The sequence below is a fragment of the Primulina eburnea genome, chromosome 3 (assembly GCF_022965805.1).
Source record: "Primulina eburnea isolate SZY01 chromosome 3, ASM2296580v1, whole genome shotgun sequence".
In the NCBI taxonomy this organism is placed as follows: domain Eukaryota; kingdom Viridiplantae; phylum Streptophyta; class Magnoliopsida; order Lamiales; family Gesneriaceae; genus Primulina; species Primulina eburnea.
Window position 1 is genome coordinate 2,098,969 of NC_133103.1, and position 240,828 is coordinate 2,339,796.

General features: G+C 35.0%; 33 protein-coding genes, 5 long non-coding RNA genes and 3 other non-coding genes across 78 annotated transcripts; 19 read left to right on the forward strand and 22 right to left on the reverse strand.

Annotated features, from left to right (window-relative positions):
* Window positions 1–4,993: 4,993 nt before the first annotated feature.
* Window positions 4,994–10,315, reverse strand: LOC140825233 (B3 domain-containing protein Os03g0120900-like). 2 transcript variants are annotated; one of them, XR_012116597.1, is made up of 3 exons: window positions 8,328–10,315; window positions 7,776–7,857; window positions 4,994–5,369 (listed from the first exon to the last, which is right to left on the reverse strand). XR_012116597.1 is itself a non-coding variant. In XM_073186888.1 (2 exons), the coding sequence occupies exon 1, from the start codon at window positions 9,614–9,616 to the stop codon at window positions 8,366–8,368; it is 1,251 nt and encodes a 416-aa protein (XP_073042989.1). In that variant the 5' UTR covers window positions 9,617–10,315; the 3' UTR covers window positions 7,564–7,857; window positions 8,328–8,365. The 2 variants fall into 2 exon arrangements, 1 of the variants encoding a protein (XP_073042989.1); XM_073186888.1 differs by lacking the exon at window positions 4,994–5,369 and having other exon boundaries at window positions 7,564–7,857.
* A 7,889-nt stretch (window positions 10,316–18,204) lies between these two features.
* On the forward strand, window positions 18,205–19,719 carry LOC140825235 (mitochondrial import inner membrane translocase subunit TIM13-like). The gene is made up of 2 exons (XM_073186889.1): window positions 18,205–18,443; window positions 19,365–19,719. Exons 1-2 carry the CDS (start codon window positions 18,327–18,329, stop codon window positions 19,512–19,514), a joined length of 267 nt encoding a protein of 88 aa, XP_073042990.1. The 5' UTR covers window positions 18,205–18,326; the 3' UTR covers window positions 19,515–19,719.
* Window positions 19,720–21,186: 1,467 nt separating this feature from the next.
* LOC140825236 (soluble inorganic pyrophosphatase PPA1) lies at window positions 21,187–24,037 on the reverse strand. Of its 3 annotated transcripts, none has more exons than XM_073186890.1 (9): window positions 23,793–24,037; window positions 23,136–23,262; window positions 23,016–23,044; window positions 22,626–22,691; window positions 22,416–22,523; window positions 22,202–22,267; window positions 22,010–22,130; window positions 21,562–21,643; window positions 21,187–21,478 (listed from the first exon to the last, which is right to left on the reverse strand). In XM_073186890.1, the coding sequence occupies exons 2-9, from the start codon at window positions 23,257–23,259 to the stop codon at window positions 21,436–21,438; spliced, it is 639 nt and encodes a 212-aa protein (XP_073042991.1). In that variant the 5' UTR covers window positions 23,260–23,262; window positions 23,793–24,037; the 3' UTR covers window positions 21,187–21,435. The 3 variants fall into 3 exon arrangements, with proteins under 3 accessions (XP_073042991.1, XP_073042992.1, XP_073042993.1); XM_073186891.1 differs by having other exon boundaries at window positions 23,136–23,267; window positions 23,793–24,019; XM_073186892.1 differs by lacking the exon at window positions 23,793–24,037 and adding an exon at window positions 23,597–23,773 and having other exon boundaries at window positions 23,136–23,267.
* A 3,905-nt stretch (window positions 24,038–27,942) lies between these two features.
* On the forward strand, window positions 27,943–32,117 carry LOC140825237 (uncharacterized). The gene is made up of 6 exons (XM_073186893.1): window positions 27,943–28,904; window positions 29,061–29,223; window positions 29,552–29,728; window positions 29,822–29,905; window positions 30,834–30,915; window positions 31,265–32,117. Exons 1-6 carry the CDS (start codon window positions 28,531–28,533, stop codon window positions 31,705–31,707), a joined length of 1,323 nt encoding a protein of 440 aa, XP_073042994.1. The 5' UTR covers window positions 27,943–28,530; the 3' UTR covers window positions 31,708–32,117.
* A 2,031-nt stretch (window positions 32,118–34,148) lies between these two features.
* On the forward strand, window positions 34,149–38,259 carry LOC140825238 (granule-bound starch synthase 1, chloroplastic/amyloplastic-like). The gene is made up of 14 exons (XM_073186894.1): window positions 34,149–34,304; window positions 34,624–34,968; window positions 35,051–35,131; window positions 35,211–35,309; window positions 35,413–35,502; window positions 35,594–35,657; window positions 35,738–35,838; window positions 35,925–36,034; window positions 36,447–36,690; window positions 36,853–37,029; window positions 37,114–37,305; window positions 37,401–37,487; window positions 37,614–37,742; window positions 37,875–38,259. The coding sequence occupies exons 2-14, from the start codon at window positions 34,639–34,641 to the stop codon at window positions 37,989–37,991; spliced, it is 1,821 nt and encodes a 606-aa protein (XP_073042995.1). The 5' UTR covers window positions 34,149–34,304; window positions 34,624–34,638; the 3' UTR covers window positions 37,992–38,259.
* A 2,313-nt stretch (window positions 38,260–40,572) lies between these two features.
* Window positions 40,573–43,380, forward strand: LOC140825241 (glucan endo-1,3-beta-glucosidase 11-like). Its single transcript, XM_073186897.1, has 3 exons — window positions 40,573–40,729; window positions 40,872–41,989; window positions 42,789–43,380. Exons 1-3 carry the CDS (start codon window positions 40,678–40,680, stop codon window positions 42,861–42,863), a joined length of 1,245 nt encoding a protein of 414 aa, XP_073042998.1. The 5' UTR covers window positions 40,573–40,677; the 3' UTR covers window positions 42,864–43,380.
* Window positions 43,381–43,515: 135 nt separating this feature from the next.
* On the reverse strand, window positions 43,516–51,013 carry LOC140825239 (ubiquitin carboxyl-terminal hydrolase 9-like). 2 transcript variants are annotated; one of them, XM_073186896.1, is made up of 14 exons: window positions 50,768–51,013; window positions 50,496–50,659; window positions 50,051–50,299; window positions 49,515–49,659; window positions 48,936–48,995; window positions 48,743–48,838; window positions 47,424–47,807; window positions 47,200–47,340; window positions 46,578–46,748; window positions 45,836–46,093; window positions 45,579–45,727; window positions 44,548–45,072; window positions 44,169–44,445; window positions 43,516–43,987 (listed from the first exon to the last, which is right to left on the reverse strand). In XM_073186896.1, exons 2-14 carry the CDS (start codon window positions 50,654–50,656, stop codon window positions 43,823–43,825), a joined length of 2,781 nt encoding a protein of 926 aa, XP_073042997.1. In that variant the 5' UTR covers window positions 50,657–50,659; window positions 50,768–51,013; the 3' UTR covers window positions 43,516–43,822. The 2 variants fall into 2 exon arrangements, with proteins under 2 accessions (XP_073042997.1, XP_073042996.1); XM_073186895.1 differs by having other exon boundaries at window positions 50,496–51,013.
* Window positions 51,014–51,863: 850 nt separating this feature from the next.
* LOC140825242 (uncharacterized) lies at window positions 51,864–58,787 on the reverse strand. 2 transcript variants are annotated; one of them, XM_073186899.1, is made up of 9 exons: window positions 58,596–58,787; window positions 57,499–58,453; window positions 57,022–57,287; window positions 54,616–55,731; window positions 54,364–54,522; window positions 53,936–54,269; window positions 53,763–53,833; window positions 53,541–53,663; window positions 51,864–52,499 (listed from the first exon to the last, which is right to left on the reverse strand). In XM_073186899.1, exons 2-9 carry the CDS (start codon window positions 58,430–58,432, stop codon window positions 52,155–52,157), a joined length of 3,348 nt encoding a protein of 1,115 aa, XP_073043000.1. In that variant the 5' UTR covers window positions 58,433–58,453; window positions 58,596–58,787; the 3' UTR covers window positions 51,864–52,154. The 2 variants fall into 2 exon arrangements, with proteins under 2 accessions (XP_073043000.1, XP_073042999.1); XM_073186898.1 differs by having other exon boundaries at window positions 57,499–58,787.
* A 705-nt stretch (window positions 58,788–59,492) lies between these two features.
* Window positions 59,493–64,232, forward strand: LOC140825243 (uncharacterized). Of its 19 annotated transcripts, XR_012116607.1 has the most exons (8): window positions 59,497–59,954; window positions 60,103–60,419; window positions 61,078–61,158; window positions 61,244–61,270; window positions 62,684–62,774; window positions 62,882–62,940; window positions 63,191–63,246; window positions 63,319–64,232. It is a non-coding gene; the product is annotated as an uncharacterized lncRNA (long non-coding RNA). The 19 variants fall into 19 exon arrangements; XR_012116605.1 differs by having other exon boundaries at window positions 59,493–59,954; window positions 62,684–63,246; window positions 63,327–63,403; window positions 64,069–64,232; XR_012116612.1 differs by having other exon boundaries at window positions 59,493–59,954; window positions 62,684–63,246; window positions 63,327–63,403; window positions 64,127–64,232.
* LOC140825244 (uncharacterized) lies at window positions 60,503–62,104 on the reverse strand. The gene is made up of 2 exons (XR_012116618.1): window positions 61,303–62,104; window positions 60,503–60,701 (listed from the first exon to the last, which is right to left on the reverse strand). It is a non-coding gene; the product is annotated as an uncharacterized lncRNA (long non-coding RNA).
* An 8,170-nt stretch (window positions 64,233–72,402) lies between the features above and the next one.
* On the forward strand, window positions 72,403–74,490 carry LOC140827984 (NAC domain-containing protein 12-like). Its single transcript, XM_073190951.1, has 3 exons — window positions 72,403–72,760; window positions 72,838–73,118; window positions 73,633–74,490. Exons 1-3 carry the CDS (start codon window positions 72,574–72,576, stop codon window positions 74,260–74,262), a joined length of 1,098 nt encoding a protein of 365 aa, XP_073047052.1. The 5' UTR covers window positions 72,403–72,573; the 3' UTR covers window positions 74,263–74,490.
* A 1,919-nt stretch (window positions 74,491–76,409) lies between these two features.
* LOC140827985 (uncharacterized protein At5g39865-like) lies at window positions 76,410–79,036 on the reverse strand. 2 transcript variants are annotated; one of them, XM_073190953.1, is made up of 2 exons: window positions 77,906–79,036; window positions 76,410–76,738 (listed from the first exon to the last, which is right to left on the reverse strand). In XM_073190953.1, exon 1 carries the CDS (start codon window positions 78,970–78,972, stop codon window positions 77,953–77,955), a length of 1,020 nt encoding a protein of 339 aa, XP_073047054.1. In that variant the 5' UTR covers window positions 78,973–79,036; the 3' UTR covers window positions 76,410–76,738; window positions 77,906–77,952. The 2 variants fall into 2 exon arrangements, with proteins under 2 accessions (XP_073047054.1, XP_073047053.1); XM_073190952.1 differs by having other exon boundaries at window positions 76,410–76,745.
* A 2,459-nt stretch (window positions 79,037–81,495) lies between these two features.
* LOC140825245 (protein IQ-DOMAIN 17-like) lies at window positions 81,496–84,770 on the forward strand. Of its 2 annotated transcripts, none has more exons than XM_073186902.1 (5): window positions 81,496–81,724; window positions 81,831–82,097; window positions 82,656–82,892; window positions 82,977–83,114; window positions 83,869–84,770. In XM_073186902.1, exons 1-5 carry the CDS (start codon window positions 81,590–81,592, stop codon window positions 84,625–84,627), a joined length of 1,536 nt encoding a protein of 511 aa, XP_073043003.1. In that variant the 5' UTR covers window positions 81,496–81,589; the 3' UTR covers window positions 84,628–84,770. The 2 variants fall into 2 exon arrangements, with proteins under 2 accessions (XP_073043003.1, XP_073043004.1); XM_073186903.1 differs by having other exon boundaries at window positions 83,875–84,770.
* Window positions 84,771–84,896: 126 nt separating this feature from the next.
* On the reverse strand, window positions 84,897–86,366 carry LOC140827986 (protein BRANCHLESS TRICHOME-like). The gene has a single exon (XM_073190954.1). It carries the CDS (start codon window positions 86,015–86,017, stop codon window positions 85,076–85,078), a length of 942 nt encoding a protein of 313 aa, XP_073047055.1. The 5' UTR covers window positions 86,018–86,366; the 3' UTR covers window positions 84,897–85,075.
* A 2,313-nt stretch (window positions 86,367–88,679) lies between these two features.
* Window positions 88,680–90,794, reverse strand: LOC140828624 (GDSL esterase/lipase At5g41890). The gene is made up of 5 exons (XM_073191561.1): window positions 90,545–90,794; window positions 89,964–90,094; window positions 89,611–89,856; window positions 89,080–89,338; window positions 88,680–88,924 (listed from the first exon to the last, which is right to left on the reverse strand). The coding sequence occupies exons 1-5, from the start codon at window positions 90,792–90,794 to the stop codon at window positions 88,680–88,682; spliced, it is 1,131 nt and encodes a 376-aa protein (XP_073047662.1).
* Window positions 90,795–96,699: 5,905 nt separating this feature from the next.
* LOC140827987 (probable lysophospholipase BODYGUARD 1) lies at window positions 96,700–100,281 on the forward strand. The gene is made up of 4 exons (XM_073190956.1): window positions 96,700–97,641; window positions 97,999–98,327; window positions 98,625–98,824; window positions 99,774–100,281. The coding sequence occupies exons 1-4, from the start codon at window positions 97,101–97,103 to the stop codon at window positions 100,096–100,098; spliced, it is 1,395 nt and encodes a 464-aa protein (XP_073047057.1). The 5' UTR covers window positions 96,700–97,100; the 3' UTR covers window positions 100,099–100,281.
* A 4,268-nt stretch (window positions 100,282–104,549) lies between these two features.
* Window positions 104,550–107,076, reverse strand: LOC140825246 (mediator of RNA polymerase II transcription subunit 10b-like). Of its 2 annotated transcripts, none has more exons than XM_073186904.1 (5): window positions 106,753–107,076; window positions 106,447–106,527; window positions 106,266–106,383; window positions 105,827–105,916; window positions 104,550–104,888 (listed from the first exon to the last, which is right to left on the reverse strand). In XM_073186904.1, the coding sequence occupies exons 1-5, from the start codon at window positions 107,022–107,024 to the stop codon at window positions 104,817–104,819; spliced, it is 633 nt and encodes a 210-aa protein (XP_073043005.1). In that variant the 5' UTR covers window positions 107,025–107,076; the 3' UTR covers window positions 104,550–104,816. The 2 variants fall into 2 exon arrangements, with proteins under 2 accessions (XP_073043005.1, XP_073043006.1); XM_073186905.1 differs by having other exon boundaries at window positions 106,266–106,368; window positions 106,753–107,075.
* A 910-nt stretch (window positions 107,077–107,986) lies between these two features.
* On the reverse strand, window positions 107,987–110,974 carry LOC140825247 (methionine gamma-lyase-like). Its single transcript, XM_073186906.1, is given in 3 exon segments — window positions 107,987–108,721; window positions 110,090–110,180; window positions 110,182–110,974. Coding segments are annotated over 3 exon segments (1,368 nt in total). The 5' UTR covers window positions 110,881–110,974; the 3' UTR covers window positions 107,987–108,143.
* A 5,794-nt stretch (window positions 110,975–116,768) lies between these two features.
* On the forward strand, window positions 116,769–123,416 carry LOC140825248 (protein HLB1). Of its 2 annotated transcripts, none has more exons than XM_073186907.1 (14): window positions 116,769–117,334; window positions 118,684–118,806; window positions 119,328–119,397; window positions 119,696–119,809; window positions 120,225–120,308; window positions 120,543–120,593; window positions 120,805–120,834; window positions 120,994–121,056; window positions 121,168–121,233; window positions 121,372–121,500; window positions 122,097–122,132; window positions 122,238–122,357; window positions 122,820–123,005; window positions 123,112–123,416. In XM_073186907.1, the coding sequence occupies exons 1-14, from the start codon at window positions 116,880–116,882 to the stop codon at window positions 123,220–123,222; spliced, it is 1,638 nt and encodes a 545-aa protein (XP_073043008.1). In that variant the 5' UTR covers window positions 116,769–116,879; the 3' UTR covers window positions 123,223–123,416. The 2 variants fall into 2 exon arrangements, with proteins under 2 accessions (XP_073043008.1, XP_073043009.1); XM_073186908.1 differs by having other exon boundaries at window positions 117,177–117,317.
* A 364-nt stretch (window positions 123,417–123,780) lies between these two features.
* On the forward strand, window positions 123,781–126,205 carry LOC140825249 (uncharacterized). Its single transcript, XM_073186910.1, has 3 exons — window positions 123,781–124,233; window positions 124,969–125,302; window positions 125,764–126,205. The coding sequence occupies exons 1-3, from the start codon at window positions 123,805–123,807 to the stop codon at window positions 125,955–125,957; spliced, it is 957 nt and encodes a 318-aa protein (XP_073043011.1). The 5' UTR covers window positions 123,781–123,804; the 3' UTR covers window positions 125,958–126,205.
* A 659-nt stretch (window positions 126,206–126,864) lies between these two features.
* Window positions 126,865–129,169, forward strand: LOC140825250 (uncharacterized). Of its 2 annotated transcripts, none has more exons than XM_073186912.1 (6): window positions 126,865–127,164; window positions 127,361–127,567; window positions 127,664–127,743; window positions 128,449–128,524; window positions 128,595–128,705; window positions 128,791–129,169. In XM_073186912.1, exons 1-6 carry the CDS (start codon window positions 127,048–127,050, stop codon window positions 128,809–128,811), a joined length of 612 nt encoding a protein of 203 aa, XP_073043013.1. In that variant the 5' UTR covers window positions 126,865–127,047; the 3' UTR covers window positions 128,812–129,169. The 2 variants fall into 2 exon arrangements, with proteins under 2 accessions (XP_073043013.1, XP_073043012.1); XM_073186911.1 differs by having other exon boundaries at window positions 126,867–127,164; window positions 128,786–129,162.
* Window positions 128,007–128,486, reverse strand: LOC140825251 (uncharacterized). Its single transcript, XR_012116619.1, has 2 exons — window positions 128,348–128,486; window positions 128,007–128,268 (listed from the first exon to the last, which is right to left on the reverse strand). It is a non-coding gene; the product is annotated as an uncharacterized lncRNA (long non-coding RNA).
* Window positions 129,170–130,395: 1,226 nt separating the features above from the next.
* On the reverse strand, window positions 130,396–134,599 carry LOC140825252 (N(6)-adenosine-methyltransferase MT-A70-like). The gene is given in 8 exon segments (XM_073186913.1): window positions 130,396–130,809; window positions 131,642–131,721; window positions 131,918–132,134; window positions 132,371–132,726; window positions 132,810–132,893; window positions 133,006–133,104; window positions 133,444–133,884; window positions 133,886–134,599. Coding segments are annotated over 8 exon segments (2,127 nt in total). The 5' UTR covers window positions 134,531–134,599; the 3' UTR covers window positions 130,396–130,604.
* A 256-nt stretch (window positions 134,600–134,855) lies between these two features.
* On the forward strand, window positions 134,856–137,081 carry LOC140828625 (probable methyltransferase At1g29790). Its single transcript, XM_073191562.1, has 3 exons — window positions 134,856–134,955; window positions 136,072–136,836; window positions 137,020–137,081. The coding sequence occupies exons 1-3, from the start codon at window positions 134,856–134,858 to the stop codon at window positions 137,079–137,081; spliced, it is 927 nt and encodes a 308-aa protein (XP_073047663.1).
* Window positions 137,082–137,500: 419 nt separating this feature from the next.
* On the reverse strand, window positions 137,501–141,850 carry LOC140825253 (plant UBX domain-containing protein 10). The gene is given in 5 exon segments (XM_073186914.1): window positions 137,501–137,968; window positions 137,970–138,026; window positions 138,816–139,019; window positions 139,158–139,328; window positions 140,874–141,850. Coding segments are annotated over 5 exon segments (1,398 nt in total). The 5' UTR covers window positions 141,669–141,850; the 3' UTR covers window positions 137,501–137,797.
* A 524-nt stretch (window positions 141,851–142,374) lies between these two features.
* On the reverse strand, window positions 142,375–145,158 carry LOC140825254 (uncharacterized). 3 transcript variants are annotated; one of them, XM_073186915.1, is made up of 5 exons: window positions 144,930–145,158; window positions 144,071–144,143; window positions 143,680–143,833; window positions 143,462–143,509; window positions 142,375–143,361 (listed from the first exon to the last, which is right to left on the reverse strand). In XM_073186915.1, the coding sequence occupies exons 1-5, from the start codon at window positions 144,995–144,997 to the stop codon at window positions 142,466–142,468; spliced, it is 1,239 nt and encodes a 412-aa protein (XP_073043016.1). In that variant the 5' UTR covers window positions 144,998–145,158; the 3' UTR covers window positions 142,375–142,465. The 3 variants fall into 3 exon arrangements, with proteins under 3 accessions (XP_073043016.1, XP_073043019.1, XP_073043017.1); XM_073186918.1 differs by having other exon boundaries at window positions 144,071–144,156; window positions 144,930–145,157; XM_073186916.1 differs by having other exon boundaries at window positions 144,955–145,156.
* Window positions 145,159–145,832: 674 nt separating this feature from the next.
* On the reverse strand, window positions 145,833–151,073 carry LOC140825255 (transcription factor bHLH157-like). The gene is made up of 10 exons (XM_073186919.1): window positions 150,502–151,073; window positions 149,815–149,904; window positions 149,571–149,679; window positions 149,433–149,474; window positions 149,274–149,333; window positions 147,195–148,481; window positions 147,008–147,109; window positions 146,764–146,901; window positions 146,411–146,542; window positions 145,833–146,308 (listed from the first exon to the last, which is right to left on the reverse strand). The coding sequence occupies exons 1-10, from the start codon at window positions 150,609–150,611 to the stop codon at window positions 146,132–146,134; spliced, it is 2,247 nt and encodes a 748-aa protein (XP_073043020.1). The 5' UTR covers window positions 150,612–151,073; the 3' UTR covers window positions 145,833–146,131.
* Window positions 151,074–158,053: 6,980 nt separating this feature from the next.
* On the reverse strand, window positions 158,054–160,390 carry LOC140825256 (BTB/POZ domain-containing protein At3g05675-like). Of its 4 annotated transcripts, none has more exons than XM_073186923.1 (2): window positions 160,083–160,390; window positions 158,054–159,609 (listed from the first exon to the last, which is right to left on the reverse strand). In XM_073186923.1, the coding sequence occupies exon 2, from the start codon at window positions 159,567–159,569 to the stop codon at window positions 158,214–158,216; it is 1,356 nt and encodes a 451-aa protein (XP_073043024.1). In that variant the 5' UTR covers window positions 159,570–159,609; window positions 160,083–160,390; the 3' UTR covers window positions 158,054–158,213. The 4 variants fall into 4 exon arrangements, with proteins under 4 accessions (XP_073043024.1, XP_073043023.1, XP_073043021.1 ...); XM_073186922.1 differs by having other exon boundaries at window positions 160,024–160,390; XM_073186920.1 differs by having other exon boundaries at window positions 159,998–160,390.
* A 746-nt stretch (window positions 160,391–161,136) lies between these two features.
* On the reverse strand, window positions 161,137–167,611 carry LOC140825258 (rsm22-cox11 tandem protein 2, mitochondrial-like). The gene is made up of 12 exons (XM_073186925.1): window positions 167,349–167,611; window positions 166,910–167,175; window positions 166,315–166,388; window positions 166,141–166,235; window positions 165,199–165,296; window positions 164,913–164,996; window positions 163,605–163,685; window positions 163,415–163,498; window positions 163,181–163,276; window positions 162,764–162,840; window positions 161,739–161,827; window positions 161,137–161,623 (listed from the first exon to the last, which is right to left on the reverse strand). The coding sequence occupies exons 1-12, from the start codon at window positions 167,476–167,478 to the stop codon at window positions 161,235–161,237; spliced, it is 1,563 nt and encodes a 520-aa protein (XP_073043026.1). The 5' UTR covers window positions 167,479–167,611; the 3' UTR covers window positions 161,137–161,234.
* Window positions 167,612–168,093: 482 nt separating this feature from the next.
* Window positions 168,094–171,666, reverse strand: LOC140825257 (trehalase-like). Its single transcript, XM_073186924.1, has 11 exons — window positions 171,001–171,666; window positions 170,713–170,832; window positions 170,515–170,630; window positions 170,295–170,395; window positions 170,111–170,220; window positions 169,890–169,962; window positions 169,621–169,794; window positions 169,341–169,428; window positions 168,862–168,961; window positions 168,448–168,661; window positions 168,094–168,376 (listed from the first exon to the last, which is right to left on the reverse strand). Exons 1-11 carry the CDS (start codon window positions 171,540–171,542, stop codon window positions 168,290–168,292), a joined length of 1,725 nt encoding a protein of 574 aa, XP_073043025.1. The 5' UTR covers window positions 171,543–171,666; the 3' UTR covers window positions 168,094–168,289.
* A 1,918-nt stretch (window positions 171,667–173,584) lies between these two features.
* On the reverse strand, window positions 173,585–175,451 carry LOC140827988 (uncharacterized). 3 transcript variants are annotated; one of them, XR_012117090.1, is made up of 3 exons: window positions 174,855–175,451; window positions 173,972–174,537; window positions 173,585–173,828 (listed from the first exon to the last, which is right to left on the reverse strand). It is a non-coding gene; the product is annotated as an uncharacterized lncRNA (long non-coding RNA). The 3 variants fall into 3 exon arrangements; XR_012117092.1 differs by having other exon boundaries at window positions 173,972–174,095; window positions 174,167–175,451; XR_012117091.1 differs by having other exon boundaries at window positions 173,972–175,451.
* Window positions 175,452–176,277: 826 nt separating this feature from the next.
* Window positions 176,278–192,051, reverse strand: LOC140825260 (ABC transporter F family member 3). The gene is made up of 18 exons (XM_073186926.1): window positions 191,709–192,051; window positions 188,749–188,967; window positions 187,869–188,058; window positions 187,150–187,358; window positions 186,868–187,026; window positions 186,166–186,294; window positions 185,986–186,087; window positions 185,719–185,865; window positions 185,541–185,603; window positions 183,577–183,623; window positions 183,374–183,433; window positions 183,097–183,179; window positions 182,717–182,811; window positions 177,803–177,889; window positions 177,321–177,408; window positions 177,144–177,229; window positions 176,666–176,728; window positions 176,278–176,571 (listed from the first exon to the last, which is right to left on the reverse strand). The coding sequence occupies exons 1-18, from the start codon at window positions 191,910–191,912 to the stop codon at window positions 176,449–176,451; spliced, it is 2,154 nt and encodes a 717-aa protein (XP_073043027.1). The 5' UTR covers window positions 191,913–192,051; the 3' UTR covers window positions 176,278–176,448.
* Window positions 192,052–193,173: 1,122 nt separating this feature from the next.
* LOC140825262 (uncharacterized) lies at window positions 193,174–194,990 on the forward strand. 2 transcript variants are annotated; one of them, XR_012116621.1, is made up of 3 exons: window positions 193,174–193,392; window positions 193,499–193,554; window positions 194,069–194,990. It is a non-coding gene; the product is annotated as an uncharacterized lncRNA (long non-coding RNA). The 2 variants fall into 2 exon arrangements; XR_012116620.1 differs by having other exon boundaries at window positions 193,183–193,392; window positions 194,072–194,990.
* On the reverse strand, window positions 194,801–199,270 carry LOC140825261 (plastid lipid-associated protein 3, chloroplastic-like). Its single transcript, XM_073186927.1, has 3 exons — window positions 198,620–199,270; window positions 195,708–195,903; window positions 194,801–195,343 (listed from the first exon to the last, which is right to left on the reverse strand). The coding sequence occupies exons 1-3, from the start codon at window positions 199,180–199,182 to the stop codon at window positions 195,032–195,034; spliced, it is 1,071 nt and encodes a 356-aa protein (XP_073043028.1). The 5' UTR covers window positions 199,183–199,270; the 3' UTR covers window positions 194,801–195,031.
* A 1,433-nt stretch (window positions 199,271–200,703) lies between these two features.
* On the reverse strand, window positions 200,704–210,952 carry LOC140828626 (ethylene-responsive transcription factor WRI1-like). Its single transcript, XM_073191563.1, has 8 exons — window positions 210,732–210,952; window positions 210,453–210,535; window positions 210,310–210,318; window positions 210,137–210,225; window positions 210,004–210,040; window positions 201,622–201,661; window positions 201,383–201,510; window positions 200,704–201,261 (listed from the first exon to the last, which is right to left on the reverse strand). The coding sequence occupies exons 1-8, from the start codon at window positions 210,950–210,952 to the stop codon at window positions 200,780–200,782; spliced, it is 1,089 nt and encodes a 362-aa protein (XP_073047664.1). The 3' UTR covers window positions 200,704–200,779.
* A 3,005-nt stretch (window positions 210,953–213,957) lies between these two features.
* On the forward strand, window positions 213,958–215,953 carry LOC140825263 (protein HAIKU1-like). Its single transcript, XM_073186929.1, has 2 exons — window positions 213,958–214,093; window positions 214,209–215,953. The coding sequence occupies exon 2, from the start codon at window positions 214,452–214,454 to the stop codon at window positions 215,448–215,450; it is 999 nt and encodes a 332-aa protein (XP_073043030.1). The 5' UTR covers window positions 213,958–214,093; window positions 214,209–214,451; the 3' UTR covers window positions 215,451–215,953.
* Window positions 215,954–221,079: 5,126 nt separating this feature from the next.
* On the forward strand, window positions 221,080–224,625 carry LOC140825264 (acetylornithine deacetylase-like). 2 transcript variants are annotated; one of them, XR_012116622.1, is made up of 6 exons: window positions 221,080–221,177; window positions 221,249–221,308; window positions 221,385–221,927; window positions 222,014–222,047; window positions 222,419–222,538; window positions 224,296–224,625. XR_012116622.1 is itself a non-coding variant. In XM_073186930.1 (6 exons), the coding sequence occupies exons 3-5, from the start codon at window positions 221,799–221,801 to the stop codon at window positions 222,454–222,456; spliced, it is 225 nt and encodes a 74-aa protein (XP_073043031.1). In that variant the 5' UTR covers window positions 221,080–221,177; window positions 221,249–221,308; window positions 221,385–221,798; the 3' UTR covers window positions 222,457–222,538; window positions 224,296–224,625. The 2 variants fall into 2 exon arrangements, 1 of the variants encoding a protein (XP_073043031.1); XM_073186930.1 differs by having other exon boundaries at window positions 222,014–222,071.
* Window positions 223,869–223,954, forward strand: LOC140828776 (small nucleolar RNA snoR14). Its single transcript, XR_012117341.1, has one exon. It is a non-coding gene; the product is annotated as a small nucleolar RNA snoR14 (small nucleolar RNA).
* LOC140828772 (small nucleolar RNA Z101) lies at window positions 224,040–224,134 on the forward strand. The gene has a single exon (XR_012117337.1). It is a non-coding gene; the product is annotated as a small nucleolar RNA Z101 (small nucleolar RNA).
* LOC140828780 (small nucleolar RNA snoR2/U65) lies at window positions 224,203–224,353 on the forward strand. Its single transcript, XR_012117345.1, has one exon. It is a non-coding gene; the product is annotated as a small nucleolar RNA snoR2/U65 (small nucleolar RNA).
* A 4,871-nt stretch (window positions 224,626–229,496) lies between the features above and the next one.
* On the forward strand, window positions 229,497–233,721 carry LOC140825265 (uncharacterized). The gene is made up of 7 exons (XM_073186931.1): window positions 229,497–229,728; window positions 230,597–230,729; window positions 231,686–231,768; window positions 231,849–231,927; window positions 232,004–232,113; window positions 232,806–232,870; window positions 233,275–233,721. Exons 1-7 carry the CDS (start codon window positions 229,612–229,614, stop codon window positions 233,366–233,368), a joined length of 681 nt encoding a protein of 226 aa, XP_073043032.1. The 5' UTR covers window positions 229,497–229,611; the 3' UTR covers window positions 233,369–233,721.
* Window positions 233,722–240,828: the final 7,107 nt, after the last annotated feature.

Sequence of the window (240,828 nt, forward strand, 5' to 3'; positions counted from 1 at the left end):
GCAAGGAAAAGGGATGGGCGAGGAGGAGAACTTGTGTGTGTAAGGTTGATTTAATCTTTGGCTCTACCGGCATTAGCTGTGTATCACAAAGCTGCTCTCTCTGCATGCCATCGAACGGTATGTGTCGATCTATTTTTCTCCCTAAAAAGACAACGTCCCAATTTGACTGTATGTTTGTTTATATTTTCAAAAACTATGAAAATGTAATAATTTGATGGAAATTTAAATTGTTTTACGGCTGTTATGGAAGGATGTGCAAATCCCTTCAGTGACTTGTAGCTTTCACACCCCCCCCCCCCCCCCCCACCTACAGTTGCGTATTTTTGGACTGAGTATTATTGCCACCTTAATGCTTTTTCTTCTGGGATCTGATGCCATCATTGTTAAATGCAATGCGCGCACACAAATCACAAATCCTATACTTACACCCTAAATAAATATATATAATTATTATGTAGAGTAGTGACCGGCCAGCTGTCACGTACAAATAACGTAACAATACATCATTATCTTCATAATTTAGAATATAATTTCCTACAATTTAAAGTTCTTTTTTGTAATAAAAATCTCCCACGTGAATAAGCATGCATTTTGTGTGCAACAAATATCTAAGAGAGAACTGATGAATGTTCATCTTTGGAAGGCAGCCCAAAATAAAGTGGAGTTTGCTTAAACAAGGGAACGGTCAGTGTTGGATATAGTACAGTTTAGGAAATTTTCGAAAATTACACAAAAACTCCAATATTTTCGAGATGTTTAACATTCATCGTGTCCATCTGCGAAGTGAAACTCACATGTTAGATGTATTATTTAGATATGTTTCGTCACATTCAATAGATGAATGTCAGTGAAAACTGTATATATATTTGATAGCAAGACGAAGAAATGCTGGGTTAAAATGGGGGCTAACAGATGCCTAGGCCATCATCTATTACAATAATAATGAAAAGAAAAAGAAAAAAAGTGCTTCAGTTATTGTAAGGCTTAGGGGGAGTTATTATTTTTCTATGTTAATTTGAATATTCTATCCTCAACTTTTTTCCAACCCATGATCGCATGCAATAACTATACTAATTATAACACAATATAGGGAATCCCATTCGCATGGACCACACGACTTATTTTTTCCCCAATGCACCTTGAATCACCCATCCTTTAACTCACCTTTAATTTTTGCCACAACTTTTTGAATTTAAATTGTGCTTAAATATATTATCTTATCGAGCAATGGATAGATCCCATAAGGTACAAATGCAATTTTGAACCACAAAATTAATTACCATCTTATAATTTTCTGGCTTAACTCTAGGAAACAAATCAACCAAGTGATATTCTCTCTTGCTAAATATTCATCGACTGAGAACAAATTTAGAGACGACGCAGTGCTTTGCACGGTTACGACCATTATATGCTGGATCATATTCACTGATGCGTGGAGTAGGGTAGCTGTTTTAGATTTGTGGTGACTGTCTTGTGATATATATTTGCATTTTCAATACATGGAGAAGTACTCTGGCAAGTAAATGTATCTAAATTCAGAGCCATTGCACATTTAATTTCTTAAAACGCGTATTGTTTTGAAATAAAACTTAACTTTAAAGTATAAAATTGTACATATATAATTCTTACAAGAATATTCGTGTCATCAGTCAAAATATATAAAATCCATCTCGGCCTAATTATCGTTCCGCTTTGTAACGTGTTCCTAAACTAATATGACATTTTTATGGACTATAATTTTTTATGACCTAATTCAACGTATGGTTTTTTTGCAGGTACAAGGGAAAAATTACATTTTTATCATGTAAATTGCATGTTTTTCATTTTTTGTCGTCGATTTATGGTCTAGTTATAATACTGATTTGCACTTTTTTCGATTTTAGTCTTTTCCATCGGATTCTTGATGTGATACCAAAAAATAACAATATAACACCAGAAAATGATGATGTCGCATATAAATATGCTGATGCGACGACGTTAACACTCTAGATAAAATATAATCAAAATAAAAAAACATATAAGTTACGTAACCAAAATATAATTCGCCAAGGGTAACATAAAAATGATACAGATCATATTATCATATACATTTATTGGAAGTGAAACACGGACATTTAATAAATTAATTTTCACTGATAATTTTGTCCCCTAATTTTAGTAGTAACAAACATGGGCATAGTGTGTATATATATCCCAGATGGGACCAAGTTCAAATAAAGCACACAACTGCCAAGTGTGAAGTGGAATTAATGGAACCATATCTATAAAGTGGGCTAGGGATAGCTAGGCATGATCTAAAGTGGTAGTAGCTTTATAATGAACAATGTGGCTGGATTAAATAGTTTTCATAGGCTAATATAAATATATAAATACGTGCAATTATTATATATGTACTGTTATTATTTAATATATATCATGAATGCTTCGGTATTTTTCAGTCCATAGTATATATAGTTTGATATATATCTACAATTATTATTTATTATTTATTATCAAAAAAAAAATATTTTTTCTGATGTGGAGCTCACGTATATTATCACATCAGCGCATTTAATGAAAATTAATTATAACTGCAAAAATTGAAAATATGTTACATGAATAATTTTATGTTGATCAAAATAGCAAAACAACATATATAAATGTCACGAAAATTTAAACATCAAAAGTCATATATATGAGATCATTTCACAGATGAATTTTGTGATATATGTCTTTAACTTTATCCGAATCATTAAAATATATTATTTTTATGTCAAATTTATTACTTTTTCATTGTACAAATAAATTGAGTTAACTTTTATCACGGATAAAAATACATTGTAAAAATTGAAAGGTTATACAATGAGCTGGCGGTAAAGCTAAGGTATTGAAAGCTTGGGGATTGGTGAATGGTTTCCGTTAGGTTTGTCTGCTCAAAACCGAACTGTAATTTACAGCAGATTTCAACGCTTCCATTCACTTTAGGCACCTCTCTCTGTCGATCGATCGATCCTAATCTATAGATTATTTTACACTGAATTTGTGCAGACTTTTAGCTGGCTTCATCCCTAACTATTAAGTCACCAAAATAAAGAAACCTACACACTCTACATCCTAGATAGATCATGCTATTATTATTACACTCCTTAAAAGGATTTTATCAATGACATATAAAGCTACTGGGTTTATTCGAATCCTTGCTTCTTTCTTTATTTTAGCCTTTTTTATATATATGTATATATATATATAAATTATTTATTGCTTTTGAATTTTTATAATATTTAAGTTTCATATCCTAAGTACTGATATTTACAGCTGAGATACTGATATTTTACAATTATTACGTGCATGGACCTCCACCAATCTTTTTCCAGCACAATCCAAACTCTAATAGCATGTGCTGAATCACACATTCCTGTCATATTTGGAAGAAAAACGAGCAACTTGTAGTAAGGAACCTGAATGGATGATTTAATATTTAGATTATAATTAATGAAAGTTAAAGTCATTACTAATTTTTTTTACTTTACTTACTTTGTTTCAAGAGAAACTTGGAATTTGTGAGTCTGGACCAGTGAAGATCATTAAATCTAAGCAGCAAAGACTGACTCTGCTATTTTTTTTTTTTTTGTTCTATTATTTCAAATACGGCGACAATTATGTGATTTATGAACGGTTAAATAATTCATTTTTTAATTTATTTACGATTCTATACTGTATCTATATATGTATGTATGCATGTAATAGGAATGTTTTGGCTACAAGTCTATATGATATTATTTAGACTTTTCCTTTGTAAATATGGATAGATGTTCGTAAAAAGTATATATCGTATCGGATATCTTGAATTTACAAAGAGTATAGATATGATACCGTATTCATTTGATTTTAAATATGCAAATCAACCATACAAATTCCCACAAGAATAGTAATTGTAATGATATTTTCTACAATATATTTTAATCTAACAGTATGCCGCAGGAAACAAAAACTCAAACAAAACCATGCAGAAAATAACTTAATTATCCAATATAAATAAATTCTATAATGAAAATTTATATATGAAAATATTTATCACGCGACATTCTTTCTGCAACACCTTGTGCCAGAACATAGAAAAAGAAACACAAAGATTTGCGTCAAAAGTTCATTGTTATGTTGTTTCTTCTAAATATTTTCTTCAAATATTAGAGAACATACGCCAACAACAAACACAAGACTAAATCCCAGTGACATGCATGCCTTAATCTTGTTCCAATCAACTAATTAAGAAGGTCGTTCAAACCGGCCATTAATTAGATAGCGAAATTTGAAGCTTCCGAATGTAGTAATACTAACTTTAGCAGGGCTACATAATAAATGGTAGCTCTTCACGATTTTTTTTTTCGGATTTTCGTATTTTGAACATATATTGCTCAACATCATCAAACCAAAAAAGTTTTTTTCCCTCTAAGATTATTGGTTCTCACAAACGCATGCACACGAATATTGTTAAGACCAATTGCCAATCTTCCAATGAACAAAAGAACACAAAAGTTGTAAATTATACCATAATTAAGCATATCATAATGTTTATTATAACACAAACTTTTGTGAAACGGTCTCACAAGTCAATTTTATGAGATATATCTCTTACTTGAGTCATTCAATAAAAATAATTTTTTTTATGCCAAAAACATTACTTATATTATTTTAATTATGAGTATTATTAACACGTCTCACAACAAATATTCATAAGACTTTCTCACACATATTATTATTATAATTAAATGCCATGCATGTATTATATATGTATATATAAATTATCTACACGCAACTTGGATGCATTAATGGCAAGTTCGGAAGAAGAGAGGCCGCTATTGATCACTAAATCAAATGCTGAAGTTAATGGTCTAATTGAATATAATATTTTGATATTAAAAAGATACGATCATTAATGTATAATTGAATATGTCAATTATATTGGCTTAATTTTCAAATTTATAAATATTTAACAAAAGAACATCCCAGAAAATGGACCACAAACGGCATGAAAGCATAGATATGGATAGAGTTAAAGTCAAGAAGGCAATTACAAGCTATAATATTTAATCCATACTTTCTACATATATACTTGACCATTTAACATTGTGTAGAGATAATAACCATTCCACTGTATAGAGACCAAACTCATCCAAGTTCAACAATATTAATACTTCTAACTTGTGAGTACGGTTAAATTAATATTGTTCCCACCCCGTTGAATTTAAATATAAACATATAACCGAAACCGTCATACCTTGATCTTTTCTTTGTTAATCAATTTGTCTTTGACTGATCCGTCGAAGGAATCGACGTCGAAAAGAGTTCACTAGAGTCTTGTATAGAAAGATTTTAATGCCATAATTAAGCTGAAAATGACAATTCAAATTTATTGGATCAATTAACTTCTTTAATACATACATGAAGTGAATCATGATTATAACAAAGATATTGCAACTAATTATAATCAATCCAGGAATAGGGCCAAAGAGGGCTAACATGCATGTAGGGGCTGTCGCTTCTCATAAATTTTGTATATTTTAGTGGGAAAATAGTTTTTATTATCAACTAACTCGTTCATTTTTAGGTTTTAGTCCACCGAGTTTTCAAAATTTTGTTTCGATACCTTAACTTTTAATTTTCAATTATTTTGACCTAATTGTTAATGTGACATTGAAAATGCTGACGTGACATCGAAATTCATTGATTTCTTAGATGAGAAATCGGTGATTAGACCAAATAGTCAAAAATTAAAAGTTATTGTATCAAAACTAAAATTTGACAAGTTAATGGACCAAAACCAAAAATTGAACAAGTTGATAAACCAAAATCATTTTCTTTATTTAATTGTATTGAATATGCCTAAAAATATGATTTCGTGTACCTAGCTAGCTCTAATACTTTCAAACTTTAGTCTTGCCTCGCCTCACCCACCTAAAATTCTTGAGTTTGCTACTGATTCTATGAACTTATAAACACTAATTTCTAATGTGGAGTACATGCAAGCAGGAATTTGGATTGTGTTATGTGAGTAGATAAGCATTCACAGTAAAGGAATGCATCATTCATCAACTCATGCCTAAAACTAGGGCATTTCGGCTTAGTGTACACATGCATGCTTCCATGTCCTCGTGATCACAATGAACAACGATCACATATTTCAGAATTTCATTGCTCATTGCTGATCGTTGAACTGATGTACGAAGGTCCAAAACATGCGTCTTGATGGTACGAAACATGTGAGAGATGGGAAATACAAGACTCGCGAGGAGAAATCATATAAAATGAACTCCACTAGCAATTATTCTTATTCGGAGTTTCAAAATCATCGACTACTCAATCCATATAAAAATTTCAAAGTTTTCTCACAAACTAGTTTGAAGTTTTACGGTCACTCACCATTATATTCATGATGTTTTCCTACTCATATTTACTTCTAAACCTAGGGCAACAGGATGAAAATTCAGAAGCTAGACTTAAAAAGATTCTAATCTACAAATAATTATTTTTGCATTACACGGTCTTACATTAAAACCTCTCAATCCTCATATAAGCCAATGCGTATTACTACAATTTAAGCATGTAAAATCGAATCCATGTCTTATAAAGCTTCTCTAGGATTCATATACAGCTGATCAACTTACTGAAACAAACTGAATACCTCAAATAAATTATGCATATCAACGAGGAGATTTTATTACAACCATTTGATGATGCTAATCTATGGAACTATAAGGTTTCTACTACATTTTGTTAATAATAATTAACATATGCATGTTATGGGGCGAAGACCGACATCGATGATTAGTGTAAAGTTCGAAATGACATATCAACCAAAATTATGAAAAGTTGCATTTGGATTGAGAAATTTACTTGGGGAAGAGGAACTTGATTTGAAGAAATGCTTTGAAATTTAAATTTCAAATGACAACATTGTTTGGTACGTGCATTTAAAAGTTAAATTAATTTTATTAATGGAAAAGCTTCAGATGAGGATGGATAAATTCAAAATATCCCTATATAAAAATATCTAAGTAAATAAAATATATATTTGAAATCTTTGATCAAAATACACATTAAGTTCGTTTCTGGTGCCACCAGAAAATATATCATCCATATTCCACATTTTTGGATGATCCATATATTTAATTAAGGTCAGTTAGCTGTGTATATTTCAAAGATATGAAATCACTATTCCCATGGAAGCCACATTACCTTAGGTCGCATTTCATGATAGTGATTTTTATGGATTTTAAATCAAAGCATTCGAAGAACCGTATTTCAAACGTCTCCAAAGGCCAACAAAGAAAATACTGCGATAGAAGTATGGATTACATCTTAATTAATCTTAATTTTGTCCTTGCTATCAAACAAACAAGATGGATTTCAACTTATAATTTTGCACTGTTGCGACTCAAATATATCAATCCAGACACAATCTAAAATAATATATATAGAAAGCTGAATGATCTAATCATCTTTCTAGCTAAATCAATCATACACAATCTTGCGATGCAATCATCCGATTTCCCCCAAAAAAATTGCATATATATATATTTACTCATCTGTACACTTAACTATAAAAGAAAGGAATTTTTTTTTTCAAACCAGCTGTTTAAAACAGAAGCAAGATAGATTTGGTGAAAGGGAGAGTATTTTATAAATGGACCCATACTAATTTGTTAAAAAAAGGAAGAGAAAGTAAAGTGAACAGAAGAAAAGAAGCTTACAAGAATGAATGATAAATGCAAAGTAAATAAAGATGGAAGTAATACCTTTTAAAGCTCTGCCGCATCGCTGGTGCTGTACCTTCAGACGGCCTGCTGTGCCCATCAAAGCAGCGACAAGAACAACCACCTATGCCAAAGGTAATAACAACAAAAATGATAAAAAAAAATATGTGTATTTATGACTAAAGGATTATTTTCAATTCTGGCTTCTGATCATGAAGTTCAGCTCAAGAAAAAAACAAGTCAAACAAAGTCAGTTCCGAATTAGATTGCTCGCAACCTGAAGAAAGAGCAGTCATCGTTGAGTGTGAAAGGCCAATTAAAGAAGCGGAATATGCTATATATGTTTATATATTATATATAGATAAAAGCTTCTAGCACAAGGGAAATCGTCTATGGAGCGGATGAAAGTGAGGGAGTATTATTCAGGCTCGCGGTTCATAACATGAAATAATGGGAATGAATCTGTCTGACATATATCTATATACCATTCTCCCGCTGATTATACACATTGTACTCAAAAGTCAATGCTATATATATATTTATATATGAATCACAAAGTTGCCTGATACAAGTCGTGTTTGATACATGAATTACCTCAACTTTTAAATGAATATCGTGTCTTGAAATTCAAGTTAGATGTCCAAGTCCAGAGACATTGAACCCTTGCCCTTGTCTTCGTTCTGATTGTAAGGCCTTAACTGGAGGAGAGAAGGGATTGGTGGAGATGATGATGAAGAAGAATCGAAGGGGGGATGAGTGAACTGCTCGACTGGCACTGTTGAATGGGACAACATATCACATTCATCTGAATCTGGAACGAGACAATCCATGTTCACGCCGAAAAGCCTCAGTCTCTTTGCTGCAGCCTTGCCTTGGACCACCGGAACCGAATCAAATACCATCTGCTCAACCCCACTTCTCCTTTGGGTTTGCGTCATTCCCACCTGTTGTGGGGTGAAAAGGCCAACTCCAGCTGCTGCTGCTCCTCCTCCTCCTCCTCCTCCTCCTCCTCCAACAGCCCCTGGAGCTGATCTCAGATACAGTATTGACCCAGGCGGACAAGGGTTTCCATTCACGACTGTGGTATTGTACGAATAAGGGCTTTGTCCAGATTGGTAGTGATGCTGATACTGATTATGAGGCTGATTGTGTGCTGCCATGGAGGCGCTTGCTTGTAGAAAGTGTGAATATTCTCTAGACGGTGGCGGCTGCATAAAGAGGGGATTCCATTGATGAATAGACCTGTGGAAAGAGAATTGGTGGGCGATTGGGAGTGCGGGAATTGGGCTGGGAAACTCCGGTGCATCTGGGCGACGCCTCCAATCGATGAATAGCCGATCTTTTCCCAATTCGCCCATTCCTCTCTGGAAGGAGACAATATCCCCGGCGTCTAGCTTCTTCTCTTTCACAAAACGGCTCCACCCTTTGGTCATGACGTAACTCTGGCTGCTGTTCCAGTAGGAGTACCTGAATCGCCACTGCTTACCGTTCCTGTCCTCGAAATTCAACAGAAGCCCCTTCTCGTTTGTAGAAGAATCCAGAGGGAAGTACTTCTCCGCGTGCTGCTTGGGGATGACCAATCGATTTAGCTTGCCGACATCGCTAGGTGTGACAACTTTGTCGAACATGTGCTCTCTCTCGATCAGCACATGAGATGCAGTACTGCTCATACCTTCTACTCCTCGCATCTGATGATCCTCTTGTGCATCATCCTCGCCATTGGTGCTGGGCAAGTGTTGGGCCGCTCCCGCTCCTGCTCCGCCGTCTTCGTGTTCGTGGTGGTAGGTGAAATGGTGGAGAGTTGAGGACGAAGAAGGCATACCTCTAGACCCAGTTATTTGATGCTCTTCAGAAAACCCTGGCCTACCTGACATGAAATTCATGATGTTTTCCCGGATTAAACTTGTCAACTCTACTGAAACTCTGACAGATCTGCTCGGGAGTTAGAAAGAGAGAGAGAGAGAGAGGGAATAATGGAAAATGGGAGATGGAAACTGGATTAACCCCAACCAACAAAGTACTCAGCACAACCGAAATCCACGTATATTTATAAGCTTATATAAGTATTCTGCTACTTGATTCAGTATCAGTGGAACACGAACAAGAAGCTCCTGCAAAATCCAAAATCTGAATACAAAAACGTGGGCAATATTCAACAAGTTTGCTAGGGCTGAAAGCCTGAAAAAGGTTTTTTCTCTCGGAAAAAAATAGAATTCAGTAAATGATTAACAGAATAAAGGGTCGGTGGCTCCTTCTTTGACCTCCCGAAAACTCATATTATCCCCATGGAAGACGGCCAAAAAGTAAGATTTGAAAGCAAGATACGATGCCTAGCTAATCATCTCAAAATTTTCTTCTCTAGTTGTTGACCTCCGATCCATTTTCAGAAACGGGAATAAAAATCAGGAAAAAGAAAATCAGGGGAGAGAAATCATGTAAGGTTCTAGCTAGATATTAATAAGCATAAAATATAATATAATATATATGTGGGCTTCAATTTTTCAAAGTGTGAGGAAGTTTCGCAAGTTAGGCCATTTTCCTTGAATTTATTCCACCAAGCTCCGATTCTCCTCCTTCGCTATCAATGTGTGTGTGTGAGAGAGAGAAGGAAAGACTTTATACGTAGAGAAAGGAAGGCTTGGTGAATGGAAATGGGTGGTGGCATGGGGGGCCATTAATTATCTGGTTGGGTTCATGTGAGCTCGTCCTTGTCAATTAGCCTGGGTGGCTCCTTGTATTACTACTGTTCAAATATATACACACACACACATCGCTAATAAGAATCCGAAATTGAGGGGGATATTTAAAACTAACAGATTTAGAGACACAAATTAACCTAGAATATCAATTGTTAGAATTATAAGATTCTCGTAAAACAACTGGAAAATTGCGATGTTTAACTTATACTGACTTATACTGACGTTTGTCTTTTTTTAGTTTTGATCATCCATGTCATCAAATTTCAGTCGTAGACAATTATCTTTGATTTCTTTTTTCAAGTTTAGTCATTTTTTTTATGCACCTTGTGTTGATGCAACGTTGACATAACAATGAATATGATACTGATGACTATGAAATGTTGCATCAGAGGTCTTGCAAAAAAAAAAGGACTAACACTACCCAAAAAAATTAAAACATACAGAACTAATTAAAATTTTATTGTGTTAATATACATTATCAAAAGTGCAATATACACTATGAAAATCACAGTTTTTCCTTGAGTTTTGAATGATTTTTTTTTATCTTTTTGTTTATTAGAAAGTACGATTCCTGGAATTAAGGGGAATTTTAAATTGTATTTAAACCCACAACTAATATTCATGATTGGATGCAGGGTGAGAAAAAATACCGGACATTACGGTATATCATACTGCAAAATACAGCACATACCGAATTTAATAGTATACCGTAAATTTCTGTACGATATGATACCATACCAAACTTTTCTGTATTGATATCGATATAACATTCAAAAAAGATATCGGTATAGACGGTATCGGCATTCATTTTTCGACACAATACACAATATTTTTTGGAAAACCCGATATACTGTACCGAACCAGGCATAATTAAATGATAGTAACTAGATATGATGTTGGTAGTTTTACAGATGCAGGTATATGTTCCTCGATCGACTAGTTAATTTCTTATCCTTCATAAAAGCAAAGTAAAATATTAAAAATTGTGAAGTAAAATCAAACAAATTCCGAAATTATTTCAAAAAACAATCTTATCGAACGTTTTATCGCGTACTACACTGCATATCCATTCGTATTTTTTTCCGAGTAAATTGATTTGGAAAAGGCTGTAATTTCATATAAATGCAGTTAAATGATTACAAAGATTATAATAATTGTGATTGAATATGAGGTTGGTTAATCATTACAAAAAAAAAGAAAAAAGAGTACATATTTAGAGTTGTCATGAGTTCAAATGTTCCTTACAAGATGGCAGTTAGCCATCTGTTTTGTATAGTAAGAAGTAATTGTTATTAGTGCAACTTGGAATTAGGACTACGATACTCTATTATTATCCTATAATATTAATTACTTAATACTATAATTACTTGTTCGCATTCATCAGCTTCTTATTCTTCAACCAGCAGAGGCTTTGTCTCTACGTACCGAAATTCCGAAACGAAAAAATCATTTTAATTGCGAACTAGATCGATATATGTCGGATATAAAATGTAAACCATCGTGTTTAATAATAATAATAAATAAATAAAAAAGAAGAAGAAGAAATTAATTAATAAATAAATGAAAAGAGAGGAATATGCAGGAGGCTAGGAAGGAGGGAAGAGATATATATTATCAGTACGTGCAATAAAAGTAGATCATTCGAATTGTTATTTTCTTTTGTTTCGTCCCGATGAATAGCTGATATATGCTTAAGAGGGGCGGACAGTCTACGTAGCACAGTGTTCCTGGACCACCTATGTATGTACATATGCATACATTATAGAAAATACAAATATTTATATATTCTGTATTTTTTTCTTTTTCCATTAATTCGATCCATCGGTGTGTGTAGTAGCGTAGCTAGTGTGTTATATGGACCATTTTCAGCATTATTATTTAGAGGTGGCCAATTCTCCACACTACCATCTCTCCATTCATAATTAATTCTGTCATTTTTCACTATAAAAATAATAATAATTTATTTCTCCTTCCAATTTAATTTAAAATATAATATATAGTCGTTCTCAAATACATATACGTGCCTTTAGCTTTTAAACACTTTGCAGTCGTTGTGTGTGACATGCATCGACATGTTTCTTTTCTTATCTCTTTACCCGATTTCTTCTTTAAAATTAATTGACAAAAACTTGTGTGAGACGGTTTCACGGATCGTATTTTGTGAGACAGATCTCTTATTTGATTCATCTATGAAAATGTATTACTTTTTATGCTAAGAGTATTGCTTTTTATTGTGAATATCAATAGGGTTGACCCGTCTCACAGATAAAGATTCGTGAAACCATCTCACAAGAGACCTTCTCCAATCAATTTAAACGCTTACTCGACATATTTTATTCTTTTTATTAAAATAAAATTATGTATAAAAGTTTAATTCGACATTCCCAAAGGATGGTCAGAATCCCTAATTTGAAGATCGATTAATAATATAAAAGTTAGATCGATGAACTGTAACTCACTCATCTGACATCAAAGTCTCAAGAGATTGAGACGTAATTGAACATTAAAAAAAAAAAAGTTGGGACAAATTTTGTCTCATACCTTCTTCAATATCTTCGGTCATTACCAAGTATTTATTACCTATCGTATATTTTTTTACTTGTTATAAAATAAATCAATAATATTCATCCATTAAAGGATACATATAAATATCATTAAATTTAATACATATATATTGTTAATAATAATAATTCAAATGAATATTAGCTGCAACAGCTAACTGTACGCTTTAGTTTCCCCCAGCCTTAGGAAAAAGATATTCACCAAGTTTCATCTAATGATAGATTAGGTTCCGTTATTCAATCATTATGTCCCTCTAATTGTTTTTTATTAAAAAAATTATTAATATTAAATTAAATTAAAATATATATATTTAATGGCCAAATATTTGAAACACCTCCAGATTCAGCACAATCGTCCAACCACGTACGTACCCTGCCTGCATGTTGCTCTATTGTGGTCCAAAATATTTGTTTACAGGAATAATAATATTCATCAATTATTAATATTTAATTGGAATTTATTTCTATTAAGTTTAACTACCTAGCATTGAGCTCTATAGCTGTACTTTCATTACTTTGTATTTTTTAAAGTTTCCAAGCAACTAATTTCTGGTCCGTACTCTACAGTGTTCCCTGTGAATTATTTAATTTTACGACACAATTATATAATATATATATATATATATATATATATATATATATATACATACACACACAGACACACACACACACACACCGCTGGAATAGAATTAGCTTTCAATATTATTTATGACACATATATTTGCATAATTTCCAAATGAAATGTGATAAATGAAACACGACGTACGACTGTATGATTAAATTTTGATAATATATTTTACCACACGAGTAGTTTCTGAATATTATGTTATAATTAATTGTAGTACTTTAATTATAGTTTTGAATAAGGGTACTTTTTATATCCCTTTGTGTATCATATATATTTATATTATATTTTTATATTATTAAATCTCATTTTTTGTTTATGTACGTATGTATTTTTCAAATTTTTTAAAAATAAAATCAGTCATTTTTCCATTAGAGTTTTGATGTAACATTACATATGCATGTCAGCGTCAAATCGGAATCATGTAAACACTCCACGAGCACCATATTAGGAAAATTGCAAAAAAGACGAATAACAAGATTATCAAGATCACAAACAAGCAAATATTTAGTATCAAAATTGTAGTTTTTCCTCCACAGTGTGACTATATTTAATATAATTATTATTTTTACAAAATAAAGATTCAAATTTGTGATCATAACATAAATTAATTTGAGTTGCCAGTAATAATTAAAGATTTATGTTATAATATGGTTGGATGAATCTGACAAAGTGGATGCGACGAGAATAATAATAATACTTGTAATTGTAGGGTAGTGGGATGTGAAACGTCGTAATGAGACACAACTCAATCCAAATTCCCAATTGATGGTGGATACCTACCCAGGTTGCACAGATAGGGATACCTTCTTCTACATGAAATCATCATCCACACGTGGAAATATCCAATACCACTTTAATTAATTCAAATTAATAATAATAATATATATAATAATATATATATATATATATATATATATATATATATATATATATATTATAGTATCTACCTCCATCAATTATATCTAATATAATAGCAATTCATTTTAAGATTATATATAATATTCGCCTGTCAGACAGAACCTGTGATAAAATTTTGGTATCATCAGATTTTATGATACTTGAGTTTGAGACTAATTAATTAAATCGTATATTATATATCTGACTTAGCATCAATTTATCAAAACGTTAATTCACTGTAATTGTAATTATGCCTGGTCATGGATTAATATTCAGAGGATTTATTATCTGTTATTTAATACAAGTTGAATTTAGTTAGTTTCCCTGGGTAGGCGGGCAATAGCCGTTCGTCATACACTGTAACATGCACAGTCATACAAAACCTGCTCCAGTACCAGATCACATGTTACTATATTTAAAAAGCCTGCTAATTCTAAATAAATAAATACATTCAGTGTTAGATCAATTTATTATATTAGATGACAACACTCAGAATTTAATTTTAAAATTCGAATTTAAGCACATAACTTAGAAAATTCAAATTCGAGATTTTATATTTTGAAAATTTGAACTTTAAGCGCTGATCGTTAAAAATTCGCATGTAGAACTAAATTAGAAAGATAGGAGAAGAAGAGAATTTGGTGAGATCTTCGTGAATTGAATCACATTTAACTTAGTCATTCGGCCAAGTCCAAAGAGGCGCCTCTTCACATTGACATGAAATCAAACGGCCATTTGGCCGTATGATTAATTAATTAATTTTAATATATATAATTCTTTCGATTCAATTTTTTCATTCAATAAAATTCGAACTCAATTAATTTATCATTCATTCTAATTGATAATCGAGAAATAATTATATTCGTCATGCAGCTTGTTCGAATTATTTTATAGATTTTAAATGAGTTCAAAACTCATTTTTCTAACATGTGTGTGTGGAAAGTATATTATATATGAAAAGTATTGTGTGGCATGCTAATGGGAAATGAATTATATTATTCGACGAAATAACTTTGATGGGTTTTGTACTACAGTCTACAAATTCAACCCACGCAGACCCGCAACACTCCAATTTGGTCCCCCGAAGAATTGCCAAACTCGAAGGAGCAAGTGTTTATAGATTGATTCCTCTTTGTTTTCCTCTTCCCGGCTGCACAACAGCTACTGTTTCCGGCGAGTGAACTGGCCAAACACGAGTGGAGGAAGGCGGTCCAAAGAAGATTAATCGAACACGCAAGGTTTTTGACTGAATGGATTTTTAAATTTAATTTTTTTTCCTCCTGTTATTATTTAGTATTCTGAATTCAAAGGAAGAAAAAAGGTCCATTTTTTGGTCCACACATCTGTAGATAAAGCCTCAAGAAATCGGCCAATTTTTTTTCTCTATTTCCTAATTCCTCGGTAAACTCACATATATATATAAGATCCCAATTAAATTGGCAAGTAAATTTCTATTATAGCCTCTTGTACAAGGATATACGTGCATCATGCAGTGGCCAATTTCATATTCTCGTCTGGCATCATTTACACAAATAAGCAGTACTTTATATTTCCAGGCATCTTATATTTTCGTGCCCATTTACTTGTATCGAGCATCAATCGTTCCCTTTTTTTTCATGTTTTATGGATAGATCAGTATCAGATTTTATTTTGGGATCAAAGAGTCCTTGCTAGCTAGTAGACCTGAAGAACTAGTGGACTCATAATTTACGTGTACGTGCTGTGCTATATATTATACTTGATTAATGTTCAAGTATGCAGTTAGGGTAGAAAAAAAAGTGATTATGAATTTTCCAATTGGCGTTGCATTTAACGACTCACTATCGATAAATACTATGACAGAAGAGAATTCATATTGATTTGGGTTCTCACGAATATCAATTTTTTTTTAATTTTCTATAATAAATCTTGCATGACACAATTTAAGGTTGGCTGCTATTTATAGTTTCAGTCAAGAATTCAGCCTGGGTGATTTGCTTAATCTCAAAGACATAGGTTTTAAGGATTGTCTAGCCTATAAATATGGTAAGAGCTACTCTAAAGTATTATTGTTTAATACATATCCAGTCAGATTTTATCAAATATCTCTTCGGGTGAGATTTTGATCGATATATTTGAAATTTTTGGTAATTATTAAATGCAATTAGAAACCGTTCACGTGTCATTATCTTAAGGCATTTGCAATATTAGCTGTTATAATTTTATGGGAAGGATGAGTATCAATAATTTAATTAATAATTAAAAGTTAATTAAGCACCTGCAGATTGTAGTTCAACTGTAGGGAAACGTGCAATGTTTTGTAATAATTAATTAATTAAGTGTGACACATCTGTCCAAATTAGGACTCCTCGATATATAATCTAATATTATAAATACCAAATACAGCTATATTTTTTTGAGTTATTATTTTAAATATATAATCCATGTTCAGGAATTCGTATACATCAGCATAGATGAGCTCAGATATGACGTCTGTAATTTTTATTACAAAGATTAGCATATAATCAAAAAAAAAAATACCACTTTCTTGATCATCAATCAGATAGTTCTGTAAACATCAACACTAATTTATTATTGTTTCAAAAAATAACAATTTACTATTGTTTAAACAATTTGAAGGTATGAGATTCCAAAAACCAAGGACAGAGACAACTTTCCTTGAGCCACCACGCTCTTTTGTCGTACTTAACAGTACAATTAATTATATATAACCACGTTGTTTAATTTATTTGACTGATTAAAATAATAATCAATACCTTAACATAAAGTACGACATTTCATCCAAGTGATAATATCGAATTCGAACACAAAATATATATATTAAAAACGAGAAAATATATATAGGGGCACATATGATATTTAAAAGTGGTGTAAAGTGAAAATGCTTTAATAAATTGGAGTTCAATTATTATGTCGTGGCTAAAATTATATATAATTTAGGAGGAAATAGAGTGAAAAGGGAAGAGAGAACACAAGGATCATGCAATGAGTAAAGTTGGGCTGGCATTTGGTGCAAATTGGGGGCTAGCCCAGCTTTGTAGGCGCAGGACCACGCTTGCACATTCACGTTGGGGCTGCCTACAAAATATCTTGTTTTTATAATTTATATCTTATATCTACGACGCGTTTGCTTAGTTTTAATATATATATATATATATATATATATATATATATATATATATATATATATATATATATATATATATATATAATTGATGGGTACCAACCAACCAACCAGGTCCAGGCACACATGTGTACGAGCATTATAAAACTTGTCACTTGAGATTAACATAAACGAGGATAACATTAAAAGCGCTTTGCGTGGGCATATGTGTGCCCACCAAATATAATTTTTTTAGTTGACATTGTTAGTTTAACGAAGGGTTGTGATTGATCCTTTCGATCGATCATTAAAATATACATTTTATGATAATTCTATATAACTCGATTTTTTTATTAAAGAATATAATTAATGATAACAGTGTAACTAGAACAACGTATAAAATAATTTAATTTTTACGTTTAGATTGTTATATCTGGAAAATATGATTATTAAGCCAAAACGATTAGAAAATATGATAATTTAGTTCCCGAACCAAAAAAAATTTAAGCTGTGGGCTAAGTTCCAGTACACATACAAACTGTGGTAGAGGATTTGGGCTGTAATTTGAAATCTAACCGGCCCAAATCGATGACCCAAATGTAAACAGAAATAGAAAGCTTGCCGAAGGGCGGTGGTGAGTTTTACATACCAAAACCCTATTAATCGAGGTGCAGTGCACGGTGGGAAGATAATCGGGCGCGCAAGATGGACTCGTTCTCTTCTCCACCATCAACTGGATCATCTTCCAAATTCTCGCCGGAGGATTTGATGGATCAGCTTAAAACTCAGCTCGCCCAGGCTTACGCCGAAGAATTTCTCGAGGTACCCACCACTATCTTGCCCTAAAACTTCAATTATTTAACGATTGTTACTTGGAAATTGAACCTACTTCTGTATTGCCCTGAAAATTCGAATTAAATACAAATTATCGATTCGTATGCGTCTGATGATGTTGATGCAGTTATCGTTTTTGGACATTACTTTCCCATGGACTTTGTGTCAGCGGTTTGAACGACTATGGTCGAGTATATGTGGTTGCTATTTCTCTTCATACCTCGGAGTTTCGAGAAAAAACTAGGGTCGAGTATCTATGGTAGCTATTTCATTTCGACCTGTTTTTGCTCTTACTCCTGCATTGAGTATTCTGTGCAGTTAATGAAGGAATTAAGAAGTTATAGATCCTTGTATCCAAGACTTGTATATCATTGTAATCACATCCGTCTAAAAATCAGATTTTTAGTATAGAATCTTATGAGCATAGCAAACAACAAAGACCAAAGCAAAGCAGTGCTCCCTGATTTCTGTATTTTAGAGTTTACGGCTAGTATCTGTAAAATCGGCAAAATTGAATTATGAATCTAATCATATTAGATGGCTCCACAAAATACTTGGTAATGTGATCGTCCCAGATATAGAACTTTTTGGCTTGCTAATTCTTTCACCTTTAGGAAGCATTAATTGGTTCCTGTTGGCATTCGTGGGCTGCTAGCTTGAATTAAAGGTGTGTGATATGTTGCGATATTGGATTCTCGGCTTACTTTTACTATCCTGTATGCCTTTCCTGTAATTCTAAGACATGTAAGTGTGTTGTGCATCACTTCATCAATTGATTATTTTAGTATCAAACACTTAGAACGGACTGATTTCTTAATTAGTTTTTATGGGGTATTTATGTGTGTCTGTCGCGAGATGAATTATTTACTTAGAACACAAATTAATAAAATTTTCTTGATGGTCATACAGACTGTGCGAGGAAAGTGCTTTGATAAGTGCATCACTAAGCCCGGCAGTAGCCTCAGTGGTAGTGAAGACAGTTGCATCTCCAGGTGTGTGGAACGTTATATCGAGGCCACTGGTATTGTGGGCAGAGCCCTCTTTAACCAGTCTCGCTGATAATACCTGGAGAAATAAGAAACAGATACTCTACGGAACTTCACAGAAGTTAACGCACATGATGTTCAGCAGATCTCCAGATGATATTGAATTTCTCCTTTGATGAATTTTTCTGTACGTTTTGCATTGTGTTCCTGGGGAATTTCGGAACCGAGTAACTTAGTAAACATTGACATTGGCCTCATGAACGTCATGCTGCCCCATATGACCTGTTGCTGTTCTTATCTATGGTTCACGGGGGAGTCTATGCTCCTCCTGGAGCTCTACTCCAGATTAACTAAGTAAAGATTGGAATTGGCTCAGGAACGACGTGCAGCCCTATAGAATTTCTTATCTATGGTTTACGGGAGAGTCTATACTGGTCCTGGAGAGTCTATTTACCCCTTATAACTTATGTTAAACTTTACATTATGTTTAAATTTACATAATAAGTCGTTTGGTATATTGGTTAAATTTCATAAAAAAAAGTTAATTCTAATCTGACGTATATAAATAATTGAATCATTCATAAAATTTTACTTTCTAAAATATGTTTCACTCAATGATAGAACTTAAAACTTGCAAGGAATTCAATCGTTATGTTATATGAATAGTGAAATATAAGCACAAAAATTAATAAATTTGAAATTAACAATATTTCTATTGTACCATATAATACATTTATTTATTTTTAATAACGAATATAAAGCTATTATCATTTTTAATTTTAAAATTCTCAGATTTATCCAAAAATATTACGAAATTTCAAAAAATAATAATGTTGTGGATGCTTATATCATTCTTGAGAAGTTTTTTTGTAAGAAACTTTAAATTTCTTGCCATTTTAAAATTTATAGTTTTTTTAATAAAAAAAATTACCATCTAAGATTTATTCATGCACTAAATATTAGTGATTAATCAAAAAAATACAAAGAGAGAAGAAGAAATAGAAAAGATGGGACAATTAGCTGTGATCATAACTAGGATACAAATAAACCAAATCGAACGGAATAATGATTATTTCATAGTAAACTCAAGTTCAAAATTTTAAAAGCCGGCTCAAATCTTGAAAACAACTAATATTGGCTCGGTTTGGGTCTGAGTGTTAGATTTCGAATTCACTTTTTACCCACCCGTTTGGTTAAAATTTAATCACCGAATTATAGGTAGATACTTGAACTTCAGCTTGAGTTTGATTTTGAATATATTTATAAAGTTTAATAGATATGTAATTCTCACAAGCAAGTAGCCAACCATTGAACCTAGTAATTAGAGCTTGGATTCTATCTCGAAATTTATTTGAATATTCCCCAAAAGAGAGAAAAAAAAAATAACGAAAGAGAAGAATTCAAACATGCTCTTCATAGAGGTCAAAGGAATGTGTTGCATTGGTGTTTTCATGCGGACAACCAAGGGTAAGAATGAGCAAGCTATTCTTAGTGTCATCTTTTTTATTCATTCATTGTTTTATGGACCCGTCAAACTCTCCTACGGACACACCCCACACCGAATTTGACAAAATAATTAACGGGTCAGCCAGCATTTGCATAACAGGGTTAAAAGATACCAGATTACCTGGAGCAACCTAAAGTATACTGAATTGCTTGCTAACCTCACGTTGTATGTCTCGATTCTAGACGATCTACTAGAAACAATGCTATGTTTTCATGGTAGATAGAAAATCAGTAAGAAGTTCAAATCAACATTAGTATGTATCCATGTCGCAGTTTCAAATTCGAACCTAGTCCATACAAGCTATAACATTGTGACCATAATCAACCTGCTGGTTTTAGAATATCCATTGACGTCAGTTTATAAGTTTCCTACAAATTTAAAAGAAAAATATAACAGTAAAAAAATGAATGTATTTGGGATTTTGTGGAAACAAACATGTTGGTCCTTCGGTAAAATTTTCTGCAAATAAAATAATTCGCCAGTCCACTTATTTCCTCAAGGTCTGCAAGATGTACTCAGCATACAGGTCCCTGCATATAGCAAGAATAAGGATATTAGCTGAAAAAAGTCCCTGACCAAGTAACATCTAGCAAAACTCAAACGAGAAACATACATGGAGTGTTGAATGGCCTCCTTGGCAGTATCTGAAGGCAAAAACTCGTTCACTGCTACCTCTTTGTGTTCATTCTTCTTGTCTAAGTACTTGTTAAGGAAAAATCTTCGTCCTCCATTTGCACGTAGACGTAAATAACTAAAGAACCGTGCACTCGTCAATATACATGAAAAGTTATTTCAAATCTTTTAAATCCTACAGCGGAAAGGATATTTTGACAATTGTACCAACAAAAACAACTATTGCTCCTACAAACACCATCTTAATGATTGCAAGTATCTCGGCTGTGATATCAAACCGAAAACTCGTCGTTGCCCAAAAAATAATTAGTGGTCATCGTGCAAATTGAATTGTTTTAACTGTAAAACAGTGTTTCTATACTATACCAGTAAAGGTACTCCCCAAGAGTGACCTCCCACAAAACTTAAAATTTAGTGATAAAGGATACAGTCTTCAAAGAAGCGACGGATTTCAGTTAACCTATGAGGTGCCAGTTGACTGATATCTGTGTAGTGGCGATACTCTGGATCATCAGCACATACCGCGATTATCTTATCATCCTTCTCTCCCTATTTTGGAAAAAAATCAAAGCCCTCCTTTTCTAATTAAGTAATTTTGTAATCTTTAAATGGATCAGTACCTGGTCAATCATAGGCATCAGGCCAATAGCTCTGGCCCGAAGAAAACAGCCTGGGACGACAGGCTCCTGTGTGAAATCCAGTATGTTATGGATACTCAAAACATTGACAAACAAAATAGGAGGAAGATCTTGAAACTAGACATTCTCTCATAATTTATTGCACAGTGTCAGAATCAGCTAAGTTATTTACAAAGTAATAGGCAAATATAACAACCTGCATTAGGACTAGAACGTCCATAGGGTCGTTATCTTCACATAGTGTTCGTGGAATGAAACCGTAGTTGTGAGGATAGACCACTGAGGAGTACAAAATGCGATCAACCTGCACATCCATTGAAATAGGAAATAAATTTTCTGCTGGCTCATATTTCCACTCATGTAGATTGGTAGCTCTTAACTATAAGGTGAGTTAGTTTAAAAATACCTTTATCAGACCAGTTTTTTTGTCAAGTTCGTATTTCACTTTACTTCCTTTGGGTATCTCGATCACCTGAAAGAAACGAAACCTGATTAGAACACTAAAATTCTAAGGCCAAAAACAAGAAAATTGATGCAAAGAATCCGAAGAATGTCAGTTTAGAAATCAATTGGCATTTTTAAGTTTAAGTCATGGACACTTCTATTGTTAAGATGGAATATATATTATTTATCGAATCATGAAGTCCAGGAAAAAAAGTCTCATGGGATGAAATGGGTAACAGAAAACTTCAAAAATATTGTCATGAGGTAGATGCAAATAACAGTATCCTGAACAGACATCAAATGCATTGTCAAATGTCATAAAATTGGTTGGAAAAAAGGTAATGGTACATACAACATTGATAATTTCAGGTGCTCCCCGGCCTGCAAAAATAAAAATAAAAACGAGCTATCAATTTATCACCAATGGATAGAACTCTGTACAACAAAATACAACTTCGCCTCAAATACAGACCGATCTCAAGGTCATGCCAAGGATGAGCTGCAACTGATCTCCTTGACAAAGATGAAAGAATTCTCTCATTCAAACGAGGAGCACGCCTTTGAGGTGCTACCTGAGATCCATCATTGTCTGCCATTTTCTGCACTAAAACGTAGAAGCAATCGGATATCGGTTAATTCATCAAAACAAACATTTGCGTTTATATGACCTGCACTTTGTACATATGCAGGAATAACATCCCAAGATGACAGACAGTTCTATAAACTTTGAAAGTTAATACTATAAATCATCGATTGCAAAACTTGTCCAATGCACCAATGTGATTTATATAATATTCAATGCGCCTGCCAAATAAATTTTTCAAGATCAAAACTTTCATTCGATGCTATTGATCTGGAAAAAAAGAAAAGGTGATCGAGATAATTCTCAAAACCGATGATTCTTGGAACCGAAAAATAAAAAAAAAAAACTACCGCGTGACGACCAAAATTGATTTATTCTTTTAATCAAGAAATACGCAGGTCGCTAATAAAACCAATTGTGTGCCCCAGAAGTCCATGGTATAACAGGGCCGTGACATCCATTTTTAAGACCAATCTACGATTAATCAGACAAGATAAAGAAAATAAACAATAATCGAAAGAAGAAGAGGACAAAAACAAAAGGCACCTGGACAAAGACAAGAACCCAGATGAAGATGATGGGGAAATTCACGCACGGATGCTCAACGTGTGCCAATCAAATTGGCCGTTTCCGGGCGTTTTATATACAAATTTGGCCACGGAAGCAAGTCAACGACACGTGGAAACACGAGGGCACGAATCGCCAGATGTCCAAATTGTTCACATAAAATTGTAATATTACGAAAATCTTCGTTCAGATTACATCATTTAATGATTATATAATATAATGTTGTACTAAAAAATAAAGGGAGAGATTCGGACTTGGTGAACGTGGAAACATGTAGCGATTTGGCGCATTTTGTGGCTGATTTGAAGGTGATGACCCACTCCCCACCAACCATTTTAAAATTATAAAAATTTTAGGGTTTGTATACACGACCTATTACGTGTATAATATTTATGGTTAAACATGAAAAATATATTTTCCATTAGCTGGGTATGGTCGGAGATTCGTCTAATAAAATTAATAAATAAAAAAGTCTCATAAGAGTTTTTTTTGTTGAATATTTATTATCGTAAACATCATTTTGTATTGATGAATATAAGTTGACTTAAATAAAATTATTTGGGCTTGGGCAAAGTAGGAATAATGAAATAACAAAAAATGATAACTCATTTTTATTAGATAAACTACACACAGATAAATCACACGCATTTTTATGGCACTGATACTCGATTTGTTAATTCCAGATATTATTTAAATAGATTTTTATTTTGGATATAAATTTTTAATCATCGCAAATTCAGAGTTCTAATAAAATCGAATAAAAATTTGAAAAGCTCCCATATTTGGAAGAGCCAATAACGTTGAGCGAATTAGATAATTGGGCCCATATTATACGTAGTACTTTCCAATGGGCCAACCCGTGATGGTTAGCCGGCCCGTCCTCGAGATCTCTCAATCTAAATAGGGTTCTGGTGAGCCAATCCTCAGGGCAACTCATCCAAAAAATAAATAAATAATTAATAAATTTCACTGCAAAAATACATATATATCTATTTTTTACTCAACCTGCGGACCAATCGAGCCCATCGTGGTCCAACCAGCCTAGCCCCAAGACCCGACCAGACTGGCCCGTTTAGACCTATCTTTAAATGAGTCGAGAAAATTTCAACTCAACCAACTTAAATTTTTTACGGATTAGATCAACCTAACGTACTTAACTCATATTTACGACTCTAATTATACCATTTATTGTCTTCAGATATGGTCTTCCGATGTTGGAAGAATTTCATCGGGTGGAAGCTGCTGAAGTGCATACGAAACTGTTTTATTTAGGATAGAGTTCTCGCAAATACTCCCTGAGATTTTTTTTAAAAAAAATAACATCTTTTAAAAATGTAATTGTGTTACACATTAAATTGTATTTATATATGCAAATATTAAAATTATAATCACCTTGTAACCAACAAAAAATTAAAAGGAACAAACCATTAATATATCACACTTTAGGCAAAAATTTGTGTGAGACGGTCTCACGGATCATATTTATGAGATGGATTTCTTATTTAGGTCATCCATGAAAAAATATTATTTTTTATACTAAGAGTATTACTTTTTATTGTGAATATGGGTAGGGTTGACCCGTCTCACAGATTAAGATCTGTGAGACGGTCTCATATGAGACCCACTCCACACTTTATATTATATTGTTGTAACAATGTCTTGATTTGTTCAATTTTCACCCCTTCTAAGCATAATATGTGAAACCTTAAATATATGTTTTTAATTCCTCATAAACTGCTAAATCAAAAAAAGATTTAACAGATCCATTAAATTATAATATTTTTAAAAACGTGATGCCCATTCAGCCGAGGAAAAAGAGCTCTCGAACTAATGTAGCGATTATATGAAAACGAGAAAAAACAACTTTTCATTTTCGGGGAAAAAAAAAACAAAAAAAACAGAGAGAGATATAAATAAGATTGTTAAATATTTAGTCCAAACACAAAAAATAAGAAGTGATTTTGGATTACGAAACCAAACATAAACCTAATCTTTTGGTAATTTCCCAATCGATTTAAGCTTCACCATTGAAATTTAATTCTCTGTTTTATTTTGTATATGTGAAATTCATGTGTCTGCGTAACGAAATAACTAAAAATGGTTATGAATACCAACTTTATCACCTAACATTAGGTTCTCCATTGAACTGAGAAGATGTCACTACAGCTTGACAAGTATGGTACTTGACATTATCAAATAAACAACGATATCGTTGGACTCGTGATATTAGACGATGAATCATGTATGTATGACACGTGAATAATAAATCAATATATATAGATAATATAAGTATCTATAATTCTAATAATTTGTCGAACTCGAGTCTATCGGATGAAACAACATTGTGTAATAATCAACTAATAACACACACCAAACGGGTATACAGTGACGCACGATATAGACGGTGGATATTTAATTAACTAGGTCTGCGAGTGTGAATTTGAAAATGTATTGCATTTATTATTTTTAGTTTGAACTTTTTGATAAAGTTGGGCACTGACTTTACGACTTCCCTGTGAATGATTGGGAGAGTCAATTTTTGCATAAATATGCCGACCAAATCTATGATTAATTATATTATTTTCTTTTACGGATTCATGTAAATAAAATATACATTCATAGACAAATGTTAAAAAGTACTCTCTTGTCACTTATATTTACGTACGCATCATATATATTTATATTATTTTCTAAAAATAGATTTTAACCCCCAAGTTTTATATCTCATATTTAACTTTTTAATTTTTTATTTCAATTTAAAAAATCAATTTAAAATATAAAAATAATTCATTTTCATCTTTTTTAAAGCATGTACTACGAGCCACTGGACGGAGACTGACAAATTTGGGAATCATATGGAAGCTGCCACGTGCGCTAGCTCCTACGATTTTCTCAAATTTTTAATTTTGCTCTGCCACCGCCCACCGCCAATAAAATGAAAAAGAGAATTAGCTCTACTATCAATAAATAAATCTAATAAATTTTAAAATCATAAACATAATTTGTATTTATCTTATATTTTAATATGTTGAATATACACAGAAATACAGACTTGAGACTTGAGAGGTTGTGTAACACGATCCCTTTAACTTACGTTTGAATCGAGAAAATTCATCGTTAATTTGTCAAACTTTTTACTTTTAAAATTTTGGAAGGTCAAAATTTCTAATTTGTTTTAATTGTGGTCGTTTTATTTGTATAAAATCAAATATGCTTTGAAGTTTAAAGCAAAGGGTTAAAACATTTATTTCATTCAACCGTCGAACAATAATGTTAGTTGACAAAAAATAAATAAGGAAAATATTGGTAAATAATTAATGAAACAAATACATGAATGAAGGATAATAATAAGCAATAAATACAATCAATATGGGGAAATTTTGAAATCTACTTTTGCGACTTCAACACGATTATTATTATTTTTATGGTATAACCTTGAAAGAAATAATAGAACATAAGAAGTCGTGAAGTAAGGCGAATGACCTATGACGGTAGAGAACAACGAAAATTAAGATGATTGAAGTTCCAGATTTATGATGATAATACCATACTTTATTACTCTTAATTGTTGTATTTGATTAATTGAAGATTTTTGTAGATATATATTTCTTATTGAAAGAATGAACTATTTGATAGAGTTTTTATAAGCAAAATATGTTTAATTTATATTTTTCATTATTTGAATGTTTATTAACAAATAAGATTTTTTTAAAAAAAAAAACACGGGCTTAATCGGACCGGACCCGACCATAATCGTCCTAACTTGGATCCTAACCCGGCGGAATTGGACCTGGATCGGCTCGTGGCCTGGTGGCCTAAATAGTTTAAAAGTCATTCGTGAGCGAATTTTTTAAACCCATGTTGCTACAAATTATTACATTTTGTAGGAAAAGAATTTGGTCCGAATAAAACTAGTTACACTAGTTATTATATTTTAAGATTTGAAACTAGTTTATTGGTTAAAAAATAATGGTCGGAACCTCGGAACTGTTGGCACTAACATACGTTTGGTCAAAAATGTTTTAGGTCATGCATCAAACGTGTAATGTGGGAACGCGGCGCATATCACTGACCAAATCACGTCAATCTATATATATATATATATAGACACACACACATGTATTATATCATATCGAGGAAGCTGGCAAGAAATCACACTCCGCATCCCTCTCTTAGATTCTCCAAATTTCCATTAATCAATCACAACAATCGAACCACCATTTTTTTTAATTCCGTCTTCTGTGTTTCCGCACGAATTCTTGACATCAATAATCTATTCGAGGTCGCAGAAGGACATTCTAGGACGGAGAGGCTGCCAAAGTTTGTCTTGTGAAGTGAATGACAACTGGGCCCACAGTAATCCGAGCGGACCGTTCATCTTCCGCCTCTCGCAAATCCTTATCTTCTCTTCGCCTCTCTCTGTGTTTAGATTTTCTTGGCGCGCGAATTTACGCACAAAGCTTTGTTTGTTTCTGTCTTGCGGCAGAAATCCACCAATTGTAGTTGAGCATAACTTGGCTTAATCTTTTCTTAGACATATTTTTATTTCTGCCTTTCTTATCCACTTTTCTTTCTCCTTCCGGTTTTTTTCATTCATCCTGGGACTGTCGAGGGTTTATCCCGTCTTCTCTCTCAGAGCCCTCGTTGTGCTTAGCACGCTTAATCTGCGTCTGACTGGTTCGAGGGGGCCTGATATTGGTTTCTTGTCTGTAAAAACATGGCGTGGGTTTATTCTTTTCTTGAGATTTTTCAGAGGCCCACTATTGTGAATGTGTTCTTTGATCTGATGGAGTTCATGTCCCCCATCTGGATAGCTCTGGTCGTTGGAGTTTTTGTGGGTTGGGCATGGAAGCCTAAATGGGCTAATCTTAATATCGAAATTGTTGATTCTATTTCAAATAAAGGAGAGCCAAAGCCAGATGATTCATTATCTCCGTCAAGGTCAGAAACGGCGTTTCCACAATTCTATTCTTCGATACCAATCTTGAGCTCGATGAAACTGCAATTACCCAGTTGCGGTTCTTGGTTACCTGATTCTGGTCTTGAGAAGGAGAACTCTTCATTACCTTCAGTTTCAAGTCCTAATTTCAGGTTGGCTCCGAAGCTTTTTGATTTCATAACACTTAATAAGCTTGTTCAGTTGTTGGCTTGCTCTGTGAAGCTATTGATCGTTTTTATAACCAGCGAGTCCTATTCAATTATGGGTAAAATTCTTAATTGTTGACAAGTTGAAATGTGTGTAACCAGTTCGTCGAAGTTGGAGAATGAGGAATCAAGCATTTTGAATTGGGATGATTTTAAACATTTTCATAATTTGGTTGAGGAGAAAGATGGTGGTCCTGCTTGGATCCAGATGATGGATAGATCAACGCCCAGTATGAGCTACCAAGCTTGGAGAAGAGATCCCGAGGTATATCCCATACGGATTGCGTATCTGTATTCTAGTCATTGTAGTTTTGCTAAATTTGGACGTATAATTGAGTTATCTCTGTTTTCTTGTGGTTGTAATGATGATATATGCTATTGTGTGAGATTGCGACTACTTTCTTGTGATTATATTGATGATTTTCTGCGTTATGCGAGTTTACACTCTTCTCGTGATTTTATCTATGCTTTGCACAATTTTGTTAACTCTCTCAATATCTTATCGCTGATTTGTGCAGTCATTTGACTTTGCACTACTTCCTTCTGATTATATTGATGATTATGTGATGGCACGATCTTTGCCTTTTGTATAGACTGGACCTCCACAATATCGTAGCAGAACTGTTTATGAAGATGCCACACCTGAGATACTGAGGGATTTCTTCGGGGATGACGAGTTTAGGTCGAAATGGGATGATATGCTAATATACTCCGAGACTTTGAATGAATGCCCCAGTACAGGGACGATGCATGTTCAATGGGTGCGCAAGGTAGGAAGAACTCTTGGTTTTTATGTTACTCGATTCTTTCGGTTGCACCATGCCGCATGGGATATTGACCAAATTCTTTATGGTTTGGTGCAGTTTCCCTTCTTTTGTAGTGACAGAGAATACATCATAGGTCGTCGAATATGGCAATCTGGAAGTGCTTATTATTGTGTAACAAAGGTAAGAGAAAAGATATTATTCTTGGATAGCTAATGTTTGTTCTTCCTATCTAAGATCGACATGCCGATAAATAGTCACATGGTCACACCTCGAATTGAGATTGTAGTTGTTTAAATTCTTAGTGTTATAGCTTGCTGTTTTTTGATAAGTTAAAATCTTTTTTATTCTCAGCTTTAGGCTTAAAACTCGCTATTCTTGGATGTTTTAATTGTTTGCATCTCTCGGCACTTGGCTAAATTGGCATATATGATATATGCTGTTTGCAGATGAAAAATTGTTCTTCAACTTTATTGTCGGGCTCTACGACAATTTTTTGGGATTCTTTATGTGGTCTTTATGATGCTCCATGTTAGCTGCGATTTTTTGCTTTTGTGCTTCTTGCTCGAGACAACCGTGTCCTGGAATGATAAATCTGTCACAGTCAGAGACTTGGTGCAACCAACTTGAAAGTGAATTTTGTTGTGGAGTCATTAACTACTTGTGTTTATATGTAACCAACGTGCCAGGGCGTTCTCTATTCTTTTGTATTTTCAAGATAAGACTATCATAAAGCAAATAATAATTGTCTGAAGGCTGAGCATTGCGAGTTCACTTTTTTATTGTGCTTTTGGTTTTGCTAATTAGTCAGAGGAAAGTGGATGGAAGAATGCAGATGCACATATTTATACTTGCCCTTCCTTTAAGTTGGAATCATATTAATATATTCTAATATTTGAAATGATTTCCCGATGTGCTATCTAGAGGAATTGATGCCCGATGTTATGTCATATTAAAGTCATTTCTAAATAGAAATGGGATTCACGCAGCTTTGAAATGATGATATGCGATCTATATTTATCAGCTGTTACATTATTGTTTTTGAAATTCATTTAGCAACTTCTGTGAGTCTTTCAGAGGATATTCATGTCATTTGATTTTGTGTTAACAGGGAGTGCCATCTTCCTCTGTTCCCCGTCGCAGTAAACCAAGGCGTGTAGATCTGTATTATTCTAGCTGGTGCATCCGTGCAGGTACTGATTTCTTTGGCATAACTCCGATAGATTTCATGCACATTCTAAATTAACTAAAACTCCAGCCTAAACCAACACTTACTAGGCTGAGTGGTAAGAGTTCAGTTTCCCTTAAGTTAGGTCTCCAATTCGAGTCTACTTTCCTGTAATGTGGTCAGACTCAGCTTGACTTTGGATTACTTTAGCCTCAATGAGACTCCAGGAACCTGTTTATTTTGTTTTGGGGGTGCACAAAAAATAAAGCAGAAAACACAATTTTTTTGGACTGCTTCCGCGATGTCGAAATTTCTGAAATAAGAAGTAATTGAACTTGCTGAACAGATTTTTCTTCTTGAATTTTGTGATTTAGCTGAATCAAAGAGAGATGGTCGTACAACTGCTTGTGAGGTTCTCCTCTTCCATCACGAAGACATGGGTATTCCTTGGGAGATTGCAAAACTAGGTGTGCGTCAAGGCATGTGGGGTGCAGTCAAGAAAATCGAGCCTGGGTTGCGTGCGTACCAGAAGCACCGGGAGTCTGGAGCACCACTCTCTCGCAGCGCATTAATGGCTCAAGTGAACACTAAAGTTTGTGTCGACTCGTTAGAATCCCTGGATAATGGCTCCAACAGTTCATCAGTTGTCGAGCCTCATTGTTCGAAGGAGGATAAGCATTCGAGAGGTGGGATACCAAAGATGTTAGTTATCGGAGGGGTCATCGCCCTAGCTTGTTCTTTTGATCGAGGGCTCTTGACAAAGGCTGTTCTATTTGGAGTTGCAAGAAGATTTGCCAACATCGGTAGGAGGTTGTAACCGAACGGCTCCTGATGCCGTTACATGGACTTGTTTTTGAAAGGCTCGACGTCTACTCGGTGCAAAAGTCCGATGCTACTACCGCCTCTTCTTCGCCGAGATTCTTACAACTGATTTTGTGTACAAGCAAGAAAAAGGTTCAATATATAGCTTCTTGACGCTGATTTTACCAAGTCTTGTTTTGAAATAACTTCGACTTGGAGAAATTTAATAAAGAAATGGTGCTGGTGGTAGTAGTTGGATATTCAATAATTTTCTTTTGTTAGGTATAACAAATGTGGGCAGCTCTGGTTGGAAGCATGAGTTACTCGTGGTTCCATATTAGAATGGCAAACACGACGTTTGGTGGTTTGTTTCTACAATAGAACATGTGTTCGAGTAAATATACTATAAAAATATAATTTAGTATATTACGATAGTATTTGTCAGAGTTCTAAAAATTCACTTAAGCGCGGTTAAGCTTGAAGTCGGATAAAAACGTTCAGCTTCTGGAAAAAATGATTAAAAACTGTATTTTGATCGAATTAAGTATAATTAAAACTTGATTAAGTGTACTTAAGCACAATTAATCACATATATTTATTTTTAAATTTTTTTTTATTTTGAAAGTATGTTTTTTTATTTTAAAATAATAAATTAGGTTTATAATTTAGATGTTTATTTTTTAATTTTAATTATGATTAAGAATATTTAATAATAATTTGACAAATATTTAGTATTTTTTAATTGGCAAAAACTTGTGTGAGATGGTCTCACGGGTCATATTTTGTGAGACAGATCTTTATTTGGGTCATCAATGAAAAAATATTGCTTTTTATGCTAAGAATATTACTTTTTATTGTGAATATTGGTAGGGTTGACCCGTCTCACAGATTGAGATCCGTGAGACGGTCTCACATGAGACTCACTCTTTTTAATTTTATCTAGTTGCAAAAAACAAATAAAGATTGCAATTTTTAGATTTTTATGTTTTTACCAATATGATAATTAATGGATCGAACTTAAATTTATCATATTTATGTAGTATTTATCTATTTATTAGTTTGAGATAATTACATTTACACTAAAAATAAAAAAAATGTTTTTTCACGTTTAAGCATGTGCTAGTCTCGCTTAAGCTTGAAAAGCTTGAAACTCAACATCCGCGTTTCGGAACGCTTTACTCTTTTTAAAACCTTGATTTTTGTTTTAGAGTTCTCTTAGCTAATAATAATTGAAAGAGTATGTCTCATGTGAGACCGTCTCACGGATTTCAATCTGTGAGACGGGTCAACCCTACCCATATTCACAATAAAAAAGTAATACTCTTGGCATAAAAAGTAATACTTTTTAATGGATTATCCAAATAAATATCCGTCTTACAAAATACGACCCGTGAGACCGTCTCACACAAGTTTTTGCCTAATTGAAAATATACATGCAACTCATTTCCATGTGTTGTAACTTGAAATTTATTTTTTCAACAAGTTAAAAAGAAATCAGAACTCAGTTGTAGGTATTTAATTTGTATCTGAAAAATTACATAAAAATTAAATATAATTTTGGAGAAATGCATTAACAAATTGGAATATACGAAAATACGTATGACTGGCAATGTAGGATGTGTTCCGTCTCTGGTTGATTGATTTTTTTTTTTATCAGTCTCTTATTTACATGAAAAGACATTTATGCACTCATTGAGCCCGAGTTGTTTTTATAGTAAGAAATTCGGTATAAAAACATTGAAAATAGGATACAAATATTTCAAAGATATGAAATTAATATATTACTTTTGAGTACCATAACATATATACAAGTATTGATATTAATTACTCATATTTTTCGGATGAAATTCAATATAGCATTAAAAATATGATATTGATGTATGATATTAATTTCCATCTTGTTTTAATATATGATATTTGAACAGACAAACAATTATATCAAGTGTTGATATTAATATATTTGTTCCAACTACACTCAAAATTTTTATCTTTTGTACCAGATATAAAATAGTTAGTACTCAAATATTATATTAATTACAGATTTTCAATCTTTTGTACCGAATTTTATCCGAAAAAACACATATAGGTCATGGAATGCTGAAATATTTTTTGATGACTATATAATATTTTTTGGTATGACATAAATGGAACACAAATACAATTTATAATGATGAGATTTTAAAACAAGTTTGTTAGAAAGAATAGGGCATTGCCATTATAAATTTTTTTATTTGGATTAAAAATAAATCGATCCAACTTGACTAAAAACTACAAAAATTTGTGTGAGGGGTGGGTCTACTTTGAATCCCGCTGCTTTCCACCCATTGGCATTTTGTGTTAAAAATAATAGCCGTGAATTAAATGTAAAAAATAAAATAATAATAATAATAATAATAGCCTACGACGTCGTTTAGCGTCGGAGGAAGATAATATCTCCAACCTCATGAAATCAAGGCCTCTAATTTTTTATTCGCATATACCCCCGGCCACTGCTACCTTAACACGTGTCAGAGAGGCAGTACTACAAATGGGGAGGCTCCTGCCCGTTCCTCAATCATTCATCAGTAGCACAATCACGGGCTAGCCTCCTCACCTCTCTTCGCTGTTTCTCAGGTAGATTGTTACGATTTTCCTTCTGTTTTTTCGGATTTTATGTTTGTTTCCGATGATTCGGTTCCTAATTTTATGCTTCACATGATCTTCACTGTTTATTTCAACGGAGGTTACTTACTTATAAGGTGATTGTAACGATGTGTTTGCATGTTTTGTTTTACGTTTGTAGTTGGTTGAGTCTAATTCTCTGAAGTTGAGTGTAGTCCGTTAAGTTTGAGAACCTGACGTTTTAGCTTACTTTGAGAAGTATGGTTTGAATTTTTAACTTTTTTGAGGTATTTGCAATTATAATTATCCTTATATGTGTTTTGTTGTTCAGAGTGAGGTGTTAGAGATGGCAGCTGTGACGGCTTCGCAGTTTGTGTCACATATAAATGGCGGAGCAACTTCTGTTGATACCAAGACAAACTTGGCCCAGATAGGCCTGAGGAACCAAACTGTGACTCACAATGGGTTGAGATCAGTAAACAAAATTGATATCAGTGGCAAAGTCATTTCGAAACCGTCCAGATGCGCTGTAAACAAAACCGAGAAGGACAAGACATCGGGAACAATTATCTGTGGAGTGGGTATGTCTGTGGCTTTGGTGTCGACTGAGGTTGCTCCATGGTGTAAAACTGGCGGGCTTGGTGATGTTTTGGGAGGGTTGCCTCCAGCTTTGGCTGTACGCATCCTTTTTTCATCATCATTTTGATCACTATTTGTACTATCCCCTAATAATCTTATGAATTTGATTTATCATCCAGGCACTTGGGCATAGAGTGATGACAATTTGTCCACGTTATGATCAGTATAAAGACGCTTGGGACACTAATGTGCTTGTTGAGGTTAATTCTTTTGCTGGGTTGCATGTTTTTACATTTTCTTTTTGAAGGGTCATTGTGCATAATCATGAACTAATTGCAGATTAAAGTTGGAGACAGAGTTGAGACTGTCAGATTTTTCCACTGCTACAAACGTGGAGTTGATCGTGTTTTTGTCGATCATCCTTGGTTCTTGGAGAAGGTGAGTAAATTATGCAATTTGAATCCGTGGCTTGTTAGCTGAACTGTATAGCTTGATCATTATTTGACTGGATTGTTATGTTTGTGATTTTGTACTTCCGAAGGTTTGGGGGAAAACAAAGTCAAAGCTTTATGGCCCAAATGCTGGAACAGATTACGAAGACAATCAACTTCGGTTCAGCTTATTATGCCAAGTGAGTCTATATTCTGTCAATTTTCTACACTTCTTTCACTCTATTCAGATGAATTCACAAGTTTGACATGCTCCCCGTGTGACATTTTTAGGCTGCTGTAGAGGCTACTAGAGTCTTGAGTCTGAATTGCAGCAAATATTTCTCAGGACCATATGGTATCTTCTGAAATTTGATCTAGATAAAGCACTACAGCATAAAAATAAGGTAATTAAATTTGTGTGATTTTTTTTAATAGGAGAGGATGTTGTTTTCATTGCCAATGACTGGCACACTGCGTTGCTTCCATGCTACCTAAAGAGTATGTATCAATCCAGAGGACTATACTTGAACGCCAAGGTGAAAACATTACATTTTCTTCGTGTGGATTGAAGCTAACAATATGGCAGCATTTAAGTTCTGACGCATGTCTAAAATGGTTCCAGGTTGTTTACTGCATCCACAACATGGCGTATCAAGGAAGATTTAAATTCTCAGATTTCTCGCTTCTCAATCTTCCCGATCAATTCAAGAGTTCTTTCGATTTCATGGATGGGTACATACAAAACTTTTTTCCATTGTTCATTGATTCAGACTTTTGGATTAGTGGTATTCTATCTAGTTATCATAGTATGATGTCTTGAACTCTCTGCAGAAGTATTTCTCTTTATAGTTTAGTTTGTTGGCCTTCAGTACTTATCATGTGGGCCTTCATGACCAATCTCCTCCTGTCAACACCTGTAGGGTTTGGATATTTGATTCAGGCCTCCGTTTTTCAGACTTTTGAACTAATGTAATGGGCTATGTCGAAAATCTAAAACTGTTCCGATCCCTAGTCCATTTGCTCGACTGTTTGGATTAAGGGCATTACAAGATTGTGGACAAATTAGTCCTTGGCTTAAAAATTGAAGGTAATTTTATCTGGTGATCGAATTTCTCAGTTCGATGATTGTCCATAACTGTTGCAGGTATGATAAACCTGTGAAGGGAAGGAAAATAAACTGGATGAAGGCTGGGATTTTAGAATCAGACAGACTTGTGACTGTCAGTCCGTACTATGCTCAAGAACTTATTTCTGGGCCTGCAAAAGGTGTAGAATGTGATACTTATACTCGTGCTGTTGGCTTATGTGGCATCACAAATGGCATGGATATTCAAGAGTGGAATCCCGCCACTGATAAATACCTTAGTTATCACTATGATATCACTACTGTAAGATTCTATACATTTTTTTTGTCCTTGTTCTGACAATTATTACACCACAGCAAGGTTACTATAGATTAGATAGATCTTTTAAATCTCGTTTTCTATGTATTCATTTGCTTATCATTTGTGTTCCTAGATATTGATTTCTTGTTGCCATCTTACTTTCAGGTTATGGATGCCAAGCCATTGCTGAAGGAATCTCTTCAAGCTGAAGTTGGGTTGCCTGTAAACAGGAATATCCCTGTAATTGGATTTATTGGCAGACTCGAGGAGCAAAAAGGCTCAGATATTCTCGTTGCTGCCATTTCTAGGTTCATAGGGATGGATGTTCAAATAATAATCCTAGTGAGTAATAAATTAATCTGCATTCTTGCATTGACGAAGCATGAGATTATGTTTAATGATTTCATCCATCCTTTGTTTCTTAAGGGAACTGGCAAAAAGAAGTTTGAGCAGCAGATTCAACAACTTGAAGAGTTGTACCCTGAAAAAGCTAGGGGAGTGGCCAAGTTCAATGTCCCCTTGGCTCACATGATAACTGCTGGTGCAGATTTTATGTTGATTCCAAGTAGATTTGAGCCTTGTGGTCTCATTCAGTTACATGCCATGCGATATGGAACTGTAAGACTCTAAAATCAAGAAACTGTTTTTTTTTAAAAAAATTCGGTTTGCTTGACTTTCATAACATGATCTCACGATTTAACTGCTTTTATCAGATACCAATCTGTTCATCGACTGGTGGTCTCGTTGACACCGTGAAAGAAGGATATACAGGTTTCCAAATGGGAGATTTCAACATTGAGGTATACAATTATCTCAATTATCCTAGACTCTCTGTCTACTACTATTGGCTGAATTTAGCGCTTCATTTAGCCACTCTCTCTTTCAAGTTCTAAACGATCACTTTTTGTGTGTGTCTGCATGAGCAGTGTGAAACTGTTGACCCAGCCGATGTGCTGAAGATAGCAACAGCTGTTGGAAGAGCTCTCATGGTCTACGGAACCCTAGCATTTACGGAAATGATAAAAAACTGCATGGCACAAGATTTCTCCTGGAAGGTACCCGCATGAAATCCCTAAAATTGTGTTTTATTTATTGCTTTAGTTTCAATTCGATCTGTCAGCAAAGAATCAGAATATGTTAAAAGATTTGTGTTTGTGCAACTCATGGCATGTAATAACTCATTATAGGGACCTGCTAAGAAGTGGGAGTCGTTGCTACTAAGTTTGGGTGCTTCTGGTGCTGTGTCCGATGTTGACGGGGAGGAAATTGCTCCCCTCGCCAAGGAAAATGTTCCGGCACCTTGAAAGCTCTAGATTTATTTGTTATCCTCAGCAAATAAATTCAACAGACTTGTGAAGACTGAGTACTCTGAATCTTCAGCGGAAAAACTGTGTAACAACCGGTTGTTTTCTGATAGGGTTTTGTGGTCCTATAGTAGAGATGCATATAAATAATAGTGAAGCAGTAATAAGTAACAAACTTGAAGAAGCTATGTTCTCTTTTGTGTTAAAGTTCTATGTACAGTAGTCAATTATTAGTTAAAAGTTATGATAACATATGTTTATGATTGGATCGATGTTTGTTGAGGTTTGGAGCTAAGCTTTTTGCAGACTTACATGGGATGAGAAAATGGGATAATATATGAAATAGAAAGGAAATTGAAGCAACTCTTCATTCTTTCCCGGCACCAAAATATTCGAAGGATATTTACCTCCATCATACATCAAGAAAATGGTTTCACTTGCTTTTTGGCATTCATTTATGATGATTTAAAAAACAGTTGATATAATACAAGAATTCCAGCCACTGTTTCACAGTTAGCTAATCGTCAACGGAGATGAAAAGGTAAATGGTAAGTTAAATGACATAAAGCCTAAACATTAATCACATGGGCTATTGCTGGGTTGAGATTGAATCATATTTTTGTGTAAAAGTCAATAATCTTGCGTTGCAAGAAGAAAAGAAACGCAGCCTTAAAATCGAACAAGCCAAAAGAATTAAACGCCATAAATGATATGAATACCCTAATATTTATTTATTTAAAATATTTGTATAACGACGGCCACCACCAAGTAGAAAGTAGCCGTTGGGAGAGGAATATTTCATATTTGAATGTCAACTGCACAAAACTTAAAAGTTCAAAAGAATTCGGGAAAAAAAAAATCCCAAGGACCACTTAGTTACCTTTTGTTATAAAATAATGTAGTCCTTTTAATTTTGTGGAACTTTTACAATACTTAATTCATGATATAATAACTATATCTAGAAAAGCTTATATTCACATTTTAAAACTCTAATAATGATTAAGAATTTAAAAAAGTTCTATTTCATTAGGCAAATGTTTTCGTATTATTATAATAATCTGACATGAGGACTACGCTGAGTAAAACCTTATATTTTTTTTTAAAAAAAAAATAAGGTTGACTTTTAAGTTTTTCAAAATTAAAGTAAAACTTCACCATCAATGACGGACGCTGTAAATCAATATATTTTGCAGAATCTACCACTAATAATAATGGACATTGCAAAAAATGTAGCATCCAAGCTGCTTTTATTTTATTCATTTTTTTTATTTTATAAATTAAGGATTAAGCTTTGCAAAACTGCACCATCTATTTTATTTTTTAATTTTTTTAAAAAAATTAATTTTAAAAAAACCACGAGGATTTGAGGGTTTTACAATATCTTATGTCGACTGTGTTCAAATTCAGAAATTTTATTGGTCTGAGAGGCTTTCAAACCATAAACTTTTCTGAAAAAAATTAAAATTTTACTCAATTAGATGGCCCTTTAATCTGCAACATTTTGCAGATTCCCACTACATTTTATTTTGGCGGATATATCACCTCTACTTTTTACCTTTCAGCACTTACCCTTTTTCGTATTAAATCAATTTACTTTTTCATCAAAAAAGTAAAAAAAAATTAAGAAGCCAAACTTTTAAGCAAAATAGGTTTAAATATATTCAAGTAATGAGACTACATAAATGACAAGTTATTCAATTCAAGACTAAAATTTTTTCGTTTCAGAATATATTTTTTTTATAGCAAAATTAGCAAATCCACACAATTTTATCATTTAAAAAACATTTAGAAAGTAAATTACAAAAAGCAACCGGAGAAAAAAAAACATATAAAAAATATACAGCAAAATATTTTATATTCCAAAATTTTAAATTCTTAACAACGACTTATATAAAGCACGGGATCCTGTTTTGGAAAAGACAAAAATTTGTGTGAGACGGTCTCACGAGTCGTATTTTTGTGAGACAGAAATCTTATTTAGATCATCCATAAAAAATATTATTTTTTTTTTATGCTAAGAGTATTACTTTTATTGTGAATATCGGTAGAGTTGACCCATATCACAGGATTCATGAGATCGTCTCATAAAAAACCTACTATTTGGAAAAACCCCACCGTGTTAACCACGTACATGGAGCATAGTCCATAGACATAAAATCAACCGTATTCAGGTTAAATTACATCAATTAAAGTTTCTTGCAAATAAATTCTTGTTCTTACTTTTACAAAGAAGATTATGTATATTTGGGAAAACGGTTTTCCTATACTTAATATCGATTATAAAATTCAGGTTTTGTATTAATATCGCTTAGATACTTATGTCCAACAAAAAGTAAACACCCCCCCCACCCCCCCCTTATTTTGACATTTTGAGTATATTCTCAACCTTTTGGCACTCAAAAATACTTTAAAAATGTGTATCTTTTCTTAAAGGGAGTATGTAACTTGCCTACAATGATATGTAACTTCGATCCTATCATTTGTATTAAGTTTTTGAATAGGCTTATTATTTGTAGGTTATTTTTTAATTTAAAAAAAGAAGGAAAAGACAAGGGGATATTTTTAACTAATGGTAGCCTCACAAAATACAAAGAAGAAAGAAAGATTTGTAATAAATGTATCTTCCCCAAATACCAACCATTCAGTCCTTGCTTGAATCCCCCTCTCCATTCTATTGTCACTCACCATGGACTTCCGATACTCTTCCTCTCTATTTACATTAATGCTTCTCATTTCAGGTACTCTTGCTGTTATTCTCTAATATGCAAAGCATTCTTTCTTTAAATCTAGTATTTTTCTTGGAGAAAGAATGAATTTTGAGCTGTGGATGTATATTTATTTTCATCATCTTCATTCTAATCAGTAAGTGGCTGTTTGCAGTGTCATTGTTCTTCACGGCGGCGTGGTCTCTGGGGATCAACTACGGCCAGATAGCCAACAATCTCCCCAACCCGAAATCGGTGGTCCCACTCCTCAAATCCATCGGCGTCACCAGGCTCAAGCTCTACGACGCCGACCCACACGTACTCAAGGCCTTCGCCAACACCGGAGTTGAGTTCATCGTTGGTCTGGGTAATGAGTACTTGGTGCAAATGAAGGACCCGAAGCAAGCCCAAGCTTGGGTCAACAACAACGTTAAATGTTACTTACCGGCCACCAAAATCACCTGCATTGCCGTCGGGAACGAAGTTCTCACAGCCAATGACACTACTCTCTCGGCCAACCTTTTCCCCGCCATGGAAAACATTCACAATGCCCTTGTTTCCGTCAACCTCGACAAGCAAGTCATGGTGACCACCGCCCACAATTTGGGTATTTTGGAAGTTTCGTATCCTCCCTCGTCCGGCGTGTTTCGCCGAGATCTGATTCAGAAATTGTCCTGCATTCTCGACTTTAACTGCAAATTGGGCTCCCCGTTTCTAATTAACGCGTATCCATATTTCGCGTACAAGGCCGACTCCAAGCAAGTGCCGTTGGACTTCGTGCTGTTCGAATCGGGCTCCGGAATTGTGGATCCTGTTTCGGGACTACATTACGAAAACATGTTGTATGCTCAGATTGACGCTGTCCATTCGGCATTGCAGAAGATTGGGTACAAAAACGTTTGCTTGCAGATCTCGGAAACTGGGTGGCCTTCGAAAGGAGACGCTGATGAGCCCGGAGCATCACCGGAGAATGCCAGAAAGTATAACGGGAACTTGCTGAAGCTGATGTCGGAGAAGAAAGGTACGCCATTGAATCCAAATTCGGACCTGAACATCTATGTGTTTGCTTTGTTCAACGAGAACATGAAGCCCGGCCCGACCTCGGAGAGAAACTTTGGGCTATTCAAGCCAGATGGGACACCAGTGTATGACCTGGGTTTTAATGTGACGGGGTTGTTGAGCAGTAATTCGACGGGCTCGAGTGGCGGAAGCTCCGGCGGTACCACGTCGCCTGGTTATTTACCGGCGGGAAACCCTCCCAACGGCTACCTCTCAATCACCGCAGATGACGCGGTGAGTTTTTTTTTTCCCCAAAGAAATAAATAAAAATTGGTGTTAAATTTCCACCTGCCTCACTTTCTACCTCGCTTGCGACTAATGTGCGCCGATATTGTTACTTTCAGCAAATACCGTCCCCAACTAATAAAAACAGTGTATAATACATTTTTAAAAGAGGTAATGAAAAATGGGTGTTTAAAAAAAATATTTTAAATAAAAGAAGATATTGTTGTTGTTGTTTTTTTTTTTAATAAATAAAAGAAGATTTGTTGGTGGCAACAAGTGGGAAATGGGTGTCAGTCCTATCAACATGTAAATGATAATACTACAGTATGTAAAAGAGAGTGTCTTATTATGTTGTGGGCAAACTGCCCCATGTGAGTCTAGTTTCAGTGTCCCCATATAGATTTTCTCGCCCTCTCTGTTCCATTAAAATCCCTGTCTACCTTTCCAGCCTGTAAACGTTAGGCATACTACTCTGTTCTTCCCTTGTATTCTTGATTTCACGTCAAAACCTATCACCAGCCGTGCTTTACCTTCGAAACCCAATCCACCTATCAATCGAACTAGCTATTTAGGTTCCATCAAACGTGGATACGCAGGGTATTCTTGTAGGACAATTTTCCAGTAACATTATGGTAAAAAGGGAAATTTCGCCCTTTGATCACTGTCATGATGGTGCTTTTAGGTTTGCTGATTTTTCAATGTTTAATCTTATTACAAATCCGCCCTACGAATATCTAATCACCGACAAGAAGTTGTTTGATTAGGTGGCATACACGTGTACTGATTAATTGTACTGTGTGAGTTGTAGGAGAGGCCACCATTTCATGGCGCTTTATCTATCTTGTGCCTCATGGTCTTGACCATGCTGCAATATCAACTCTGATTCTTTTTCGAGGAGAAAGAGCTCAAAAGGGGTTTCACCCTTCATAGAGAAAATAACATAAAAGTCTTTGAATTTGGAGACACCTAAAAAGCAAGAGAGAAAATGTGACCGTGGGCCCAACCATGGCCAAACTAGCTGCCTTGAAGTTTCAATTGAATGCTGTGCACTGCTGATGATAAAGATGGCGTCTGCTCTTTTGGGCTGGCAACCATACTCCATTTTATTTTTTTGTTATTATTATTTTGTTGTGATTTTGGTGGAGTTTTGAGTTACAGAGAAAGCATCTTGTTCACTCAAGCTAGGGACACAAGCTGTTCTATTCTACTAGGAAAGTTGGCTATGCTTTTATGTACTTTTGTTCGTTTTAAGGAATTTATGCAGGGTTTTTTTAGAAAAAATAAAAAAAGCTACCAAAATCATAATGACGATGCTCTTAGATCAACTACGATGATGTGGGAATATCTCCTTTCTGTACAGTTATTTCAAATTAAATAAATAGTATAATATACATTTGTTTTGTGCGCCTGTAATTCAACAAAATCATCATTTTTAACCAATTTTTTAATTTTAAAAAATAAAAATAATATCCAACCCAAAAACTACTTACAAAATTATTTTTTCGGTACCCTCATCCCCAAAAGACCCAAACTCAGAAGGTTAAGAGTTCCGATTTCAGAATGGAAATGCCAGTAGGTTCCAATTAAATTGCCAAAAGAAATGAATGCCTCTGGTCATCCAATTATAGACTTTATATTATCAATAATATAACATGATCTCTTTCCTAGCTTACATGACATTTACCCGAGCTGCTCCTATGCTATGGTACCGCTCTTCAGGAAAGTTTTCATGCCCCTTGCTTCAACAGTTCCGGCCCTCACCAACAAAACCGCCATGCTTCATTGTCAAAACTCCCAATGCGCACAGCTTTAACCACGACACCAAACTAATTCAGGCAAAATTTAAAATGCCCTTCGACCTGATGATGGCTCTCCCACTGCACCATTTGATTTAGGTTTAACTCTTTGGTAGAACAACACATAAGCTGCAGATGTCTTGATCTCAGACTCTCTCACAGCCGAAACATGAGCATCATCAAAATTATACCAACTTTTGTCGTCAATCAACTGCAAGAACATAACAAATATGTGATACGTTACAAAAACAAGAAGCCTAAAACTGGAATAAAACAAGGCTGGCAACTTAGAGACTCAAGTTATACTTGCTCTCAAGCAAAGTGTCCTATAAAAAATAATCATACAAGGGCATTGAATAAGGATTTAGGGGTATTCCAGCTCCCGCGATTACCTTGCAATAAGCAGAGTAGTGTCCACCACCAAGACCCCCATAGTGGTTGCTGATAGCATACAGCTCATAAACATGTGAACCTTCAGACACATCATTACTCTTAACGTATCTGCTCAAATCAAGATTTTGAATGGGAAAATCGACAAATGTGTCGAGTTTATTTTTCTGCCATCGGCTGTACGAGAACCGTTTCAAGTGAAAAACAAGCACGTCAGGCAACCTCCACAAATCCAACTTTTTACTTGCTTGTCTATGTTCCTTGCATCGAGGACAGTACCTGCACATCACATCATTTAATAAATCATACAAGGTAAGAAGATCAATAGTTCAGACAGTGCAGTCAAGGTCACGGTAACCATATAATTACAGTCTACCATACCACATATCATCGGGGCCTAGAGGTTCCTCTTTCAAAAATGCATCCAAGCACGAAAAGAGAGAGATGGCTTCTTGCTTGGTTTTCTTTGCAAGAACTCCCGACTTGTGAACCACAGGAAGATCCTTCAGATAGATAGCATCATACAAGTCGTGCTCTTTTTCGGTCCAGTCCAACATAACTTTTATCAAACGAGCAGGTCTTAGGGGTGAATCCTTCATTATTGGTCTGCACCCATAACCCTTATCATCTGTGATGCAAAGACGGAATGACAGCTCCCTGCTGGACATACCCCCCGGCTCTTTGCCATCTGTTGATTTGATCGTGTGTTCCAATTCGTCACAACTTTTCATTTGCTCTTCCATTGACATCAAAGCAGAACCATTTTCTTTGCCACTCTGAGTTGCTGAAGTGAAAAATGCTGTCCTTAGAGGGCAAAGCAGTTTCTCAACAGCAAGATCAATATCAGACCCATACTGTGGGGATTCCAAGACAGTAACTAATGGAGTAAGGAACAGCTTCCTCTCACTGAAGAGAAAAGTGTGTCAAAGTTAGCAAGCAAGAGATGGTGAAAGTTAAATCAACAAATGCGGAATATAGAAAAATCATTTGACAACTTATGCATACAAGACTATCCATATTGTGACAGTAGTCGCTTATGACCAAATAACTATGAATATATTGAACTTCTTTCCATGTTAAAAGAATTTGAGTGTAACCATCACATAATGCCACGAAATTTAAAACTAAAAACATGGCATCTTTCATTAGAAATTATCTAAAATCATGACTACGTGGCAATAATCCATCATCTTTTCAAATTTAGTGTTAATTCAAATGTAAATTCAATAATGCCTACAGCAAGACAAACCACAAAAAATCAATCAATTTGCATATAAGACATCCAGATGCTGGTAAAACGTTTAAAGACTTATGAAGCACCTTTTATTTTTTATTTTTTAAAATTCACTTAATGACAATATGATCAATCATACAAAATAACAACAGCTCCACAACCAAGATGAGTAACTTACAATTCCTGGTATCGATGGCATATCTCAAGTCTGGTTAAATCTGCCTCTGTCTTGGAGAGCCTGTAGGCAACTATATGCTCTTCGTCTTTTATATCAGCCAAAGGTTCAGATGGATTTTCCAAGTACCGATAAATCCGATGTTCATAGACCTATATATCAAAAGTTGGTTTCAAATAAACAGGGCGAGTGAAAGATCTGTGCTCATTTCCCGCTCACCGTCAGCTCATCAACAGGAAAGGAATTCAGATAAAACCTACCTCGGCAAGGAGCAAGTATTCATCACTGCGTAGGCAGCATGTCACAGCCAAAGCCTGGATAAGATCTTTGCAGCATCCTTGCTTTAAAACAGTAACTGTGAATGGCATAGGAATACCACTTCCATCACCGTAAAATACTGTTATTGTCATTGACCTAGTAGCTGTTGAAGGAAGAGGCAGGGACAAGTACATGAAGGGATCAAATGTTATTGATATCTTGTCACATACTGGGCAAACCAATGTTGATTTGTATTGACCCTGAAAATTTCCCACACCAGATGTTATAGAAGAAAATACTCCGTGAATATAAAATTCTAAAGAAAATTTCTTTTAGAAAACAAAACAAAAACATAATTATCATAAGACAGAATTTAAAATTCGCACGCTTAGTTGACTTTGGTTTGAGTTTTAGGTAACCTAAAAAAATGTAAAAAATTATTTATTAGTAGTTCCTTAGCAATTAGCATAGTCAGTTTTCTTTACGAGAAATCTTCCAAAAATAGTTAGAAACACCCTGAAGTCAGTTCTATCAAGGTCAACCAGCATCTTTTGGTCACAAGAATGATAACATGTGCTAGAAAAACAAGCAATACAGACAGCTGCACGAAAGAGAAAAATTTCTGATAGAGATACACAAATGGACGCTGATATCACCATCCAATTTCTTTGGCTTTAAAAATCTAGACAAGTGAATCTAATAGTTAATAATGCATAGCTGCAGCTATGGGACAAGATTATTCACCTGGCAAATATCTACAATCACTGAATCATTTCTGGCCTTGTGATACCTCCAAAACTCATCAGCAACTTCCTTATCTGGCCGACCATCAAAATCTTTTGTTTCAATATATGGTTTTTGTTTAACACGATTCAAATCTTCATGCAGCCCATCAAGCAAAAACGCAAGTAGTTCCTGAGAAAAAATTAAATTGTCAACAGATAGTAAATTATCACACTGAAGAGAAAATTCTTGTAAATTTCCAAAAACAAATTTTTATGTGACAACTCCACCTTACCTGTGCTAAAAGTCATTTAATTAAAACTAAAACAATGGTAAAAAGGATATAAATCCTATTATTTCCAATAGCCTAAAGTATGATATAAATTAATGATTTAAAAAACACTAAGAATCACAACTATGACACAAAACAGTATATCAAGAACCAATTAAATAAGCGAATCTATCAAAAAATAGATATGATCGTAATCAAGTAACATGCAAGAAAATTCTGTAAACATAAAAAAGTGCAACATACTAACATCCATAATCCTCTGAAGTATAACGAGCAGGAAAAAAAATGTGAATACAAATGCAAACATCACTATAATTCTTGCCCAAAACTCCACAAAGTTGCAGTCCTTGCCTGTGAATCATGCTGGTTATACCCACTAAACTGAGGAGCAAAACGAGCAAGCTTCCCCTTGAATGCACGAGGTGCAACAGGGGTTCGCCCAGAGGACCAGAGTTTCCTTAATAACTCACCAAATGAAAGTGCAAGCTCTCCCTGCAGACAAAAAACAATGGGTTAGGACAGCTACAAAAAATATACAGCAAATAAAACCTTGCACTTCAGGGGACAACAATTACATGCATCCCTAAAGGGTTTTGCCTGTTGATTTCATCACTGTAATCTTGCAAGAAGTACTCAACGAGGTGCTGTGTATGAGCTAAACACTGAATGGAACTGTTCATGAAGCAAGTGTTCCCCAAATTTTGCAATCCTGCCAAACCTCCCCTATCTCCTCTCTGTACTGGCTTCAAATTTTCATGTCCATCCTCCATATCTCCATATGAGGACGTAAAAGTACTTCTCTGGTATATGTTGGAGCTATAACTAGTTGAATACCCATTGGTCATAGTCGGGCCACCGGCAATTGAAATAGGCGATCTTCTAGGTTCAACGGGAACCAGTGGCAAGCCATTCCCAGTAGAATCCATGCCAAATTCATCAATTGGCACCTCAAGAAGAATCTACAAGAGGTCAAAGATTGCATCAGAGACCAGCAGGAAAGACTTATATTTTAACATAGTTGATGCCACACATAGTTACCATAAAAAACAAATTGTATGCATATAACTGATACCATGAACACTGTTGGATTGGAAGAATTTATAAAACTGATATTACCAACTTTTCAAAACATGTGGGTTGTAGGCTTGTATCTTTACTACTTCACAACTACAGCTTCAAAGAAAATCATGCATAAAGAGGTATTTTGGGACAATAAAACTGGTATCACATCTACTCAAGTTATAGTTTCCTTTACCATAAAATAGATACATAAGACAACCAAGAAAAAACAAAATTAAGATAGAAGAAATCAATATACAAAAAATTTCACTAGTTTTTTCAATAGAAATAAACAAATCAAGAGTCAAGACCATTTTGAATCCATACTTCCAAGCCTGACATTTGCATTATTTCTTGGAGTACTTTATTCTTGGTTGTTTCATCCCATGATAGACGAATTGACGGAACATATAAAGCATATAAGTCGACTCCAATGAAATTTACTAGCAATACAAAAGCATTTTTTCCCTACAAAACCAAACCTTCACTGCATTCTGTACATCCAAGTATTCCTTAAGAAACAAATTATTTCAGGAGAAAGTTTAAAGGGGAAAACTTGGTCTTAGATAGGTTTGTTTTCTGAATTAGACCAATAAGATTGATGCCAGTATTTATTGAAAAAGGCCAAGAAAAACTCTTCAGCTCACCATAATTGAACCCCATCAGCTATCAGAAAATAAAATAAAAGTCTAATAACATTTTGAAGACCATATGTTAAAACGATGGTATAGTCCACACACGGAGAGTTACATGCATTATATAACCCAACAAACTGACAGTATGGATCAGGAAATAAAATCATTTCTCCAATATTAACAATGTATCATGGGCTTACGTCTTGATCCATCTGCAAATTAGACTCCTCCAGGGTTTGATTTGAGGAAATTAATATGGTTTGCTTCTGCTTACTGAAGCAGTCCCAGATGTGCACCTGCATATGACTTTTAAGATAAAATAAGAAGAAAGCTTTGATCTTTATACTATCACAACCACATAGGTACCAGACTTCTGTTACTGCTTCAACAAACCTTTTCTGTGTCTAAACCTTTAAGTCGACAAACTTTCTCGTACAGTTCACGTACAGAATCCTGACATACAAAATATGTAAGATGTAGCTCAGATATCATGACAAAAGGATTTATTCTGATACACAAAAATATGAGACCTAACGTCTAAGATACATTGGCAACGATTAAAACGCGCAAGGGTTTCTTCGTGAGACAATATTGATGATAACTCTCATCCAAATTATCAGGCCCACAAACACAGATTGTCAAGAAACAAGAAAAGAATCCCATCAAGTTCGTGGCTATCCACATAGGAAAGAAGGCCTACTTGCATAAATATAATAGGCTATACACAACAATAAGTCAATAACAAATTCTAGAACAAAAACTTGCATAAATAAATTGGAAGCCCCATCATGGGCCAAGGTTCGAGAAATTGGAACAACAATAACATGTTTTTATAAAGTTAATGAAGAAAAGCATTCGCATATTTGTTCAATCTATAGTGCTAAGATATATCTAATGAAACATTATTTCTTTGTTTGGATCAACCACAAACATGTAACTATGAAGAAAGCCATAAAGTACACTTCGGAGTACCTTTTTACTTAACTTTACAACTACTTCACTCTGATCTCTGGAGTCAGTTAACTTGAGGCACAGCGGGAATACCTCCACACTGAAGTGCTTCTGCTGATCCCCAACAGAAATCATCTTTCGCGGCAATGATGGTCCTCCTTTGTACCTAAGAATGCAAGAAATAACAGATTAATCAGACACAACAAGTGGAGATCAGCAAAGAAGCAAACAGCCCTCTCCCACACAAAGGATGAGCTTTTACCAAAGTACCACCAATATACAAAAGTTGAAACACTAAATAATATGAAAATAGAGTCAGCAAAATCAAGTTACTAAAATCCTTCAAACGGCCGCATCCAGTAGGTTACCATCTGCAAGTGCTTCTTCAGGTTCTTTTTATTTTTCTTGATGAGGATGACGAAATACAATCAGCTTCAAAATTACTGTGTTTTAAAATGGTTTCTTAATAATTGAACCTTTCTCGTGAATGTAGCCGGGAATTATGTTTGATATATGCGAAATATAAAGGAATTCGTATTTAAAGTCCACATGATTACCACTTCAGAAGCTTATCCCAGACTTCTTGAGGAACTAAGACATAATCACGCCCTTCTTCAAGGCATCTGAGAAGCTCTGGATCATCATCTTTAGCGTCAGTTCCATTTACAACAATGTCACTGTTATCAATTGGCCCAGGTCTATTTTCTGTATTTGATGATGTTATATAGACAGATTGGATAGCACGCTGGTCAAATGGATAAGTGTCGACCATGAGCCCGGTGTAATTCTGCCAGGCCATGAACCACCTGTAAAAATAGGCGTCGTAACATACACAATGCAACACAAGCACAGAAATAAAAGGTCTACCTCTTTCTTTTACCCAATGGCAATGAAACAGGAAAAGAGAAAAAAAAAATAACTATACATTACGAATAAGTCAAAGCAAACTATAACGACTTAGTTGCCCATGGTAAGTACCAAGTAACAAGCAAACGAATTTACCGGCTCGATATGACATAATACAAATTTCCCTCGCACAAATTAGCCTCGGCTTTGGCTGTCAATTCCTGCACAATCCTCCTCTCTTCCTCGGGCTTGCATGGCAACTCTATAGATCCATTCTCCATCATGTAATGACACCCCGATGAGTCTGGAATCGTCATGATCTAAACCGCAAACAAGAAAACCACAAATCTCAGGACCCCAATCACGTCATTTGTACGAAAACAAAATCTCCGCGTCAAAATTCTGAAGAATGGAGTAATCGAACTTAACTCGGATCAGCCGGAGATGGGGGGAGGACCAGTAGAAACGACAAGAAAATAAAAATTCAATTCAATACAAATTCGTATATACGCATCTGCGACGAGCTAATTGAGGAACCCTAGATTACAGGCAACATAAAAAATTCGGATTGGATCGCGAAGGGGAAGAAAAGGGAATCTAGAGAGTTCTTCGTGTACGTAATTCTAGACTTTTCCCCCGATGGACCAGCTTTCCTGTTTGTCGCAGTCGGCTTTTTAAAGGCCTCAAACCCACCTACCGATGTTTTATGTGTCTGCGGCCCACTAAAATTCATTACACAAATATGAATATTAAATTCAATATAAATATTTATATATATATATATATATATATATATATATATATATAATATAGATATAATATAGTTAACCATCAAATGTCATCAACATTTTAATTTTAGAAAAAAATTGTTGAATTTATTTTGAATGTTTCTAATTCTATAAATTATTTTTAGATTCCAATAAACATGCTCGGCATAACTAAAAAATATATATGTATTAGACATCACATCCACAACCGTACCACGAAAAGTCTACTGAAGGTGAACTGAAAATCAGTCCCATAGAGTAAATGCAGATAAAACTTAGACCCTCCTAATCGGCATTTTAGCTTATTGATTATCATTTAAAATCCAAAATTTCCCAGTTATTAAAACTAAAACCAATATAAACGTAATTCCACATAGATGAAAGTTTCGTCAGTATTTTCAGAACTTTGATATAATTTATTCCGAGAAAAAATTAATTGATTTACTTCAACCATTTTGAAGGCATTAATTATTCTTATTTAAAAACAAAAATTTATGAAACATATTTTAATTAATGATGATTATTGAATTTGCATTCAGAGAAATACATTCTCTGCAGCATCTCATTAACCCACAACAATCATATATAGATAGATAGATACCTTTCATATCTGCATGTAGATAATATCAACCCTTGTCGTGTCACACATGGGGGCACATCGGGGTTGAACGACCCACAAGAGATTTGTGATCCTTGTTTCATGAGAGCTTATAAGGAAACAAAAGTTCCGATTTCGAAAATAACTGATACAATTAACTCAACTTCAAACAGGACAAGATCTTTCATATCGAACATTTGAAATCTGACGAGTGTTCAAAACAATGAATAGCAACCTATATGTACAACAATCTTACGTTGCATCATACACGTTCAAAATATCTTTCCTATCCTAATGGCGTAAATGAATGAAACATTGAGATTACACGTTAGATGGATCGCATAGAAGTACCTCGAGACATTTCAACAAACCAAGTCAAAAGCGGCTCTTAACTAAAGCTAAAACACTAACCTCAGCTGTACAACATGTTATCTAGTAATCATCAGGGATCTATTGGCCCTCCTCTGAGCTAGCAGAGGCCTCGTTCCCAACAATGGATGTCCCACCGCCCTGTATCTCTTCTTCGCTGGACATACTATCTTCACTAGAACTTGAGAACGATTCACTTTCATCATCACTGACAACATCAGCCCTCCGTCTTCTTCTAACAATACCTCTTCCAGCTAAAGCCAGTCGTCCACGTGTTCTGGCTTTTCGCTTACCCTTAGGAAAGTCTTCTTGTTGAGAATCAAAACTCTTGCTCCCTGCATCCTTGCCTCTGCTTTCTTCATTATCCTCTGAATCGATGCTCACTGAATCGGTGTCAAGCTTGCGTCGCTTTCTACTCCCACTGGTCTGGAACAGATAACTTCAAGCTCAGTTGATGTGATTCATATGCAAACATAGAGGCAACAAACAATATTGATTTCAAATCCAACAGACAAGAATGGGAAATAACAACAAAAAATTTTCCCGCTTTAGAGAGAAATGATACAAGGAAAATAGATGGGAAACACAACATCCACAGGTGACCATTCTGAAAAAAGTTAGCAAGCTTTTTGGTTGCAAATCAACAACCAAAAGGCTATTGCGAAAATACCCTAAAGTTCTAAAATAAAACCACAAGCAAAAAGATACAGAGGAAGCTCAAACGAGTTTTCACAAATAAACGAGAAAAGGCACAAATAAGAAAAAAATTATAATGCTGTTGCTTCAATATGGAATTTGTTAGTGATAAAACAAGGGCATTTCATTTAGTTTCAACAACAGACTAAAGTAAAATACTGGATCCCTAGACAAGCCTATACCTATAAAAGGACGCATGAATATACACTGACTTGATCCATCTCAAAATTATTATACAACAATGATTTGACCATCCTTTTTAAGTCCATAGATAGGGTACAGCCAATGCATACAACTTCCTAATGAACATGGGATACCAAAAAAAGATCAAATATGATTGCACTGACATGTTTAAAACGCTATCTATGATAATTGATACACACTATCACAATTACATGATTATATTTGAAGCTCATATTTTCAAACAACATTGAATCACAAGAGGATGCCAAGATTATCTAATTGAGTATCATCTTCAAATGATGTGGGCTTTAACTCTTCATTTTTTATCATTCTATTTGCTCTCTATGTGATCATAAACATGACTCGAGATGAAGGTATGTACGTAGAAATGCACACAATAGCGACAATGTTTCAAACGTTGTGCGCACATAATTTTAGCACGATCATCGGTCATTAAAGTAAGAAAGGAAGGATCGAAGAAGTAAATGGACGGATACTTTTATATATAATAACCAAAATCAGTATTTATAGGGGTTTCACAGTTAGACGGTGTAGAGCTGCGGAGGTAAATAAGTTGAATAGACTTACTTTGGGACCACGATCAACCAAACGAGCCCATTCGCTTCTGTTCCTCAAGCAATCAAGTACAGCCTGCGAGTGACTAGAATATGCATAACGCTCTCCATTGTGCTTCCTCAAGTGTGGCCAATGCTGAGTATGAGCAAACAAAAAATTTTAAGCAGCTTAATCACGAGATAAAGAATTGGGGCAAGAAAAGAAAGTGAATTATCAAATCAAATTTATCAATACCGGAAGAACAGCATTGCAGAGTTCTTCGTAAGTCATGCGCTTTCCTTCACTCATAATCTCAGCAATCAAACCTACAAGTTACAGTGTTGTCAAAGTGAGGGGAAAATATCTCCAAGTATTCTAAACTAGAAAAGTGTCTGATAAGAGGACTTAATTTTTAAAGATAAAAAAACCTGGTAAAGTACGACTGGTTGGATGCCCAAGTATCCGTGGATCATCATCAGAGGAATTCCTAGATGAGGGGTGACTGGTTGATACATTGCGTCCATTGGCATCACTGGAAGATGATAAAGAGCTGCTCACTTTTCTCATCTTCATAGAGTGCACTGCCTTATCTGAACCACCATTTATTTCTCTTCTAGAAAGCCGATCAAGGCTGCATCCAGTATCTCGCCTCCTGCTTTCAGGTGAAGAAGGCTTTCGGTCCATCTTCTTAGCCTCATTGTCTCTCTCTTGACTATGATGTGAACCATCCCTAGAAAAATCCTTGACTTTTCTCCTAGAAGACTAATCACCAGAAAGATTAGACTCACCACTTAACTCAAACAATAACACAAAAATTACCAAGAAGCTAACGAATCGAAAATCTAAGCTTGCTTACCATGCCGTGATCTTTTCCACCACTGCTAGATGTTCGCTTCATCAGCATGCTTGTTGCAGTTGGCGATGCTAGCTGAGGTAAACTGCCAGCATGACGAATGCGTGGGACTCTAGGAACTCGAGGGGAGCTATTTAGTTCTTGATGCAACAGAAAAGCAAGCTGCCGAGATATAGAACATAAGGGTTATCGGTGATAAAAACTTCTCGAAAATAAGACAACGGAAGAGAAAATTAATTTTGCTTTGGCTTGTACCTCTTCATCACTCAAGGCAGCAGGAACATTTGATGGAGATGGCGCAGCCACTGAAGCCAAATTTCCTCTAGAAGATGGATGACTACCAGAATGATATAACTTGTCAGCTTTGCTAGGTACAAATGAAGCAGCAGCTTTACTCTGCAGGTTTGTGGAACCATCAGCCTGTGCTGGATGAGCACATTCCGCAGAACCTGGGATAGTTTTTACCTTAGATATCATTGGTACTTTAGAAGAAGAATGAAGGGTGAATTCCTTAGAATCAGAATATATTTTCTTGGAATCTGAAGTCTGTGACAACTTAGTTGACTGTGACATTTCTGATGGAGAGTTCAACCTTGAAGATTCTTTCACAAACTTCCTCGGCCTGCCACATTTTCCGGCATCCCTTACCAAACCATTAGCTGAATTGTCTTTAGTAGTTTCAGCAGTGCTTTCAGATATATCCTTCTTTTTAGGGTTTTGAGCAGTTGGTTTCAAATGATTGTCAGAGAATTTGGACAAGGTACTGGCTGAAGTTGTGGACTTCCCCACTGAAACCACCACTTTACGTTGGTAAGATGTTGAATTGGTTGTGACTGCATTACTCGATTTAAGCATTTCCTTAGACACTTCTGAAGTGTGTGCAAGTTCAGAAGACCTTTTTCTTGCTCCCATGGAACCCTCTGAACCTGTTGGTTCTTGCTTAGAATGATAGGGATTACAAAGTGAATCATCAGATTGATCTGCTTTAGTAATAATAGCAACATTTGGATTCTTATTATCAGCATCCGCCCTGTGGTCAGCTGCTTCAGAACCTGATGAAATAATCACTTTACAATTTTCAGAGAAAATAAAATCAGAGGATTCTGGACGATGACTATCAGGCTTTGCAGTGTTCAACTTCACACGATCCAAAGGTAAAGACCCAAAATCATCAACATCTACCTCTGCTTTCAATTTCTTATTAGGGCATGAGCTGGCCTCCTCAATGTTCGAATCTTGGCCATTTTTAGTCTCTTTAGCATTTGGACCAGCAATTGTCACATTTCCAACCAATGAATCCTTGTTATGTGTGCTAATTCCTACTCCAGATCCTCCTCCAATATCCTTACAACTCTGAATGATATCTTGACCCTAATAATATATAATATAAACAAAAAAGTGGCAGTTCAGAACATACAAGAAAATTATGCAAATAAACATAACCAACACAATTCTATAGTTGATTGACGTGTTTTAAATTATAACTGTAATTCTCAACATTCTAGACTGTTGTCTTCTTTTACTAGGTTATAGAGATTCTATAACATATCTAAAGTAGTTTTATTAAGGCAGATAAGTTAGAAATATTTTTGAAGGCACTAAAGATTATTATGATTGTAACATGCTGTGAATATCCAACCACTAAGCAATAAATTCGGGTCAAGTACTTGAGCCTTGATGAGTGCCGAGGTTAACCAAATGAGGAGGAAGAATTTGCAAGAAGGCAGAGAAGTGTTTGGTGTTGGCCAAAGAAAAATGTTATTTGCAAGAAAAAAGATGGCTCTTTTTTGGCTGAATTGATTTTATATAGAAGAATGGAATCTATAAAATTTGGTGAGTACACGCGAGAACGATGCTAGGTATGACATAGTGTTAGGTGGTCAGGTGCATTAAATCCTAAAATATAACATTCAGCGTAGATTTTAGGCATGCTTTGAGAGCATAATAAGTTAAAATGGTTTCTAGGAAAGGCAATATCAATTATGGATATCAGTTTCCATGGTAAAAGGAAACAGTAAGCTAGATTTGCAAATTTGAGATTTCAACTTTTCTTTTCCATGTTTAAAACATAAATGATCACCAACCAACAAGAATTTAGGGTCCGACTGGAACTAATGTTCACTTTTACTTTTCCCCGTTGTTTTGATAGCGATTTCATGAAACATGAAACTTTCAGAATCTATGCCCCTTTCTACTCCCCTTCAGAGTTAAAATTCTTTTTATTAGGAGGTACATAGGCAGTGATTCCCAAATTCTAAACATAATAGACCAGGCTAAGAGATCAAGCTACAAAATAGCCATCCGTGGAAAATTCACAGATTGGTAACCAGTTCACACAATATAGTATACATAGTTTTGCATTCCACTAACTAAATATGGCATGTAATCAACAGAAATGTCCAAATAAATTCAAAGTCAGAGGCGGTTTGGTATTCCATAAGTTAAACATGAGATCCTTAACAATTAACAGACAAGGTATTAACTGAAAGATTCTTTTTTTTTTTCATTCTCTTTAAAAAATAAAATAAAATTCGGTCTTCTACTCCCGTCAAGTGTCTCAAACTCCGACATTTGAACTCATAGATAAATATACTTTCTATATGCCATGTTGTCTCGTCTTAATTTAAGAAATTACAAGAAGTGAGATGCAGACACACATACCTCCTCTTTCACAGATAGGCTCCCAGAATTGAGGTCTGAATCTTTATTACTAGAGTCAGATAAACTCACTGACCTCACGGGAACTTGAAACTCTTTGTTCCCTTTCTTTGATATCCCATCGCTTGAAACTTCATTCCCGAGGAAAGAATCTAGAACACGCCCATTAGATGCTAAATTTGTAGCACATTCACCAAGACCATAAGATTGTTGATCACCAAGAACACCTCTGCCACACTGAGCGCCATTGTTGACCTTAAGCCCTTCATCTTGAAAAATTCCAATCGTTTCTCAGTACTTGATAATGTGAAACGTGATATTAAAAAACACTATGGTCATAACATAGTTCATGCAAGAAAATGCAGGAAGCCAGTCACAACTAGTTTTCTGTAACACGTTTATTCACAATAAACATCACAATATAATGTCAATAGCAACGAAAACTTCAAAATAGAGAAAGCAAAATGAAAATTAACTCACCTTCTTTAGAAGCACGGACAACTCGCTTTTTAACATCTCCCCCTTTCTCATTGCTCCTTGCCTTTTTCTTCTCACTCTGATCCTTGGAAGCACCGGATTTCTCTTTTTTGCGCTTGCCACAGTGTAATAAAATAGGCTGCACTGATCTTCTATGATTTAAATTATCCTCAGAGCAAATAAAATCAGTATTTTCACCATCAGATTTATTCCTCTGTCTTGGAGCCACTTTCTCAAAACAGACACCTCTTTCGGGACTTTTTATACCAACAGTATCCACTATTGGAGTAGGCAAGGTATTTTCCCCCTCCTTTGACAAAGAGAGTAAAATCCCAGCATTATTATCACACTGATTAGCATCTTCTTCACTTCTCTTTGTGACAAAATCTTCTTTCTTTTCCTCTACCTCACCATCACTAGAGGAAGGAAATTCGGAATACTGAAAATTAAACTTTTTAGGCACGTATCCAGTAGCCTTCCACAGCTCAGGGCCAAAAATAGACAACGTTTTAATCCCAGAAAACAATCCAGGATCTCCACCGGGGACCCCTTGCACGTGAACCCTCTCCTCCATAGGTATATCAGTCAAAAGCCTAGCTGGCTTACGTGAGGAGGCACTTGCTGGGTTTGGATTGCTCATCCTCAACGTTTTGGTAGGCAACTCGACCAGAAACTCGGCAACTTCAGTCTCCTCGCTATCATCTCCAACGCCACTAGTGCCATTTTTCCTGCTCTTACACTTATCACAAGCAAAAGATTTTTCACTTTTGACATAGCGTGAGCATCGTGTGTGAACCCACACCCCGCACTCATCGCAATTCACCATCTCCTCACCATCATCGAAATTTACACCGCATACGCAGTCAACTGTCCATGATCCGTCAACCCAGTCCTCATTTGCTTCCGATGTGGAAAGCCTATGCGAACGATTTTTCATCTCGACCGAAGGCCTCAAAACCTAGAAATAATTTCAATCAATGAAACCCAAAATCTCCACAAACTACTACAGCAAACGATTGTAAACTCAAAATCCAGGTTAATTTAACCATATGTTTTAACCGAAACACAAATTCGGGAATGACTAATAAGAAAAAAGGTACCTTTTTACGAACAATTACCGATGGAAAAGGTCATCGGATTTAAAGAATTATCGTTCCGTTTGTGAGCATAGCGCGGAATTGAAGGGACAGTGTAATTTGGGTTGGTGAATGAAGTGGCGTCCGTGAGAGCTCCAAAATATCGCGACCCGGTTTTATAATTGGAGCATCCGATTGTCCCGCCCCGATTTAATTAAACTCAGGCGAGTGAAGATCTTGGGAAGGCGTTCGGAATATGGGTCAACCAAATAAAGTCGGTTCACATAACTAGCCGCCACGTGTACATATTACATAACATAACTAATTAGTTATATATACTTTTGTGTTTTGACTTTTGAAGAAGTTGATATTGTGTTATTTATCAAAGAAAAACATCGATTTGGTTAAATTCAGTAATATTTTTTTTTAAATTGAAATTTGAAAGTATTTTAGTTGAATCAAAAATTATATCATGACGGTGTTCAAATATTATATATTGTATGGTTTAATATTTGTCAATTCGATAAACTTCAGAGCTTTAGTCTGGTTCAGATTAATTCAAACTGGGTTATATCCGGTCTCGTTGTCAATAGAATTTTTCAAAAATTTTATTTATAGATTGTGTCAAAACTGATGGAGATTGACCAACTTACATGTTATTGGATGCTTTTTTCACACATCTTTTGGCCAATATGATTTATTAACGTAATTTACAAATTGTTGTATTAGTCCGAAATTTTATTCAATACATATCAAAAAATAACAACGATTACTCACATTGTTAATAAAAACTCAAGTTTGTAAAACGAGTTCAAACCTATCGTAAAAACTTTTTTAATATAGTATTTTAAAACTAAATTTTATCACTGTTGTATTAGAAACGATTGGACTATTCTCCCAAAAAGTTGTTTAATTTGGATACGATTCTGTTCGGTATGTTTAATGTTAATTTAATGTTAATATTTGAACTAAATCGATTTTGTCGTCATTTTCTCCCACCGCTATTGTCGGCTGCAGCAAAGAGATTGGAGTGAATGGATGGACTATTTTGTTGGCCGCCGTTGCCACTCAACTACTCCATTTCCTCCGCCACTGCACGTTTCTTGCCCAAGTAAACTTTATCTTGCTTTTCATCTTCCGCGTTAAACTCGATTACAATCTTTACCGTGCCTCGCCTTGGGTATCTAGGTAATCTTATGTTTGCCCGGCTTCGTTATCCCGTTCCCACTTTTTTTTTTTTGCTGTGATGATGGCTGGCTCTTCATTCTGAAGTCGGCGATTCGATTGGAAGATAGAAAATTTGAGCTGCTCAGAGCTGTCACCGACACCAAACGCGGCCTAATCGCTACGACCAATCAACGCTCTTCCATCGAAGAAACTCTGGTTTGTTTCCACCCCCCCCCCCCCCCCCCGGGGTTGTATTAGCATGTTTTGTTCCCTCCACACTAAGTTAAAACTCCAGTTTACTTATTTTATTGATTGGTACTGAAATTTGTGTAAAAAATGGATGTATTGTGTTGTGTTTGGCCAGATAGATAATAGATGTTGAAAGTTTGGATGCTAGGAAACCAATTGACCTCCGCATTTTGGATGGAACGTGGCGCTTGCAGTATACATCGGCCCCCGATGTCCTCATTCTCCTACAGTCTGCTGCAACTCTTCCTTTCTTTGAGGCAGAAGGGATTTGTATAAATTTTTCCTGTCGACAGTACTTCGGTTCCACTCAGTTACAGTTGTTGCAATGTGAATATCTGTTATCTTGAGCACATGTTGACCAAATTTTCAAAAGTTTGAATGCGGTGATGAATCCGCAATGTTGTCAAGTGGAGCATCCCCAGATCGCTGGAGGTACTTGGTTCCATATTTCTTCTTGGATTGCAAGGAAGTGTAAAATGTGGATAACGAAGTTGTATTAAATTGTTCGGAACTAACTGCTTCTATGAACATTTTATGCAAGCATAACAAGTCGATTTCTCCAAAAATTTTGTTATTCTTGTACATGTGATGTTTGATGAGAATCCGTGGGACGATGAAGCTACAATATTTTTGATCATTTTCTGCACATAGAAGGATAATGGGGAGTTTCTTGCTTCACTTTTTCTGGGTGTTCAAGTCAGAAAGTCTATTAAACTCTACTACCACCTCTTTACCACATTTCAAATACCTAAAGAAAAATTTTATAACTAATTTTGATTTTCAACTAGATGTTAATTACCAAGAAGTTTGCTTTACCTTGTGCGTTCTTAGTTACTGGAATAACTAGCTATGAGTAGTATAGCGGTATTTGCTTCAGTTTTCAACACAAAGTCTAGTGAGTGCAAAAAGTTTTCTGGTTGGGGATCCAAATTCCATATCGGAACGCAATATATTTTGTTTATTATTAGTAGAATGAAATTATTTTCTCCTCTTATTCAAAAAAAAAACATTTTTTCTCATAGTATTTTCTGTAAAACCCACATTTATAAAACTCTGTACTTAGGAAAATGCAATTTTCTTGCTGTTGCAGGAACAAGAAGGTGCAACCTTGGTTGTGTCTGCAAAATTTTCAGTTATTTCTTCACGTAACATCTACCTCGACTTTGAAGAGGTTGGTCTCTGAAACATGAAGTATAAGTACTTTGCGTTTGATTCAACCTTGCTCGTGCCTGTAAATTTTTCAGTTATTTCTGCAGGTAACAACTACCTCAGAGTCTGAAGAGGTATGCCTCTGAAAAACTTGAAATCTCATTACTTGTCATTTTGTTATACCTTTCTCGTGTTCTGTTAAATATTTATTGTAACATCTATATCTAAGTTCATATAGCTATGCTCCAAAAGCATGAAAAATAATTGTTCTTCTTGTTTTAGTGCTAAGATAAGGTAAATTTCTTTAGGAGTTCATATTGCTGCCCAGATCGTGCATTGGCTAAGATAGAATTCTTTAGTGTGTGGAAATGAATCCTGCAAATAAGAAGAGCTTTAATTAAGGTTAAAGTAGCTTTTGGGTGAGCACTGAGCAGTGAGGAATGTGATCCAAAGAGCTGGACATCTGAACTTGGTTGTTCCCTTCTCTTCATTGTCTTTGGTACATCATTTCGAACAGTTCAGATGGTTTCCTTCCCTCTTTGTTTTCCTTGTAGTAAATCTTTTTTGAGAACTAATTGTTTGCCGTCTTCCTCAATATTCATGGCCTAGCGATTGGGTAAGGACATTGTTCTAAATGGAAGTCGAAGCGGCCGTCTAGGTGGTAGGCAACCCTCTACCGCCCCCACCTCTGTCTAAGGCAATCTCTATAAACTGTCCGAGGCTATCCGACGGGTGAGGCGGCTAAGCACGCGGCGAAGGTGGCCGAGGTGGTCAATGATTTTAAAATCCTAGTTATATGTCAAAGTCTAATAAGTTTAAAAATCAGTCAAAGTCAATCAATTTAAAAAACTCTAGATATAATAAAAACATCTCACTTTCTTTTGTATTCTTTTTTATTTACTTTTGGTTTCAAGTGTTCTCCACCATCAGCCTCAAACCGCCGCCGTTAGCCTCCACCTAAGTTATCTTGTTAGTTTGAATTTACATATTTATTTGCATTTTGTCTAGATTGTATTATATTGTATGAAGCCTTTTTTTTGCATAAACATTATTTAATTATATATGTTACATTAAAAATTATGATTATTTGTAATTACATTGCATGATTATATATAATACCTATAAAAAGTTGCTAAAAATAATTCAACCGCCTAGCCGGTGGCGGGCAGTCGCTGGCCAGCTCACCACCGCCTCCCGTCATTTACAACATTGGTGAAGGATTTAGGAGCCAACTTTGAGTAACATCTAGTGCATGCGTGGGTAAAGTTATACTAGAAAATAAAATAAAATATCTTGAAATTTGACTTCAATATCAAATCACCTTTTCTTTCATCAGGCCAATTGGACTGGGGACTGGGGTGGTGTACAAGATGATCACAGCAAAATTTATTTTATCAAACAGGCTTACTTCATGTGTTTTGCAGAATTGGAAACTAGTTTACATTCATTTCCTTGTTTTTCTATCTCATAAACAGTCTAACTTTATATTATTTTTCACATATAAAAACACAGATACACTTTATGACCTTGGTTATAGTTTTGGACAGATACCAATTCAGAATGTAAATATCAGTGAAGAGTTGCAAGCTTTAAATGCTCCATAAATTCTCCCACGGTTTTTTAATTTACAGGTAAATGGTGATCTTTACAGTTTATATCTGTCGTTTCGTACATGTATTTCTATATCAATTGTCTGACACTTGCTTCCTCCTACTGAACAAATGCATTGTAACAAGTAAAGAAAGGAAGGTAGAATTCTTGATCCAGTGGAAACTTGGTGCCTCATCCTCCTAAATAATGCAATGTATGAAGTTGAAATTTGAACACTTACTCAATTCTTCAGAAGCAGTACTTGTATCTTGTCAATCACTTTTGGTGTTAAGATCACTGAATACATACACGTTAGCTTTGATACTGCATGCTGTATTACTGTCTTGACGTTATCATTGTGAGGAAACAAGTTTTTAAGATTCAAGTTGATGAACATGGACAACTTCCAACTTGATTTTTGAAGCTTATCATGTACTCTAAAAGAAATGTAACTGCTTTTGCAGATCTTGTGGTTCATTAGATCAATCAAAGCTCAATTTCCTGTGAGAAATTCACAGAGGTAGACATTTCTTGAAAACAATGATCATAATTAAGTTGGAGTGTTGTTTAATACGGATGTATATTTATGAAGGCGATCAGTTAGCGGGCTTTGCTACCTTTGGTGGAGTTTTTATTTTCACGAGGGCAAAATCCTTGATCGATCTGTTATAAAAATTGTAAGCAATTTACTTCATATATCATCACCCAATAAAATGAATTTTTCTTAATTTATTGTAATAACATTGCTATAAAATAATAACCTTTTAATTCATTCTAATTTTTTTATCAAATAATTCATAAAACAAATAATAATGAAAGCATTGTATAAGTTTTAAAATTTAATGAATTACTTGATTTCTTACTCCCCTGTTAATGATTCCAAATCTGTATAATAACATAAATTCTTTACTTTGATACATCCCTATATCTTATGATAATAATTTATAGAAAACTTTATTAGGGCAACAATGGTTATTTGTTAAATTTTTGAATTTGATTATTACTCATTCGACATTGCTCAAGCGAAGAAACTCATGTGTAATCATTGATCCAAACACACAATTGAGAGCATACCACTTGATTTATACTATATATAGTCGGTAAAGGTGTGATCTAATGTCAGAAGGTTTGATACCTTATTTGATCTATTCCTTGAAATGTGCGACTGATCTTGCGACTCATGCACGTAGTTTTCATTTCAATTGTCGCACCATGTTTCAATCCCGAACATACTACATACTTTATCTCGTTCATTGAGCTTGTGCATCAACTAAAATCATGGTTATATTCTTACCCATACCTGTTGTAACCGAAACATATGTTTTTGGTTTTTCACCCGCAGCTAAGAACGTCTACCACAAACTTGTTTCGTTGTGTTATAATGTATAGACTAATTGCAGTGCTTGTGGAACGTATCCCTTTATAATTGCGTCACAAAGAGTGACTTTTAACACACCAATGGTAGAGGTGCAATGGCTACGAGAAGGTGCCATGGGACCTACCTGGCTGGAACACAGCCATGGGATGTGAGGGAAGGTTTCTGAAATTTTTGTTCTAGCATCTTGTATACTGGTAAGCTTGTGGGCTGTGGTGACATGCAGGTATTCAAACGACTACATTGTTATATCATTTATTCATATTCCGGGCATTTTACATTTATATGTTTTTTGTTGTCATTGTTACATGATGATTACAGGCGAATAATTACCTCCATGTGAGGCTATTTGTATGTGAAATGCGCGATATCCGGGTCTTGAACCTTTCCATAATTAAACTAAAAAAACACACACACACTTTCGTCTTTTTCCAACAGATAAATGTCAAAAAAAATCTGTTTGACATTTCAATAATTGAGAGACAAGATCCATCCTCAAGGCATCTTTCCTCATATATTCGGCGACATAAAGATCAACATAGTTGGGTTAAATCACTTCTACTAATGAAGATATCAATATCTTATTCTCGTTTGTCAAAAAGTTTAAAGCTCGCTAAAACATTACGTACTACTTTGATAATAGCGGAGTCAGAAATATGGTTTTGCCCGAGTTAGAATTTTAAACTCTAGAATATTTTAAATTGATATACTCGGGATAATATCATATTATTCTAAAATTATACAAAATTTACATATATTTTTTTAAAAAAAATAATCGGGCCACCTGGGTACATGAGCATGTAGCTCCGCCCCTACTTGTGATTATAAATTTTACATCACGTGTTATTCTCTATTTTCTTAACACCTTTTTTTTTTCAAATTGAGGAAATTAAATTAGATGATATAATTAAAAAGCTAAAAACTCGATATAATTATAAAAATATAAGGTAAAAAGACATTGATATTTCATAACTAAATATTCTTGAAACCAGTATGATTAACTCTCCTCATGATGTGTAAAACAGATGCAAGATTTGAGAAGAAGCTCGGTCGGGGACTTGAAAATCAGTGAACATACTGTTAAATTTAGCGCTTAATTCTCGAGTTCAATCAAAGGTTTGATTGAATTTAATGAACAGTGACAGCAATACTGAGATTGCTTTTCATGCAAACTACAACATCACAACAAATTATTTTTCCGATCCATAATAATAATAATAATAATAATAATAAATATAATATATGCACTTGCCTCTTCAAGAATATTGAATGACAAATTCTGCCGTCATCCCACGTCAGCTTTTCTGCCATATTTCCTAATGGAGTAATTTTTTTTTACACGTCACGAGTAGATTTACAGATCATTAATCCAGATATAATTATTAAGTGCAACGAATTAATAGTCTGGTATTATTATGAACACAGTAGATCACGAAACATGATTAACTGAGTAATCATATATATTTATCCCAATATTAATATTGTTAGATAATTTATAAACTAAATATCATGTTTAATTCACGTCTGCATATAAAGATAGAACACATATATAATACACATTGATATGTACGTAAAATATGTGTGTATGCTCGTGTGTGTGTATACAAATTCAACTACGGCCGACAGGAAATAATTGAGGGAGGAGGAGGGGGAGGGAGGGGAGTGCTGGTAAGTAAAAGTGAAGTGGTTGCTTGGTCAATTGTTGGCTAAAATCATGATTAGGGTTAGAAATCAAGAGAGAAAGATAAAATGGTGATTATGATGATGATAAGACGATCGAGGGAGATGGTAATCATGTAATAACGGTATCTGTATATTTATTTTTTGTGTTAGTGATAAAAGGGAGCACTCATGGATAATAATTGTTCTTGCATTCATTCATGATCAGTTCTCTTGACTTGCTTGCTCCTAATAGTAACTTGCACATTTTTTTTTTTTGATAATATATATTATCAGTCAATAATATAATGTAGTTTTTTTTTTTCAATTTCGGTCTTTTTCACCATAGTGCTTATATGGAATCTGACATGTCATCAATGTCTGGTGACACGCAAATATTCTCCGAAGTCATATGAGCATTTTGTTGGAAAATATTAATTTTTTTTAGAAAAAATCAGGTTAATTTATTGAGAATTGACTAATAACATGATCGAAAATAGAAAATTTGCAAGTTATGAGGTCGAAAATTAAATTTTCTTAGCTCTGATGTATAATGCATGAACTACTTCCGTTTAATTAGCACAATTGTTTGCTGTATGTTTTAACATATATGTTAGTTAGTAGTGCTGTGAGTGACTTGGGATTTGATAGGAACGAGAATATATGTTGCTAATTCATTATATATTAATAAGACTTTTGTGAAGACGGCTATTGATTAATTAATTAGTTCATTGGCGGCCTTAGAGAAATTGAATCTTGTCAATCAAATCTAATTATGGTTTAGGGGAGAGTCATTCTGAAAATGAATATTGTCAGAATTATTTTATTAATATTTAAAAAAAACAAAACGATAATATCACATTATCTCAAATTTAATCAAATTAATCAATCAAATCAAACAATGTATTAATTATGATTTTTATATATTTTATTATTAAAAAATAGAGTGAGTCTCATGTGAGACCGTCTCACGGATTATAATCTGTGAGACGGGTCAACCCTACCCATATTCACAATAAAAAGTAATACTCTCAGCATAAAAAGTAATATTTTTTCATGGGTGACCCAAATAAGATATCCGTCTCACAATTACGACCCGTGAGACCGTCTCACACAAGTTTTTACCTAAAAGATATTAGTTATCTCCATTTTATTTGTCTCATACCACGAAACAAACGATATCTTTATCAACTTCAAAAAGCAATACTTTTCTCATATAATTTAATAAAAATATATCATAAAATTCTATCTTTGCAAATTCGTCATTTATCCATAACTATCGTACCTCATTAATGTTTTAAAATTTAAAAAATGCAAACATTATCCGAACAATAATCACTAACCGTAACAAAATAATCACATGATTTTATTTTTCATAAAAATTAACTAAATGTCCAAAATTAATTACCCACAAAAAGTCACTTGAGTAGGTCTCATGTGAGACGTCTCACAGATTATAATCTGTGAGACGGGTCAACCCTACCCTATATTCACAATAAAAAGTAATACTCTTAGCATAAAAAAATAATACTTTTTAATGGATGACCCAAATAAGAGATCTGTCTCACGAATATGACCCGTGAGACCGTCTCACACAAGTTTTTGCCAAGTCAATTATGCTACGCCAGTAGGATATGCTACAATGCATAAAGATGATGAAAACCGAATCTATATATCAATCGATTGGTACCGTCTTTCCCACATACGTTAACTACCAAACGAGACTCGGAATTTTCGTATAAAACGTGCATTTTAATCCCCATAGGTGATTTTTTTTAAAAAAAAAAGAGTTAAGAGTGTTGTAAAAACAATATATTATCTTTGTTTAATAAGTAAAAACTTGTGTGAGACGGTCTCACAGATTGTATTTTGTGAGACAGATCTCTTATTTGGGTCATTCATTAAAAATAATATTTTTTATGCTAAGAATATTACTTTTTATTATGAATATCGGTATAGTTAACCCATCTCACAGATAAAAATTCATGAGGCTGTTTCACAAAAGACCCAAATAATGAATTTACACGTACAACGTATCGTTAATGGTGGGAATTGGTATAATTTGCAAGCTAAACATAAAGTCAAAAGGAAAACGACACAACGGTAACTATGATAAAACATTTTTGTCAAGTTGATTGATAAGTCAGACTTGTTTGCGAAAATGACCGCAATATATACGATAAACAGCCTCATTCATGTATTTGGTAAAATTGTAATTTTTGATCTCTTGTATTTGACATTTTACGATTTTAATTTTCTATTTTATCACGATATAATTTATTTTTTATCGATGTGATGCTTATTTGATTTTATGTGTACATTGTCACATCATATCTGAATGAAAAAAAAACTAAAATCGCCAATAATTAAAGAAATTATTATTTGCAATCAAAACATAGTCACAAGAAATCTCTTACCATATTCAACTCGATATATTTACCTCGAATCCAGTTCCAGTATATTCAATCTAAAATTTTCAAGCATCATCTAGGCTATAAAATTTCACACCAATCTTAGTTACAAAGTCAATATTTGAACTATAATCCATCAAAATATAGGGTCATCAATAAGATTTTTGGCTTGTTTCAATCTCGATTTCAAAGTTATTGACAAAAAATACAACAAAGTAATTTTTATCTTTTCCCTATCATAATAAAACGGTACCGTTTTAATCCACAGCACCCTCACAGCAAGGGATCCGTTCCCCAAAGGTTGTGGCCAAATTAAGATATTTTTAATACAAAGAAAAGTATTTTAAATCCTATAATCATAAAAAAAACACATGCATAATAATCAGAATTCAGATATATTTAAAATACACATGTAATTTATATTGTTGCAAATTATTTACTTTTAAAATATTTATATATCTTTGCATAATACTTGAAAAAACATCTTAATAAAGGCATGCATTAAATGCTCTCGTATTTTAAAAATCAAATGAAAAATACTGATTATAAATTTATAGTTTCTGTAGGTTTTACAGTCCATCATTGTACCCAAATTATTAAGTTTTGCAATTGTATCTTATTTTGTTCAATCTTCCAATCAAATTTTAATCCACATATGCATATGAAAATTTTAATTCCGTATTAATTATTAACAAAAAATCTATAGATGAAACACGAAGATCAAACTTTTGAATGAAAAAAACACGAATATTTTAAGTAAGTGAGGTTATTCTAAAAAATCTATATTTGGTGTCCCAATAAACATGTAATAATTCCATTTCACCTATATATACAGCATTTATAATTATTTTTTTTCCTAAAAAATGCCAATTTTTGACCTTTTTTTTTTTTTGCCATAACAACTGATACTATCGATAATACAATTGTTGTCAATATGCCATAATGTCGTCCCATGATATTAGAATATGCAATGATCTTGTCGTACAAGTGGGTCTGGTGAATTAAGGGTGTTTTGAATAATAATAATAATAATAATAATAATAATAATAATAAGAAGCTATATCTCATAGTACAAGTATGCATGCAAAACATGCGCAAAACCAAATATTAGCAATATAAAGCCATTTATTATTGATACGTAGGATCAAACTAGAGCACAAACATTTATATGTATTTTTACCATTCGTAAAATAGATACCGTACAAATAACGTACGTATATATATATATATATATATATATATATATATATATATATATATATATATATATATATATATGTATATACACATATTATGGATTTGAACGCATTATATATATATGTAAACACACTAATTAACCTTACACGAAGTGCTAGTTGCGAGGAAGAGAATATCTTTAATAATTTGAACGTTATTTGTATCATATTAGACTGTTAACTACTGAAATTTTCGATATTCTACTTAATTTTAACTAATTTGAATAAAAGAAATTAAATTAAATGAATTCGAGAAATTTTAGAATCATTGACACAATAAATCTTTTTTTTTAAAAAAAAAATAATAAAAGCTTCATTACCAAGATTTTATTCTCTTATGGTAAGTAGGGGTGTTCAAACTTCGGATAAAACCGAAAAAACCAAAAATCTAAACCAAAAAAACCGAATTTGAATAAAAGAAATTAAATTAAATGAATTCGAGAAATTTTAGAATCATTGACACAATAAATCTTTTTTTTTAAAAAAAAATAATAAAAGCTTCATTACCAAGATTTTATTCTCTTATGGTAAGTAGGGGTGTTCAAACTTCGGATAAAACCGAAAAAACCAAAAATCTAAACCAAAAAAACCGAATACCGAACCGAATACCGAATTTTGTAATTCGGATATAAATATTAAAACCGAAGTTTATTTGGTTTGGTTTCGGCTTATATATGTCAAAACCGAAAAAACCGAAATTTAATTAAATTAGTAAATTTTTTATATTTTTATTTATATTATATGTAGGACCGAGGGCTTGCCGCTTTACCAAAAGCTATAGCTAGTAGTAATAGTGCAACTTAAATATTTTAAACCGCACAACAGCTCAAGCACCACGGTTCGATCGCTCTACCAAGCAGGTACAATTATTGCACCCAACTATATATTTTGATATGATATTTAGTGAATGAAAAACCATTTTGAATAATTTTTAGTTGATTGTTATTTTTTAAATGAATTTAGACTTTATATTTAAATATTTTACTAAGAAAATATGGAAAAAGTTAACATATTATATTTTACAATATATTTATATTATTAATTTAAATAATTATACCAAAACCGAATTAACCGACCGAAATAACCGAACCGTTTTGGTAGAAAACCGAACCAAACCGGAGAAAAATAGTTCAGATATCGGATTATATATTTATAAAACCGAAAACCGAAAAAACCGAAATAAAAAACCGAAAATAAAACCGAACCGACCGATAAACACTTCTAATGGTAAGTACGTACGTGCAAGGTTGGTACTAATACTTTCCTTAGTGAAAGAAATCAGTTCATAACAATGAGAATTTTTTGAGAAAGAAATGTATAAAACAAAGGGAAAAATATATCCGTCCTTCCTTTCACCATATTTCTCGACATATATCTATCTTTTCGAAAAAATAAGGAAAGTTTTGTTCAGGTAGATTTTCACCTCACATTGCTGAAATGTTGGCAGTGAAGGAAGGACTCTTGCAGGCTATCAAACTCGGATGGAGGAAAGTGGTCCTTGAAGCTGACGTTCTTACTGCAATTCAAGCTATTCTCCAGCCTTCATTTTTTCCTTGGTTTTCTTGCTAGCTAGTAGAAGACATCACTCGTCTCTTTTCAACATTGTCGTCTGGATGCTAATCGGGTAGCTAGCTGGCATCCATACATTAATTTAGAAATGCAAACGCTAGAGAACCCATATTGTAGTTAGTTATAAATAATACATAGTTTTCATGATTCAATTATTTGTCCACATGACGTCACCACGACTCTATTCACACATGCATACACAATGATCAGCTGCATTATATATAATAATATAATGGTATTACTGTAAGAAGAAGCTATATGTGAGAAACTAGGGACTCGTTCAATCTCGGAAAATAGTCAAATTCGTCATTTAAGCTGACATGTCTTCTAATTTGTCAGAGGTTTTAGTCACCAAACATTTTTCTTAATGATAAATGCTAATGTGACATTACAAAATTTCTATCATATAAATACATATATATAGTTTTGATATATTGTCTACTTACAGTGTTGACTAATGAACTAATCTATCTATTGAACTTGATGAAGAACACAAAAATAGACACGATAGATTGACATCGTATCATTCGGTCGGCCATGTGAGAGAGAGAGAAAAGAATATGATTTACGTGATGGGCGTGAAAATAATGGTTGTTTGGAGGGAGCTTTTCTTTGAGATTTTAAGGTCGAATGTCACGGTTTGGGATGGACTTAGTTTAGACAATTGAGACCTCTAACGCCCAACGTAGGTCCCGTTCCCCACTTTATGCTACCTATCGTGGGCCCTTCTTCCACTCTTTAGTCGGATCCATCATTATGTTATATATATATATATATATATATATATATATATATATATATATATATATATATATAAAATATTTTAAAATTATTACTTTTTATTATGAATATCAATAGAGTTGACTCGTCTCACAGATAAAGATTCGTAAGACCGTCTCATAAGATACCTACTCAAAATTAATAATATAAATTCTTTTAATTTAGAGATGCATTACATTAACAAAATAGAAATAAATATCTTAGCATGTTTTCTTCTTCGTCGCCGATGATCCAAAGTGGCTTACACTCATTCCCCATTTGAGTTCGGAAATATCCATTCGTTATAGCACAAGATACAAACAATTAAGGACATTATCCTATTTAATGATTCATATTTATCCTGCATATAAAACAAATCTAATAATGGAACGTACATTAAAAATATATATTCCCATGATTTAGAACGAGGGCTTCTTTTATAAAAAATAAATAAATTATTTTGAAGAGATTTCCTTCTTGCTAGTTCGATCTCCCTATATGGTATATCCTTTGGATTTATGTGGTTGGTATTGTTGAAGAAGCTAAGGCCCCACTCTAACTCCATCATACCAAAAACCTAAATTCCCATGCAAATAACTTAGCCCTACTACTTTATATAAATCATCATCTCCTCCAAACCCTTTCCCCACAGCAACTCTTTCTTTTATCTTCCCCTAATTCCACACACTACTTACACGCAAATAAAGGAGCCCTCATCTTTTCTATCTTCTTGCCTTGATTTAGAATGTACACTCCTGCATATTTAAGCTGATCTGCAGGAGCTAGTTAAAGAGCGAGTATATACTTTGAAAAACATATAAAAATAGAATACTATTACAATGTCGGATCAGGACATGAGTTTATCCGTAAATGACCAGTCCCGGGTGCCTCCTGGATTCCGTTTTCATCCGACCGAGGAAGAACTTCTGCACTATTACCTCAGAAAGAAAGTGGCCTACGAGAAAATCGATCTTGATGTCATTCGGGATGTCGACCTTAACAAACTTGAGCCCTGGGATATTCAAGGTATATCGAATTTAAAAACTATGATTAGTTTTATATTTTCCCATAAATTTATGTCGATGTTTATTTATTTATTGCAGAGAAATGCAGAATAGGATCAACCCCTCAAAATGACTGGTATTTCTTTAGTCACAAAGACAAGAAATATCCTACCGGGACTCGAACTAATCGGGCCACTGCTGCGGGTTTTTGGAAGGCTACTGGGCGTGACAAGGTGATACACAGCAATTTCCGGAGGATTGGGATGCGAAAGACTTTGGTTTTCTACAGAGGAAGGGCTCCGCATGGCCAGAAATCGGACTGGATCATGCATGAATACAGGTTGGATGATCATGTCAACACTCATGACTCCATTGCTAATGTAAGCTACAAGATTTTTTTTCACCCATTTTTTTTTGGTAATTAAATATTACTCGACATGTTTTTACATCTTATGGATCCCCTCAAGTTTGTTTTACCTTTAATTGCACATATCTCTGAGTGTCTCTCTTGTCTAAAAATATTTGAACTTTATCAGAATTAAGAATACACATAATACTTTACAACGTAAATCTATAGCTATGTACTTAAATTTATTTGAGGGTATGCTTGTATCGAAAAGTTGATGCCAAAAATTTACTAATTAACAAATCATTTGAAATATACTTTAATCGGGACTAAGTGCGACTTTCATATTTTTCTCCTATCATTTCCAGCTTTTGTGTCAATGATTCCAATGGGTTCAAAGTAAATACCCAAAATTGAACCCATTGGAATCTCACTCAGTTTCAACAGAAATTTACGGTACTTCAATACCTTATTACATAATAATTAACATTATATATATGTATGTGCACAATTGATTATATTATATTCTTAAATTAAACAAATGGCAGGCTTCAAATAACTTAACCGGAGATGCGGGGCCAGAAGAAGGCTGGGTGGTCTGTCGGGTTTTCAAGAAGAAAAACTACCACAAGGCACTGGAAAGCCCTGCGCCGCACATGATGGCGTCTTCGACCTCGGTCTTAACCCGAAACCACCCCCAAAACGACGTAGTTCTGGACCACCTGCTCATGTACATGGGAAGATCATCTTCTTCCTGCAAGCAAGAGAACGAAACAAACAGCGGCGCACTCTACTTACAAAATCACGATCCTTCTGGTTTCGTGCACCTGCCGGGATTGGAAAATACAACCGAAATGGAGTCATCTTTGTCAATCAAACCCGACAACGAACCAAGTAATTGGGTGGCGTTGGACCGCCTCGTGGCGTCTCAGCTAGATGGCCACGGCTCCAAGCAGTACTTTCCATCATACGACGACCCGAGTATCGATGAAGATTTCTCATTTTCATTCGGAAGTAATATTAACACTGGTGAAATACAATTTCCAAACATGCATAATCATTCGGATCATATCATACCAGAAAATCTCTCCGGCTCCGACGCAGATTTCTGGAGCTTCGCTCGATCTTCGTCCTTGTCTTCATCGTCTACAGACCCACTTTGCCATTTATCTGTATAATTACAAAATATATTGTAGTGGTTTTTCGTTTTGAATTTTGGGGTCGTAAACTGTTATAATGATGACATTAATAATTCGTTAATACATACGTAAGTACGTGAGATTACTGTATTATTAAATTAAGGTTGATTCGGAATATCTATATTATGCATGGGTCCATAGTATCTTTATTGTACCTAATAAAACATGCCCTTCTGTTGCCGCATCATTGTCAACCAAACAAAAAAATGCATGCTACGAATTTATTATGTACCTTTTAATTTGTAAAGAATAAGATTAACTTGTTTGCATTATATTTTCTATAATGTATCTCCATATATATATATATATATATTTAAGAAAAGAAATGTTTACTCGTTGAAATTCATGGATAAAATAACGTTGATGATTGTTTTTTAATTTTTTATTTTTTATTTTTTCGAATACAATATAATGTGATGCCAGAAGCAATATGGATGTAATAGTGATTGATGTTTCTGTGGGTTCTAGTTGTTAGATCCATCTGTCCCAAATATCCTAAAAGGTTCCATTTGACAATGTTTTTTTTTTTAAAACCGATGCACCATAATTTAATACAAAAATATTTATATTTATCAGTTACATAAAAAACACATTAATTTAACGTGGGCATGCAGAACATATATGTGTCTCTCATATATATTGTAAATTTTTTGTGTAAATAAATGTCTCGTCAAATTTGGTATAATTAATTCATATTGATGCACTAAAATGGATTCTTATTGAATTCTGAAGAAAAGTATTTAGCCTATCCTTTCGTTGATTTTTCAAGTGATTTGATGAAATGATCGATGCATGATTCTTGTGTTTTTGTTTCAAGCCTTCGTACGTACGTCTTTAATATTTGTATAAACAATATTTATTATCCACTGATAATTTTCAAATCTGGAATCATTAATTAAACTTTTTAATGTTGATTCGGTTCGGTTCGACCAAAACCCTCCACCGTTCTGGTAGAGATTAAGCACATATATTTAATTAATAATCCTAGACTATCAATATATATATTGCTAAGAGTGGCAAGAAGTTGGATTTTATCCAAACCCAATTCTTGTAAGAAAATAGAATTAAGACAAATAATAAATGGATCGGACTTTATCTGACTGTATAATAATACTTCCAAATTAATATACGACTAAATCAAAAAATAATGAAAATATCACATGATGTTTGGATGCCCACCACCAATTTTTTTTTTTTTTTTATATATATATAAAAGTGGGGTTTACCGACAAAGGCGTATATAGTGGGAGATTAAAGAGTCAAAATGCTATTCATTAAGGAAAAAAGGAAAATATTTGTTAATCATTTGACAAGAAAGGGCAGGGTCTGAGGGCAATTAGTGTCCACAAATTGTAGAGGACGATACATAATATCACACTGATTTCCCATGTTTCTTCGAAAACTGTGACGTTTCACTATCTTTCACCCATCGATGCCTACATTTTAGCGCAAACCTTTACAAATAACAAACCCACCATTCTTCACTTTCGTAACCACAATTTCATCAAGTCAAGTATTCAAAACTTTAACCGATGACTTGTCATCACTTGAATTGATATCAACACCGTCGAAACCGACGCATAAATATCAACTTAATACATCTATTTTATATAGTTTAACAAGTCAATCAGATAAATTGAACAAATTTTGTATTGAATTTGCTGGACGGGATCATAAGTAACTCGCAACTCACTGCAATCTACTATTATCTGAAGGAAGCCAAATTTTGACTGGTCAAAAAATTGCTAACTTATTCCACCTTAATACGTTTCAATCCGACAAACTTGATCTGTTTTGACAGTTCTAATTAATAATGCAAGATATAGAATATATACACTTATCGTGAAAATTAACTATTTCACTAATCTTCTTAAAAAAATATTCATATGTTTTATACTAGTCTATTACTATTTTTTGTTTAAACTTAAATGGATTTTTTTTTGGAACGTAAAAATTTGTATATTAGAATTTTATTATTTCTTGTTTTTCCTCCTCCAATTCATGAGTCATGACCCACCCAGATATAGTAATCTCCTGGCGAGCGAAAATGCTAAATGAGCAGCTGGAATCATTTTGCCTGATTTGGACTTCGCAGCAATACGCAAATTATTGCACCTTTCAAATATATAGCTTGTGAGTTGCAACACTAAATCTGAAATATTACAGACCCCTCACCAATTTCTTGAAAACGACGAATTTCAAATTTGCAGACAATTTTATGACTGGTATTCCCCCATCCATTTTGAGTATTAGCTAAATATAGCATAAAATTCGGTTCATAATGAGGGTATCACAAAATACATTGTTCATCCCCTTGGTATTAAAACAAGAAACTCAGTATCAAACTGATTCATGAGTAGCACCAAAATCTAGCTCCGTAATCAGAGAATATAATCAATCATCTACCCAACAATGAAGCTTTCATGCATCAGATGCTTTGAAGTTTCCCTTTATGCTGCATACTACCGTCATTGCGGATATATTAGATATAAACACAACATGCAAGAGAAGAAAATTTGCTCAAGTACAAAGGGCAAAACATGATCACATTACAGAAAATGCATTAGCTGACGTAGATAACAAAAACATGATCACTCAGATGAGTATTCTGTGCATTCGTAGTGAGCCTGTACCTATTTTTTTAATTTTTTTGATACATTGGAGGTATGGGGACTTGATCTTGGTACCCTTTTTTAGGATTTGAGGATATATTCACGTGTGCAGCTTGATACAACAAACATCCGTTGATAACCTCACAAATTCCCCAAGATCTGGAAGTTGGACTAACACCGAAGAATTTGCCCGTTCTCTCATGAGCATCTCATATTCTACTAGGAGAGTTAAGCCGTTAACAAATCTACATTGAAGAAAATCAGCATGACATCCTTATTTTCAACAACAATTTCTGCAACTTGCAGGGAAGGGATATATATGCAGCGAGTGAATTTACAACCAAAGGCATACAGGTTGGAATTCAATCATGAACTGGCTTAATTGAGATGCGTGCAGTCTTTCCTGTCCTTAAGATTCAAAGTAACTATTGCAATTCCAACATGAATGATTCTTGATCCTTATGTGAACAAATATCTTTCCCCACATGTAGATTGAACCATCGTGCAGATGGGAATTCCTTACAACATTATACAAGTGTTTCATCAAGTCAAATCTCAAATTTGAAAACGGTTGTACTGCCAAAGTAGACTTGTCTTTCCAGGACGCAGGAACTAAGCTGGACCAAGAGATCATTATACTGCCTAATGAAGTTATTTAAATCATAAATTTGAAAATTCTACAGCCCTAAAGCCAGGGTTGCTGCTGATAAAATCTTACACCATGTCATCTGCAAAGACCATAGGATAACATTGCAGAAAATAAAGAACAACGTTTAATATGTCAGATTTCCAAGTAAAAGCTTCATAAGTGATAATGTACTGTGATCAATTAAATCTTTTTGAGTACAGAACACCGAATCCAATTAAACCATAGATGTGAATTCTGTAACAATTCCTAGTTCTGTTATTTATCTTTAAAACTCAATTAAGAAAGTGCATTGAACATGAAACAGAACTCCGTATGCTAAGAAATCAACTGAAATAACATGAAAAGCGAGTAGAAAACAAACCAAACAGAGAGGTCGTGGAAGCAAAGTTATCAACTTTTCATTATAGATCAAGTACAAATGGGGCAAAACACCAATCCATTCTCATTACAATCACTGCATCTCACCACCACAGTCCCCTTCGCTTGATACCCTTCCATCTCCATTCGTTCATTCACCATCGCTACAATTTTACAACTCCCGTTACATGAAAAACAGGGCAAGAACCTCACACCCCCACACCCCTCACACACATGCCCCACTCTCACTTTAGGCAATCCCTTGAGCAATTCCCCTAAAGAGCCCTCCTCGAGCATCTTCACCACCTCCTCAAATCCACCTATATATCTACCTTTCACAAAAATTCGGGGTGGTATCAGTTCGCTGCTTTCTTTCCCCTTCATCAAGTCCCTTAATTCATCCCTAAAACCTCTATCCATGGAAATATCCCTTTCGCAAATCAAAATCCCTAACCCTTCAAACGCTGATCTTACGGCATTGCAATTTTCGAAAGTGGTCCTCACCCCTCTCAATGTTGTGGAATACATAACAGCTTTATCCTCCCCGTTTGGCGGGCAAATAATTTCAAACCGATGAAACAAATCTCCCACGCAATTTGAATCCTTTGAACTAGATGACTCTCGCACGGGATTACCGATATTAGGGTTGATGTTTTCCTCTTTAAGCTTCCAAAAAAGGGATTGCTTAGGGAGAGGAGAATCAGAGATTTTGGAAGGAACAAAGGGTGAAGGGGAGAACCGGAAGCTGGGAATACGGTCTGAGTCCAGGCCCGACATGAGATCCCAAGAGTTAATTGTTTCAAGAGGCTGATATCTAAGTGAACGGGGTTCTGAAAGTGGACTTGGGAAGAGGGAGCCGAGTGTGGTGCGCGGTGGCGGTGGCGGAGGGTTTGGGGTGGGAGGGACTGTGGTGGTGGGAGAATGCCGATGGGCTGGCGGCGGTGGGTCGAGACTTAGCAAACCGTAAGTGGTGGAAGTGAGGGAGACAATGTGGTGGCTAAAAGCGGCTGAGCCGCCGATTTGGGAGAATTCTTCGTCGTGATGGAGCAGTGCGGATGAAACACAACCCATTTTCTTGGATTTTACAAAATACAAAATTTCAGAATGAAGAGAGAGTACTAGGAAGTGAGGAATAATTAGTTAAGGCGAAAGTTCATTCAATTTTCAAACTTTAGCAGGAGAGGTTTTTAGCGCTTAAATTCCAACTTTATTTTTTGAATATAGCGAAAGATACCGCAGAAATTTTATGAAACACAGCGACCCATTTTTTTTAATAAATATTACGGCAATCTGCGTTCACATTCAATTTGAGATCTATTCTAAAATCCATCGTTTACAGTTTTAATGGGAACTGAACTGCTTATATAAACCTAATAGTTTCAGTTATGATTTCGTGAGTGCACCTTTTATGCAACGTATGTGTCCATAATTAGTAATAGGCTCGTTAAACAGGTCAGAATCTCGAGTTAAACGAGTTTTTTTATTGAGTTAAACTTTGAATAACAAGCTAGCGATTTGGTTCGTTCACATTTATGTTTATAGCAACTTCAAAATTAAACTTTGAATAACAAGTGAGGGACTTGGTTCGTTCACATTTCTATCTCTATTTACAGTAATATTAAATTCGTTACGTGGGTAATGATAAAATTTTTGATAAAATAAAAATATATTATAGCAAAAACTTTTGTGAGACGGTCTCACAGGTCGTATTTGTGAGACATATTTTTTATTTGGGTCATCCATGAAAAAGTATTACTTTTTATACTAAGAATATTACTTTTTATTGTGAATATCGATAATGTTGACCCGTCTCATAGATTAGGATTCGTGAGACGGTCTCAAACGAGACTCACTCAAATATTATTAGTCGAAGGATTTTCTTTTTTCAGGAACAAAATCAATTCTCCCTCATTTGAGGTCAGAAAGTTTAACCCGTCATTATTATCTGTTTGAATCGAGATTGTGCACTAATTGCATGCACTATATATATAATCTTACTTTGTTTTTTTTATAGGTTATAATTTTACTTTGTTAATAAAAAGTAGTAAGCATTTTCTTCTTATTATATATAAATTAAATTTTTATTTATTATTTAAAAAGTAACAGTAGTATATCTATTCCCAATAATCATACTTTGTTAATATTATTAATCGTGTTTTAGAAAAAAAAATATGCATACGTATCCTTTGACTTATCTGAATAATCGAAAACCTATCGCTTGTCTCGTTATTACCAGATAATACGACAAAACCTATGTTTAACGAGGCATATTGAGTTTATATCGATTTATGTACGTTGTTTGTACCGTTGAAAATCATTTACTGTATATATATATATATATTTTTATATCGGACAAGTTTTCACTAATTCCATTTATTAATTATATTTTAGATGACCGTACAGTATTATTAGTTGCGCAGCTCTGGGAGTTGGGATTTGGATGCTTGAAAGATTTTAATGGAAGAAAATCATGTGTTATAAATTTAGAGTATAATTAATGTTCTATCAAAATATGGGTGAAGATGTTATTATAATTACAATTTTAGGATCAAAGAAGCAATATGGTTCGACCCCTTGTGATTATGGATTATTATAAAATCAAGAGTAAATCAAGAAATGGAGATTGGGAAACTAAAATTACAGAGATCAAAATTGCTTGACCAGTCCAGAGGTAAATGCGCCACTGTCACTGGTCCCTTTACCCATAAAACCAAAACAAATATAAATAGAATCTGGATTCCCCTGCACATGCACATGTCTTAAAGTTGCCGATATAATTTGGGAATAAAATGTTGTTTGATTACTATTATTATTTCAATTAACGCACACATTATTCCAAGATCCTTGGCTTCCAAAAAATAAAATAAAAATAAAAAAACCCTCTATTTTTTTTTAAATGATTTGTTATTTTCTATACCGATAAAATTATCGAAAGCCTCCTAAAACGAGAGTGAAAAACACCCAACGCATTTGTACCTTTTCTTTTGTGGCTAGTTCACTTGCATTATGACACATAGCACGTGAAAGCATGAGGAGAGTCAGCAATTATTTATGAGAAAAATAATGGCAGCCCACCTATTTTCTTTTGAATTCATTATTTATACCTTAATTGAATTTTTTGTATTTATTATTCATACTAATGTAAGTAGTGGATTCCTATGTGACAGCTTTCTTTCATTTGAAACTCTCTCTCACACACATTTATGTCCTTTAGTTCTGACACCACAACCCCATCAGTTCTTTGTTCATATTTTCCCAATGCCACTACAAAATACCTACGGTTCTCGCATATTTTTAACGACCCATTTACCATTTTAAGTCGAAAATCACTTATTTTTCTACTTTGGAAGTTTTTAGATTAAAAATATTATTCCGCTGCTCTCCAACTTTCTTGCAGGCAAACTCCTTTAGTGAAGGTTTAAACAATAATATGTATAAACCTCGCCTATTCAATGTTTTTCACTAGCTAATTATATATAATTATCCACGACGTTAATTTGTTTTATTAGGGGCGTAATTTCCATTATAAATATGCAAATAAGATCAAGGAATAAACGAATCTCTGTGTGTGTGTGTGTGTGTGTTATATATATTATATAATTTTCTCATTTTCTCTATAAAGCCAGCTGCATCTCCTTCCTCCACTCTGTACGTGGAACATCTCCGCAAACTTTTCACGCCATTTTCGATGGGAAAGACGGGAGGTAATTCATGGTTGACAGCTGTGAAAAGGGCGTTCAGGTCCCCAACGAAAGACACTGAGAAGAAAAGCTGCAGAAGGAAAATGGAGCAACAAAATCACCAAGAACAAGAAGAAGAAAAGGTGATGTTTAATTCTGCAAATTTCCTTTTTTTTTCTCCGGCGTAGTAATTTGTGGGTGTAATGTGTTTCACGAAAATTTTCGTTTGGATTCGTGGGTTTTACGCAGAAGTCGGAGAAGAGGAGGTGGCTGTTTAAGAAGCAATCTAGTAATGTAAATGAAGGAAATGTAGTTACAACTGATGAAACTGTGTTGGCTTCCGAGCATAGACATGCCATAGCCGTGGCGGCGGCCACGGCTGCGGCGGCTGAAGCTGCGGTGGCAACTGCTAGAGCGGCGGTGGAGATAATCAGGTTGACTCAGCCAACTAATTCCCCTTCATTTAAACAGCATTCTTCGGCCAAAGTCATTCAAACCGCATTTAGGGGATACCTAGTAAGTCATTTACAGACTTATTAGATTGCTTACATCAGAGATGGTACCTTTTTGGAACATCTGAATTGAGTTGTTTTTCAATTGATTCATTGTTTGAAATTTCATGGATAAATGAACGTGACTTCAAAAAATTTGTAGGCTTATGTTTCCGGTTCATAAGTTTTTAGAATTCAAATTGGACTTTGCGGCTCCTACGGAGGTTGCTAATAGTTGATGTGACTAAAATTTAGATATTATTCGTTATTGACATTAGTTGATTCGGCTTGTACGAAGTTTGGTTCCATTTTAGAAAAGTTATAAAGACTTTTAATATTTTGACTGAAGAATGTAAGTGTTAGAACAGCGTTCCATGACAATAGACTTCCAACTCGACGTCAAATTAGTCAAAGATCAAATAAGTTCTAGATAGGAGGCTAAAAAAAAAAAAAGAATTCATGGTTTCGAACGATAACAAAAAATCTCAATGTCAATAATCGTGGAGCTCGAGTCAAACAATTTATTAGCCGATTTGACCCATTATAGGCGTCTAGTTCCTTACAAGTGTTTTGATGAATGTAGGCAAGAAGAGCTCTAGCAGCGCTTAAAGGAATAGTGAAACTTCAAGCTCTGATAAGGGGGCAGAATGTAAGAAAACAAGCTAATATGACTATGAAATGCATGCAAGCTCTCCTTCGAGTTCAGGCCCGAGTGCGTGATCAACGTTCCCGGCTTTCACATGATGGCGGAAGAAGATCGATGCCTGGGGAAACAAACCGTTCTATGTACCTTAAAGACATAAGAAACAGGAGGTCCATGGTATGTTCTTCTGAATTTATTTGTCTTAATATTTTTTTTTTTATACAATTGTTTGATTGTAATTTGATGATGCTCACTTTGCAGTCTAGAGATGGAAGCTGGGCCAATGATGAATGGAGAGACTGCCCAAGTACACTTGAGGAGCTCGATGACTTTGTAAAAGCCAGAAATGAAGCTGAATCCACGCGTGAAAATACCCTGGCTTTTGCTTTCTCCAAGCAGGTCTGTCTTTACAATAACTTTTAGTAAAATACTAATACTATTGATACAAAAACTTACGAAGTATGGCTCAACTATAATTTTTATATGTTAACAAGGTGTAATACTGATAGAGTGAGGCTATAAGTGTCAAGTGTCTCATATTGGCTCCACAAAAAAATGTGTTTGGACCATTGTGGGTGTTGGTTTCTCAAAATGTTTGTTACGTTACATGTCTTATATGAGATCTGCAATAAAATGTGGAATAACTAATAAATTGGATGGAGTTTTCACGCTAACTTTTGGGATTGAGCTCTTATGTTTTAAGGCTTATGACATGAGATAAATATAAAAAATGGGCAAACAACAGTTTTCTCACATTTCGAGGTCCCTCACACCTTGGTCAGAATTTGACCAAGATTTGCTTACAAGAAGTATTGGGGTTGGCCGGTGGGTCATCACCAGTTTTGTTTTATTTTTTCGCCTGTAGTTAGTTCTTGGTGTCTGGATATATGCCATGGAGGTGCAGAAAGAAGTATTAAAAGGATATTACTGTAATATCAACAAGAATAGTAGAATACAACGAAAGTTAAAACACCGACCATTAAAAAAGTCAGATTTCATGGAGATGAACTAATTTTAAAATTTTAACATAGTTCTTGAATATGAACTGTTCCGTGATTTTCGAGTGTGATTTGACTTCAGACCACTCTGTTTCACTGCTTACCTTTTCTATCTCTTGATCTGAAAGGTTTTAAAAACCATTTCTTTGTTTCAGAATAAGATGTACAAGGAAGGCGAGAACGAGAACGGGATCGAAAACAGAGCAAGTTACCTTGATAAGTGGACAACAGCAACAAAGCAATGGGAGATCAGCAGCAGGGCGTCAACAGATCATAGAAGAGACTCTTTCAAAACCGTTGAGATTGATTCGCAAAAAACGACGTCCACATATTCGTTGTCAAATGCTCGAAAATCGAACTGCCAAAGCCCACTTCACAGACAATCTATCCCACATGCCGCGGTCTCATCTCACCATAGATCATCATCATTTCACAATATCACTCAATCTCCTATAACCCCATCCATTATATCAAAACCACGACCCCCGCAAGTTCGTTCTTCGAGCTCTAGATGCCTAAAAGATGAAAGTAGCTACTCGACTGCAAATACCCCGAGTCTACGCTCCATGCCATGCTCAAACAACACAATGATGCCTAGTTACATGGCTAGCACCGAGTCGGCTAAAGCCCGGATTAGATCACATAGTGCACCAAGACAAAGGCCTTCCACTCCCGATAGAGATCGTGGTGGAGGGTCGGCTAAAAAACGTCTCACTTACCCTATACCAGAGCCGTATTATGCGAATTTGGGTTTCGGTACCTTGAACCAGAACTTGAGAAGTCCAAGCTTCAAGAGTGTAAAAGCAGGCTATGTAGGGATGGAGCAACAGTCGAACCATTCATGTTACACTGATAGTATTGGTGGAGAGCTTTCGCCATGCTCGACTACGGATCTACGAAGATGGTTAAGATGAGAGAACCATCTGCAGTGAATCGATAGAGGTCTTCTGATATCGCACGAATAGTCTTTTGATATGCTTTCTATGAATTGACTAGTTTGCTAAGTTTGTATAATCAAAACTTTTGATTGGCTCAATATAAGGAGTTATCATTTACTTAATAACTAGTTGTTTATGCACACTTTGTGTTGGCATATATAAATATATATATATATATATATATATATATATATATATATATATATATATATATATATATATATATATATTAAAAAAATATTCCTTTCTTATTAGTTTTGCTTTCTTATCTATTCAAGAGATTTCTTCTCGGTAGTCGGTAGGATGATAAGCCACCATATTCACATACAGCAAGCTTAAGAATCTGCTAGCTACCGATTAAAGAGAGACAAAATTCGATCACAAAAATATAATTAGCACATCAAACTAATCAAAATATGTCATCTTATCTTGAAATCACGCCAGTAAATCTCACCGGCCCCTTCTGTTTAAGCAGAATCTTCAACTGAGCCTTTTGGCACTCCAACTTGTTGCTCAGATGCTTGCTACTTCTGCACCCAATTGCTCGCACCACTTTCGGGAATTCAACGAACCCTTTAATCCCTCTTTTTATGTGAGGATTTTCGGCTTCTGGAGACGATCTTTTCTGAATAAACGCCATTGTATGAACATGGGTTTCTTGATTATGATGAATCCCCGCTTCTTGTTTTGCTTCGGAAGAAGATGATAAAGAAGGTTCAACTCCCATCTTTTTAGCTACTTCCAGCTCAATGAACTTCTCCTCCAACAGGATTTTCGCCTCCTTGAGTTTCATCTGCACTCTCTCTTCTCTGATAACCTCCGCCACACGCAGCATTTTCCTTTCTTCTTCAATGCCTTTCTTCAATCTCGCTCTCTCTCCTTTATCAGATGAAATTTCTTTAGCTAGATCTCCGCATACTCGCTCTAATGCTTCTCTACCCTTCCTCTCTTCCGACAGTTCTTTAGCCAGCCTTTTATTCAAAGACTTCATTTTCTTACGTTCTTTTCGCTCACTCTCTAGCTCAGATTTCAGCTTATCGATCTGCGCCTTAGCCATTTCGAGTTCAGATTCCATGAAAGACTTGATAAACGTCAAATCCCAGAAAGAAGCTGCGATTTTACGGGCGGATATAGGGAGGTGGAGCTTGTGAATTTGCTTTTTATCGGTTGAGCTGTGTTCTTGATGCTGCAGCGTTTGATTTTGTTGAGAGATATAAAAGGGATTTTCATAAAGTTTCCAAGTTGGACAAGAAATTGAAGTTGTGATAGGGAAATTGGTATGGTTATTGTGTTGATGAACAGAGGTAGAGGAAGCTTCTTGTCTTCTTATCTTCATCATCACCACCATCATATCTTCCATTAACATGGGGTGTAAATCTTGCTTTAACTTGATCTTTTTTGGGTAAGATTGGATGCCTTTTCTTTCGTAGAAACTTTGATATTCCTGGCCACCGATAATATATCACTAATTTCTTTTGCTTTTGTGTTTGCTTTTGTGCTCTGTTAAGTGGAGTAGGCCCATAATTTCAAGGCATTTGATCAAAAGGCAGTTTGAAGAGAGGGAGAGGGAAAAGTACGTTAAGTGCATCACATGCTGGTGCACCTCTTTCTGTGTATTTAATGACAGCATATGCACGGTGAATGGTGGGAATGAGGTGGTCTCTTTGAAAGGTAAACACCCTTTCGCTTTCACTAGCTTGTCTCACATTTTATCATGTCTTTCATCATTCATCGTCTCATCTTTCGGACCAAACAATCTCATTTATTCACCTCTCTCATAAAATTCAACAAAAATTTAGTCATCATCTTGTGGTGGAAGTATGGCTTGCTTCACTGTTTTTGGAACCATTTTCTTGTTGAAGTACTAAATAAGCTACAAAAAAATATGCCAAAGTTTCGAGTTGGAGGTTTGCTTTTTGATTTTCCTACTCTTTCGGGTCGAAGTTATTCTAAAACTATCTTCTCTCTTGAACAAGTTCATGGAGATTCTTTGGGTTTGAAATATTATAAAAATTAAGACATCCACTCCGAAGTAGTGTGTCCCATGTAAAAGAAAAGGCGTAAATGGTAACATGGGTGGTCAATCTGTCTAATCATTAATTACATCGAATTTCCACATGGATGGTCTCCTATCATGTCTTCTTTATTAGAAATAATAGTTCCAATATCAACTTTTCGTCAGTGACTCAAATTATTAAGAACAAGTTTTTATTCAGGTTTTCTGTAATTTTCATTAAAAATCATTCAAAAGTAAAATACTACTAACAAGTTGTAAAGCAAGTACAAATTAAGATTAATTTAAGGATGTTGGTGTAATTAAAACAAGAAGATGAAGATGATCCCCCCAGTGTTGCAAGCTAATTTTATTGCCAATTGGACCACTCTGAAGCAACACAGGACTTTTAATATTATTTGGCTAAAATAACGAGTGGATCAACCGAGACTGATATTTATAATTATATAATTTTACTACTCCAAATATTCCACCTTTTGATGGAAAAAGAATCAGACATATTGCATTTCTAGTGTAGATCCCTTCAGGCCCAATATATATATAGGCTTCGACGCTGTATTGTCCAAATAAGGTCCACAACCTTGATCGCGCCTCTGTTAATTAAGTTTTGCTGGAGTACCTCAGGCCCAATATATGTACATATCTACGCTGTATTATTAAGTTTAACATATTTAGAGTAATAAATTTTGGTGAGGTTTTGTTTCAATGATTTTATATATTAATAAATTGTTAAAACTTTAATGTAAGTCATCTGTAGCTTAGCGAATAGAGTATTTGCTCCTCATCAGGTCGTAGATTCAATTCATGTGTCTTTTTTCTTTTTATTTTTTTAATTCATATATCAAAATTGCAGTATACTCTCTCATTATTTATTATAATTATATTTTGATATTTATTTAAATATAAAACAAGTAAATTATAAAAAATATTAAAGAAACACGCAACACATGCATCCATATATTAATATATTATTAAATTTGAGATAGTTTAGAGTAATAAACTTTGGTGTGATGATGAATTTTTTAAAATTCCATTATTACCTTTTTAAAATTATAAAAATACTTTATTTTCATTTTAAAAAATATTATAAAAATATATTTTAGTAAATTTATACATTATCTTATCATTATCATATCAATTTTCCAAAATTTTTAAAATTACTAAAATATGTTATTTGACATGTATCCAAAAAACTTTTGGATTTTTAAATGGAGGGATTCTCATGTGAGACCGTCTCACGGATCTCAATTTGTGAGACGGGTCAACTCTACACATATTCACAATAAGAAGTAATATTCTTAGCATAAAAAATAATATTTTTTCATGGATGACCCAAATAAGAGATCCGTCTCACAAATATGACCCGTGAGACCATCTCATACAAGTTTTTGCCTTTTAAATGATTATATAATTCATAACATAAAAAAATTAAATTAAAAATAAAACAAAAATATCAGATATATGGATGCAACGCTAGCAAAAAGACGGAAAGTTTTTAATAAAACGGCAAAGACTTAATCAAACAATAATAATAAAAATGTAAAAAGAAAGCATTTTACCAAGTCAATATACAGTGTCCAAATAAAATTGTGTCATCCATAATATATATATACCCACCGCCGACTGATTTACGAACGGTAGCATTTATTGTTTTAATGTTACTAATTTCCACATTCTTTAAAGAAAATTGTGTGCTCTATATTTTTTAATCGGTCGTCTCTTCAATTGTTGTCACTTTCAAAATAATTGTTTTGATTTCTACACCTGTATTTAGTGTACCCCACCAAGCATGCCGCCACATTATTAAATTTTTGTTACACGTTCGTCATATTTTATTTTTTTAAAAGAAATCTTATCCATTTAATAATTGTTAAAAAATTAATTTTTTATTACATAAACATGCAAATCTAAGTGGTTATGGAGTTTGAGGCAATTAGTACCAATGACAGCATCACATGTTTCATGAACAGCTTTTTGTTTGTAACATACAAAAGTTACATCATGAAATAATTATTCAATTGAAATCAAAGTTGTAAAGCTCCCAAATATTCATAGGGTAGCTCTTACTTTTATCACCATTCATTAATTGATCAGCTACGACTATATTTGCTGCCTCTGTGGGATGGTATGCATCCCAGAACACGTATTTTTTCCGGTCACTGCACAAATAGGAACTCGAATTCACGTGATCTCTCCCTTTGTAGCACACGAACGGTGGAAAGTATCCTCCGCAACAAGGCCCGTCGTTATCCTCAAAACCTATACATATATATGATGTTTGGTATAGCTAATATCATTGCATGGTCTTATATCTATTAGGATAGACAAAATGTGTCTTAAACTTAGAACATGCATGCATGTAGAACGAAAGAAAAGTTTGAAGAAACGAGAAGTAATCTGGATAACTAGCTTACCATATTTTTGATAATTAAGGATGATATCTCTGAAAATGTCATATGAATTCGCATATACAAAGACGGAGTTAGGCCATAAATCTTTATTCATTTGATCAAGCTTCGCTTGCAGTTTCTGGTTGTAGCCTTGAACCAAAGCATTTACCTCACCTGAGCATTTTCCGGATGGAATAAGATTGATGGCTCGGATAAAGGGTATGCAGCCAAGAGGTCCGATGCCCACAACGACGAATTTTCTTGCTCCTAACACATACAGTTGCTTTACGAAAAATATAACTAATGATCAGAAAATGTGACTCGACCTTTTTATCAGGGCTAGAGATCACATAAAGCATCAAGAAATTATCATTAAAAAAAGAAAATTAAAACTTAACTATGTCATTCAGGATTGGTTTTTCTAACCATTTCACACGTAATTCGAATTTAAAAACTGTTCGTTTAAAGTTTCAACCAGTCCAAATAGCATATCACTTTAGGAGACAACTTCTTATTCTCGAACTTGAAATAAAATTCACACTTCATTTTTGTTACCTCGAGTTGTAGGGTCAAATTGGACACCAAGAAATCTTGAAACTTGGTTGGAGAAACACTATTGCTGCCTATAAATGGAATCATCGGACGTTGGAAATAGTTTATGACATCATTGGATCCAATTGTTATGGAGAATATTGCATTCTTGAGGAGATTGGTTGTGTTTGTTACTCCCATTACACTCACAATGTATTCTCTCGTTTTCTCGAAATTGTTGATTTGCTCCTTTAATGGCAATCTTCCTATCTGTGACAAATTTTCAGAATTAGTTTACCTTAAAAATATTTCTGCATGTATAAATGTATAATTTATATGCTTTAACTGAGGAAAAATTAGTGAAAAAATATACAGACAAATAAAGTTCCAGTCTCATCCAGGATCCCGGAAGCTCCCGAAGCATAATTAATTCCTGTGTGGATGGAATAGGCGGCGGCATTAGGCGCTAGATAAGGAGGAGGATATGATTGAGCTCCTATAGCTTCACCTACATACACCAAGAATTTTTTTACTGGATTTTCACATTTCTAGAATCTTTAAAGTTCATTTTTATGGAATTAATAAGAAAATTGCAAATGAAAAGTTTGTTTATACACACACACGCGCACACACACACACATTATATTTTAAAAAAACTAAATAATTGAATATATTTTCACATTACATGAGATGTAAATTTTACTTGATATATATGAATATCTCAACAGGTGAACTGATAGGTCCCGTAAATCTTTCAATCGCATTAATTCTTCATTTGCATATTATTCCACAAATATTTGCATCGATGAAGCTTTTATTGTTATTATAACGTAATATCGATCGATGTCGTAATACACGTTAAATACAGTGAACAGTGGTAATGAAACACATTCAACAGACGCATTCTAGGGAAGCCATTTAATAATCGTGCAAGCACTTGAAATAAGTAATTAATTACCTACAATATCTGATATGGTACGACCATTAGTGAATCTTCCAGTGGGCTGGCCACCGGAGGGCGTGAAATCGATGCCATAAGGTGGAGCGTCTGCTTTCGATAGCGTAAATAAATAGTTATTATTGCCTCCGTCGACCAAGGAATCACCAAACACAAATGAAGTGTAAGAAAAACCAGGCAGGATTTGTAAACTTAGAGCAAAGAAAAATGTGAAGAGGGAATGCGTCCCAAGGAAAAAAATACTGTCCATTCTTCAACTACCCAAATATGTTGCAAATTGTTGATATATAAACTGCAATTTTCATCCTTACAAAGAAAGTGGGGTTCAGAAATAAGGTACGATTTTGAACAGGTCCGAAGGAATTGGTCCAAGAAAATAATTAGCAGATTCTAGTGTTAAAGTACCAATGAGGTAATCGGTTCGATCGGTGTAGGAAAATTATTATCAAGAAGCCCTTTTTTTCCGCGAAATGTTTTTCGTAATTGAGTCTTGAACTCAAGACTTTATTCCAAATCTAAGACTTTAATGTCATATAAACAACAAGTTATTGGCAATTTTAATTTTTTTATATATTTTAAAAAGGTTCATGAAATATAACTTTTGTTTAAAACTCTAATTTTTAATAATGTTCTCCTTAGTTACTTTTGTATGACATATACTTGAAACAAGTGTTGATTCCATCGATTCATCTAATGTTCATGGTGATTTTATATGAAGAATCTCAACCTCTATAAATTCGAGGTGTTAACAAGAATTAAAATTTTTGAATTGGAAGATAGTATATAATTGTGCATATTAAATTATAATTGGACACTTATATTTATAATTGTAAGAAATGAAAATTACATGTTAATAATTAAATTGTTATAGTTTGACACCTCTACAAGCAAGGGTATATTATTTTTGTTCGGGACCAAGATTGATCCCTCCCCCTCAATTAGCTTTTATTCTATCTATAATCTATAATCTATCTATAATCTATATAAATATACCAATTGAATTGTGAATTTCCTCTATTATCCTCATTAAAATTATAAACTAATGACACTTTATCTTCCTTTTATGTAATTAATTAATTATTATTAATTCATTGACTATATAAATATACCAACTAGAATTATGAATTTCCTCTAATATCCTCATTAAAATTGTAAACTAATGACACTTTATCTTCCTTTTATGTAATTAGTTAATTATTATTAATTCATTGACTATATAAATATACCAATTGAATTGTGAATTTCCTCTATTATCCTCATTAAAATTGTAAACTAATGACACTTTATCTTCCTTTTATGTAATTAGTTAATTATTATTAATTCATTGACTAATTATTATTTATTACTCTTTCACTCATTGATTCGAATCAATATGTAATAATATTATTTATAAAATGAATTGGTTTTGTGAAAATACCTTACAAATAATAGTAATAGTGTTATACATTCTTTTATTAAAATAAATAATACAAAAAATTACGCTAATAGAGGTTTCGAACTTATCTTTACAATTTATGTATTAATTATATTTTTCAAATTGTAATCTAATGACACTTTGTCTTCTTTTTTTGTAATTAGTTAATTATTATTAATTCATTGACTAATTATTATTTATTACTCTTTCACTCACTTTCATGGCATGACTACAAATAATATCAAAGTATTTGTTCAACAACTAATGATTCAAATCAATATGTAATAATATTATTTATAAAATGAATTGGTTTTGTGAAAAAACCTTACAAATAATAGTAATAGTGTTATACATTCTTTTATTAAAATAAATAATACAAAAAATTATGTTAATAGAGGTTTCGAACTTATTTTTACAATTTATGTATTAATTATATTTTTCATAATCTTAGTTTTTTACAAATAATACAAATTTTATTTATAGGTTTATGTATCAGAATATCAAGAGATAATATTTTTTATTTATTGGGGCAAATTTATTTCCAAACTTCTGTCTATAAATCAATATTTATTTTTTTTACGACATTATTATATTCTCTAATCAATTTTTTTTACTTAGATTGATAGAAGACATTTTAATTTGAGTTTTTATGTTCTTGCTTATATTATTTTTGTAATATTATTTATTATGAAAATAATAGGTTAACTACAAAATTTGGTAGGTCTAAGAGTCCTCTGATGAACGACAAATATGGATAAATTATTAAAATATATAATATCCAGTAGATTTTTGGCATGCAATTTTGTTCTAATTCAATAATTATGCATTATTCTAAATTTTAATTATATCACAAGTTAATGCATGTTTTGTTGTTGCTAGATATATTTTGTCAATAGTATAATATTTTTCTATGGTTTAAGAAAAATTGTGTGACTTTGTATTATATTTTTACGGCTGCTTTTCTAAATGGTTTTATTATGATTTCAAGTCACCATTTTTCATTTGTGTTTTTTTTTTAAAGAAGTGGAATGAATATCTATAAAACGATGACATTAATAAGGTGTCTTCTCTTTATTTGAAATTTTTTTTGGAAAATTTATACAAATTGTGAATAATATGAGTTAATATTTAATTGGAGAGTGATTTATGCTTTTTATTGCTCGTTTATACTTCAATTTCTTTGTTATTGTACTAAATAAATTATTTTTAAACTTTGAGTTATCATTTTTTTCTTATCGAGGTTCTTTGCGTTATGATTTTTTTATACGTTTTGGTTAGTATTGTTAGCTGTAATTGATTTTTCTGATATTATATGATGTGCCTTGTTGTTTATATAAAATAAGTATGAGAGTACATCAATCAAAGCCACATATTTTGGGTCTTCTGTTGTACGAATAGAATAATAAATGATTTCTGTGAATTATATAATTTCTTGTTTTTTCATACATATAGTCTACGAAATGCGTCAAATTTCGAACAAAAAAGTTAAGACAAACATAGTGGATGAAAAAAAAGAGACATGTTGCACCATAGCGATCGAACCGTGGTGTTTGAGCTACTGTGCGGTTTAAAAGATTTGAGTTGCACCATTACTACTAGCTATAGTTTTTGGTAAAGCGGCAAGCGCTCGGTCCTACAATTGGTATCAGAGCCAAGGTCATGGGTTCTGTGAGGCCCGGGGCCGAAGAGGGCGGGGGGTGATCGCCGGTGCCATCAGTTGTACGGACAATGAGCGGCTCCTGGCAGGCTTCTAGGTGGAGGGAACATGAATGAACCGACCCACACGGGAATGAGAGGGATTCCGAGACTGGGCAATGTAATGGACTGAACAGTTGAAGAGGGCTTAAAAGATTTGATTGGTACTACTCATATCACGAAGGTGCATCTTCTTTTCGGTAGCACATCACATAAGAACTCCAAAGTTAAGCGTGCTTGACTTGGGGCAATTTTGGGATGGGTGACCTCCTGGGAAGTTTCCCAGGGTGCGTGTGAGTGATGACATAAGCACGCTGGAAAGACCCGTCTTGAAACAGTGAGGACAGTTGTCGAATCTGGGGCGTTACAGGTTCGATTCTCATTGATTGCAAGGAGTTCAATTCTTGGGAGGAAGATTGTTGGGTGCAATAATTGTCTCTGTTTGGTAAAGCGGCCGAACCGTGGTGCTTGAGCAGATGTGCGGTTTAAAAGATTTGATTTGCACCATTACTACTAGCTATAGCTTTTGGTAAAGCAGCAAGCGCTCGGTCCTACATATTATGTCCTAATTTCTGTATGATATAATTCAAGCACATTTTTTTTATAGATATTTGAAATTATGTCCAACTAAGTAAAACATGAAACATATAAATATATATTAAATCATATTTAAAGCAAAATGTTAAGATCAAGAATGATTCAGATTTAAATTTCAACGAAGCACAATGAATAAGAAATTGAAGAATTGTATGTGTATGTAAGTGTTATGTAATGATTATGTTGCTACTTCATGTTTGTGCGACATATGGATGCCATATAAAATGTTAATATTTTTCAATAAAATAGTTTTTCAAAAAGAAAAAATTCTTCATTCAGAAAAAAAAAATACATGAAAAACAAATTGTGCATAATTCTCATTCTATTTATAATGGTATGAGAACAATTCTAAAACTTTGTTGACACAATATAATAGATCAATTCTGTGTATTTTATTGAGACATTAAGCCAGTTTCACTTTATTTCCTCCAATATTATCTCGATATATTTCGAGGTGACTACGAGATTGTTTTTGTCTCTTTTTTAGTCAAACTTTCTAACCAGTTAATTCATAACATATATGATGGTAGCATAGAAAACTCCTCGTCAAATAAATTCACTTAGCCAAATATTGAAATTCAAATAAAATTCTACAATATTTCATCAAATTAATTTTGACTATCATAAAATGCTCATGAAATCTAAATGGTTATATTATTAGATAAGATATTGAATAAGACAAATACTTTGACATATATTTGAATGATATCTCATATGAATATCTTAATTACATTATTCGTATCTCTTCTCAAGATTTTTAAAATACAATAATTAATTTTGTATATCGTTCCACAAGATATAAAATATTATAAAACAAAATATAAACTCGATATAAGAAAATTTGTTTTGTTTCAATGAATAATATAATATTATGTTCTAAGCGCAATAAATAATATTGAAACTATATCATCCTCATGACATGATGCACGCAATCATTATTTCAAAGCTTCCAAAAAATGACGATCAAGATGACTTTCTTGAATTGCGTCAAATTAAATGAGGACACAATTCTAAGATATAGCCATTTGAAGAGATTTCAAGTATTTTTCTCACAGTGATTGAGAAATAGTTGTTAAAAATTTTGTTAACCTTATAGCTATATGTTGATAATATCGATACTAAATATATAAAAATGATATCACAAATATCACAATATTTGAAGAAGGTGCAACACTATTCATTGGTTATGTTGTTGAAGAATATATATTTTATACATACTTTTAGTCACAAGTGAAAACTTATCACGAGTAAAATCATTTTTTCTTAGGAGTTATAGTTGATGATTTTCAAAAACTGAAAAATCATTTAACAACAAAAAAATATTCGGAAAAATAAGATTATCAGATAGAAACAATGTAGAAAACCGAAAAAATATCGTGATAAAGAAGCAAACTATGAGCATGTCAGATCCCGGATAAAGATTGTAAATAACATAAAAGATGTTAAAGACGATCGGATACTTGCTGAGCATACCAAAATAGTTATATGCATATTATAACAAACTACGACAAAGAGTTGTTGAGTTGTCAAAATCAACCAAGAAGCATATTGGAAAGTGTGTCGAGTGGATAAGATAATTTCTCTTATTCATATACCGTCTATGGTCATGATTTTTTTATTTTTTATGGCTTGGTTTGTTTCAGTTGAGAAATATTATTAGCCATGTTTTAATTCAAATAAATATTATCAAAATTTCGTACATATATTTTCAGTAGTTTAGGTTTTTACGTGCAACGCACGTGCATTTTTCTAGTTTTTCAAAATTTATGTATGAAAATTAAACATGGTGTAAGTTGGAGAATTGGTCCCTTCAAATTGCATATGTCACCTTAATTCCATGCATGAAGATGACAACCTTAGCCATCACGAAGCTCGTATACGAGACAACGTAGTTTTTGGATTAGGACAACCTACGAGACAAATAGGTTATTGTTAATTTCTACATCTTGGCAAGGCTGAAATTAGATCACTGGTTTAATTTTACTGGTTATCTAAACTAGACTGAATTCGATCCTGCCATGATAAATTCGAACCCGAACATACGTTATAAATAGTTTGTGAGATTAATCTCCTCATGAGATGAGGGGAGTGATTTCACATGCATTCGCATCTCTAGCTAATAACTCGTAATTGATTAAAGGATTAGAAGATTGTGAGAATTTTGTCCTTGTAATATAGAGGTTGGAGAGATGGGAGTCATGTGGCCTAAACAACTTTCAATTAATGCATCAAGTTTGGGACCTATTCCCTTTGAAAATGGTTGCGTCATTAATTTTGGTTTGTCTATACCATACGTAATATAACGAGGGAAGAAACTTGGAAATTACTTTACGCACGAAAGCCATGCTGCTTTGTCTTGATTTTTTGTGATTTAAAATTTAATGGTTTTATAAAAAGTTCCCCTAGTGTTTATGTAAAATGAAAAGCTACGAACCGATTTTATTTAGCTTGTTAAGTTTGGGTCTAGCTAGTCTAAATTCTTGAGCAAAACTTGTATCTTCTTCTGCTGGAGGTTCAACCACCACCAACCCTATTTCTTTCCCCATGTCTTGCAAAATGATTTCAGTGTTAAAATAAATTCAATCGCTTCTACGTGTCTTTGTTCAAGTATTAAAAAAAAAATCCCATTGCTTCTTCGTCTCTTCTGAATATTTTTTCTTGCATTGTTTCCAATAATTAAGAACACTCTCACATTATGTTTTCTTTCCCTGCGTAGCCTGTGGGAGTGGCCATTTTCTCGAATTAAAGGGAAAAGAAATCTGATGTGATTTAAGGAAAAGAAATTCGTCACTCATTTTTCCTGCCAATTGCTAGCCAGACTAAATAATCTGCTGTCACTTGTGAATAGAAATGGAGACGAAGAATCACATCCAAAAGTTCTCAACAATGACGGGGACATTCCTGAATGAGATCATGAGTTTCATCGTTTTTGCGCTATTGGACGTCCTGGATTTCGTCTTGTGCTACGTGTACAGGGTCGCTGATTTCTTGATCGAGTCAGAATGTAAGCCTTGTTATTGCTCATCTTCAAAAGAAGTGATCACAAGAAGTGGCAAGATCCTAGTTTCGGAGCAAGGCGAATCGAAAATTGTTCGATTAACCTGCAGCAAGCTGCAGCTGGAAGAAATCTCCGACACACTATACACTCGCCCCTCACTTGTGTCCGAAGCCTCGAAATCTACGGTGATTAGAAATCCCTCGAGGAAAACGAGGAGACGAGTTGGGGCGGTGCGACCGACTTACACCGTTAATTCGACTATCATCGAAATAATGCTGCAAGCGCAGCAAACGTTCCCCGTGCCCAGGTGGTCCGATTGCAATTGCGAAACTTGCACCTCGTGGACTTCGTCTAGGGAGGAGACTCTTTTTGTCAAAGCTGATGGAGCGATAGGTAAGAAAAAAACAAATTGAAGCCCCGTCATTTAATTTGCTCAACAAAATTAAGCACGAGGGAGATGAACAACTTGCATATTTAATTTAAGGAAAATTGTTTTTATTATAATCTATGTTGTCAAATTTCATATGTATCTCGTTATTTTTGTATTTTTGATATGTCACGATCCCAACTTTGATATTTGTATTTTTGATGTGTCACAATCCTGACGTTGATATATGTAGTGAAACATCGTACTTCCGATAGAATGAAAAAAAATTGGAAAGATACACCTAAATGGATTTATTTATGTTTATAATTGTGCCCACTGCACATTTCAAATTGGCTATTCAAGAAACTGAAATTTCTGAGCAGATAACGTGCAAGAAGATGTGCTATTCATCCATGGCTTCATATCATCATCTGCTTTCTGGAGTGAGACGCTATATCCAAATTTCTCCAAGACCGCAAAATCCAAGTACAGATTACTTGCAGTGGACTTGCTGGGATTCGGGAGGAGCCCGAAACCCACAGATTCTTTGTACACTCTGAGGGAGCATTTGGACATGATTGAAAGGTCTGTAATGGAGCCATACAAAGTGAAATGCTTCCACATCGTAGCGCATTCACTCGGCTGCATTTTGGCCCTCGCGCTTGCTGTGAACCATCCCAACTCGGTCAAGTCGCTGACTCTACTCGCGCCGGTACGCAATTTCTCGTCGATTTCAATGCAGATGGGGTCCTCCTGACTTAGATTCTCGTTAGATGAAGTAATATATTATTCGTAACGCTCCATATTTGATGCCGCGTGTCTCTTCTATCTCTCTCCGTAGCTCTACAATACATGCATGTCACAAAAAAATTTTTTTTTTTTATGATGATTCCAATAACCCCACGTCCACAAATATTAAATATGTTACCGATCTCTCCCTCTCTCTAATTTAATGGCAATGAATAAATAAAAACATGGATTTGAAAGCAAAAATGGTTATGCATGGCAGCCATATTTTCCGGCACCGAAGGGAGAACAAGCGACACAATACATGATGAGACGGATAGCCCCACGGCGCGTGTGGCCGCTGATTGGATTTGGCGCGTCGATGGCTTGCTGGTACGAGCATATTAGCAGGACCATTTGTCTTCTTATCTGCAAAAATCACCGCTTGTGGGAATTTCTCACCAAACTATTCACAAGAAACAGGTGCGCTTTTTATTTATATATCATTTATTTTAATTAATATACCACAATTTTATGCTATTTTAAATATTTTGTTCCCACTTTTCGTCTTCTTACTTCATTTATCCAAAATTTGTGTGAGACGATCTCACGAGTCATATTTTACGAGACAAATCTCTTATTTGGTTCATCCATGAAAAAATATTAATTTTTATGCTAAAAGTATTACTTCTTATTGTGAATATCAGTATGGTTGACTCGTCTAACAGATAAAGATTCGTGAAACCGTCTCAAAAGAGACCTACTAAAAAATTAATACATTTTACGTGGTACTTTCCATTTAATTATGTTAGTTTGTGTTCTATTACTACATTTATATACAGCAGCGATGCATAAATTTGATTTTTCGAACTAAATCATTAACTTCCCCACAAATTTGACTTGAAATATATTCTCATGCACATTTGCTTGCTTTGTATGAGCCCAATAGCTAGCTGTAAAAATAAGATGAGAATATATATGTTAAATTTTGTAAAAGAAAAAAAAGACTAATTTTTATATGATTTCATTATGTATTTACAGACATGCAATAATGGATATTAATTTCATTGCTATATCTTCGAAATAGATTTATTTTTGTCGTTTCAATGATAATCATGTGGACTAATTCGATCGTCTATATCCTTTTTAATTAGTTAATCCTAGACTTATTCAATTTTCTCCCCTTTTATCAATTTATAGAATTAATTAATAACATGTTTTCGTTATTAATTAATGCTTACTCCCTTAGACGTGGATTTTTGAAAAAAAAAATTAAAAGGATATTGAAGAAATAATTGCAAAACATACCATAAGCCTAAGGTAATATAAATCACATCTGATTATCCCTTAATAATATAATAGTAGAGATAATTATTCCAACACCAATTTTTATTCATTTTATGTGATTGTATTCTTCTTTTTTGTTTTCCAGGATGAGAACATACTTGATGGAGGGGTTCTTCCTTCACACTCACAACGCTGCTTGGCATACATTACACAATATAATTTGCGGGACGGCCGGAAAAATCGAAGGATACATAGACGAGGTTAAGAATCGACTCAAGTGTGATGTGACGATATTTCATGGCCGAGATGATGAACTGATCCCAGTCGAATGCAGCTATAACATGCGAGCAAGAATCCCTAGGGCTAATCTTAAGGTTATTGAGGACAAGGATCACATAACCATTGTTGTCGGAAGGCAAAAGGCTTTTGCTAGAGAGCTTGAGGGAATTTGGAGAAATGCCCGTTGTTGAGGAACGATATGATAATAATTAAGAGAGGGAAAAGTTTTATTTATAAATATATATATTAGGGTATAGGAAAAGATGGGATTTTTCAAGTTTTCTAATCCTTTTTCCTTGTAATTAGGTATATATTTGGAATTTAATTAGTTGAGTGTACGTTGGTGATCAACCCCTTCGATCTACTATCGAAAATGCTTAATTAATTAAACTATATATGTTACATATAAATCGCAACTTATGACATATATTAATCACTCCTATCATCAAATCAACTTGCAACACATAAGATCTGGCAGGCACATATAAAAATAATATTTAATCTGCGCAAAGGAAACTGCCTCTGGACAAATGATCAATTTGAGGAAATCATGGGGGGACCTTCCACAATTGAGATGAAGAATATTAAGTATTCGAAATAAGCAACGTGTACTTGATGGCAAAGGTGAATCGAAAGTTGCGAGGTGGAAAAGCAAGTTTTTCTCAGCAAGAAGTTCTTATTAAGGTGACCTCCATGGATTGATTATAAGATTCTGGTGGGGCAACATGGCAGTTATTATGTCGATCCAAATCAAGAGCTTGCATTTACAAGGCCTGATAATTTCCAGATGATGACTTGTTTGCAGCTACTTTGGGATACGATCCGTCTTATGTGTAGGGGAAAGGAATTACTTGTACAAGGACTTCGTTGGCGTATTGATTATGATTGTATTTCGTGGGTTTATTCTGTTGGGTGGTGGATAGGTGTCAAAATGTTGAACGGATTCAATGACATACTAAAGTGGGAGTCTTGCTTACTGTTGATCAAAATATGTGGGGTTCATACTTGCACTGGTCATATTTTTTTTTTTAAATGCAAAGATCTTCGTTAGATTTATCATGAACTAGCGTAATGCCTTACGGTAGATTGAACTAAATCCTCCAAAGGCATAGTTTTTTGCGAACTTTTTTGTCTTTAGAATTAAAACACATATTCGAATATAACTTTGAGATACATGTTTGGCCTTGAAAGTAAACCATTTCAATCAATAAAAAAGGATCATGGGTTCCATTTCCATCGCTTATTAGCATTGACTATACAGATGAACTAAAAGGTTCACATAGATGGGAAATGTGCACCTTCACGGTATATGAAACTAGCTGCCATTATGAATTACTGGTAGATTTCATAAAAGTCCAATGTAATTTTTTTTGTTTGGCAATAATCATTTAGTCGAATGAATAAACACTATTATTTCTGTAACTGCAACAATATTAACAACACATGTGGGTGCACGCCGTTAAAAGTAATATTCTCATCATGCTTTTAATGCACGCTATTGATGACGTATGTGGAAAATCATTTTTCTTGCTCTGAAATTTTCAGCCTCAATTTTAGTAAACATACATAATACACTTACACATGATACCTTGAGAACCAATCTGGAAACATGATAACCAAAGCAAGACCAGCACATGATATTATTTGATGGGCTAGCTTCTTTCTGGGTGAATCCAAGATCTCGGAGTCTACGCTGAAGTTCTTGAAAGTCAAAATTTTTTGAAAGATGAATCGTATATACAGTTTTGTCAGGTTAATCATAATTATAACATTATAATCATCATTATAAATTTAAAAGAATATGGGACTTTATAGGGAAAAAAATGGAGAAGTCAACCGACAGTAAGCTTCTATCCACCCTGCTTGCTCGCTCCGGCTCCTTCGCCGCCATGATCTCTACAGATCTAGCTTGGTTCAAACTAAAACGAAACTCAGTCCCAGCCCTTCTGTGTCTTTTACCAAAAAAGGGGCAAATTAGTTGGCATGATTTGAATTTAAGCATGAGAAATTACCTTTTCGTGTACACAGGGAAATGTTCTAACGAAGAAGCTGCATTGACGAAAAAGGAAAAAGCTAAAAAAAAAAAAAGGTCAATGTCATGAAAGGGGCTGATAAAAAAGTTTCAGAGCAGATCATGATGTAGAATCATTACAAAAATCATTAAACTGGCAATATATTCAAAAAAATTATCATCTGGCAATGATGGAAAAAAGTTCCGTATAGGTAGTCTATTTTGCAGTGGTGTAAAATCTTTAATCATTACATCAACCTGTTCGTGCATGGATAACAATCATATGTCATAAATCAACTTGAAACCACCAGAAATGATCCGACACTGCGACACGTACAGTATCCAAATTAGCTAAAACAAAGAAGATCTTCATAAATCTAACCAAATTTTACTACCCCCTCAACAAGTGAATTCAGATCAAAAGGGAGCAAGAAATTGAGGGGAATGAAGCCTGGTCCGAGGTCATAAACACTACGTATCAATATATAGTTCAAGAATCAACAACTTCTGAACCTTTGTCTTCTTATTACGTTTAAACATGCTACATCTTGTCGATGGTCTCGAGCCAGACAACATTCCCCTCAAAAAGTAAGCCTCCCATTCCTCCATATACGGCTGAAAATTAGGGTTTTTGGAGGGAGTAAGTCTTGTTGAGAGAAGAAGAAAGGAATGAAAGTGTGTGGAGGAATGTGGGTTCTATGAGAATAACGGGATATAGGTGATAAATAGAGAATTGAGATTGAAGAAGAACGCTGTTCGTGTAAGAGGGATTTTTATTATTTTATTAACAATAAAAAGGGACAAATATATACAGAGTCATAAAAGCAAAGCAATTAACACGAAGACCCTACAATTATATATCTAGATCTGCCGTGTTGTTTTTGCCCGTCTTGTCTATTAGTAATCCAATATTTAATTTAAAATTTAAAAAAAAAACATTTTAACTAGCTTATTTATGAACTATACTTGTACATTTTAGCACAAAAAATAAGCACAATTCTCTATAAATGGGGATTTTTAACAGGACAAAATATAACAAGAAATAATATAGACTCTGAGAAATTAAATTACTCCCAATTGATATTGTTCTGCAGCGTTGGAGAAAGAATCATTGACTGAAAATCGATGAAATTGAGGACAAAGAAGATGCTGGCAGACAAATTTGGTAGGAACTCATTTTCAAATACAGACATTTTATTTTTCATATATCCACCGGGAAAATATTTTCTAAATATATAGAAAATAATTTTTATGGTATTATTTGACTCGTGGATGAGATGAAGTAAGTCCATGGCTCCCGATTAGAAGGTTAATAAAGCTAGCAAATTTTATTCGTATGCACAAAGTTGAGAAGGAATAGTGCTAAAACTTTTCTTGAAAGCTTTGATATACAATACAAAAGGGTCGAGCATGTTTATGGCCCCATCTGTGCTGTGGAAGCAGAGATAGATGAGGAAATTTAAGCAACCACATCAGATAAAACTATTTTATTTTTTTAGTATGTGTTTTTCCAATATCCTGTGATCCACGACAATATATCAATTGTATTCGCCCCCTTTTTTTTTTGGCAAAAAGATGCCGACAAGATTTTCACAAGCAATGCTAGGTCAAGCTTGTTTAATTTTATTTTTCAAAAATGTTTTTCACCTCAAAAAAATAAAGAAAGAAATGCTATTATTTTACCTTTATTGGCTTTTTCTAAAATTTATTTTCCCTACTTTCTGCATTAACTTGACATAATTATTACTTTTAACTAAAATTTCCATCGATTTAAGTACTCTTTTTAAATTTTAAAATAGTTTATCAAAACATAGTTTAACATCTATATTAATTATTTTATCGTTTCAAAATAAAAAAACTCGTAAACAAAACCAACCAAGACCCTTGATACACGAAAATGTGAAAGAGATAGGTTTGACTTCATTGCTGAAATGAAAATGGTTAATAATTGAATGCGTATTTCCAATATCGTTAAAAGACTGCTACAAAAAACCAAAAGTCACATCCTCGAATGGCCAAATTTAGGGTTTGGTACTTTTTGTGCGACCCGGACTTTTCATCAAAGTTACATTTTATTGGGAAAAATTTGTGTTAGACAGTCTCACAGATCGTATTTTGTGAGACATATCTCTTAATTGAGTAATCAATGAAAAAATATTAATTTTTATGTTAAAAATATTACTTTTTATTATAAATATCGGTAGGATTGACCCGTCTCACAGATAAAGATTCATGAAACCGTCTCAAAAAAAACTTACTCCATTTTATAAGAAAGATCAACGTGCAAAATAAATGATTCGCTGATTTTTATGTCTCGACATTTGGTCGCAAGTCCAGGAAAGTTGCACGCTACACGTAGTCGTCGTATGTTATCGACATGCGTGGAGAAGAGGAACTTTTGATACAACTTTTTGACTAAAAATCTACCCAAGAAAACACGAAACTTAATTAACCTTGATCATTGTTTTCAGTTGTCCACTAATTTCAAGCCTACTTTTCTCCAAAGTATATATTTTAAAAGGTTGCAATTATCAACACTACACGAAAATGAAGCAATTACAAATAGTATCAAATATTGTCTATTTAATGTAAAGATACCCAATAAAATATTCACAGGTGATAAATGAATCGTGATACCTTAGAGACAAATATTTTATTTAGAGTGAATATTATATTATGCAAATTGTTCTTATTCTTGTCCCCTCAGATTAAATTATAGATAAGTTTCAACAACTCAATAACAAAGCAGCATCACATTGTAATTACATAATCCTCTATGTACATTATTATAAGCTAACGGGGTAACAATGAACATTACATACACAAGATCCAGAAGAACACACCGTTAATTTAAACCGATGACGGACGCAAATCGTCTGGTTCGTAACCCTGCGCTTCTCAAATCTCAGACTTAACTTTAACATCTCCATTTGGCAGGCTGTTCTGTAATTGCGCTATTCGCTTGGACTCCTGCATAAGTTTCAATGAGTCCAAAACCTATTATTCAAATCCAAATACATGTTTCTTGCTAAATGATCAAAACTGTACTTGCAAAGCTTACCAACCGCCGCAAACATTGAGAAAAAAATATTTAGCATTCGAACTAAAAAAGCAAATCAAAGATCGTTGATCAAGCAACACTCCACCCTAGAACAATGTCATATTTTTAAACTTGCACCATGTCGTGCTCTAGAATTCACTTAAAGTTTTGCAAATTGACACGGAGCAGACATTGGTCAAAACATATTCCAGTTTAAAAATTGTAGAAAACAACACCTATCGGGTAATTTATTTAAAAGGAAAAATATAGCCATTTTGTGAGGTAAAATACACAATGCACCCACGAGCAAGGGAGTTCTAAATCTTTGCACAATCTAGCACACTGGAATTCATGTATGGTGAAGCCTCAAGCAACTGTGGATCAAAATATAGGAATTAACATTGTTGGTGAAATATTTGACTCCTTACAGTTTCCTGGAAACTAACTTGAAAAAAATGCACCCGACCTGAAATTTCACTCCGAGCTCAATTTCCAATACCTTATTCCTGTCTCCGTTTGTCAATTTTTTTTAAAAAAATCAGCTCTACTAATGAACGAACAGCTGTAAACTGGGGGACGGGTAATCTAAAAAAGCAAAGAAAATAAAACAAAACTGACAATTCTGAAATTAACAAGATAACACATCGATTTTCAAAAATTGTCAATGCAATGAAACAAGAAGATAAGATCAAGAGAGTTTCCCTCGAAAAATGCCATATAAGCAAAATCATGTTCCCACTCCCACCAAAATCAAAATTTAAAAAAAAAATGGGGAAAAAGTAAAGCAGCATATACTAATCAACAAATTAATCATTGATATTTTGCAGCATGTAAGAAAACAGATGAACCAGGATTAAATCTAGCTCACAGCTGCAGATGATGCACGTATCTCCCTATAAGCTTCAACTTCATCAGGAAATGCCAGGTCTAGTTCCTCAAGTAGATGTCTTCGCAGTCCCTGCATCAAATACGAAGCAATACAAAAGTACACGATTTAATAGTTAAATGGACAGAAATTAAAAGATCTGCACTAATGCATAGCCATGTTAAAATCAATAAAGGATCAAATATATCATTGTATCCACGTCACTAAGATGTTAGTAAAGGTTGAAATCAGTTCATGTTCAAGCTTTCCTCTGGCTAATTGTATAATCCCTAACCTCATTCATATAAACCTAATCACAACAATACGTCATCAGCTTCGTTTATCTCAGGGCACATTGAGACGTGAAAACGGTAAATTGCCATAGGAAAAACGGATGTCTTCATATAGTCAATCTATAAAAGTGTTCAAGGAAAACACCAACCTTAAAGGCATCTGTTTTCCCTTTAGTAATCTGATTCTTGGCAATGCAACTATTCAATACATTCCGAGTGAATTCATCTGGGTTCTTTCCATCATCAATCAAACTGCGCCCATTCAATCTAACACGATTACATATTGATATTAACTAAACCATGAGTCGATAAATCAAGAACAACCCTTACTTTATAACGTCCATGGGCACCTGAATGTTACAGTTTTCAGCTAATTTGGTCATGTTATCCAGCTCCGACACCAATGTATTCCTTGAGCCAGAAATAGAAAAGAAATCAAAGAAAAATGACTCGTGAATCAAACTAGAAAGATTGCTACAACTCAAGAGAGCGTTCGTATCCATGAATTTATCAAATGAATACAAATTGGTCAGATCTTTTCAAATCTGACTGAAAAAGTTACTCCTCAATTCCTAGCATCAAACAATATGAAAGATTTCAAAAATTCAGAGAGTAAACATATTGTACGTAAATTACATGCGCTGCAGGAGAGGGAGCTGGGAAGCAACGTTGAAAGATGAAACGGTGAGGTAGAGCTGGTGTAGGATGCCTAGGGTTTTCTGGATCGAATCAATGACCTGAGTTAAATTTTGTTTCGGATCGTCCGAAGAAATCCCTGCAGTGGATACGCCAGAAGATTGCATAGGAGATAAGTCGTTCGACTGCTGAATCATAGCGCCGTTACCGTCGGTAGCGACGCCGCCGGCTTCAGCTACCACTGATGCCGTGTTCTGTGAGGAGGAGTCCATGTTCCGAAGACTGGAGATGGGCCGTTAGCTGTTCCGAAGACTGGAGATGGGCCGTTAGCTGTTCCTGTATTTGCGTTCAAGTTCAACCAATATAACAAGTTTGCCACGGCCCACTCCACGAACACACATGTACATTGATACAACGTTGGGCTTTTTTTTTCCCCCAAATATAAAAAATTAATAAGCTAAATCTCTTTTTTGTCCAAATTTTTTATTATTGCTCTTTCCGAAAAATGAGATCATACCCTTAAGATAATTCCCTAAAATATTAGACAAAAATTTGTGTGGGACGGTCTCACGGGTCGTATTTGTGATACGGATCTTTTATTTGGTCATCCATGAAAAAATATTACTTTTTATGCTAAGAGTATTACTTTTTATTGTGAATATAGATAGGATTGACCCGTCTCACAGATTCACATAAGACTCACTCAAAATATTAATATTTTATCAATATCCGTGAGGGACATATATTTTTCTAGTGGGCCTCACATAATAAATGTTCACCTTTGAATTCTTTCCGTATACATGTTTGATTTCTCCTTGCACGCTTGTATAGTTAGATTAAACATAATTATATTTTTGTTTTCAAATTAATGATTTATTTTATAATTTTTATTAGAAATTATAGTCATCTAAAAATTAAAATATATACGTAAAAAAGATATGATTTGATTAGATTTTAAAACATTTAAAAAATATGATTGAAGATTTATAAAGAAAGACTATTAGGAATTTAAAAAAAAAAAATAGTCAACAAAATTATAATTTTAAATAAAGTTTCCCCAAATTAGTGAACAACTTTAATTAGGAAAAGAAAGATGCGTATATGAATTTAATTAGAATTCTCAAGATCGAAATTATTGTACGTACCATACTTGATGGTTAATATTGAAGTTTAATTTTAATTGTGAGCTCTTTCCACAATAAATACGCATGCTCAAAATGGACACCAAAGCAAATTAATCAATAATACCTCTCATTATATTCAACACAAGAGCATCCAAACTTACTTTTTAAAGATATATGTGACAAAATACCACACACATTCACATAGCAAACATACCAAGTTAACTACTAACATTTTGCGATTGAAGAGTACTGGATATATAAAACGAGTTACATCTTTTGAAGTAAACTCGGGTCCTGCATTCGAGCGAGGGCCTTCTCGAATTGGCTCCATTTCTGCTCCAACGAGCCAGTATAGCCTACCGACATTCTCACCAACCCAGGAGAAATGCCAGCCAATTCTTTCTCATCTTCGTTCATTTCGCTGCTCGTGCTACTCCCGGAACACGACATCAGGGTTTCGTAGTAGCCCAAGCTGACAGCCATCAGCCCGAACTGAGTGCAGTTTTGAAGAAGACTCATCAACCTATTGGCCTTCTCCTCGGTTCCCATGTCCAAACACAAAATGCCACCGTAACCATAGTCTTTATTCGAGATGGACTCGAGCAGGGTGTGATCAATGTGATCTTCCAGACCCGGATAGATAACTTTGAGACCGAGCTTCTTCATCCTGGTGGCATACACCAAGGCCCGATGGCAATGCTCCTTCATTCTAAGGCCCAAGTGAGGGAGCCTCTCGGAAAGTTCGAATGCGATTTTCGGGTTCATGGTCGGCCCCAATAACATGAGAGCCCCCTGATGTACATCCATCATAGAATTCACTAGGCTGGCTGGACCGCACACAGCGCCTGAGGGGCATGCACATATTCATTCATTAGGGGGCATAGAATTTCAAAATAAACAAATCTAAATTTCTTGATACATATCCAAATAAATTCACCAATTCAAAGCCATTATGGAAATATTCAGAATCCAGCATCAAGATAACATATAGTATATTCCCTTGTCTGAAATAACCACCACTTTTTGAGACATCATCAACAACCAACTGTCGTCCATCACGTGGATTCATTACTCTATCCTTATATAGCATTTTGGACCTACTCCTCTTTTGTACCTACTCCTCAGAATTCCACATGGTCAGGATGAATCATTTTTACGGCAATAATTAAATGTCCCTTCACTTGTTTCCGCTTAATATGTATGTACCATAAGAAGATATATTCTTTTGTTACTATTTTATAACATGATATTATATTGTTGCAAGAGAATTTGATTAACCCGGTAGATTTTCATCATGTGAGACTCGCATTCACTAAACTACTCGGATTTAGCATAGAATCTCATGCTTGGAACAACCAAAAATCGGAAGGAGATGAGTGCGAGGGGGGGACACGTGATACCAAAAGAAGGCTGCTGCATCATCATGTGATCCGCTCGTACTTTAAAGTGTAAATCACATGAATTCAAGTGGATAAAACAGTCCACAGTCACAATGACCTTTGGCTTATTCGGTAAATAATAAAAGACAAGTGTGTGCCGCTCGTGATGATAAAAAATGTAGAATATGAGGGATCCCAAGTGGTGGGAAAAAGAACACGTGACATTATTATTAATTATTCATATATAAAAGGAGCCAACAAGACATGTACATGTATAAAAGAGTTGCCGTAGACCAAGTAAAACTTGATGGCTTTATTTTCCGATAGGTGAGCAAAAACAAAACGGTAATCCCACATAAAATGCAATCATGCATGACAAGATTTATTATGGATAAATATGTGGTTAAAACAAGACAAAAACGTATGTAAAAAGATCTTATTTAGTTATCTATTAAAAATATTATTTTTATTGTGAATATCGATAAGGTTGACAATCTCACAAATAAAGATTTGTTAGATCGTCTCACGAGACACCTACTCTTTAAACAGATAATAATATTAATTAAAAACATAATAAAAAAATCCATCAAATACGAAGCAAATCATAAGAACAGAATCATTAATTAATTACGATTTAATATATGATAAGATTATGGTAAATCTTATCTTATAATCGAAAAATAGAATCAGATATAATATAATAATAATAATAATAAATATTTAAAAGATTTATCTTGAGTAAAACATAGGTCACAATCACTCATAACTTTAGATTTAAGAAAATTAATAAACGCCATAATCGAACGTGCGAGAAGGAACAAATCAAGAAAATACCTGCGATGATGTCGGCGCCACCGCTAATATATTTGGAGATGCTGTGCACCACCACGTCCGCCCCCAACCTCGCCGGAGACAGCACCATCGGCTGCGAACGTGTTGTCCACAACCACCGTCACCCCCTTGTCGTGTGCTATCCTGCACAGCTCCGGCACGTTAGCCACAGTCAGTGTGGGGTTCGACATCGATTCGAAATACAGGACTTTTGTTCTGCCCTCCACTATTTCCCTCTTCACCATCTCCACATCCCTGACGTCCACGAACGTCGTCGTTATGTTGCACGCGCGGGGGAAAAAGTGGGTGAGGAGCGCGTGAGTCCCTCCGTAGAGTGTGCGGGAGGCCACCACGTGCCCACCGGAGCTGCAAAGCTGGAGGAGGACGCAGGAGATGGCGGACATGCCGGAAGAGGTGCAGTAGGCAGCCTCCGTTCCTTCGAGTGCAGCCATGAGGCGGCCGAGATTGAGCACCGTCGGGTTGAAGTGGCGGCTGTAGATGAAGAAATCCCGGTCGGGCCCCAATTCACCGGTGAACATTCTGGCCATGGTCTCGGGTTCCATGACTGTGAAGGTGGCTGAAGCCTCGATGGACATGTTAACACCGCCGTGCTCGCCGAATTCGTGGCGGGCATTGGCCAGCGCCTCCGCCGGGTCCACCGCATGCATCTGCGACACCTTGCTCCACTGATGTTTCTTGGCCGCGGCAAGCTGGTCCCATTGATCATCGGAAGACCCTCTTTTCTTGTTAGAAAATTCGGCTATGCTACGGTTGCCAGTCGCCTCGGCCGCCATTTTTAGTGTTCTTTGTTCCAGAGTTGGTAGGAGGAGAGTTTTGCAGTTGTTAATGAGTAATGACTAATGAGAGTTGGATGGTGAGGAAAATATCGAAACGGGAGTACCTATTTATAAGGGATGTGAAGAGATTAAAAAATAAATATAAAATTTTATAAATTAAATAAATTTAAGGAGTTTATTCATAATAAAAAAGGGGGAGGAAAACAGAAGTCATCGGTCTTCGTGTTTCTCTAGGAAACCATAAATAATATAAAGAAATAAAGTTTATTTCCCTTCTGAGTAAATACTGCTATATGTGCATAATATAATGTATTCAATTTGATTTAGGGTACTATAATGTATTCAATTTGATTTAGGGTACTTGGCGTTGGATTAAATGAACATAGACACCTTTTGAACAAAAATCCTGCATTGTTCAAATATTGACCATAATTATTTCTAAAACCATAGTCTGTGTTTTCCGATATTTTCAATGAGAATTGGAACAAAAATTTTGAAGATATAAAGAACATCTCCCAAAGAGGTGGTATACCATTAGATTTAGTCACGTGCATCGACTTCTTTCTATAACAAATGATTTTGATTATATAATTTAGATTTGAATTTTTACAAATGTCAATTTATTTGGTTATTATGCATTTTTGATATATCAACTAGTCAAAATCAGAATATATTGTTTGACATATCTATCAATATTATATTATTAACTAAAAAATCCAGGGTGCAACTATTTGCAATCCAAACGAAATTTTGTTTCTGAAATATATCGTCCTCCCACTAAATAAGCGTATGTATATAATCAATATAGGGTTTTTATGAGATAGTCTCAGAAATTTTTATTTATAAGACGGATCAAACCTACCGATATTCACAATTAAAAGTAATATTATTAGTATAAAAAATAATATTTTTTCATGAATGACCCAAATAAGATATCCATCTCACATAATACGACACGTAAGACCATCTCACATAATTTTTTATCTATAATTAATTGCTCACGAGTGGTGTTTAAGTTAGTGGAACAAATGTATTTGTAATTAATTGGTTATAAATTCTATTATTTATCAATATTATTTTGGACGAGCCTATTACATAATGTTTGTTCAGTATAGTTTATTTGATAGACATGATTTACAGATTACTACGTATAAGCCGATAGTTAATCCAGTGCACACCCTGTAGTGGCTGCGAATTAACCAGTTTTTTTTTTTAAAAAAGTTCATATATAACTTAAGTAGATTATAAAAGAATTTCCAAAGTGGGAAATTAAACACAACGATGGATTTTTCGCTATAACATTTTCTTGCTGTATGTAAAAATGTAAATCTTGAATCACCCAACGTACTTATTTGCAGAAGGTGGATGATTCTTCACGTGAAGACATATCCCCCAAAAGCAAAAATACAGAACAAACCAAAAATATTAGGTGACACTTTGACCACTCAGCTTGAATTGAGGATTCGTAGGATGATTCATTGAAATAATTTATACTAACTAGCATTGTATGCTTGTTTTATAATTGCTAGGTGTTCTTAAACTGCAACGATTGGGAATCCTCGAGTGCTCGATATATTTTTAAACACACACAAATAAAAAAGAAAAATGAATCGAATTTGTCTCGGTCTCACACGAGTCACGTTTCCCATAACGTGGCTTACGCAGGCAGCTCATCAAGAATGAGGCCACATTAATTTGTTCCCTTCCCAAATGACAAATTGTGCTGCCGTCCCCTTTTAACACATGTAACATGAACAAATATACAATAGGAGTTTGGGAGGATATCTGAGTTGGCATAGTAGGCGAGCGTTTTTTTCGCACAAAAATTTTTTGGACGAGCTTGTCGTACATGTGTTTTCCGATACGATTTACATGACTAACATTATTTGTATGTTATTGTGTTATCGTGGAGTTTACCTTAATATATATCTAAAAGTAATAACTACGAATTCTCACATAATTAAAAAAATATGAAGGAGCAAAAGATGATACCTTGGCACCAACTACACAAAGATAATAGGAATTCAGAGTTAACATCATTGAGGATATATGATCTGAATTTAGATTATCCCAATTAAGAAATTAATTTGAAGGCCCTTATCTTGCTTTGGCAGCAACGTTATCCATGAGTTTATGTACCTCCTGTGTACGTTGCTCTTGATCGCGTGGAAATAAAATAAGGAAAATTTTGTTTGATACTTACCGGAATCAAGCAGCCGGGCAGAATTTAAGACATGTTAGGAATAAAAAATATATTAACCAGGGTTCCATTTGTGGACACGAGTGAAGGAATATAAGTTTACTTTAAATATGAGATTTTTTACAATGTTTTTTTTAGATAAATCCTAGCACAAAAATAATATATTTTAATTAAAATCTCAGAAACGTAGTTTTATATCAAATAAAAATTTACTATCAAGATATGACATAGATAACCTTTTCAATTTTAAATTATTATTTTTATTTATGAATGTAAATGAATTTTACTTACTTAAAAGTTAAATCAATTTAATTTGTGAAAAACGACAAATAAACTATCCAATTTATTGAAATCAAAATTTCAATTCTTTATGTCAATTCAACATATTAATGAATAATATTTTTATAAGTTCATAATAAGATTTTATTAAAAGAACACTCAAAATAATGAGTAGTCTTTTATTAAAAAAAATCTAATCATTACTGACAATTTGATCAACATTGTTCTACATTCCATTGGCTATGATATTCCTCCATGCATCAGCATTTACTCGTTGCTGTTTTTTAGTATTAAATAACTGATCAAAGTCATCACCTTCATAAACTTGTGCTGATGAAGACAATTGAGCTTCATTATCTAGTTCAATTTGAAATTCATCAAATTGACACTTCTTTCAAAGAAAATTGTGTGATATAGCACATGTCAATACAAGCCCTGTTAGGGGTGGGAAAAAATACCGAATTTTCGGTATATCGAGATTACCGTAACAAAAAATATTGACTTTACCGAATTTTAAGTATATCGAAGATTTCGATACGGTACGGTAACAATACCGAATTTTTCGGTACGGTAACGATATCCAATTTGAAAATTTTGGTATATACCGAAATACCGAAAAAATATACAAAAGTTTTAAAACAATAAATTATAAATTTTTTTAAAATGTAAGGTTTTTTTGGTTCGTTATACCGAAAATTTTGGTATAATATCAGTATGAATTTGCTTATACAATAATTTAAGATATATTAATTAAAATTAAATAAAATAATTAAAATAAAATGTTTTATAATAATTAATAAAAAAAATAAATTTTAGTTTTTAAAAAGTACAAATAAAAGGAAAAATAAATAGATGAGAAATGAATTAAAGTTTGTATTAAATGTACATCCAAATCTTTAGGTTGAATCAAAAACTTTTGTTAACATTTTATTGTTGTACTTTAGGCTATAATTCCTGTACTAATAAAATTCCATGAGTCATCTAAAAGTTTATTGACATTTGGATACCTATAGACTTTTGTAGAATTTTTTAAAATTCAAGTTTGAATATCACATGACTTTTTACAAATTCTACAAAAGTTTACATTGAATACCTCTAAACTTTTAAACCTCCATAAAAAGTCATTAAAGTCTATAACTAACACACCCTCCTGAATTCAATATCAATACGATGAATTTGAAATCCATCGAATATAATATAATTCAAAATCCACATACTAAATATTTATTAAGTCAATCATTTCTCAAACACATTTTTAATATAATATATATAATATTTACAAGGGTATAAAACCGAGAACAAGGGGTTATAGTAAGAAATATATTTATTTTATTTATTGGATATTTGGGGAAAAATATCATTCTACTTTTATAGTACATGTGGGGTACATATATATACGATATAATGGATATGCACTTGCCAACTTGCAATGGTCACGCTTATCTTCTGATTTAACATTTTGAAGAACATTAATATATTTCATGAACTTTATCCGCATATTCGTGAGAGGATCTGTACTCTACATTGACTTCGATTTCGATTTCGATTTCGATTTAATCATTTTTCTTAGCCAAAATTGAACCATAATAGGTGATTCGATTTAGTTTAAACTACATGTCGTAACAAAGGAAAATATTCTTTCCCAAGTATGTTAATCTACTTCAAATCAAATTCAACCTTGAATTTTAATTCCAATTTTTTTGGGAAAAATATATAATGATTTTTTAAAGTTTTTTTTATTTAATTTTAATTAGACTTTTCAGTTAAAACACAAAAGAAAATATCGACAATTTGGTTTGGTTTCTATAATCAAAGTTTCGAAGTCGCTTTTCGATTATAATATAATGTACACTACCATTTTTGACATTGCAATCAAATGCTCAAACTGATAATTCATAGTGGTATATCTTTTTTGACGTGAACATTCCCATTTACTTTTGCACAATGGAATATTGGTGAAATGTATTAACATGTGTAGCAATCTAATATAATCTAATCTGGAAATGGTAGGAATTTCCAATGCCCACGTGTTTCCATAATCTCATGGACCGACACACACTCACAATCGCCCCACCCCACCACTAATTTGCAATATGGGAAATGATGCACTCCATGACATCGGTCACTATACCTCAATCAGCGTATATTTGCACCAACAATTATTTGCATTCTATCCACTCAGACCTTTTTAAAATATCGTAAAAAGAAGAAGAAGACATTTTTAAAATATCGACTGTTATCGCTTGTTGTAATAATTTAGGTGTATGCAGCATGTACAGGGAATGGGGAATATCCTTATCGCTGTAACTCTGGGGATTGGAGTGACATAATCTCTCACAATATGCAAAAGATCCACTATCGGGGGGCCTGTATGTGCTAGAGATGGCATAGTAGGTTTTGGGCCCGACAGTTTTTTGAAGACTTTGTCCACCACAACGGCCCATTCCTCCACCAAACAAATATCCAGGAATGTCAATTCGGGTCGGTACGAGCATTAGTACTATTCAAAAATTGTTCGACCTGAACCCTCGAATCCGAGCCAATTCGAACCTGAATCAACCAGTGTAATCCGATTTTGAGTTTTTTTTAAAAAATCATTAAAACTCAAAAAAAAGAAAAATAATAATATTTTAATTTAAACACATAATAACAAAATATCTCTCATATATATGATTTAAATTTGAAAGTCTAATCTTAAAATTTAAAATATATTTACTAAATCAAATAAGTAATTATTTAAAAAATTAAAAATATTCAAAATAAATATTAAATTATGAAAATTTATAATATAAATATATAATAATATTTTTTCAGACATAAAATATATAAAAAAAATATAGGTAATATTTATTAATTATATATTTTTTAAAAAATTAAATTTTCGGGTCAACCCGAATCTAACCCAAACCGATCATTTTTTTTGGATCAGCTATCGGGTCCAATCCGATCTGATCCGAATCCAAAAATTTCAAACCCAAGCCTTATTTTTTTCGAGTTGAACTGTGTCGGGTTGATGGGTCGTGTCTGATTTTGACACCCCTGTCAAATATTCAACTCCAGAAACTATAATGTTAAATGATAGAAAATAATAATCATAATCATAATTTTATTATTTATATTATATTATTAAATTTGATATATTTAAAGTGACTAATTTTTGATGTCATGTTCTGTTTTAATAATTATATATATTAATACAATATTAAAATTTTAATGCAAGTTATTGTTTACCCTACTTCTTAAACATCAGATTTATAATTATATTTTAATATTCATTTAAATATAAATAATTTAAAGTAAAAAATATTAAAATCACGCAACATAAGAATACTAACATAAATAAAATAAAAAAAGTGTAGGGGAAAAAAATAAAACCAGAAAAAATTTCCAAAAAATTATAATCAAACTCGAATTCTGCTGAAATATGAACCAAACAAGACAAAACATAAGAAGCCTTCCAGTTGAAGAGAAGTAAGCTTCGAAGAAGAACAGATCTCAGGCATCCAATTTCAAACCCATGTCTTCTAAAGATTATCGATCGGAATTACAAAATGGAGAACCCGATTCCGAAGCTGCTATTGCACCGCTATCCTCCGATACTCTAGTTACTCCCGAACTGCCGTCTTCCGATCCCGAAGCTACTGATGCACCGCCGGCATCCAGTGCGGAAGCCATTGTCTCACCTCCATCCTCCGATCTCGAAGCTACTGATGCACCGCCTGCCGCTGAGACAGATCCCCATCTCGTCAATGCTCTACCAGTCAATACGGAAGCATCACCGGAAGAAGAAATTTCGTCAGAGTTGAGTGATGTTGACTCGCGTGCTGTGCAATCTAACGAAGCTACCGGGAATGAAGCGAAGCTGACTAAGGCAGAGGGGAATAGGACCTTCACTATGCGGGAATTGTTGAATGAATTGAAAAATGGAGATCTAAAGAACGAGGACGCAAGAGAGGTCGATACTCCTCATAGGTCTGGTCTGTCAATTTCAGGAAAAGAAATAATGATTCATTTTTGTTTGATCAATTCAGGAGATCATTTACTGAATTCGATTGAATTAATTTAAGCAAATTAATCAGAAGTCCGTGAACTTGAGGCTTAAGGTGTTTTGGGATTTAGAAGTTCATTGCTCAAGTGCAATTCTTGGAAATTTTTTTTTTATTTTTGATAAAAAATATCTGATCCAGGATTAATGAGACGTGAAGAAGAGCCGCAATGCAGTAGTTTTAGATCTTCAAGAACTATGGTTCTTGAAAAAAAAAATGAATCTTGACGATTTGGCATGTAAAACTAAAACTCCATAAGTACAATCTAATCACCATATCATACATATATATTTACGGAAAAGGCATTCTTGATTGGGCACAATTAAAGTGTATACATCAGTACTATGCTAATTGTTTGCGAGGGCATATGTTTTTGTTGCTGATTAGGTTACGGCTGCAGAAAGTTAATGTCTTTGTTATCTGAATCAGTATTCTCTGCATTGATGTCACTGTCTCTTTTGTGTGTCCTTATCTCTAATATCTTTTCAATAATCAGATCAGTATATGATGAGTGAATCTCCGTAAAGAGAAGAGTTTGTGTTGAGTTCATGCACCCCATTGTTAACTAAACTTTAATTCCTTCTGGTCCGTGTGTTTGCTGCATGGCATTAGATGTTAATTACGTTTACGCATCATAGCAATGGCATCTTTCTGCAACTGTAATGTTTCTCCTGTGCTACATGCAGCCTTTTCCCAGTCCTTATTTTCACATTTGATTTGTCCGCTCTTTTTTTGCATCATTTATCTTATTTTGTCAGATATCTTGTCTGTGAAGCTGATATAGATTTTCTTGTTTGTGAAAATGGTGGTATAAAGTGACCAAGCCCCGTTTCCCTCTATATGATTCCTTCTCTTTAATAGTACATACTAGCGATTCTTGCACGCATCATGTTCTGTAATTTTTTTTTATATGAATATATTGTGTCTGTTTAACCATGTTTCATCAAAAAAATTCTTATGTATGTTTTTTTCTGGTAATAATCCAACACACACACACACATATATCACATGTTTTTAAAAATTAATATGGGTATTAATTAGTTGAAATAAGTATTTTAGAAAATTGTAGGAAAAATTCAAAATATTGACTTAAGATGGTTATTTTATAAGGGTATTCTAGGAAGAACCATATAAAACACACGAAGAGACCGAGATGGTTATTATGTGGTGCTCTTCCATAATAATAGTAATAGACAACAGGGACTCTCCATCATTCTTTTAATTTACTGTGCGAATAAGCTCTGACTGTTTGTGTGGCTTCATATGTTGTTTCAGTGAACCGATTTCGGAGCAGCAAATTGAACAGAATACCGCTGCTATGGAGTTGATTAATAGTGTTACTGGTCTTGATGAAGAAGGTAGATCTCGTCAAAAGGTTCTTACATTTGCTGCGAGAAGGTAGTTGCAAATTTTTTGAACCACATTATTCAGCAAATTTCAGTTCACATATCACTTCATTTTCTTCCTTTCTTTATGATGTTACTAAGTCACTTATACTGCTTAAGATTTGGCTCTATTTCCTCACTGATACGGATTGCGATACTGAAATCTGTACAAGTGCGTGCATGTGGGTGGGTGGGTGGCTCCACTGTATTCCTTTTGTAATTGCACCAGATCCTATATCACAACATTTTAGTAGCTGCAAGAACCGCCTTCTTACTGTATTTGATTTTTAGTTTTTGACCTCCCTGTGAAATACACGGTTATGTTCATTTATTTTGGGTTTATGCCCATATATTCATTGTACATGTTTATTGACTTTTAAAGATGAGTAATTAGTTGCTTGAAATGTATCATAAATATTCACGATCATGAGATTAACATCAATGTAGCCATCATTGAAGCATTGTTCTGCTTTGTAACCCTTTCAGTGACACAGGCTGCATATTTCGCTTACACCATTGGGAATTTATTTGCAGATATGCTAGTGCGCTGGAGAGAAATCCAGAGGATTATGATGCTTTGTACAATTGGGCACTGGTTCTTCAGGTCCGAGTGTCTAAATTAGACTTATCTAATATGGTTAAAAGCTTTTTTTTTCTTATTAAATTTGTTTTGGCTGCAGGAAATAATTGAGACAGATACATTTGAACTGTGTTAAGTCACAGTTGAAAATCTATTAATAGTAATAACATGGATAGTTACTCGATCTAAATTATTAGGATACCTTTCCTTGAATTACTCAATTATTAGGATACCTTTCCTTGAATTACTCGGTCAATATGTGAAGTTCCATCCTCTTATAGCTGTTAATGTTTGAATACTTTGAACTCTGTTGTGCATATAGGAAAGTGCTGATAATGTGAGTCCAGAATCCAGTTCTCCTTCTAAGGATGCTTTACTTGAAGAGGCGTGTAAAAAGTACGAGGAGGCTACCCGTCTCTGCCCTACGCTAAATGATGTATGTATCAACAGATGTAGTTTTCTGTTATTTTTTTGCATCCGGCCATTTAGCCATTGTTGATTGTTAAAATAGAAAGAAAAATCTTGCGATGTCTTTTGGTTTCAAGAATTATGGTGAGCCCTGTTTTACAATGAGATATGTGATTGTTGAAAAGAATGAGCGAGTGCATTGCAAATATTTTCTACTAGAATTTTCATCTTCATGCTGGCCTTTTAAGCACTTGAATCTTTTAGTTGAAACATGACTCAGATGGGAAGTTCTATCTTGATGTCATGTTTTATGTTTGTTATGCCTATGGTTGATCTGTTTAAGCTGGTCACACATTGTTTATTCCAGTTTCTTTTATAGATATTTTTTAATAAGAGGTGTCCTATTTTAATTAAAGATTTTTAAATATTGACAATGATATTAGGCTTACTATAACTGGGCTATAGCAATCTCTGATCGGGCAAAGATGCGTGGCCGTACAAAGGAAGCCGAAGAACTTTGGAAACAGGTTGAATCCTTTTAAAAAAAATCGATAATGCTATATGATTCTATAATGTGTGCATATAAATTGATTAGCATGTTCCTTCTATAAACTTTGACTTGAGTAGGCATCATGTGCTGCTGAATCTACCACGATCTTTTTCTGACTATAGTGAACGTCAGACTTACATACCAAGACATTTGTGCCACCCATACAAGTAATAAATAGTTATGAAATTTCCTTTTGTTCTTAAATTTTCAGGCTACGAAAAATTATGAAAAGGCAGTCCGACTCAATTGGAACAGTCCCCAGGTAATTTTTGAGTTTCTAAATCAAATTAAGAGTTACCTCGAATCATTTTTTAGGTTCAGATGATGAAATAGATGAATTGTGGTCCTCAAGCTGCTTATTTAACATCCAAGATCTCCACATTATTTTTTACCTTTGTAATCTAACGTGTAGCTCTGCTGTTTTTTATAATACTATTTTACTAATCTTATCTAATCTTCTGATAAATTTTCAGGCGCTTAACAATTGGGGACTTGCTTTGCAGGTACTTAAGAACTGTATATACCTTTTAAGAACCTCTTTCATATTTTGATGTTTTTTATTACTGTTGTAAGATTATTTATGGATATCTACTTTGCATTTTAATGCTTTTTTGTGCCTGAAACTCTTTCCCTTTCATTTATACGTCAAATCCATGTTTCAGGAACTGAGTGCCATCGTTCCTGCTCGTGAAAAACAGACCATAGTGAAAACTGCTATTAGTAAGGTATGTACTTCACTTGGCTCTGTAGGAGTGCCTTAATGGTATTATTAAACATTTTTTGCATTTGATTCCCTTTCATATGATAACCTAATGCCTTTCATCTGTGAAAAGCAGTTCCGTGCTGCGATTCAGTTGCAGTTTGATTTCCACCGGGCAATTTACAATTTAGGAACTGTCCTGGTTAGTTGACCACTTGCCTCGTCCTTCGTGACCTGGCAGTACGTTAGCATTATCTTCATATTAATTTTACCCTAGTGTTCATAATGTGATTTATGGACTGATTATATGACTCATGCTGATATGTGGTTCAATTTGCAGTATGGGTTAGCAGAGGATATTTCAAGAACTGGAGTTCACGTTAGTGCAAAGGAGGTCACCCCTGATGAGTTGTATAGCCAGTCTGCTATCTACATTGCAGCTGCACATGCGCTGAAACCTAATTACTCAGTATGCACGTTCTTTTTGAACCACATCTCATTTAAGCATCATTTTACCTTTTCAAATCTGTCATTTTTTGTTATTGTTATGTTGCTTGAATGCTGCCCCTAAATTGTATTTCAATGTTTGTACTGTAATTACTATATTTTTTTGTTCAACAAATTTCTCCATCTGCAGGACAATCTTTTGCATCACTTCCTTGAACTCCGACTATTCTTCTCTAGTATTGTTTCACAGAACTCTACCCTTGCCAGGGCCTTCTCTTTTATGCATTTATTTTTCCTATAATCTGTTCTTTCCATCTGCTCGGTTTTCCATCTCGTTAAAATAAGTTATTTACTTTCTGCTTTTGCTAAAAAATGGAGATGCACTGAGATTAAAAAGGGGTTTCTTTCCTGTAATGCGTCTGTACGTCTCACTGAATTCAATGTAAAACCAATAAGAAATTTCAAAACCCAATCAGCATCCAAACTTTTTGTGGTGGGTACAATCATCCACATATTTTCCACTCATAATTACTAAAAGGATCAAGTCTTAGCAAATTCTTTTTTAACTGTTGAAAATATTTTTTGGACATTATCCATGCCATCTGTGATGTCAAACAGGTTTACACTAGTGCATTGAAGCTTGTACGCTCTATGGTAAGTATGCTGGTTTCTCAACATTTGTTATTATTTACTTTCATTATTCACACTTTGTGCTATATATGGATAGAGAATCTGAATATTTGGAATTTTGTTTTTCAGCTGCCTCTACCATATCTTAAGGTTGGATATCTGACTGCGCCACCTGTGGGTATTCCAGTTGCACCTCATGGTGATTGGAAACGTACTCAGTTTGTACTAAACCATGAAGGGCTCCAACAGGTGTGGTAGATGGTTGTCAATTTTGTTTTCTTCTCAATCATTTAAATTTTGTCAACTGTTAGTTCGATCTGTGATTGAATATACAAGTAAAAGTAATCCAAGTATTTCAAAGCATTCTATTTTCAACTCAGAATTGACCCCCTCGCCAATTTCAATAAAACCTTTCAACCACTCCGCTAATTTTATTAACTAGCCTGTGCATAGGAACTTTAATATCTTTAGCTCAATAACTTGAATTGGTTAACTTCTAAGTTGTGGTTTTACTTTTGATTTTATCTTGTTTATTTGTGGCAGTAGAATGCTAGTCTTTAACTGATGTTCATTTTGTTGTATTTTCAATTTTATGTATCATGTTGGAAAAAATATGTTCGGATTCAAATTAATATGGGAGGACATCGTTTGAGGTTTCAACAATTTATTATTATTTTAGTTTTGATTGTAATTATGATTTGCAAATTTCAGATGATCAAACTGGAGCAGAGGCAATCCTCACCAAGCCTTTCATCAAAATCAGCAGATTCACCTATTAGCAAACCTGCAATAAAAGTGAATGTCGCGGATATAGTCAGTGTATCAGCTTGTGCTGATTTAACCTTGCCACCTGGTGCAGGCCTCTGCATTAAAACAATTGATGAACCAGTTTTCTTGGTATATCTTCCTTTTTTAACAATTTCGGAGAACATGTCTTACTTCTGTATCGGTTTGTATGGAGCTTTCTGGTGTCGAAAATTATCTTTTCAATTTTGTTGGGCAGGTTAGTGATTCTTGGGAATCTTTGGAGGGGTGGATTGATGCTATTCGACTAGTTTACACAATTTTTGCACGGGGAAAGAGTGATGTTTTGGCGGGTGTAATAACTGGGTAATTCAGGTGGCTGGTTCGAAATATTTTCTCGGAGACCTTGCGCTTTACAAACCAGAAAGCCTGTTGTTCCAGGAGATTTTTGTATATTTATTGATGGTAGTTTATAAAACGAGGTTTATGATCGGCGTTTGACGTGCCAATTTTATTGAATGTAAAACTTCTCAAAATCATAATAATAATAAAAAAAATTAAATACATACGTGCAACATTTTTTTTAAAAATCATTCTGAGGATTTCTTCTGTATACAAGACTTGAATTCGTTTATTTCTTTTATTACCGCCTTTGTCCATTAGCATGTAGAATTTACTTGACAAAAATTAGTATTTAGTTTTTACCTGAAATAAATTGTTTTATCTTATAGATCAACCTCTTAATCTTATTATATTTGTTGTAAATGAAATTTGAAAGTTTAAGATAAAAAAAAAACCAACAAATTTTACTCCCATTAATCTTATGGATATATAAGATTCAAGAAGTAAACTGTAAGCATGAGATTGGAATTGATTTGGAGCTAATTCGACGATTTAATATATAATAATTATTCAAGTAAAGTACCAGAAATAATAGGAAACGTCGAATGATATGAAACACTTGATATCTTCCAATCCTTTTTCCAGCGCATATCCCACCATGAAAACCGCAGTAACCACAATCCCTCCGCCAACCTACTGGAGGGCTCTGCTCCAAGAGAGATTTTACTTCACCCCCTCAATTATCAACCAAACGCTTTTGTCAATTTCGAGACCAGTCATGACTATGAAATGCAGCAGAAACGGCGCCCCAGAAAGTGAAAATAGTGAGAGTTTGAAGGATTTGCTGTCTGATATGGTGGATGATAGAGTGGACCTACTGCTGAGCAAGGAAGAAAATCGGCTTTTGTTGGAAGGACTCGAGCAAGCCTCGCAGAGGGTCGAAAGGGCTAAGAGAGAGCTTGCTGATATTGAGAAGCAAGAAATCGAGGCCAGAATTATGAAGGACTATGTCAAGCAGCTAGAATCAAGAGCTTCCGAGGTTTGAAATTACAATGCTATTGTTGACGTGTTTCAGGGTCGAAAGTTTTTAACTTTTTCTGAAAACTCACAATAAGGGTTGGAATTTTTTGGGAAAGAAAAGAATTACTATAGCAAAACTCTGCTTTAATTGAAGTTGGGTTGACTAAAAGGATTTCTCTGATAGCATGAATTAGAAAGAAAATACGCATCTGTTAGATGCATTGAATATCGATAATACCGAAATCATGCGGCTCACTTTGCATGTACTCTTTTACGGGGCTTGTCAAAATTGCACAAGTACTTGATTTCATGTGTCTGGCCTCCAAGCGGGGAACAATACAGGCTTCTTCTGCCAATTCATGTATGATGTATGATAAAGCCTTCCTCATGACAAATGAACCATGGTTATTTTGACAGTTCTGGTCACCGAAATATGATTGAGTAGAGTAATTAGTTGTTGGACTGAAGCATCGGTGGTATAAAATATGTTCTAACCTCAACTAAACGCTAGTTAATAATGGTTCTTTGCTAGACACTTACGTAGTTTGAATAATTTCAGCTGAGCAGAGCTAACCATACCCATTTACGCCAATGAGTTGAACTAATTGTGTGTGGCTTAACATTACTGCTTGCTGACTGATATAATAACAATTGAAGATGGTAGAATTCCAGAAATAACCCATTTACTCTGACGAGTTGATCTAATTGTGTGTGGCTTAAAACTACTGCTTGCTGACTGATATAACAATTGAAGATTGCAGAATGCCAGAAAGAAATATTGGAAGCAAGATTGATGGTGGAAGAAGCAGAGCGTTCGTTGACAGAACAAGGCAAGGTTGACTCAGCCAAAGATAAGGAGAGACTGGAATCTGTTAAAGCTGCATCGATCGCTGCTTTTACTGGCGTTCTTGCGCAACTTCCCATTTCGGTAACTCGGGTTGGTAGCAGCCCACAGCTGATTCTTCCTCTGGGAATCACCTTTGTTAGTTGTGCACTTTTTGGAGTAACTTTCCGCTATGCTATCAGAAGAGACTTGGACAGTTTTCATCTAAAATCAGGGACAGCTGCTGCCTTTGGCTTGGTCAAAGGTGATACACAGCACTTGCTAGATAAATTGGCATGAGTCATGATGCAAGTACAAAAATGGAAAACAGAGACACTACTACAGTCACGGTTTTTCAACACCGAAGGAATGAACCCCCTATAAAATGAGAAAGTGATGAGATTTTGATCCAGATCCCAAAAGTCCTCACTTAATATTGGATATATGTGAAATTCTTACAATTGTTCATTCATAAGATTCAAATTTGAGGGGATGAATTTAAAATCTCTATATATCAAAAGCATTTCGAACGACTTGAATGGATTTGAAATTCTTAGTTTCAAATAACTTTATTCTAAGATAACCTAAGAACAGTCTAAATTGTATGTGACCATAGTGTCCATATCCTACACAACAGGAACTCTCCTAACTCAAAGGAGTGAATATAAATTAACTTATGAAGATGACATTGAATGTGTTAACTCCGTGATTCTATCCTCGATGCAGGCCTAGGTGCGGTGGAAGGTGGACCCCCATTGGAGCTAGATGCAAGCAGCATTTTGACACACGCTTTTGATGGTGCTGTATACATTTCTGAAAGCCTTTTGATTTTTTCATTTGCTGGAGTAGCCCTAGATTTCTGCATCAAAATGGGAATTCTGAGTCCATTTCCAATTGATAAATCAGTTCCAAGGACATAACATAGGAAGCAAGAACATTTCCTCTTTGTTTTGATACTCCTGTTTAGGGGAGCATGTGCTGAATCTATGAATTTAATTGGATTGCCTGTTATAGTGGAGATTCTACTGCCGAGGTTGGTTTTCTAACTGAAAGTCTACTGACTTACGAACCATGTAAAGAAAAATTTGTTAAGTAGGTTTCTTGAAGTTAAGATTTCAAGATTGGTGTGGGGGCTATGAATGGCAATATCACAGGGTTATTACGAGAACTTCCCGTCGCATACCCAACAGTTTCGATCCATATTTTTTGAATTGCAATATCCTTAAGTCGCACGCCTAATGCCTCTCGCCAATCCTTTTTTAAGCACTCTCAATCCATATTTTATGTATTGAAAAATTTTGAAAAGAACACGTTCATTCTATTGTTTATTTTTTTTTCTATGAAACCTGTCATATTATTATGTATATACTATATATCTCAATAAAAATGAAATAAAAACAAATGTTTTTGCCTTTTAAATCTGTTATTGTTCCTTTATGGTCAATATTAAATGCATCAATATCTTAATGTGTTCATATTATTTTATGACAAAAACTTGTGTGAGACGGTCTCACAGATCGTTTTTGTGAGACGGATCTCTTATTTGGATCATCCATGAAAAAGTATTACTTTTTATGCTAAGCGTATCACTTTTTATTGTGAATATGGGTATGGTTGACCCGTCTCACAGATTAAGATCCGTGAGACGGTCTCACATGAGACTCACTCTTATTTTATATCTTGAATTTTTTTATTTGTAAGTAATATATTAAATCTTAATAGTATTAAAATATATATATTATTAATGTAATAATTTATATAGAATGGTTAAGTGTCACTATATCATATAAAATGCTCCATTTTCAAGGAGACGAAGAGAACCAAACCAAACCAACCGACCGACCGACCGACCAAAGCTGAGCTCCCACTACTATATTTTGCACAGTTTTCAAATACTTTCTGATTGCAATTCTAATACTACTAATCAATTAAGAAATTAGAGAATATAATCAGCAAATAGCCCTCCGATCATCGCCCTTGCCGAACATTGGATGCCACCGGCGTTGACCAATGGTCCCTCTCACCTCCACTGCGTCTCAGGCAGCTTCCATTTCGCTAAAACCCAGTTTTATACCATCCCTCAAACCTCGTTATACCAGATATAATCAACTGAAAGTACTCAGACAGGTATGTGTGGTATTCTAGCGGACAAAAGATACGCGCTTTAACTTCATTAGATTAGAAGTATGTGGGGCTCTTTGGTTTGTTCTGATTTAATGACAAATCCCTTCTAGAACTTGTGGGCATACGTCTATGACATAATTATTAGCGGAAGAATAAAGGGTTTTATTTCTGAAGTTATTTTATTTTCTGTTCTGATTAGAGGAGGTTAAGGGGTGGGAAGTGCAAAGCGGAGTTCTCGGCTGAGTCGCCGGTGGCGATGGCAATTGGCGCGTGTATCCTTAACTCTCTGATTTTTCCGGTGGCTCCCTCACCAGAAGATGCGGAAGCAGAATCACTTATTGACTCAGCAGACGCGAGGTTTGCTGTGATGGGAATCATTAGCTTCATTCCTTATTTCAATTGGATGGTATTAATTTTTAAACTTATTAGTGATTCGATGATTGTATCGATTTACTTGTTTTTCGTATATATTTATTATATGCTTGTTCTTATGCTCGTGTAGAGTTGGGTGTTTGCTTGGTTGGATACTGGGAATCGACGTTATGCAGTCTATGCTCTTGTCTATTTAGCTCCTTACTTGAGGTTTCACCCTTTCACTCTTTGTTTTCTTGAGTGAATCTTGTGTGCTTCTCTTGTGTGGAGACATGGAATGGAAATGGGAAATTTATCTCCTTGCCTGTTTGTTATAGATGTAGTGAAGAACCAAAACATGATTTGAGAAAATTGCTGCGAAATGGTGTTGGGAGATAAATCAAGGTGCATTTCCAAGTATAGTTATCAAACATTGGAATTTTTAATTTGATGTATTTTACTAGGAAGTGGTCAGAAATGAGAATGAGGCTTGCATATTCTTTGAAGAAATGTTATTGTACGTCAACGAGCTTACAATCATTTGATGCATAAAATGTCTTCATTTGTTTGAGATTCTTGAATGCAGAGATGGTGAAATCGTATGGCTTCAGTAAATATGTCACTCTGGATCGACACTGATGAAGAGCTTCAATTGTCCTTGTTCTATATTTGTTACAGAACACTTGTTAATACTAAGGCATTTTTAGCATTCATATGACTTGTGTACAAGTTGCTTCATTAGTTGGCTTGGCTTGACTTAAAACTATAGAGCATGGATACGAGACGTGTCAGAGAATCGGAACCGACTTGGATGTTAGGTGAAATAAAAGAAAACTAAAATTATTTAGAATGTGTTTATTCAGATCACATTATTGTGCCGGTATTTGAATAGTATTATTATCATTGAAATACATGTATAATCTTTTTGTGCCGTAGGCCAAATTTATCAATATCCCCAGAGGAGAGCTGGCTGCCGATTGGTAGCATTCTTCTTTGCATCGCTCACATTCAGGTATACGACTTTTAAATCTGACTCATTGTTTTAACACCTTTATTTTATTTTTTATTTTGTTTGTTGGCAGCTCGAAGCAAGTATTAAAAATGGAGATCTTCAGGGCTTCCAGTTATTTAATGAAGCAGCAAAATGTGTTTCATCTCTTACGCATAAGAAGAATGACAGGAACTATGAAGAGGTGCGACACACACACAAATATATAAGGATCTTGGTTAATCTTTCATTGGTTTGAGCTCTTTAACTTTTTGTTTCGTAAAGGATAGAAAAAAAGGCCGCCGCCATAATCTATCATCAGCATCCGAAAATTTTAGAAATCAGATAAAGGGTTGGAATGATCCCCAGAAACTTGTTCAAGATGATCAACACTCGAGTGAAGATGAAGAATACGATGAATGAACAAAATATCTCATCGTTTTATAAATCTATCATGCATTGGCGTCACTCAAGCGTGGTTGAGTGGAGTGGCTAATAACTCTAGTTGTTCTGTTTAGAAGGTATTATATCGGGTTTCATTTCTGCCATCGGACTTACGAAGTAGCAAGTTCTAATCCCATTTTTGTTTATGTTAGCCGAAAGTGTCAACTAGCGTTGGAAAACTTAGTAGCCCGTCCGATTGAATTCACTGGTTAACCAGGCGGGGATTGTTGAATATATGTGAACTCTACATATTTACAATATGTTGTAAATACATTTTCACGAATACAGAATTTGAATCTTTGTACCGGTATAACCTTTTTTTTTAGGGAATTGTACTAGTATTTCTTTGTTTTTCTTCACGCAAAATAAAAATATTATTGAAAAATGCATAATCTACAAATATATTTCAGATTTCATCTTTATTTAATTTGTTCAGAAGATAGATGTACATACGGAGAATATTTGGGAGGAAAATATTTTAATTCAAATGAAGTACCAAGTATGATTATATAAATATTTTTAAACGAGCTGCGTTTCCGTTCCAGTGTTGTATTTTGCAATTCACGGAGTTGGAATTTGGTAGAACTTCAAACTGACTACAAATACATAATCTTTTACTATTTATTAAGATTAAGCATATTAGAATAACTGTTTTTGGTGTCTTTGGTCTGTTTTTTGGTTTCTCTATTTTGCCCCTATTTGATATCAAAATTACATTTTTGTTTTTTTTTTAATTTCAAAAAACATTTTTGTTTTTATTTTTTTTATTACAATTATTCAAATAGCACTTTAGTACCTCGATAATTTGTCAAATTTCATTTTAGTCCATAAATAATTATAAAAAAATATTGTACACACACGCACCGCGTGTGCAGAGTAGCTAGTATTAATGATGAATCAGTCGGTCAGGTATCGATATTTAGCGTTTAATAAAAATATTCTGCACCCAATATTTTGTGGGAATGCTATTGCATGAAATTACAATAATCGCAACCATTAATGGAGATAGAATAACAAAAATAAATAAATAAGACAAGGGCGACGGTAACATAGACTCCAAGAAACCTATACAAGACTCCAGTTCAGTATATAACAAAAACTTATTTTATGATTGGCAAAGACAATTTTGCGTTAAATCGAGTAAAAAAATACCGAGGCCTTTGTCTCGCAGTTTTCATACAACAGGTTCGCCCTCATACAATATTTTGAGACTCGGTGTGGTTTCATTTTCCAGGATTCAATGGGTAAAATAGGTAAGGATTAATTACAATTAATCAATACTTCAAATGCTCTGAATCCGGACCTGAATGTTAATCACCTGAATTGGAATGTGAACAGAAGTGTCAGCAATAAACAAAAATTCAAGAGAACTGGAATGGGATATCTTGAAATCCTGGTATATAAATGTAGAAATGGTCTCCATATTTATAGATAGATTTAAACCCGAGACAGATAACAGCCCCACTAATTCCATATTTCATGGACACTAAACGTCCATTGCCCAACAACCATGCATTAGCCATGCTATTTATATCTTTCAAACTGAATTATAAATCTTATAAACATGAATTTTTGAGCCTATCCTAATTAAAACACCAAAAAATTGCACAAAAATAGCAGCAGTATCTTCTTAAACCTGCATTCGGATCATGCAACGGAGTTAGGTTACTGTTTCCCCATCCACAATCATTGCCTTTGATTCTAATGATGATTTATTTTCACCTTCCACGACTTCCATGGCCATTGCCGTTCTTGGTGGCGATGATGGCTGCACCTCCACATCCGGGTAAGCAGCTTTAAATCTTGCTCGCAACCCTTCATCTACTAACCGGACCCCTTGCAACTGATTCCCGAGCGATAACCACCTGAAAACAGCACATTAACAAAACATGTGAACAGTCTTTTTCGAATCTGACATAGAATGATCGAAGGTGGCCATCTGGCACTTGTAACATTGTTGGTATTTTCCAATTTTGGGGCAACATGTAATTGCCTGAATCAGTCAATATAAAAAGAGTGAATGAAACATATGCAGAACGTATCAGAGTTACCAACAAGAACGGGACAAAAACTTTTCACTCAAGGAAAATATGGAAAACGCTTCCTTACTCTAACCCAAGACTGAAGAAGTAACAACTAATATATAATTAACTGTGTTGAATATAGACTTTGAAACCATTGAAAGAATGCATATTGGCTTCAAGATCTCAACCATTAAGTACACATTCAGGGCATGGGCATATGTAAGATAGAAATATTATACAAGATGTCCATTTTTTGTATTTTGCTGGTTTTGGCCCCAGTTATATTCATTGTGATGTCAACTAGAAACACTAATGTATCAGTCTTCGACAACTGAATTTGAAACTTAGACCAAACGAACCGACTGGGGATGTGGATAAATGGGCTTTTGCTTCTTCATCAAACCATTAAAAGGTTGTCCTAAAGTGTCTGGAGAAACTTCCGTATATGGAATGATTAAATGCGTTTTCTAGAAAAGAATAGTTATAGAATAATGGGTTCAAAATACGCCTTGTTCATTTCTTTGAAGATATGGATGGTGTCACAGAGCAACTTATGCTTAGGAGCATTGAATCAATTCTGTAGGGGATTTCGTCAAATCGACACAAAATATCACCAACTGTTAAGTTCAACAGCCGAAATTATAAAAAATGAAGGATCATCAAGAAAATATACCCAGCCTGTACATTGTGCATCCTTGCAAACAACTCCAGCTTTCTAGTTCTCGGACTAATTCTTTCCAGCATAGCATACATCTATAACACATCAGGTAAATATATTAGGCATACATATATAAGAAAGTCAGATTATTTGAAGCTATTTTAAATTGATTTTTAGTAAGCACGGTCCGGCATCCAGAATGTGGATAACTATTCCAAGCATATATCAAAATCAGAGACATATTTAGTCAGATTCTTAATTGCCCATATGAAGGATGACAAAGCCACTGACCTCGTCTGGTTTGCGACTTGTTTCACGTACTTCAGCAACAATGACATCAGTATCAATATTCCTATTCACTTCAGGATTCCCTTTCACCCCAACAAGGCAATGCTCCTTGCTGTGGTTCAGCCAGTGGCCTGTACGACCTGTTCTGATGATTCGCTGAAGTTGATTGGTCTTTACCCAGATGATCTCCTCTACACGCTTGTACCCCCAAAGTTCCAAACTTCAGAAACATAATTGAACAGAGGTTTAATCAACATCAGTTACTACGATGTCAAAATTTTCCATAAGAAAAAGATTGGTTTTAGAGGTGTTTTCATTGTTGAAGGTAAATATCACATCATAATCTAATTATTTATAATGGTAAATAAAAAATATTCACCAAAAGAATAAATTATGGTCATCATAACAAAAATTTTCATGAAAATTACAAAAGCATAATCAGAAAAGGTAAAATACCATTCACGTCCAAGCTCCATAGCACGGCCTGTTACCCAAAGGAATATCAGACCATCAGTCTGTAAAGCAGGAACATTCAGAGTGCGCATTTCGTCATCAGCCATTGTCCCATAGGGCAATTCCATGTGAATATCCCATGGAGGATCAGCCATTATAACTCCAAATTGCCCTAAAATATCCATTCTAAAGGAGCGTATGTCACAGTTAATCCACTGCGGTTCTCCAAGCTCTACTTCCGAGCAATAATGAGCACTCTGAGGCTTCAATGGCTTGTTCAGAGGTAAGGTAGATTGTCCCATCATCATGTGTGCTACATCTGGAGTTGAGTCGAGCTCATAATGGACATATTTACACGTCTACTATCATGCACCAATGTGAGAACTGTGATCGAACTAAATAAATACTTGTAAGTATTAAAAACATGTGATGTATAATTTACCTTCATGTGACGACAAGTGTCGAGGAATGAACAGTCTCCCAAGTTTACATCAGTATGTGAAGCAATTATTCGTCGGAAATGAACCTAAATCAATTAAAAGATTTGCTATAACCATGACATCAAGGTTTTTTGGATTTTTATACTGAACAAGGCTTATACATGTGCTAAATTCATAAATGACAGACATTATACTAACCTTCTCACAAGCAACGAACATACCAGATTGGTGTCGGCAATCTTCTTTTGTCAATGCTGAACAGTACTCCTTTACTTGAGAACCGCCTTTGCTTTTGAACTAAAGCAATTCAAGAGCAACACCATTCAGTCAACAGTATATAAAGATTTCATTATTCCATATGGGCAATAAAGCATCCCGGATAGAGTCATGAGAACAATGGAACCATATTTTTATATTATCTGGGAAGAGAAATCTAGAGATTATCAAATAATAATAAAAGAGAATAACTTTAAAGTATTCAGCTGATTGTTGGCGTCCAGAACTAATTTAAACCCATCATAAACACAGTTAGTTAAATACACTAAGCATGAAGGAAGCAAAAACAAAATCCTTTTTGGTAGCATTAGGAAGAAAGTGAACATGATTGATTTGTTATCCATCTTTCTCAACACATACTTTAGCAGCCACCGCAGTTTCTTTGGCAGTTGGTCTGTGAATAAGGTCCAAAAGCTCCTCCCCCGTCTTAGACTTCTGCATTTCCTTAAAACTTTTCTTATTCAATAAAGCTTCAAGATCCTTCATATCCTCCTCCTCGGTCCTCGGTTTCAACCCAATGTTATTTGAATTCCCACTTTGAAGAACACTTGGATTCACTGGGGGCTGCCTATGCATTGGGGGCGGTATCCCCACGCCTCTCGGTACCCCCCCTATCATCCCCATCCCTCTCGCGCCACCACCTCTCGGTCCCATCATCATCGATCCCCCAACCCACATATCCGGAACTCCCCTTCCCATACCAAAACCCCCTCGGCCACTCATAATCTCCCCATTTTTCGGGGTTTCCATGACTCTATTCCTATCATTAGAATTCCCGTCGTTCATCTGCTTAGTTTCAGGGCAACTCTTTCAAAAGCCTAGTCCTATCAATGTTCATAACCATGACTCCAGACTTCCCACTCACCACAAACTCATCCAAGTCCACACAACCATTATCCTCGGCCATCGACCTCAAGGCCATCTCCACCGCCAGAATTGGCCCGGACTCCCCACCCAACTCCCTCAGAGCCACCTTCTCAGCTAAACTAGCCGACGAATCATTCTCCAACTTTCTCAACAATGTGGAGGAATCAATTGGAGTAAAGGGAACCCTCTCAAGCAAGCACACAGCCACCATTGACCTAACAACCGAAAGCGAACCACCGCTCTCCTCGATCAAAGCCCGCTCATTCTCTTTAGGCGAGGGCTTCCAAAGAGAGGCAGGGGCGGGGAGTTTTGAGTTCTCCAAGGGGACGTGGGGTTTGCTAAAATTGGGTTTGGCGGGTAGGATTTGGCTGAGCGGAGTGAAGGGCTTGTTGCTGAAAGTGGATACGGATTTGAGAGAGATATCGAGAGAGGAAACGATGTCGGGAACAACACTTTGAAGGGAGGCGATGATGTGCAGCTGGGCGGCGTGGAGGGTGTCGATGCGGGATTCGAGCCGCTGCCTCATTACCTTTATAGATGAAATCGAATCTTCTGTGGCTTCCGAAGATGGAGTCTCCATCGCCTTCCACTGTCCAGTGAAGGGTTCTTCCGAGGTTTTGAGTCGATTAATAATTCTACAGAACCAGGTAGGATTTAATCGTTCCTTCTTAAAACAACAAAATTTTTTATTTAAATTTATTTAAATTTTAATTTTTTTGATTAGTGAATTTTAATTTTAATTTTATATATTATAAAACACAAAATTTTATTAAATTGAAAAACTTAAAATTTTCACAACTCACCTTTCACTCCAAACCTTTGATCTTTCTAGTTCTATCATTCTTTCCATCACCATTTTTGTCAAATTTATCAAATTTGTTTGATTTTTCACCGCACAAGTAACAATGAGTCTATGTTTGAAAGAAATCCAACGAGACAACACAGAGAGAGTCTTGGATCGAAACTTAACATTGAGTCGCGTTTGTAAAGAACTCGACCTGCGTGGTGGGTGAGGCTTGATGTTTGGGTCGAGTCTTAACCCAATTTTCTATTATAACACAAAACAATTTTAATTTTTTACAATTAATTTTTTATTTTGCAGTCACTTCTCCAAAATCCATCCACTCGACCCACTCCACCCAAAATGTACCCAAACTCCACCCAAAAGCACAAAACTCACTCCACCCAAACTCCACATGCTCGACCCACGCCTATTTGAAATATGCAATATGCTCGATTCACTCAATCCATGGCCCATTAGAAATATGCAACATGATACTACCCCAGCTCGACTCACTACACCCATGCTCGACCCACTAGACCCTGCTCGACCCACTCACACTTCTACCCAATAAACGAATCACAGTCTCGAAAGAAACTTATTTCTGTAAAATTACAATATTACTTCTATACAAATTTTATAATACTCACTTATAGTTCTTGTAGGGATAAAAACAATTATTTGGTATTTTTATTGATTTTGAGTTGAATTCATGTGATCAATTTAAGAAGTTTTGATTAGAGTTTTATAATTCCAATACACCTCAATTTATTTTGAATAATGAAAACAATTAATTGGGTCGAGCCAAATGAACTAAAGACCCAACCCATTGTTTTGGTCGACCTCGACCCAAAACCTTCAAAGTGGAGGTTGGCTGGACCCATCTTGCAGGTTTTGGGTCGAGCTCGAACCAAAGCGGAGGTTTGGGTCGAGCCATCGACCATGGAGGTTGGCTCGACCCACGTTCAGTACACGAATAACATGGAGGCTCGACTCTTTGAGATACAATAAATATTCAGTCCAGAGAACATGTTAGAGTGAAATTTGTTATGAATTTTTTATGTTCAATTATGAAATTTGTTCGAGACACAGCACACAGACAACGAATTTTGGGTCGAAACTTCACACTAGGCCGAGCTTGTAAAGAACTCGACCCACTTGAGTCGAGTTATTTACATCTGAGTCGAGCTCGACCCAAGTGGTGGTTCAAGGCTTGATGTTTGGGTCGAGGGATTGGGTCGAGTCTTGATGTTTGGGTGGAGTTTGGGTTGAGTGAGTTATTGTATTGTGTTTGTGGTGGAGTGGGTCGAGTATGTTGTCCCCATCTCTATGATTTTAAGCATGTTGTCCCCATCTCTATGATGTGCATGTTGGATCGTATTGTAAGGATGATTGGAACTTGGCTCAAAAGCTTATGGTTCACAGGTGTGATCCATTGCCTCGAAGACGGTGCTTTGCACGAGCCTCTAAACTATACTTGAGACCTTATTCAACCAACGAGTCCCTTTGGAGGATACCTGAGGGGAGAAATGTGCGGTGGAGTAATTATCAGTGCAGAAACTTTGAGTGCTTATCTGGCAAGAGTCCAAAACGAGGTTATTCAAAGTGCACCGAATGTTTCGAAATGGACAGGGAAAAACTCAAGTGGATTACAAACACCACCCTTCCTAAAGATTTCTTGATCCAAGATGTTTTGGCAACCAAACAGGGTGAAATAAGAATCGGATTGGATTTTGGAATAGGGACGGGTACATTTGCAGCACGAATGAGAGAGCAAAACGTGACCATTGTTTCGACAGCCTTGAACTTAGGAGCCCCTATTGGTGAAACCATCGCTTTAAGAGGGTTGATCCCTTTATATTTGACGTGGAACCAACGCTTACCGTTCTTTGATAACACAATGAACTTGATTCACACCGCAGGCTTTATGGATGGATGGCTCAATTTACAGCTGTTAGATTTCATCTCGTTCGATTGGGATCGTGTTTTGAGGCCGGGCGGATTGCTATGGATCGATAAGTTCTTCTGTAAAAGGAAAGACTTGGATAACTACATGTATATGTTTTTGCAGTTTAGATATCAGAAACACAGATGGACAATTGCTCCTAAATCTGGTTTATTTCATCCTACTCCTACCCATATAAGCATTGCCTCTATGATAGGATGAATGGCCAAAATTTGTCCATATATAGGACCCACTTTTTTCTTTTGAAATTATGTGTGCGACAAGATCTTACTCATTGAAATGAAGTGAAGATAATACCTACACAGATAGATCTCATAAACCACTAAATCTAAGGATGAAGTTTTTCTCTCAGCTTTGCTTGAGAAGCCTCCTAGATCTCTTTAAATGATATGTTAATGCAATGATGCTTCTTCCTCTTTTCCTTTTTGTCCCCATAAATAAATATCATTAAACTCATTTTACACGGTAACATATAATTTCATTCGCACACAAATTCAAAATTATTTTATGCTGCCGGCGCATCCATGCGTATCAAAGATCGTTGATAAAGAGAATACATATGAGATACAAGAGTTCCATTCATCGACAGAATAGCTTGCCGTAGGTTTATAGCTAAATGGTTCTGTTGATAAATTTTGTCTAAATTGAGCAATATTTCTTCCAAAAAACTTGAATTTGAGTGAGCACACAAAGTTGATGTCTACTTGCATTTGAGGGTATACCCTTAAGACATTTAACCCACCAAGTTGCAAACTTTTCCTCGAATTGATGTGATTCGAGAAATCACAAATTAAAACTTGTCATTGAATTGTGAAAAAACATCAAGGATGCAACGAATTATCCAATCTACAGGACCGAACATATATGCCAACCCACGCCGTATTCTTTGGTAGAACACTTGAACTAGAAACAATAATGTCACATTTTATCATGCTGAATCTGCCTTCAAGTTTATGTTTCCTACCATAAAGCATGGATTTCTTGATAATAATGTCACATTTTATCATGCTGAATCTGCCTTCAAGTTTATGTTTCCTACCATAAAGCATGGATTTCTTGATCACGCCCCAATACACGCTATACATGTTTTCTTGCTTTCATCAGTTCAACTCCACAAAAAGACTAGCCTGCGCATGTAATCCTGCTTCTTTCAGTGACAAAGCAAGTTTCTCCGGCCCGTAAACAGTGCGAGGAAAGTTGGAGACGAGTCTGTAGCTGTCAGCTTCCAAACAGCCTAAAGAATCAACATAGTCATACAGAGACTGTATGGTAGGATGTACAATGAAACCTCCTATCTTTTCGTTCTCCAGAAGGAAAACGAACCAAAACCTGAAAAGATACAAAAGGTATCTCAAACAAAAAGATCGTAGCAGAGAACTTCTAAGCCCTGTTGGGTTCTAACACAATCCTTTCCCAGTCTCCCTTTGATGCAACATCAGTTATCTTCCCACCCTCCCGTTATCAACAAATCTCAATCAACATCATTCCTCTGAAAATGTCTTAACACTGAGGGAGGAGCTTTCTCTGCTTCTGAAAGGCAGGGACCAAAGCTAGAGCAAGCATGCTACTCATGGTAAAAGTCACTTGTGTAAGTGGTCACACAAGCATGAAGATGAGATGATCACTGATTTAAGGGAAATGGAGAAGGGATTCCTTCCTATTTATTTGATTTGTTTTTCGGCTTTCATTACCTATGTTGGGACGAACCAATTAAATACTCTCTTCAATTTCCTACAATCTCCTTTCTTCAACTATACTTAGCAAACAAGCACCGGCAGACTCCTTGTGGGACACCAGATCTCCTACTAAAACAAATTCAGATTTTGGGAAGATTGAAATGTATTAAAGAAGCGTTGATGACCTTTTTCATAGAAAAAATACAGCCAAGATTTTGTCCATTTGTCGTTTAATTTTAAATATAGAAAGTGGTAATTAATAATTCTTTAAAATGTTTCAAATTTTCCCAAACTTTGTATCTACTTTAGTACGAGACCCAGGCTATTAAATGGGCTGGTATGTGATAAAATCACTTGCTGTGGCCTTCCAAAATAAACTTAAAACAGACCATAGCATCACAGTACAACTAATTAATGGAAACATTCTAGAACACGGGCTTACTTGAGTAACATCAGGCCCTTTCTCTGGTTCTGCGCCTAGTGATAAAGATTTCTCCTCCCGCATCTTAGCTAGTGCAGCTTCTTTCTCAGCAGCTTCCAGCAATGCTTTTTCACGAGCTATCTCTTCCTCCTTCCTTTTCCTCTCGGCTTCAGCAGCTTCATGTTCCAGTCTTTCTTGCTCCTCTTTCCTCCGGCGCTCCCTAGCCTAACAAAGAAAATCAAAGAAAGTTAAAAAGAGGTACCTCTACAGGACAAAATTTTAAGAGACAACAAAGGAACATTACTGATGGCTTCGGCAAAGTTGACATTAAAATAAGAATGACCAAATTACACTGCGACATACTTGATCAGCCTCAAGTGCTGCTTGATATGCAGCATCCTGCTCCTCTCTTAGAAGCATACTGTTTCTTCTTTCTTCGGCTTCAAGTCTGCCTGAAACAAGAACAGGAGCACTCTCTTCAAGCACTCTCTGCAGTATTGTCACCATTTCTTCAGGAGATTTAGGCCCCTCAATCTAAACAATTAATGACAATAAGAATTTGATGAGAACATATCATAGAACCCAAATTTTAAGGTGGCATCTAGAGAGAAACAAGCATCTCAGAAAATAGCATATTAGACTGGGCAATGGAGATTCACATAAAAAAATAAGAGAAGATTTTATATGTAGGTCACATCCATAATCTTCAATATTTCTCCCCTTGCCATTTTAGCTCTTTCATTCAAACTTCACAAATGAAAGAACATCACACATATATTGAAAATTGAAAGGCAACAACAAATGCATGAACTACAACAGATCAAAACCATTTCATCTATAAATAAAGCTCGTGTGACAACAAACTATATCGTAGAGGATCAAATAAAATTTCTTCAAGAACAGACTCAGAGCCCAGTTTTCTTAAGCTTATCATAAGGTAGAACAGAATCCTGCAGTAAGCGGAACAAGAGGTCAACTAAAGGATGTACTAAAGATAAAAGTGGAATAACAATGTGATAAAACTCTTCCTTACTTTTACAGATTAATAAATAAGCAGAAGCAAAGTATAAGAGAAAATATCGATGAAACAGAATCCAGCAGTAAATTACAAAGTTGCAGGAAAAAAGTACAAGTGCGAATATTGGTGAACCAGAACAGTTGACCTATAGTACCAACAGAAATTATTGGTGAACATATAAAATTAAATTTGGAAAGTCAATCTTCATGAAATTCATTTGACAATGATCCAGATATTTTCCACCTCTAATCCCTTGAAATAATTCATAAAGGAATGCAAACATTAGACTGCAAAACAAAGAAATGCATCCCTTTGAAGAGAGTGTAGAGGAGAAAACAAACTGTTGACGAATTGTGCAGTGATAATGATATTAACAACTGAATACTTTCTAAGTCACAAACATTGGGGCAAAACAAATAGGAGCAAAATCTTGAAGATACACCAAGTTCTTCAGAAGCTGATAAATCATGCAATCATGGTGATATCAAAGTTACCAAAAGCGCAAAGCACTCCCGAGCGGTGTAAAGCATAGGCGTGCCAGCCTTGTGGCCCTTGCCTTGAGGTCTTTTAAAAAATAAAGGACCTTAACCAGCTACGGGTGATACTACCATCTTGACTGATTCTAAATTAAAACACTAGGGCAACAAATAAAACCTGAATCTTGAATTTTAGGTCAGATCAAAGTATAACCAAAAGTTACCAAGATATAAATACTCGGTAGAAGATTCATTGGGCATTAAATTAAGAAAATCATTTTTGCAAAATATTTAATAAACCAAGTAACATCTACTGCATTTATAAACAGAAGCCTAAAGATATAGGAACCATAAAATTTTCGCTGAAAACTCAAGGTTATTAACACTATAACTAAATTGGGGTCCCTCCTCTATCCTAGAACATTAGTACTAGGGCGTCTAATCCTCAGTGGTATACTAATATTTATCTCCTTACAAAAATCAGAGCATACCAATTTGAATTTGATCACTATTGTCAAAAAACCAAGTAAAAAGGAAAATAGCAATGCCATACTAATAGAAACTATGTACTAACTATATTTATACCTGCTGCAACAATGCGATCCTCTGATTTGTTGCAGCCATAACCACAGCGCAAAAGGGAAACCGGGATGCCTTCAGACTGTTGCTCATCTTGAACCCTTCGCTAGCCTTAACACTTCCACCCCACGCCACAAAATTCTCATTCACAAAGGCCACAAAAACATCATTACACAAAGAGTTCTCACAGAAAACTGGCGTGTCTTGGTGATCTGGCGAGTGCAAGTATACAAACAATAGCTTATATTCTTGCCTAGACCTTTGCAATGCGTCCATGAAACCATCGGCCAAGAAATTGGGACGCGTATTCCCATAATCCCTTTCAAATCTCGACACAAAATCCATAGCCTCCGATGCAGACTGAGACACAGAAACCAGAGGAGTGGATGCCGCCCGCGCATGGCCGTGAAAGTCGATCATCCCTAGTGAGTAAGAAAAAACACCACCAGCTGCCCACATACCCAAGCCAATTGCGCCGGATATCAACCCTAGACCACTGGAAACGATGGAAAAAGGTAGCGTGATTAATTTCCAAGCGAGTCCAGGGGGTTGATTGTTGTTGCCGCCGGGGGGGAGGACCAAGCCTATATCTTGGGGCTCTCGATCTGCTGTTGTGCTAGTGACGGCGGCAGTGTCTGTGGCGTCGAGGGAGAATGGACGGCGGTCTTCTGTGGCGGTGATGGAGGATACGGCTAATTCAAGGTCCCAGCCATGAGCCGTTAGGATTTCAGTGCACAAATCGGTATCTTCAATGCCGGTGATTGTCTGAAAATACGCCAGTTTATCGGATATATCCCCCATCTCTAGAATATTATCGCGTCTGAAACAAAACGATGCAGAAATCTTTGTAACGAACGGTGAAATTAGGGCTCGTTGAATTGGTTTAAATTATCTTCGAATTCGAGATGGGTTTTGCGTTCGACGCGAATTGTCAATATATTTTCTTCACATATAATAGTTAAGATAACAAACTCTACAACTTCTGATATTATGGTGAATGTTCCGTTTGGTAATGTAAGATTTCTTAAAATTAAATTTGTATCTCACTTGTTGATAATTGATTAGTTTCAACAATTTATTTTTTTCAATACTTTCTTTTATTGAAAAGTTTGGTTCCGCTTTCATCTCCACTGCTAATTATGTGTACACAATTTCTTTTATTGAAAAGTTTGGTTCAACTTTCATCTCCACTGCTAATTATGTGTACATTGTGTATACATTGTGATATGATAGTTTTGTTCTGATAAAATATGTTCTGATAAAATATTTTTCATGTTGAAATATTTTATCAAATAAAATTATTGTCAAGTATCAACTAATTTCTGCTCATAGCTATCAAGAAATCAAAATGACGCATCTTCGCGGAGTTGTATATCAATTAATCTACACTATACAAATAACGACCGAATAAAATATATAGAAAAAAACTAAATCGAAATCATTTTAGAAAAATTACCAATAATATATAACACTTTCTCAAGCCGATCTTGTACGACACACCACTATGTATGAGTCTGAAAGGTTCCGTCAACGAGAAATTGCCCAATGAATTTCCATTCATGAACACCAAAGACTAGCCACAGAACACACAATAGAATTCAGTCATGGGAGCTCTGAACCTCCTTAACCAATGGCTTCCTGTTTCGTCCTACTTCTCCCTTCGTTTTCGCAGTGCATATTTTACTATCCACATACTCCATAACAGAAGCCTTCTCAGCATTCACAATACTGGCCAAGATAGACCACGCCTCAGCTGCTTGCTCATGAACCCAACTCATAATGAAGTAAACTTTCCGTTCCACGTGCTTAAACTTGGTCTTCAGCTCGGCCCTTTTCGACTTGTTCATGTTCTCTAACCTGATCTGTCTCTCGGCAGCTCGAATCATCTTCTGCAAGTCATACAGCAAGCAGACTAAAGCTGCACCTCCAAGATAAAGTAGGCAAGCAACATCATCCAAAAGCATCAGTCCAAACGGCAAACCGCCCATGTGCTTGTAAGCAGTAGAGCATGTTCGCTCGAAGCAATGCAACAAAGCTTCAAAAACAGTCTCCGGGTGTGCAAGTTGATCCAAAACAGAAGATACCATCAGTAGAGTTGTCGCTGATTCAAAGGCATCAGATTTCCAATCCCCATTGTAAAGACGAAGGGTGAAACAATAACAGTATATAATGTCAACAGCATGCACTGTTAAAAGTGGAGATGGCTTAGTAGCAGTGAGTTGGTTCAGAGGTGGAATGGGAGTTTCAGGTCCAGAAAGCATGTCGTGCCATTGATCACCATTGGCAACATCTTCAGAAGATGCCACCAAATCTTGTTTCAGAGCAGGTCTGACTAATTGGGTCCCATACGAGCTAAGTGATATATATTTAGTAGAAGGCTTTAACCACCAAGGATTCCATGGTTCAATCATCTTGCTAAGCTCTCCTGAGGCTATTGCTCGATGGAAATGTTTATTTTCTTCAGTAGATAATTCATTGTATCCTAATCGACCTCCTGTCAAGAAAGCAAGAAAAAAGTTGCCAGTTAGTAAAAGATAAAGTGAATCAGAATACTTTTGTATGCCATTACAAAGAAACCTATATAGACAACATACCATAAATAATCTTTTGGATAGTCTCCTCCGATAAAAAAGAATCCGACTCTGAGTTAAGAAATAATAATGGAAAATGGCTGGTTAAGAATATCTAATATTTCGGAATAGAATAAAATCTTTTGGATAGCCTCCTCCGATCAAAATGAATGATGCACCTTAACAAGACAGCTTCACAGTGCCAATGACAGCAAGAAATACTGAAGGGAGGATCGACATACCATCACCATCCATGCAACTTTTTTCTGCTTCCTCATGGAACCGTTTAAGTATGTCCAACATTTTCTTTTTGCTTGCTTCATCAGGTTGCAGTTGTTGCAGTTCTTGAACAACATTTTCTTTCATAAAAGATTCGGTGCAACGAGGATTATGGGACTGCCACGAATACCATATGGAAATATTATCATCATAAAGGAAGAAACAAAGAGCACATCAATACTATCAATTTTCACTCATATGAAAATTTTAACACATTATCGAAACTTGTATGAATCTGCCAAACTAAAGACCGATTTACAAGTACGATCTGAGAAATTTTCAAATCTGCCACGGAATCCAAATAATTAGTTACTTCACTAGTTTATAGTTAAATCCTAGCCAAATAGTAATTACCTTGTAACATTGCAGAGAGCAATACCGAATATTGCACCGAGGGCATGTATATTGTGTAAATTGCTTTTCACACCTGCAACAAAGTGCTGATAATCAGCAAGTTTATCAGGAAATATACGCACTATGGATACCACAATTAAATATTTTTTTTATAGGTTCCTTGTAGCCTGCAGGGAGTAAGCAACTACTTGAGATATTTGAAACTACTAGAGATATTTGAAATATCAACTGCATGCTTGTTATCAAACTAAAAGCTATGGTTGCAACCACCCTTAGAAGATGAGCCTCATAAACTCAAATCCTTGATTTTCTGAATGTGACTTTTAGTCAATTTACTTGGATCCACCAAGTGTACCAAGAAAATGAAATTACTAAAAAAATACATAATGAAACTATTAGACGTGGTGGCATTTTAACTGGAACTCTTCCGGGGCTTTTGATTTGAATTTCCCAACAATCCGGAGTAATTTAATTTCATGTCTAAAACAGAGACCCATCCATCCCCATTCCATCTACTTTAATAGAATTAGCTGAATTTCGCAGTTTATCATCTGCGCAGAGGTTTTTTCTAGCTCAATCACCCCTGCGTAAATATGTCTGTCATCGCCATATTCTATCAGCCACGTAGTAGTTAATTAACCCATACTAAAAAGAATACTAGGTAAAGCTCAATTCAAAACCAAAGTATAAACCGAAAAAGGAAACCCCAACTTCAACAAAAAAACTACATCAAATTTAACAAAATGCGGTCATGAAAAAATACGTACGCACAAAAAAAATTGAATTAGGAGCCTGAACGTAATATAATCAAAGAAGTAAAATGTCAAAAAACATGATTAGGAGCTGAAAGTGGACTCACACGCGGCAGATTATGCGGGAGTTACCGGTGAATTGCGGGATTGTTGAGGCGATAATAGTTTCCGTCATCTGAAATTATTTGGCTCTGGCAGAATCGGCGACCCTAGGCGGAGGAACGTAAGTATCTCCGATCGGAATGTAAGTATCTCTTCCAGCTTCATTGATTGAGGGCTTCGATTAAGCCAGGAGAAGAAAATTGACGGAAATGGACGTGAAATTCGGTCAGTAACTTTAGGCACATCCCGTCACATTTGACAGTCTAACCGTCTAACTATAACGTGGAGGACTATTTTGGGTCAAATCATGTTACCAATTTCAAACTCATGCAAATTAGCATGGACTGAAACTGTAGGCAATATTATAATTATTTAAAAAACAATTATCATCAGTCAATTTTATTATATGAATTTTTAATTTTTATATAAAAATATTATTTTTTTATAATATATATATATGGATGAGTGCACATATAACATACTTTACAACATATTAAAAAAATATGATAATTGATTATTTATTTATAATATAAATAGTACCACATACAAATGAAATCTACATGTGTTTTAACGAATCCAACGTAACCAAGTTAAGCATTTAGATGCCCAGTCCGGAAAATGCTTGATCGTAATAAGAATTAATCCGCTAGCTTTAATTCAAGTCATCTTCGATCGTCATGTCAGACTGAAATATATTTTTGTAATAATAGTTAAAAATAATAATAATAACAAATCTATGTAATTTACTTGTTGTTTATTACATTTGAAGTAGCATATTAAACTTGCTAGTACCCGCTATTTTAGGATTGAATAAAAAGATGTTTCTTGATATCAAGTTGTTTGATTATGACATAAATAACAAAATAGAACTAAATAATTGTAAGATTAAAAAAAAAAAATTAGCCTAAATGATACTTCATTTGTTACCATCCGTGAATGAAACATAGAACATCCATCATTCAGAAGAACACAATCATTCTTTCCCTGTTACAAATGTTTCCTGTTGTACACTATTAAACCACACACTAATCTTCCTAAAAAAAAAATAGATATTTACCTATCACACTTGCTAGTTTAGAATCCTGACCATACATTGACTACAAAAGGGGATGAAAAACAAATTAATTGTAACACACAGATCTCCCTCTCTTATCCATTTTCGACTGGCGATCTGTCCGTTGCGAACATTGGCACTCAACGAAGAGTGTCAACTGATTAAATTGACAGGAAACGAAACAGTCGGTTTATGATGGTTGAACAAGGATACACCTGAGCTGATGACTCTACCGAGTGGATCAATTGCATTCCCTGCACTTTGGCAACTCATCTGCAAAAGCTGAATGAGGGAGGAAAATACTTCATGGCGTGTGACATGCTGGTTTTCCTGAAAAGGATTTAAGCTTACATGAATGTACAAAGACAACAAGGAAGAAAGGAATGTTGAGGCTTTGGATTTTATTGCATCTAGTAGTTCATTTTTTTTTACCTCGGCCTCCACTATGAAGTGAGCCCAAATATTAGATTCAACAGCTTTAAGCACTCCCTTGAGGATAATCAAGCCAAAACCTCGGATTAAGTCTGCAATCTCCAAAAAGAAACCTTGTTCTTCGCATTGGATCTGCAGGGAAAAGTTAAATATGATGAATTGAAAGTCGTTAAATAGGGAGGAAACTTATGCTAAAAGCTTAAATAATCAGTTACGACCCAACTCAGATGATAAATCACATCAACCTAAGTGCCATGTTTAATTGGTAACTCAGAACTTTGCCTTGAGAGGGAAACAAAACAAGATAATAGACATTCTTCGATGTCTTTTTGTGTGTCATAGTTCTATCATACCTCTATAAGCATTTGACCAGGGGTGCTAAGATCCTCAACTTTCAGAGGACAAACCATCATCTGCTCGCCTACTTCACATGCCCACGTAATTCCACCTCCGCCACAACTATTGAAATTGTCTTCTGGTACAGCCCCGCTCTGTTAATCAGAGAACATCATTAAAAATTATTCTTGCTAATAGAAGGTCCAAGTCCATGCATAAAACAAAAGAATGTTGTATAGACGATAAGCAAGACATTTTCACCTTTGGCTTGTCAATTTGTTTCAGAGTTTCAGCATGCTTTATGAGACCAGACATGAAGTTTAAATGTCTTATCGTTCGTTCCAACAGACGATCAATGCTCATCTGTAACATCAATCAATATCTATCTAGTCAAGAAACTAGTAAATCTGTACTTCAGATTTATCAAACAGAGAATTAACTCCATTACCTTTTCACCATTAGGAATGAGTCCCCTTAACTCCACAAGACGGTCTTGGATCATTTGACGATCTTTTGGCCTTGGTTTGGTCCCTGTTTTAGCCTTTTTCTTCCCAGATTTTTTCAGCTCATCTTGGCTCTTTGATACACAAGAATTTTGAGTACTCAAGCTACATCTGTTACCAATACACACAACTGGTTCTTTCAAAGAGGCTGCACTATTAAGCAATTTTTCATCGAAGATAGGAGAGTCTTGATATTTGACTTGGTCGTGGCCCAACAAATAGCTCTCAGTTTTTCTTCTTTTAGCAGGAGAGGATGACTGAATATCAAATCTTGATTGTGAAAATGTACAAGAATTACCAGCACAACCATCTAAAATGAGGTCAAGGCCTAATTTTGAGAACAAGCTATTAGATATTTTCCCAACATGAGACTGTACGCATTTCTCAGAAATGGACTTGGTGTCATCTGCACCAAAATTCAAATCATCACAATCTACAATCGGGATCAAAGTTTCACTCCAATCCTGTTGTGTTTCTTTTACATGGTCTGTTCCAAATGTATCTGTAATAGAACTTAGTGAATTGCACACAAGTTTTTCTGGGATATCAATTGGACGATTACATCCCCGCAGATCACTACTTAGTAGAACAGGGAATGAGGTGTTGTTTTGGCCTGGCATAGAAGAAAACCATTGAGCAAGATCATCTCCTGGAAAATATTTAGAGAGGTCCTCAAAATCATTATCTTGAAATAACTCCTCCAAAGACATTAGGCTGGATGGCCTTTGAATCCCACAATTAGTTGAATCGAGCGACAAAGCATAATATCGAGAGTGTATAAATTCCTCGGAGAAATCTTGCTCTAGTGATGAAGTGGAAGCCGAGTTGACATCGGCATTTAAATTTGAGAAATCGGCATTTTCACTCAATTTGGATGTCAAATGAGGCCAAGACGAAGTTATCACTGAACACTCACTATTGCTGCTAAGCTCTTTGGTGGCCCGGGGATTAAAAATGATCCCAGACTCTAAGATGAGATTATCTAACTGAGACGAGGCAACCATCGGATTATTCAAGTCCCGAAAACCTTCAGAGATTGTATCATGTAGAATATTTTGATTCGTGGAATGTAAAATGTTATGTGACAGCGATGACAAAAACTGTGTGGTTGGCTCATGGAACTGAGTTTTTGAAGTTGCGGGCTCATTTTCCGCCAACTGGAATTTTTTACCTTCACCCATTACTCTGAAAAGTTCTTTCACTTGTTCTGCAAAATCTTTTGTCTCAAGAATCTGCAGCAAAATTTGGACAGTCAATAGAAGGGTAGTAGTATAACTAAGCAAACACCATATATGGTGATCTTCATAATAAGATAGAAGCCACCTTAGCTCATTATTTAAGCAGGATCTAGATAGAATCATTGTAGTATATATCATAAAAGTTGATGGGGAACCTTTCCATGGGGTGATAAAAAGTAGTGAGACTTCATTTATATTACAAATACAACAAAAGTTGTTTCCTTTTCAGATGGATGTTGGGAATAGTGTTCTGGAGAAAGAGTAAAGAGGTGAATGAAAGGAGAGTTGAGGGGAAAGATTGATGTATATATTGCAAAGTCTGGTTGTATTTCTCGAAAGAAATGCTTGATGGATATTCATAAAGGTGATAAGAAATACTGGATTGATTCCATCTGTGGTCTTCATCAGACCAAAGACGTGGAATCTAGAATCCTCGATCTAATGCTGTAAAGCTCATGCCTAGCTGTCCACAAACCAGGCATTGCATAAAACGTTTTGGTGCTTCGATTAAGAAAGCCCGCTTGTTTCTCGGGAAGAGGATAAATGAGAGCTCGGACACTTTTCAAAAAGTGCTTATGATCAAGGTGATGGGGTTGTGATTGTCGTAGTTGCATGTAGCTACAACGTGACGGTAATCATGGATAATAGGATGCATCTATAAACCAAAGTATGGATCCCTTATAATTCTTAAAAATGCAAATCAAATTTGAGTCCATGAGCTCAATTACTCGAAAAAGGTATCTTCGGCGAGATGCATTACATTGTATTGTTGAAACGACGACTAACCTTGTGAGTAGAACCAAATTGCACAACCCCCAATGGTTCTACTGAAATTAGAGCTATAGTCTGCAAAATAAATTTTTGTGATCACCAAAACTAGCTTATCCATCAAGATTGAAATAAATGAAATGTATAATTTTCTCAATTAGAAGAAAGAGTTAGCACCTCTATCCCCATAGAGAATTGGCAATACAATTCAGAATCATCCTATAAAACGACGTGAAATCATTTTCCATTAGAATAATACATCAGAAATAAAATGCTATTTAAAATCCTAAGAGGAAATGCTTGGAAGATTTATACCTGAAAAACCTCAAGACTTTGGAATGATCCTAAACAACTTTGCCTCTCATTGTGATCTTCGGAAAACATCCATCTATCATTTTTAGTAAACGCTGCTTGACCAATGACACTGTTAAAAAAACCTGAAAATTAGTATGGTAATATTTAAAAATAAAATAGAATTTTCAAGAAAATAAAATGAAAATTCTAAGGTCAAAATTAATATCGGTAACATTATAAAAAAATATTAAATAATAAAGCTTACCCTCCTCCAAGAACATGCACTTGTAGAAGCATATTATCAATCACAGCTCCCAATTGTTCCTCATAATATGCATCTTTCAATGTCAACAACCTGAGATGACCCAAAACAGACTAAACAGATTAAAAAAATAACTAGATTAATTAAACTAATCTATACAAGATGGAGAAAATAATTTAAAAAAGGAAACAGTAATGCAAATAAAAATAATATAATCAAAATAATTATTGACATAGAGTAAAGGCAAAGCATTTATTTATGCAATAAAATAATCATATTCAAGAAGGACTTTTAATACATGATATTGCATTTTGTCATCCTAAAGAGATGTAATCATTGATCCGAGAAAAGTCCATTAAACAAAATAAATTTCACCTCTAATTTTGAAACCATATTTTGATGTTATGAAAGGGAAAAAAACCAGAAATTAGGAACAGATAGCACTTTACCAGATTTTCTTCAGAGGCCAAAAAAAAGAAGCATGCAGAAGCTGTACTTAGTTAAAAAAATACGCAGGAAAAAATGGTACTAATAAAGGAATTAAGGGTTTATAGTAAAATAAACACACAACACCATTTGTGTGTGGGTGTGTGTGAAAAAAATGAAGTTATGAACAATGGAGAAATGTAATAAAAGAATAAAACTTTAGGACACATAGTAGAAACATGCAGAGTATTTAATAATCCTTACAAAGAATTTGTGTAATCAAAGCCCCAGAAAAGGGCATAACTCCATCCATTACTGCAACAAAGATTCTTTAATGTCTCTTTTGCATTTGAATCAATCGTTTGAGCACCCATTTTGCAGAAGAAACCAAGAATGCAGAGGCAGCAGTACTGCCTTCTCAGAAGCTATCTTACCGAGAAATCACTATCATCCAACTTTCAGCCCCAAAATAAAGTCTTTTTTTTCAGTTTTTTTCTGCGTTTTTTTGATTCCAATCAAGAAATACACTTCTAAAAAAATCAAATCTTTTTTTTCCGCAGAGGTTCAGACAGCAAGAAAGGAAAATAAAGTGAAAGTAAAACCCAGTTTTTGTTTTGGGAAAAGAGTGAAGGGTTTATAGAGAGGGTGTTTGAAGTAGCAAAGAGAAAAAAAGAAACGGCAGTGAAATACAAAAAGTGCAAACTAAAGAGATGATTGTTGGGTGTTTGTCTGAATTCTGAACCCAAATGGATTAAAAAGGAGAAGAAAACGCAGAGACGAAGAGTGGAGATGGGAAATAAAAATAAGCGAAAGAAGACAAGAAAGATAAAAGGGAAAGTTAAATGTATAGATACGTACGTATGTGTATATATCGGCTGTGGAGGCAAAAAGGATTTCGCTTTGCCTCTCTCTTTCCCTATGGCAAACGAGAACGAGAGTACATTAATATTCCATAATATTTTACAAATACAACAAAATAATTAAATTGTTTGAGAAATAGTTTTTTTTTATGTTGTTCAAATCAATGAATTATAGAAAAGTACGAAGATTTGTTAACAATATTTATTTTCAAGTTATATTTGTTTTTGAAATTAATTGACCAATAACATGTTTAACAAATAAAAATAAATACAATACTGATAAACATTAAAGTAGAACCATAGAAATATTAGTGTTTTAAAAAGCTCGCTTGAGCGGATTTTCGAAATTAATTGACCAATAACATGTTTAATAAATAAAAAAATAAATACGATACTGATAGACATTAAAGTAGAACTATATAAATAATGAAATACGTATAATGCATTCAGTATTTGAATAAATATTTAGTAAAAAAATAAAAAAGCAGAAAATTCTAATTTAATAGTTTATTATATAAGAATTATTTTAATTAATGTATAAAAATAAAAATAAAAAAGATTTTATTATTAATTAAATAATTACATGGTACCCTCTTGTACCTATTTGGGTTCATTAATTGGTTCTTTGTTTGTCTTTATTGCCTGGAATATCTTCACCTAAAACAAAAAACTAATTTATGACAACTCTTATTTTTATGGAATTTTTCGAAACAGAGCATAGAGAACGGTGTTGGCCGTTTTCGAGGTTGGTGATGTCAGAATGTCTGCTGAATTATTACACATATATCATATAAATGAAGAGTTCAACTAATCAATACGGAAAAAATAGAAATGAAAGTTAAAAATTATAATTTCCATACCAATCAGATAAAAATATAATTTTGATTTTATTGGAATAAAAAATTAAATAGTAGCGTAGAGTTGAAGTGGATGATCACATGTTACTGCCACGGGTAATGTGTAAAACAAATCGATGTAGGAGTGAGTCTCATGTGAGACCGTCTCACGGATCATAATCTGTGAGACGGGTCAACCCTACCCATATTCACAATAGAAAGTAATACTCTTAGCATAAAAAGTAATACTTTTTAATGGGTGATCCAAATAAGATATCCGTCTCACAAATATGACCCGTGAGACCGTCTCACACAAGTTTTTGCCACGATGTAAAATATGATGTCAATTTTCTCGGTGGGTTTGAGATTCTGCGGGGAAAGCAAAAAATGAGACCAGGTTAAGGAAATTTCCAAATCCTCGAAGCCAATCGGGTTGGATATGTTAATGTGTTATCTTCATCAATGCACTCGTTCTGAGGTCCCAATAATAATATCATTGTTGTTACTAATAATAATTAGTTTTCCTATTAGTTAACAAAAACTCAAATTTATAACATTCAAATCGATCTCATTCATAATCCAACTTGTTATTTCATTATAATTATGTGTTTTATTTAAAATTGTTTATTATAATATAACCATTAATTACAAAAGTTTGTATCAAGTAATATTAATTATTATTTATATATGTAATTGGATTATTGTCAATATTATTGAAGTGAATTTGAAGATTTATCGGTTAATTCAACTGATATTTGAAGCGTTGATGAGTATGGAGATTTAATTCAAGTCAAGTCGGGGATGAGGATGACAAATTCAGCTCATTTTATTACCATTTCTAAATTTATTTGAAGCAAGGGCGATGACTATGATAAATATTTGACACCCACAAAATCGGATGAGAATTTTCAGATCAATTTGATATAACCGAGTATGAGAGCTAGATGAAGGCTTAATCATCGCGGGAATTAAACGAGAAATATTCGATTTATAAAAAACGAGATTGGGGTGGGGGTGGACCCTAATTTAGGGAGTGCTTGCAAGAAGTAAAAAATTATTATTATTAAATTTTTTTAAAAAAAAATCAATTATGCATTAGTTTTCGCTCAATTGAATCAAAATTAAGAAGTTGGTGGGATGTTAATTCTGTTTCCACAAAAATGATTTTAAGAAAAAAGTTAATATTAAAATCAATTATTTATTAAATATTATCTATTTTAATTTCATTTTTTCTCTTTTGTTTTCATATACTACCTCCTTCTGATTTTTTTTTTTTGTAATTTTTCATAATCAACAAAAAATAGATCTTAAGTCGTAAACGTACACTAATTAAATGAAAATTAAAATGTTTTTATTTGATTAATTCACAAATATAAATACGTTCATAAAAAAAAATATGGAACGTCGATTTAATTTTAGCTAGATACATTGTAAAGGAAGCAAATAGGTAATAATATTGAAGCATGATTTACTAATGAATAATTCGAAGGTCAAATAAAAGAAAAATAAAGGCATTGACCATGAATATGAACCACCCAACATCTTAGCCCCAATGCCTTACATAATGTCCCTTTCGTACGTTTTTCCACAAGAAGCCTGCGATTTTAATATCATATCAAATGTCCAATTTCAATAATTATGACCGAAAAAGTTGCAAATTCATTCAGAAATATATATATATGTATGTATATATATGTATGTATGTATATATATGTATGTATATCAAGGTCCTCCTTTTCCTTTGAAATTTAGAAACACTTCAACAAGTGGCCAATAACCTTTTGAATGGTGATCATTTTTCCTTTCAGAAAAATGCTAAATTTTAACCAAGTTGTGATATAGATATAACACAAATATTTACCGACTTGTGGAAGGAACACTTAATATACTTAATGACAAAAACTTGTGTGAGACGGTATCACGGATTATATTTTAGAATTAATATGTTTTTAAAAACATATAAAATTAATAATATTTTAGAATATATGTTTTAACAAGCATAAAAACCCTATTCCAAATGAGATAAATGCGCCTGAATTTTTACCGTATAAAAGTGAAATATGTTTGATATTAGAAATAATGTCATTTAAACTTTTCGCAAGATTGGTTGGTGTAAAGATCTAAATAATATTGTATGAAATTTTAATTTATACCGAATGATAGGGAACATTAAAATAAAGATAATTGTGTATAATGAGGATATCTTCTTTTTTTCTTGAGGAATTGAATGATCATGAATTGCCATTATTCCTGGGACAATTAATGATGCATGTGAAATCTAGTACCCTAATTAAATTAATAAATAAAAATTTAGAAAAGCAATTTCGAAACAAAACGTTTGATTTTTCATGTGTGCACTATGTTTTGTTGGTTGTTATTAGACATTATTATTTCAGGCAAATCAATTACAAGAGATTTGTTGTATGCTTAGGAACACTGATCTGTCGAATTATCATATATATATATATATATATATATATATATATATATAAGTTTTAATCCAAAATAGTATTAGGATCAATCACATCGTATGTTGAGTATGTAGAGGAAATGGGTACTTGCAATTTTTAAAATAATAACTAGAGACTGATTTAATATTTTTTTTTATCAACAACAAATTTGATTAATTTTTTGATGCTTTTTGATGTGATACATACGTTAGTAAATTGATTTAAGAAAAGAGGAGAAAAACGTTAACAAAGTTGGAAGCAATACCAATCAATCAACGTCTGAAAATCCAAAATTTGCGAAATATAATACAAAATATCAATAGTCTTTTTTCTATTGATACCGATGGCAAAAAATTAGGATACATTATGAGAAAATCAAATTTCCATCGTATTAATATAAATTTAATATATATGATACTCTCGATCGGAGATGTGTTGAGCCCACTCTCGGTAGCCAGAAGGGCAGTGGTCCAATATTCAGAAGGTTCTGAGTCTTCTCACACGCGATGTGGGTAGGATGGCATCCAGGAGGTCATATTGGCCGACCTCCTCGACGCTCGTAGTCGTAACACATGAAGTGATGACCGACCTCCCCGTGCCGACCTCACGTGTAGACCTCCCAAATTATGGTATTTTATTGATTGGATATATGTCTCGGCCGAGCTTCCACCTGGTCCAGACTACAGACGAGCTCCTGCTTAGGAGATCTCACATTCAGACATTAACGGGTAGCCCACATAAACGAAGTCCGGAAAGGTAAAGCCCATTAAGATTTAACCTAATTTTGTAAGAGATTTTGAGAATCTAAATCTACCAAATCAGGACTATATTTTGTTCCTATAAATAACATGTTTCATTCATTATTTATTCATTCATATACTCACTTGCGCTACACGCTATTCTCTGACTTGAGCGTCTGAGGGACTACGTCAGAACAACCTTCCGACCCCTTCTAACGTTTTTGTTTGTGCTCCCAGATTTCGAAGGTTCGACCCGAACTTTCTAAGTAAAGATCCGACCTTCCAGTTACCACATCCAACTTCAGATTCATTAATGTACACACACATATATAAATATAATATATGTATATATATATATATATATATATATATATATATATATATATATATATATATATATATATATATATATATGAGCGATTTTTTCTTGTTTGATAATTGATATGGCTCATTAGTTATTTATTATCAAAATTTCGTAATTTTTAAAATCATAATTTTCTATTATTTTTAATTTGTATTAATAAAGAAATTAATATTTGGAGAAGGAGGTTGAGATAATAATTGGGGGAGCGTAGAACGAGACATCGAGCAGAGAATATTCGGTGAGGGAGCGAAGCACGAGATTGGGCACCCCCGTCGTGGGCCCCATCGACACTGTAGTCTTTGTGGGGTTTTAAGGGATCATTTTCTGATGCACTCCATGTCACTTGCTCCCCCCTATAATTTACACTTTTTTTTTTGCCAAGATGGAAATAATTCACATTTCTTGCACAAAATTATTTTATTTTATTCCCTGATTTTTTTTATATGTTCTAAAAAAATTGAATTTCCTATTAAATAAGAGTAAATATTATTTCATTAAAAGTACTATAAAAAAAGAGAGAACATTAAACTCTAGTTAGATATGAACTTGGTATTTAAAAAATAATATTTCCAGTTATTAGACTATATTGATAGTAGGATCAAGATGTAATCGATTTTATTCATCAAATATCAAAATTTTAAACTGAACAAAACATACTTGAATCAGGAATTTGAATTGAACTGACATGAATTTTAAGCTTGTTCCAAGTAAAACGCTCGAGAATTCATTTTATTATCAGTTTTTTTAAATAGAAACGCCATGAGAATTAATAACATAGTTCAAGATATAAAAATACAGGACAGAGTATTGTGTGAATGCAATTCAAGGAGCCAGCACGAATAGGGAATCCGAGGCTTATGGTGAGGAACATCAATAATTTCTCATGATATTGTTTGTATCAAGAGAGCTAGCTTGGCTAAGAATGTTGGCCACAGCCTATAAACCAATAACAAAAATGGGTCCATATATGTTTGAGCGGATCCAGAAAACCCCATTTTTTTAAATAGATTAATTTTCAAATTTTATTTATACTTTATTTTAAATTATAAGATGCATCCATTTATAATATATTAATTTTAAATGCAAAATCTTGACTTAAACAACTCCCATCATAATTTTTTGCCTCCCTCATTATTAAATCTACTTTTTACCTCCCCACATAGCACCTACCAATCTCGTTTCCCAATATCTAGCGTGGACCTAGTTTTTTTTTTTTTAAGATTGATATCAAGATAAGCTTATTTTTTTAATACTGATATTTTTTTACAAGTCTATAAATTTAGCATCTATATATAATTTGTCAAGTTGTCTGCTAAACTTTGCTGTGTTTGCTCATGATTCCAACTCATAACATCCTTGTTAAGGAACAAAAATTATCTCACGGTTTAAAAATATCTGAATTGTATATATAGTTTTTGGTACAACGATAAACCGTTGACTCAGTAATTACTACTATCGAAATATTTGCTCAGGCAATTTTCATTGAAGGAGATTATTAAGTTTCAAGTGTCTGATATGAATAAAGATTTCAGCTCAGAAATACAAAAGTAAAGTAAAGATTTGGATGCATAAAGGCCCATTAACTGAACTGTTTCTAGACGCAAAGTGAATTGAACACACCTTTTTTTTCTTTCTTGATAAAAGATGATCACTATAATTTTGTCACCTTACAAACTACACATGCTCCATCATAACATCTGAGAAATAAGTCAATGCCATCTTAAAGTTTCTTGTTTCAGCCTTCTCTTGTAATTTTCCATCCATTGAAAGTAGAGAAGGTAATTGAATTCAAAAGGTATTGATAACTCTTTTATTGAATGCACATGGCAGTTTTCTGGGAAAGTATCTAAAGAAAACAAACTATTTAACTGTCTGAACTTGTTTCTCGAAATACAAAATTCCCTAGCTCTATAATTAAACGATGAACCAAACTTCTTCAAGTCGGCCTGAATATATTTCCCGAGTGGATACTGAGGAGCTCACCTGCGTCAAATCTGCATAGACTTCACGTACATAAAAGTTATAGCTACACGAATCGTCTTTAATTTCCTAAATCATGCATGACCTATTCTGAAAATGATCAATCTTCTTCCGATGACTGTTCGATATTAACTTCGTTTCTTGTTTTCCAGTGTTGTTAAATGTCCATGAATTTTTACCTTATTTAACTTTCATAATTTTATTCACGAAAAACTATCTGCACGAAATTAATTACCCTTGTTCAATTGCCTCGCAAAGAATCATTGGCTGCAAACAACCCATAAGACAATGCCATCCTCGAGTGCTGCCGTGTTGCACCAACCTCCACCATTGACTCGACAGCTGAGCAATGCCTCCCCCTCTCATTCTTTGGCATGTTGTGTCTGCACTTCCATCTTATCCATCATGTCCACATCAACCAGTTTCGTGTTTTGGAAAACTCCAGCTCAAAAATCTCAAGCAGACTCTTCCTGGAAATTTGCTGTATCCACTAAACACAGGCATGCTGAGGCTCTGGTATGTTTTCAGTCGACTCTGTTTTTGTCACCATAGCCAAGGAGATGGTGCTTTTTGTTTGCGTACAGACTACAGAAGAATGGGTTTGACATAGATAAAAATGTCTATTAAATAGATAAAAATTAGGTAGGTTGGATACAAAACCAAGGTAAAATGGAGGTTAATTAATTAAACATCCCCATGCAGCCATGCTAAGAAATTCATAAAACCAAACAAAAAAGACGAGAAAATCAGAGTACAACAGCTGCATCGTCAACTCTGTTCAAACCTGAAACTAATCTTCTCTTAGCAGATTTCGTTCTAAAAGACCATACCTCAAAAGCTTCGCTCAGATCAGGATATGTTACATGCTCTGTATTCATCCAATCTGTAAGAATGTCTGCTTGATCATCAGATGGTAGCGCCAAAACTAAGGAAACTATTGCCCCTTCAATGCTTTGGCACGTATCTTCATCCAATTTGTAAGGGAATTCCATATCCTTGTCGATCATTGAATCAAGAATAGGCTTCAGTTTTCTAATGAATGGCAACCATGATTTGAGCAGCTTCACTCGTCGTGGCGCAGGAAGAATCACATTTCCATAGCCTACTGTATCAAGCACTTTTGACGTCACTTCAATGATCTTAACTTTTAAACCCCACATGATATTTTCTAGTTTCTTGTCTTCGACGACCAACAATACATTATCAGATACATCAATCCATTTAAAAACAAATTCGTCCATCAGCCCCATTTTAGGTAGAATGTTGCACACCCATTCAAGATCAGATAAATTCTGCATAATTTTACTTTCAGCTACCGTGCATGTGATGTCGAATTTCAAAACTGAGGATAGTTCTCTTTCAAACAAAGAAAATGTATTTGACAGGCCAATTCTTGCCTCCATTTTTACCTCATTGTCAGCTGTGACCAACGGAATATCTTCATCATCCCGGAGCATGTAATCGACTTGTTCTTGGGCTGAAATTCTAAGCTCGTCTCCAAAAGGAGGGAAAGGGTGGTCAGTAGAGGTGGCAAGGCGAATTGCAGAGATCAGAACACCTTTCGAGGCATTTATATCTACAGGTTGGATTCTTGCTAGTATAGGCACGGCCATGGGACCTAATCGTGAAACTACTTTAACAATATCACCTTCCTCAATATCTTCCCAAGGTACAGCCTCCAGGTACTGAATGCAACTGTTGACAATTGCTTCACACCGTAAAGTTTCAGCCACCTGAAGAACGCCAAGAGCAGATTGCACAGAATCCAACGCGTCCAAAACCGAGTCTGAAGGAAGATAAAGAAGCTTTAAAAGTCTGACACAGTGATCATAATCAAATTCCGAGCACTCTATCTCGACACAAGCATGAGAACTTTGGTTCAAAAGTCTATCTGCAAAGTGCTTGCTCTTGTTTTTAAGAATAAGTGAATGTGAATAGTAGAATTCCTGTCTTCCCTCCTTACTTCTTAACCGTATAGCAACATCACCCGTTTGCTGGTCGTCAAATTTAAGCAAGTTGACCTCTGCTTTTCCATACATCACACTTCTACTCACCAACCACCACGCTTCGTAAAACTTTAAGCATATTTTTTTAGTTTGCATGAGACGGGCAAAGGATAGATCAATAGGTATTCACTATACACTGCAAGATAAATAGACATCAATTACTCCTGCAAAGTTTAACAATACTACGAAAGATAAAAACTTTTACTGGAACGAAAATTTGACTCTGGTGGAGCAAACATACATAAATATTTTAATAAAAGTAAATCATGATGCATACGGTCCTTTAAATTCACCATCAACCAAATTTGCGTTAATTGGAATCATAAAAGCATTAAGTTCATAAGCCATAGCTGGGTATTTATAGAGCATGATTAAGCAATAAAACTTGCCCTGAAGTCTGAGAGGAGAGACAAAAAACGAAATCAAATACGCATCTGAAGCTCAAAACGATAAATTTAATCAGCAATTACAAAACGAAGAGAGAAACACACACAACTTTTCGTAACAACACGTCAAATTCTAACAAAACAAGAACTGAAAAGGTACTCGCCATTAAACGTCGCCCAAATTCGCCATCAATTGAGCATCTAAAAAGCACATCAAACCCACTGCAAGACTTAATTTTGGTTTAATGGGCCTTCTTCGTTGATCTTGAATCGAAATAGTTTCAACTTGGTGATAAATGCAGAGAAATGGCGAAGTGGGATTAGCTTGTCAGTCCAAGTGGTGCAGAGCTTGTCAGTCCAAGTGGTGCCCGTCTGCCAAGGCATCTATTACACCAGTAATCCATTCGGCGAGGACCCAAGAAAGGAAATTAGTTGGCCGATGGAATTAGATACAATAAGCTATCTTTTTTCATTTGTGTGTTAAAAATCGAATTCAACGAATATGGAAAAGTGTTGGCTAAGAAGTCCATTTGCTTGGCAATGTGACGACGTTTGATAACTTCAACGCCAATTAGAATAATAATAATAATACTAAAAATAAAATAATAATAATAATAATAATAATAATAATAATAATAATAATAATAAACACAAAGCACATGCTGAAAGTGATATCCATCAACTTGCACTGCCCCCTTTTTTACGTTAATTTCTTTTTGATTTCGAGGAAAAAATGCAATACGTTGTATTCGTGTACAAGGTGATGATTGTATAATTGATAGTTTTTTATTTGTAAGATAACTAATCTGACATTAATAAGAATATTGGGTATTATATTTGTTACTTCAAAATAATTATAATATTTTAAAATTGTAAAGGTAAAATTTATAATAATGTAAAGAAAATTTGAAATATAACAAAACTTAAATATGTACGAATAGACATCTGCGTAAACATATGTTATGAAAGCAGAATTTACTACTTTTAGTAAGTAGAAGTAATTTTGTCCCTATTGCCGTTATAGCACAAACCCTTCTAAATTGCAAAAGAGACCATATGTTTCAGAAGCGTAGTATCCAAAAATTTGTTGGTGTCGTGAAATTTTGTTTTTTTAGGGGAAATGGAAGTTTATACAATAACTAAGTCGGAAATAACAACGTCCATCAATCAAGATAAGTACAAACAATTAACCCAACACAAACGTGAAAGTTGAGACTGTGTAGTTTTAGAAGTGTGACTAAGAAATAACAATGTATGTAAAATATTAGAAGTGCGACTAAGAAAAAACAATGTATATAAAATCAATAACATGTTTAGTACAAAAAGCTTTTTTTTGTACCAACAACAAGAAGATTATAGCTTCTGCATAAATATTTTAGGTGTAAAAATTTTTAGCTTGTTCGCTCCTAAGTGGCCACAGGTCACCCCAAAGTGATCGCCGGGCTTGATGATGCAAAGTGGGATTCTTGCTCTGCGTAATGACAACACGGTCAAAGGAGCCTTCTGTTCCTTCGCCATTGGTAGAACGACACACATCCAGCTCAACTCGTTTACCCCTTCGAAATGGCATATAAATGGTTCTTCCCCACCCACTTCCAAGATCAGCGCGAGGAGTTTCTCCTTTTTCATCCTCGTCGTGTTCTTCCTCCACATCATCGTTCTCCACTGATGAATCAATTTCCAACGCATTTGAATCAGATGCAACGGTTTTCTCATCTGCTTCATAAGGATCCTTCTGCCCTTCTAGGGTAAAAAATTGGCTCTCTGGAATGACAATTCGAAATTTACTCAGTATTCGTCAGAGGATAGAAACCGGCAAAGAACAAGCATGAGATGATCCTAAGTACTTTAAGTCCAATATAAAAATTGGAACACTCACCAACATCCTTCTCTAGATCTTCAGGTATCCTTTTAGCATGCATCTCTTTTAACGTATCAAACTTCATACCATCAAGTGGCCAAGGTTCTCTGCTCAAGATTACCAATTGATTTACCAAATAGAGATAGTATTAAAATGAGGAACATAACGTATTCATCAGGAGATGGAAAAGAAATGAATTAGAATATTGATTCTTAATTTCAACCATCTAAGATGCATTAAGTGATATGTCACAATAAAATCATGGGAAATAGAGATGGCAAAAAGGGTTCTATACGGATGAATTTAAGAAGATGTGACAAAATTTCAAACATATTTAAACAAAATCATAAATCACATATCCATAAAACCACAAATCTGCCATATAAAAAATCATCGAACATATTAATCATATATCACCAATCTATGTGGAACGTGCTCACTAAAACTAACAGAAATGTCCGTCCAACTTAAGGGGAATAGGCTCAAACTTGATGAGGTCGATTCAATAGTACAGTTGCGAGAATTTATCTTATGTTGAAAAGCAGCAAATATTAACAAGAAACGGCCTCTTCGAGCTGAAATAAGAATAAGAATTCCGACGAGAATACAATTTAATGGCCAGAACCCAAAATATTAGCCTAAGAAAATCCACTCTCCAGTCAGAGCCAAGACATAGAACACATATGCTTTCAACAAAATTATTTAAGAAAGCAGTTTAAATCATTTTATATTGTGTGCGTCACTTATAGTTTTACTGTTTGGTGTACAAAGAATTAGAAATATCTGCCACCCTTTTCCTTTTGAAATTTCCTATGCCAGAATTAAGGTTAAATCAGACAAGGCATAACAACTGATACTCCCCAGTTTTTGGTACACCACTCACAAGCATAATTTGAAGAAGATATTGTAAAGGTCCTTGTTGATCGTTTTGAGGTGTCCATCATATTTAAGATGACATCTCACCCAGAGGTGGAAAGTAGACTCGGTAATTTTTATGATGATATTGAACATAAATTTATGTGACAAGCATGAATTACACTAACCTTGGTCGTAATCCTCGTCTGAAAGCAACATAACAAAACTTTTCATCTTCAAAGCCACGTAGAGTACCCTTGGATCGCTACACAATAAATGCATAGACAAAAATTCTAAGAACTCGAAACAAGAGTGAAAAACTGGTTATATAAAAAACATGGGATGTAAAATTCCTTGCCACACAAATGTCATGACATCTTCGACAGCAAGGTATGTGAAACAAATTAAAATTTCAACTATTCTTAAAAACACAGTATCAACGAAGTTGAAGTGGGTATTTAACAGAAAGGGTTAAAAGATTGATCGATTATTTTTCCAAATTGTTTCACTATGGATGCAAAATTAGAATTACGTTAAGTCTACATCTCTTTGTGCGGCGGACTGAGTGTTCACGTGTAGCAGTAGAGAGCAATTTTGACAAAAACCTTGTATGATCGCTGTGATGATGTCCTCTCCAGGCGTTGAACAAAATGACAGTATTTGTCGGTATTCTGCAGCGGGCACGGTCCATCATGGGGACACTGTAATACCAATACACCATCATCAATTTTAAACAACAGCTTAAAAAAAGTTTTGAGATCCAGAAGAGACCCACAAGGAACTTTCCGCTTCAAGTATAATACACTGCAAGTTATGAAATTGGAAAACCATCAACTCACAGGAGCTACTACAAATGCACCGGTTTTAAGTGTCAACAGATCCTTGGAGACTTTATTGGCAGCATTTTGCAATTTGCGATTTCTCTATAAAAAAATAGAAGACCAGATTAAATTTGAGAAGAATAACACAAAGAAGAATCCATAAATTACAAACACCGGTAGTTGAAACTGATCATTAACGAGATTTTACCCTCTTCTCCATCCATAAGACATGGGATCGCATTTGAGAAATGATACTTGATCCTTGTGGTGTCCCAGGCTCAACGAGAATCTGTAGCACGTCAGAAAACTTGATTAGCAAACTAAAAAGTAATTTTTTTCTGAAGTAATTCAACTTTTTGCGCATCAATAATCAGTGTAGACATCGAAAGAAAGGAGCTCTGACTGTAAAAGTCATCAAGAGAACTTTCTATAACACGTGACAAAGATATCTCATGGAAACTTGCAAACCTCTCCCATGTTTGCTGAAATCAGAGGATTCCCCATGGAAAACTCCTACTCAGTAAAATACAAGCATGTCTCTGGTCCATAACAAAATTACATTGTTAATATTTTCAGGAACGCAAATTATGCAATGAGTGAGGACAGGCTATTTTTATCCAGGAAAGGGAACTCGAGCTTGGTCAAGAGCAACCACTTGTGCCACCGTCAAACCAGATGAGAAAAGATAAACGAGAAGGAATAGTAAAAGCGAAAATAATTAGAAACACCAATAGATCACTGTTTGGTATTGATCCTGGTAAGAGTAAATGTGGTGTATTCTTTAACCAAGGTAGTTACATGAAGGACACATATGCTTGAAGACGTAATAGTATACTAGATCCACAATTGCTCATATCAGGTCTTTCTTGGCTGGACGGGCAGTGCATGATATTTGCTGCAGCTCGCAAATTTGGGAAAAATTGTTGATTATCCAACAGCTCACAATGGAGTCTTAATAGTTTCAAAACCCATGGATTGTTCAGAATTTTTTAAATTTGCACAAAAATTCTTTTCCAGAAAACAGAATACATTTTTAGGAGAAAACTCAAACAGAAACATGGGAAAGGAGGAAAATATAAGAGGAAGAAGAAAAAATATAAAGAAAAAAAATTCCCCATCCGCCCATTTACATATTCCGCCACAAGAGTTTCTTGGATGCACTTGACTTTGCATCTCTAGTTTTATTCTTAATCGCCCCAAAATTTACCTCTGACCTCAAACATATGCCAGAGAAGTGACTGCAGACATTTTTCTATCGTGACTCAATTCGTTTCACATTGATTGCCTAAGTTAAATTATGCTGCCAAGACAGCTCCAAAATTTGACTGCAATCAAGAAAACCATATGATGATAGTTTCAACAAATATCTTTAAGTGTGTCGTTAAACATTGACCAATGCAAACATGTTTCTTTGGAGAACACGGACTTATGGCATGTTTTCAAGAATGATAACATAAAGTGTGCAAGAAGTAAATAGACAAAGAATAAATGGGATATAATCCAAAATACAACTTACCAGGATATCTCCAGTCAGATCCCAGAGTTGGCGCACAAGAGTAATTCTGTCCGTTACAGATGGTATCTCTCCAAGCACGTACGACTTCATCCAATTGCCCAAAACAGTGTGATGTTAACCACATATGCCCACATAATTCATAGGAAAGGAGAAGCAGGAAAAAAAATCTTATTCCGCGAATGAACTCATTCCACTCGTATCCAATGTCATCTAACTCATAATACGGACTGTTGTGATATTTAAAGCAATATGAAAAAGGATGCAGAGCAATAATATTCATACTTACAGCAATAACAAGGTCATGTCGCCTTCCAGACTTGTTAATATGCTTACTCAACAACTGGATGTTATCATAGCTATGAATCAGGGGTAAATTTTGTAGTCCTACGATTTTACCAATATGAAAATCAGAATAACCCAATGAGACTCAGATTTTATATTGTAAAGATTCAGCAAGTACAACAGAAAAAGGAGAATCTTTGAAAATAATTGTACAATTATAGTAAGACCTTGTGTAATTTACCAATCAGAAGGTAAATTTAGATAACTCAATGACCCAGGAATGTGTAGAGTAATCAAATGATGCTTAAACATGTCCCTGGTGGATACAATGTTACTTTAACTTTTTGGCCCATTCCCAAGGATTAAGACGGTATCCTCTAATTTTTTTAATGATCATAACTAAATAGAACCATCGGCATTGGCATTCATCTACTATCATGTGTAGATATCATGTCAACCTGTATAGCATTCTTGTAATGACGTTTCAAATACCCAAGATAATGAGAAACTTCAATCTCACAGAAAAAACAAAAAGTCTATGGCTTTGATTGGTTGGGCTGTTGAGAGGAGTTTTTGAAATCAATGTTTCAAAGTACAGTTATCATGCGTTTCTTTTTTTTTTTTTTTTTTCTCTCTCCACCTTTTCACAAATTGTTATACTATTTCCTTTTCTCCAACATCGATGCCACAGGTTACTGCAGTAGACATAATGAATATTTTTAGTTGAGCAGAACAATTTCCAGCAACCACCACCAAATCTTGTTATTATATCTCACCTACATAGAGCTTAATTTGTTTTTAACATACACTCGGATGGTGAGGGCAGCCGCGCATTACCCATAACCTCAAGTCTATGATAGAAAAATGGTATTAAAAAATTTTGACCATATGTACAAGAATGCAACAATCATTCAGAAGATCACAATTCTATTTATCATAATAGCACCTTTCATCAGGCTCTGTCCTGCTCTTTGCATTGATTGTGATGGCTCCACCAAGTTAATCTGCTCCAATGACCCTGGCCACACCTCCATCATTGCCCTAACTCATTTCGAATAAAACTGAAACTCTATCTCACACATAATCATTGAATTCCTAGAAAGAATAACCAAATGCTCACCACAATGCTGAACTGGTTCCTGCCCCAAAATCTAGTACTTTCGCTGGGACGAAATCAGGAACTCTTCTTCTCACCTGGAAATTCATTTGAACCCAAAATTTATTTACACCTCTCTACATTCAATATAAGAAAATTTTGACCATCTTTAGAATTGGCATGTCCCTTGCAAAAAATTCAGTTGTATACAACTCAAAAAGTCCAAGCACTGGATCATGATTAATTCTGGAGAGTGAATAGCATTCAATATTGAGTATCCCTAAAAAATTTCTAAACATCAAGTGACTTGATTTTTTTTCCTTTTTTCCTGAGAGGCGTGATTTTCCAAATAAACATTTAACACAATCAATTATTTTTCTAACAGAACATACAAAAGTGCACGTTGCATTGCTATGAGAAACATTTGAAGAACTATATATGATAGAAAGAATAATAAGTATACTCGCTTAATAATAACCAAACACTTAGCATTTACATTCCTAAACCAGTAAAGTATCTTTTTGGGGGTCGTAGATGTCAGTCTAGTACAAATAATAACAAATGAATTCGTACAGAGACAGAGCCATGCTCAAGATCACCTGTACACTCACTTTTATACCTCACTGAGGACGCGGTAAAGAGCAGAGTATACAGCAGGCATGCGTGCAGCAACATAAGCGATAGCCTGGTCTTCTTGATATTTAAGGCCAATGTCCCCATAAGCAGACTTAACTTTCCACCTCTGTGAACATTCATTCGCTTTGAGCGGGTCTTCCACCAGCTCCTTCGAGGTCGATGCAGAAAGAAGCGAGTTTGCTTCCTTAATCCCATTGAATGATTGCGACAAGCTCAACACTTTTCTCTTCATATTCATAACCTCTTGCTCTGTAACAAAAATAAAAATTAGAAAATCAAACAAAACTTAACGCAAAAGTAAATAGCTTGACAACAATATTAAACATTAAACAGAAAAAAATTGATCGGGCCATTAACATTTGGAAAACTTATTATTTTCCGTGTTCAGCTGTTCTCTCTCTCTCTCTCTCTTTTTTTATTACCTTGGAGGTACTTGTCAATGGCACGGCGGAGATGTACGGGGACGATGCGACAGCGCTCAGACAGTTTGGCCGCAGCCTTTAGAGTTTCGGCTGTAAACTTGGGAAGTGTTTCGGAGATCAAGGAGGCCATTTCCGAACCATTCAGATGGGCAGCTCGCAAGGGTTTTATGCCTATGCCAATTGCTGTTTATAACAACTATATTTTACTCTTTATAATATTTTATTATCAATCATATTAAATTTAAAATATAATATTAATTATATTCAGTTTGATAATAAAATATAAAAAACGGACATGGCAGAAATGAAGTAAGATTTCAATAGTTACCCAAAATGAAACATAACCCAGAATTTTCCCAAATCAGTAATGAATGTTGCAGAATATCATTCTCCACCAAATAAATTTGGGAATTAAGGTTCTAAATTTTGTGGGAATAATATTATGCGATTTGGAAGAATTTTAAAAATAGCCCTCAGTTAATGGACAGATAATGAAAGGATGATTTTGGGAAACTAGCTTCTTGGAGATTGGGATGTGATGTTTCATTATTACATTTTCAATAACATTAAATCTTCACAATTTAAGATAGTTCAAAGATAAATTTCAATCAAAGTTTTAATTTGTGTTTCAGAGAATGGAAGATGAATTTAGTATGTAAAGATTGGACTTGATTCTCGTCATTTAAGAATTCGCCTGGCGGTGAAACCGAGCTTTAATTCTAATGGTCTCATCTTTATTGACTCAGGTTCGAGTCCTCTCACCCCTAGAATATAATTTAAAAAAAAATAAAAAAAGAATTCGCCTGGCGGGGAAATGATGGATGCTAAGTTCAGAATTTATGGATTCAACAATTGCTTTACATATACTTGTTACATAGCAGCATGTGAACCTATCTCGACTTCTAACCCAGAATTAAGCCGCAAATCTTTGTGTTTCTTGTTCATGAGAAGTTTAATTTTCGCTGTTCAGGCCATCCAAACTCCTCCAAGAAAGCTAGAACAACTCCATTTGACCACCCAAAACCAGTCTGCAAATGAGAATGGAAGTCAAATAGGAAAGTGTTCGAAGCATCATGAGATACTAACATATACTACTTACTTGGGGTGCATATTCACCGCCGCCTCCGAAGTCTCCACATTTCTGTACATCATATTTTTCATGCATTGTCCCTGTTCTCTTGAAAGCTACGTAGTTTGTTCTCATCCATTTCACTGCGATATCTTCAGCAACAACTTTTGCTTCTTTAGAACCAGATCTCACAAGCCCTTCAACTATCATGTGTTGAAGCGGCGCCCAGCCATTCGGAAAATCCCTGATTATTTAAGCTACAACTATTTAGATTTGTAGCTTCACCTCGTGGAAATTAAGTAACACAAGTTCATGAAAGTCGACATATATTCAAGCTATCCATTGCTCGAGTTAAAGTCAAGCCCGCGACTTGTATGTAGCTCGGCTTCTTTCAAACTCGAACTAGTTATTCTTTATAAGAAAATGTTAAATCAAAGTTTTTACCATTGTTGTCCTGATTTTGTCAAAGAAGTCGCGATCCCAGCTGGATAGATGAGCCCTGAACTTTGGAGACTTTGCACTACTTCATCCACGGTCTTAACATCTTCATGCATGCACAAAAATTACATTAGTACTATCTGATGATATTACACTTAAATGCCAGAAGTAGCGACATTGAGAACCTCAAAGTAAAGAAAATGTTTATTTTTGAACGATGTCATGGTCTCATGTCTGAGGCACAAGAATCTGTGAAGTGATTATAAGAGTGGGAGATTCTCCCACCTAAAAGACTAGTCTTTTGATCGCGTTTAACTTCTCCTATCCATTTTGGCTTAAGATATTGGGTATGCTTGTTAATAACTAATGCAACGAAAGAGGGCTTTGCAAAGGGCTGGCATTGGGTTATTGTCGATATTTCACTGGTGAAAATTTCCTATTGTGAAGTCAAGCCACAGTATATCATAAACAGAACAAAGAAAAACCTGAATTGAATGACTGGATCCACAAGGGAATGAAGTTCGAGGCTAGCACATTCTTATTCTGATTTGAAGCATTCCATATGTAAACGTCCTGGACACAAATAAAATATCAGCAACAAAATTTTTTAGAAACAACATGCAGTTTCCCTATTTGTTTGAATACAATCTTTTAAGGGAGTAGTATAAAAAAATCATAAAAACTACCCTAAACCTCCTTTAATTATTCATTGAAAATCGTTTATGGTCCGAAAACAAGGAAATATTCAAATCTAAGAAGCAGTACCTTTGATTCTATGTACAGCGAATCGCTCAGCCAATAATCGAGCCATTGTCCCATCTCCGCATTCCACAAAATTGAATTTATGGCCCTTTTTCTAGCCTCCGCTGAGTCTCTAAAGCGTGCAGCTGTTCTAGCATTCCCAGTAATACGTGCCAAAGATGATATGTCAAGTTCCATCTAAGGAGAAATGGCACAAATTAAACCAGATGATCACAAGAAAATTACAAGTTACTGAATGAACCGATATGCACTGGTTCTTTTATAAACCTTACCTTGAGAATGAATGCATTCAAATCCACTGGTATGATGGATGTCGTAGCTAATGTTGTAAGATCAAATCCATTCCTTCAAAACTAAACTCAGTCAAATATTAAATACCAATGGCCAAAATCACAAAGCCTAAACAAGACCAATATATATACAGAGGGCCATGTAAAAGATTATATTTTGAAATTTCACACTGCTAAAATTCATACACAAACTAAACATGGACCTCATCCATCTACTGCTAAAGTCCCAACCAGATTCTGCAGCTGATGCCAATTCACGATAAAGTTGTTTCCTCTCACAACTATTTGAAAGCTTGGAAGCCGTTTCCCTGTCCTGAAGAAACACAACCAATTCTTTTATATTGTGAATATAGAATTTCAAAAAAGTAAAAATAGATACTTTCGTACAATGTTTGATGACTCTGGCCTTGGTTTATCCCACATTGCATAATAGCGACATAATGCGTGACGTGAACCTTCTGCATCTTGTATCATCACCTTATGCATCCCTTCCCACAATACCAAGAACAAGAGTCAAACTCGTAAAAATACTCATCAGATATATATGCAACAACATACATTAATATATATATATAGATCGCGAAAGAGATTAAGCTTTTATCAATACCCGAATTCCAAAACTGGTGCTCCTTGAGCAATGCCGGAAGGGATTTTAGGACCAACTTGTAATCATGTGTCCGATTGTACACATCCATGACCATGGAACTCAGGAGAGGAGGTTGGCTGCAGACATGAGGAGTAATAGGTAGAAAAGTAACAAAAAGGTGGTGATATTGATTCAATGATCAATAACATGTATGTATACCTCCTGTTAGTGTAATAAGCCCTTGCACCATTCGGAACATAGCCGTATTCTTCAACAAGTGAAATAAGGTTACAAATAATTCCTCTTGCTGTATCATACATTTTACTAGCTAACAACCCTCTGCATCATCACACCAACAAAAAAAGAAACAAGTCATCAATCGGATTGAACCGAATAGAAAGTAACCAAATTAAATTTTGTTCACATCTTTTAAATATATATGCGTGTGTGTGTGTGCGCGTATGTCTGTGTGTGTTGTATAAATTAAGGGACAAGTGCTACACAAACCTTATAACCCAATAAGAATCCCAGTAATAAACCTCCCTGAACCGTGATCCGGGAACCACAAGCGGGTTTCTGAGAGGCAGCAAAGTATAGAAGTCGGTTCTTTCGAAAACCCGATCCGAAACTTTCCTGCTCAGATTCTTCCAAAGAGAATGCACTTCCAAAGCCCACTCCCTCACCTCCATGTTCTCGACTTTGAGCAAAAATTCTTCTGGTTCCGCGAGGAAATCCTCCGGCTTCACATGCATCAAACCCTCATCTGCGTCACCATTCAAATATTCCTCCACGAATCTATTCAACTCTTTAACTGTAACCGAACCATTCTCAGTTCTTGGAAGCTTTTCGAAAGCTTCTACGGTGACGCAGAGATCCTTCTTCAGTGACAGATCAACGTAGTGTTTCGGATCAAATTCCGTTTGTTGCGCATGAATCTTGAATGCAGTTTCTTGGAGACGTTCAAGGAAAGTGATCAATGGAGTCGTGGGGATTACCGGGCTCGAATCTTTACATGACTTTGGGCATGTTTTTGATCCCTTGCTACACATGATCACTGCTATCAATTTAATATTGTTATTGACAAAACAAGAAGAAAGGCTGTATATGAAATAAAATTCAATGGAGATTTTGGAGCAAATTTTGCGTTGGAATTTTAAGGATAACACGTGCAATGCTGTATATATAGGTATCTTCGAACGAGAAGATCGAGTCAAATCTCTCCACATTTATAATAAAAAATAATTATTTTGATATAAAAGGTAATAATGACCGATGATACCGTACGACGAGAATTTTTTAGATAATATCTACGTGTTTTATACGCAAAGAATTGGGCGTCAAAGAATGATATTATGTACGTGAGAGAAGACAAGTTCTTACGAGGATCTGAGTCATTTTGACGTAATCCGGTTTAGATTACTACTATATTTTATTTTCCTCGTATAAATTATACCTACCTCTGCGACTTTTGCATGTGATTTCACCTTTCAACTTTCTTCAAATATTTTATGGGATTCAGAAAAGCATGAAAACTTGTATATGTGGTTTTACATCTAACACTATTTACTTATATTGCATTGGTATAAGTAAAGAAAATTTCATTTTGTTTTTGTAATTTATAATATTTTAAATCATTTTATTGATGATTTACGATCTCAATATGTTAATTTGTATTTTTTCAATTTTAATTATTTTTTATAAGAGTGATGACATAACGTAAGAAAATGATAGCACGACACTAAAAAATCATGACGTGTCACCAAAATTCTTAGTATGACATTGAACATAGCTGACCCTTTTGATATCACGTCAATATTTTGATGAAAAATAACTAAAAAATACAATAAGTAGAGTCCATAAATTGATCAATAACATGATCATAAATAAAAAAATAAAGTGCAAATTACATTAAAAAATATATAAATTCCCATTAGTAAATTATCATATTAACTTTTTTTTTGTTTATACCTTATAATAATACTATAATTACCTTTCTGTGCACAATGTCAAAAAGGCAACGTGTTTGATAAATTCCCACTCAAAAAGAAAAAAGTAAGAGTAATACGTATTAATTAATTAATCGATAACAGAGTGTTTGCATCTTTACATTGTATTTAAATCGACAAAAATTAGGTATATAAATGAACTAAACTATTTGTGAGTTATTCGAAGTTCGATTCAATAAAACTTTGAATTTGTTTAATGAGGCCCGTTAAAAAAACAAAAACAAACTCAAGCTTTAAAATATTCAACTTGTTAATTTATGAATATGTTCGTTGATAAATTCACGAATCATCATATGAAAAATAATAGTTTTGATATTTGATTTATTGATTTTGAACATTATTTATAAAATATATAGAAAAATCTATTAAATTTGTTTATCAAAATAAATTTACAAATTTTAATAAAAATATTAGAGTTTATTAAATATATAATTTATTTTTAATAAATTTAATAATATATTTATATTTATTAATTTCATTTAGACTCGATAAAATTTGAATAAATTTATGAGTCATTAATATATTCAGTTAAATAAATTTCAAGTTCAACTCAATTATAAAAGAGTCAATCTCATATGTTCAAACTCAAATATCCAAAAATTAGGACGCAATACATCCCTAACTAAAGTATATAACAGAAAAACCATGACGTACAAAATATTCGGAATCATTTTTGTTTGCATCCAGCACAATCAATGCACGTGATACTATGACGTATGAAAGATTCGGGTCTTACAAGTTTGCCCTACGATATATTTTCCGTATTAAAAGTGAATTGATTTAATAATCTGGAATTTAATTAAAAATGTAATACGAGTTTTTACAACATTATTCTTAAATGAATAATAAAAAAAGATTTGAAAAAGGAATTGGCATATTAGATAATAAAATTTAAACAACATAAATTGAACATTACAAAGACAATTTAACTTCGTTATAAATTTGGTTATTTGATATCAATTTATATTTGGCATCGAACAAAAATTATAAATACAGTCAATGTAAATTGAATAAATACTTCTGAATAATTTTTTTTTACGAACAAACATATGTATTACACATTAAAAAACCAAACTCGTTTTCAATGAAGCAAACCCCGACCAGGCCGGGAGATTCTACGTTATACTGGAAGTTACACTCGGTGTAGCATTCACCCTTCGTTTAGTGAGGTACCCAGAGTACACAAGCCGCATGGATTTGTGTTCATTATCCGAACATCCCGTTCAAAAATATAGTAGCACGTAGCAAGATATGAATCAGCCAAAAACCAAGGACATCCAAATTCTATCTCTGACCTGTCCCTAGATCAAAAGCAGAGTGCTGGATAACCTATACAACAGATAAGTGGACATGAAACTACTGCCAGTTGAGCATAAGATATGAATGTTAAGATAAAGGCTAAATGAGAACGAGATATAGGGAAGCACAAGATGTAGGTGGTTCTGAGCAATGAACGATGGACTGAAACTTACAACTCTCCTCTGAAGGATCTTGTCAACTGGATTTCTTCTCGAGATCACATGCATGGGGTGCCAGGAGAGGTACAACACACCCGACATAGAGCTGTCGTTTAGATTATATTAGTCCCGCTCTGGCCTGCATGTGAAGGACTGAGTCTTTAAAGTAGTTGTGCAAGCAAGAATAGAAAATAAAGTTAAGTCACTCACGATAATCAGGGTAGCATCACGACTATCTCACGACACCAACTCCTTTAGCACACTTGAACAACTCCCAAAAGAGGCAAAAGTTAGTTACACTCCACGTATTATATATCTCTATGCAAACAAGTGTCACACCAGGAATTGAAGTCCACACTAATTCATAAATTTGATATCCAATTTTCATCCTACGCTTAAGAATCCACCCGATGCTACAACCATACATCTAACAAATATGTACCAAGCAGCAGCCATATGTAAATAGCATGCCACTAGCTGAAAATGACGGTTTATACATTTTATGTGAGTTGGGAGTAAAAACAAAGGAATTATCGGAAATTGGGAATGAATATACATGAATTCTGGCATGGAACTGATCTCTAAAGTAAGTTATGCCTCAGGAATTTTTTGTTGAAAATACCATGAAATACACCACATAAAAAGGTGCGAGACAAAGCTCCTCAGTTGTCCCTTCAACTCCACCCACATCACTACCACTATACGCGGTGGAGCAGTTCAGAAATTGGAAAATGCATAGAATGCTCATCGGAGCTTCGAATTACGAAACCAAGCAAGGCGTACCAAAATCCAAAGTGGAGAATAAACAAGCACAGAAGTTTGAAACATCAACATCAATACACATGAAATATTCAAGTATTTTTCCAATATTCGGTAGCACAGATGGCTACCATTGGACTGTCAAAACTAAATGCATTTCTGATTTCCTACATGTTTTTAATGATGTAATACAAATAAAACCACGAGGTGTATCTCAACCTGAGAATCACATAACCAGCCTTCACAAATCGTATGTAACAAAATCAAATGACGCTAAAAAGAAAGAATTCATGGGAAGTAGGCACCTGGCTGGAAGCTGAGTTCAAATTCAAGTTTAAACTCGATTAGAAGCTTGAAAAGTTAGATATTTAAATGCGTCTTTTAATCGTATCTCCCTTCGATCTTGGCCAGATATAATCGAGCCCAAGTTTCATAAGGTACAAACTATGCCTCATTATAAATTGAAAGCTCAAAATCCATGAAAGAAAAGTTTTCTTCTTACGTTGCCATTCAAGTTCAAATAACTGAATCAAGCAAAGAAATACGCAAATAATACACACAATACAAGGTTTTGGCATCTTCAAAAATGGGTACCTCAACAAAATATAAGAATCAAGAAATACACATCCAAGTACAGTAAAGGCAAATAATATATCGGTGTTGGGGAGAGGTCCGCCGATGTTTGGAGAAGACGGAGAGAGGAGAATGCCTGGAGATTTTGGGAGTTGGGGGCAGATGAGATAATAGACATGAAAAACGAGGCCACAAAGGTCATTACATAAAGTTCGGAAAAATTATTTGATTAGTATTTAAAAAAAAATTATAATCCATCGGATGCTTCTGCTTTTGATCACTTTAATGATAATTATTATTAACACTTTTTCTATTGGTTTATTTTACAAGTTTAGTGTTCTTACTTTATTTATTTTATTTATATTTTTGCTATTAAAAGTTGGGAATAGTCAATAGGTATCTAATTTGTTGAATAAAAAATTGAAATGAGAATTTTTACTAGTAAAAATTGCTATAGTTTACAGTAAAATTCAATTTATAGCTATTAAAAGTGAAGAATATGTATCTAATATTTAAAAATAAAAGTTTGGAATTTGAAATGAGATCTAGTTCACAGTAAAATTGAAATTTAAGCAATTAAAAGTGAAGAATATGCATCTAATTTTTTGAATAAATGTGGAATTTGAAATGATATATAGTTCACGATAATGAAATTTCGAATGCATGCTTCATTTATTTTTCGTTATTTATTTGTTACGTAATTTGTATATATTATTATTGGTGAGATGAGTATGAATCAAATATTTGGTAGTTAAAATAATGATTTAAAAAAACAACTCTCCAGATTATTTAAATTATGAATTTTATATCATTTTATACCTATTACAAAACAAAAAAAACTTTTTAATGTTCTTTTATTTGAAAAGTTTTTATTTATCACTTAACAAATAAAATCATTAGTATTATGATTTGTGAAATCGAATTCATCGAACGAATTAATACTTTTATTTATGTAGAATGGTGACAAATATATGATTTAGTAAATATAATTTTATTATTAGTCTTAAAATTTAATAATTTGTAATATAATTAACTTACAATACATGTATTTCAAAAATTACGGATGATATTGAAATGAAAGAAAACAGATGGTATGGTGGCGGCGGCTTTTGTTCGATTTGTTTGGTAAATAAAAAACAATTCATCAATAATCAGTGTGACTAAGATGACTGCACGACCTTCTTGTAATCTTGGAATGTTCCCTCGAATGGTGTCACCCTACCTTCTGAGACGCTCCATAGTTGCTCAACACTTCCAGATATCAAATGTTCATCGTGACTCACCTGCACGCGCCAACGGACGATATAGATTTAAATGTTTAAACAACCACGCGAACCATAGGTTATAAGTAAAATTTCATATGAACTTTAGAAATACCATTAACACGCCTCCTTGAAACAAGACGAGACCTTGGATCAAAGCTTCCACTGCATCTAAATCCTACAATTTGATAATTAGCCGTTAATAGTTTTGCAGGCATACGGCTGGGGTTGGACAATCAAGGATCCTAAACTAATGGTGCTAGAAGATCTCCTGTGATAACCCACCCCCCACCCTCGAGCTCCCCCAAAAAAATTGGGGTTAGATTGAGATATCCATACTGAATAAGCTTAACAGCTTTCCAACAGCAATAGGAAAACAAATACAGTCAGATGAAGGTTTCACAGCCTAAATGGATAGGGCATATTTAATCTGACCCTTACGCCACTAAAATCAAGAAATACTTGAACCGAAAACCCATGCAAAGGAGTTGTAAGCAATTTATTAACAGCATGCTTGACAAGCCAATCACACAATGACAAAGCGTATGGCACGTAAATGTGCAAAAAGAAGACACAAGCATGAGGGAGCTTACAAGATGATTGGACGGCTCGTCAAGCAGTAAAATATGTGGCTTTTTGAATGTTATCTTCGCAAATGCAACTCTGCTTTTCTGACCACCTAAAATCTCAAATAAAGCATCTCAAGAATACAGGGTAGGATTTAACGAGAAATTCAATAGCCCTCGTAATACAAATGGGATAAAGAATACCTGATAGTGTATACATAGGTTGTAGGGCAAGATTCCCAGTTATGCCTAATGAACCTAAATGACCTCTTAACTTCTGTTCAGCCACTCCCTGCAGATCATAGCCGCATGTTTAAAAACAATGAAGATTCAGGATCAATTAAGGATTGCAGATTGCTCTTTACTAATTTAGTAGCAGAGGGAACTCGAGGGTACAACACAATAGTTTTCAAATACAGTCAAAGGGAACACAAATACAAATGCTATTCAATTTTATTTGTATTTATTAATACTGACACTCGGTAATTGTTGACAAATAGATTGTCCTAATTGAAGGATTTGATTCCACAAGGATTTTTCCATCTAGCAAAAATTTTCATTGCCAATATATTTAAAGACCCAAGTGCAAGCCTGATGTCCCTAATTAATAAAGACACGAACACGAACTAAACAGGTGAGCTTATTGAAATGAACTTGCACTTCTCAATTATTTAAATCAAGATTACCGGAAAGCAGCGCATCATATAAAGAAGCGGATTTGAAGAGAGATCTAGCCCATCAACATGATGTTGACTAAAAACTGCAATGCGAACCTGAAAAGAAATAATAAATAAATCAAACAGCAAAAAGACTCGGTTAATCCGCAAGTTAAAAGAACAGTCTGCAGCAAGTAATTCATCTGCTAAAAGAAGATATCCCAATAAATTATTCATTTTGAAAACAAAACATAGCATAACAACCTAGCACATTTAATCCTACAGATAAAAGGATCAGAACATAAGCAAGCATATTAACAAAAACACAATGAAACTGTTAAGTTCAATTGTAGCACTTATATTCTCTTCTTTTTTGAAATGATATTGTCTGTTATCGAGCAGAATTATACGTATTGGTATTTGTTGAATTGTGCAGGAATTTAAGCAACAACTATTTTTATGATGTAAAAAGGCGTGGAATGGGACGAAAAGATGGAAGAGAAAGCCTTAAGGAAGGAGGAAAGATGAGAATTCAGAAGCAGTAGCTCAACCGTGCTACCTTTCACAAGGCACCCGCACTATTCTTCACAAAATAATACTTCGAGACAATCCAGGAGAGCAGGGGCGCTGAAAAGACAGTGCATCAGTGATAAGCACGAATTGTATAGCATTTTAGAGATCTTATTTTGTCGTATTCGTGCTTATCTGGCATTTTTATTCCGAGTTTCGCGCTTAATTCGTCTCATTATGGTTATATGCAGATTTGACCAAAAGATCGTGAAAGCCAAAGGAATGAAAGAAAAGTCAAGCTCGCAGTGCCATGTCACGAAATACCCGGAAAAATAGGAAAGTTTCTCAAGAGAGCACCCGGACCCAAAGACGGACCCCGTCTAAGGGTCCGTGCACAGAAACCTCCAAAGAATAGAAAAGCCGAGTCTCCACGGACCTGTATACGGACCCTTACACAGGGTCCGTGTACCTCACCATCCCAGAATCCAAATTACAGTATGTTGACGGACCCATAGTTGTCAAAGGCGAGCGCCTCTCGCCTCAAGGCGAGAGGCGCTACCAGGCGTGAGTGTTGCGCCTGGGGCTGTCCCAGGCACAACGATTTACAAAGGCGAGCCCAGGCGAGCGCCTGGGCTCCCCTTAGAAGGGTTCTCGGGCGCGCCTTAGGCGCGCCTGAGATTGCTCCTTTTTTTATAAATTCAGTAACAGCTTCTCTGTTTTTTTTAAGAGCAACTTAAAATTTAGAAAGCCCAATCCAACCCCAAACCCAAACCCTATCAGCCCATTCACAAATTAAATAAAAGCGACAGCCGACAAGAGCAGTGTGAGACACAGAAGCCAACAACGTGAGTGTGAATGAGAGAAGGGCGGCCAATAACTATTTTATTGAAGAAGCTCAGGTATCGTTTCTTGATGTTGTCATCTTTTCAATATCTTATTTATTTATATTTACTTTTTTAAGCTACTCTCACAAATTTTATATCATGCAAGCACATCTTTTTATTTTTATTTACTGAAGTAATTTACATAAATTTCATGTTTAAATATATAAAATCCATCAAACAAAAAAATATATAATTCATACAAAAATGAAATTTAAAAAATATATTTTACTGATATTTGAATTTTTACTGTTCAATAACTTAAATTAGACCGACATATTTGACCTGTGGAGGTATGAAGTACACTCATTATACATAGCAAGAGGAACAGACAAAAGCCACAATGCCACATGTTATTATTAGATAAAGCTACAGTTCTACACATGTTTTAAATCCATGAAACCATAGCTAAAGGGAAGGGACAGTGGGACACGTTATCAATCAAATCAAACCATTGGACCGCCTTTACCACAATAATAACACTACAATAACTACATAAAAAAAAACACTACAATAACAAACTACACAAACCAGGGATGCCACTGTCTTTAATATCTTATTATGTTTTAATATTTTATTTCAATGATTTTTTTTATTTACTTATTTCACGTGAAGCCTTGAAAAGGTAACTAAATCGGTTCACCAACCCCGAGCGTCTGGGGTTGGTGAACCGATTTATGGTTTTAGATCTCGTGCTTCGTCTTCTTCAAACGAGGTAAGGGCGTCTACATCCAAAACAACCAGAAAAAGGCCAATTTCACATCTTTTGGATGAAGAGGAAGAAGAAATTGATGTCGATCAAGAAAGTGGTGAAGATCAAGAAGAATACAAGTCCGAAAGTTATAGGGACTCTGATAATTCGATGGAAGAAGATGAACTTGATTTGGATGATTGAAAATTTTTAATCGTGTTACTTATTATTATGAACTTATTAATTATTTGTTGTTTTGTGTGACATTGTGACTTAATTATTTCATATTTTAATATATTATTCTAAGATAAATATATTTTTTAAAAAAAATTAAAAACGTGCGCCTTGCTTCGGTAAGGCGCGCGCCTCGCCTTGCGCCTTGCGCCTCAGGCTCCAGAGCCCTTGTGCGCCTCGGTGCGCCTTGCGCCCTTAACAACTATGGACGGACCCAGGAACGGACCCCGGAGACAGGTCCGTGCCAGCCATTTTCCGAGACACAATTTACAGAAGCTCAACGGACCCCTCGACGGACCCATGCACGGGGTCCGTGTCCACTTGCATCCGAAGGAAGAAAAATCCAGTAGGTACACGGACCCAGAGACGGACCCCTACACGGGGTCCGTGCCCAGTGTTCGGAAGAATTTTGAGGCAGAGACTACACGGACCCCTCTCCGGATGCAGGCACGGGGTCCGTGTGTGCAATATCAGATCGAGATTTTGGCGAAGATTTGCTCGAGATTCAGAGGAAGAATAAAAAGGAAAAAGACCAAATAAAACGGGGGGGTTCAGAATATTGGGGCAGCCGACTTTGAGAGAAAAAAGGAGCGCAAGCTTTGAACTTTTTGAAGACGGCGGCGACTCGGGCGAAAACAGCGCAATTTACACGCAAGATCCGCGCACCGTCATTGAGATTTCTCTTCTCTTTTATTTTCTTATTTTTTAGACATGAATTCAAACATTAAATTTGATTTTAGTTTTGAATTTATGAAGTAGTTCTTCTTGTGATCGGGACCACGATAGGGACAAACGCCTGATTTTGTTTATTCGTTGGATCGTTCAATTCATAATTATTTCTTGTTATTGATTGATGTTTGCGTAATTTTCGTGCTTTTGATTTGGCCAATTAAATTGCATGTTTGTTGTTCGATCTTGACTCGAAAGGGAATAGATTGAAATTTAGCTTCAAAAATATTAATCAACACACGGTTAAACCGACTAGAAATAGTATTCGGTTTCAGTGTGCGATTTTAGGCGACAGCTGTAATTCTATCGTTAATGCATGCGTTTTTGTTTAATTAAATTCAATTAGAAATAATTGGACTGTTAAATGAAAATAGGATTATAAATTCTAGAAATAGATTTATAATTAAATTAGAGGATTACATCGTGACTTCGAATAATTGCTAGTCGAATAATTCCAGTGCTTGAATTTAATCAGAGTTTGTTACCGTTGTGTGTTCCCGGTCATTCTATTTAAATTTGAAAATCCCGCGTCCAAGCTTCTCTGATATTTGATTTAGTTATTACATTAGAATAAATTCGTTTAAAAATTCGCTTAGTTGAAATAATAATCAATCGCTCGCTTTTGTTTGCCTAGATTAAATAAAATAATCGAATCTTAGTAATTAAATAATAGTCTCTGTGGGATCGATACTTGGACTGTTCGTCCATTTACTATAACTTGACCTAGTCCGCTTGCTAGAATTAATCCCAACAGAAATTGTCGGTCAACCAGCACTACTTGTCGGAAATTTTAGGAACTCGGACAAAAATGCAAGCGCACCTGTGCTACATTTCCAGCACACCCCCGCTTTACAAAGAAAAAAATCATATTCGGGACAGATTCAGCAGCGCTGCGTGTCGTGGACAAGAAGCCAGGAAACTCAGATTCGATGGTTTTAAAAGCCAAACCCCAGCCGACTTTTGGGGGAACATCCAAGGATGCAAATCGTGTTATCTCTTTTCTCTTGAATTTCTACAATGTTTGAGAACATGCTTTGGTGTTTTATTATTTTCATCGTTTAATTCTAGAGGAACGACATAGCTTGGCTTAAAACCATGTCTTTGATTGATTGATTGATTATTATATTTTGGTTTTTCATATAATTTATCTATGTTCTTGATTTGATTGTATTAAATTAATTGATCATTAGCAGAATTGTTATATTTATTTGAAATCTAACACTTGAAAGAGGAGATTTTGAATAAAAACGTGGGAAAATACATTGTGAAAATTTATAGAGTTCGTGAGATCTAAATTCCATTGAAGTCTCTTGAAGAATCGGTGTGCGAAACTAAATTATTTGATATTTGATTTCCAATAGGGATATCAAGATTTATTTTGAATAATAAATTTTATTCAACATTTGAGAGAGTGGGTTGAAAATAAATACGGATTCTTGGTTAATAAACTAAAAAGATTCATAAGATAGAAATTAAGATAAACAAGACATAGTGAATGGTCTAAAAGCTCTAAAACTCATCTCATGTTGATCTATCTATCTTTATTTATCATCTTGTTGGTTATTTCTATTTTGCTTATTGTCAAACTCGATATCCGATTCTCTAAATAACATTAGGATTATTTTTTTTTAATTTACAGTACTTAGTGCGAATACAGATTTTCAATCCTCGTGGGAAAAATACTTACTCATCATATAATAAAACTTGACATCGTACGTTTGCAAGCAAAAATCACGTAACAGAAACACATAATGAAGCATTAGATAAAAAGAATCACCATAATTAAAAAATTAGAATTTTCTAGACCAATTGAGTCAATAACATCCAGTGAAATTGAAGAGTGAAAAAAGGAGGCAGCGACTTTTTCAGAAGATGACAATTGAGGAACAAAAACAATACCTTTGCTGAACGGAACACTGTCCCTGAACTAGGCTGAAGCTCTCCAGAAATAAGTTTGAGTATGGTTGACTTTCCAATCCCATTAGGGCCAACCACTGCAAAATTAGTGGTTGTGTTCATCGTCTACAAATATTGTGATGCTAAGATATCTAAAACAAACTCTATTATCCAAATATACAGATTCCTCAAATACAATAAGAACACTCCCTAAGAAGAAAGAACCAGAAAACCAAACTCGATGAGTTTTAACATTTTTTCCAATATCATGATAGTAATATGTAATCCTTTTCTTTACCCAGAGTAAAAATTTGTCAATAGAAGTTTCCAACAGCACAATAATAAAAAAGGAAGACAGTTTAACAACTTCAAAAAGGACTCACTGGCTATTCGGCTATCAAGATCTATTCCAAAATTCAAATTCTTAAACAATATTGGGCCTCCAGGATATCCAAAAGATGCATCACTGCAATGATTACAAGGATAAAAGTGGATGATTAGTATATTTAAATGACAGAAATACATACAAAAAGTTTATTGCTTGGACAGAAGTGAAACTTCAGAGATTGTGATCGTTGGATCAACAGATAATTTAAGGAAGATGATTAATCGATGCGCAAGGAACTTAAGTGGTAGCTTTATCAATTATCAAAAATGAACCTGAAGCTTATGATTGGTGGGCCTGGTCTATCGTCGGGAGATGGAAATTCAAACTTGTAGCTGCACATAACAATATTGGTAATAAGTCAGAGAGGTGAGTAAAATATATAAATTCGCCTTTCAAGATGTTCACAAGTTTGAAAACGATAAACCTAAATAGCATACAAATAAAAAAACAGAAATGATAATTAACAATTTCATACTCAGGGTCATTGATAATGGCATCCACATGACCCATGCGGTCCAAAGCCTGAAAATAAATGCATGGAGAGAATGATAAGTACACAACATGTGTTTAATGCAGAACAGGAAATGGATAGTAGGTCACATGTATATTGCACCATAATTAAGATTGTGATGACCTTGTCAACTTTCATCCCCATTAACCCAACCATTACATGGAGTTACAACCGCAAGGAATATGAGGCGGTTATGAGGAGTTATAACCGCAAGGATTATGGGGCAGATAACCAGTTACAGAGTTGATTAGAGCACCCACATTGGTGCATTAATAGATAATTATTAACATCAATTAATATTCATGCACCAATGTGGAGATACACATTATTAATCTTGGCTGCCATGTCAGCATTAAAATTCATCAGTATTAATCTCATTAATTCACATAAAACAAAAAAGCCAAATGGCTCTTTTGACTATATATATATATATATATATATATATATATATATATATCAAATGGCTCTTTTCATTTTTTTAATAATATTTTAATCAATATTGAAATTAAGTTATTTTTAAAATAATAATACTACTTATTTTCAAGAATATTTATTGTACATTTTTAAACAAAATTAGAAATATATTTAATTAATATAAAAAAAATGAATAAGTGGATAGTGGGACCCATAAATAATGAAGTTGATATTAAATGAATGTGAGTGTGTATTAATAATGAGAAAGTGTTAATATAATGATTATGTGGCTCGTGGATCCCACATTTTTTGAAGGGATGGAAAGTTAATAACATACATTAATTACTACGGATGCGGATGCCCTTATGGGGGGAATTAATGGAGATACGGGAGGAGTTAAGGAGGCCAATCATGGGGATGATAATGGTCTAGTAGTGGGTAGTTAATGAAGATCATGCGAGGTAACATTGGGTGGTAACCACCACTTTCCACCCCTATAAATACCCAACAAGTTCAATGGTAAAGGCATACCCATAAATTCAAGCAAATTCTCGTATATAACACTTCATGCTGCGAAAAAGGCAACTTTTGAAGTGCTAACTTCTAAAGGTCTTCAAACACTTTGGGGACCAATAATCAACAATTGTAAGTGGGCTTCGCATTAAAATCCATATTTTCGTGTTAAAACCGACCGGTTATATATATGTATGTTTTAAAAATATGAGTTTTCTGCACTTCTGTTATAAGATTATTGTTTTAACACTGTATGAGCTAAATAACAGGAATACATATTCTGATTACTAACTACTCTTGATTCTTAACTACTAACATCACCCTCAGCTGAATAATACATAGGGGACAGTTTAGCCACGAGGGATATAATTTAATTCAATGCTTATTTTTATATGAAATCTTGTTTAGATACATGTTATGATACTTGACATGGATATTTTATGTTTCGTTTTAAAAACTGAGAGGATTATCCCCCGCATATCGAGTGTTTCCTCTCGTCACTCAGTCACTCCATTCCGGATAAGAATGAGAACAAATTAGCGGAGCAAGAACCAATCAAGTTTTGGGGATGATAGATCTGTTGTACGATGAATGATAAGAGAAATGTTGTTGATGTTACGTCATTTTAAGTTTTTAGGTTTCGATTAGGTTGCTTAAGAAACCTGCTACTGTTTATGTTTTAATATTTATTTTCCGCTGAATTTCGATTAAATTTAGGTTGTAAAGACAATGTTTTCAGTTTTCATGGAATGAATAGACTGGTTTTATAATTTTTTACTACTGAGGCTTGTTTTCGATATATAGTTTGAGAACAACACCGGTGTCATCAGCTCCAAGCTTGGGGCGTCACAAAGATGATAACAGTTAAAAATCAATAGTCATTAAATTATCATTTGCTCTGTCCTTAGATTACCCAGTTTGAACAAATTATAGTAAGATTAAGATATAAGACCTCTCCATCATCATAATAAATGGTAGCAACAAAAAAATTATAAAAGTACCTTGATTCTTGATTGGACAAGAGATGCACGCTTCGCATTGTAGCGGAACTTGTCAATAAATGACTGTAGCACAACATTTTAGAAATGATATGATTGTTAAAATCCCACACAGAATAAAATGAATGATTGAAGTCTCAATAAATAGAGATAACATAGGAAATGGAAATGAACAAATAACCTGCATGTGAGATCTTGCTCGTTCATTTGACTCAAATGCTTTTTGTTGGTTTTTGAGTTGTTCTTCCCTGGTTCTCTCAAATATATCATAGTTCCCCCGATAAGCAGTAAGTTGTTGTCCTTGAAGGTGGAGGATATCGGTGACCACCTATAAGAAGTGATCGACAAATGGTAGGTCAAATAGTATACGAGTGAAGTGCCAAAGTAACAATTCCAGACAGGTTGCCGGCTGATTTCAAGAAATTAACAAACTGGAGAGAACTCGTACAGTATTCAAAAACTCTCTAGCATGTGAAACCACGATAAATGTCTTTGGCCATTTCACTAGGTAAGATTCCAGCCACAAGACAGCATGTAGATCAAGATGATTCTGCCATGAAAGAAAAACAAGTATACGAGTTACTAGCATTGTGTAAGCCTGCAAAGAGTATTGGCATGCATAACGTACCGTTGGTTCATCAAGAAGTAACAGATCGGGCTCAATAAACAAGGCACGAGCAAGAGCTATCCTCATTCTCCATCCTCCAGAAAAAGTTTTAGTTGCCTTATGCTGCATGTCTGGAGAGAAACTGAGACCCTGAAAAGGTGTTATAGAACCACAGATGTCGATTAAATGGCATCATTAAGCATAGGAAATGTGGTAAATCATCAATCATCTTGAAAGATCGAAACAATAACCGTTAAAAGATTACCCCGCTGAGGGTAATCTGACAACAATGTCTACAGTAACAGGTAACTCAAGAAGGACAGTAAGAAAAGAACATAGGGAAGTTCCATTAATAAGACATCACCGCAAGAGGCTCGAAGCAATGGTTACACAAAAAACTCACAAGTAATATTTTCTGAAGAGGAAATAATTAACCGGAAAGATACATGGCTATAAAAAGAAAGATGAAGGAAAATAAACTCCCACAGGCCACTACAGGAAAACAAGGAACAAGGACATCCGTCTCAGCACGTATCATTACAAAAAAGGACAATGCTTAGAACCATCAAATGTGATAACAAAAAGTTCAGAAAATACTTCAAAACCATCTCAAAATTGAAACCAACAGATACTGCAACATTTGCATCAATTAGTTAGTTATCAATGGTACTGTGAATCAATAACTCTATAATCACAGTTCAGAAAGATTTAAGGGAAACTAACCGCAAGAATGGAAGCTGCTCGTGCCTCTGCAGAATAAGCATCAATAAGCTCAAGCCTTTTATATATCTCTTCAAGTCTTTGAGCAATGGCATTTTTGTCAAACCTTCCATCCAGTTCCCCATTACTCTTCCCATGGTCCTCCTCCAGGTCCATCTCTCTCTAAAGGAGAAATGATTGACATATGGGTTAAAAGAAAATTGAGGCGATTACAACAGTGAAGTCAGACGCCATGGTTAATTTATGCAACAAACCATTTTCAAATTGGAACTAGGAACTTTAAACCTGTAATCCAAGCAGATGAGATTCTTCTTCCAAAAGTCGGACTCTTTCAACATCAGCATTCAAAACACATTGCAGGGCCGAAATATCATCACCAACCACTTCTTGCTCTACATGTAATATCTGGCAGTTCTTGGGAATGCCCTCAATAGCATGCAAGGCCATGTATCTCAGAAATGTTGTTTTACCAGTACCATTCCTTCCAACAAGGCCTGTGATCAGAAAAGAATTATTCAAAGACATAAAAGTACATGAGAGGTAAAATTATTAAAATACATAACAACATATATTGACGTGATTTTCCTAAAGATTTTATAATTCAATTCATTCTCTTTTGTAAATTTACGTAAAGAGTTGCAGATAAGTGCAAAAGGAAACTGATTAGCCTCTTCAGTAAGTACTCGCAAAAATGCTTGCAAGCACCAAACAACTTGCATGCATTAGCTCATACTTTAGGAAAAATATAATTAGACTCACAAGGACGATATGGGAGGTAAAAATAACTTCGCACGAGGTCGCTCAAAATGACTTGGACACCACTGTGACTTTAAATAAAAATGAATAAAAAGGGGAGGCAATAATCAATATCCATAAAACCAATCCCAACTGATTTGGTAAAACGGCGGATGATGATGATGATCTGTCAAGCATTCTTCTTCACAACTACAAACAAGAATAAGCACCATGTGTTTTCAAAATGAAAGTCAAAGCGTCGAACTAACCATAGTGTCGTCCATAAGACAAAGTCAGACAACCATCAACAATAAGATCACGTCCCCCAACAGACACATTGAAGCCCTCCATGTGAATATCTCTAACAGCTGGGCCTTCATTAAAGTCATGATTAACAACAGCAGAAGGCATGCCGGCTTTGACTGCTTCCATTTCCTCTAAGTGTGTTTGGTATTGTGCCTATACAATACAGTGATGTATAAGAAAACATACTGGAAGTCTGGAACAGATAAGGTCGTCATTACCATTTCCACCAAACCCCTCCCAATCGATCCATGGAAAGAACAGGAGCTGAAGACAGTAAATGCATATGAAAAGACAGAAGAAAATCCTAGAGTAACCAACAGTTTTTCAAAAGCAAATGTTTGACCAAAAAGATAATGTGGACAACTGGACCTCCACTGTCTTTACATTAGAAAAGACAGATGAGTGCACGCTTCAACCATCCATAAATTGAATCAAAAGTTCTAGCGACATTTCAATTTCGAATATTAATTGCAAAGTATAGATAATTTGCACTTGGTCTCAAATCTGCAGAGTTGTGTTGTAATAACAGGAGGAAGAGAATGGGCATGGACATGTGGACGGGTACTCCAGGAGTAAAAAATTTCGAATATGAAAGCATCCAAGCAAATTGAAAACAACTAAACGCAATTAACTAGATAATATTTGGAGAGGACTATTATTAACCATTAAGATATAGTGTGATCCAAAAAATTGTTATAACTAGCACTTGTCATATTTTAAAAATTTGAGGCAAGTCTGCCAGAAAAATAAAATTCCCGCTTCAGTAGTGAGATGCTACTCTAAGAATTACTCTGAATTGCCTTAAAGAAGATATTTATTTTGTATTTTTATTTTTTCAGCTACCTCTCTCTGGCGCTCCTCCTTTCTCTTCCTCCTTTCAATCTTCATCTTATCACGCTCAGTCAGCAAAGGGCCATCCACAGGCTCTGGCTTCTTCTTTGGAGCTTCTTCTTCTTCATCCATTCCGTCATACATTCTCAATGGCGTCGACAGACTTCTCACTGTAGGTTTTTCTTTCACCAATCCATGCTTCCCAAATTTTTCAGACAGTCTACTACAAACCTGTGACGAAACTTCAAAACATCAATTGCAACATACAGAGAGTTTAGACAAGCGACAAGTAATAAATCTAAAAGTTTCATTGTGCTAAGCAACTACATCTTCGAAAATGAATTGGAGGGATTATTATTTTATTTATTGGAAAAGGTCAATGCCATATAAATAAGAATTCCCACGTTAATAAAATCATGAAAGCATATATTTTGTTTGCAATAAATAAACAGTAATGTTAATTAATTATTGATTCTTGTTTGATTTTCTTCAATGGCGTGATTCTGCTGATGATACATCATAACAATAGTTCAACAATGTTTCCAGAAACCTAAACGGTGATTAGTAAAAGCAAAAGAAAAATGCAAATAACAATAATAATAACTTTACGCTGGAAAGAGAGGAAGAATCTTTTGGCAAGTTGTTGTTAGACAAAGCTAAGGAAGCGATTGGGACTACATTGGTATGACCCAAACAACAATTTGTTTGAGAGAGTCCCAACAATTGTTAGAAAAACCAATGTAGTCCCAAACTTGCAAGATTATTAGACAAAGCTAAGGAAGCGAATCTTATTAAGGGGATCGAGGTTGGAAGACAAAAGATTGATTTTTCACATATCCAATTTGCGGATGACACACTTTTTTTCGCTCAAGATGAGGATCACATTAAATTCATGGTTCAAGTGGTGAGTTCTTTTTGTGATATGTCCGGCTTGAAAATCAATTGGGAAAAGAGTGCGTTGTTGGGAATTAATCGAGAGAATGAAGAAGTCGAAAGGTTAGCAAGAAGAGTGGGTTGTCGTATAGAGTCATGGCCTATTACATATTTGGGAGTACCTTTGGGAGGTAATCCTTTGCGAGCAGATTTTTGGCAGCCGGTGGTAGATAAAATTTCCAGAAAATTGGCTTCATGGAAGAAAGCTTTTTTGTCAAAAGGGGGAAGACTAACTTTGATTCTTTCGGTATTGAATGCTATCCCGATTTATTACATGTCATTGTTTAAGGTTCCAAAAAGTGTGGAAGAAAAAATGGATAAGATTTCAAGGAATTTTTTATGGGATGGATTGGATGGAGATAGCCACTTACATTTGGCCGCATGGGACAAAGTTTGTAAACCAAAGGAAAGAGGCGGATTGGGCATTGCGAAAATCAGTTTCAAAAATACGGCCTTGCTTGGGAAGTGGTGGTGGAGATTTATCCAAGAAGAAGGATCATTATGGAAAAAAGTTATTGTTAGTAAATATGGGTTTCAAGAAAATGGGTGGGATGCGGGGTTGACAAGAAATGTGACATATAGGTGCCCTTGGAAGTTTATTTCCCGGATATACCCAACTTTTAGGAACAAGATTGCAGTGTTGGTGAGAGGAAGGAATATGGTAAGATTCTGGGAGGATATTTGGGTAGGGGACTGTTCTTTCAAGGTTTGTTTTCCAGCATTATTTCAGCTATCATCTTCCCACAATTTACCTATTTCTTTCTTTGCTCAAATTGATAGTGCAACTCGGGTTCATTCTTGGGATTTCCACTTCAGAAGGGGGGTGAGAGATGTAGAGTTACAGGAGCTGTCAAGGTTATTAGAAGTTTTAGAGCCAGTTAGATTAGTCGAGGGGGTTGATGATTTTGTTCGGTGGAGTGGGGATTCGTCGGGTTTGTTTTCTGTGAGTTCCTTCTACGAGTCTTTTTTCTCAGATAATCTTTATCCAAAATTTATTCTTTATGATGCTGTCTGGAAAGTTCCCGTACCTAGCAAAATTCAGATTTTCTCTTGGACAGCCACTCAGGGTAAGATACCAACCTCGGAGATGATTCAAAGAAGATGCCCAGGGATAGCCATTTGCCCACATTGGTGTGTTTTATGCAGAAATGATTTAGAGACTCAGGATCATCTTCTAATCCATTGTCCGTTCACTTTATCATTGTGGATTAAAGCGTTGAGAGAGTTGCGATTGGTTTGGGTCATACCCAAATCAACAAAAGATTTATTCAGCATGGATTTGGGACTACTCACAGGAAAGAGAGGAAGAATCTTTTGGCAAGTTGTTGTTCAATGTATTTGCTGGACGGTTTGGCTTGAAAGAAATCAAAGGATCTTCGAAGGCAAAGATTCAAATATTGACAAATGCTGGGAGAAGATCAAGATAAATGTCGCCACTTGGATAGGAATTCACAAAGATTTCAAGAATGTCTCTGCTTTTGATCTGTTAAGACAGTGGGAATATGTGTACCACTAAGATTTTATTATTTTAGGAGCTAGTTTTAGGACGGTGGTCTTCAAAACTATGACAGTGAACTTCTAGTCCACTGATGTAAACCTTATTACTTTAAATTTTATAATATTGTTTCTTATCAAAAAAAAAAAATAATAACTTTACGCTAGGGCAAAATTCTTCCAATTTGGTGACATACTTACTCTAATCAGACTAGAGTTTCATTAAACCTACATCATGTTTCAACACAATGCAAAACTAACAACTGAACAAAGTAACTCGACACGAAAAATCACAATAGCCCAGAGGAAACTTCAGAGTGAACTTATTTTAGAGATAAATGCTTAAGCAATGTTTGCACTCACAAAATAATAGATTTAACAGAAAAAATTATAAGAATTCTACGATCGGGTTCAAAATGGATAGAAAATGCAACGTTGCCATCACGTGATCAATGTAAATCTAATTAAAACAAAAATACAAAAGAGAATACAAATACACAGTCAAATGAACAGCTGAAATGATACTGTTCTGTCGTGGACGTTACCAAGCGGCACTCAGAGTCGTCATCAACGCAGTCAGAATTAACGAGAAGCTCTCCAAGGGCTTCGAAGGCACCTTCGCCGTCGGGGCCGAAATCGAAATCCTCGTCGGCAAGGACGTTGATGATGTAATCAACAATTGGTTGGTCCACATCGTCCACGCGTGGACCTAGCACCTCATGAACCACGGCGCTCGCCGCCTCCGTCATCTTCGTTCCCAGGCGGATTATCGTAACACGAAAAGATTTATGGGGTGTTTAGGACCACACTAGACATTAGCTACTAAGACGACAGCGTTTTGTGGATTTTTCTTTTCATTCTCTGTTTGTGCGATGGGGTCCTGGGGGCTGGAAGAGGAATAGCTTATTGGCCCCTCAACTTTCGAGAAATAATAGTATCACCTCTGATAAGTTGTAAAGAATTTTTTCGCCGGGACGAATATGATGTGAATGAAATGTGTGTTGTTTTTTGTAGAATTTTTTTGTGGACCAACACTGATAATAATTTGATCTAATTTATAAAAATATCATAAACCGAATCCAACATTGTCACATTGACATTTCGGCCTTATCTTCGACTGGTCGATATTTTCAATCGTTATGATTTATTTAGACTTTATGTTTGGATTGATTTTTGTTGGAACCTAATGTTAAGAATTCATGGCACTACTTAAATTCCTTGTTGATTTTTAGTCAATGAAGATTTTAAGTGAAAAAAACAGTTTGATTGAGATTATTTATCAAATAACTCAGCTCACTCAACAAATTAAACAAAAAATATATATTTTGGCAACTTTAGGTGACTTTCAATTAACAAACACGCTAGCTGTCAAAGATCATTTGCCCTTGTCGTAAGGGTGAGGTTCAAATGTCACAAAATTATGCTACCTAGCGACCGAAGATTAAATCAAAGTGGGAATCTTGTTTCAAATTCGTTTATGGGTCTAAGTGGGAAGGCTGTGCGTGCAACCGTCGAACCTGCCCAATTAGGTTATCCCCGAGTTTGTTCATGTGACGGCCACAGTTTCGTTCACTTTTTCAATGGTCTCCAATCTAGCAAGATGTATTAACAAACAACATATAGTGGAAACAACTTTTAGATAGTTGCATCTTCAATGCCTCCTCCATCCAAAGTGCTTTCTGTCCAACCACACGATCATGCATGCCAAAGAGTTGAAATTCAAGCCCCCTCCTTTTTTTATCTTACGATTGGAGTTCAACTCTGACATACTTCATTTAATCTACCAGATCTTGGTTTTGATTTAGAGTATAGTCTACATCTATGATCGGTGATCGTGTAATATCTATCTATCAATGAGTTTGTCGTCATAAATATTTTTCTATGATGGTGAATATATCGCATTATTAATTACTGATATTGTGTTATCAAGCTTGTAGTTTAGACATGATTTTGGCATTATCCGAACCATATTTACAAGAACGAAAAAATTTTTTTGTACTCTATATAGCTAGCATGGCATAGTTGACTTTGAATCATAGTGGGAATTTGGTTTCTGAAATTCATTCAACAAGGCTTTTGAGTGATAATATGGATAATGGCTCCGTATAAAAAAAGCACACAGAAGTTCATTCGCATAAATGTAAAGTGATCGTAAAAATCCTCAAAACATGAAGGAACTTCTTCTCGTATTTCTCCTAATATTGGCATCTTCTTGTCTTTCTTCTTTAGGTTGTGATAACTCTTTCAAATCTCATTAGTGCTTTGAGATATTTGAGACTAATTTTTCGATACATGATTACTGCTAAAAGAACCATGTTTGTTATCTGTTAAACAGGCCAGGAATATCATGAACTCGAAGACATAGAAAGTTTCCCCAATCTTCATCGTAAGGTATGTAACAAGCGCGCACGTACATACATATAAAGCATATTTCGTCGTCGTATAGAATTGCATAAGTCTAAAAACCTTTTTTTTCTTTAATCACATGAATCGAATCAAAGGTTACCTTAATATGTCATGTTTATTATTAGATTCACATAAACCGATTAAATAAGATTTCCCTTGTACATACCCCTTGGTTGAGGCATAGCATTACTTATAAATTTCTCCAAAATTTGAATTAATTAACTTGCTATATATGTAGGTAACTCAAGTTCCAATTGGTGGTTTAGGGACAATTAAAAAATGCTGTATATGTGCATTATTTGTTTTAGAAAAAATCAGCTTATTTCTTCCATTTTTAAAGAATATTTTAGCATAATATGTGAACTGTGAACACTTATTGGGTGAAATGTATTTAGACGCCTAATTTTATATTTAAAGTTTTATAAGTTTCTATATTAGAGCATTAATTTGTCCTTCACACGCATTACGTATGTGCATGGTGCATTTTGTGGTAAGCCAGCAGGTGATAAGAGAGCTGATTGCAGTGTTAGATTACTGCGAAGGGGGAGCAAACACCGCGCACGATCCCGGCAAAGGGAAACATTGTTAAATTTAGTGTTGCCACTTAATAACTTATGGTGTTTAATGGGAGAAATTAATATTTTATGCTAATAATTAATATGGCTAGAGAACGTTGTGGAAACAAATTAAGTGTATTGTTTCATGAATATTGTGTAATGTATGCCTCGAGAATTTAATTTGACAAAAGATTTTTATGAAAAATTCATACATAATCATGACATGCCAGCATGTATTTTTAAAAAAGCCAACCAGACAAACTTCTCTCTATTGAATAATATTAGCCTTCCAACTGATTTCTTGAACCATCATCATTTGATTCAGTTTTGTTTACATTCTTCCTCTCTTAGTGGAAGAGTTATTCCCAAACGTAAATGTACATTGATTTTAATTGAAACGAGAATATCGTTTACACGCAGAGCTTTTCTCTATGCATAGTTAAAACTCTGAACTTTGGCGCGAAGTCGTTCTTCATGCTAGTTTGTAACTTAAAAGTTCACTCTTTTTGAATATTTATAAATGGTTCCACAAATCTTAGCCTCACCTTTTAACTCTTGCCCAAGTGCGCATAGCAAAGTGGACATGTGTTAAAATCCGTATGCGCATGTCGTTTGCATCTTTTGTTCCCATGATTAGATAGCTCATGGTTTCCTCTTCTATTATATTAAAAACGTTATAATAGTTGAAATCAAATCTAAAAAATGTCATATACATAGCATGTTTTCCTGTTGAGTACTTGGGACACAGCATACACAGAATAGGCAGACTCCGCCTAGCATAAGCAAATGCTGGAATCCCCTCTTTTAGTAATTCTTTTGTTGAAAAGTTCAACCACAGAGGTATAGAATCAACAAAATTATATACATCATCTATTTGTCACAAAGATTATGTAAAAGGTACCTGGTTACCAATCTAGAAGTGGGCTCCCTTCCTTCACTAGAACAAAAAGGCCACCATCTCCTCGTGAAATCCGGAAATCTTTGTCGAGGTATGTCGTCAGAAGCCATGATTTCGTCTGCCCACCACGAATTGGAATCTTAAGTGGAGACTGACCAGAAATTGCTCGTGCTACGCCTGCCACCGCATTTTGAAGTGGATTGAGAAATTGCTGCACGAATGACAGGTTTATGTTTTGACCAAAAATGTTTACGCTCTCTGGAAGATCTACGCTAGACTTGATTTCTGGAGGATTAAACGACCCTTCCTTAAATTCAACCTGCAAAACTTTGCCTGGTGAATTACACAAATCCGATTTTTCAATCACTTCAGAAACACGATTTTGAGTTGCCTCACCCACAGTAAAACTTTGACATATAATACTTAATTAAAGTATAATATTCCTCAACAATATAAGACAACACTCTTTCAATTTTAGATTCAGTGTGAAATTGGTTATACACATATTAAATCATTTGGAACTTTCGTTAATTATCATCCATTATGATACAGATGCAAGAACAAATAACATATCAAAATGGGGCTGAAACAAACAGTTATTCGATCAATCGCATTCTTTTTCAATAGTGTGATTCTGTTGTGTCATGTAATAGAAAATGCTGTAGAGTATTAGAATGTTCTACCTGTATTCTTGATGGGCTTCGGATTTCAAAGGCTGCAGAAGCACTAAAAGACAAAGTAGAAGCGGGGGTTGACAATGTGGTACTATTCTCTATGGTAAGGCTGCGAGTGTCAATTGATTGACCAATCTTTTCGACTTTCACGAATGGAATACTGCCAACTGAAAGAAGGGGTAATAGTTCGGAGAAGGCTGTGAACCTGGTGCATAATCAAGAAAAAATCATTAGATTTTACCAAACTTGTAAATCAATCTGCTTCTTTCATATCGATTCAGTATTTTGTTCTTGCATGTCAGTTTTCACAGTAATTCCTGAAGCACAAGCGTAAATGAAATTTTCAAAGCTACGTGCTGAGAAAATATCAAGGAAAGAAACCATTTCACTTTTTTCATTAACTCGGTAAATAGTAGATCCAAACAAATTTTAAAACATGCTCCAGTCTTTGTGATTGTTCGAACATATGAAAACAACTAAAAGGGACATAAAATAGAGTCAAGAGTTTTTTTTTTACTTTTTCGTTAGTGGCAATACATAACAAGAAATTACAAGCGTCGGGAATGGTTAAAAAGGCGCATATAGTGAAAAAGGCCTCTTGCCAAATTCGTCAAAGTAACAGCACCCATCTTATTTAGCTTAAAATGAAAACAAGACACTTCAAGCACAAATAAAATCAGATTAAACCCATCCCACACTAATTATATGTATGATTATTTTGAGGCACAGAACTGCACAGCACAACACAACAGCTCAATGACTATGCATGCTCTGGAACTTCTATGTTTACACAAGGTCAAGGAGAAACAATGAATGATTTTTAGGCTATAATAATCTGGACATACTCAATATCTTTGGAAAACCACCTCGTTATTCAGCAATTCTCTTGTATAGCACAATATACGTTTCTCTTAATATTTGGGATATTTACAATTCTAATTCTTATCGTTTAGAGCTGAAAATATATGGAGATTGATTGATTGATCGAACGCCTTAAAATTCTAATTCAGATTATTTAAAGCTGAAAACATATAGAGATTGATTGATCAAACATCAAATCTTTTAATGACAAGTTGGAAGTGAGCTAGCTCAGATTATTTCTAGGCATACTAAACCTCTGGTGAGCAGCTTACAAGCTGTTACTTTGTTATTGATATGTAATTTCATTTTTCAATTTAGATACACTCCCTCTATCCTAAATCAAATGTTCAATCTTCTTTTCCATTAATTGTCTAAAGAATGTTTCATTTACAAGAAAGGTTGATTTCTACTCAAGCAACTCCTAGGTAAAGTGATATAATGCCCTACCGACTGACAATCTAATATTGAGGGCAATAACGTAAAGATTTGCTAACCTTCATTTTTTCTAAAACTAAGGCAAAATCATATGTTCAAAAGAAAACAAGAAATATTATTTTAAAATTAAAGTTATAAAATATTGTTTTGACTTCTTTAGACCGTTCATTTCTTACAAGTTGTCCAGTCAGTACTCTAACTCACTCTTTGTTGCCATTAAGCTTCATGCCCATGGCCCACTCCCCTTCTCAAACAATTTTTAACCTACATGGAATGAGAAGGTATTGGTTGCTATAGCTTAGCCTTAGCCTATATTGTATGTGAGTCAAAAGAAATCCGATTAATCTTTTGCAAACTTCGCATAGTTACGTGCAGCTGTATTTGATTGTACCAAATCACATTCATCAGCTATACCAAAATGCTACTTTTACACAGCCTTGCTTAGACAAGTTTATTCCAGCAAATTAGACTCACATTTGCCTCAGACTTTCATCTTGTAAGAACATGTACGAGAAAAAAGTAAAAAACTCATGTCATATCGCTTCTAAGAATATATCACGACCACCAACACGACAATGGCCAAAGGGTTTAATACTGACTATCAAGCACTAGCAACAATCTCAACTATGTTAGCTCAATTGCCAAGTTAAACACTTGCGCAACCATTTCTTTTAGATATTGAAGATTGGAGCTTAGTCGGTCTAGTTTCTGTGCTCAAGTATCTGATGGGCTCATCAAGCAGTAAATCAAGAATCAATTTCAAGCCAGAGGTTGGTTTTTTTCCACATATCACAACTATCTAATTTTAGCTCAGAGGAATTCTGAACATAATGTCTAAATTGTGACCTCACTTCTAAGGCATATATTTATGGACACACCGTGGGACCTAAATACAACAGTATGGGCAATAAATAGCCAGTTCCACCATTCATAGAAACTAATTGTGAGTAAAGGCTGATAACCTGGGATCATGCTTTCCACAGAATCGACTCCATAAGTCGCATAACAAGTAAATCTATCTCCACATGACATTATTATCATATAGTGATATTAATTAATTTACATGTTGAATTTTCTAGAGGAAACAAGGATTAGTTATCACTTTGACTAGGTTGAATTTATACAGCGAGTTTTCTGGAGGAGAAAAGGAAACCAATCACCTTGAATCGGTCCAATGTTGTATAAACTAGCTTATCTATGCTTTACACAAGAACATAATAACGGATTCCTCCAAAATTACATACCAAATCATGTGTCCCCTTCTCTTCAACTTTTTGATAAATACTGTTTAAAAAGTAAAAGTATCACCACGTTTCACACCTAGAGTTAGTGGCTTAAGCACTCCCATCGAACTTGAAATGAAACAACTTTTATCAGGAATTAGAAGCACGTGATATTGAAACAATCCAGGGATCTCTATCCAATAATACCATATTAATTAAACGGTGGCTCATTACACATGCCTACTCTGTTCACATATATGCTCTCCACCTGAAATCTTCCCATCTCGCAATTCAATTAAGCACAAACAAGTACATAAAAGGCCGCATCAAACGAAAAAATAACAATGTAAGGCCTCGTGCACTTAAATTTTTGAAAGGGATGGAAACTATAGAGTAACTCACACTAAAACCCAGTTTCCATCAAGCAACTCCGGGGACTCGGTTGGCGATGGATTTGGATTGGCGGCCTCCAACTGTGATACAAGTTCAAGGGTCTCCGCCCGAATTTCGGCAGAGGCCCGAAATCCAAAGTCCAACCCGTAAACTGTATCCACCAAAGCTCGCTTCAGCTCCCAAAGACTCTCTTCTTTTACCGTGTTTCCACCATCTCCCTCGTCCACAGCCGGGATTCCATTACCCGATACAACAGCAGAATCACCCCATTCATCATCATTAATCGGGGGATCCGTGCCAATGATTTTAGACGTGGGTTCGGGCTCAGGACCCGACTTTTCAGCCCACTCATCTACCACAGAGGGATTTTCGGGCCCGGAATCTGATGAAATTTTGGGTTTAGAAGATGGGTCGGCTGGGTCATTGAAGGAGAAGTTATACGAGGAGCGCGTGGGAAACTTGGATTTGATCGTTGGTGAGAAGAATGTAGAGCTGGGTATCGGTGTTTTTCGGATGAATTTGGGAAATATGTGTGAGAGGAGAGACGGATGGGGATTCAGTAGGAGAGTCATTGTTTGAGCTTACGGAGGAACAATGGAGAAGACAGTGGAAGTGCTTCAAGATAATACTTGTGAATCACAAAATTCGTAAAGATTGGTAAAGCACTGAAAATTATTTGATTATATCTTATATTATGTTATTTATTATTTATTTATTTATAATTTTTGACTTATTTATTTGTATAAATATTTTTAAAAAATTATTGATACCTAGCCACATTAATATTTTTATCGATGAATTTGTCACATAGAAAATTTATGATTTGGTACTGCACCTTCTTCAAATCTTATTAAATTCCTTTTATAATTGCAAGTATTCCAACACAATGTACACAATTAACCCTCACTCAGAAAATTAAATAGCATGCATAATTAATGAGTTTTAATTTATTTTAGGTAAAAACTTGTGTGAGACGGTCTTACGGGTCGTATTTCGTGAGACAGATCTATTATTTGAGTGCTCCATAAAAAAATATTACTTTTTATGCTAAACATATTACTTTTTATTGTGAATATCGGTAATGTTGACTCATCTCACAGATGAAGAAACCGCATCACAAAAGACCTACTCTTTATTTTTAACTTTTCATAATTAATATATGACAAAAACTTATGTGAGAGGGTCTCACGGGTCGTATTTTGTGAGACAGATCTCTTATTAGGCTATTAATGAAAAAGTATTACTTTTTATGCTAATGTATTGTTTGGTTCACGTACTTGTAAGTACTAATGTAAATAGTCCTATCATATAACTTGTTTTGTATAAGTATTATTTATCTCGATCAATCAAATTATCAATTATTTATTTCACATCAGTCAAATTCGTAATAATTATCTCACATCAATCAAATCAATAATATAAAATAACGATAGTACCCTTAATAAATAATATTATTAATATTTTCAACAATGACAAAATAATAATATCATATTATTTCAAATTTAATCAATCAAATCAATTAATCAAACATTATATTAACTATCATTTTCTGTTTATTTTATTATTACAAAATATTAGTTATCTCTATACTATATATCTCATATCATGAACCGAACGGTAGCTAAGAGTATTACTTTTTATTATGAATATCGGTATAGTTGACCCGTCTCCAGATAAAAATTCGTGAGACCGTCCCACAAGAGACCTACTCTCGTATATATATACTAAATTTATATTGATAATACACAGATTGCGACTAAAAAATGTTAAGGACCTTAAAACTACAGTTCTTGTTATATGACAAATTCTTAAAAAAAAAAATTATTTAAAATTCATGTATCAAAATTTACCTAAAATTTAAATCTATACGTTCATTACAAATAATATCCAACTTAAAATTTTAATCTAATCAAAATTCCAAAATACTAGATTATTTAATAGTAATAGTTTTGTCTGCTGCAGCATTTTGTTTGGCACAAAATTTTAACATCCGGAGCTACAGCTAACCTTAGTACCTAGTCAACAAAATCACTTATTCACTTCCAAGTCTCAGAACTCTATATATTGTAATAAACGAAACGATTTTATTCGGACAACGTATGTCCGTATAGCTAAATGCTTGGCAGCTAACTGTAATTTTGTGGCATTCAAGAGACACTGTTCTAGCTATTAGCTAAGCATTTCTCCTGGCAATTCCAATCTATTCTTTTGAATCTTTGCGTTGTTTTCGTGGTCAATAATCGACATGCTCTCAGATGAATAATTCTTTTCCACGAGTTGTTTGAACATGGAAGAGCGGAGTAAAAGGCCTAATGCAGTCGGAGACGAGCCCTTATTGTATGGACGGAGGGGAGTCAAATTACATTTTTCTTCCAAGATTTTGCATGAAGAGATCATTAAGGGATCCATTGTTGCAAAAGAATTCGGATCGACCAATTCCGGTTCTTTCTTTCGAACACACATATAGTTAGATTTGTAGACGTGTGCGGTGTCTCTTTCGAATGATCCTCTAGTTTGAAATGGAGCTGGATTTTGATGATCAGGACCCAGCCATTTGACGTAAGTGTTGAGACCAAAGTTAGTGACTGCATTGATTCCTCTGTATTCGATTGCAGCTATATCATATGCATGTGCGGCTTCTTCTTGGGTACCTGCAGTTATCCAAAAAATTTATAACATGAATAGAGTTTTCAATATATTTGTATCACAATAACAGGAAGTACAATAATTTTAACAACCTCACATATTTGGATCAATGGATAGGTGACTTACCGTAAGTACCAAGGTAAAGATATTTGTTTCCGAAAATACGACCAATTCTTGCTTCCCATCTTCCATTATTATGATGCCTCGCCACTCCTCTATACTTGGAAGCACCTCTAGCGAAACCACTGCTTCTTCTGTGTGTGTGTGTGTGTGTGTATGCAAGCTCAAGTGATCAAGAATGTGGATAAATCCAAATGAAACCGAAATATACATAAAAAATTTCATGACTGGGTGGCTGATGATACCTTCTAAGAGAGGCTAAGTATTCCTCCTTGGTGACATTTTGTCGACCAAGAGACAAAGAAGTTAATGAGGTAGGGGCCAATCAAAGAAAGAAAAAAAAACGTGTTGGCATATTTCGCGGGTCAACAAAGTTGGATGGAAATTGCGTAATGAAATTGTGCGCAATTTCCTGGTTCACACTGGATGATGCATCTATAAATAGATGCATCATTCGAACATTTCATTGCATCCCGTTCTGAGTTCCTCTCTCAGTAGACACATATTTGAGTGTGTTCTATAATATTTGTGAGGTGTTTTGTTCTCCTGTATTAAGAGAGTGTGTGTTCTCTTTGGAAACACAGTGAGTGAGTTGTACACCACAAAATATTATAGTGGAAATTCTTTTCATCTTGCCCGTGGTTTTTACCCTAATAATTTTTAGGGGTTTTCCACGTAAATCTCGGTGTCCAGTTTATTCTTTATTTTCGGGTTTTATTATCTCAAACTTGTTGGTCCCACGTGCGGAATTTGAGATAATAAAACCCGAAAATAAAGAATAAACTGGACACCGAGATTTACGTGGAAAACCCCTAAAAATTATTAGGGTAAAAACCACGGGCAAGATGAAAAGAATTTCCACTATAATATTTTGTGGTGTACAACTCACTCACTGTGTTTCCAAAGAGAACACACACTCTCTTAATACAGGAGAACAAAACACCTCACAAATATTATAGAACACACTCAAATATGTGTCTACTGAGAGAGGAACTCAGAACGGGATGCTTTCAAGATGAGCAGAGGGAGCTCTATTTATAGAGCTCCCCGTAGGTATGAAACCGTGTGTAGGAAATTTCCTTCGACTTGCAAATTTCCAAACGCGTTGTCCATCTTTAATGTTTTCAAAGAATGCTGCTCATTTAATGCAATGTCGGATACTTTGACTTTGCCAACATTTCTCCCACTTGGAGATTTGATTGAGAATCAAACACATCTCCACACATCCTTTCAATCTTGCCATTCCCTGCTGCTTACGTATCCGCTAGACCACTTGAGAATCTACACCACTCAAACTTATCAGTGTTCACTGGCTTGGTCAGAAAATCAGCTATGTTGTCCTTTGTATGGATCTTCTGCATATCCACGCTTCCTTCTTCTACTACTTCCCGCACAAAGTGAAATTGTACTCCAATGTGTTTCGTTCTGGAATGAAAGGCTGGATTCCTTGCGATGTGCAAGGCACTCTGACTGTCACAAAACAAATGAACATTATCTTGTTTGTGCCCGATCTCCTCCAGTAACCTTTTAATCCATATTGCCTCTTTGCAAGCTTGAGTAGCTGCCATGTATTCTGCCTCTGTTGTAGATAACGCCACAACTGTCTGCAGTTTTGAAACCCAGCTTACTGCTCCTCCTGCAAGTGTAAACACATAACCAGTAGTAGATTTTCTCTTGTCAGGATCACCTGCATAATCTGAATCGACATAGCCCCTGAGTGTAAAATCCGATCCTCCATAACATAATGCAGCATTCGAGGTACCCTTGATGTATCTAAGGATCCTCTTGACAGTGCTCCAATGCTCTCGTCCAGGATTCGCCATATACCGACTAACTGCTCCCACTGCTTGAGCAATGTCCGGTCTTGTACATATCATGGCGAACATCAAACTCCCCACTGCTGATGCATATGGTACTCGAAACATCTCCATCCTCTCTGCTTCACTGCTAGGACACATCTCGGAGGATAACTTGAAGTTAACAGGAAGAGGGGTCGATATTGGCTTACTATCTTGCATGTTGAAGCGTTGCAAGACTTTCTTCAAATAATTTTTCTGGGAAAGCCAAATCTTTCTGTTACTTCTGTCTCGGTGAACTTGCATCCCTAGAATCTTGTTTGCTGGTCCCAAGTCCTTCATATCAAATTCCCTAGCCAACTGTGCCTTCAATCCTTGGACCTGATCTTTGTTGGGGCCTGCTACCAACATGTCGTCCACATACAACAGCAAAATGATATAATCATCACCAGACCTCTTGAAATACGTACAAGGGTCTGCACTCAGTCTGTTGTATCCAAGGCTCATGATATAGGAATCAAATCTCTTGTACCAACACCTCGGCGCCTGTTTGAGACCGTACAGAGATTTCTTCAACCTGCAAACCAAGTTCTCTTTGCCTTTTTCCGCAAAACCTTCTGGCTGGAGCATATAGATTTCTTCTTCAAGATCTCCATGAAGAAACGCCGTTTTTACATCTAGCTGTTCTAGATGTAGGTCAAACACCGCACACAATGCCAACACTACTCTGACTGTTGTAAGCCGAACCACAGGAGAAAATATCTCATTGAAGTCAATACCTTCTTTCTGAGCATACCCTTTTACTACCAATCTAGCACGATACCGTTCCACTTGATTATTGCCATCTCGCTTGATCTTATAGACCCATCTGTTACCGATGGCTTTCCTCCCTCGTGGTAGTGTAACAAGATCCCAAGTTTTATTCCTGTCTAATGCCTCCAATTCTTCTTGCATTGCTATCATCCACAAAGATACATCCGAGCTTTGAGTAGCCTCGTGGAAACTCGATGGCTCACCATCTTCTGATAATAGACAATATGCAATGTTGCTTTCAGTGACATAATCTGAAAGCCAACCTGGTGGTCTTCTGTCTCGAGTTGACTGCCTCACATTGGAAACCTCAGACTCAACTTGTACTTGTTCTTCGTGCTCTGGTACTGCTTCACAAGAAACTTGACCTTCGTCTGTCTTATTTTCTACCTGGAAAATAGTAGTTTCTGAATTCTGTGTGCCTTTGTCTCCCTTTACTTTATCTTCCTCGAAGATAACATCCCTGCTGATGACAAGCTTGTGAACAGTAGGATCCCACAAGCGAAACCCCTTTACTCCATCAGCATAACCCAAGAAGATACATTTTCTGGATTTAGAATCCAACTTTGATCTTTCTTGCTCATTGTACAGAACGTACACCGGACTTCCAAATGTATGCAAATGAGAATAATCTGTCGGCTTCCCAGTCCACATCTCCATCGGAGTCTTCAGATCAATCGCCACTGAAGGAGAACGATTGATAATATAACAAGCGGTTTTAACTGCTTCCGCCCAAAATGACTTTTCTAGACCCGCAGTCCTCAACATAGCTCTTGTTCTGTCCAACAAGGTTCTATTCATCCGCTCCGCCACTCCATTCTGTTGAGGTGTGTAAGCCGTCGTGAACTGTCTCTTGATGCCCTCATGTTGACAATATGCATCAAACTCGTCACTGGTATATTCTCCTCCATTGTCAGTCCTCAGACACTTGATTTTCTTTTCAGTATCAAGTTCAACCCGCGCTTTGAAATCTTTGAAGACCTGGAAAACATCTGATTTCTTCTTGATTGGATACACCCAACATCTCCTAGAGAAATCATCAATGAACGAGACAAAGTATCTCGCTCCTCCTAGGGATACAACCGGTGCTTGCCAAACATCCGAATGAATCAGCTCTAATATGCTTTTGCTCCAGGCAGTAGAAGTGCCAAACTTTAATCTGTGTTGTTTACTGGTAACACAGTGCTCACAAAAGGGTAGTAACACTTTTGTAAGTCCCGGCAGCAGCTTCCGTTCTGAGAGAATTTTCAAACCCCGTTCTGACATATGCCCGAGCTTTCTATGCCATAACACTGTTAATTCTTCTCCTGAACCATTTGATGCAACAACTAGCTCCGCCTCTTTGTGTGTTTCTCCCAAAAGTACATACAGATTGGCAGCAACCTTTTCCGCCTTCATAACCACAAGCGCGCCTTTCACAATTTTCATGATCCCGTTCTCGATCCGAGTTTTGCACCCGATGTCATCCAATTGCCCCAAGGACAAAAGATTTTTCGTCAGTCCTTTCACATGTCGTACCTCCTGTATGGTGCGAATGGTGCCATCAAACATTTTAATTTTGATAGTACCGACCCCAGCGATTTCCAAGGCATGATCATTTCCCATGAATACAGATCCTCCTGAGATTGGTTCATAATGATCAAACCATTCTCTCCGAGACGTCATGTGCCACGTCGCTCCTGAATCCATAATCCATGTGTCACAAAATTTGTGTCTGCCTTCTGCAACAGTTGCCGCTTCGTTGAATAATATTTCACCACTTCCTGAAGTACTGGCCACATTTCCTTGAGAACTTTTATCGATACTCGTACACTCTCTCTTGAAGTGCCCTTTACCGCCACATTTAAAGCAGTAAATATTTTTCTTCTTACTTCTCGACTTTGATCTACCTCTCCTTTGACTCCCACTGGAGTCACGATCCATAAATCTTCCTCTTATCATCGGTAACGCCTCTGCTTGCTTCGAGGATACCAACCTATCTTCCTTATTCTTGCGCCGGCTTTCTTCACCGAGAACCGCAGTTAAGACATCGTCGAATCTTAGAAAGCCCATAAGAATATTGTTGGCAATGTTGATGATAAGTTGATCGTATGAATCTGGTAGACTTTGAAGTAGAAGCTCCGCACGTTCATTTTCCCCTATTTTATGCCCCATGGAAGTGAGTTGGGCAAATAGAGTATTTAGTGTATTGATATGGTCGGTCATCGATGAGGATTCCGCCATCCGAAGAGTATAAAGCCTTCTCTTTAGGAAAATCATGTTGTGTAGCGACTTGACCTCGTACATCTTTGTCAAAGTATCCCAGATATCTTTTGTCGTTTTTATCTCGGAGATACTTGACAATACTTCGTCTGCTATGGCCAAGTGTAAATTGGCAACTGCATTATCACTCATCTCATTCCACTTTACATCGTCCGCCATTTCCTCCGGTCTATCTCCAATAGCCGCCAAACAATTTTCTTTTCTTAAAATTGCTTGCATCTTTATTTTCCACAACAGAAAATTACTTCCATTGAACTTTGTTATCTCGTACCTTCCCGCCATTATGTCTACAACAATTTTATAGACTGGACAAAATAATCCCACCTTAAATAAAAAATCTCAAAAAATCTTTTCTGATGTGGAAGATCAGTCTAGGCTGCAACCACAGAGCATACTCAGAATTTTAAGAAATTTTAAACCAAGGCTCTGATACCACTTGTTGGTCCCACGTGCGGAATTTGAGATAATAAAACCCGAAAATAAAGAATAAACTGGACACCGAGATTTACGTGGAAAACCCCTAAAAATTATTAGGGTAAAAACCACGGGCAAGATGAAAAGAATTTCCACTATAATATTTTGTGGTGTACAACTCACTCACTGTGTTTCCAAAGAGAACACACACTCTCTTAATACAGGAGAACAAAACACCTCACAAATATTATAGAACACACTCAAATATGTGTCTACTGAGAGAGGAACTCAGAACGGGATGCTTTCAAGATGAGCAGAGGGAGCTCTATTTATAGAGCTCCCCGTAGGTATGAAACCGTGTGTAGGAAATTTCCTTCGACTTGTAAATTTCCAAACGCGTTGTCCATCTTTAATGTTTTCAAAGAATGCTGCTCATTTAATGCAATGTCGGATACTTTGACTTTGCCAACATTTATTTTCATTTCTTAAAACTGCTTGTATCTTTATTTTCCACAGCATAAATTTGCTTATAAGATGAGAGAAAACTCGTAGACATAATGGCGGGAAGGTACGAGATAGCAAAATTCCGCACGTGGGACCAACAAGTGGTATCAGAGCCATGGTTTAAAATTTCTTAAAATTCTGAGTATGCTCTGTGGTTGCAGCCTAGACTGATCTTCCACATCAGAAAAGATTTTTCGAGATTTTTTCATTTTGGGCGGAAGCAGTCAAAACCGCTTGTTATATTATCAATCGTTCTCCTTCAGTGGCGATTGATCTGAAGACTCCGATGGAGATGTGGACCGGGAAGCCGACAGATTATTTCCATTTGCATACATTTGGAAGTCCGGTGTACGTTCTGTACAATGAGCAAGAAAGATCAAAGTTGGATTCAAAATCCAGAAAATGTATCTTCTTGGGATATGCTGATGGAGTAAAGGGGTTTCGCTTGTGGGATCCTACTGTTCACAAGCTTGTCATCAGCAGGGATGTTATCTTCGAGGAAGATAAAGTAAAGGGAGACAAAGGCACACATAATTCAGAAACTACTACATTTCAGGTGGAGAATAAGACAGACGAAGGTCAAGTTTCTTGTGAAGCAGTACCAGAGCACGAAGAACAAGAACATGTTGAGTCTGAGGTTTCCAATGTGAGGCAGTCAACTCGAGACAGAAGACCTCCAGGTTGGCTTTCAGATTATGTCACTGAAAGCAACATTGCATATTGTCTATTATCAGAGGATGGTGAGCCATCGAGTTTCCACGAGGCTACTCAAAGCTCGGATGTATCCTTGTGGATGACAGCAATGCAAGAAGAGTTGGAGGCATTAGACAGGAATAAAACATGGGATCTTGTTACACTACCACGAGGGAGGAAAGCCATTGGAAACAAATGGGTCTATAAGATCAAGCGTGATGGCAATAACCAAGTGGAGCGGTATCGTGCTAGATTGGTGGTAAAAAGGTATGCTCAGAAAGAAGGCATCGACTTCAATGAGATATTTTCTCCTGTGGTTCGGCTTACAACAGTCAGAGTAGTGTTGGCATTGTGTGCGGTGTTTGACCTACATCTAGAACAGCTAGATGTGAAAACGGCGTTTCTTCATGGAGATCTTGAAGAAGAAATCTATATGCTCCAGCCAGAAGGTTTTGCGGAAAAAGGCAAAGAGAACTTGGTTTGCAGGTTGAAGAAATCTCTGTACGGTCTCAAACAGGCGCCGAGGTGTTGGTACAAGAGATTTGATTCCTATATCATGAGCCTTGGATACAACAGATTGAGTGCAGACCCTTGTACGTATTTCAAGAGGTCTGGTGATGATTATATCATTTTGCTGTTGTATGTGGACGACATGTTGGTAGCAGGCCCCAACAAAGATCAGGTCCAAGGATTGAAGGCACAGTTGGCTAGGGAATTTGATATGAAGGACTTGGGACCAGCAAACAAGATTCTAGGGATGCAAGTTCACCGAGATAGAAGTAACAGAAAGATTTGGCTTTCGCAGAAAAATTATTTGAAGAAAGTCTTGCAACGCTTCAACATGCAAGATAGTAAGCCAATCTCGACCCCTCTTCCTGTTAACTTCAAGTTATCCTCCGAGATGTGTCCTAGCAGTGAAGCAGAGAGGATGGAGATGTCTCGAGTACCATATGCATCAGCAGTGGGAAGTTTGATATTCGCCATGATCTGTACAAGACCGGACATTGCTCAAGCAGTGGGAGCAGTTAGTCGGTATATGGCGAATCCTGGACGAGAGCATTGGAGCACTGTTAAGAGGATCCTTCGATACATTAAGGATACCTCGAATGCTGCATTATGTTATGGAGGATCAGATTTTACACTCAGGGGCTATGTAGATTCAGATTATGCAGGTGATCCTGATAAGAGAAAATCTACTACTGGTTATGTGTTTACACTTGCAGGAGGAGCAGTAAGCTGGGTTTCAAAACTGCAGACAGTTGTGGCGTTATCTACAACAGAGGCAGAATACATGGCAGCTACTCAAGCTTGCAAGGAGGCAATATGGATTAAAAGGTTATTGGAGGAGATCGGGCACAAACAAGAGAATGTTCCTTTGTTTTGTGACAGTCAGAGTGCCTTGCACATCGCAAGGAATCCAGCCTTTCATTCCAGGACGAAACACATTGGAGTACAATTTCATTTTGTGCGAGAAGTGGTAGAAGAAGGAAGCGTGGATATGCAGAAGATCCATACTAAGGATAACATAGCTGATTTTCTGACCAAGCCAGTAAACATTGATAAGTTTGAGTGGTGTAGATCCTCAAGTGGTCTAGCAGAAACGTAAGCAGCAGGGAATGGCAAGATTGAAAGGATATGTGGAGATGTGTTTGATTCTCAATCAAATCTCCAAGTGGGAGAAATGTCGACCAAGAGACAAAGAAGTTAATGAGGTAGGGGCCAATCAAAGAAAGAAAAAAAAACGTGTTGGCATATTTCGCGGGTCAACAAAGTTGGATGGAAATTGCGTAATGAAATTGTGCGCAATTTCCTGGTTCACACTGGATGATGCATCTATAAATAGATGCATCATTCGAACATTTCATTGCATCCCGTTCTGAGTTCCTCTCTCAGTATACACATATTTGAGTGTGTTCTATAATATTTGTGAGGTGTTTTGTTCTCCTGTATTAAGAGAGTGTGTGTTCTCTTTGGAAACACAGTGAGTGAGTTGTACACCACAAAATATTATAGTGGAAATTCTTTTCATCTTGCCCGTGGTTTTTACCCTAATAATTTTTAGGGGTTTTCCACGTAAATCTCGGTGTCCAGTTTATTCTTTATTTTCGGGTTTTACTATCTCAAATTCCGCACGTGGGACCAACACATTTTGCATTATTTCTACCTCTTTCTCATAATCACATATCTGCAGGAAAAAAAATAGTATGTATAAATATTTAATTTTGATTTTTATTGTTTCTGAAGTTTAATCACATGCATGATATATATAATTATATTATACCGGGAAATTTGTGTGTGTTGATGTTCCCCAATACTTGATTGCAGCCAAATCATATGCTCTTGCCGCAGCTTCTTCTTCATCATAGGCTCCTAGATATAAATATAATTTCGTGATGTTTATTAATTTGTGGCAATAATATGTAAGTATTTATGTAAGTAATTGTAGGCGCTCACCAAGATAGACTGCGTGTTCCATGCAAACAATCATAGCCAGACGACATTGTGAAATTATAAAAACCAACAATATATTAGAAATATTTATTATATGAATATATATTTTGAAATTTACTAAATATTACTTGAAATGTTACAAGTACCTTGTTTACCCTTCTTTTTCTGGGTTACATTCCAAGAACCTTTGTCCCATAAATGAGCTTCAAAACGACCCGTCCACCTATGCCTGCATGTGATACTAAGTTGTTAAGTTTTCTTTTTTCGTCTTCTAACTCGTCAAAGTTGTGTTATGGTCATATAACTTGGTTTTTATTGGTTTTACAAAGTATAAATTTGATGATCTACCGAAGATCATATCGCTTCAAAAACTAAAAAATCCTGTACTTTGACCTATTTGTTGGCTTCAATGTATAGAGACTCACCTGCTTACTCCTCGAAATCTAGAACTTCGTTTTATCGTCGAAGCAGCGGTTGAAGTAGTAATAACAGATTTCTGACCGTGATTGTATCCTCTCGATATGGATAGAGGTGATCTACGACGCCTCTTAACGCACTTGGCTGCTGCATCTTCAACCATCAACAAGACACGCTTTTCCGAGTTCGTGCAGATTTCCATTTCTTTTTTTTGGCATCCGATTTCCATTTCTTGATGTCCCACGAACTTATGCAATACGCGATGCCTGATTATTTATAGACGACGTCGAAATGTAGGCGCATATTTTTTTTCTTATTTTGTTCTTTGTGAAAATGACAGGATTTGAAGCGATGATTCCCGTGTCAAGTTTGATTGTCTTTTATATTTAAGGTAGCTTTGGATAAGAAGCTTCACTAATTAGTCATATAAGATTTTTGATATAGAGATTATCTGATTTGATCGTTGCTTTCCAGGCAAATTGTAAATTCTGAAACTAAACACTTCCAACTAAACTCAAAACCCCATTTTTAAGGGGAAAAATCTTTATCCTCTGTAACGCAAAAAAAAAAAGCGAAAAATGTTTATATCAATTAAAACCAACCAAAAAATTATTTGATTACTGTCCAGTAATCCGAATTTTCGGATAGTTATTGAGCTAACTCGGAAAAATATGAGTAAAAGATGATGATATGTCCTCATGATATGTCAAACGATTATTTTAGAGGCGGGACATCAATAACAAATACATATATGTCACGCCCCGAGCCTGGGCCCGCGCCTGCGTGACTGCACAATGGGCCGCTATAGCAACTACTTCGTATTCGTCCTCGCTTTACGAAAATGATTAACCCAAGTTGCTATAGAAGTCAATTGTAGCATATTATAAACTCATTTTAAATCTTTAGTTTTTCAGATGTGGGACAGGGGTATCACAATCACCCCTCCTTCAGAACGCGACGTCCTCGTCGCGGCCTGACCACTCGATCCACCAGCACCGAGAATCTAGAGGTGGCTCCTACAGGTTCAAGAGGTGGTTCCCGTCATGTAGCACTTTGCCCCGCAGGTTCAAGAGGTGGCTCCCATGCACGTAGCACTTTGCCCCGCATAGCACTTATTTCTCGGTGTTCCATGCCGGTGACCTGCTCTGATACCATTCTGTCACGCCCCGAGCCTGGGCCCGCGCCTGCGTGACTGCACAATGGGCCGCTATAGCAACTACTTCGTATTCGTCCTCGCTTTACGAAAATGATTAACCCAAGTTGCTATAGAAGTCAATTGTAGCATATTATAAACTCATTTTAAATCTTTAGTTTTTCAGATGTGGGACAGGGGTATCACAATATATATATGTTCCACTTATTTGAATTTAATCGATCATAAACGTATTTAGTAAAAGACTCTCACATATTGTTATAGTTTATGACAGGATATTGGATAAGAGGATCGTAAGGACGTACGTGCACCCCAGACAAGTCTTCAATTTATTCCCACCAGCTTGTTTAACAACTATAATAACTGAAATCCAAAAATAATTACGTCGGACTTTGTATTAAATCGAAACAGACAATAGATCGTATGCTTGTAAAACAACAATTTTTTTCAGCATCATCGAAGCATCCATAAACGCGTCTTATTCGTGATATTTACCAGACAAATTGAGAATCGTTGGTTGTTTATGAAAGATATGTATGTATTCTGGGATCCTTCGTCCAGCCTAACGTGATTTATTAGGGTTGTTAATTGGCTTCTTTCAGCGTGCAACTTGGTCAAAAAACATGAGTGGCTAAGTTATGCTCTTACAATTCTATTCAACGGATACACCAAAGGAATCTGTTCTTTTATGATCGATATTAGTTAAATTGGACAATTAACAAAGGTGGTCGCTACTCTTCCGTGCACATTGTGTATAACTCGTAGTAACGTAATAACTTGCAACCTATGCTAAACGTGGGCGATGTTTTTTGCTTGTGTAGTTTGTCATTATTTGGCTTTTTGGGTGCATGATAATAATGCACTAGGCCAACACAAGAATTGCTTCTATTATGAGTACCTATGGGTCTAAGTATTCTTATAAAAATGGCCACTAAATCCCTTTTAAACTTTCTGTGTTGCCTAAACAATTTTTTTATAGCTAGCCCCCCAAAATTTGGTCTATTCCAAACTTTATTCTTAACACTAGGGTGGTGAAATCAATTGGTTAAACAAATTAACCGACCAAATCTAACTAATTTGGTTTGATTAATTTGAAGATTCGGTTTTAGTTTTTTTTTTTTAAAAATCATTTAAATCGGTATTTTTTTATATTTTAAATTCAATTAACCATATTAAACAGTTTATTAATCACCGTTATTAAATTAACGAGTCGTGTTCTATTTTTTGTATATAATGTGGTGTTTATGCGATTATGTTGAGAAAGTTACTCTCGGTATAAAAAAAAAATAAAAATTTATTTTTTGATTTAAAAAACTTAATCGCATTTTAAAAATTTAAATACAACGAATGTGCAAAATAATTAAGCTTCGAATTTAAAATATTATAAACCATAAATTTTATAAAAAGCGAAATTAAAATTTGAATTAAAAAAATTACAAATCATATCCACATAAATGTTATTTGTAGATTCGTAAGTATGATGCAAACGAATCAAACCGTTCGCGATTTATTTAGAGCTTGTCTAGGTAAATAACTCGTTCATTAAGCTTATCGAGCCGAGTTTGAGCTCGATTTCAAGCTCAAAAATTTTATCGAGCCGAGCTCGAGTTTAAAGATATTCGGTTTGTATGTTCGCGTTGACTAGTTTGTTGGGCTTTGAATGTATAATAACAATATACGTTGTTCCACATCTAAATTTAAGTGTAATGGAAATTATTGAAACACTAAAAAATAAAAATATATATCCTCTTAAATTATTTTTGTTGACATTTTTAGCTAAAAATTCTCGACAAGCTCAAAAACAAGTTCACTTAACGAATCGAGGTCGAGCCAAACTTGTTAAATATATATTTCATAAAATTGATTTGTGAGACGATCTTATATGAATTTTTATATCTGAAAAATAGACCGCAAAGATATCGGATATATTTATTTTTGTTTAAAAAATAAAAGAGAAAAGGGCTAAACCCGGTTCCTTTTATTAAATTTTTTAGAAATTTATTTTAATTTTTTGAAGGCTCGGGGCTGCTATCCTTTTCTTCTTTGTGGGGCCGGGAAGCGCATATGTAATCCTTTTTTAACGAATGGACTTCCAATTTCTTTTCCATCCACTTTCCTGTTGACCAAACAAGCGTCCCTTTACCATTTTCGTTCTAGGTTTACCTTGTTCTGCAAAATCCACACGGAGCTGGAGTCCATTCTCCCACCATGCAAGGAGTAAATTTCCTCCCCCTTTGATATTCAGCTGGTTCTTTTCGGTCTATTTATGTTTTATTCTAACTAGTTGTAGTAGTTGATATTATTGTTCTTGGTCGATTTTTGAGATGTTCAGGGATCAAGAATTTGAGGGGTTTGAAGGTTTTCTGGGCATTTAGGCGATGAAACAAGATATAGGTTGGAGGTATTTCTGGCCAAGAATCCAAATGTATGGTAATTTACATTTGCTTCTATTTGGTTAATTGCTGCGCATTTGGAACGATTTGATGCACTGATTCTTGAAAGTACTAATTGTTGTTGAAGAAAAGAGAAGTTGAACTTTTATGCGCTTGAGCTGTAGCTGATTTCCCGAGAAGCTATGGATAATTCTAACAATCAACAAAATAGCAGGCAGGCTGATCATCTTGGGGTAAACAAGTTAGGTAAAAACATTAAAAAAAGTCCATTGCACCAGCCTAACTTTTCCAGCCCTTCCAGGCAGCAGCCTCAACCCCAAGTCTATAATATTAACAAGAACGATTTTCGAAACATAGTTCAGCAGCTCACAGGTTCACCGTCCCGAGAACCAATGGCCAGACCTCTACAAAACCAACCTAAACCCCCTAATAACAGGTTACAGAGAGTTCGACCTCCGCCTTTGGCACCAACTAGTCGACCTCCTGTCCAAATTCATCCTCATTTACCATTCTCAGTACCTACACAAGTACAGCATATGGCACAACCTCCTAATGCCAACAACTATAGGAGACCACCACCCCCTCCTCACCAGTTTGATCGGCAATCTTCACCATCTGCATGGTTGCCCCCAACCCCTACTGATGTTTGGACCAATACTACCGAGTCTCCTACATCTGTTTACATGCGTTACCTTCAAAATTCGATCATAGACCAGGGTCCCTGGCAACCCCAATCTCAGCCTCCACCGTATCTACATCCTAACCCTGGCGTGCCTATGCTACCATCTCCACGAATTAATGGAGTTCCACCCCTTCTTGCTTCACCTCGATTGAATGGACCTCCACCACTTCTTGAATCACCCCGTTTGAATGGTCCTCCAGCAACTCTTCCTTCACCTAGGATGCATAGGCCTCCTCCCCCTATGCCCTCTCCAAATTCTCAGTTTCTCGTGCCTTCTCCTACTGGCTTCTGGAATCTGTTGTCGCCTCGTTCACCTTATCCTCTTCTTTCTCCAGGATATCAGTATCTTCCCCCGACTTCACCCGGTTTCTCATTCTCTTCAGCGAGCCAGTCCGGGATTTTGGGTCCAGGGCCTCCACTTCCACCCTCCCCCGGCTATGGTTTCCCTCTATCACCTTCCGGATTTTTCCCTTTTCCGAGCCCAAGTTGGAGGGATTAATTTGCTCCAATCAATGTGTACTTGCATCATATGAAATAAACGAGCTAAGTGATGCTGCTATATTTCTTGATGCTGATTCGTATATTTCCGTAGTAGTGGCACTCTGTTGATGATGCTAGGCAAATGGGTTGCATGCTGCCCTTCTTGAAATATACAGCCTTGGTTCTTTGCCATCGTGTTGTTGTGTATACTGCCTTGTTTGGCATTTGAATTATTCAGCAGCTGTATTTTGTCTATTTCGATTTTCGACGACAGGTTTTAATTTAGTATGAGATGAGACAAAGACCAGGCTACTGGTTCTTATACTTGGATAGATCTGTAGCATGTAGCATTTAGGATGATGGAAGTTTCAAATTCTTGTAAGCTTTCTGATGTAGATTGAACCTTGAAGTTCCATCAATGTTGTCGTGCGCTTTAGCACCTGTTCAGTTATTCGTGTAACGTGTTTCTTTGTAACCTGCGAATTCTTGCGCCTGGTAGTGATATTATGTTTTTGATGGACATTACGGTGGCATTTAGCAACAAACAATGACTGCATTTAAATAACGATGTTGATTGCTAGCTGTTTCCCCAATATTTACACGTTAAATTTCAATCACTTCCGGAGGTTGGAGCTTTATTTTTATGTTTATTTTTGTCCGACTCTTGAGATGGGATAGAGCATTATTTCCTTCTCTTATTTGTGTAATTGTGTCCGAATGCGATGAATATTTTCTCATCTTTCCCGCTGGCATTCTTGACTATTTTGCTCTATTTTTTCCACCACGCGTTTAGGTTTCTGCTGATTTGCTCATACCCATAGGAATTGCTAGTGTAATGTATGGTATCATTATTAAAGTCCTAAGAGATGTTTTGGGAACAAAAAAATGCAGAATTAAGAAGTTGATATATTATAGATTCAGTGACCATTAAGAAAATGTTGTTTTAGGAATCAAGATAGTCAAGCACACAGAAATTGCACAAGTGGTGGGGATATTAGTATACTATTATGTTACAGGGAACAGAAAAGAATGATTTACGAAAGAGATCAGATGCTTATTTTAAATGACTTTGTGTTCATATGTGGTAGTAATCTCCGTCTCTATTATGAATTATCTATCTATTTCTATATTAAGGCTGAGGGTGTAGACTGCTCTTTTTTGGTCTGTTGGTGTGGCCTTTTCTTCTCCTCTTCTCTTCCTCTTCCTCTTTTTACCTTTTTATTTTTATTTATTTGGCAAGTTGGAATGGCTCGTTTCTCATTTTTTGCTTTTGTCCCTCAAGTTCGATATGCCCTTCACTGATTTGCAATATGATCTTAATCATGATATTACTATAAATCAAATTAATAAATTTCAAAAATTAACAAACTATATAGGCACGCAAAGCGTTTGTTGGAGTGCTAGTCATGTATTAAATTTGAGGGTGGGAGGCCACTTTTTCTATCCTTTGGTACTGCTACCTTTGTTTTTAAATTTTTTTTTTTTACCATTTTTTCCTTTTGTTTTCCTTTTTTGTGTTTTTTCCTAATTTCTTTATTTAATATATTGTCCCAATATTGTGCCTTATATGACAATTTTAATTGAAAGATAATTTTGTTATACGAAACAGACTGTACAAGCACGTGCTTCAGAGCTGGCATAGTTTCTAAATCAAATCTCAGTTTGTTAAATTTTTTTTAAAAAAAATATGCTGTTGAAGTCTGCACATTTCCGAAATCTAGGGATTGTGTTTAACACTGTAATATTTTCGCTAAAAAATAAAATGTCATGGAAGTCAAATTAAACTCATTTCAACGAACATCCTAATAAAGTTTAAACAAGGCGATGCCTTGTCCGAGTTGCAAAATATATTGTGCGACGTCGGTTTCTGGACGAGAGTAGTCTTCGAAGCAAGTGTTTTGAGGTTACGAGAAATAATTCTAATCAATTAATATATTTTTATGATTTCTATGGAGTTACGATAATACGACACCTATTTGAAGACCTCGATCAGACCAAACAGCATCGTAACCATTGGAATAATATTTTTTTAAAAAATGTATTAGTAATAATTAAGGCTGCATAAAAATAGAAATAAACACAGAGTGGACATAAAATTTTAGAATGAAACCGTTTTCGTGTGTTTACCAAATTAAAATTCGAAGAACCTTTGGAAGCAGCGAACGAACTACCCAATCCTCCCTACCTGGCGTAGACCTTTTTAGATTATATTCTATTTCAATCTTGTTTTAAAACTTTGGAAAATTCTTTTACTCTTTATTCTGACATTAAAATATTGGCAAATTTTCTTCTTCAGTTCTTAGAAATTATATGTTGACCTCTCGGGGTGACTAGTCCAAATTCCCGCGCTACTAGTCAGAGAAAATTGTTTATATTTATTTTACTATTTTGGATTTTTATGCAATGAAATTTCGATCTTAATCATATATATTTTGTTTTTGGCATTTTTAATTTTTTATCGGGAGTGTTAATTGGCATTACACATGTTAGCAGTACACATCAGTATTATGTAGAAAAATTAACTAAAATTACAAAAAAAATACAAAAATATCGAATTAAAATTAAATTTGATAATTTAAAAAATTAAATTGCAAAGAAACTAGCATACAAATATAAAAAGCAATTTTCCTCGATATTTATATGAAGAAACTAACTATGCTAAAAAAAAACACAAAAAATATTTGTACGAGTAAAACATATGATTACATGGATAGGCCCACGCAATTGCTCTTTTCCTACATGTAAATAAATAAAATCAAGCTTTTCTTCGGAGAGCGAGATCTATTTATCCATGTCAGTGGGAGTTTGAGCCCAAAGCCCAACTATTTATATAAGAGGAGTTGGGGAGCTTGGAGTTAAGCTATGGCGTCAGAGCACACTCTAGGAGACCTGAACAAGGATTCCTTTATCGCCCTTTTGGGGAAGCTGATCGGAGAGTCGATCTACGTACAGAACAACCCGCCGGAGCTCATCCTGGGGGAGGACAGGATCGTCAGACACGTGCTTGATGTCCTCCGCTCCGTCAGCACCGCCACCGGCGGCGAGTCACTTGTCCTGAACCACGTTACTTACAAGCCCAACCGAGGGAATCTCATAGTTGAGTATCCCGGGACTGAGCCGGGGAAGATCTTGTCCTTCGTGGGCATGCACATGGACGCCGTCACTGCCAACTGCTCTGATTGGGTACGTGTTGCGTTTCCGGTTCGCTTCAGAATCCTGTGTTTTCACGGATTTTAACGTGTCCCCTCGTTTTATTTCTTTGTTATGTTTTTTGTTTGTATCATTTGATTGATCGGAACATTATGTTATTTTTTGTGCTCTTTCCTGCTTGGCTGTTACAACCTCTGGAATTGTTTTGCTGTCGGTTATCTGGCCAATGTTCGGTTCTGTAAGTAAATGAAATTCTCGACTTTTGGAGGCTGGAGAGTGAATATTTGTATTTGTGATTGGAATTACGAAGAGAATAAAAGTTCTTTGTGGGTATCCGACTGGTAAATTGAGCTTAGTATGAGGGGGTGCAATTTTTAGAATTTTTAAACTCTTGGCCAATGCTGTGCTTTCACTGATTTTAATGTGCTTCCGGTGCTTTTTCCATGGATATCTTGCTGGTGATGCTGGCTTTTTTTATAGTTTTATTTATTGATTTATTTCTGTTTTCATGTTTTGGTTGATTGGAAGGAAGTGCTATTTTTGGACTTTGTACTTGGTGGTGTCGCAGTTTTTTTGAATTGATATGCCAGCTTCTTGCCTTTTTTGAAGAAAGTGAAGTTTTTGTTGGGATTTACTTTTTACATTTTGGTCAAATTCATTTTGAGTCTAATTTGTATTATTATTTTCTGACTTCAAGTTCAGTCTTTAATTGGAAACTATTCTAGGTTCAGATATTTGTTACCTCCAAATTCACCTTTTGTATGATTAGAGTAAATCATTTCTTTGAACACTCTCATCTTTTAAAAAAATGCTATCCACATTATTGGTGTAAGAATCATTGAATCAAGATGTATTCTGGCAAATGCTTTACATAGATAACTTTTAGCCATGTGTCAAAAGTTGAAGGAATAAACTTTTTCCTGATTTATCTGGAAATCCTTTCTTCTTATCGAGGATTGATTATGGATTTGATAAATAGTTAAAAAGAGTTATGTGCTATATAAAATTGGAATCTGCGGTTATTTGGATGTGTTGGTGTAATCAATGGCCAAAGTTTCCTCTGAGATCCTGTTGTGAACTTTGTTCACCGGTGGCATGATACCATGGAAGCTTCATGTTTGTGGCAAGCTAAACAGCCATGTATTGGCACCAGTGGCATGATACCATGGAAGCTTCACGTTTGTGGCAAGCTATTTCACAGTGGTCCAGCCCACAAGGTACTTCCTCTTAGAATTTTCTTATATAAACTCATTTGAAAGGATTAATAAGATGAACTTTGCATGAACGTGTTACCTTTTGTATGTTTAATGTTTTGAGCGATAAAAGTTGACAGTTTTGTTCATAACAGCGTCATTGTTTATTTAGCAACTAGTAAGTGGTAACTCTATTGTTTCAAGTTTAAAATCAATATCAGACGTAATTTTATCCTAAGAAGTATCTGTCAAACAACCCCACGTTATGAATGAAGCTGAAAGATAGTCGGAATGCGTTTATTTCTAGCATTTGAGATATGTTACGCTAACACGTACAATTACATAATGTATTATTTCATGTCACTTTTTTGTCATTTTTCTTGTTGAATACCTGCAGGCAATCAATCCATTGGAGCTCGCTATGGAAGCTCTTAAGAAATTCAGTCACGGTTTTACAAAGACTTTCCACCACATCCAAGTGAAAGTATTTATGGCTAGGAAGCTCTTAAAGAAATCAGTCACGGTTTTTCTCACACAAAAGCACGCTCAAAATCCGAGTCACGCCCCAAATGGAATAAGACGGTTTTTTGTCGATCGCCTCTAGATCACGCGGTCTAGCAACAATTAATCAACAAGAGAAACAATCGCGCTTCAAGAGAACCTCCAAAGAACCCGCCCTTGGCAACCCTCGTGAAAATCGATCGACAAACGCCACAAAAGATAAATCTTTTGATAAGTTTGATTTGATACAACGCAAAAGTTATAACGAAACTTAAGCTTGTGTTGAAAGAATTCTCAAAGGAATTTTCATAAACTCAATAATGAACCAAAGTTGTTTACAATGAATGAAAATTAGTCTATATATTGATACCAAATCACAAAGATATGAAATCTAGTTACCTAACTAACTAAAACTCTAAATTAGGAAAAAATATTCTCGTCAAAACATATAGGACACGGACCCCGTGTATGCCTCCGGATGAGGGTCCGTGTACACTCGGCCAAAATATTCTCCGGGAAACAAAGGACACGGACCCCGTGTAGAGGTCCGGAGCAGGGTCCGTGCAGACTCGGGAATTCGCCTTCTCGACTGTACTGGGCACGGACCCCGTGTGCAGGTCCGTGCTCGGGTCCGTGCACCCTCGGGTCTTTTGAACAATTCTTGAATAATGTCCTTTGGCTTTTCCCACGCACTCCCATGCATCACGAGACCTACTTCCTTGTTCATCAATCCTTGTAGGGCCTCTTTGAACTTCCTTAGCCGTCCTTTGAACGCCATGCCCGGCCAGATTCACATCACAAAGACTTTCCACCACATCCAAGTGAAAGTGTTTATGGCTTTGCAACACCATCAACCATGAAACCAACTCAGTGGAATTGTAATTTCTCCACCATAAAACACGGTACCTGGCGTATCCATAGTTTGTTTGTCGATTATGTGGGCTTTCTTTCCTGAGTCACTATGTTATGACAGATCCAGGGGACGGCATCAATCAGATTCCAGCTGAGTGTACAATTTCTGAAGATATGTTAGGTGGAGTATAAATTTGAGACTATTACATAATCTATCACATTGTGATTGAAATCTGACATTTGCTGTACTGTTGCAGGTTGACCCCATTTTATAGGTGGGCGGTGCACATATCACTATATATTAAGATCCTGGAAAGCTTTTAACTCTAAAAGAAAATGAAAAGAATGCCTCATAAATTCTTCATTTCAGTGTAACTGATGTGATTAATAAGTTTGAAGAATATGTTGATGACTTGAACACCAACATAGAAAAGCTGGACACAGGAGGGCCTGTTTCAAAATACTGTCTACCTGACGAGAACCTCAGGGAAGGTGTTTAACTGTCTATTTCTTCTTTTTCCAGCTGTCTGTTTGTAAATTCATCGTATCATAGCTCAAAATTGAAGACAAGTTAATTTTATTCATTTTTGGTTTCGGTTCTATTTTCTTTGGACTCTTGCCTATTCTTTTCTCTTTCATTCCACATAATTGCTATAAGTTTTGACGAAGCAATGTATGGAGTAGCTTGTGATCTTGATTCTCGTGGTTTCCATGTATTATGCAAAACTACCGAAGAGGTTGTTGGGCATGTAAAACCATATTCTATCACTGGTAGCTTGCCTCTCATACGGGAATTACAGGTATAATAGTTCCTTTACATGAGTTTTTGGGTTTTGGAAACATGTGATTATCTCCACCTCATCTGCATTCGTATGTCTTACTGTAGGATGAAGGTTTTGATGTTCAAACTTCTGGCTATGGTACGATTCACTCTTTACTTACAGGTTTTTAATGTCTTCTACAGCTAGTTGATATCTTGCTACTGTCACCTTTATGTCTATCATTTATATTGTCTTCAGGAAAGTCCCTGAAAAGAAATTCCACTATTAGTTTGTGATTTTGTAGTTATGAATGAAAAGAAATTTCACTATTAGTTTGTGATTTCGAAGTCATGAATGCTGATGCTTGGTTGGTTCCATCCGTAAGCGGTTTATATATGAAAATTAATTACTACATTTTGAAGGTAGCAACTAGCAAGCGAATTATGACTGTGTTGCTGATACCACTTATTTACCTAGTAGCCGACCTATCTTCAGAACTTATAGATACCTTGTTATGTTCCCGTGCACAGGATCTCATAATGGGTCGAGACATGGAGCGATAGTGTAAATCCATGAGTATGGCGTTACTCAGATATGTAGAGACTGGTCGAGAGAGAACCTCCCGATCTCATGCAATATGCAGTAACAAAGTGAGTTTATGCTTGCCTTTCATTTTTACCGAATGTGATTAAATACGAGGCTTATTCCTAATCTTCCTAACAAAAATTCAAAAAACAAATGAAACCAATCTCATCTCCATCTGTTATCCAGATGGGATCTTTATTTCAAAGTGCAACCATTAGATAGAATCAAAAATCTAGAAACCATAAAGATTATCCCTTGAATCAAGCAATTCGATCTGTCTCATGCTTCCTGAATTTTATGCTACGCTAGTCACTTCCGTTTTCTTCGTTTGGATAATAATCAAGGTGCTAATGGCGATTGAATCCAACTGGAGAATAAATCATAGTCACTAATTTGTTTCATATCTTTCCCTTTTGAAATGTAACATTACCAACAATGATATTTTAAAACAAAATTGTAGGCTGCATTCATTAAGTTTAAGAGAGATAAAATGAATTTGAAGTACATCACAATTTGAGTAGGTCTCATGTGAGACCGTCTCACGGATCTCAATCTGTGAGACGGGTCAACCCTGCCCATATTCACAATAAAAAATAATACTCTTAGCATAAAAAGTAATACTTTTTCATGAATTATCCAAATAAAGACCCGTCTCACAAAATACGACCCGTGAGACCGTCTCACACAAGTTTTTGCCTCACAATTTTGTTTATTAAGAAATTTTTAATGAGAATATATTCAAAATATTTTTTTTAATCTCAAATTCGTTGATTTAGTATAACCTAATGTTAAATGATATATTCAGTCCATAAAAAATGAAATATTAAGAAGTAAAAAATAAAGAAGATAAATTTGAGTTCTTTGTTTTATTTAAAATTAAATTGAAAGGGATCAACATGAAATAAGAGAGCGTCAAAATACATATTTACACATACATAAAAGGGGTAAATTAAAAATTACAAATTTTCAAGGGTTAAATTAATATTATTTATTTTCAAAAAAAATATGTTATATATTAATATATGTATAATTCCACCGAATTAGGGTTTGAGGCGCCGCCACCGTATCCACAAAATCACCTTTTCTACAATCTAGGGTTTTCTGTCGTGCGCTCTCTATATATTCTTGAATTCTTCTTCCCATACTTCCTCGAATTTCAATCTTCTTTTAAAAATGAAAAAGATCTCTTCTCGATTTATTTTTTCAATCAAGCTTAATTTGCGATGACGAAGATTTGATTTAGTGCCGGAGATGTTTCATCGATGACGGCGCTTAATACCTCTAAGAAGTTCTGAGCTTTCACAATTTTATGTTTTATGTTTAATTACCCTTTTTTCTCATTTTTTATACAATATATTAAACGGCGATTAATTGGTTTATAAAATGGAAAAATTGGCGAGGTGAAGATAGAATTCATGAAGTCTGTCAATCCACTGATTAATTCCTGATGTCAACTGTGAATCCCGACAGGTTCTGATCGCAGCTATTTTTACTCCATTTTCGATTGTAATAATTATCATAAATTTCGGAACCGATTTCCAATTTTTTTAAAGTTTTTTACGCGTAAGGAAGCAAAGGATGAATCTCATGTGACAATGGGTAATTTGCGGCTGAATTATGAATTATTGATGCTCAATCACCTTGGAGAACTGATGCTTCCTTTACAAGACATTTTAGTGAAATATTTGTACCCGTATTTTTACTATGCTTTTTGTGATTTTTCGTTCATGGTCCAAGCCACGTCGCTTACAGCTTAATATCGGCAATGACAAGCGATGCTTTGATTGGGCCGAAATCAATTTACTTTTTCGCATGTTGATAGGAATCCGTTGATCGATTGTTTCAGTTCGTCTCCGGAGCCGATTTGTGCGATTACAGTCACTTGTACTTGAAAATGGTGTATTAAACCGAGGCCGATGAGGATCATTTGGCCGATGAGGATCATTTGGTTGATTATATCTGGAATTACCGTCTGAACATTTGTTTTGATGTTAGATCGACTATCTGAGGCGTTCTCGGTTTTTGTTCCCTCATTGTTTAGATCATGTTTTCAAGATTTGAGCGTATTTTTCATGGAAATTCATATATTGCCTGGTGCCAATGTTTTGATGCAGATCTAATTATGAACCGAGAGAGCGTCGTCTTTGAACCGGAAGTGCATGGTTTGCAAGACAATTTTGACATTGTGGTGTTTAACTTACATTGAGGTATACTTCCAGTGAGCAGCTTCGCTTTAACAAAAACAATCAAACAGGCATACCTTCAGGAATTTACAGTACGTGAATCCTTTTACAATTCAATAAAAGGTATTGATATCCAAATAGACTATTTTGTTTATGTTAAAGTTCAAATTTAAATAAAAATTTGATCCAAATATAAAAAAAAAACTCAGTACAAACTCAATTCTGATAAAAAAATTCAACTCAATCCCAGTGATAAAAACTAGATCATCACAAATGTAAAAAGTTTATTCAAACTATCATAATGAAAAATTCAACTCAAAATCAATATAAATATAAAAATTCAACTTCACTCAAATGAAAAACTCGACCTAGGTGATGAAAACTCCATCTCATGATAAAAACTCGATTCAACGATGAAAATTAAATTCAAAATTGACCCACTGAAAAAATTAGACGAAAGTTCGAGTTAGTGATGAAAAACTCGACCAAATTTTTTTTATGGGTTTAATATTTTTTTTGCATATAAGATTAAATATCGATGAATTGACTTTGGTGATAAAATGATTTCTTCAAAATTGTGTCTGGTTCGAGCATCGGTAAGTTGAAATGTGTTGGCCTCATTTTTTTTTCTCTTTTAAAAATTAAGAATGAAAAAGTTCCCTTCCTTTTAAAGTAACACAGTCAGATTCCTTTCAATTCAATTAAAGTGAGAGAATTTTATATATTTCAAAACTAAGCATCTGAGTGGAGAATTACGCTCAGATAGCGTGAAGTCTAAAGCCCCTGATACCCGAAGCTTACGCTACCGTTGGAGTTTGATAACCCAGAATACTATCATGAATAGCCTCGATGACCATGCGCATAAAATTTGTGTAATCACCCATAACACAAACGAAGAGGAGGATCACTAAAAGTCGTTGGGGCCGGCATTACATTTATGGCGCGAGTCAGAGGTGTTCGCCAATGTAAAAAAGGCTGCCCTCTGAAAGGGAGAGGGAACTGTTCTGGCCTATGATGTGCTGCGAGTCATAGCCATTGAGATCGTAGATCCATTGCAAAGGCATGATGTCAAATGTTCCACATAATCATTGCTGCAATCTGAATATCAACTGGACCTTTAGCACTGCCAAGATTGTGCCACCATTCATGATGGCTCGATTAATATTCACTCAGGTTGTAGTTGTAAGCAAATAATCACCACTTACGACATTTCAATCCATTGGTAAAATGATTTATCCACCCAAAGATATACGCACACCGAGACTAATTCCAAATCATTATGCATGAACGCTCAAAACTCAAATAATGTATTTTTGAAGTTCAAATTTAAGTGCATGATAAAAATAGCTAACCCAAGAGTTTTCGCGACGCCTCAAGCAAAAACCAAATGTTAAACCTCAAGAGTCAAAATTGGACAAAAACGTGAAAAGAACGGTCGACTTGTTTTGTTCACCATCATATTAATCATGTAAAAGACGTGAAAAATGAGAGAAAAAAAAAGTTTAGTTTTTTAGTAATAAAATTTAAGTTAATTTTTCAATTTCATAATACATTTTAACTCTTAAATTTTATTTTAAAAAATAAATATTTAATAATACATATTTTTAAAAAATACCTAAACATCCAAATAAAATTTCTCTGGTATCATTCTTTTTTTGCAGACTAAGAGAGAACACTTCACACAATTCAAAAGTTTTACTATATAATTTGTGAAACTTGAAGCTTGATCATGATGCTTCGTCACACTTCACATTATTCTCGTTATAAATCCGCTTAAACTTGTGAAGAAGCTTGGGTGAGACATATCATATTTCCTTCTATCTTCCAGATCAATTTCAATATCCGACTCAACGAGGCTGCACCAAAGGTAATGCATAACAAGCAGAGTTCATTTGGGCCTCAATCTATGGCAAAGCTGAAGAAAAGTCGTGAATCAAAATGATTTCTTTACAATTTACTTAGCAAATACTCAACGTTGGTTCCTCACTTTTTTCATATTCATGTCAAATTTGTGTTAAAACGGTAACAATAGAGAGAAAATGGTAGCTTACAAATCATAATGATACACGAGGTTTTCCTTGGAGGACTGGGATCAGATGGGGTTGGAAAAACGAAATTTCGTGCAAGTAAATAATCACATCCAATACGAAGTTCAAGAATTCGAGACAGTTCAAAACTTCAAATCATAGGAGAGGATGTTATATCAGTATTTAACCACTCTCGAACCCCAGTGGATACTCAACAGCGGATCACTAAACAAGACTCGTAATTTTTACTCAATATGTAGTGAAGACTACGGGAGCAAGCGGCTAAATACATGTGATCCCAAACAGAAACTAAGCAATCTCAGTTATACATACATTTGCTTACCGACTCTTGACATTAGTGGGAAGCAGCTGCAGCTGCCATTATAGCCTTCTGCAATTCGCTCTCGACGTCTGTGCCTGGCCTCTTATCATTGTTCTTCTTCTCTTCTTTTTTCTGACCTACATTGACATTCTCTTCGACCCCATTGCCCCTCCTGCGCCTCGACTGCCCGAATCCGGGAGTTGAAATATTATCCTGCTTTTGAATGCCCTTTAATTCAAAACTTTCAGAGTTCCTCAGTTTGATTTCTTCCAACTCACATTGCATCTCCTTGTTAACTCTTGTTAAGTCAGTCAACTCCTTTTTCATCCAAGAGCAAGCGCCCTTCAATAACTCTAATTCTCTCTCATTGTCATCTCTTCTTGCAACCGTTTCATCACGTTCGACCTTCAAAACATGATAATCCGGTATCCTTTGAATACCGATTTTCTTGATTCTTAAGACCGGCATCGTGATTGCTGAGTTTTCCTCTGGAAATTCCATCGACCATCTGAAACTCAGCGCTACCCTCTTGGCTATCGTCATTTGGGTCGCCGCGGCGAGTTGTATCCCTTTAAAGATTGAATTTTTTTCATTTCCTCCGACCGAAGAATCCTTGACACCAATAGTCGGTCTCTCTAACGGCACAAAATCGAATGAATTGGAGTCATAACTATTATCAGTACTGGAGCCGCAGCTGCTGAGATCGGGTTTCGAATGTGAGAAGGTGGATTTGCGGAGAGAAAAAGAGCCGAGTTGTGGTTTGAAGTACAGACAGAAAGTGGGGTTTGGGTTGTTGGGATTAGAAGGGTTGAAAGAGAATTGAGCGGAGATGTTAAGCGGGGATTCATTGGGGGAACCGAAGAGGCCGGTGCCTGACTTGAGAGTGAGAGTCAGAGGAGGAGCAACGGCGGAGGTGGCGGTGGCGGCGGTTGCGTAGGAGAGTTTCAGGGATGGACCGGTGGAGAAATTGGTCGAAAGAGCCAGTGAGAGCTGTGAAGGGTTAGTTGTGGAGGTGCTGAAATGAGAAAAAAACGGTAGATTGAAGATTGAGATGGGTATCTTGGTACGGAGGAGGAGTGGCAGATGACGGTGGCTTTGGCGGTGGGGATCGTCGTCGAGTTTCAATGATACCTTCATCTTCTCTTCGTAAGAAAAGTTTATTCAGGTCGTGTATTTTCCGAGTATTGAGCGGCTAGAAACTTTTGGTGACTTCTCGGTAAGAAAAGTTGATTCAGCCATTCAGATAGAAGATCATTGCATATCTTTTCTTTTTTTTTCGATCTCTTTTTTTAAAGGTCCACGCAAGATGGTAAATTGTACGTAATTATCTTAACAAAAGTATAGCTGATAACCGAGACATCTGTTCGAATATGAATCAATAATATTTGGAGTAGGGTTATTTCATTATCTAAATTCTAAGATATAATTATAAAATAATTAATTTGCAGCAATTTAATCATCTACCGTATCAAGTCGTCTCGTATGCGACGATCAAGTCACACTGTCTTTGAAAGCGTGGCTTGATTACCTTTTTTTAAAATTTAAAAATAATCGAACCTTTAGTTTATGATATAAATGGTTTTCTAATTTGAAAATAAATTTATTAAAAGAAAATTGATTATTTTTTCATTTATCATATATAGAATCAAGATAAAAACTTGTGTAAGACAGTCTCACGGGTCGTATTTGTGAGACAGATCTCTTATTTGGGTCATCCATGACAAAATATTGTTTTTTATGCTAAGAATATTACTTTTTATTATGAATATCAGTAGGGTTTATCCGTCTCACATATTAAGATCCATTAGACGGTCTCACATGAGACTCGCTCATCAATTGCCTTGACAAAAATAGAAAATAACAATGTAAGGATAATAATGAGTTTATGAAATAATTAGGTGAAATGAAGTGTGATTAACATTTTTTAGTGTAAATAGAAAATATAATTATCATAAAAACTCATAGGTTAATAATGTCTCGATTAATAAAAAAAAATATTATTGAGTAGATATTTTGTAAGATTATAATGAAAATTAATATTTTTAATATAAAAATGATATTTTCATGAATTGTGTCAGATTAGATATTCAGTTCATAAAATTGTCTCGCAAGATGATCTAACAAAAATTTTTGTAATTATTTATTTACATAAAAACTCGGCAAAAACTTGTGTGAGACGGTCTCACGGGTCGTATTTGTGAAACGGATCTCTTATTTGGGTCACCCATGAAAAAATATTACTTTTTATGCTAAGAATATTATTTTTTATTGTGAATATGGGTAGGGTTGACCCGTCTCACAGATTATGATCCGTGAGACAGTCTCACATGATACTCACTCTAAAAACTCTGACCTTATTCATAAAAAATAATCAAAACTTATTCTTATTTTTGATTATCAATATAATTAGTTCCATACATATTACATATATAAATCCTAGAATCCACGAGACTGTTGACAAATATATTTTTTTACTTTTTTGTGTGAAAAGTAGATATAGGTCGACATTCGCAGGTCTATTTTAGACCTAGTCAATGATTTTTTAATTAGGACTTTTTCTTTTTGAGCCTAAATTACAGACGATTAAGACACAAGAGTGGAGATTAATGGCGGATCTCAAACCAGGGAACGCATCGGAGAACGAAGGCGGCGTGGTTGAGATCACTGTTAGGACCATCGGTCCTTCCCCTCCTTCTCGCCTGGCGCTCCCTTCTACTATAAAAGTACGGCTATCACCTTCTGGATTTAATTCCTTGTTTAAATTTTCTCTCTAATTCTGATTATTTTATTAGCTGATTTGAAGTTTATAGCATTGGCTGAATTGATTATTTTTTTCCGAGGAAACCAGTGCTCAGGAAGATATCGTGGCGTTGATTTGAGTGAATTGATCAGAGTGATTTATGTCATTGTATAACCAAAGCTGGATAAATGTCTTTCAGATGTTTTGATGAAGTATCTTGCCTATTACTTGAATAATCGTGTGTAGTTGAATTTATTCAGTACTCCTCTTACCTTATTTATGGTGATGGCATGTTCAAGTAAAATATTGCCAGGAAGCAAGGCTTTTTTAGATTTGAGCGAGTATAATCCGAATCATGGAAATGGAGAAGTTTTGGGACTTGGAATGTGCTGTACGATGTTTCACTTAATTCAAATCTTCATGAGTTCTATTTATAATTTATACATATTAGTTATTGAATTAGTGGACGCCATTGCACATGTCATTTGAGTAAAGGATGAGCTTTTCCTTGAAATTAATCAATTAGATCAACATAATCGCCTTCATGACTGTATATTCAGTGGGATCAATTATGTTTCATTTTATGATCACATGATGTGATATGCCAATAGGTGGAAAACCTACAAATTTAAGTTCACCATTGGTACTCAATGTTTTTTTAAAAGGACGGTGTGCATATTTTATAAAGAATAATTTTTGTGTCATTTTGTCGATTGATGAAGAAGTTTACTATTATTTTCTTGTTAACTTAGTTTGTTTCCCTCTCGCTCACTCTCTTTCAATCTATCTATTAAGGGTATTTTTATTGTGTAATATGTAAGATGATTTTACTTGTGATTCATGACAACTAGGTTCGAGAATTGAGAAGATTGATTGCTGGAAATACTCTCAAACCCATTGAAGAGATAAAGCTTATTTTTCGAGGAAATGTTCTGAGTGACAATGCTAATGGTGATGATCTATCAGTCCAATTCCAAAACGGAGGTCTGAGTATGGTCTTTAATTGTTATTTGTTAGAATTGGTATTGTATGTTGCATCTTTCTCTGTTTTGAGTTACACAAATTCATGTTTTGTATGGTTTGTGTGTGGTCGTTGGTTATTTCAAAGAAATGAGTTCATTATTTTGCTCGGTAATGTAGATAAGAAATTTTGTTTTCCTCGACAATACCAACCATAGTAGGATGACATGTTTCAAAATATGTTTTCCCCAAAACTCCATCCATGATAAGATCCAGTATATTGTCGTAACCCAAGTTGTCCATGTTTACTTGATTCTGCATTATGTTCCTACAACTTACAGTGATCAATGAAAAAGAAAGCATCTTTTTACTTCCTAGATTGTCTTTCAAACAAACAATTCAGAACTGAGAGCTGAATCTTATTGTTTGACTGTTATGTATATTGTTACGGTAATGAATCTTTTTCCCAGTGCCAAGATCTCCTATTATTTGTGCAAGCTTGAAATACTAATATTAATTTTCCTTCTAATAAAACTAAATATGCTGAAGCAATGCCTTATTCACTCACCATTTAAACTTCTTTAAAAGCCTGATTCCGTCAGTTAAAAAGTTTGTTAACTTTGTTCTCTATTTTGTACTAGCCGTACATTTTATTGATTGTCTAAAACTCAACTGAATGGGGAATGTAGTTTTCCATGTTCACCGATTCTGGATTTAGTTGTAGTCTGGGATTCAGCCTTATGATATTTTTTATTCTATTCTTTTTATCATCTTATGATATATATTTTCAATACAGCTCAAAATTTCTATAAGTTCACTTGAACTAGTCCCACACATGATTTCGACTGACCGTGTTTGTTCTCTCAAAGCCTTATGGTCATAATATTATGCTGGATTTCTTTGTTCACATTTTGCAAAATATTTTCTACAATTATTGGAGTATTATATTTCTGACAAGGTCGCGTAATGCTGATTTTCAGAATCAATTATTGTTGCCATCAAACCGAAGCCACCTTCAAAGCTTGTTCAGGACAATTTTGATGACGATGAAAATGAAGATCTAGTCAGTTTTAAGTGATTTTGGAATCTCATTCTGTAATGACTAAATGTGTGAATACTCTAATCTACTTTCTGTTCGTGCAGAAATTTCAACTTCCAGAATCAACCAGCAGATGGAAAAAGAGGCTTTTCTCCATTTTACATGATAAGTTAAAGCTACCGGGTGAGAAACAGTTACTTTGTTGACTTTTTACGTAAATATGCTTGGAACAATTTGATTAACTTGTTTCTCCTCATAGATATGCTTTTGATGGCAATTTTCTCTGTCAAACTAAAGATATGGTTAGCCATAGTAGGATGGCTTATTTTGGCACCTGTTGCCCAAAAATTGGATGTTGCTCCTTTATACGTGAGTATGCACTTTCTTTTCAGTGCACCAATAGCATTGCACATGTAGTTTGGGTTCTCTCATCTAATTGTGTGAATTGTAATTTGATGTGTGCCACCTGATATTTTATGCTTGATTGATCATGCTGGACATTGTATTTTGTACTCTTTAATTGTTGCAATTTGACTATTTCATGCTTTACGTATTTGCAGAATTCTCTCCATAACTAGACAATTTTCTGAAAATCCAAATTTTGGCCTAACTTTGTTATAAATGTTAAAAGATTTTGAAGTACAGGAAATGGAGCTGAGTGCTCTTTGGTCTCATGATAGTACAATTTAGGTGCCTGTGAATTTTTATTTTTTGGGGGGAAAATGATGGATACAGATATGAAGAAACACCACAGTTTTAGAAGGTTGCCTTTATTTTTCGCATTTGATTCCTTTTGTGTAAGCTGGATATGTTTTGCTTTAATGCTTTGTCAAACTATAAATAGCCTTTTTTTTAAGTTACTGCAACTCATGATTAAGTTCAACACACCATTAACCTATACTCAATTCGCGATTTTATTTTCTCTGCATAGAAGGCTCAAATTAAGTAATCTGAATGCAAGGGTGACGTAGTCGATGTGCTTTCTTCTTCACTTAAATTCTTTAAATTTTTCTCCTAGTTGCTAAACTCAGTTTACTTATGGAAATCCCACAATTATTCAGATACTTGGAACGGGCTTTGTTATCATTTTCTACAATCTTGGGCATCGGCAACCTGGTGATATAAGGTACAGGCTGGAGTCTTTGAAATATCTGAAGTCTTCAAAGTTACCATATTTTTTGAAGTGCCTATTTATGTGCATTTTTTCCACAAAGTTTTATTTGTTGCTTGACATTCCCATCTCTATTTTTCCTCTTTTTGCTGGTTCCTCAGATCCACAAAGTTTTTATATGTTGCTCGACATTCCCATCTCTATTTTATTTTTTCCTCTTTTTGCTGGTTCCTCAGATAAGAACACTGATATTTAAGTACAATAGCAACTTCAGCTTTAGAAATGTTTTGTTCCAGACCTGAGAAATGAGAATGGGAAATGATGACAATTAATCTGCCATTAACCAACATAACCATGTCACTAAATTTTTGGTTTCTGGTATTTCGTTTCTCTGATTACTTTTCTCTTGCGTTTTTCAGTGCATACTCTATTTTTAATGAAGATTTTAGAGAACTTCCAGGAACTCTCAATGCAGATCGCCTCGATAGGGACATTCGAAATGGGCAGTTCTGAGTGCCAAAATTTCCAATTTATTGCATTAGAATTGCCATACGTCTGCAAAGTTCTCTTTCGCTTAGGTTAAAGAGTCTTGACATGGCTCATCAAACTTGTAGTATAGTTCAATGAGTATATGCAGTGATGGAGGATGAAATTACATTCAATGGGAATGCTTCTCCTCTCGGTATCAATGCTCCGAAATTTATCGTTAGATATTTATCATGGAAAGATGAACATGAAAGATCCAATTTGAGTGAGGCCCGTACAGTCTTTGTAATTCAATGTTAACTTTAACAAATTATTGTATAAAATCAAGCGTTACCATGATAAATGTATTTTATTGTGTGAGATGAGTTGTACTTGTACCTTATTGAAGTGTTCTTAATTTTCTGTTAACCCGTGTTAGTTTGAGTGACCACAGGTGCTAACCTCGATTAAAATCGAGCAAACACAACATATATGTATAAAATATTATAAACATAACACGAAATAATTAATTATCGTATTTGCAAACATTATGTTAGAAGGTTACAAAACGGAAGATAGGTTGCATTTGGATGGATACAATAATAAATTTCATTGGTTTTTTTAGGCAACTCTGCTAGGCGCATGGACCACCGTGGGGACTCCAAACTTATGAAATCCGGGTCCAAGAACCTTGATAGTGGAGGTGATATGAATCTACAGACTAGTGTCTTCATAAATTTTAAAATGCATGTTTCAAATTGGAATGAAGTATATATGCCTCATGGTAAACTTCTTCAGCTCTAGCAGACAAGAGACGCTTTCTGTAAGCCCTGGAAGCTATTAATGTTACTCCCACGAACTACAAACCTTGATGTAATTAACAAGCTTTATCATGTAGATACTATAGTATATGATTTTAAAGCTGTCTAGGCAAATCGTATACCAATGCACATGCTGGCACTAAAAGTAAAGCCTGCTTGGTCATCCACTGTCGGGCATGACGTGACAGTCAACAATGGACTCCGGGCACTTGAACTCTGCAATCCTGAGCACAGGACTTAAGATAATCAGCAAAAAAGTGTAAAAAAAGAGTAGCATTTCCTCAATTACAAACAGAATAAATGCTTACCCTTGACTGTTTCTTCTTGTTTCCATAGTTTATATATGGTCTCATTAGCTCTTTTTCTTGCAGACCCGTAAATAGCTTCCTACAGTTTATCGTCGTACCTCTTCATACAACTTATTCCAAAGTTCATCTTCCCCAACCTAGAACACAGTTTATAAAGACAACTGTATAGTGTTTTACTTGTTAAAGAATACACAGATACATTTCTTTGAAGTGGAAATATTTCTAAAATAATTTAATGAAGTGACACAAACCCGACAACCTCCTATTCCTCCGCACAAAAATTTAGCACATGCTTCACATACACGAACTTCTGCCCATTTTGACTGCAATTCAATCAGTTACTAGTGATGTTAGAAATTACAGGTTAAATTTGACGAAACACTGGTGAATATAGGGTAAGTTTTATAACTAAATGAAAGGCAATGATCAAAATCTTTTGGCTCTTTCATTCATATCTCCATCCTCAACACACCCTCCCACGCTTCCTATAGCCATGACCACATTCCAGCTTGCCATCATAACATAGCCCATTTTCAGGACAGGGCTCACAGTGATCTGAGGCAAGCAATGGTTGAAAAAAATGCAGACATGTCAGCTAAAGTTGTTCACCGGCAGAAATGGGAGGAGCTTTTTCCAAACCTTGGCAGAATACAATATTGGTAAATCGAATAACATAGTTTTACAATCCCCATGACAAAACACATAAAGAAATATTTAAAATAGGAAAATTAATGGTGCCAAAAAATCAATGAAACCCTTAAGTTCTTGCAAGCATTTCTCAGGGAAGAATTCCATCTGCAGCTAAAGTAATCAGCAGTGTGTCTCCATGCAGCACGCACAAGGCGCGTTTGAAATAGTTCAAATGAAGCAGATTACAGAAAAAAATATTAAGTAAATGATCAGTGGACCTGAGAGAGAATAGTCGTTATTATCGTAGAAGGGTTTTGGCTGCTGATTGATTTATCCGTGGTTCTGCTCCTGCACGGGATGAATCGTGGGGAGTTGGCGAAGGTTTAGGGATCAGGGTTCGCCGGAACGGGAACGGTGGCCACCGTTCCAAAGTTCCAGGCCAAATCGTTTGTTGTATTGTAGCGGCGTTATGTGGCGTTTTATCGGCCGCATAACGGGAAAGTGGAACGGAACTGGTGGAACGGAACGCAAGTTGCGACGGATTTGTTTAAAATTGTCGCTACCAGCGACGGTTTTACCAAAACCGTCGCCGATGTATCGGCGACGGTTTTACAAAAACCGTCGCTAAAATTCGTCCGAAGCCCGCAAAGAAAGTAGGGCGCATACTATAATCGTCGTAACGAAACACTATTACAAAATCAATCATCCCATTCTAATGATATTTCGTCATTTCAATCTAATCAATATCCCTATGGAGAATCACGTCAATATCCAAATGTTCGAAATCAATTTAATCTACGAGATAGTGATGAAGAATATAACAATGAGCTCGCTCCTCCGCGTCACTCTTCATGGTATTAGCTTTGGTATGTTATAATTTTTAGTGTGTATTTTCTTATTGTGCTATTATTGTAAAATAGTTTTGTATTGATCTATTAATTTGTAATAACTTGATATATTTTATTTTTTAGCATGATGTCATTTATATTTACATTTTTTTACCAATTTTTTGAATTTATTAATTTTTTTATACACCCGTTCCGCAACCGTTCCGCAACATAGCATTGGAACTGGAACGGTCGTTGCCGTTCCAAGCACCGCAACCGTTCCGGCGAACCATGTTAGGGATCGTGCTTTTTCCTGAAAGCAGTGTTCAAATGCATAGAAAATAAGGCCAATTCTATATTATATTATTAAGTTTGAGATTTAGAATAATTAATTATTAATATCATAATCTTTTTTGTAATAATTATATATGTGTTGAAATATTAATTAAAATTATATGTAGTGCAACGGGTAGATTCAATTCTTATTAGGATCTTTTTTTTCTTTTTTATTTATTTTTTTTAATTCATATATCAAAATTACATAATAATCCCTCGCTATTTTCATAATTACATTTTAATCTTCATTTAAATATAAACCAAATTAATTGTAAAAAAATATTGTACATATATGCAACGCGTGCGTGGATGCACCAATGTTAAGAATGCGACTGGCAATTTGGAATACTGGATCGAATGACAATTGCCCTTGGATTTGGATGTACGTTATGAATACACATTGAGTATAATTTAAATATTTATCAATATTTTTAAATTTGAACAAAAAGAACTAAAATAAAGATATATGAGTTGCATGTATCACACATATATGTAGTTTTGGTATATTATATATGACTACCACATATATTTATGTAAATATTAATGAGATATGAGTCATTTATTGGATATAAAATTTTCAATATTTCATTACATCCAATAAATGAATGTCATTTTATCCATAGGCGTAGCCAGGAAATTTTTATCTAGTGTGCAAAATTATATTCTCAATCTAAAAGTTAAAACTATATAAATAATATAGTTATGATGAAATACAAAATTGTATATGTCTCTAATATTATCATTAAAATTATTTTTTCCAAAAAAATTAAATGTCATATAAATTAAAATGCACAAATCATATAGAAAAAAGTGCATTATTAATTTTATAACTTGATCTATAAATAATAAAATGAACACATTTTAAATAATAATATGTCAAAACTAACATTTTACTAATTTATTCTGGAAAATCGACTTGAAAATTGAACTTTTCAATTTATTTAAAACAAATATACATCTCAATTTATCTTCTTCTTCTTCTTCTTTCTTTTTTTTTTTTTTGGAAATTCTACCTACATTTTATATTAAACAGACATTGTTATACATTTCCTAATTTTTTACAATAAAAAATTAATAATGTATAAAAATGAGTAAAAGAATGGGGAAATTGCTCATAAATCCCCAAACCCAAACTTAACTTGTCCCTAACTCCCTAGCCATCAAAAACTTTCTTTTAACTCCCTAAACCTATAAAATTGACAAAACTACCCTTATTCTCTATTTTCTTTTAATTGATCCTCCGCGCTTCAGAAATGGTATCAGAGCATGGTTAATTTATTTCAAACACGAAAATTTTATTATTACTAGTAACTAAATGTATGAGAAGGAGAATTTCGAAAAAATTATGAATCCGAACCTTAGTTCGAGAAAAATAATTTACAAGAATTATTCCAATACTTTGGAATATACACAAGTTCATCTAACTATTGTTAGATATCAGAAACAGGAGAACAAAGGTATGTTCCAATGGTGACCATCAAGTTATGGTACAGATCTGATGGAAACATCAAACATATGACAGTATATGTCATGTATCAAGAAATGAAAGGATTTAGGTATCCCCGAAATCATTTCAATCTCTATTCCAGAAACACTAGTTTCCGAATAGATCTATTCAGATGTTCTATAAAACATCTGCAACAACTCATTGAATCAGGGAATTTATCTCCTGATGAAAGACAGCAGTGTTTGCAAAACCTTGCATACACAAAAGGTAGACTCTTACAGGCAGAAAAGACCAGATCTTCAATGATCTGTTAAATATGCCGGGAACTACCATCCAGTTCGAAATCGAACTTATTTCCCTGGAAATAATTCAATTAGAACAAGAATTACAGCGAAGTACATGCTTCACTGAATCCAGAACAAAAGGTATGCGTTTACGAGGACTAAAGAACCGTAAAAACATACTTCAAAATCTACTCAGAAGAAATTCTTCAGAGAACAATGGATCTGTATAAACAGAAGATCTATGAAGGGAAGCAACAGCACCCTCAGGTAAAAATTTATGTTTCAGAATAATAAATTTCTGGAGATAGTACCAGACTCCTCTAAGCTCTCTCTGGATCTTAGAGAAATACAGAAAACGGTACAAAATTATGGCAATATGCTATATCATGTACCTCAAAGGATTGAAAAGGTCCTAGAGAAACAAGAAGAAATTCTTGAGATCTTAAAGGATATTCAAACAAGAATACAGAAACTAGAACAACAACCAAGTTCTAGTAGAAGAACTTCAGGAGGTTGGCTACCACCGTCCTTTGGTACCGAACCTTTGTTACATCAACAAGGGAAGGCCAGAGTGGTGTTAAAACCCTTAACTGAAGAAGAAAAGATGATCAATCTAATCAAGTCTGTCTCAGAAAAGAAATTGATCTGATGACAACTTTAGAAAGGATTGGTTTGGAGGATCTACAAGAACTTGCGGAATCTTTCGCAAATCTCAAAGTGGTAGATCTAAAGATGAATACAGCAGTAGGTGAAACACTACCTGCAATAACCTGGTCATCTTCTCAGGAACCACCAAGGGAAAGTATGGGATCTCATAATGTAAATATGAGAGAATCTCAAACTGATTTCCATACAGGTGGAGGATCACACCCAGCGGGAACAAGGGCAAGGAGAACTCAAATTCCTTTGCACCAAACACCCTATGGGAAAACTGTTTTAGATCCTATACATCCTTACGGGGTTATGCTTAACCTTGATGTATTGGACTTCAAAAACAGAGAAGATCTCATAGACGATTGGACATCTGCTATGAGGATTGCAGCGGGAACACTTGATCTCAACAAAGAAGGATTCATTAAACTTTTGGAAATGAGTCTTATGGGATCAGTAAAAATTGCTTGGGACATGACTTCACCAGACATGAAAGAGTCAGTCCTAATTGGGGAATCTCTTAGTGAGATCGCTGGAAAAATGGCTACCCTATTCAAAGCACACTTTATAGGGGTAGACTATTTCAACAGTCAAGATACAGAGAAGAAGAAAAAATATACTCAAGCTCTGTATAGTCTTGAATTACATGATATATGTTTGGTAGATGAATACATTATGCTATTCACCAAATATAGATGGAATTCAGGAGTCGAAGAAGATATAGCTATGCAGCTTTTCTTCGCAAAAATGCCAAGTCCTTGGAGAGAAATGCTCATAAGGGAATACGTACCTGGTAATCCAGATACATTGGCAAGAAGAGCCTCTTTCCTCAAAGGAAAATTGGCAGAATGGTGTCACATGGCAGCATTACAAAAGAATTACAAACGACTAAGGGGTATCAACAAAAGAACTCCTTTGTGTTGTAAGGAAAATGATCTTCCAACAATTATTGGAAGTAAACCACAGAAGCATAAAAGGAAGCGTTTTAGGACTCATCCTTATGCACGAAGTGGAAGAAGTTCTTGGAAACCAAGAACCGTATGGTCTAGACAGAAAGCCAGATCTTATAAATCTGGACAAAGAAGCGGACCATCGAGAAGTAGGATATCATCCCAGGCATCAAGTTCATCTCGAAGCACAGGAAGAACACCTACAAAGAAAACTTTCAGAAGAGCTCATACTAGAGCCAATGAAAGTTTCAAGGATTGTAATTGCTGGACATGTGGAGCAAGAGGTCATATCTCGACCAATTGTCCAGAAAATGAGAAAAGAGGTATTAAACGTTTTGATCCTACTCCGGATATTGAAGAAGCAGTTTATTACCAAGATCTCATTCAAGTATACCAATTTGAGGACATTGCCTCAGATGAGAGTATATATGAAGAAGAGGAAGTCTTAAGTCAGGAAGAATCTGATGGAACAGAATCGGAATCTGACTGAAGACGAGGTGTTTCGACACGAAACACATGAAGATTTGTCTGGGTTTTTTAGCCAGACAACAATATCTCATAACATGGTTCAAAGAATCATGAGAGAAAATCCGAGTCTACAGAGATATCAAGGTTTCTCTGCAGGACAGGTAGAAAAGTTCTTAGGAAGTCTTGGCCTAAGAAACAGAAAGCATCATCTAATCTATAAAGTTTCTAGAAGGGAAATGGCAATCCCAATGGAACTTACAGGAAATAGAATGGAGATGCAGTTAATTCCTTCCGAAGAAATAAAGGAGGAATTACAAAAACTCAAGATAGAAGTAGCAAGGACTATGTCCTGGATTCATATAGGAGCAATCCAGATTATGATAAAAGCTACTTTCAAAGAAGGGATAGATTCACCAATTGATATCGCCATATGCGATAAAAGAATGGGGAATCTACAAGATTCAGTACTGGGAACAATCTCAGGAAACCTCTGTGCGGGAAAAATTGTAGGAGTAATCTATCCAAGGATAGCCTACAACCTGGCAGATCGAGATTTCAGCCGAGCCTTGACATTACATCAGAACTTCAAGGAAAAAAGGTTGATGAAGGAAGGCAATAGACCATATTCTATTACCTATCAGATTTCATATGCTCTATCTAATACACATCATTCTGAATTGTTTATTAGAAACGAGTTTATTGAAATACCTGAGATATTTGGAAAAGTTGCGCAAGCAATTTATCCAGAAAGAATTGAGTTTCCTTTAATACAGGAAACAGATATCC

What these genes read in the sequence shown, in the direction of transcription:
- LOC140825233 (XM_073186888.1), bottom strand. Translation starts at nt 9,616, where the DNA reads ATGAATTTCATGTCAGGTAGGCCAGGGTTTTCTGAAGAGCATCAAATA.
- LOC140825235 (XM_073186889.1), top strand. Translation starts at nt 18,327, where the DNA reads ATGGACTCGTTCTCTTCTCCACCATCAACTGGATCATCTTCCAAATTC. An exon ending in ACGCCGAAGAATTTCTCGAG is followed by an intron (nt 18,444 to 19,364) that starts GTACCCACCACT and finishes ATGGTCATACAG; the next exon opens with ACTGTGCGAGGAAAGTGCTT.
- LOC140825236 (XM_073186890.1), bottom strand. Translation starts at nt 23,259, where the DNA reads ATGGCAGACAATGATGGATCTCAGGTAGCACCTCAAAGGCGTGCTCCT. An exon ending in TTGGCATGACCTTGAGATCG is followed by an intron (nt 23,045 to 23,135) that starts GTCTGTATTTGA and finishes TTATTTTTGCAG; the next exon opens with GCCGGGGAGCACCTGAAATT. An exon ending in CCGTCGCTTCTTTGAAGACT is followed by an intron (nt 21,644 to 22,009) that starts GTATCCTTTATC and finishes ACAAGTACTTAG; the next exon opens with ACAAGAAGAATGAACACAAA.
- LOC140825237 (XM_073186893.1), top strand. Translation starts at nt 28,531, where the DNA reads ATGGCGTGGGTTTATTCTTTTCTTGAGATTTTTCAGAGGCCCACTATT. An exon ending in CTTGGAGAAGAGATCCCGAG is followed by an intron (nt 29,224 to 29,551) that starts GTATATCCCATA and finishes CCTTTTGTATAG; the next exon opens with ACTGGACCTCCACAATATCG. An exon ending in ATGTTCAATGGGTGCGCAAG is followed by an intron (nt 29,729 to 29,821) that starts GTAGGAAGAACT and finishes GGTTTGGTGCAG; the next exon opens with TTTCCCTTCTTTTGTAGTGA.
- LOC140825238 (XM_073186894.1), top strand. Translation starts at nt 34,639, where the DNA reads ATGGCAGCTGTGACGGCTTCGCAGTTTGTGTCACATATAAATGGCGGA. An exon ending in GGTTGCCTCCAGCTTTGGCT is followed by an intron (nt 34,969 to 35,050) that starts GTACGCATCCTT and finishes TTTATCATCCAG; the next exon opens with GCACTTGGGCATAGAGTGAT. An exon ending in GGTTCAGCTTATTATGCCAA is followed by an intron (nt 35,503 to 35,593) that starts GTGAGTCTATAT and finishes TGACATTTTTAG; the next exon opens with GCTGCTGTAGAGGCTACTAG.
- LOC140825241 (XM_073186897.1), top strand. Translation starts at nt 40,678, where the DNA reads ATGGACTTCCGATACTCTTCCTCTCTATTTACATTAATGCTTCTCATT. An exon ending in ATTAATGCTTCTCATTTCAG is followed by an intron (nt 40,730 to 40,871) that starts GTACTCTTGCTG and finishes GGCTGTTTGCAG; the next exon opens with TGTCATTGTTCTTCACGGCG. An exon ending in CAATCACCGCAGATGACGCG is followed by an intron (nt 41,990 to 42,788) that starts GTGAGTTTTTTT and finishes TGTGAGTTGTAG; the next exon opens with GAGAGGCCACCATTTCATGG.
- LOC140825239 (XM_073186896.1), bottom strand. Translation starts at nt 50,656, where the DNA reads ATGACGATTCCAGACTCATCGGGGTGTCATTACATGATGGAGAATGGA. An exon ending in TGGGATAAGCTTCTGAAGTG is followed by an intron (nt 49,660 to 50,050) that starts GTAATCATGTGG and finishes TTGCATTCTTAG; the next exon opens with GTACAAAGGAGGACCATCAT. An exon ending in AATACTTGCTCCTTGCCGAG is followed by an intron (nt 45,728 to 45,835) that starts GTAGGTTTTATC and finishes TTTGATATATAG; the next exon opens with GTCTATGAACATCGGATTTA.
- LOC140825242 (XM_073186899.1), bottom strand. Translation starts at nt 58,432, where the DNA reads ATGAAAAATCGTTCGCATAGGCTTTCCACATCGGAAGCAAATGAGGAC. An exon ending in TGTCCGTGCTTCTAAAGAAG is followed by an intron (nt 57,288 to 57,498) that starts GTGAGTTAATTT and finishes GAATTTTTCAAG; the next exon opens with ATGAAGGGCTTAAGGTCAAC. An exon ending in GTGGAAAAGATCACGGCATG is followed by an intron (nt 54,270 to 54,363) that starts GTAAGCAAGCTT and finishes TCTGGTGATTAG; the next exon opens with TCTTCTAGGAGAAAAGTCAA.
- LOC140827984 (XM_073190951.1), top strand. Translation starts at nt 72,574, where the DNA reads ATGTCGGATCAGGACATGAGTTTATCCGTAAATGACCAGTCCCGGGTG. An exon ending in TGAGCCCTGGGATATTCAAG is followed by an intron (nt 72,761 to 72,837) that starts GTATATCGAATT and finishes TATTTATTGCAG; the next exon opens with AGAAATGCAGAATAGGATCA. An exon ending in CTCATGACTCCATTGCTAAT is followed by an intron (nt 73,119 to 73,632) that starts GTAAGCTACAAG and finishes AACAAATGGCAG; the next exon opens with GCTTCAAATAACTTAACCGG.
- LOC140827985 (XM_073190953.1), bottom strand. Translation starts at nt 78,972, where the DNA reads ATGGGTTGTGTTTCATCCGCACTGCTCCATCACGACGAAGAATTCTCC.
- LOC140825245 (XM_073186902.1), top strand. Translation starts at nt 81,590, where the DNA reads ATGGGAAAGACGGGAGGTAATTCATGGTTGACAGCTGTGAAAAGGGCG. An exon ending in AAGAACAAGAAGAAGAAAAG is followed by an intron (nt 81,725 to 81,830) that starts GTGATGTTTAAT and finishes GGTTTTACGCAG; the next exon opens with AAGTCGGAGAAGAGGAGGTG. An exon ending in CTTTTGCTTTCTCCAAGCAG is followed by an intron (nt 83,115 to 83,868) that starts GTCTGTCTTTAC and finishes TCTTTGTTTCAG; the next exon opens with AATAAGATGTACAAGGAAGG.
- LOC140827986 (XM_073190954.1), bottom strand. Translation starts at nt 86,017, where the DNA reads ATGTTAATGGAAGATATGATGGTGGTGATGATGAAGATAAGAAGACAA.
- LOC140828624 (XM_073191561.1), bottom strand. Translation starts at nt 90,794, where the DNA reads ATGGACAGTATTTTTTTCCTTGGGACGCATTCCCTCTTCACATTTTTC. An exon ending in ATGAGACTGGAACTTTATTT is followed by an intron (nt 89,857 to 89,963) that starts GTCTGTATATTT and finishes AATTTGTCACAG; the next exon opens with ATAGGAAGATTGCCATTAAA. An exon ending in ATTTGACCCTACAACTCGAG is followed by an intron (nt 89,339 to 89,610) that starts GTAACAAAAATG and finishes TTTTTCGTAAAG; the next exon opens with CAACTGTATGTGTTAGGAGC.
- LOC140827987 (XM_073190956.1), top strand. Translation starts at nt 97,101, where the DNA reads ATGGAGACGAAGAATCACATCCAAAAGTTCTCAACAATGACGGGGACA. An exon ending in CGCTGACTCTACTCGCGCCG is followed by an intron (nt 98,328 to 98,624) that starts GTACGCAATTTC and finishes TATGCATGGCAG; the next exon opens with CCATATTTTCCGGCACCGAA. An exon ending in AAACTATTCACAAGAAACAG is followed by an intron (nt 98,825 to 99,773) that starts GTGCGCTTTTTA and finishes TTTGTTTTCCAG; the next exon opens with GATGAGAACATACTTGATGG.
- LOC140825246 (XM_073186904.1), bottom strand. Translation starts at nt 107,024, where the DNA reads ATGGACTCCTCCTCACAGAACACGGCATCAGTGGTAGCTGAAGCCGGC. An exon ending in CTCCCTCTCCTGCAGCGCAT is followed by an intron (nt 106,528 to 106,752) that starts GTAATTTACGTA and finishes TTCTGGCTCAAG; the next exon opens with GAATACATTGGTGTCGGAGC. An exon ending in GGAAAACAGATGCCTTTAAG is followed by an intron (nt 105,917 to 106,265) that starts GTTGGTGTTTTC and finishes TATTTGATGCAG; the next exon opens with GGACTGCGAAGACATCTACT.
- LOC140825248 (XM_073186907.1), top strand. Translation starts at nt 116,880, where the DNA reads ATGTCTTCTAAAGATTATCGATCGGAATTACAAAATGGAGAACCCGAT. An exon ending in TGAAGCTTGTACGCTCTATG is followed by an intron (nt 122,133 to 122,237) that starts GTAAGTATGCTG and finishes TTTGTTTTTCAG; the next exon opens with CTGCCTCTACCATATCTTAA. An exon ending in TTGATGAACCAGTTTTCTTG is followed by an intron (nt 123,006 to 123,111) that starts GTATATCTTCCT and finishes TTTGTTGGGCAG; the next exon opens with GTTAGTGATTCTTGGGAATC.
- LOC140825249 (XM_073186910.1), top strand. Translation starts at nt 123,805, where the DNA reads ATGAAACACTTGATATCTTCCAATCCTTTTTCCAGCGCATATCCCACC. An exon ending in TAGAATCAAGAGCTTCCGAG is followed by an intron (nt 124,234 to 124,968) that starts GTTTGAAATTAC and finishes TAACAATTGAAG; the next exon opens with ATTGCAGAATGCCAGAAAGA. An exon ending in TGCCTTTGGCTTGGTCAAAG is followed by an intron (nt 125,303 to 125,763) that starts GTGATACACAGC and finishes TCCTCGATGCAG; the next exon opens with GCCTAGGTGCGGTGGAAGGT.
- LOC140825250 (XM_073186911.1), top strand. Translation starts at nt 127,048, where the DNA reads ATGGTCCCTCTCACCTCCACTGCGTCTCAGGCAGCTTCCATTTCGCTA. An exon ending in TATTTAGCTCCTTACTTGAG is followed by an intron (nt 127,744 to 128,448) that starts GTTTCACCCTTT and finishes TTTGTGCCGTAG; the next exon opens with GCCAAATTTATCAATATCCC. An exon ending in ATGACAGGAACTATGAAGAG is followed by an intron (nt 128,706 to 128,785) that starts GTGCGACACACA and finishes TGTTTCGTAAAG; the next exon opens with GATAGAAAAAAAGGCCGCCG.
- LOC140828625 (XM_073191562.1), top strand. Translation starts at nt 134,856, where the DNA reads ATGAGTCTATGTTTGAAAGAAATCCAACGAGACAACACAGAGAGAGTC. An exon ending in TAAAGAACTCGACCTGCGTG is followed by an intron (nt 134,956 to 136,071) that starts GTGGGTGAGGCT and finishes TATGATTTTAAG; the next exon opens with CATGTTGTCCCCATCTCTAT. An exon ending in ACACAGATGGACAATTGCTC is followed by an intron (nt 136,837 to 137,019) that starts CTAAATCTGGTT and finishes TCTCATAAACCA; the next exon opens with CTAAATCTAAGGATGAAGTT.
- LOC140825254 (XM_073186915.1), bottom strand. Translation starts at nt 144,997, where the DNA reads ATGACGGAAACTATTATCGCCTCAACAATCCCGCAATTCACCGGTAAC. An exon ending in TCCCGCATAATCTGCCGCGT is followed by an intron (nt 144,144 to 144,929) that starts GTGAGTCCACTT and finishes ACTTTGTTGCAG; the next exon opens with GTGTGAAAAGCAATTTACAC. An exon ending in GCTCTCTGCAATGTTACAAG is followed by an intron (nt 143,834 to 144,070) that starts GTAATTACTATT and finishes TATTCGTGGCAG; the next exon opens with TCCCATAATCCTCGTTGCAC.
- LOC140825255 (XM_073186919.1), bottom strand. Translation starts at nt 150,611, where the DNA reads ATGGGTGCTCAAACGATTGATTCAAATGCAAAAGAGACATTAAAGAAT. An exon ending in TTTGATTACACAAATTCTTT is followed by an intron (nt 149,905 to 150,501) that starts GTAAGGATTATT and finishes GGGTCATCTCAG; the next exon opens with GTTGTTGACATTGAAAGATG. An exon ending in AATTCTCTATGGGGATAGAG is followed by an intron (nt 149,334 to 149,432) that starts GTGCTAACTCTT and finishes TTTATTTTGCAG; the next exon opens with ACTATAGCTCTAATTTCAGT.
- LOC140825256 (XM_073186923.1), bottom strand. Translation starts at nt 159,569, where the DNA reads ATGCAAACTAAAAAAATATGCTTAAAGTTTTACGAAGCGTGGTGGTTG.
- LOC140825258 (XM_073186925.1), bottom strand. Translation starts at nt 167,478, where the DNA reads ATGGCCTCCTTGATCTCCGAAACACTTCCCAAGTTTACAGCCGAAACT. An exon ending in CATTGACAAGTACCTCCAAG is followed by an intron (nt 167,176 to 167,348) that starts GTAATAAAAAAA and finishes TTTTTGTTACAG; the next exon opens with AGCAAGAGGTTATGAATATG. An exon ending in CATCACAGCGATCATACAAG is followed by an intron (nt 162,841 to 163,180) that starts GTTTTTGTCAAA and finishes TTTATTGTGTAG; the next exon opens with CGATCCAAGGGTACTCTACG.
- LOC140825257 (XM_073186924.1), bottom strand. Translation starts at nt 171,542, where the DNA reads ATGTGTAGCAAGGGATCAAAAACATGCCCAAAGTCATGTAAAGATTCG. An exon ending in GATTCTTATTGGGTTATAAG is followed by an intron (nt 170,833 to 171,000) that starts GTTTGTGTAGCA and finishes GTGATGATGCAG; the next exon opens with AGGGTTGTTAGCTAGTAAAA. An exon ending in GCGGTGAATATGCACCCCAA is followed by an intron (nt 168,377 to 168,447) that starts GTAAGTAGTATA and finishes TCTCATTTGCAG; the next exon opens with ACTGGTTTTGGGTGGTCAAA.
- LOC140825260 (XM_073186926.1), bottom strand. Translation starts at nt 191,912, where the DNA reads ATGACGGAGGCGGCGAGCGCCGTGGTTCATGAGGTGCTAGGTCCACGC. An exon ending in AGGAGGAGCGCCAGAGAGAG is followed by an intron (nt 188,059 to 188,748) that starts GTAGCTGAAAAA and finishes TGTATTGTATAG; the next exon opens with GCACAATACCAAACACACTT. An exon ending in GTCTTATGGACGACACTATG is followed by an intron (nt 187,359 to 187,868) that starts GTTAGTTCGACG and finishes TTCTGATCACAG; the next exon opens with GCCTTGTTGGAAGGAATGGT.
- LOC140825261 (XM_073186927.1), bottom strand. Translation starts at nt 199,182, where the DNA reads ATGACTCTCCTACTGAATCCCCATCCGTCTCTCCTCTCACACATATTT. An exon ending in GATGGAAACTGGGTTTTAGT is followed by an intron (nt 195,904 to 198,619) that starts GTGAGTTACTCT and finishes ATTATGCACCAG; the next exon opens with GTTCACAGCCTTCTCCGAAC. An exon ending in GAAGCCCATCAAGAATACAG is followed by an intron (nt 195,344 to 195,707) that starts GTAGAACATTCT and finishes AAAGTTTTGCAG; the next exon opens with GTTGAATTTAAGGAAGGGTC.
- LOC140828626 (XM_073191563.1), bottom strand. Translation starts at nt 210,952, where the DNA reads ATGGAAATCGGATGCCAAAAAAAAGAAATGGAAATCTGCACGAACTCG. An exon ending in AGATTTCGAGGAGTAAGCAG is followed by an intron (nt 210,536 to 210,731) that starts GTGAGTCTCTAT and finishes TATCACATGCAG; the next exon opens with GCATAGGTGGACGGGTCGTT. An exon ending in AGAGGTAGAAATAATGCAAA is followed by an intron (nt 201,662 to 210,003) that starts ATGTGTTGGTCC and finishes CTCTTGGTCGAC; the next exon opens with AAAATGTCACCAAGGAGGAA.
- LOC140825263 (XM_073186929.1), top strand. Translation starts at nt 214,452, where the DNA reads ATGGATAATTCTAACAATCAACAAAATAGCAGGCAGGCTGATCATCTT.
- LOC140825264 (XM_073186930.1), top strand. Translation starts at nt 221,799, where the DNA reads ATGTATGGAGTAGCTTGTGATCTTGATTCTCGTGGTTTCCATGTATTA. An exon ending in CTCTCATACGGGAATTACAG is followed by an intron (nt 221,928 to 222,013) that starts GTATAATAGTTC and finishes GTCTTACTGTAG; the next exon opens with GATGAAGGTTTTGATGTTCA. An exon ending in GATTCACTCTTTACTTACAG is followed by an intron (nt 222,072 to 222,418) that starts GTTTTTAATGTC and finishes TCCCGTGCACAG; the next exon opens with GATCTCATAATGGGTCGAGA.
- LOC140825265 (XM_073186931.1), top strand. Translation starts at nt 229,612, where the DNA reads ATGGCGGATCTCAAACCAGGGAACGCATCGGAGAACGAAGGCGGCGTG. An exon ending in TGATAAGTTAAAGCTACCGG is followed by an intron (nt 231,928 to 232,003) that starts GTGAGAAACAGT and finishes TTCTCCTCATAG; the next exon opens with ATATGCTTTTGATGGCAATT. An exon ending in TGGATGTTGCTCCTTTATAC is followed by an intron (nt 232,114 to 232,805) that starts GTGAGTATGCAC and finishes ACAATTATTCAG; the next exon opens with ATACTTGGAACGGGCTTTGT.